Source organism: Indicator indicator, chromosome 4, assembly GCF_027791375.1.
Source record: "Indicator indicator isolate 239-I01 chromosome 4, UM_Iind_1.1, whole genome shotgun sequence".
NCBI lineage: Eukaryota > Metazoa > Chordata > Aves > Piciformes > Indicatoridae > Indicator > Indicator indicator.
In genome coordinates this window covers 19,790,254-20,078,611 of record NC_072013.1, presented here as the reverse complement: position 1 = coordinate 20,078,611, position 288,358 = coordinate 19,790,254, and the positions used below count along the sequence as shown (strand labels likewise).

General features: G+C 40.1%; 3 protein-coding genes across 5 annotated transcripts; all 3 read left to right on the top strand.

Moving 5' to 3' along the window:
- Window positions 1-31,245: 31,245 nt before the first annotated feature.
- Window positions 31,246-63,998, top strand: SYNE3 (spectrin repeat containing nuclear envelope family member 3). The gene is made up of 17 exons (XM_054400314.1): window positions 31,246-31,404; window positions 34,682-34,854; window positions 35,298-35,607; window positions 40,963-41,124; window positions 41,872-42,216; window positions 43,633-43,769; window positions 45,690-45,837; window positions 46,586-46,768; window positions 46,906-47,049; window positions 48,014-48,148; window positions 49,091-49,252; window positions 49,967-50,130; window positions 52,231-52,354; window positions 52,539-52,691; window positions 53,912-54,061; window positions 55,938-55,976; window positions 63,768-63,998. Exons 1-17 carry the CDS (start codon window positions 31,261-31,263, stop codon window positions 63,963-63,965), a joined length of 2,871 nt encoding a protein of 956 aa, XP_054256289.1. The 5' UTR covers window positions 31,246-31,260; the 3' UTR covers window positions 63,966-63,998.
- A 49,420-nt stretch (window positions 63,999-113,418) lies between these two features.
- On the top strand, window positions 113,419-183,730 carry CLMN (calmin). The gene is made up of 13 exons (XM_054400568.1): window positions 113,419-113,500; window positions 164,551-164,612; window positions 167,025-167,120; window positions 168,484-168,567; window positions 171,178-171,270; window positions 172,541-172,731; window positions 174,489-174,682; window positions 175,624-175,706; window positions 177,133-178,437; window positions 179,382-179,563; window positions 180,880-180,940; window positions 181,989-182,050; window positions 183,577-183,730. The coding sequence occupies exons 1-13, from the start codon at window positions 113,419-113,421 to the stop codon at window positions 183,728-183,730; spliced, it is 2,649 nt and encodes an 882-aa protein (XP_054256543.1).
- Window positions 183,731-221,598: 37,868 nt separating this feature from the next.
- On the top strand, window positions 221,599-254,884 carry DICER1 (dicer 1, ribonuclease III). 3 transcript variants are annotated; one of them, XM_054400066.1, is made up of 26 exons: window positions 221,599-221,742; window positions 222,668-222,830; window positions 223,264-223,394; window positions 224,126-224,260; window positions 225,308-225,468; window positions 226,097-226,265; window positions 228,161-228,633; window positions 231,712-231,844; window positions 232,387-232,629; window positions 232,727-232,881; window positions 234,191-234,323; window positions 234,790-234,865; window positions 236,396-236,535; window positions 238,933-239,112; window positions 239,973-240,186; window positions 240,535-240,688; window positions 242,135-242,317; window positions 242,618-242,723; window positions 242,821-242,996; window positions 243,287-244,070; window positions 245,504-245,659; window positions 248,350-249,229; window positions 250,895-251,163; window positions 254,070-254,232; window positions 254,352-254,427; window positions 254,719-254,884. In XM_054400066.1, exons 1-26 carry the CDS (start codon window positions 221,599-221,601, stop codon window positions 254,882-254,884), a joined length of 5,763 nt encoding a protein of 1,920 aa, XP_054256041.1. The 3 variants fall into 3 exon arrangements, with proteins under 3 accessions (XP_054256041.1, XP_054256040.1, XP_054256042.1); XM_054400065.1 differs by having other exon boundaries at window positions 236,387-236,535; XM_054400067.1 differs by lacking the exon at window positions 228,161-228,633 and having other exon boundaries at window positions 226,097-226,279.
- Window positions 254,885-288,358: the final 33,474 nt, after the last annotated feature.

Sequence of the window (288,358 nt, the reverse complement as noted above, 5' to 3'; positions counted from 1 at the left end):
TTGGTCTACCTGAAGGCATATAAGTAAGTTTTTCTGAACTTGATGGGTATTTAAAATAACGTTTATAGATTTATTTTCAAGAGGATGTTTGCATTAGTTTTAAAATAGAACCATCCATTTCATAAATCAGAGGGGAAGAATATGTATGAAGTGACCAAAGCCATTTTAACTGATGGGCGATGTAATTGATCCAAAGTAGTTTTTCAGCTTAGTTCATGTAAGGATGTCTTTGGCAGACAGAGGATGTGCTTATAACGAAAGGAACAATGCCTGAGCCCCACATTATAAAAATGGAATCGAAGATCAAGTTCAAATTTGAATGTGGACCTTTAAATGACACTGCAGACTTCAAGCTTGCTTCTTAATGATACTGATCTCAGTTTACATCTCTTCGTAGTTGCACTTTGCGTTGTGAATTATGAAGCTGTCCTGGAGCAAGGACATGTAATATCGTCTTTGTGATAAAGTAGTAGGATTACTCTTTGGGATAAGCAAGCTTCCTGCAACTGTTGCTTGTGTTAAACCTTTGTTCCTTATTTGTGGTGCTTGAGTCTTTCAGTATTGCAAGGGAAGCATAATTTTGTAAAACATTTAATTTATATGCAGAGCTGAGAAACGTTACCTCTGATGAGAACAGAGGTTCTTAACAGGAGTTAAGAATGCCATGAATCTTTCATAGGCCTGAAAAAAAGACTGATCTGCTTAAATACAAGATACTGTTAGTGGATCAAGTCTTGAGCCACAGAGAGCAAGAGACTGGGATTATAACAGGACACATGACCTGTTGTTTGCTTCACATCCACTCACATTTGACCAGTGTTGTAGAAACAGGATGATATTTCATATGAATTGTAATTTACTTCAAAGTACTGAAAGTGTTTTCTGGTCCTTTGTAACTGTAGGAAAGTCCTAGGGCACTCTCTGCCTGTAAGAAAGACGTTTGTGCCCCCGTTTAAGTTCTACTGGCATACTCTGGGTGCAGCTGTGATGACAGAAGTGATTTTACTGGCTTAGCTCATTTTAAGAATGTACAGTTGTGCTGAAACTCCGATTGATGTGTATTCACTGTCCACAAGGTGGCTCTGGATCCCCGAGTTACTCCGTTAAAATGGCAAGCTATAGTAACTGACTGCTTTTTGCCTCTGGGAACGATTACACCAGCTCTTGATCAGCACTTTAATTCCATTAGCTATTCCATATATAACTTAAGAACAAAAACCACCAAACAAAAAAACCCACTAAGGTATTTGTCGTTTTAAGAAACGTATCCTATGCTACAATAACTTGCCTCAGTTTCAGCGCTGGCCATTTGATGTCCTGTGTGGCAGAAGACAGTACTAAATATGTGTCATCACATGAGTTTCAACTGTAATAGATTTCTCCAATTAAAAGTTCAAGAGTTTTTCACACATCTTGGACTAATAGGGGGGAGGGGGTTCAGCAGAATTGCCACCTGAGACTTCTGGAGGGAAGTCTTTGGCCTGTTTAGGAGCCTGGTCAAGAGAGTCCTTTGGGAGGCAGTCTGGAAGGGTAAAGGAATCCAGGAAGGCTGGACATTCTTCAAAAAGGAAATCTTAAAGGTACAGGAGTGGGCAGTCCTTATGTGTCCAAAGATGAGCCCATGCAGAAGAAGACTGGCCTGGCTGAATAGGGAACTTTTGCTGGGAGTCAGGGCACAAAAAAAAGTTTACAATCTTTGGAAAAAGAGACAGGAAACACAGGAAAAGTATAAGGATATCCTTAAATTATGCAGAGAGAAAGCCCGGCTAGAACTTAATCTGGCCACTGCTGTAAAAGAGAAAAATTGGTTTTACAAATCAGCAACAAAAGGAAGGTCAAGCAAAATCTCCATCCTTTATTGGATGTGGGGAGGGAGGGGAAGTGTTGCTGCAAAGGATGAAGAAAAGGCTGTGGTACTTAATAGTTTGTCTCAATCTTTAACAGTCACACCAGTTTTCTTAGGATATTCAGCTATGGGAACTGGAAGACAGGCAAGAAGCAGAATAAAGCCCCTATAATCCAAGAGAAAACAGTGATCTGCTACTCCATCTAGATGCTCACAAGTCTATGGGGCCAGATGAGATCTACCCAAGGATGCTGAGGGAGCTGGTGGAAGAGTTTGCCAAGCCATTTTCCATCATTTTATCAGCAGGTCTTAGTTGACTGACAGTTGGCAAATGTGATGCTTATCTACAAGAAGGACTGGAAGGTGGATCTGGGGAACCACAGGCCTCTAATTCTCACCTTGGTGCCAGGGATAGTTACAAAGTGGATCGCCTTCAGTGTTATCAAACAGCACATGTGGCACAAAGGACCTGGGGGTGCTGGTTGACAGCCTAATGAATGTGAACCAACAGTGTGCCCAGGTGGCCAAGAAGGCCAGCAGCATCCTGGCCTGCCTCAGAAATAGAATCAGTCAGGGTTGGAAGGGACCACAAATATCATCTAGTTCCAACCCCCCTGCCATGGGCAGGGACACCTCATACTAGATCAGGCTGGCCAGAGCCTCATCCAGCCTGGCACCAGCAGGACTAGAGAGGTGGTTGTCTCCCTGTCCTTGACACTGGTTAGGCTGCATCTTGTATACTGAGTTCAATTATTGAGGTGCTGGAGCCCATCCAAATACAGGTGACAAAGCTGGTGAAGGGAGAATAGTGTCCTTTCAAATGTATTGTGAAGGTGAGATTCCCCCTCAAAATAGGGGAAATTTCTCAGAGAAACCAAATAAATTCAATATTTCATTTGAGTTGCAAAAATTAGAAACTCTTATTTCCTGCCTAGCTGTTGACGTTGCTATGCCTAAATGTTACAGACAAATTGCAAAAAATAACCCTCAAGTCACCTTGGGAGAGGGGTTGCACAAAGAGCTAACAGTGTAGGACTTCATAGTCTGATAGTGAATATCATCCTAGATGTCTTGGGGGGTTCTGCTCCTCACCCATCTGTGCTTTTGATTTGTTCCGTGGTCAGTTGTTCTGTGACAATTTTGCTTGAAGAACATGTTTTTAATACAAAAATTATCATGGTAGTCAGATACATGGTCTTACTTTTTCCCCACACAGAAGCAGTATTTTAAAAGCACCAGTGTAGTTACACATACAGTGATCTCGTTCTATTGTTCTGCGGATCCCTAGGTAGCTGTGAAGTGATACTACCTCCAAAGTTCCAGTCTGATAACCTTTTATCAACTTCTAACACCCTGGTGCCCCTCTTCTGGTCATTGAGTATTGTGTCTTGAAAAGCTTTCAGACTTGTTAAAGATGCGTAGGCACCAGCGTGAAAACAAACGAGCAGAGCATGGAAGAACCTAGAAAGGAAACACGTAGAAGGAACAGAAGAAATAATGATGCTTGGGAAAGGAAGCTGCTGCTTTGCTCTTGAGACCAAAATTGTTTGACAGCAACATGAAGGGTGGATGTTGTTTATGAATGTTTCCATAAAGCTGGAAGACTCCAGTATCATCAGTGTCAACTGTTCCTTTAGCATTATGTTCCAACTAATAGAGTCTGACTCAAGCAAGTGGTGTTCACATGAAAAATCCTCATGTCTAGTGTGTGTGATGCAAGAAGTCTGTTTTGCTCGTAAATAAATGGAGCAGTGCCTCAGCTGCTTTATAGTGGCTTAACTCTGGCTTAATTCAGTGGACTTGTGTTGGGGTTTGTCTGCTAACCTTGCTTCTTTTCACTGTCAGGCTTGCTTCTATCCATTTTAGAAGCTACAGAGATATGAGGCTTCTTCAGCAGTATCTTGAACCTAACAGAAAAATTGAAACAAGTTTCCTCTGTTCTTAATTGCATGCTCTTAGTGCAGTTCTGGGAGTGATACTGTGAGTAGGAAGTCCAGATTTAAATATCCTATGTGCTAAAGGCTCCTATGTTCAGAAGGGTAGGTGGTTTACGGCAGCTGATTTGATGTATGTTGTTAACACTTCGTGTATTTCATCATGCAAACTCATTTGGCTGCAGTCAGCCAATATCACAGAAGTGTTATTTGATAAGTTCCAGTTTGAGGCAGTATTCTAAATTTAGAAGCTAATGAATAAGAGGCATGAACTATCACTTCTCTTCTGTTTACATGGAAACATAGTGGCACCAAACTAACACGCTCTTTGTCTTGTAGAATCTGTGCTTAAAGCTCAAGTCACCTTGGAGTGTTAAAATACCCGAGTCTACCACTTCAATAATATGAAGTGTTTAACTATAGAAAGGTATTTGGGCCAGTGGTGTCAGAACTGATCCTGTAGCACAAGGTTCCATTTTCCTGTGGAAGCAGTCAGTCTGTGCTCAGGATGTGGAGCTGAATTAGACAAAAAGGTAAATTCCAAAATAGGTGACAGGGAGAACGTGAAGTGCTGTGTTAAACTCTGCATGAATACAGGGCAGGAAGTTAGCCTGGTTCATTGGTGCATGATCCTTCCCCTAGTGCTCTTGAAGACAGGCTGCTTTGACATCAGCATTTAGAGTTTATGGCTCCTCATTCCTTACCAGCTGAAGAGGGAGTTTTACTTATAGCAACTCTTACCACCACCCACAGAAGCTTTCTGTCAAGCAGTGTGCAGCTTCGAGTAGCTATAAAACAACACAAAAAAACCTGAGAAGCCCAGTGTTGAAACCTGTCATGCCAAAGACATATGTCACTCGTAAGCTGCACACAAATGATACTCTGCCAACAAATGCTGTTCCTCCCACCCCAAGACGACTGTGTGACTCATTATTTGAATTACAATTTTACACTGCTGTACCCAAGCAAACATAAAGGGAAACATCTTAATATCTTGTAATACTTGTTTGTCATCAGTTATGAGCATGAATAAATGGGTGTGTTGCACTAATGAGAGAGTAGCTACCCTGCAGCATTTTAAGTGCTTCTCTGTTGCCCCAAAGACATTGTGTAGGTCCTCCTGTTGAGTAAACCATGCCAACACAATTGTTACTTTTGCAGTATTTTATGCTTTCCACCCAGTCTCTTGGGCATTCTGCTCATCACAGGAAATGTCTGAAAATGCTTTATATTCACTGACAAATACTCATGGTTTGGTTTAGAGGCTGAGCCAACTGCTTCTAAAAATATATTCATTTCTTTTAAGGAAAGAGAGATAGAGTGCTGTGTTTTCCTTTTCAGAAGCTTCTCCACCCTGTCACACTGCCTGCAGTCATTCTAACCTCTCCTTTGTTGTTTAGGTGTGGTGTGTGGGCACCTTTATATTGTTTGGATAATGAACTGAATGCTCATTTACTTAATGCCTGCTGTTTGTCTGTGTACAGTGGTTTTTCTAACTCAGCATGTACAAAGCTATCTGAGGTAGTACAATCAAAACCATGGAAGCCTCCACATAGGGAATGCAGAAGAGGAAATTAGCACAAGCAATTTTTGGGTCGAACTGAGTTCCTCACACTCCCAGAGGTCATTATGAGATAAAAAGTTATGAATTACTATGAGGCAAGAGCAGCTGCACAGGCATAGATTCAGTTTTACACACTGGTGATAACTTTACTCCAAGTAAATAGTTTGTCAAAACTATACAAGTGAATAAATGGTGCAAGTTAGACGATAGACTTGTCTACAAATAGAGGGAGATTACAGCACTCAGTTTCCCTCACAGCAACAACTTAAAAGATGATATTTGCCCCAAACTGTGCCACTATATGACCCACTCTGGGCATTTGGAACATCAAGGTCAGAACCAGCTGTAAAAGTATACTCTTCACCATTAAGTTCTGACAAAATTTCCATTTACCTTTCCCACTGCTGGTGAGGGATGGTGATTTGTCATGGTTTGGGAGCAATTTAAATAGAGTTGTTACAATTAAGGTTGTGATGTCATATGGGTGGCAGACCACATTGAATATCTGGCTGTGAGAAAAAAATGAGCCATGAAGGCTCCCACTGCTGATTGCAGCCCAGTAACACTATTGATGTGGGCCAGCCTGATGAAAGGTGAAAGATTAAAATAAAAGACACATTCTATAAGACCAGGTTTGGGAAGAGATAACAGGCAGAAGTGCTCTGCAGAAGGCAGCAAAGTGAGGAAACAGTGAGGAAAAGGAAACAAACGGACCTTGAAGAAAGGAACAAAGAGGTCCTCCGGTCATGTGCCCAGAGATACAACTTGAGCAGTTCTTATGGTGTCCTTTAGGTGAACTTTGCTCATTATCACATCACATTTCCAGAATTTCAGTTACTTATTGTCAAGTAAAGAACCCTACCTTGCCAAGCATGCACAGTACACTCAAAATACAATGTATTGAGGCAAACGAATCATCCCATGGTTATCAAGTAGGAGTGTTTACGTATCCTGAGTAGTAATAAATATGCTGTTTAGCTGTAATTAGTTGTGCTAGCTTTGCAAATTATCACCTAGCATCCTTTTTCTGCACAGAACTGAAAACAAGTTGGTTGGTCTTCACACGCTTGGGCAAAGAACTGTGTTTTGGGACAAGCCTACCTCACCTGGCTTTAGAAAGTGGGGAGCTGTTGTCCTCTGCTTCTCAAAGATTCCACGAGCTCACCCTCTCATCAATTCTGAACTATGTATCTCGAGGCTGATGGCAGCAGTACCGTTACATGTGGTCAAAGATCTCTATCACAAATTACCTGTTTTCAGTTCATTAGCAAAAGAACCATGCAAGTTCCCAGCAGCAGAGGGCAGCAATATAACCTCTGCCAACGAGTAGGAGTTTGTGCCTTACAAAATACTGACAAACTTCTTCACATGCTCATTTAGTTTGTTTATATTATTGTTCAAATATGAAGAAGGTCTTTTCCTCTTCCCTCCCTCTAGCTCAGCACACTGACTTTCGTGGGATTGTTAACATTCTGATGCCCAGATGGAGCACAAGATGTTGATGACAGGCTTCTCTAATTGGGCTACAAAACCGGTATCGTGGTTGGCGACACACCACTACTGATGCTCCTTTTGTTTCTGATTTTTCCAGAATAACCTCGGTATACGTTGTAGGCTTTTGCTTGGATGGGTTACAGAGGAAAGACTCACCTGAGTCAGACTACAGTGGAAACAGGTTTTGTTTCCATAAGTTCTTGTCTCTTTGGGTTTTGGTTTTGTTGTTTGTTTTCAAAATGTCAGTTATAACACTCCATGCATCCACGCGAATTCTTGTTTGTATTAACTGCGATGGGCTGGTGCTGTTTCGTTTACAGAAACCCGCTGAAATGCAGGCTGCCTTACTGCTCTCTGGGTATTCAGAAGAACCATTAAGAAACTTGCCCGCCCACGATTTGGCATGGGTCGCAGGGGCTACTGTACATCTAAAGATCATCTCTGTTTTGTCTCCCAAGTCCTGGTGTTTGGTGACTCTCACAGCTCCAGCTCCTCCGGGAAGAGATACTGTGGCAAACTCAGCTTTTCATCTTCTCGAGTATTTACTCTGCTAAAAATAGCCGAGTGCCGGTGCTCACCTGGTGCCTGTGGCCACGGCCACCCGCTGGCTGCCGCGCAAGGACAGCGCACCGGGCTGCCCCGCCGGCCCAAGCCGGCCTGATCCCGGCTTCAGACTGGGACGGGGCCTGCCGGCCAGTGCCCCCACACATGCTTCTCTCGCAGGGCGGGACGGCGGCGCCGGCCGCAGTCCGGGTTACATAACACCAACGGCCGGGCCGGGCCGCGGCAGCGAGGGCGGGTCCTCCGCGCTGCCCCACTCAGCCCCTGAAGCGGTGGGGTCGGTGCCGGGCGGCCCCGCTGAGGGTGAATGACCGCCCGAGTGAGTAAGCTGCCGCAGTGCGGGGTGAGGGCTGGGGGGGCGGGGAAGAGGAAGAGGGGGAAGAGGCACCGCAGCCCCTGGGGCTGCCGACGAGGGAAGCGGTGACGGGGGCTGCGGCGGTGAGTGGGACGCCAGCCCGGGGGAAGGAGCCTTCGGCGCCGCCCGGAGCCTTGTTGCTGGTACTTGGGGAGCTGTGGGGCAGTTGAAGGAATAACAGTGAGGCGACTGCCTAGGACTGCGGCGCCTTGTTCTGTCCCGTCCCGTCCTACAGGGGAGCGAGGGCGGCGCAGTGTAAGGGAGGCTCGGCTCACTGACAGCCCGCCCGGCGCCCAGATCCGCCTCCTGTTGCAGGGCGCTGCCCCTTAGCCCCGGCCCGCGCCCCTCTGTCTCCGGGTTCGGCGAGGCGGGGTGAAACGCCGCCAAGGGGGCGGGCGCTCGGTCCCCGCTCGGTTCGACCGCCGCCTGCCTGGCAGCCGCTGCGCCATGGCTCGTTCCCCAGCTGTTCTCCCCGGTGCCTTCTCCTGCCGCGCACGTTTGTGGTGCCGCCTCACGGTGTAACGGTTGCAACGGATACAGCGGAGCCGCGGAGCTGGAGCGGAGGCAGGGCTTATCCTGGCCAAGGTATCTTTCCAGGGTAGTGTGTGAGAGAGCTCCCTGCAAACCTCCCTAAACGATATAAGCTAAACGGGTAAAACGTTTTATTTAAACTCCTTTTTAAAACCGCATCTGTGAATGAGTACCGGTCTGGTGGAAGCGTTCAGTTGCATTCTGCAACTTCTCCTTCCCAGGTGTCAAGCTCTTGCCAAAGTCGGTGGCTCAGCATTACTGTCAAATTTCTTCACTGCCAGGACTCTACTGCAGTTTGCAGGCTCCTTGTTTCTGGTCTCCTTCCCCAGTTCTCTCCCCTTCAAATCTATTAACTATATCCCATCTTGGCTCTGATGCCCCTTAAGTAAGCTTCATTTTGTCTCCATTTTTCTTCTTAAACTGTTGGAAAGTCTTCCAGTTTTTCCATTATAAGAGCTGCTACCCTCATTTTTAGATTCTGTGTGACTTCTGTATGTAAACACCCTCACCCAATGTGTAGTAATGTCTTGGTTTCTCATATGCTTGTTCCTGCCATCTCTTTTATTCCAAATCCATATTGGTTCAACCTGCATGAATTTAGGTCTTTGTCCAGGAAAATTTTATTCCTAGAAATGGGTCTATTCAAATAGGTTAACAGACTCAAATCATATAGATTTATATGACGATTAATTGTGAAAATGACAGTTGCAAGACATTGCTTTCTCTGCACGTTCATCAGAGGAAGATGCCTGGCTTCTTTGCCTCAAATATAAGCCTGGCTACAGTAAATCATTATTGAAAAGGACTGTCACAGCGGTACTCTTACCAGCTCCTTGCTACTATGTTTGGATGTTACTTTTAAGCCCTTGGCATGCTGCTTGCCATTTGAAAATCTTTATACACAGCAGTTGTTTCCTGAGGAAAGAATTTTAAAAATGCAACAAAACTTTAAAAGCTGATAGGTTGCCTTCAAGTGTTTTCCTTCTTTTTCTAAAAATTAATCAAATCTATGGGTTGTTGAAATGCACATCAGCTTGGCACAGCTTCTGTGGTTGCCAAGTGTGTGAGCCAGTTGGATCTCAAGGAAGTGTAACTTGCCACAGTCAGTCTGGTGGTGACTTTGTGGTGGGTTGAGAAGCAAACATCTTTTGGTGAGTCATGAGGCATTGTTCCCTACAAACTAGCTGTCAGGAAGTGAAGTCTGACAACGCTAGTGGGTTCTCCACAAAAACAGTTTTCCCTTACACCCAGTGCTGTTCTTCATGAATCACCAGATCCAGAGTCCTCTCAAATTACCAAGGAAGGCAGAATTAGCTACCATTCAGGGTGTGGTACTGTGATGCCTGCCTCTCTTCTTGTATTCCATCTTCTGATAGTTTCAGTCCTTTCCTTCAGCTTTGTATTTTACTATTTTACATCCTATCCTGGTCAAGACTTTTACTATGCCTCCAAGTCCATTCCTGGTGTGTCCCTCCTTGTGTGACCTTCATGCACTGACCTCATTGAAAAGAGTGTCTAGTTTTCCTTTTCTTTTTAAACCCCTCCAGTTGTCTGTGGCTCCCAAATCATGTTGAAAACCTCTGTATATGCTTGTGAATGCTCAGCCTCAGGACGTGGCTGTACCTGCATCCACATGACTTTGAAGAACAACACTACTACTGCTCCAGACCCAGCATCTGGATTGCAGCGTCAAAAAGATAACTAGCCTTCATCTTTTAGCATAGTTTCTTTTGGGAACAAGGTTTATGCCATCCCTTAATATGTGTGCTCATATGCATCTTGGTATTTGTCTCTTATATAGTATTTTATTTCCATTTCCCACTTTGAACCAAGTGCCGCATAAGGAGAACAGCTCTGAGGTAAATAGGTTCTCACAAATTTTGTAGACACAAACCAACAGGGGAAAACAAGTCTAGAGTTAAACACTTGCCAGTTTACTCCAGTTTTAGTTTGGTGACCAAGTGATGTAGTCATGTTACTGCTTCCATTTGGCAATGGAAAAATGAAAGAAAAAATGAAAGTTGTAAAGAGAAAAGGAAAAGGATTTTCTGGGTGAATGTCCCTGAACTAGCATCTCCCTCATAGCTTCAAAGAAGATAACTGATTTGACACCTCATCACATTTTGAACATGGAAACAGAAAATCTCAGTACACTTCAGTGTAAATATTTAATCAACCAAGGTACATAGTTTTGTAAAAGATCTGATTTTCCTGAGTTGTGCTGATCACAAAGCACTTTGTTTTTTACATGTCTGCATCTCCAGGGCACAGCTCCTCTCTTTGTTCTGCCAGGCACATATTTGCACAAGTACATCAAGTACAGAAGGGCTATGATCTCAGCTAGTGTCTTTAGATCTGTTTTATTTTGACAAAACTGGCCAACAGTGTCAAGATTTGCACATTATCATATAAGCAGAATTCCCTTGAACCCAAGAGAAAGTGATGAACACTCATTCTGACTCAGAGTAAGGTATTTCTTGATGTGACTGTTAGGGCAAATTCCACGTTGTTTGTAGTAATAGTAAGATACTGGGGGTTTGGTTTGGTTTAGTTTTAACTGTTAATACTTTTCAACTGTAGATGGGGTTTTGTGGCACATCTATGACCTGTCTTGGCAAATTTGTTCTGCAATATATGCAGGTGTACGACCATGTCCTTAAAAAGGGTCCCTTTCTAGGTACTGTATTGTATGTGTTCACTTAAGGATTGTGGGCTAAGTGTGAATCCTGGCAGTTCAGGTATGTGAAAAGAAAATGCTACATGGTAACAGGACAAACTCTTGAGTTCCACAGATGTTAACAGAGGATATAACTGCCAAGGGAGCTTTTTCCTTGGCACAGTAATTTGAAGACAAAGGTATTCAGGCACCTGAGATCAACAGGAATAAATACCAGGTTCCTAAATATTTCTTTCAGTCTGACTAAAAACCTCCCCACTGTCCTTGGAATGTAGGCAGTGGAATACTTGTATTCTTCAAGGTAAATCTCTCTTAAGTTACTGCTTGCTGATGGCCAGTAATGTCTTGGGTGTTCGGAGACTTTTTTAATCATGTGGGTCCATTCTGCAAACAACTGGCTGATAAGATTTTTACCTTCAGCAAATATTAAGTAAAAACTACTCTGAAATAGCACAAGAAAAACTGGAAACTCAGTGTTTAAACTTCAAAACTCATCCTGGTACTGATTAGTGATAGGCCCTGAAGTACACATCCTGGAATTTTGCTGAAGTTTTGGTCTGAAATATAATTTCATTGCCTGTAGCTGATACTGGCATTTGCATTTAGGATGGTACAATTTTTCTTTTAACAGTTCTTCCATGACTAGCTGCAGTATTGTTAATGCTTTAAATACAATTTTGTTCCTTTGTTTGAAAAAATACTTTTCTTGTTAATTCTTAAGCGTTTGACTGTTTAGGGCATAACAGTGAGAGTTTTCAGGAAATACCATCTTTTTAAGTTAAAGTGGAGATCTTTTTGTGAGGATCTCTTCGTACATGCTCTTCTCTAGAACTGGAGTTTTAGGTCGGTCCTTGTCTTCCTGGCTTGCTTCCAGGTCACAGAATCGCAGAATGTTAGGGGCTGGAAGGGCCCTTGAAAGATCATCTAGTACAACCAACCTGCCAGAGCAGAATCACCTATACCAGATCACACAGGAACGCATCCAGACGGGTTTTGAATACCTCCAGAGAAGGAGACTCCATAATCCCTTTGGGCAGCCTGTTCCAGTGTTCCAGCACCCTCACAGTGAAAAAACCTTTCCTTGTGTTTACATGGAACTCCCTATGCCTCAACCTCCATCCATTGCCTCTTGTCCTGTTATTGGGCATCACCGAGAAGAGCCTGATTGGTCCTTGTGACATCCTGGCTTGCAACTGGATGAAGGCAAGGCAAGCAGTAAACATGCTGTGTGTAAGACACTGCTGTTGGATTTGCTGCTTTGTAGGCTCCAAGTAGCATGATCTGTTGCTTGTCATGCTACGTCCTTGATTTGCTAGCAAATTGAATCACAAGGGAGTATTGCCTGTAGTAGAAAAAAATGAGTCACAGAATTGTGAGGCCTGGGTGTTGAGTTATCTAAAATGGCCTCACCTCAACACTGAGGTAAAGATGGTAGCTCTGATAGAGAGGAGCATTCTCATTGGCACCACATCAGGTTAATAAGCGATCTTTTATGTCTCTGACTATCAGTGCACACAGTTAAATTGTGTTCCAAGGAAAAATGTACTGATTTTAAAGATCACATGGACTCTGTTTCCCATTGGCAGAACTGACTCGTCATGTCTTTGTTGGTACAAGCATCTTTCCTATGTTACACTTAAACAGAAGACATGAAGTCCTTCATATCAAGGGATTTCAAAGGAGTTTCTGCTTTGGCTGTATCAGGCTGAGGATTAAGTGGCACCCCTAGCCTTGGGCCTTACTGAATGGATTCATGAAGTGACATAATGGAAAAAATTGAAGGAGATGGCAAGAACTAAGGAGAACCATGAGACTGTAATACACTTGGAATTCAGATATCGAGCTGTTTACGTGTTTGGTTCTTGGTTAGTGTTTGTTTAGCAGTATTTAAAAGTGACATGATTGTTACAGTTGTATTATGCAGAAAGCCTTTTAAGAAATTTGACAGTAGTACTTGGAAGGACAAGATGAATGAGAGGCCCGTGTGGGATAGTTTGTGCTGGGGGTCCTACTGTTTTATGTAGTAGACACAATGCCTGTCACCAGGGAACCCTAGAAACACTTTACGTAAGGCTATGTGCTATTTCTCTTGCAGTTGAAGATGATAATGATAATACAAGAATAGAATATTTCAGTTGGAACAAACCTGCAATCATCATCTAGTCCAACTTCCTGACCACCACAAGGCTGACCAAAAGTTAAAGCGTGTTGTTAAGGGTATTGTCCACCATTAGTGTTTACTATTAGGCTTGGGACATTGACCACCTAAGAAACCTGTTCCTGTTCTTGGCCACCCTCTTGGTAAAGAAATGCTTTCTAATGTCCAGTCTAAACCTGCCCAGTACAGCTTTGAACTATTCCTACATGTCCTGTGACAACAGGATCCTGGGGAGAGGAGCTCAGCACCTCCCCCTCCACTTTCCCTTTTCAGGAAGCTGTAGAGAATTGAGGTTGCCCTTCAGCCTCCTTTTCTTTACACTAGACAAACCCAGAGTCCTCAGCCACTCCTCATAGGGCATTCCTTCCAGCATAGCACATTCCTGTCACCAGCTTTGTTGGCCTCTTCTGGAGTTGTTCAAGGATCTTCACATCCTTCTTAAGCTGTGGAGCTCAGAACCGCACACAGTGCTGAAGGTAAGGTTGTACCAATGCCAAATACAGCAGGATAAGAGAAAAGCTTAATACAGTGGGATTATAGAAAAACACTATTGGCTTTAGTAGAAGAACAGGCAAACCCATAAAAACCTTAGAGCTCCTTTAAGGCAGATGGATATTACTATACCTGTTGGTCAGATGAGCACAGTGAGGCACAGTGATAGTGTGGTGTTTTCCCTGGTAATGCAGGAATTCATTGCAAGTCAGGAACAGTGACAGAAGCCTGACTGGTAGCCCAGTTTGCAGGCTTCCTCTCCCAGCTACATTTCTCTTGCCGCTGGAGAGTAACAGCACTGTGTAGCCTCCTTCGGTGTTGTGCCTTATGGTACTAAGTAACAAAGTATTCAGGAAGTTGTTATCGTTGATGGAGTTCTTCAAGGCTCCTTGAAAAGATTTGGTTTTCAAGAATGTGTACCCATAAGTACTGTTTTCATCCAGACAGGCTTATATAACCAGAGTTCTCATGAATTCTCCTGAAACTGTTTGCATAGCTTTGCTGAGTAAACAGCATAGTCATCAAAGCCTTGATCCATGACTCCCAAACAACATACAAATTGAGTGCGTATTGTCAAGCACGTGGTCATCCTTCTATTCACGTGCTGGACTGACTCAGAAGAGCTATGTTCTCTGCCACAGGTTTACTCTATGATGTTGAAGGAGCATGTACAGAGATTTAAAATGGGACCAGTGTTGTTGGGTGCTTTGTTATTGAGTCCAGCACTGTCTGTTGAAGCCTATGTTTGAAAGCTAGACGCTGCTAAAAGCATCAGTGCCTCCATCTGTAAAACGGGAACACTAACATTTCATCTCATAGAGTACATTTAATGATTGCAGCAACTGTGTTGTAGGTACTAGGTAGGAGGTTGTCATGGGTAAGAGTAAACCTTTTGAAGTGCATCTGGATTCTTGGATTTATTTACAAACCAACAAGACTGAAACTTTTATTTAAGGTTATTTAAGGTTTATTTAAAGTTATCTTGCACACTGACTCAACTACTCATTCAGCTGGACTGATACAACAGCACAAAAAAAAAGTAAACTATGAAGAAAGTGTAGAGGTTACTACTATCTGTTTTCTTTCCATCTCATATAGAAGTGATTTAAAGCACTGCATGCTTGTGTTTTGTTTCCCTGCCATTATAATGAAGCAATCCTAGCAGAAAAGCATGTTGCCACTGACTGAGGAGTAGTTTAAGAGGTGTAACAGCTGATCTTTGTCCAGGCTTTGAACCACGTTTTTGGTACAGCTTGAAGTTCAGGGAAGCTGAAGGTGGAAAGTGGAGAGGCACTAATGTACCCACTGTGTTTTCATAGCATGGTTTGGGTTGGAAGGGACCTTAAAAACTATCTAGTCCCAAATGCCCTGCCATGGGCAGGACACCTTCCACCAGACCAGGTTGCTTAAAGCCCCATCCAACTTGGCCTCAAACACTTCCACACCTTCTCTAAGCAACCTGTTCCAGTGCTTTACCACCCTCACAGTGAAGAGCTTATTCCTTACATCAAATGTAAACCAACGCTCCTTTGCTTAAAGCCAGTACCCCTTGTCCTGCAAATCAATGCCCTTGTAAAAAGTCCCGTTACAGCTTTCCTCAGGCCTCCTTTAGGTACTGGAAGGCAGTAATGAGGTTTGCCCAGAGCCTTCTCTTCTCCAGGCTGAACAACCCAAACTTTCTCTGCCTGTCTTTACAGGAGAGGTGCTCCAGCTCTCTCATCATCTTTGTGACCCTTCTCTGGACTAGCTCCAACAGGTCTATGTCTTTTTTTCACTATTAGGTAGAAAGGCAGGGTCATATGAGGAAATTGACTCCTGCCTTAAAGATTCTGTGAGTAAATAAAAGCAATTGGTCTTGGGGCTGTCAGTTCTTCCCCAGGCAGTGCATTTCCTGTAACTTAGATGACTGATTTTTTTTTTTTTTCTAATGCAAAAGTCTCTTTGCATGAGTGCTCTTGAGTCTCTGTGAGAATGTGGTAGTGGTTATATGAATGGCAGATGACAGTGGTTGAGAAATGTAGGTGATGTTTCTTATGTAAGTTAGCAGAATTGGTCTATAGCAGCAGCAGATTAATCACAGGCTTTGTGTACAGAGCTAATAAGGCTAGCTCAGTAAACATCAGAGAGGTGCTTGGTTTAATTTAGATCTCCAGATAAAGAGAGCACCCAGGGAAGAATTTTCTTGTTACCTTGTCTTTTAAGTCCACAGGAATCAGGGTAGAAATCTTGGCTCTGTGACAGTATTGCCCTTGGCTTCACCAAAGCTTGGAATTTTCTCTTGTATTCTTAGGTTATAGACCTGCTGACTCCATTAGCCATTCTATCAGTGGCTGTATGCTGCTAGTATGGGATACCAATCTACAGAAAATCTCTTCAATCTAAGAGAAAGAAAAAAATTCTAAGCATCTCTGGTTTGGTTTGTTGTTGTATTTTTTGTTTTGTTTTCATATACAAGCTTTAAATTCTTGTCTTGTAGAACTTTAACCCCTCTCCTCATGTCCTTGTTCCCTAGTTACTACTTAATTTTTTAAAGGTACTTTCAGTGTAGAATGAATGTATTTACTCAGATTTTCTCAAATACAACTGCTTGTCCTCTGAAATACTTCAACTAGAAGGTGATGCTTTTGGCACCAAGCTCTTGGCCCAGAACTAAAGATCCTTGTCAGAAAAATGGCTCTGTTATGGAGATTTGTAAAATGATTGAGAGAACCTCATGGCCAAATGTAGAACTAATAATTAGGGAGACAAGAAGGAGGAAAGAGAATGGTGGTAAACAGAAAGTTACTGCAAGGAAGTAAGGAAACTGGAGCTTATGCCTGGCATTCCCTGGCAGCTGCCTGCACCCTATGTTGTGTGAGGCAGTCACAGCTGTGCTACTTCCAGCTGTCCACAGTATGGCTAGCTCCTCATCAGCCTGGATCTCGTTGCTCACTTTCCTGTTCTTCCTGCAACATCACCTACCTCCTCCACTGCTGTGGAAGACATGTAGGAACATCTTCTGTACATTTTCAATAGAGTCTTTAGATGCTCCCTTAGATGCTCCCTTGTACAGCATAACCACCTGATGGAAGTTACCTAGGGGGTGCTTGGGATGGGGCTACAAGCAACCCTAGAGATACTCTGGCCTTCAGCATTACTTTTATTTCTTCTCTCAGCTGTTTGCTTGTCTAACTAGTGTGTATTGTGAGAATACATAATGATAGAGGAGGGCTGGTATTCTCGTTCTGGTCCGCAGTCAGGTAGCTTTTGCTGTCTGACGACAGAACTGAAAGTGTTTACAAAAAACCCTATTTTTGCAAGTAATCACCTGAGCATATTTAATCCCAGTGCATGGAATGTCACAGCCTTTTTGTTTGGTTGGTTTGTTTTCTTAAAGTCCGGTCAGTGTTGAATAGTTGTAGTTAGTGCCGAGGAATTTATCTGGATGTTAGCACACTGCTTCAGTGCTCCATGTATAATTGTTTTCTACAGTGTGCCCTTCCCATGTCATCTATCACTCTGGTATTTGTGCCATGCTTTTTGGTTATTGCTACTAGCAGGTCACACCTTAGTTTGGAGATTTGCAAACAGATTTCCCCCCCCCCCCCCCCCCCCCCCCCCCCCCCGGTTAATCAACTATACCAGCAGCTAACTCACATCTTGGTTCTTCTAGTCTTGCTCAAATCAGATTTGACAGTTTTCAGGGCTTGGCTTTGTGTGTGGGTTGGGTTTTTGGGTTTGCTTGCTTGTTTGTTTGTTTTAATGCTAACTGCTAAAGTATTTTCTTTTTCTTATTGAATGGAACAGAACATAATAACTACCGTAGCCTGATCTCAGCCTGCTCAGCTTGCAGGTGGGACAACTGAATTATTAGGCTGTGTTTAGTGATTAGGTTCTACATAGCGGTCCATTATTTTCACAGAATGAAACTGTACCAGAAAGAGAAACCGAGAACTTGACATCTATCTGTGCCACCTCTGCCAGTACTTAGGACAACCTGAATTCTTGTTGTGAGCAGTCTTTTTCTGAAAAGTCCTTTCACAGCAATTCCAAATCAGATTCTTTGGAGAGTAGCAATTGCATGGGCTGTACCTTTATAGCAATGTTTTTCTAATTCATAATTAAAATATAGTTAGAAATATGATCATTTCCAGAAGATGGAAATTTTGATTCTCATATATCACCAAGCTGCATTTCATTTGTTACTGAGAGCAGCTTTCACCTCTGGAAAGCCTTGAATACAAGCCTCCGCTAACGTTTCACCTCAGCATTTTCATGCCATTTTTTCCTCAGTCTTTTCCTGGCATGCAATCCTTCCACATCATGACCATCTCTCAGATTCCTCCTTAAAACTCCTGTGGAAACGCCTGTGGAAATTTGACTGTATTTAGGAAGCTGCTTGCTCTGCCTATGGCTTTCCATGCTGACTGATATTGGCTCATTGCTTGTGTGTTTCCTGTCCGTGTTTGTATTCTGCTGATTTTCTTCTGCTTCAGCAGTAACTTCAGTGAATTGGGGATACTACCAGTGCTCTACCATGAGCTTACTCAACTGTGTAAGATAATACAGTTGTAATAGTCTTCTTGGAAGAAAAAAATTTTTATACTGCAGCTTTGCTTATCAGAAGGGTTTCATAGCTCTTTGTCAGAGCTCAGACAGTGCTTTATAACTAACCCTTGTAAGCCTACTGGAGTGACAACTTTAGTGTCTTAAACAGCTAGTGGTCTGGCACATCATTGTCTGTTCAAAGATGCAGACGATTAGTGGGCAATGAAACCCGTCTGTCCAGATAGCACTTAATTGCTGGGGCAGTGTAGTCATTTAACTCCATGGGCTGCATCGAGTTTGCAGAAATATGTTTCTTTTGTAGTGCCTACAGACTATCAGGCAATCTAAGATTATCCAACTGGTTTTATTACTGATGTAACTGAATCCATATTTGAACATAGAGATGTCAGGCTAAGGAAGGAGCCATTGAAGTACTTTCCACTACCACAACAGAGATGGTAGTTGGCCTGAAGAGTGGGAAAAACATTGTTCTATCCCCCACTGAAACTGAAGTAGTGTTTTGTGTGGGAAATAAGGGAATGGCAAGTCAGATGTTGTAGGAATATTCAGAACATTTTTCTGAAGGTGCAATTTCCTTTTTAAAATACGGAAAAATGCAGAATCAAATTTAGTATAAAAGGAATTATGCTCAAGTAGTCATCTGGGATTTATATATTTCAAATATATCCTGAAAGTATCAGAAATTTACTGAAAATTCTATGGGGAACGTGATTTTTCTGATTGTTAGTTTGATGCTTGCATTGCTGCTTCCAGATTGTGTCTGTCTGTACTCACCAGGGTAGCTTCTCCTTTGCTTTCTAGGTTAGTTATTCAAATTGACCACTTCTTACTAATTCCTGTTCAGCAAACATCTGTCAGGCATAATAATTGAAAGCATTAATCCTTACAGGAATTAACCAGCTTGTTAGTTGATGACCTCAACAAGATAGTTTCTGGGGATTACTGCTATTTAAATCTCACCTACCTTTCAAACAGTGGCATCATGTCATGCTGGTTTTATTTTTTTATTTCATTTTTTTTCTTTTCTGGGCTGATACGTCTTTAGATTGCCATCTCCTCTTTCACTCCTACCATGCGGTAGAAGGCAGAGAGGAAATCCTGTGCTGCCTTCTATGTGAGTAAGGAGGAAGCCACCAGTTTCTCTTCATGCCAGGCTTGCTCGTGCTGCAGCCATACAGAGCTGCTGCCGAGCGGAGGCCAGGCTGCATTGTGCTTGCTGTGTTGGAAACTCCTCAGAGAAATTTGATGAAATTGCCACAGACTTTTACCTATCCTTTTTTCCAGCATTCCCAGGATTTTGGTAAGACTTTTGCAAAGTTTGTTGCTTTTATTTCATAGTGAAGTGAGATAGAGCATATCTGTATCTTTTGGCTTCCAATAATTTTTAAACTCTTTTCATGCTTTCCATTAAATTTACCAGAGAGATGGAAGTGGCAAAGATATTAGCTTCCTTGAAATTTCAAGCATTTGAATTATAATGAAAAGGAGATAGAAATGAGTGGCCTGAATGACCAAGGGCTCTGGCAGCACCCCGCTGGTAACAGGCACAAAGACCAGCCTATGCACATGCTTGTCTGCAGAGAAAGCCCATGTCTCAGCTTCTGCATTGTACCAATGTGGCAAGGCACTGGGGAAGAGGGAGGGAGGACAGGAGGGCGAGGGCCATGTGAGATGAAATAAGGCACAATAAACTGTTTTGTGAGTAGGAGGCCAGAATGGGGAACTCCTTCATGTAAGGCAGGGAAAAAGTTAAGGATATTTTTGCTTCTTACGGTTCTCACCACAAAAGCTGGAGATAAGGGCAGCCAGTGAAGGTAACAGAGTGTCAGGAGTGTTGCTACACTCAAAGCATGATACCAGCTTTTTACACCCCCAAAATGCTCATTAAATTGGGACTGCTGAGGTCCTTTCCCTGAAGGTTGTTACATGAGAGGGGTTTAAGGTTCAATATGTGGCTGCTGAAACATGACTAGGGTGTATGCAATAAAGAGATTAAAGCAATCGAGGATTATTTTTTTTTTTAAGTTGAGAGTATAGTTTGCACAAACAGTGTCATTTATGCTGTGCTCATTGAGCCCAAACGTGGTCATTGGAGGCTCTGCTGTGTTGTGGTTTAGCAGTGGTTATCTATCACAGTCTCAGATGCATCTTTGTCCATGAAGATAACATGCTTCTCCAGTTTTCTTAATCAATCTTTAGCAAGGTACCTGCTGAACCATGATCTATGATTTCAAAGGGGAAATAGCAGGGTAAAATTCCAGTGATGTGAAATGCTTTTAAAATATGACAAGTGCTTATGGTTTCTTTAAAAGGTGGCTTTGAAGACTACTGAGGAGAGATTATTCTTTCTTTTAGATCAAAGTTAAGTTTGTGTCATGATGTATATTACTCCTTGAAGAATTATATATTACTTGAATTATAAGAATCTAGATCTTTACACCTTTTTCTTCTCTCAAGTGTTAGGAAATCATTAATTTTAAGACACATTTTCAAGAGATGTTTGTCAAATATGCCTCAGCTGATAAAATCCCCTGTTGCTATATGCATATCTCTGTGTTACCTCTCTGACAGCAAGCAGCCCTAGAGATACATCCTGTAATATTCAGGGTGGATTTTTGGAGTTTTTAAGAAGGTCCCATTGGAGTCTAAATAGAGCTGAGCTGCTTGATCTTTTCAGATGTTCACAGGAAAAAAAAAAGAAAAGTGCTTTGGTTTCTTATAGTATTCTATTTCCAAAGATAGTTAAAAGTGGGTGATGTAAGAGTGAGAAGAATAAGCATCAGCTTTACTCTTACTGCTCAGCACAGTAATTATCTGTGATCACAGCTTTAAATAAATCTCGGGTCCTCCTCACCAGAGGGTAGCCTGCTGAAAACATGGCTTTCTGCTGGGTCCTGCTGCCACTTTACTCTTTATTGTAGTTTTGTTTAAACTCAGTTGGAGTAAGCTCAAATCCCCTTTAGGTTTATAAACGATAGGATTTTAGGCTTCAGTCAGACTAGAAAGACTACTAAAAAGGTGGTGCTGCTTCATCTTGGAAGCAAAATCATCTCTGTTGTGAAATCTTGGGCTATCAGAGTGCTGGAGTTGTGGCGATGCTGGTCTCTTTACAGAACTGAAAGCTACTCTTGTTCCAGCAGCTGCTAGAAGGGGCCTTCACAATTGAAAGCAGAGATGCAATCTTGCTCTTTAGCCCACAGTGCCTGGCAAGCATGCGCAGTGGGAGGGTGACAAAGACACGGAAACTGCAATAGTTCAGGCAAAAATGAGTCATGAGAAAGCAGACAATTTTAGTAAATTCCAGAAACGTTCTCATCCACTTTAAAATTAATTTATATCCACTGTTTTGCATTGGTCTACTTTGTTTCTGAGCTTCAGGAGGAGGTTGCTGGCAGTTCCAATAGTGTATTTTCTTTGGGGCACAGGTAGGCCTTGTTCACCCATGGATTTGTCCTAACACAACCAGTACTGGATTGCAGTATCAAGCCTGGCATTATGTGATGGTTTAAAACTGTCTTTTTAATTTTTCTTCTCAAAGTTCAAGCAGAGAAAGCTAAAGAATGTAAATAAGTCACTATTGGGTGTAAGAAAGCAAAATAATGATTGTTCTAAACACTTCCATTGGATAGATAGAAATGTTTAAGTACCACTACTCAAAACAAAGTTGGGGCAGTCGGAGTGGGGAGTTCACAGCTTGCTGGGCTGTCTGGCTGCTTCTTCTCTTCTGGCTGAAGATGACACACTGACCTTGGTGAGCTAAGTCTATCTTGACTCTCTGCCTTCTGCCAGGAGGGTCTGGGGGGGAGGCCCCTTGGGAGGTCCCCTCAAGGGAAGCAAAGGGAGCTTGGTTGTACTTTTCTGTTGATTTTATACATTTGTAAATGTTGTGAATTGTGTATATTTGTACATACTGAGTGGATTTCATCATAGATTGTAGATTTGCTTTGTAAATACAGCTTTCATTTGCTTCCAGACTGAGTTAGCCTGGTTATTGTCAGTGTAAGGGGATTTCAGCTCACACTGTTATAATAGACATTATCAGCTTAATGCAAATATTCTTTTAAATTATGTCCAGAGTGCTGCCTATTGAGGTTTAGCTGTAGTTATGCTGCTATATGTATTTGGCAACATTTGAAGCACTTAGCTCTTACAGTGGTCATTTTTCTCTTTCTATAAACAGATCTTCCTATTCCATACAAAACAAAATCTGATAAATTTTCCACAATCATGTGCTTTGATCTCATGAAAGTAACTTTCAATCACCAACTTTGATGTTTAGAAGTAGTATTGTCCTACTTGCTAACTAATTTTTCTTTACTTCCAACAAGTCTCACTTTTAGTACATAAATACCTCCTTAGCATCATCCTAGTGATAATGTTTTGAAAGATGTATGTTGCGTTTTACGGACTTAGTCCTTCAGCTGTTTTTCTAACAGGGACAAAAGATACTGTGCCCTTGGAGTGTACTTGTGAAGTACTTGGAGGTGGCTTTATTTTTAACAGGTATTTCCAGGAAATACTTGTTTTAGAAGATTTACTAGCTTTCTGTTCCCAGGTTGCACACAGTTGCTCACTCAGACACAGAGGCATTTGACTGATGGTTAAATAAGATTTTAATAGGTTATGGATTTCCTGTGGAAGGCAAGTTGTCCCACCTCTGGCATGGATCCTTGCTTGGAAGTGCCCCTCTCTCTGACTGACTCTCCAGGGAATCACAGGGCATCTAGCTCAAGGTGTTCCCAAGGTTCAGTGCAGTCCTCTCTCCTGGTGTGAGACACTTCTGAGTCCCAGGGTGTTTGCAGACCCCATAATGAGGCCACATGCTCTAGCAGGGCTTCAGGATCTCTTTCTGAGTATTGCTATCTTCAAGAAGCGGGTGGAGGACAAGGGTGGTGGAATCACCACAGCTTGCCCAGAACACAAGAAAGGCAGCTGCATTCTTTCTCTGCCTCTTCTTCCATCCACCACTGTGTGTCCCTAAGTAAACACTGACACCTTGCTACCATGGCTAAACCCTCTACAACATGTCTGTAATCTCTTTGGGGCAGAGATATTATCCTTTCACCTGTCAAATACTTCTGCTCACCACAGGGTGCTGTGAAAGCACGCTCTTCATACATGGCTTAACAGTGATTATGAAAGTGGCCCTCAGGAGTTACCATGTGAGAAATGTGAGAAACTGCACACGAATGAGAAGAGCCACTGCCAGCTAGCCAGGGAACACAGATGATTTCTTACAGAGTTGTGATGCTATACCAAACTTAAGAGCACAGCTAGGGTATTAAGAATCACAAGAAAGCGTTACTTCGGAATAGTCTACAAAGCAAAACTAATTTACAGAATGTATTTGACAAATAGTTAAGAATAACCACAGCTTTGAGAAAATGAGATTGTCCATACAATATATGGACAATATGAGATTGTCCATACTCAATATATGACCAGTAAAAGAGGAATGATTTATCAGATTATTCACTCCCAGATGTTCACCGATCTCTAGCCAAGAAGCAGATGCCACAGAGCTTTATTAGCCAGTATATCAGTGCTGTGACTGGCATCCAGTACTGAGGGATCATCATACAGTCTGTGGAAGACAAATGGGAGATAATTATATACATAAATTCTAGCCTGCAGAGACCATGAGATTAGTGCTGTTCACTTGAAGTGCTTTTTTTGTTGGCTGACTGATGGCAAAACTCTGGGAGCTGAGCAAAGCTGAAACCTAGCCTACTTTAGCAGCTGGGAAGATGTAGATTGCTGGTTAGCCCTCAGGTACCTCACAGAGGCAATTTCTGAAGCAGATACCCTGGATCTGAAGAGTCACTGCTGAATTTGTAGAGCAGAAGTGTTTAACCTGTGTTTTCCCAGACTAAAGTCTGTGAATGGTATCTAGGAAAAGGAAGCTTCTTGTCTTTAAGTTTAAAGTCACTAAACAGAGATCTGCATCTCCATAGTGCCACTCGAAGTGGTATGTAGTAGAAAAGACTGAAAACCACTCTCTGCAGTGTTTATTAACTGAATTACCTGTTTTGTTCTTGTTCTTTCAAGTATTTCCCTATTACCCAGAGGCAAGAAACAAAGTGCCTTAGAACCTGAGATGTTATCTATAAACGGGTTAGAGATAGCCTTACTCTCCAGGGGGACCAAGTGAATAAGTGCTTTAAAGATCAGTTAACACCTCAATGTGGGGGTAGAAGATCAAAATCTAAACCAGACATATGTGTAATACTCTGTCTCCTTGGTGGTAAAAAGGAATTCTAGATCAGATTGCTCAAAGCTCCATCCAACCTTGACTTGCATTTTACTTAATTAAATCATGATAAATCATCTTGTCTTTTAAAGTGACAGAAGTGTGTATGGAGTGAGAGAGATCTATAATTAAGAGTCCTCACCTATACTTTTAACTTCCAAATGGCTTGAAGATTGAAATAAAAAGATTAAAAATATTGTGGTCAGATCTACTGATTGTCATCCTTGACACTAAAAGGAAGGATAGCCCCAGGACCCATCTCTGCCTTGCTTGCAAATGAGGATTCCATTCAGATACAGAATTATTTTAAAATTTCAATCTTTTTTTGGAAATTACTTTTTAGACCTGTATTTTTTTTTTCCACAGCAGTCCGAGAAAGCAAAAGGATATACCATATGCACTGACTCTTACCAAAGACTGAAATCGATTTTTAAATGAATGATAGAAAAAAATAAGGGGCTTTTCTGAGAGTTTGTGCAGAATACATCTCTGTTTTTCAGTTCTATATGTAAAATATAGAAGATTGCCAGGTATGATCATGTTGTGGCAGAATGTCTCTCGTTCCTATGAATTGTTTTGTAAGGGAAATTAAATGGTTATGCTATGCATGAGTGCTGTATGTACTCATCATTTTAGCATTCTCCTTGGTCGAAGGAGATGCTTTATAACAGTAGGGTATGGATGTGTTAATTCCAAAAAACTGTCTATTCTCTACCTCATTAATTAGGGCAAACAATCACTGACTGTCATGAACATTCACTGTAAATAACACAGGAAAAGGCTGTGTTGGAAGATGGTCAAGGTGAAACAATTAATGTTTTGGATGTCTAAAAGATTATACTGGAAATAACTACACCTCTTTTATTTGAGACCTTGAGGGCTTCTGTTCATACCCAGGCAGTTTAACTCAGCTCTTCCTGAGTGTGGCTACCCTGGAGGCTTTCAGTCCCTTAGCTGGTAAAGCACCAACTACTATCAATGTGATTCAACATAGTTCTTCCTGGAGTAGACTGAAAATATTCGGGTTTGGAAAGACAATGTTAAGTGCCTTGCCTGCCTGAGATCTGTGAAACTTACTGACCCTCCACTCCAGCCTGAAGCAGACATGTCAGAGCTTCCAGCTCTGCTCCTTCTCAGAGTTCTTTTTACATTGTCCAGGGAAGCTGAAAAGTTATTAAACTATCCCAGATACAATTTCCAGAACCAAAATTGCTTCTCCACTTGTGCATTTGTATAAAATTTGACACAGTCCAGTGAAGTTTTTGGTTTTTTTTTTTAATCTTTTTTCATTCAGTCCCAAAACCAAATGGAAAGGGTTATGAAAAGTTTGAAGTATTTAAATAATTGGAGAACGGTCTACCCAATGGTATGTGATTTGAATTTCCTGGAACATTTTGTACTTTTATTTTTGTAAGAACTAACTTCTGGAAACTAGTCAAGTAGTACATGCGTATAGGAATCCAGGGCATATTGAAGCCATTTAAAAGTCTGTATTCTATAAATGTAGGGTTTAAAAGAATGTAAAATGGGATTGGTTGTGAAAAATGTTTTAAGAATGTTGTTTGTGGGGGTTTTTATTCAAAAAAAGTAGTGTGACTTGGCAGAGATAAAACAGTATGTTAGGAAACATTGCAAAGTAATAGGATAATCCTAACAAAAAGGCACTGCACTTGCAAAATAACTTTAAAGTCTCTCAGTAGTGTATTATAAATATTAAATAAGTAAATCTTGCAATACCCTAGTGAGAGCTATTAGATGCACTGGAAAGAATACTCAAGTAGCTATACTTAAGGATGAAGCACTTAGAGAAATTTCACTGGAGTTGTGGGTGCTTTTCACTGTGTCAGGGTCTGCCACAGAAACCTGGAATCTCCACATCCCTCAATGTCACTGATGCCATATAGTCTTCAAGAGCTGTAATGCAGAGCAGTCATCTAATTAAATTACTCACTCTTTCAGTAGGACATCTCCAAGACCGCAGTTGCTACAAGGCCAGGCCAGCACAAATGGTGCACGTCTGAGGAGCTGAGGAGATTTTTACATTCAAAACAAATATAAATATAAGGAGCAAAGCAGATTTTATAAACAAAACCCGGCTTGCTGTTGCTTTGGATGGATGAGGAGCTAACTAAGAGCATATGGGTCAAGGTTAAAGGGACAGGTGACATTAGCATGAGGGTTTACTACTGGCCACCCAGCTAGCAAGACCAATTAGATGAGGCCTTCTATAGACAGATAGGAGCAGCCTCATGTTCATAAGCCCTGGTCTTCATGGGGGGCTTCAGCTTCTTTGATACCTGTTGGAAGGACAGCACAGCAGGGTACAAGCAATCCAAGAAATTTCTGGAATATGTTGATGGTAACTTCTTTCTCCAAGTGATAGAGGACCCAACGAAGAGAGGTGCTATGCTGGATCTTGTTGTTCTAACCAACAAGGAAGGGCTGGTGGGGAATGCGGAGCTCAAGGGCAGCTTTGCCTGCAGTGACCAGCCAATGGAATAGGTTGCCCAGAGAAGCTGTGGATGCCCCATCTGTAGAAGCGTTCAAGGCCAAGTTGGATAGAGCCTTGAGCAACCTGGTCTAGTGGAAGGTGTCCCTACCTGTGGCAGGGGATTTGCGACTAGATGGTCTTTAAGTTCCCTTTCAACCCAAACCATGCTATGATTCTGTGATTTTATTATCTCATTAGTTCATGTTGGGATAGTTAGCTTGTTGCCTGTTGGGTAAGCTAGGAAAACAGTGCATGTGCCCTCAGTGCCCTGCTAAGTGCCATTTCTCCTTAGGGAGTTTGGGAAAGGAAGGTGCATTGCAGTCTTCAGACTTCCTTCCTTGCTGAATGGTTTTGTGTTTGGATGAGAAACGCAGGAAAAGAGTGATGCTGACTTGAGACAGGTGTGTATTGCCACAGGAGTTCATCTTTCCCTCTTTCAAAGGTACAGATATCCCATATATGGTACCAGAGCCACAGGTGGCCCAGTACAACCTCTGGTTTTGCTTTAGGTATGCATTGGATATGGCAGAGGAGCTGGGCAAGGGCTGAGGCATCATGCACTCTGTGGCACTGAAATGTATATCTACCCAAATACTGCCAACCTGTATTTTAGGTGACATAGAGGGTGACTCAGGAGGCAGGAAGACTAGTGTTGTGGAGGAGGTTCAGCTAATGGATTCTGGTTCTAATCTGTGTCTTACATTTTTCTATTTCTGAAATGTTCTTTTATAACATCTGGATGTGGTGCTGGAGCCCTAATGGTCTGCTGCTATTGCAGGTTGGTGTGTGAATGCTGGCTTTGCACGGCTCAACAGCTCACGTCAGTGCCAGGAGCTGCTATGTCTCCTTTGTGTTTCTTGTACTGATCAGAGCCATGTTTCATGTCCAGAAGTACTGCTCAATCATTTAGTCCCAATGATGCAGCAGAAATGGAGTAAATATTATTGATCCATTAACATTTATTCAATAATAATTGATTCCAGCTTTAGGTGTGTTTGCAAAGAAATTACAGATATTGCCAATTTTCAGATAGCCAACAGCTGTTCTTCCTCCCAAGCAGACAATAAATCAGAAAACATACTTTCTTTGCGGATATCAATTCTTACCTTTAATGCCTAGGAAGGGTTCAGAAAAGACTCTGAACCCTGTAGCTGCTTGCTTCAGGCAGGGTCTGGCTGCCTGGCATAGAGTAAGGAGGGACACCAGGACATAGTTATGTTTTGAGAGGCAGCACAAATCTGTCATGTATTGCAGGTCAAAACTACCATGAAATCCATCTGGGCACTGGGCATTACAGAAATGTAAGGGTGCAAGGTGTAGGAATTCCTTGGTTAAAGTCAGCCAACGATGTTATGGCAGCAGTTGGAGTAGCAGTAGTTCACTTCTTTTGCAAATTAGTGATCTTAATACTGAAATAACATTTTGTGGCTTCCTGCGTCGGCTGCTCAGATAGAATGTCTGTGTGTGGGATGAGGTTCTGTGTATCCGGTTTTTGGACAGAAAATCCTTATGCTCCGAGGAGGGCAGTGTGAGGGTGCTGCATTAAACCATAGAAGTTGTTGTAAAAAGGTGTAGTTTTGCACGAGTGTTATGTATGTGGTTCGAGGCGGGCAGGCGGGCGGGCAGGCAGGGAGTTTTACTTTACGCTTGTTTCGCCGGGCTTGAGTCATTAGGCAGGGGAGGGGCAGAGGAAGAAGGACCCGGAGCTGCGCCGTCGGGGGTTGGTCGGAGCTGGTTCCGTGGGTGGGAGGCGAAACTTCGCACAAGACGCAAGGAAGCTCAGAGCGCACGGGCGTTTGGGCAGCAGCAGCCCTGAAACTGATAACCATGTATGTAACAAGGGTATAAAAGGGTGGTGCTAGAAATAACGAGGCAGACACAGTTGGCGGAGATCTCCTTTTGCATCTCCCAGCTGGAATAAAGAATGCTTGCTCTCTGAAAGCTTCAAATTAAAGCCTCAGAGAGTTCTCTGTAATAACTGAATTTTATGGTATCAAGGGCAGAGCATGAATTTTCTTCAAGTTAGAGAACAGTAGGTTTTCTGGTGCTTCTTTAATCACATGTGATTGCCCTCTATTTTTTGCTAGAAATGTGGCTGGCATACCCTGGTGTTCTACATTGGCTACTTCATGATTGAAGTCTTGAGGCCAATTTTAAATATGATAAGGATGTTGCCAATAATAGAAACCTCTTCTAGGAAATGAATTCCACTCCTCATTAGAGTATCCAGCAAACACACCGTGAGCTTTTGTTTCACAATAGCATAACTGGAGTTGGCCACAGCTCGCACTTAGGCATTCAGAAAAGGTTTGCCGAGAAATGTGTGCATGCAACAAGAAAATTTTTAGGGGACAGTCCCTCTACCACTGCTAGATATAATAAGGAATGTCAAAATGAGTTGATCAGTCATCTGCAAAGAGATGTGTGCTCTTTGATGAGAGTTCAATTATTATAGTTCAGAAACATCAGTTCTGGACCAGTCGTAGTTGGAGAAAGACACAGCTGTGTAGCAACCTGCTGACAATAACATCACTACTTTAGCTGGATTCATCATCCTTAGGACTCTTGTGATGCAAGTCAATGATCTTAACTCTAATTACATATCCTGTCATTTTTTTATATTTTAGAGAGGGAATAGCTGCCCTGTGTCATACCATCCTCACTAAATCCAGTGCATCCTGTTCTATTCTTTAATCTCTTAGGGTGGGGTCACATTTTTTAAAAGTGCCCTCTAGTTCAGAGAGCTACAGCTTTTGATTCTACCCTGTCTGACATCTCTGACTTAGAGAGGAATTCCCTTTTCTGTGAAGATGCAGCTTGGCTTGTCTTTGCATGGACCCCATCCTTTGCTCCAGTAATTTCTGTGGGTAGTGCAGCAGCTGCTATGTAGATGCGGTTCTTTCACTCTGTTCTGGAAGCTGTTGAGCATAAAGTCTGCTGAAGGCTGAGAAACCACAATTTTGACTGTTTGTGTTACCAGACATCAGTGTTGTGCACACCAATATCTTGTTTCCTCTGGTCCTATGTGGAAGAAAATGCACTGGGAGCTGCAGGGGAGAACAGCTAATATTTCATGAATCCTTTTGCCTCATGAACAGCAACATTGTCAAGGATGGTGAGAAGCTTTCTGCCATTGGGTGGAAGAAGGTTGGGTGTCCCTTTTAAAGACTAAGCTGCTGAGAGTTAAAGTTGCAAAACAACACTGGTCCAGCTTTGCCAAGAACCATGGTCTGCCTCTCACACCAGGCACTTTCTTCCACATGAATTATTTCATGGATCTGAATTCTATGCAACCAACTTGGGTTCAGTAATTAAGCCTTAAACTTTGCCCTGCAAGAAATATTTCAGTGATGAATAATGAAGAGGAAAAATATTTTAATTTACAAGAGACACTGCCTGCTTGGCTGGCAGTAGCTGTAGGATGTGATCCAAAACTATTTAATGTCTATGGCTGTCTTTTTGTTCACTTCAGCAGAGCTGACCTACAGAGGTCTTTATTATGATTCATCCCTATTAGTCAAGTTTTGTACAGCAGTGCCTAAGGGTGAGCATAGGATGGCTCTCCTTTATTATACAGGCACAAAGGAGGCCATCTGAGAAGCAGAGAGCTTATGCTCTGAGCAGAGAAGATACAAGACCACATCAACAGAGTAACCAGCCATCATAACTTCCTGCTCGTTTGGAATGGGCAGCAAGTGAGTGGGAGAGAAAAATTAAAAGCTTGAAGCCTGGTATGGATGAAATCCATCACTGTTGATATTCGCATGTGATGGCTCATGAGTGGTTTGTCTTGTTAGTCACTGGCCAGCATATCTGAGACTCACTGCATGTGAATTTGGATAAACTCTCCATGGTCTCAGCAGAACAAGTTAATTTTAAAGGGTTTATATATCTGTAAGAGAAGCATATTCTGAAATGCTCTGCCATTCTGTTGTCAGGTGATCAGTACAGGGACCTGGACATAGGGAAGATTTTGTATTGACTGTGCTCCGGGAAGAAACAGAAAGTGTTTATGATTAGTGTGGCCGATCTGGAATACACCACAAACACCAGATTAATCTCATTTGAAAGCTTTGAATTAAATCTGTTTACTGTAATGGAGCCTCCCACAGTTCCCCACCTTCTTTTGGTTTCCTGGTATATTTTCATCTGGGAAAGCTGCAGTGTGAGTGTGCTCTCTGTCCTCAATTGAATTGTGATGGGGCTACAATTTTTGGTATTATCATTAAAAAGGAAAGCCACAATATCATTAGCTTTTCTCCCTTGCTCCTTTAGAATGCTTTGACTGCATTCCTGTTTAGGTCTTACCAAAACCTACTTGTTTCCCTGTCTCTTATCCTTTCAGCTTCTTTGAATGCAATGACTCAACAGCTACAGGATGAATTTGACAGTAGTGTGGAAAACGCGGAAGCTTGGATGAAGGCCATTCAAGAGCGACTGAGAATCAATGACAACACCAAAGGACCTCGATCTGCCCTAGAAGCCAGACTGAGAGAGACTGAGGTAAGGGAACAGTGATGCAGCAGTTCAGCGCATGACTGCCACCACTCCATTGTTACCATAGTTATTCTGAGTTCTGGAGTTTTCCATTAGGAAACTGCCGGCTTCCCCTGCTTGCAGGAATATTGGTCCTGTGTGGATGGGTTTACATCAATATTCTTTCTCATTTTACCATCTGCAAAATATTTACCAGTGCTGTAGAAGATGGCAATTTGATACCACAGGCATCCAGGCTTTTCAAATTGATTTGGAAGACTAGCAGCAGGTTTGGCAGGTTAAAATGTTTACAGTCTCCTATGAGCATGCTCAAACCTGAAATAGTTGAGTCACTGCCTGCAATTACCATATAGTGATTTGCAGAAGTCCAGCATATAGTATGAGAGCGCCAGATCATGTTAGTGTTCCATAGTCTCCTGGACTACCAGCACTGATAAAGTGTAGTAGGCTTTGATAGAGTAATCCACTTGTCCTTTTCCATAAACCCTGATGATAAGAGGGTTTACAACTCCCCTTTATTAACTGCCTAATGAAAAGGTAAATGTTTTCTTTTTTTTTCTCGTAGTCTTACTTAATGTCTTATATAACCTTTCTTACAGAGATCCCGTTGCAGCTTGTGTCTGCTCTCTTACTGTGATTTTACATTCATTAACTTCATTTTCATTAGATGTTATCTTGTTCTTGTAATCTCAAAGAATTAAACACTCCTGTTTGTCCCATCTCTACTATTCACAATTAAAGGGAGTGGCGGTATTTATATGATTAACATTGGTACTAATTTTATACTTTTATCACCTTTAATCCCAACTTGTTTGTTCTTTATTTAAATGGCCACATATTTCCCATCATCATTTATCACAAAGTCTTTCTTTTTGTGTGTCTATTCATGTTCGGACTGCCTCTTCTAAAGTTTCAAAATTCCAAAGAAACATTGCAGGCTTACATGGATGATGAGGTAGTTTATATGATGGTACCACAATGCCTTCAGCCTTTTTCTTAACTCATGTAGCTCATTGGAGGCCGGATCTTGCCTCTGGTATGATATAGAGACTGTTCATGGAGTGATGGGTGATGTCTAGACTTGCATGTCAACCATGAAAATCTCACAGAATCACAGAATGTTAGAGGTTGGAATGGACTTCCAGAGATCATCAAGTCCAATTTCCCTGCTGAAAGCAAGATCACTTAGGGTAGTCTGCACAGGAATGCATCCAGATGGGTCTTGAAAGTCTCCAGAGAAGGAGACTCCACAATGTCTCTGGGCAGCCTGTTCCAATGCTTTGTCATCCTCACTGTAAAGAAGTTTCTCCTCGTGTTGAGCTGATGCCTTCTATGTTCAAGTTTGTATCCATTGTTCCTTGTCTTATCACTGTGCACCACTGAAAAGAGATTGGCCTCATCCACTTGACACCCACCCCTGAGATATGTATAAACATTGATCAGCTCCCCTCTCAGTCTTGTCTTCTCAAGACTAAATAGCCCCAGGTCTCTCAGTCTCTCTTCAATCTGAAATACTTCAAATCTGAAGTATTTCCTCTTGGTCTGCGCATTTATTTCTGCCCATTTCTTTTTTTTTCTGAAAATGATGATCTATACAGTCTCAAAAAGCATGCAAGGAACCTGAGCAGTTCAGCAGAGGAGGTGCATTAATGGCAGGTATAACAAGGTGTAAGGTTTAAAGGTTTGCGGTGATGTAATACGGCCTGAACTGAAGCCTGTTGATGTGGGCTTTCAAGGAGGTCTACAACACACAAAATGTCATATTAGAAGATTTCTGTCAATTCAGACTTTGGTAATATATCATTCTAAAGAATAATAAGTGTCATTGCCTCTTCCTGTGTGTACCTTATCCACCTCCAGCTCCCTCATCCTGCCTCTTTTCTGGACCTGTCTTCCCAGTCCAGCTCAAGTGTCCTCATGACATGCTCACTGCTTCACCTTCTGGCTGTTTTCAAATCCAGTGATCATTTTTCAGTTCCTTTTTTACATCTGGCTTGCAGGATTTTTTCATGCTTCCTTCCTGTGGTTTATTTTCTGTTAATTTGTTAATGGAAATGTCAGCCAAAGATAGCAATCATTTAAAAAACAGACTTGAAAAAGAAAAATGCCTGTATAGCCACTGCCACAGAGAGCTCTCTGGCTGTTGTTTGCTTTCACTTGGAAACTTGCAATGTCAGACTTAGAAAACAGCTTTACTCTTAATTTTTTCCTGTCAAGTGATAGCTATGGCTTTTCTTTCTCTGCCCTATCCTTTGCCCTGCTTTCCTGGATTCTTTTAATCGCACTTTCCATAGTAGGTAGTTTGTCCAAACACCTATTTGTATATCTCACACAGATGTGCTGCATATGTGCCAAGACAACAATCTTTTCCCAGAACATGAGACAGGAAATCCAAATACCTGTGACTTGGTCTCACCTTTGCATTAGCTGCCGTGATATTTTTTTGAACAAATGCCATAGGTCTAATCGTGGAACTTCTCACTGTTGTTATTGTTATAGAAGCCTTTTTTTAAACTTGAAAGCTTGCTGTTTGCCAGGAGTTTGTGGAAGAACATGAAGGAAAGCTGATCTGATGGTACCAGAAGGTTGGATAAAGTGATTTTGAAAACTGACATCCAAATTGGGACATAATTAATCTGTTAAGCTCTACAGAACATGTGCTCATTTTCCATCTCTGGTTAGAGAAAGAGAGTCTACTCAAAATTAGATGGCTTAACTTTCAAGTTTCTGTTATTCTGGTTTATGTAAGATACACGGTTTCACCAGTTCATAGCAGTTTAGGGTCAAAGTAAAATTTGGTAGCAGGCAGAAAATTCTGCTGGCTAATTTCTCTTGGCTTGTTTTCTGAGCTCATTTTTATTTGCAGGAGGAAGCCTTTTTAATATGCTTCATGATTTCTTATAGTAGAGCTTAAAACTGATACATTGCAGTGTACCCTGCAGAGATTGCCTCTCCACTCTTTGGCAGGTGGGGGGAGAAAAACTGGCTTGTTGAAATGCTATAACTCTGTAACAGCAATGAAAACACAGCCACATATGCTTGATCAAATGTGATCTTAGTTTTCTAGCTAACTTGAATATTTTTCAAGTGTTACACGGTTTTCAATTAAATTCAATCCTTTAGGATGTTTAAGAATAAAAAAAGTGAAGAAAAGATCATATTTTCCTTTCAGGAGAAGCTTTGCAGCAGGGACATCATGATTCCTGGGTAAAAATGAAGTTGAAATTTCATCAGTTACGCTCACTTTCTTTTCAGCTTTTCACCTAATTTGTTTTTCTTATAGAAAATACGTGCACTGGAACCAGAAGGCAGCTTGAAAATGGACTTGGTTCTTGTGAAGGCAGATGCTGCTCTTCGCAACATCGGAGAGGATAAGAAGCATGAGGTACTATCTAAACTGAAAGACATCAAAGACTTGTGGGAAGAGACAGCCATATACATAACTCACTGTCACAGGTAAGACAAACGTATTCTTTGCACAAGATTGCTATTTGATCTGTTGAGGTAGTTGTTTTCAGCCAGTGCCTTCATAAAGTGTTTCCTGCCTCTCTGCTGTCTGTATTGCAGGTAGCAGTCACTGCTTATACCAGTCCTATAAGTGTGTCTGGGACTGTGTGGGGCGAGACCTCCCCACATGGGACCTCCCTTCTTTCTGCCTTCTCAGCCCAGCCTACCTCATGGTCTGGAATGGTGAATTTGGCCAGGCACAGGGACCTCGCACAGAATATTTCTTCTCCAGAACAAGGAGGACCTGGAAAGTGAATCCAGACCTTTTGAAGTCAGAGCAGCTAAAATTGCTGAGACCGTTGTCCTTTGCTTTGAAGGCCTTTTGAGCTTGCCAGTCTCCATTGTTTCCATCATAATTTCATTTAACTCATCTCTCTTGCTCTCCCCAACAGCCGTATTGAGTGGGTCTGGCTGCACTGGAGTGAATACCTGAAAGCCCAAGATGAGTTTTACAGATGGATTCACAACATGAGGGTCACCTTGGAGCCAGACATCGAATTACAACTTGGCTTAAAAGAGAAGCAGTGGCAGCTGAGCCATGCTCAGGTTCTCCTGAATGACGTCTTAAATCAGTCAGTCCTGCTGGAAACGCTGCTAGAAGAAGCCGCTTCCTTGTTCAGCAGGATAGGTGACCCCAGTGTGGATGAGGACATGCAAAAGAAAATGAGGATGGAATATGAAGAAGTCAGGCAGGAAGCTGAGGTACCCCTATAAAGAGTGGGAGGTGTTCAGATTTCACCCGTGTATACAGTATTGTTTGCTATCTACTTCTTGAATGATAGGGCTCACCTTCTGGGACTGCAGAAAGAAAGGAGCTGAGGTCCTTTGTTCTTTCAGTGGACTGTTTGCAACAGTTGCCACATGCCAGGATAAGATGTTAATTGGGATACTGTTACACTGTGCTTCATGACATGTAAAGCAACCACAAGTTGCTTGCAGTGACCTAGTGAATATTGGTTTAGCTCATTTCTGATGGAAGTTTGAATTGTTCCTTAGTTTTCAGCAGATTAGTGAGCCTTGGATAACCAGATGCAAAGGACCCAGTCTCAGAGCCAGGGAATATTACTTATATATATAGCAGTTTTGAAAGGAGTAGCAATCATTCAGATCCAGAGCTGTACTCCATGCCTGTAGAACTGGGAAATACAGAGGTGGGAGTCAGCTGTGGCCCAATACTGAACTCAAACTAGCCAGTACTTTGTCTCATAGTAACCTTCTAGCTTGAACAGTTGTTAAACAGGCTGGCATAAGACATCTGAGTTCATCTTTAAGTGCCAGTGATTCCCTTTGACCCTACTTTAAACACTTCACCATCCCTGGAAATGTTTAAAATAAGACTGGATGAGGCACTGAGTGCCATAGTTTAGTTGATTAGATGGTGTTGGGTGATAGGTTGGACTTGATGATCTTGAAGGTCTTTTCCAACCTGGCTGATTCTGTGATTCTGTATTACTGGATAAAGATTTCAGATAAGGCTTGTATTTGTTTGTCACTTCTGAAACTCAAGGAGACACAGGACTTCAACCATAGTGGCATGGCTGAGGGGCAAATTACCGAAAGCGGACACAAGAATTCAATTTCTTACTAGCCTGTATCAATAGAAATACTCAAAGGAATATTTAAAATATATGTAGACACATCTATCCCAAGCATATAGAGGTTAAAATCTAGTCTTTGTCTCACAGTGGCTTCCAGGAATTCCATAGGCCAGAGTTACCTCTTGCAAATAGGAATATTTTTCATTTGGTTGGTTCTGCTAGCTGCCTCTGTCACAATGTTGCCTACCATTTGTTCTCACGCCTAAACCCCAGGGCAGAACTGAAGCCTGACGATGTAGGCTCTCCATCCCCGAGTCCTGTTGTACAAAGTTAACTTCACATCACACTTCAAGAACGATATTGGGATGCTTATTCCATTACTGTCTTTGTTCTACACATACTTTCTGTGTTTAAAAACCCACACCCCAAAAACAACGGAAAAAAACCCTGAGATGGCTCCTTTCATGAGCATGAAATTCAGATATTTTTTAGCCATAAAGAAAAAAATTATTAATAAGTGTCTCTAAAAATCAGAGTATATTTGAAAATTATATAACTGCAGCTTCAGCCTCAATGTCATTTGAAAGGTAGATGTCTTTGTTAAAAGGTAGGTGGGCTTACAAATAAGAAGGGGAGTTCAGGTGTTGTCTGTCTTGATTGCCATTTAAAATTCTCATTCACAGCTTTCCAATCAAATTTTGTCTTTAGTTTTGAAGCAGGGAGCAGTCATTAGCTATTTTAATAAAGCATTTCTTTCAAGCAATTCATTGAAATACTTAAAGCCAGAATGTGTCCTCTCTGAGATTGGTTTTACGTGGTGTAATTTCTCCAACTGACTTGGATACATGCTACTGTAAATGAGATCAGGAAGTGGCTCATAGTACTTAGACAAAATATGTCTTTATGTCTCCAGCCAACTGAAATACTAGTAAAATCTTTTCTTTGGCATTGGTTACAGATACCACATTTCATAGAAGGATGTAGTGAGAGAATCCAGCTGAGAAATCCCTCATTCAGTAGGTATGAAACAAAGAAGGGAGTTGAGAAGCCTTGGATTTTACAACTGAAGTAAACACAGAGTTCATTAGCTAATGCCAAGGTTATAGCCATCTTGGGAATCACTCTGGAAAGTATTATGCTAGTTAGAGAAACACTGGCACCTCTTCCAACAGGAGGGATGAATGAATGGAAGAGGTGTAGGAGTTGTAAAAGGATTGCTCCAGACCCTCACATGATGAGAGGCCAGGCTAAATGTGACTTCCAGATGCCAGCTGAATGCCTGAGCTGCCTCACAGAGAAGTCTTGATGGTGTTTGTAGATTATGCTCATGTTTGAAGAGCATTTTTAAATCCTGTACAGTTGTCCAGTTCTATCAGAAGGCAAGCTCTTGGACAGAGTTTCTTAAACAATTTGCCTGTGACATTGCTTCTATGGTATGAGCAAATTCTGGGTTTGGTTTTTTTTTTTACTGGTAATGTGTTCTTATCATTCCCAAATTTTAAAAGCCAGAACTTCCTTTTAATTACATTTACAGGAATATTTTCAGATGTATCACCCATTTCATATGTGCTTTCCTTTGCATAATAAAATAACAATATGCAGAGGTAGATAGCTGTGGGATTTAGCATAAATAATGACTGAAGATGGTAAGAAAAGTTATGAAATACAGTATGTTGAATAGTCAAATATGTCTGAGCACATCAAATGAATTTTAGTCTGTGTTGTCTCTGTTAACTGAAACCTATATATATTTATAATGCCAACCCTCATATACTCTAGATCTAAAACTAAAAGCACCAGGAAGGGCTACAGGAGCTTTCTGTACTCTCCTTGAGGTGCCACAGCAGGCTTTAAATGAGGAATTTCCTTTGTGCACTCTAGATTGCCTTCCAGAGTAGGCTTGTTTGCCTTTGATGACTGTAAAGGGAGCTTAGGAGAGGGAGTTTCACATGCTTCTGTCCATCCTCCTTAAAAATCCAGGCCTGGGCATATCCTGGCCAGATACATCTCTTCCCCTGCAGCCCATGGAAAACCCTTTCTTTTCCTGTTGGTGTTCTTACTCTTTCCAGGGCCATGTCCTCACTTAATGTCTCCTTACATTAACCAAGTGCATGTGGAGCTTAACACTGTCCTGCTCCCCAAAGAGCTAACAGAAGCAATCAATACCATATTTGCCATCATTAGAAAGTTTTCCTTCCTAATCTATTGGCGGGAGCAAGGTGGGGAAACTCAGCCAGCTCTGTGTGAGACTTTTCTTTGACAGCTAGCACAGTCTGTCCACATCCATGGTATGTCTTCCTTGACCCCAAGGACCAGCAGGAGTATCCAAACTGCAATCCTTTTGGTTGAATAGCCTGGCAAGGGGTGGGTCATTTTAACTTCGTTTTTACCCTCTGTGTATTAGCATAAGACTATTGACTTTAAAAATAGCTCCTCTATTGCTCCCTTTTGCAGCTTCTGTCAATGTAACAAATTAGGCAGAGTCCCAGGATTCAGTAAGCTTGGGCTGACTTGTTTTTCTTCAATTTTGGTACGTTTACACCACTATAAGATTGCATTCTTCAAGTCCCTAACTTGAGGTCAAGCTGTGAATAATTTAACCTGTATGCACCACTGCAGATGTGAGAATCAAGGCAAGGGGATTTGGTAAACAAGTGAGGTGTTCTGGACGCATCTCAGCCACAGAAGTCTGCAGCCATAATTCTGCTTTTTTGTTCTCATCCAACCCCATGTTTGCATAGGTGGTGCAAGGGGCAACAGGTGCAAGCTGCAGCAAAGGAGGCTCCATGTGAACATAAGGAAAAACTTTTTCACTGTGAGGGTGACAGAACACTGGAACAGGCTGTCCAGAGAGGTTGTGAAGTCTCCTTCTCTGGAGACATTCAAAACCCACCTGGATGCATTCCTATGTGACCTACTGTAGGTGATCCTGCTCTGGGAAGGGATTTGGACTAGATGATCTTTCAAGGTCCCTTCCAGCCTCTAACCTTTTGTGATTCTGTGTATGGGAAGTAGTTGTCCCTTAGCTTTCCTTCTTTTGTCCCAAGGCAAGTCAACTATCATTAGGGGAGTCACTCTTGATTTGCACAAGTCAGGAGAGCTTACAGTGGTAGTGTTGAAAACAGAGCAGTGTAGTGCCACCTGGAGAGTTGTGGCTTTGTACTGCCCCATGGGCTTAACCTTTCCCAAAGGTGCAGGACAAAGTCCCCAAGGGACCACTACCCCAGAGCATGTGGGTGATCCAGTGGTGACTGATGCTCATGCCATGCGTCTGTGGCCCTGGCTAGAGAAAGGCTGACAGGATGGTAGTGGCCTGCTGCCACCTCGGGCTGGTTGATGGGTATGAGGACATGCCCAGAGCCTCACAGAGGCAAGGGAAATGCAGAAGGGACTTTGAAACTCTGCCTACTATTGCAGCTATCACCCTGCTCTCTGTGGAGGGCAGCTGGGATGAAGCTCTGCTCAGAGACATGGGATGTATTTCACAAAACAAATTCAGCCCATTGTCTGTGACAGCAAAGCCTTTCAAGGGTGCTGCAGTCACTAAATGGATTGCACAAGGAACAATTTTTTTCTAATGTAACCACAGGGTACTTCAATTGCTCTGCATGCAGACTGGTGAAGAGCAAGAAAAAAAATTAGTCTAATCTTGTAGGAAATAATACTTTGGTTAGATATTATACTAGTGAAACAATAGAGCTCATGATTTGTGTAAAATTCCCTTCAGCAAGGCCTAAAATTCAGCTGCCAAACCAGGATGATCTGAACAAGTGTGACTCTGCTTTGTTTGAGGGGTGCCAGACTGGGTCAGCAGGGAGCAACTTGTGATTTGCAGACCCCTCTAAATTCAGGGATTGTTGGTTGTAGGGTGTACATGTGTAACTCAGAAAATTAACCACGATTCCTATAAGCATAAATTTGCTTTCAGGGCCTGTGATAGCACCACAGGGTAATTTGTGATCTGCTAATTGAATATGAAAGTTCTGGGCTACATGATTGAAGGTGATGGTCACTTTTTATACAGCCTGCTTAAATAATGAGCACTTTATAACCATTTGCATGCCTCTAGCACAATCTTTCTTATTTACATTTTGAGAGAGAAGCAAAGTCAATCTGTTGTGTGCTTAACTTTATTCTTAACCAGCATGGGAAACATAACTGTGTGTCTCCCAAAGTAAAAATTAGAAACAGACTTTTTTTTCTTTTATTTTCTTTTTTCTAATGAAAGAATAGGATTTTTTGGAAGGAAAAGGCTAGAAATTCACCTGAGACAACCTTACAGTTTTTCTCCTCACAGACTAGTCATTGAGAACCTGCAGCATAACTCAGGATGGAGACAAGCCTTTATGTGTTCTTCTGTGTTCTGGTTCTTGAGATGAACTGTGAATTCCTGTGGAGGTCAAGTGCTGTCAGGGCTCATGGAAAGAGACTCTTGTTTATAAATTCTGGGTTACAGTGTAAGGGGGGAAAAAAGGCAGATAAGCACTGTCCTCACAGCTTCTGATGTCTCTTGTTACAGAGCAGAGTGAAACTGCTTGAAAAGATAACTGAGGAACATGAGCGGTACAGGGCCAACGTCAGCCAGTTTCAATCGTGGCTGAGCGGTGTGACAGAAAGATTAAACTGCTGCATCGGAGAAGAAACCAAGTCTTCAGCAGAGGACAAGTTAAAGGCACTGAAGGTCCTTAAACAATATCATTCTAACAAGGAGCTGGGATTGTGTGTTCTTTATGCCTGCACGTGTTTTCTAAACCACACCAGGGTGTAGTTTCTGGGAAAAGAGTTAAACAAAATAAGGTGGTGATGGTAACACAAGCTAGGGAAGAAGAGTTATATCAGGGCCTAAAAGTGTGAGTACTTGTGGTTCTCTTAATTACAGTAGGAGTAATAGGCTGGTCTGTTTTGCTTTTCTAAAAGCCTGGTCTCCTATAGTTATGTGATTCTTTGAGAATCTTGACCATTCATCTTGTTTAAAGGTGTTCTATGATTCTGTGATAAACATGATTCAAATAGAGCCTCACAGGTTTTGAGAGTTTAGAGCTGGTGAAAAAAATAACAAGTGTTGAGGCTGGTATCCAGTATTTTGTGCCACTGCTTAAACTATTCAGCTTTAAATCTCTCAGAGATCCTAACTATGAGTACTTCTTACTGCTTGTAGGTCCCATTTTCTTTGTCAGGGACCTCAGGTGACAAGCATTTATGAAAGCCAAGCAAATATTTTCAGAATCATGTCTGCTAATATTACTCAGGAGGCAGTTGAATGACCAACCCTGGGATCAGGAGATCTGAAAAAAGACATACTTTGAAATAAGAAGTGAAGACCAAAGTATGTACAACCAGGAGAGGTGGTCTTTTCTTCCTACAGCTTTCAGCTTTTCCCCCGGTTTCCCATTCCTGCAGCTAATCTTTATTTAACTTCTTTCTGCAGGAAATTGCCAAAAACATTAGGAGAGGTGAAAAGAAATGGAAGCACCTTGAAAACCAATGTGCAGAGGTGATTTCAAATACTTCCCCACTCGGAGCTGAAAAAATGAAGGATGAACTTGAAGAGCTAAGAAAAGCCCTGGAGAAGTTGAAACTACTGAGTAGTGAGGAGGAGGAGAGATTGCTTAAGATCCAGCAGTCAGAAAGTGCCTATGAGTCCCAAGCCAGACAATTAAAGGCTGACATCCAGGAGTTGAGAAAAGATCTCCAGAGACTACAAGATGACCTGATACCTGCAGAGGGGGAGAAGACTGAAGATGAGTTTGTAACTCTGTGGAGAAAATGCAATGTAAGTTTTTACCCTTTGTATGCCTAAAACCAGCAAGATCAACTGCAGTCGTAGGCTGAACACATGTAGTCACGTCCAGCAGGTGCCTGTCCCATTGGGTAAAGATGATGAAGAAAGAGTATGAGTGTGTATGAAACAGACTGAGGAAAATGTGAGCAGCAACAATGGAATCAACTATTCTAACCTTTATCTCACTCTGTGCAGAGGGAGTGGGGTTGGAGGATATGCTGGAGTTCGTGTCTGGACTTCAAACGAACCATATGCAAAAAGAGCACAACACAGAGCAAACACGATTTGCTCTACTTAAAAAGAAGCAGGAGAATAATGCCTCACTGTATATACAAATACACAGACAAATACACCTATTTCTAGGGTGTTTGGTGAGACCATTTCTATATTATGTCTATGTAAGGTGGATACCTGTATTCACAGGATCACATGATGTCAGGGGTTGGAAGGGACCCAAAGAAATCATCGAGTCCAACCCCCCCTGCCAGAGCAGGACCATACAATCTAGCTCAGCTCAGAGGAACACATCCAGATTGGCCTTGAAAATCTCCAGAGGAGGAGACTCCACAACCTCTCTGGGAAGACTGTTCCAGTGGTCTGTGACCCTTACAGTAAAGAAGTACCCCCTTGTGTTGAGGTGGAACCTCCTGTGCTGCAGCTTACATCCATTGCTCCTTGTCCTATTCCTTTACTGGCAGAGATGTCTTCATTCCCAAGAAGTCCCAAGTGTGTAGCAATCCAGTGTTTACATGAAATTCAATCTGTTGCACGAATGAGTGCAAAAAGTTTGTCACACATAAAATAGATAAGAATCTTTACCACTCATTTCCTCTTGAGGCCTAGTTTTGCATTTATTATCTCTTCTCAAAGTGACTTTCATTGCTATTTGTATGTCTAGAACTCAGCAGGACTAGCTGGAAAAAGTCTATGCAAAAAGGATCCACAAAATACAGACTGGTTCAATCCAGATGCATTTGCATGGAGGGTTTTTTTGTTTATTTTGTTTCCCTACATCACCCTAGAATTAACATTCTGTATATGTGAGTCTTTGAGAAAGATCTGTTCACGCAAACAGATGCAGTTGAGACTGAACCAAAAATGCATCTCATGTTAATGCATCATTGCAATCAGAGAACTGAAACTGGGCCTGTTTGTGATTCACTCTGTCCAAAAAGTGAACCCTGCAAATCAGATGCAGAGTCTAGGCAGTGTGAGGAGAGGAGAGAGAGCTTTCAGGAACAGAACTGTTCTTGAGAATATTTTCTGCCCTACCAAAGCTCATATTCGTCACAGCTAGGAAAAAAGGCAGAAGAAAAGGAACTAAGTGAATACCCTGAGAGACAGCTCTGTATTTCATGTTCCAGACATTGCATAAGGTGTGATCTGTTCATTATTTTTATGATTAAGGCAACAAGAGCAGCTCTGGCTGCAGAGGAGTCCAAGGTTGAGAGGCTGAAGGCTCAGCTTAAGGAGCTTCTACGGTTTTCCCAGGATGTGCAGCCACATGCTGAAAGTGTTGTCTCTGCAATACAGCAGTATCAAAGGTAGTGGAAAGTCTGATCCTGCTGGGTGGGTGGTGGTGGGAATTTTCTCTCAGATACTGAAGGGACTGGCCTAAGAAAAAAAGTGATATGCTATCCAATTGTAGATGATGGACAGAAAAGCAAGGCTTTTGCTAATTACATCCGCCTCCACATGTTAGCAAACCTGTAATTTTAGCCATTTGCTGGGAGCTCTCGGCTGCTGGCCATTTTCAAGCAGTAATCTTGGATCATTAACATAGTGTATGGTTTGAAGAATATTAGATTGTTGGCAGCTGATTTGATCTTCGTAGCATTTTATAATAATAATTTATGTATTTTGCTTGCCTTTCATGACAGCAACTAGAAAATCAGGCCAGGAGCTCTAGTAGTAAGCGGTTCAGAAGAATTATGGCCCTGCCTTATTGAGTTTGTTGTGGTGACTCATCAGCCTTAGCAATTATTTGGCAGAGTTTATTCTCCTTCTCCTGGCAGCTGAAATGCATGATTCCTGTTTTCAACTTGCCTTGGGTTGGAAACTCTGAAAGTTTAACCTCTCCCTAGGCTTCAGCATTTCCGTTTCCAGGCTGCCTGGAATCAGGAAGTAAAGAAGCTGCAGCAAATTTTGCAAACTAGAAGAAAGGATCTTTTTTATTAAGGAAAAAGAAAGGTCAGTTTTTTCACTGTATCCAAGCTTATTTTCCTCTGTTCAGTGCACAGTATGCTGTCCTGCTGGACGGGCTATAGGTCATGATGGGAAAGGATTTCAGTTTAAGAACTAACAAGTAAACAGTGTCGAAAGAGAAGCAGAGGAGGCAGGGGACTTGCCTCTGCACAGAAAATGGCAGCTGCTCTCTTGCCAACTTCTCTCCAAAGCTTCTTTGCAAAGTCTGGCAGCTTCACGCTGAGACTGGCACGGGCAGCAGGGCAGAGGACATATAATGTCAGAACTTTCTATTTGCGGAGCTTTTGGCCTCTGCAAGCTTGCCTTTGTTTAGCTCCGTAATGTCCCAGTGATACAGGTAAGATTATTGTTTCTGTTTTTATAGAAAGGCAGTGTTAATCTTGATTGACATTGCTCTTGCCTGCTGCTCTTGTGAATTTGCAGGACGCTCCTTCTCTATGAACAAATAATTTGGGATGCATTCTGACATATCAAATAGGGAGGCCAGGAGAATTGAGGAAAACAGTTCATAGAATGTGGCACTGCTAGGCCTTGTTACTCAGCTTTATTTTGGATAAGCCTTTGTAAGGGAAGCTTGGATATTTAATGAATGCTGATTTTTTTGTTTTGTTTTGTTTTTTTTTGTTTCCTCCCAAGGTATGTATATGTACACATACATAGCTGTTCATGTATGTGTATACATACGTATATAAATACAAAGCTTTTATTAGAATCACCAATATATTAATATAAATATAAGTGGTTCTGCAAGAAATATGTATTTTCTTCTTTTTGTGAGTAACATGATGATCAAAGATTTCTTAATGTAATTTTTTAAAGAAGAAAGACTTGGTAGTATAAAAAAAAAAAAACAGGCAACTGCAGTTAAATTCTAGACACTCTTGGCTTGTTTCTCCCATCAGTCAGTGAGACTGCTCCAATAATATGATTTGTTAAATAGTGCTGTTGAAAGCAGCCAAGAAAGGTCACGTATATGGGAAGACTGCTGGCTGCTAGAAAGGCAAAGTAATTTCTGATACACAGTTGCACAAGAGACAAATGTGTCTTCTGGTGTCTAAATAAAGTTTTGTCCGATGCCTCTGACTGACAGAGCAGCTGTCAGTAGGCAGCACTAGGCTCAGACAGCAAAAAAGACTGAGGCTTTTGTGTTGCATACAGCTTACACATGAGTATTGTGTTAAGTCGTGCCTTGATGAATAGGATATTTGGACCTGGATTTCTTTGTAATCCTTGTCTTGGCTGTCATGTTATCCTTGCAGTGTTAGAAGCAAGACATCTAAAATGAGTACTGATACAGAAACCCAGCTGAGAAGACTATTCCAAAATCCCTTGCAAGATTTTGAACAGTGGAAGGCATCAGTCCAGATGCTCCTGGAGACTCCAGAGCCAGCACTGGCTCACATTGAGGTAGCAAGCCTGTTACTGAATTCAGAAACTGATACTTGTTTTTCTTGTCCAAGCTATGTCAGCAGCTGCTTCTGCATACAACTGCCAGACAGCAGCAGCTGGAAGGGCCTTTCCAGTATGGCAGGTTAATACTTAGCTGTAGCAGAACGTCTTACTTTCTGCCCTTCATTTGGTTAACTGGAGTTGTCAACTGAATTCAGTGCTGAATTAAAGTGCTAGATATCTTTAACAATTGTGATAATACTGTTTAGCATTAGCCCACATCTCCCTGGATGGGAAGTCTGTGGACTCTCAAGAAGTATATAGTAATACAGTCATGGGATTATAATGCATAATTTCTGCATGTGTCCATCAAGGTATGTTTGTTACTTTGTCATCCCTGTGCCCTCCAGTATAAATGTATCTGTGAATGAGGATGGAGTTTATCCTCAGGATGAGCATTCAAGCTGTCCTTTCTGTTGGTTGTTTAGGCCTCTCCTCTGCACAGACAACTCTTTCCATAGTACAGCATTCCTCTATTTCTGTTCACAAAATGGATGCAGACCTGGTGCCTCTAACATTATCAGGAAGACTTTTCCTTTAACTGGGCACTGTCCAGGTACCTTCTGTCACCCTTTGTAAGCCCAGCATGCTGTTTTTACCTGACTTTGTCATACTGCTTTGGTTGTGTGACTTGTGTGAGAATAGTATGGTTACGTGATTTTTATTTTTTTCATATCATGTCATTGGAAGAATTTTTCTCCTTTAGGCTGCTCTAGCTTTAAGCTCCCAGTTCAAAGAGAAGTTGATGACATTACAGCTAAAGAAAGATTTGCTAAACAATGTCCTTGGTGAGGAACAAGCAAAGTCTTTCCTTCAAGAAGTAGCTGAAGCTTCAAAGGAAAGAGAAATTCTACACAAAAGTTTGCTGCAAAGCAAGAACAAACTCCAGGTGAGTTGGGCTGATGAAATACTAAAATAAATTTGTGGTCTGCTCCATACTGCAGCCTGGTGTTTATTTGACAGAAGGTAATGCCTAGGGATATGTGTTGAATGCTGGATTGTTTGTCTTCTTCCTTCTTCACCTAGAATTTGATATTGCAGCATAAGGACTTTGATGCTGGTTTCGCACCTTTGCAGAAGAAACTGTCTTCCATCAAAGCCAAATTAGATCTAGAAAAGGAACCACGGCCTGACCTCCTGGGTAGAAAGACACAACTCCAGAGACTTCAGGTACATTGCAGCAATGTTTGCCCATGATATCTGCAGTAAACTGTGGTCCTGTTGTTAGTATTCTAATAGCATTAGGAATTCAGTTCCTTATCCCCTCAACTGTGTATTAGAGAATTTCATTTGGTCCTGTTTATAGCACAGAGTAGATGAAATTGAAGGAATGCAGCTGAAAAACTGGCAAACTATATGTGAGGGAAGGAACAAGCAGCAGGAAGTTGTTGGTGCCACACCTTCTTGGGACAGTTTTATTACAAAAGAAAATGTATCTTGATACTTTCCACTAGGAGTGAGACTGCACAAGATAACCTGAACCAATCTAGCTGACTCCAAAGGCAGATGATTCCCGTTACCCCATCTCCTTCTGTATTTCCATCTTCCTGTTCTTTACCTTGTTGCATTTTAACACATCCTGGATGTACTCCATGGACTAATTCAGCTGGTCAAGATAAGAAAAAAATCCCCAGAAAAAGATTATTTTCTATTTGGTTAGTGTTTTGAACTGATTCAGCCAAGGGTCTGACTTGCAGTAGAGGCTACTGAAGGCATGCAGTGTGCTTGCATAGCTGAGAGAGGCAAGAGAAGAGCAGGAAGGGAAGAGAGAGTGTGTATGATTCTCCCCTTTAGCCATAGTAAACTATGGTGATTCAGCCATACTGTGCCACCTCACTTTTGGTGACCACAGTGGTGTCATCACCATAGGTCTTTGCAGTACTTAGCTAATTAGACTATGTCTCCTGTGGAAACTTCTCAGCAACTTCTTGTTTTTGTTATTAAGTGGTAACATGTAAGAACATCCAGTCATTTGTTTCAGAAACATTTACTTCTAGACATCAAAAAAAAATTAATGGCAGGGATTGTTCCTTTATTTTTTCCCCTCGTGCTATCAAATGAAACTATGTTTAGTGTATGTTTTGTGGAGGTCCATGCCACACATGGAATCTGTTGGGTTTTTTTTTCTCTGCAGATGATCCAAGATGATTTGGCAGAGCTTGCAATTCAAATGGAGGAGGTAGAGAAGCTTGTTCAGTCAAATACCACACACAGGCATGAAATGAATCAACTTACATCTGACTCTCAGGCCCTGAAGAGATCATTGGAGGTAACATAAGCAAGAGTTTTGAATTTCTTAGGAACTGTGAGTTGCCACTGTTGAAAAACATTTTCAGAAAATCTTTGAGTATATGAGAATATGTGCTTTGAGTGACAGGTATTTTCATTTCAGGGGAAGAAGGCACTGAATGCTTAAGCCTGTCATAACTCCTCTAGGATTCTCTGATCATCCATAATGTGATTTTCCTTTGGGATAGGATACCATCCACACAGATTTTACATCTACAGATATTCTTTTTTGAACAGGCCTGAAATTTCTGGCCAAAAGACCTCATAGTTTCATTATCATGGAGGTGCTTGGATTTCTTCACAGATTCCTGTGTAGTGTTTTTATTAAAAAAAAAATAAAATTGATGCAGCTTTGTGACCTAAAAGTTAATGAGATAAAAGTGTTGCAATTGCATAATGATTTGTTTTGACTGGAAGTGTTTTGTAACTTGCAAACACAGCTATAAAACGACCTTCCAAAGTAGTCTCAGAAGAAGAGCTTATGTTATAAAATTACTTTTATGCAGGTCAGCTTAGAAATATGTATGATAAAATGTTACCCTAATACACACTGTGGAATTCCACTTTCAATCTCAATAAATCCCATTTAATGCCAAACTAGATTTTTGTCAAAAATCTACACAGTTATTTCTGATTGAGGGAGTATAGTGTGTATTTTATATTGACTGGGGAATTAAAAATCCCAGGATTTTCTTTGTTCTGTTTCAGCTGAAAAGGGAACTATTCTAGTACTTAATGCCCCACCGTGTGGTTGAATTCAGGCCTGCAGAGGCTTGTAGGTGCCACTGATGCTAAAGGATGATTTTTTTTGTCTCATTAACAGCTTTTTTAAAACTTTTTGCCAGTTGTCCCTGCACTCAATTCAGTAATGAAACTGCTTTTTGTCTGTGTTTAGTTACTGAGTTACTTTCATCATTTCTAGATGATGATTCAGCAGAGTGAAGAGCATGTTCAGAAGCACTGGGCATATAACAACAAACTCTCTGACCTCCAGCAGTGGATCACAGTAAGCTTGGAGAAGATGGTTTCCTACCAGGGTGCTGATGGAGAGCAGGACACTGAGGGCAGGGTGGCAGGCCTTGAGGTGAGAAGAGTATCCTGGTGTAAGACGTGAATTATTCACTTCACAGCATTCAGATATTAAGGGCAGGGGGTTTCTAGTGAGGGTTTGCTGTCCGGGGAGTGTAATGATGGTTTGTTTCTCCTGTTGATTGCTGCTGCCTTCCTGCTTTGGCACATGTAGTGGGATGTGGAGTTATTTAGAAGGCAGAAACTGTGAGAAATGGCTAAGGAGTTTTGAGGTAGATAAAGTATTATCAAAGGATAGGTGGTTTCAAAAAGAGCTTTTCCTGCCATGGTGATCTCTGGGCAAACCTTTGCCTATATATACTCATCAATACATCAAACATCATTACCCTGTTAGCCAACCTTGTACTGTGTTGAACTGAGCTGTTCCACAGCTGCTAGCTTTTTCCCCGTGGAGCAGTATTTTGCATGCTAGATTCACTCTAGCAGGTTACTTTAGCTGGCAGCTTTTTTCCATACCAAGATAGCTCAGGGGAAGGCCACAAAAGGGGGTGCATTGGCAGCTTGTGCCTTTTCAGTTTTGCCATCAGCTCTTTGAGCTGTGTTGGCTCTTTGCAAGGATCCACAGCATATATTTTTTTTCCCACTGTATGTGTTCTAGCTAGTGCCAACAGAACCAACTTAGTCCTGGACTGAATGTGGCTTTCAGTCTGACATAGTCTCTGCTTTACCCAGGATACCTAGAAGTAACTGTAAGGGCTGTACGTTTCAGAGATGGCTAGCTGAGTTTCCAGATAAGGAGATCCAGCTGCACCTTGTGGAAGCTCACGGCCAGCTGGTCATGGAGAATTCTTCCCCAGAGGAGACTGCTCATGTCCAGGCAGAGCTGGATCAGCTGAAGGAGTCGTGGAGAACACTGAAAGAAATGACAGCTGGGTAAGTGTTCATGTGCTTGATGCTTTATGCTTTGTGGTGATATAGTGAACAGATGTGTTATAATACTAGGAGGAAGGTGAGATTTTATTTAATCATTTGGAAGCAGGAAATCATTACTTTCAATAAAACCATCTTAGAGAATTTGGGGAACAGAGCAGTCTATGAAGCTTTACCTCATGCTTAGTAGTAGACACTGTCTCCTTAGGACTTGGCTCACCCTTGCTCTACCAGGCCGTATCAGAGGAAGCAGGACACAGACTGGGTGTCCTGAAGATTCTGCTGAACCTTCTTGTTCTCCTTGCTATCTGATCTGGAGATACCTCCAAGGAGACTTTATCTGCACTCGAAATTTTGCCTTTTGCAAACCTGCAAGAGAGCTAAAATCCTCTCTTAGGTGGCCAACATGGACTTCATTTATTTTGCCCATGCTGTGAAGTGTCAAACTGCTGCTTATATTTGCTAGTCTGTATTAAAATTTAATACTGTACTACACGTGTAAGTGTATTCATATGTAGTGTCTGAACAGGCACAAAATTATGCTGTTACCAGACTGTAAAGTATATTGTTAAGGTAGCATTTTTGGGGGGGGACCTCACTCATCTGAATAAAAGAAAACAAAATGCTTGGAAATGTTAGAACTAGAGGACTTCTGCTGTTTTGAAACACTCCTGTTTTCATAGTATCACAGTATATCAGAGGTTGGAAGGGACCTCAAGAGATCATCAGGTCCAACCCCCCTGCCAGAGCAGGATCACTTAGGGTAGTCTGCACAGGAACGCATCCAGGTGGGTTTTGAAAGTCTCCAGAGAAGGAGACTCCACAACCCTCCTGGGGAGCCTGTTCCAGTACTCTGTCACCCTCACTATAAAGAAGTTTCTTCTCATGTTGAGGTGAAATCTTCTATGTTCTAGTTCGAACCCATTGTTCCTTGTCCTATCACTGTGAACCACTGCAAAGAGCCTGGCCCCCTCCACTTGACACCCACACGTCAGATATTTATAGACATTGATCAGATCCCCTCTCAGTCTTCTCCAGACTAAATAGTCCCAGGGATCTCAGTCCCTTAATCATCCTCGTGGCTCTCTGTTGGATTCTCTCCAGCAGGTCTCTGTCTCTCTTGAACTGGGGAGCCCAAAACTGGACGCAGTATTCCAGGTGTGGTCTCTCCAGGGCAGAGTAGAGAGGTAGAAGAACTTCCTTAGACCTGCTGGACACACCTTTCGTGATACATCCCAGGATCCCAGTGGCTCTCTTGGCCACAAGAGCACATTGCTGTTCCATGGAGAACTTGCTCTCCACCAGCACTCCAAGGTGTTTCTCCGTGGAGCTGCTTTCCAGCAGGGCAGCCCCTAGCCTGTACTGGTGCCTGTTGTTATTCCTCCCCAGATGTAGGACCTTGCACTTGTCCTTATTAAACTTCATGAGGTTTGCCTGCACCCAGCTCTCCAGCCTGTCCAGGTCACATTGGATGGCTGCACAGCCTGAGGGGGTGTCAGCCAACCCCTCCAGTTTTGTATCATCAGTAACTTGCTGAGGGTACTCTCAATCCCCTCCTCCAGGTCGTTGATAAAGATACTGAACAAAACTGGACCCAGTACTGATTCCTGGGGGACACCACTTGCCACAGGCCTCCAAGTTGACTCTGTGCCACTGATGAGAACCCTCTGAACACTGTTGTGGAGCCAGTTTTCGATCCAGCTCACTGACCAACCATCTATGCCATATCTCCTGAGCTTTTCTATGAGGATGTTATGGGAGACTGTATCAAAAGCTTTACTGATGTCAATATATATGACATCCACTGCTCTTCCCTCATCTACCCATTTGGTCATAACTTCATAGAAGGCTATCAGATTAGTTAGACAGGATTTCTCCTTGGTAAATCCATGCTGGCTACCTTCTTGTCTTCCATAATTGATATAACTAAATTAAAAGGATGTTGGAAATAACTTTAATAGTAATAGAGCTATTAATAGTAATAATGGTATTATAATAATAATAGTGCCACTTCACCAGAGGTGTCCCCCCTATAGCTCTGATCCAAATGTATTGTTATTAGATGTTTCTGTGTGCCAATGTCTTTGGTTTTGTGTTTTGAAGTCTTCTCAAAAAGCAGCAGTTAAATAGACCAGTGGCTGATAAGAGGAAAGCATCATTTGTGGACAGCAGATGGGTGTCTGGACCTGCCTTCCACCTTTTAGATGAAGATCCCAACCATAAGAAGGTGAGAGGGGAACTCTGTAACTCTGTATCTGCTATCATTTCAGCTTTACAAAAACAATTTTATTGGTTTTGTCTGATATTGTGGCTTACAGAGTTGGAAGTTAAGGTCTTGCAGTCAGGCCTTCAGCAGGAATATTGGATGTAACAATAAGGGCTTTTTTTGTTCCTATCATTCTGTAACTTAGGAGAGGACAGAAGGACAAAATACAAGCAGCCACATGAAGCTCCTGCATGACTTTGAAGAGTGGTTACACGGAGAAAATACCAAACTGACCAAAATTCTTGCTGCAACTCCATCTTCCACGGAGGAAATTAAAGCATGCCAGAGCAAACTGGAGGTTAGTTTTCAAGGGATTAAGGAGGAAACAAAGATTGCAATGAGTACGAATTCTTTCACAATTAAAAAACTCTCCAAAACAACAAAAAATAACAGCAGCCACAAAACTCTCACAACCAACAACAAAAAAATACCCACCAAAAGTCAACCACCAAAAATCCCATAAAACAAACAAAAAAAACTTCCACAAAAAAGAACCTCAAACACTACCTTCTGCTTTAGAAGACTCTAGAGCAGATGAAGCTCAGGAATTTAGACAAATATTTCATACTTTCTACTAAGAAAGGGAGTGGTAGAAGGGAATTGAGCAGCCTGGCATCTAGCTGTTGCACTGGGCATTTCCAGTGTGGTATGGCAAAGGTGTTCTTTAAAAGAAGCTGATTAAAATCAGTGTCTGGAATTTGGCCTCACTTTTTCTGTTGAATATAGCCAGATGCTATGATAATGGGTGCTGTAAGTTAAATAGTAATATCCAAGGTAAGAGAAGTCCTGCAAATGTGAGAAGTCCTTTTATGTAATTTCAGGCCAAAAAAAGCAATAACAAAAAGAAACACACTCTTCCAGAGTACCCAGTAGTTTTAGTACCAATCTTCTTTTAAATGCTAGAGGTCATTGTACCCCTGTACACAGCACTGATTAGGCCACACCTTGAGTACTGTGTCCAGTTCTGGGCCCCTCAGTTTAGGAAAGATGTTGAATTGCTGGAGCATGTCCAGAGAAGGGCAACGAGGCTGGTGAGAGGCCTTGTGCACAAGCCCTATGAGGAGAGGCTGAGGGAGCTGGGACTGTTTAGCCTGGAGAAGAGAAGGCTCAGGGGTGACCTCATTGCTGTCTACAACTACCTGAAGGGAGTTGTAGCCAGGAGGGGGTTGGTCTCTTCTCCCAGGCAACCAGCACCAGAACAAGAGGACACAGTCTCAAGCTGCACCAGGGGAGGTTTAGGCTGGAGGTGAGGAGAAAGTTCTTCCCAGAAAGAGTGGTTGGCCATTGGAATGGGCTGCCCAGGGAGGTGGTGGAGTCACCATCCCTGGAGGTGTTCAAGAGGGGATTGGACGTGGCACTTGGTGCCATCGTTTAGATAGTCATGAGGTTTAGGGTGACAGGTTGGACTCGATGATCTTTGAGGTCTCTTCCAGCCTTCTTGATTCTATGATTCTATGATTTAAGAAGTGAGATCTTCTTGAATTCTTGAGTTGCTGCTGACCCTGTCTTTGCCTGCAGGAGCTGCAGTCTCATGTGCCTGATGGTCAGAGTCTCTTTGACGACCTTTTACATCTCTATTCTGTCATTGGAAACTCTGAAGAAATGGAGGACCTGCGTTACCGATGGATGCTCTACAAATCTAAACTGAGAGAGGCCATGAGTTCACCGGTAGGTGACAGCACTCCATTCACAGTTGCTCATCTCTGCCAATGCTCTTTTAGGTTGCTTCATATTGCTAGTCAAAATTCCAAAGCGTTTGTGTCTACCTAATTAAAACCTCCCTTAGTAAATGCCATTAGAGACAAGACAAACATAGCTGTTTGTTTATATATATAAGCACAAATATTCTTGTATTAAAATAAGAGTTGTGCACTACCTTTTTCCTTTGTAAGCAATGCTCAGACTATTGCTTAAAATGAAAGGTTCAAAACAGAACAGCAGGTGGGGACTGTGAGATATATGTGTGTCAATAGTTTGGATAGAGGCCTAGCTCCAGGCATATGGATTTCTAGGTTTTGGCCCTTTCTCCTCAGAAGATTCTCTGCTGATTCCTGCAGTAAGAATACTTTCCCAGGAAGCCAACCATATTCTGAGTTGCATCAAGAGAAGTGTGGCCAGCAGGTCGAGAGAGGTGATTCTTCCCCTCTATACCACTTTCATGAGATCCCACCTGGAGTACTGTGTCCAGTTCTGGAGCCCTTGTTACAAAAGTGGTGGATGTGCTGGAACATGTCCAGAGAAGGGCCACGAGGATGATCAGAGGACTGGAGCACCTCTCCTATGAGGACAGACTGAAAGAGTTGGGGTTGTTCAGTTTGGAGAAGAGAAGGCTCTGAGGAGACCTTACTGTCGCCTACCAGTATCTTAAGGGGGCCTACAAGAAAGCTGGTGAGGGACTTTTTAGGATGTCAGGTAGTGATAAGACTAGGGAGAATAGATCCAAGCTAGAGGAGGATAGATTTAGATTAGATGTTAAGGAGAAGTTCTTCACCGTAAGGGTTGTGAGACACTGGAACAGGTTGCCCAAAGAGGTGGTGGAAGCCCCATCCCCGGAGGTTTTTAAGGCCAAGCTAGATATGACTCTGGGCAGCCTGATCTAGTGGAAAGTGTCCCTGCCTATGGCAAGGGGGTTGGAACTAGATGATCCTTGAGGTCCCTTCCAACCCTGACAGGTCTGTGGTTCTGTGAATATACCGTTCATTATTTGTGTCTCCTGCTCTGAGACAGTGATCAGAATAGCCACTGACTAAAAAAGTAACTATGCACAGAAGGGCCTAGTCCTTTTTGAAATTGCCTTAGTGGGCTAAGGATTTGGAATAAAATAAAGCGAAGATCTTTTAATGAAAAAAATAAACCAAGCTATTAAAGACGGCACCAAATTACTACGTTAGACCCATATATAAAACGTTCTAGGGCATGCTGAAGATATTCCGATGTTATTAGTGTAAATATACAGAATTAAGATTTTTCTAGCTTAACTACTTACATGTTCAAGATACCTTAATTGGAGGATTAGAATTCACAGGTGTGCATCTGGTATTTTCTCTGTGCAAATGCATTGGAAAGTATCTGAATTCAAACACCTAAAGTTTGAGGCACCTCAAATCTTTCCGTTTTGGGAAACCTTGTCTTCATATCCAAAGCTTATTTAAAATACAAATCCTTTAAAGTGCATGAAAGGTAAGCATGACCTCTATTAAGAAAGAGCATATTTCTAAGAAACATTTGCTATTGATTGTAATGATTTATGCTTTGTTAACCAAAACCTTGTGTAAGCATAAATAGAGTCAATAGGTGTCAGCAAAGTCAAAGCTATTACTAGGAGTCTGCTCATCTGATTCAACTGGTTAAATACCTGAGGATATTTCAGCTTGCTGTGTGTATTAAAATGCTCATTAAATAAAAAATGCTGTAATTTGAAAGAAATATCCCTTGTGAAGTGAATACTCATTTATATATGTTCAACTCTCCACTGGGATCTTAACTTCATGATTCTCTTTATTTTTTCAATTTTATTTATTTGTTTATTTATTATTCTAAACAGAGTCCTGGAACTTTGGAAGAACCTGACAGGTTAAAAAAGGTATGACACTTTCCTATCATTAACCTAAAAAATACTTGATCAGATATTTTGCAGATAATTATTTTAATCAAACTATTCTAAAGATTCCTGAGATTAATTTGTTTATTAAGAGGCTCTATTAAATTAGAAGTTTGGGTTTTTTTTTCAGATCTACATGCTGTATTAACTTACTTTTTCAAAAAAGACTGAGAAGAGTGCAAATCTCTTTCTAAAGGGTTTAGAGTTCAGGTGGCTGGAATAATTTTGAAAATGGGACTTCTGATTCCTTAGGTATTTCTGAAACAATTGCTTTGGATCATTCAGCCCACCTTTTTTCTAATGAAAAAAAAAAGAGAAAGTCAAGAGGTTCATCTAATGTTATTAGACTAATCCTTATTCTAAGCGGCAGAATCCCTTCTGTGAGGGATTTTCTTTTGGAAGTGATGACACAAGAAACAGAAGAACTAGATGAGATGATAAGAAGAAGCTTGAAGAAAACAAAGTGCTGCCAGCTTCTTATTAAACTCAAGCAGCATTTCCGATCCCATTTTCATAAAGTCAACAAGTTTTTCTGTTGACCTGGGTGCTGCTGAACTGAGTCTTTGTCACAGTTTGCTTTGTTGCTAAACAGTTAGCTTCTGCTTTTATTGTCATCTCACCTTCTGTTTGTTTTCAGAAGAGAAAGAATAATGAGGCTTTATTTGCCTGAAACAAACTAGATTGAATGAATAACGTGTTAGAGGAACATAATCATATAATCATCTTAAGCTAAATCAAACCCTTGACTTCTCCTGTTGCAGTATCCCTTTAGAAGAGACCAATATTTAAAAGGTGCAGGACAGTGCACTTCTACGTATGGGCAGAAATCAATTCTGATGAGATTCCTCTGGTACTCAGATGTGGAATAGCATCTCCAATATTTTTCCCTGGCAAAACACTGGCCAATTTAAGGTAGTTTTTGTACATGCCCTGAATAGTTTTGACCCCAGTTCAGCCTTCCTGAAAACCCTCAGTTTCTCCTCTTCTCTCTCTGGTACAGCATTAATTGTTCGGTACTGTTGTCCATCCAGTAAGGTCATCAGAGTATTTCAGGCTGTTGTATTTGGTGTACAGGCAGACAAACATTTACTGGTGCTGCTTTTCCTTAGAAGAAGCCTAAAGGGATATTCCAGAAGAAGACTTAAGTCTTCAGTGAATTTTCAAGGATTCTGGAATAACATAATGGCAGGCAGCAAACATTTGTCAATTAGGCCTACAGCAAGAGCACACACACACACAAAGAAAACATCCTTTGAGTTTTCAATAGCTACTGAACAGAAACAAAAAGAAACAGCTTGGGGTAGGAAGGAACAAAAAACTGAAATAACTCATAAGCATGAAGAAAATGGCTCCCATTACACCAAGTGATTTACACTTTCCCTTCAGCCAGTGTTGCAGTAACTCACACCTTGTTCACTTTCCTGTGATTTTTCTGACTTTAGAGCATTCATTCTGTGTTTAAACAGTCTCACTGCAATGAGAATCCAAGTGCTATTAGCAGAGTTGTCTTTTTTTCATTCAGGCTAAGGCTTTTATCACGATGTGAGTCTGTGTTGCCTTAAGATGGCTGAGCATGACTCAAGAGAAACAAAAAATAATGTTGATCCCTCTTGGGTGCATCACTATTCAGAAGAGACGAAGAGTAGAAGAGCAAACCAACTGCAGAACTTGTGGGTTTGAATTTTATTTTAAGTTGAGATTTAATACCTAAAGTCTGGAAATCAAAGTAAGTTTTTGTGTGTTTTGGATATCTTTTCAAAACCATGATGAAAGAAACCAACTACCCTGAGAGAATGGCTGATCTCAGGAGCTAATATCTGCAGAAAGTATGTAGGGCTGGGGGCTGCATCACTGTACTTGCAATATCCAGTGAATCTACATGTAATGGGATTAGATTATGTCTAGTTTGCCAGTTCATTCATGCATTTGAGTCATACAAAATGAGCAGAGGTGGCAGGATTTAATCTGGTTTTGGACTGACCTCTGCTTTCTGCAGCATGAGGTCCTTGGTGACTGCTTGTCTCTCCTGTTTGAGCTGTGAATGTTTTGCAGCAGCAGCACATCAACCTGGAGAAGGGGAACACCTATCTGTGGCCAGTACAATTCCATTGCCTTCTGGTTTTGTTCCATTTCTAGCTTTTACGGTCAAATGTTGGGCAGAATAGAGCCTTGCTCCATGTATATTAATGTGGTTTTTTTCTGACCATTCATCCTTCGCTGAGGACATGCCCCTAGCTACTGGTCCCCTTAGGAACAGTATGGGCTAATGATTGCTATGTGAGTGACTTCTTGTTGATTAACAAAAAACAGTTGCAGGAAATTGCACTGGCTGCAGTGAATTTTTAGCAGGTGCCAGTGACAGGGCAATGTAGATGGATATTTCTGCAGGGCACCTAGCACACCCAAGGAAATAATCAAGCAAATGCTCAGTAATAACTATGGTAAAGGTTACTTTCAAAGGTTGGCTCCCAGCTACCTGAAAATATTCCATGAGCATTCTTAGCATAAATAGGAAGTCAAAGGCTCATTATTTACAGGTCTAGGTAGCACTGTTTAATTTATTTTCTCAAGTGCACAGAGTAATTACAATTCCTAGCTAAACAAATTATTCTGGTGTTATTGTTTGTACAAACAAAATAATTAGGATTCATTACATCAGTGGTCGGCTAATTGCTTCCTTTGAGATTCTGCTCAGGGTAATCTCCTGTTACACACAGACAGAAGTAACATGTAATTTAATCTTATTTAGAGACACCATTGATCTGGAGTCAATCAAATTAATGCAGTCACTCAGAAAACTCTGCAAAGCAAGAGCTGCCACAGCTCGCTTAGAAGAAAGCAGTGGTGTGCTCTGCTCTGCCCAAGCACAGATATGATAAGAATTCTTCATGGCAGAAAGTCACATTGCAGAAATGCACAGCATCATATGTACATGCCTGTGTTAGTGGTGCCTCTATATTGAAAGTGCTACTTTAACAGATCAGGCTATAGCCCTTGTCCTGTGGCATGCTTCTCCTAAAAATGTCATGCACACAGAAGCTGACCTATATAAATCCATTTGTGCTACAGCAGTATGTGGTACACTACTTAGTTCTAAGAGACTTTGCAGAAGAAATTCTGCCATACTGACTGCTGAAACCTCAGATACAAACTGATGGCTTTTCTTTGTTTTCTCTTTCTTTTAAATGAAGCCTTCATCAAAGATTCTAGCTTCTCGAATCCAGCCATGTTGAAGTACTCCAGAATCTCCCCTAAGGGAGAAAACAAAGCTTTTAATTTGCCTATATTCCTTTTTATTTATTTACATATATCCACTTATGCTCTTCAGAACTGAGAAGAAAGTTAAGATTGCAAAGTCAAGCAATCTGAAGACAGAAAATGTCAGAGCTAAAATTTCTTGTGTGACTTCAGTTAACCTTCCTTCAGCACATTCATGCTGGTAGTTCTTTGTGAGATGGAGAGTGATAAGCACAGGACTCAAAGGGAGTCCCAATCATTCTTATTCATTCCTCCCTGCCAGTTGCTTAACCTGGTCAGTGTTTGCGTTTAAGAAAACTATAGTTCTGAACCAAGTGGCTCACTGTCCTTTTACAGAGACTGCATAACCTCTGATCAACTGTATCCACCTCTTAGTTTCTGTAGTGCTGCATGGGAATGAGCCATAGCTTTGACCAAGAGCAGGTTGGATGCTTAGTTCCGTGGCAACAGTAGTATTCAACTCCCCTAAAATATTTCCCTTTTGAAAAGACCACCTGTGATTTGCAATGTGTTGCTTATCATTGAGAGGGATACTGATAAGGAGGTCAGCTCCAAACTCACATTGCAGTAAAAGTCTAATTTTCTTTGGTTTGAGACAGCAGCCTATGCTCCCCCTGAAACTGGTTTCTTCTTGGCCTCTGTGAGTGATAGCTGAATTAGTACCCACTGGGATCTCAAGTGGCAGAAACCCAGCGCCTCTCAGAGGCAAAATATCACTGATAAGGCAACTGCTTTACCAAAAAAAAGCGGTGGTGCTTGATGCTTATATTTAGACTGAAAGGGATGTATGGTAAAATGCTGTTGCAGCTTTCCTGCCAGCTCTGTTTATTTTTAGAATAATGAAATGTTGATCACCTAATGTAGAAGATCCTTTCCAAGGCCTGTCTCTTCTTAGTAAGATGTACTTCTATTTCTTTTGCTGTAGTTTAAGCCCATTATGTTGTTATATTCCCTCTGGGAAGCAGGCCTGGATTCATCACATCTAAGCATTTAACTCAGGGATTTACAAAATCATGCATGGTGCTGAGTGTGTAGATGGGGCTTGACTCTCTATCTCTTCTACAAGAAAGAACTAGGAGCCAGGTTCAAAGCTAACACAAGGAATTTGTTCTTAATGCCAGTTGGGTGACCTGTGGAACTTCTTGCTGAAGGATATTGAGGACTTTGTATAGTCTGTATAGGTTCAAGGGGAAACTGGACATGTATCTGGAAGGAAGATTCACCCACTGTTAATTAGATGGGCAAGCTACATCAGACTACCTGAGCTCAAAGCAATTGGAGGCTGAGACTAGTAAGGAGAAAATATTTATTCTTGCCTTAGTGCTTACATATCTGTGCCTTTTGCTGTAGAATATAGGATACTTGAGCTGGGTGCAGCACTGGCGTGAAGAAGCATGGCTGTTGGTGTCTCTGTATAGTGTCTGTAAGACACTAGGTTTGGTGCCATTGTGGGGAGAGCAGAAGTTTTCAGGCAGTAGTGCATTTCCCAGGATAGTCTCTCAGTGAAGTGCCCAAAGGTTAGAGGAATGAATACAGACTAAATCTTTTTTTCTCTGCTGGATCACTGATTGAGTGGTGCAAGTATGATTTTTGTCAGGCATGCTGGTGACATACAAGCAGCAGCAAAAATCCTTTAATGAGCATGGTATAAGATACTATATTCCTCTGCTCCCTCAAATAGCTAGATTAACTGCGTGTTTTCATATCTCCTGGAATGTGGTCATTGGCAAACCAGGGACTGCACTGATTTTTAGTAAAACACTTCAGCAATTTACACAGGAATATTATGTAGCAAGTTCTAAAGTACTTTTCTGCTGTATCCCATCCAAGTCATTTTTCACAGTGCATTTGGTCAGGAGTTATTAACTGCAAACAGATTTAAGTGCTGAGGACTCCCTAGATCTCAACCAATGCTTGTCGTTCAAACATCTCAATGTGAATCAAGTACAAATGTGAATGTTCACAGCCAGTGCAGTTCATTTAGTAACAAGCATGCATTTAGCATTACACAAAACACAGCCTTCTACCTCTTGACAGCCCTTGCTTGTCCTGCTGTTTTGAGGGAGAATGTTTATCCTTGATGGTGAACTTTAAAAGTATATTTTCTTTTTAAATATCAACCTATTCCTTTTCCATGTGTGTTTCAAAAATGTCTCTGACACTTTGGCTTGATACCCAGGTATTCAAGCTGTTATTCTAAGATGGTGGAAATTAAAGTTTTGTTGACTTCACTGGAGCTTTGCCAGCTTTCCTCAGAGGAAGATTTTATTTCAGAATATGTTGTGGAGCCTAAATCTGACACACACACTGCAGATACTATGGGTGCTGGGTAGTAGTTGCACTGATGCAAGTAGCTGGAGTCATTAGGGAAGGGGAATTCCACTGTGTAACAAGGGTTGTGTTTCCCACCTTTGATCTCCTAGAAAAATTAAATGTTCAAACTGTCTTTTGCAAAGGTGGAATTGTCCCAGACTGTGCTTTTCTAACCCCAAATTATGTGCTAAATGGCTGGGAGTATGATCCTGACTCCAAGTAGACTCATACAGTCTTGATCACTCTGAACCCAGCAGACCAGAGGTTTGAACCTTGGCCTCTTTAATTCCCTTTTGGTACCATAATCTCAGATCACCACAGCATTAAAGCTTCTCCTTCTCACAGCACAGACCTAAAAAAAAAAAAAAGCCTTGACTTAGTGAAATTGAAATGCTTCTTTTTTTCACACTTGAAGAGGGAATTAGTGCTCAAAACCTTTCCTGCTTTTCCCAACTGTATCATCTCTCCTATTAAAAGTTACCCTGTCTCCTCCAAAATTTTCTATCCCCTACTTACAACACATGTAGCAATACTACCCAAGATACTTAAAACCCAGATCTTATCACAAATCTTTCCTGCAAGCACAAACCAACAGAGATAATGCAGGTTTCATGTACACAACACGAGAACCTGAGCATATAAGTAATGAATCCATTTGTAAGAGTATCTGCTGAGCTCCATGAATAAGTAGTTCCCAATCTTGACTTTATTTAGTTGTCTCTGTACATAATCTTCTTGCAGGCACTGAAGTTAATGGTAAATCTCCCATGGATTTCAGTGTGTACAGGTTAGGGCCCTCATATATTAAGGGCTTATCATTGCAAATTTGCTAAAAGCACCAAACCTTGTGTGCCTCATCTTCAGTCCTGCAGAGACATCATAATACCATGCTTGCGATAGCAGAGTCATTTCCATGGCAACAAATGGAGTCAGAAATACAAGATTTTGACCTTACCATATGATAAAACAAAGAAGCTGGGCAGCAGAGACAGAAGTTCATCAAACACAAATGCCTACAGACCCAGCAAGCAGATGGGAGAGAAGCAGTAGATAAAATATTTCACCTTCTCTGAAGTTCTGCCCGCAGGTAAATGTCCCTGTACTGACTTTTCTAATGCTGGAATCTACTACGCTTAGCCTGAATATGTTACCCTGGAGAAAGCTCCCAGGAGAGCAAGCATTAGGTTAATAAAGCCATTTCACATTCATTCATTCTTTCTTTCTTGAGGATAAGCTTTGAAAGGCAATACTATTTTACAGCTCCTTCCAGTAGTTAAAAAAACAAACAAACAAACAAAAAGCCCATGGCACTTAATAATATTTCAGTCTCATCCAACTTCCTAGAGTTGCTTTAATAGTTTTTGTTTTAGAGATCAGGGCAGTCAGTGACCCACTCTGAATCAAATGCTGGATCAGTAAAGGAAGTAGGAAAAATATGAGTGACTAACTGGCCATGTGGTTATCTTACGAAGCCAAGGGCAAACCACAGTGAGGATAAGACACCTACTCCCAGGCTGTGGCAGGAACATAGATGAGACACACCTGGAAAAGCCAGCTATTTCCCACTGGTTTATAGGTGGAAGGAGATAAATGGAAAGACAGATATTGAGCCTTCTGGTGTGTCAGCCATGCCTCTCAGTTTTGTGTCATCAGCAAACTTGCTGAAAGTGCACTCTATCCCTTAATCTGGGTCATTGAGGAATGTATTGCATAGGACTGGCCCCAGTATTGACCCTTGGGGGCCATCACTTGTTACAGACCTCCAACTAGACTTTGTGCCACTGACCACAATGCTCTGAGCTCTATCTTTAAGCCATTTTTCAATCCGCCTCACTGTCTATTCAGTGGATAGCTTGTTTGTGTGGATGCAGTAGGCAACCTTGGCATGAGTATTTGTAACCACCACTTTGTAACTTGAAAATGGACTTGGAGGCAGTTGTTTTCTTCTGCTAGAAAGTCAACATTGTTATTCTTCTAGAAGACAACAGTTTGCAGCAGTGAATTCTTGAAGAGTGAAATACTCCTCTAAAAGACATTAAAGCACCACCTTTAGTCAGCTGCAGCATTCAAAGCACCCAGGTTGGATCCCAGGGCAAGGATAACATGGGTGGTTGTTCTGCTCTGCCTGGCAGCATGATGTGTTTGAAATGCACCTCCCAGGTCTGGTTTTTATGAGCTGCATTTTGGTTTTGTGTTTTTCAGAAGCACCGTGGAAGCGTGTGCTCATTCCTGCGTCGAGTGTGCTGGGTAGCACTACCATTGCAACTACTCCTTTTGCTCTTGCTGTTTCTGGCTTTCATCCTACCCCTGGCAGAAGACACCCACAGCTGCACACTGGCCAACAACTTTGCTCGGTCCTTCAACCTGATGCTGAGATATGAGCGCCCCCCTCCAACCTAACTTCCTGGTGTGGCATGAAGTTACAGAAATACTTTGGTTTTAACAACTGCAAGTATTGTAGATTTTAGGACTTCTAACAAGGCCAGCAACTGGGTAGGTCACATAAATGCAACATAAGGTTAGTCCACTTTAACCAGTTATTTGAGCAAAATAAATATTTTAACAATATTTTGTTATTTATAATGTGTATATAGAGATTGTGTATGTATGTATATATATAAAAATGCATATCTGTGGTCAAACTAGTATCCACCATCCACTCATCCACTGTTTAAGGATAATCCTCCAATGTTTCTATCTCTGTCAGCTCTCAGCAAGGGACACTGAATAATGATGTTGTTGTGGTGTTATTGTCATGATTTTAAAAATCAGATTCTTGCTGTTTACAACCAAAGTTAGGGCAAGTATAAGAAGATACAAACATGCATCAGGGTACAACCTGGAAAGCAGGTAAAGTAAAATAATTTTTTGTTACAGTGGTTGACATTCAGTCTGAGGAAAATTGAGACTCTTCTTCTTGAGCTATTCTTTTTTTTTTTATCTGGATGCAATTCCTGCAGAAGGTAATGGAAATGTTTCCCTTGACCTCAGTAGGAGTGGGAGTGGGCATCCTCTTGTTCTTATTTTTCACCAGGTCTGTTTTCCAGTTGCTGTGTTCTCCAGCCCATTTGAATCAGGACAGGTAGAATACAATAGGAAAAAAGCTGGGAAAAGAGATTGTTTGGGTTTTTTAACATCTCTGTAGCAGGAGAACTTGTAAAATCAAGTCATAATTTTGTGAACAAATTTGTGAGCACTGAACAAAATGTCATATCCATGGTTTTGTATTTAAAAAGCTGTGGAGGTCTTTTGTTTGTGGGTTTTTATTTGTTGTTTAGCTTTTTTTTTCTTTTACTGTACAAAGAAGCATTTGGTAATAGCTCATAAAGAATAAACAGTGAGATGCAGCCTGGCTCAGTGTTAGTGAAGCAAAAGTGAGAAGTACTTTAATAATACCACCCTGGAAAAAAAGATTCCTTCCTATGATGTCTTTATATCAATGGTTTTTTAAACTGATATAAACTGATTGTATTAAAGACAGTCAGGCCTAGACTTCTGTGTAGTCTAAACTCTAAGAGGATAGCAAATTGTCATTTATTTAACTAACCTGATGCCTAACTTACGAAGTTTTCAAATATATGTTTTAACATTGCCTTTAATATAAAACAATTTTCACTTTACTGTGGTGAAACCATTCTTAGTGGTGTTTTATCTAATTGACTCATGAGAGAAAAGATAATTTCTAAACTGTTGTTCCATTTCTGGGAGCTATCTTTTACTGTCTCATCTTTTTGGCCTCAGTAGAAATCAGGCAACAGGAATTTAACCAAATAAATAGTTACTTTTTCCATCCCAGCAATGTTGTGGGAGCAACTTGTCTTCTGGGTACCAGCGTGGTGTATTCAGTGTTATTTTCCCCATAAGTTCCAAAATAATATTAAGTCTGTTGTGCTGGTAAATAATTTAGTAGCTGAGGGACTGAAGGAAGTCAAACATTAATAAGACAGTGCAAGTTTTGCTAAAAAAAGCAAATTCAGGTAGAATAGGGAAGCATAGCAGCAAGGAGCCCATTATAGGCACAAAATGAGACAGAGGGCTGAGAGAGGACTAGCTAAAGATAGAGAAGTGAGGTGTCCATTTATACAACCTAAAAAAGGGAGTCACAAGTGAACAAAGAGGACAAGAGTACAGGCTCTGTGGACGAATTAAAGAGTCATAGAATGGTTTGGATTGGAAGAGACCTTAAATATCATCTAGTTCCAACCCTCCTGCCATGGGCTGGAACACCTTCCACTAGACCAGGTTGTTCAAAGCCTCATCCAGCCTGGCCCTGAACACCTCCAGGAAGGGGTCATCCACAACTTCCCTGGGCAACCAGTTCCAATGTCTCACCACCCTTACTGTACAGAATTTCTTTCTAGTATCCAATCTCAATCTGCCCTCCTCAAGCTTAAAGCCATTCCCTCTCATCCTGTCACAACAAGCACTTGTCAAAAGTCTCATTTCTAGCTTTCTTTTAGGCCTCCTTCAGGTACTGGAACGCTTCTATGAGGTCTCCCTGGAGCCTTCTTTTCTCCAGGCTGAACAGCCCCAACTCTCACAGCCTGTCCCCATAGGGGAGGTGTTCCAGCCCTCTGATCATCTTTGTGGCCCTCCTCTGGACCTGCTTGAGCAGTTTGGTGTCCTTCTTATGCTGGGGTGTGGTAGTTTCAGGGATGCAGTACTCCCTGTAGGGTCTTACAGGAGCAGAATAGAGGGGGAGAATCACTTCTCTCATTCTGCTGGTCACACTTCTTTTGATACAGCCCAGAATGCAGTTGTCCTTCTGAGCTGTAAGTGCACATTGCCAGCTCATGCTGAGTTTTTCATCAACTGACACCTCCAGGTCCTTCTCCTCAAGACTGCTTTTGACCCAGTCCTCACCCAGCCTATATTTGTGCTTGGGATTTTCCTGACCCAGGTGTAGGACCTTGCATTTGGCCTTGTTGAATTTTATTAGGTTGTCTTGGGCCCACCTCTCAAGCCTGTCCAAGTCCCTCTGGATCATATCCCTTTCTTCCAGCATGTCAACCAGACCACACAGCTTGGTGTCATCCACAAACTTGCTGAGGGTGCACTCAATCCCAATGTCTGTAACACCGACAAAGATGTTGAACAGCACTGGTCCCAGTACTGAATCCCTGAGGGACATCACTTGTCACTGGTCTCCATTTAGACATTAAGCCATTGAATGCAACTCTCTGAGTGCAGCCATCCAGCCAATTCCTTATCCAGCAAGTGGTCCACCTCTCAAGTCCATACTTTTTCAACTTGGTGACCAGGATACCATGCAGGACATTGTCAATTGCTTTACACAAGTCCAGGTAGATGACATCAGCTGCTCTTCCCCTATCCACTGATGCTTGTAACGGCATCATAGAAAGCCACCAAGTTCATCAGGCATGATTTGCCTTTGATGAAGCCATGTTGGTTAACACCAATCACCTCTTCTTCATTTTCCATATGCCTTAGCAAATCCTTCAGCAGGATCTGCTCCATGATCTCATGATTTTGCCAGGCATAGAGGTGAGACTGACTGGCAGCACAGAGCTCACTTGCAGGAGATGTGCCCAGGTAGAGGAGCTCATCTGCTTGGTAAGAGAAGTCCAAGAGCAGGTGAGCAGGCTGAGAGGCATCAGTATGAGTCAGAGATAGGCCAGTGGAATCACACCCTGCTTTCCCCAAAGCAGATTCAACTGTCAGTTAGAGCTCACAATGAAGAGGAATAGAAACAGGTCCCAGTACAGCAAGCAGGCGACTCCCACCACAGCCTCCCACAAATTCCCACTTGTCCCTACATAACAGGTACAAGGCTCTGGACTCTCAGGAACAGTCAAACAGTGACAAAGATGGACATGCTCCCAGGGAGCTAACAAAGGTAAGGCAGCCACTAAAAAAGAGGTGTGAGGCTCTGGTTGGAAAAGACAAGCCAAATGAATGCATGGATGATGGAGAACCTGCACCAGAGGCATGTCCACATTCAGAAAAGCCTGCTGCTCCTATAAGAATGTCACAGTATCACAGTTTATTAGAGGTTGGAAAGGACCTCAAGAGATCATTGGTTCCAACCCATCCTGCCAGAGCAGGATCACTTAGGGTAGTCCACACAGGAATGCATCCAGGTGGGTTTTGAAAGTCTCCAGAGAAGGAGACTCCATAACCTCCCTGGGCAGCCTGTTCCAGTGCTCTGTCATCCTCACTGTAAAGAGTTTCTCCTCATGTTGAGGTGAAATCTTCTATGTTCATGTTTGAACATGTTGTTTCTTGTCTTATTAGTGTGCACCATCGAAAAGAGCCTGGCCCCCTCCACTTGACACCCACCCCTCAGATATTTATAGACATTGATTAGATCCCCTCTCAGTCTTCTCTTCTCAAGACTAAATAGCCCCAGGGCTCTCAGTCTCTTTTCATAGGGGAGATGCTCAGATCCCCTAATCATCCATGTGGCTCTCCAGCATCCTTGTGGATTCTCTCCAGCAGTTTTCTGTCTTTCTTAAATTGGGGAACCCAAAACTGGATGCAGTATTCCAGGTGTGATCTCACCAGCGCAGAGTAGAGAGGTAGAAGAACCTCCCTAGACCTGCTGGACACACACCCTTCTTGATGCATCCCAGGATACCATCCTGGGATGTCATCCGCAAGGGGTAAAAAGAAGGGTCATAGTCAGAGGTGACTCCCTTCTGAGGGCAACAGAGGGTCCAGTGTTGGGCAGACCCTTCTCACAGAGAGGTATGCTATCTCCCTGGAGCTTGGATTAGGAATGTTACTAGGAAACTTCCTAGCCTAGTGCGGTCCTTGGACTATTACCCATTGTTGATCTTCTGCACAGGTGGAGAGGAGGTAAGGACTGTTAGCCCAAGAGCAATTAAAAGAGGTTATTGACATAAAATATGAGCAGTTATTGACATAGAAATGTGAGACCCTTTCTCTGGTCTTCACCCAGGAGATTGTGGGTCTGATTGACAGGGCTTTAAACTAGGTGTGAAGGGGGAGGGGTATATTAGTATCAGGCTTTAATGTGACAAGCTGTGGGAGGACACACTAGGGCTGGTGGGATGGGGCACTAGTAAGGCCTTTGGTCTGTGGCCCTAAAGCATGCTGGGGATACAGCAGTGCAGCCAAAGTCTCATAGAAATAAGCCAGGGCCTCCTGAGGTAGTAGCAGCCAAGAGGGAAACATCAGCCTCCCACCTCTCTAGAGAGGAATCAGGGTGCACAGCTCACTCCCTGTGATGCCTGTACACCAATGCATGCACCATGGGGAAGAAACTGGAGGAGTCAGAAATCTGTATGTGGTCAAGGGGTTATGATCTTGTGGCAATCACAGAGACATGGTGGGACAGCTCATGTGACTGGAATGTGGTCATGGGTGGCCCCTCTCCATCATGTTAGGTAAATTGTGGGGAACAGGAAAGGTGCCTGAGTGCTGGAGGAAAGCAGATGTCACTCCAGTCTTCAAAAAGGGCAAGAAGGAGGATCCTGGTAACTATAGATGGGTCAGCCTCACCCCCATCCCTGGGAGGAGGATTGAGCAACTTATCCTTGGCACCATCTCAAGACATATCAAGGGTAAGAGGGTCATTAGGAGCAGTCAACAGGCTTTACCAGGGGAAAGACATGTTTGACCAACCTGATAGCCTTTTATGAGGACATGACCAGGTGGATAGATGATGGTAGAGCAGTGGAATGGGCTACCCAGAGAGGTTGTGGTGTCTCCTGTGGAGATATTTAAAACCTGCCTGTACACATTTCTGTGTGACTTACACTAGGTGATCCTGCCCTGGCAGGGGGGGTTGGACTAGATGATTTTTGAAGTCCCTTCCAACCCTTAACATTCTGTGATTCTGTGAAAAACGCCAAAATTCTGCTAAAAGTGAAGAGTGGAAATCAGAGGAAAGAGAATGGGGATGGTGACGGCATTCAGGTAGAGTGCAAGGGAAGTGTGAGGAGGAAACAAACTGATGCAAATTAAAACTTGAGTCTCAGCAGGCAGCAAAAGAACTCTAGTGAGCAGAGGGGAGCTGCAAGCAGAAAGGTAAGGAGAGAGAATGTGCACTGAGCGATAAGACATTCACATCTACATGAGAAGCAAAGGAAGATAAGGCTTGTGATTTCTTTCATGATGGAGCCAGATGAGAGGAGCTATAATTCATCAGGGAATGTAGCAAAATAATTCTTTCTTTGGAACACTTCTTTCTGGTGGTGGAAGACATAACCTCTTTCTGTCCTCTGATTAGCTGTGCAAGAGTCATGTGCATTCCTGTACTGCTCCTCTAACAAACTGCTGGCAACCCTGAGGGAAGAAACCCTTGTGGCTGTGCAACAAGGAGCTAATCATCACACATCTCCGTTTTAAATTAACTGCTGCAGTAGAAGTATGGGAGAAGAGAGACAGTTACAAAAACCCTCTGTGTGGTTGCGTATAAGTGTGCTTGTGCTTGCACTTCTCTGTGGTGTAGCTGCATTGCACTTCTCTTGAGTTTTGCTGAGCTGTTCCAGGTAATGAAAGTAAAGCGTCAGACAGAAAGTAAAAATAATGAAGAAAACATAACCAGAAGAGAAAATCTGTAGGGAGATAGACAAGTTTTTTTTTTCTATGAAAGCACAAAAATCTCAGATCTGATTTCTTTCTGCCCACTCTCTCTGATCTGGATGATTTTTATGGGTTCACAAACGCATTTGACACTACAGGAGTATGCAGCTGGGGAAAAAATTTCTATGCAGAGGACCGTAACAGAAGAACTGCATCATCACCTTGATTTTTCAGTGTTGTGGCAGGTTTAAAATAAACACTAAATTAGAAACACACTCTTGCTGCTGGGTTTGCATTCAATTTATTCTGTAAGTCCCTTGTTTGTAATCTTGGAAATTTTTCCTTTGCATCTCAGCAAATCCATTCTCACTAATTTGAGTACTCTAAATATCTCACTTAACTGATGAATCTTTCTACTTCTTTGCAATGGAAACTATCCAAGCACAGGACTTGGCTGTTCAACTCACTCAGAACAATTTCACTTTTCCATAATGTCATTGACCTTACCTGTCCAACACAGGTGTGACATTTTTCAAGAAAGAAAGAAAGAATTATTTAAAAAATCACTGAAGTGAGCTTGAAATGTAAATCCAAAATTTGCTTTCATTTTTTATTCTCTTGTTTGTTTGTTTGTTTTTCCTGAGAAGTTTGTGATACTGATTCCTGGAAGTGTGTGTAAGTATTAATCAAATGAGTTACTGGAATAGTGAAAACAAACTTCCTAATTCAATTTCCAGGAAACCAGAATCTTGGTTTCCTCAAATGCAAACTAAATCATACTGTTTCAAATTTGTCCCTAAAATATGAGCACTGTTCTTTGTGCCTGAATTTTTTCTCATACATGATTTGGGCATTACACCCTCACTTTTGTGCCTGTAAAATTCCCAGCTCATGATGTTTGACGTCCCTATGTATCTGAGATGCATTACAGATGGCTTCAGGCATCCCTTGCCAAAAACCTAGGATGTACAAAACATATAAGCATCCACAACTGAGGGCTTGCCTTCCTTTAATCCAGATCCAACCACTGTCAAATGGTGCTAAAACCCTCTGAAATAGATTGAATGTGTTTGAACTTGTAAATTGTTTGTGTATCTGGTTCAGGCCACATACCCTGTACTGCATAGTGATACCCAGCCTGTCCACAGAGCAGAGCTCTTGTGCATCTCCCTGAGCTCTTTTGTCTGCACTATCGGACCCAGTGTTTGATTGATCACGTTAATGACTCATCAGTGTTGAAGGCAAAATCCTCCACTCCAGTGCCCATGCATTAAAGTAAGGATTCTGCACAGTCCCAAAGGCACCCTTCAAACCCCAGCCTTTGGGGTGAAAGCAAGCCAAATTTATAAATTATAATTGCTTTTGTAGCCATGTGCTTTCAACAGAATTTTACTTGACTGCAGTACAGTGAGGTAGAAAATTGCTGTTGTGCCACATGTCTATTAATATTCCTTTCTCTGGTACCAGATAGTTATTTAGATTGTATTAAATATTATTTATATATGCCCTCTCCAGAAATATGTATGAAAAACATGTTCAGTTCTGGGTAAACACATTGAAAGCATTCTATTTCCCTCTTAGCACAAAATCCCCAGAGCATTCATGATTCCTGCCAAGTACTAGCTTGTCTGCCCTGATCAAGATACTTACTAAACTCAAACATTTAGAGCTCAAAAGAAAGCTGCTAGCCCAACTGGTAAAAACACCTGATGATCACTGAATTTTTTTGAATGGCTTTCCACTTCTCTTTAATCTGTTTTTGTTGAGGTAGTTGAAGACCTCAGAGAGAAGAAATGTCTCCAGAAAATGGCCGTCACTAGCTAGGCAGATGATAATCCCTCAGAAATAGTATGTTCTTTTCAGTTGCTCTAGATCCATAGGAGTTTCCTCCATCTGATCTCTTTTTCAGTATTAAGTAGTAAACGTTTTACCTGGATGTGTGTGTACACATCTCATTAGCACTAATGAGATTTGAAGAGTTTGTGTATGGCAACTCTGTCGACAGGAGCATACATTGTCTTCTTTTCTCAAGAAAAAGTACAGCTGCTGTATGGTAGATTCCCAAAGCAAGAAAAGCCTTTTGGGATCAACTGCAGATTACAGACTGAAATTAAACTGGAGAGATAGTTTTGTGTTTCAAGAAATGCTGATAGAAATACTCTAATAAATGTCTCTTTGCCAGACACCATAGGTGTCTTTCAGGTCATAGGTTACGTACTCAGCTGGCTTAAGAACTGCTTCTAGAGACTTTTCTATCTGCTGGTCAGTTGCTAGTTTGCTGCTGCAGACACATTTGCCCAATGAACTATATCAACTTCTTCCAGAATTACTGAGGGCTGCCACAGATATTCTCAGGTCATTGACCTGCTCTGAGCCATTACAAGTTTATTGCCTTAATCTGTCTGTCAGTGGTTGGCAACTCTCAGAAACCAGTGTATTAAAACAGTAAAGATAGCATTGTTTGTACAGGCGTCACAATTCATTCAAAAGCAGTTTTATTTTTGCCATATTTAAGCATAATTATCTGTTGTTTATATTAAGTTATAAACAGGTTAGTCAGAGGTGTTGGGTACCTGTGAGGAGTCTTTTATGCACAAGGTGTTTTGACTCGCACACATACATTTAAGAATTGTGGGTTCTTTTCGCAAAGATTCTTGAATGTAGCATAATAATCTATCTTACAGTTGATTTTTTTTATTACTTCTTGTCTACCAGTTTAAAATATGGAGATGTGTCTACCAGAGAGATAGCAGTAGATCTGTAAAGAAAGTGAGTATCTGTCAGGAATATACCAATTCAAGCACTCTAAATGGCACCTTTGTTACCTAGGCTGCTTCTGTAGTTGCAAGATTTAGTTCATTGTGAGCTAACCATTACCTTCCTCCTAGTAAACCGTGGGTGAGATGAAACTGCACAAGTGAGGGTGTAACATTCCAGTGGAGGCAACAGGAGACATTAGGTCTCAAAAGGCAGCATGATATCTTGATGCAAGAGATGAACCTGTACGTTTGGCATAATGAGAGGAACCCAGGAGTAATGACACAGGAACAAGGCCTTGCCATCCTGCTCTGCCAAACAAAATTTTGACAGTGTCTGTCAGCACTGTCCAGTTTCACATCCCTGACTGTACAAGGAGGCTTTCCTTCATTCTAGATGAGATTTGAGTCTTGGGACTGCTCATTTCTTGTCATTAAATTCAGAAGAAACTACTAAATCAAACCCTTCTGTGACAGATTAATGATAGGTGGTAGGCACTGATGCTCCAGGCAAAGATGCAGGAAATGTTCCTGTAGATAAAAAGATAATCATGCAGGTCTCTGTTCAGGCCTTAGGAATTAGCAATTCATTACAGGACAAAAGTAGGAGGCTTTCTGTTCCTTTGCCAGTAAATGGTAGCTGTTGCTTTTAATCGTCTGGATTTGGGGGATGAGCCTGTTCAGTGCCTTACTGAATGCTATTGGCTTTCTGGCTTCACAGCTGTTCACAGCAGTAACTTCCACATCTTTCCTATGAGCTGTGTGAAAAAAGGTATTCCTAGAACCATGTTTTAATCAGAAACCTTTGTTTGAGGGCTAAGGGTTGTTTGATTTTCTTTCTTTGGACCCTGATTATTGAATCCAAGGAAGCAGAAAGTCCAGCACTATCCTATCCAGCACCATGCTTTTTCTTTGCTTCTTTTATCAGAGTAGAGGAGATTTGGCTTTGTTTCCTTCCCAAAGTAAATCATCCCAGACTTTTCTGCTTCTTTTCATGTTACAGTTCCTCCATGCCCTTGATAATTCCTGTCACCTTTCTCGTAACTTTTTCCAATGCCAGTTCTTCCTCCATATGTAGAGCAAAAAAAAAAAAAAAAAAAGTCCTGATTCAATAAATTGAAATTCAATACATTTTTCCCCAGCTGCAGTTTCTCCTGCAGATGCTCTGCCTGTTTCTGCTGCCCTCTCTGTCAAAAAACGTTCATCACTATCTGAGGGGACTCTGGTCCTTGCCAGACATCTCTTACAAATCTCTTGGTCATGTCCTACCATCATCTGCCTTGTGTTTGCTGAGGAACTGCCTTTAATATTCACATCTGCAGATAGGAGTGCAAAGGTGTCATTTAATAAACAATAATTAATAGTGAAGGCCTTGCCATTTACATTGTCCATAGCCTGACCAGACCCTTTCCTCTTCATCTCTGTAAGCAAGTTTGGATGTGCAATCCAGTTGCATGCAGAATATTGTCCCTCAGTCAGTGAGGAGGGCTCGCTTTCTGGTTTCAGCTCTCTTACCCTCACATTGTCACTGCCTGTGTAAGTCCTCCATTGTACTGCTGGGCCCGGGGCTGGACGCTCCAGGGTGTGTGCCCTTGAGCTGCCAGGAGTGTTTATATACCCTTATAAGCCAGGACCCTTTCTTCTTGAGCTGGGGGAAAATGAAAAAAAAAGGAAAAGGTTGCTTTTAATGAACTGATTTCACAACTCGTTTGTCACGCCCTATAGCAAGCCATTTATTATAGATCCTTTTTCCATCATCAAAAGCTGTATGTTAAAAGGGGGAAGTGAATTTTGCGAGGCTGGGAACTGAAGGAAGGCTGCGGTGCCACCCGCCCCCATCGGCACTTGACTAGGAGGCCTCCAGGTAGAATTCAGGGGTTGGAGCTATTATTTTTCCTGAAGTGACTCTTGCCTTCAAAATCAAATTCTTTCTTTTGTCAAGTCCAATAAGCATTGAACACCACAGACTTGGTTTCACTGCAGATATGAATGAATGCCTCTGTATGGTGCTTTCCATTGCCATGAAATATATCTAAATGTACATATTTATGTATGTGTGTATATATATAATGGGGAGTGTAATTATTGTTCTACTTAAAGCTGACATTCCACTTCAATGGAACTTTCAAGTGCAGCTCTTAGAAGAAACTGTGTCTTACAGGGAAGCTGGAAGAGTTCAGAGGTATGTGTTTTAGCAATTTTTAGTAAGCTTGAAGTTAGAATTTCAGTCTCTAAGGCAAAAAGCACCCAAGTAGATTTTCCCATTACCTTCCCAGATCAGACCCCATAAGAGTTTTACCTGGGAATTACTGCTTGAGCACTGGCTGTTCCTGAAAATATCAGGGTGCTGCATGTACTTAACTATGCCAGCCTCCATTTTGTACATGTGCTTGACTGGAAGGCAGAAGACACACTATTATCTTGTTCCAAGACTGGTGGTCATTTTTGTCTCAGCAGATGTATTCCTTTTGATCAGTGTCATATTTTCATTTTTTTTTTTCTTTTAGTTTGTGCTAATTGAGTTTATCAGGTGATTTCCAGGGGGGCACACCTGCCCGGCCTCAGAGCTTCCCTGCCAGCAACATACCTGTTTCTCATTTGTTTACTTGGGTATACTGGACCACTGTGAAGTGATTACACAAGCAATAATGTGAGTGTTGCATTTTTCTGCCTCTGCTGGTTTGGAAGATGTAGCACTCCATTGAGATTGGGAACTGGTGGGAGACCCAGAAGCTGCACTGTTATTCACTAGCAATACAACCAATGTACAGTGCAGAAGGGCCTGTCCTCGCTCCTCAAAGCAACTGGCCGTCTTGGGCCCAATTTAATTCACAAGGCTGGATTATAAACAGTCTTGGATCCCTTTACCAACACTCCATCAATCTTGTTTCCATTAGGTTTTGTGCTTTTGTTTAGTTTCAAGTTAGAAAAAAGCTTAAGGAAATGTGCTAAGACTCCCATATAGGGTGAGTAAACATCCCATATATTTCACCAAAAAAAGGGAGTTTACTCTCACATTGAACAGAATTAATAAGAAGTTCTTAACTGATATATTAAATAATTATTCAAAACAGCCTGGAGTGAAGTTTCTGCAATCAAACAGTTCTTTGCTTTTAGTTTAAAAATCAGCAAATACTGAGGCACCTTTTGCCACCTCCTTTTACAAGTGACCTGGAACTAAAACTGAATCTTCACAAATGGGAAGTTTATTGGTGCGGATTAAAATTTCACTGGTGTGTCCCATGTTAGATCACCCACTTCTAGGCAGAGAGGTAACCTAAGGCTATTAACACGAGAAACTCATGTTGTGAATGATTTTAAATTCTTCAGAGCTCCTATCTGCTTCCAAATGCTGGTAATGGCAGCGGGGGGTTGGGGGTGGTGAGGGGATCAGAAACCTTCCTGTGAACCCTCTTCGTTTTGCATGTTGGAATCCTGGCTTGGGTTCAGGTCTCCACCTCAGCTTCTTGTAAATGTTAATATTCAAGTAGAACAAAAACGTTAGAGGCAATTACAGCATGAACATCTCTTCTTGTTTATGTATAGTAGCTGATAGTAGAGTCTGTAATAATAATCTGTGTTTATACATGTGCTGTTCAATGTAACATTGGGTACAAAATACCTTTTAACTGTCAGAAGAAAATAACTGGATTGATGTCACTTCTTGCTTGTATGAATATAATTACTTGCCTTGCAGGGACCAGTTCCACTTTTGTCATGCTATTTATGATTTTTAAATTCATTGTGATGAATTAGGCTCTTTTCTAAGGTAAATAACACTGGAGCCAAGCAGCTGTCTCTGTACATGTGCATGTTATCACAGCTGATATCAAGTCCAAGTCAGACTCCTTCTCTTGCTTGGACCTTTCCTTAACCTTTCTGGCTTATTCAGGGAAATGTGGACCAGTCTATTTTCTTAGTAAAAAATACAACTTTTTGAAAAGTTGAACTTATTTTTTTAAATCCTTTCTTTTTACAATTACAGATTCAGAAAGACTGTAACAATCATATTTTTCTAAACTGCCAATTGCTTGTGTTCAGAATTTATATATATATATATATATATTATTCTACAGATTTCCATGTAGTTTTGAAACTCTTTGTTGTCATATATATCCTTCTATTTGCTAGAATCATATCAAAGAGCTGTAAGCTTCTATATGCCGACTCTATGAAATTGTATAAAAATGCAGCTGCCTCTAAAGGCTGATGTTATTTTTTATTTAAATTGTTACAGCTAAGTCATCCTTAGTGTTATGCTATGCAAGATGTATGTAAAGGAGTCAGGTCGTTGTTGTGAAAGGCTGGGCAGTGTTACATGACACTTCCTAAAAAGTCCTAAGTGAAAGTCACGCAAACTTACCCCATAAATGGTGCCATTTTGGAGCCTTTTTCTATCGTTTATTCACACTGTTTAGGACTTTATTGCATGAGAAATTGTAACAGTGTAAGAGCTGAAATCGCCCTCCCACACCGACAATAACCAGGCTAGCTCAGTCTGGAAGCAAATGAAAGCTGTATTTACAAGCAAAACTGCAATCTATGATGAAATGCAATGAATGTGTACAAATATACACTATTCACAACATTTACAAATATGTACAATCAACAGAAGAATATAACCAAGCCCCCTGGCTTCCCCCTCCCATCGAGGGCTGTGCTTCTTCCCCAAGGGGCCTTTCCCCAAGGGGCCTCCAGCAGAAGGCAGAGAGTCAGGAAGCAGAGAGGCTGTTAGACTTAGCTGGTCAAGGTCAGTGTGTTATCTTCAACCAGAAAAGAAGAAGCAGGCAGACAGAAGCCAAGCAAGCTGAGACTGCCCCACTCCCCAGCCTTGTTTTGAGTAGAGATTCTTCAACATTTCTAGCTCTCCAATGGAAGTGTTTAGAATAATCATTATTTTGCTTTCTTACACCCAATAGTGATTTATTTACATTCTTTCATTTTCTCTGTTTGAACTCTGTGAAGAAAAATTAAAAAGACAGTCTTAAAACCATCATAGAAATAGTGCAAGTAAGAGCCTATGATGTGTGAAATAGCAGTGACAGAATAAAGTCATTTCTAATGAAGAATGAAGCCTTTTAGCCAGTTAAAAGGCTATACTTGAGGACTGCAGGACAACTTTCTGTGTTTTCTGCACTGTGTACTCCTGTGTATTCTGGATTTATCCAGAAAGCTGCAGTAAAATATTGCAGAAAATGGCATGATTTCCTTCTTCAGAACACTTAGAGTGACTCACAACCTTGGCTTCTCTACGCCTGAGAAGCAGAGGCCCTTGCTTTGTACCTTGGCTGTGGTGTAACATGGAAGGATTCTGCTCTTTGCCTGGAAGATGCTCTGTATTCCTCAGCTTTGCCAGAAGCATAGTATTTTCTCCAATTAGAAAATTCTGATTCTGCAAAACTCTTCAGGGAGTTAAAGGGAAGCTGGGATCTTCTGTGATCAGGCCACATTATTCCAGAAGTTTATCCCTTGATGACAAAATATTGATGTGGCTTAGCTATTTTCAAGTAGGATAAAGAGACTGGAAATTCCTCAGCCCAAACTCCAGCCCTGTGACTGTTCTGTGATGCTCCACTGCTACTAATTAACTATGTTGAATTGTATTATAAAGTCAGAATATTTTATTGCATGTGTCTTTTTTTTTTTTTTTTGTAATGAAAATATATTTTATGTTGCTGTTATAATGTAGTAAATAAACACACAGTTTTTCTTTTTAAGGACTTTTAAGTTATTCTCTATTTTCTGGTTTCACACTTTTGCTGTGCTTATTTCTCACCATCAGACTATTTGGGCTGACCTATAAACACCCAGAACACATGAAGCAAGGATAAAATTTACTGCTGCCTGCCTCTCTGCTCATGTGCCACTGGAAACAGGTCATGCTGAACGTACCTACTTCACTGTAGCCCTGGAAAATTTAATGGAAAATGTCAGTTTTCTTGGACTGCACAGTTCTTTGAATAGAATTCTACTGCATCTAAAGAAAATGTGAATTTGCTAAATCATAGTATGATCCAGTAGGATTTCTTACAGTGTTGGCCCCTGCCACTCTGTGGGATTTCCCTGAATCCCCAACCTGATAAGACAAAAGAATTTTCTGAGAACCTCAGATTTTGTGCTAATGCAGATCACATGTGGTGAGCAAGCAGTGTATTAGTTTAACCACTGCTGAGCTCTCCAAAGAGTAATCACTGCAGCATATATGTGCAGATGCACAACTCTCATTAGCATCCAACCATCTCATTATCAACCTTCAATTGCTGATTTCTTTCCTGAATCTTTATGAAATAGACTGTGCCAGGATCTCTGACATTAAAGGCCTTCACAGGTGGTTCCTGCTGCAGGAGTACTGCTACAATTTTTTTGGTGAGCCTGTGGACTAGGTTCCCTGATGCTTTTGTGAACACACTGAGCTTTATCCAAGGTCTTTGACTTCCCTCAGCTATTTGGACCATGTAGTCCTGTGCTTTCCTATGAGCTGTCAACCACTAAGCCCCCAAAAGTACAAACACAAACACTTCAGCTTATCATATCTGTATCAAGATCAGAGCAGCAGATCCAGAGGAGAATGGGGTAAAACAAATCCAGGACTGTACAGACTATTATGGTGGGACAGTTACATTCCCACAAGGGCTAGAATCAGTGCACAAAAGAAATTTCTGTTCTTACTTTTTTTTTTTTCCCTTTGAAATGCATTTTTTCATCTTGCAGTTTATTTTTTGTGGAGCCAGAAAGTAGGCTTCTTTGTGTAGATCATGCCTTTTCTTCTGGAATCAGCAGAGAAATCTGGGACTTGATTTTGCACAGGCACTGTACATAGACCAGGAAAGACTGTTGTCCAGTACAGGGAGGAGAAAAAAGTGCCTAAGATCAGATAAAACAGCTCATACTTGGATGACAAATTTTATTGACCAGGTTCAGGCTGCAAACAACTGTATAGCTGATCAGTGGGAGTTAAGAGAGTCAATGAGAATTACTATAAACACTTTTGGAGGACAGTGAAATACTCTGGGCAGCTCTAAATCTCTTCAGTCAGATAGTAGAGAAACACCTGGTTTAGATAGCAACCCTGCTGCTTGAGGATGGGAGTATCTGTTCAGGTTGTAGCAGCAAAAGGTGACAAGTTCAATAAATAAAAATAATAGGGTAAGACCCTCAAGTGGAGTAAATCTGTGTAGCTTCATTGAAGCTGTTGGAACTAAGTCAATTTACAGCAGTAAGAATCTGGCTTGTAGTCAACAGGGATTTTACAGAAAGCTTAAAACCTCTCCATTTAGAGAGTTCTCCTCTGCCTTATGCCTGTGCACTAAATTGTACTGCACAAAAATCCTCACCAGGATAATGAGGTCATTTTGGATATGAATGTTCATTATATGCTTAGGTAAATTAAGGGGGAAAAATGCCTCACTAGTAAAGTCTTAAGTAAAAAAAGGATGGAGCAAGGTTACAAAGTGAGAACTATTTGAATGAAATCAATCTCAGCCCTGGAGAGGTAATGGGGAGTAGCTTTCTATGGAAAAGGGCTGATGGTGTGTTGATGCTACACATCAGTGTAGAAGCTGAGCACTACAGCCACGAGAGATTAAAAGCAGGGACCGAGATTTTTTTTCTAGGTTAATATTTCAAGCTTTCTAAACTTCATTCTGTGACATACCATGAATGCAGCCTTGGTTTCCAACGGCAGAAAAATGCTCTGATAAACACATACTGCTGGAGCAAATGAAACTGAAGGCTCATCCGGTTTTACCGTAGCACTCCTGGTATTAAGAGGGATTGTAATATAATCCTCTTCAATGAATAACCCTAACAGATGTTATCAGGGTTGCTCTGTACGAGTCGTGGACCTCTTGCTAGAACTCCCTCTGTGGAAGTCCAGTTCATAAATTGTCCTAATGGGCTGCCTGCCTTGTCCCACTGCTGCAGCAGCATGAAAGGGAGGTGGTTACCAGCGGCCTTGAAAGCCGGCATTATCCCCATCTGGTTTACATTATAATACTGCTAAATATTTCATGCTTTTTGTTTTACAAACAAATAAAAGCAAAACTAATCTTTTTGTTTAATGTTCCTTGATTGACACTTCAGTGGAGGAAAAAAGTTTGGAGTTTGTTTTGATTTGATTTTCCCCCCCCCGCTCTTTACTTCAGATCTTAACATAGCTCTGCAAAAGCTTTTAATGGAAGATAGAACAGATCGCCGTCAACTTTTCTGGTGGGCTTTTTATGGCACCATTGATACAGTAAGAGATACAGGGGGAAACCAGATGATGAATGTGCTGTTCAATCAGCTGGGATTTCTTTGCTTGCAAGGAGATAACTCGATGAAGTGCAAACAGAGACAGGGAGCAGACGCTGACTGCTTGTCAGCTATATACAGAACTATCTCTGGCTGGGGCTGCTGGAAAACACAGCAGCTATTAGTACCCCTCTGCCCTTTCACAGCGCCCTGTCAGAGAGTCCCCAAGCACCGCAGCAAGAGCCATCCATTAAACTGCAGAGCAGCGAGTCTTTAATCACCTCCCCTTCACAGGGAGCAGCCCTGGGAGAATTCAGCCAGCATTTTAACCTACTGGTGAAGTGGATGAGGGAGCACGTTCCCATGGGTGCTCGGCAGCTCCAGCAGCGGGATCTGCCTCTGACCCAGCAGGATGCAGACAACTCACCTCCACACTGGGACCTTCATCGATGGAACAGAGGTTGGGAGGCTAGGGGGTGTCAGGAGCCTTCCTGGGATGTGCAGTCTCCCCTCAGGTGCCTGCCTGTGGAAATGCTGAAGATTTTGAGTGGTTCCCTTGCAATCCAAATCAAGTCCCAGCACAGAGCTGGGCCTCTCAGCTGGTACTTTTCTGCTCAAATAGCTGCATCAGCTGCTTTATCTGGCATTTGGACAAATATCTTCATTAGTGTGCCCACTGGGCTGCATTAGCCATGACACCTAACTGCAGTGTGGGATGAAAGGTAGGAAATGTCACTCAGAAAGAGCTAAATATTGAGAAAAGGTAAATACCTCCTCTCTCAGCCTGTTGCAGTTTGGCTCTGTGGTGTCAGTGTGGATGGTTAAACCACAACATGACATTTGACCATACAGAAATATTTTTTACCACATTGCACAAGCAGAAACGAGTTTGTCCAGTTCACTCTGGAGGAGAATCCTCTACAGTTACTGTGGGATGAATTTTGTCCCACTGGCTGCCGCATCAATCATCCCATTCCTTTGTTCCGTAACCACTGGCCTGAAATCAGAGGCAAAAGTCTTGGGAACTGACCTTAATTTTGGCCTGCAAATGGACTTTATTACTTATCCTGAACAAGACACCCAAGCAGTAAAATTTGTACTACTTTCTGTATTACATTTCTAATTTTTCTAGCATTTTTCTCCTAAGAATTTCAAGACCTGCTCCAAGGTTTAATTAATTCTCAGAAGTCATCTGTGAATTAAGTTCTTTTTGCTAATTACAGCCAAAATACTATTGCCAAAGCAGAAGATTGTGGTTCTTGAGCATCTCTCTGCAAGAGTACACCATCGTTTCACTCAGGATTGTAAAAATAAATTGTAACTTGTAACTGCCACAGTTCCTTGCATTCAATCATTTTCATTGTGGATTTGGACATTCTACTTAAACAAATTTCAAATCCAGCAATAGTAAATGCCGAGTCATAAAAGCTTAGGAAATGGGTCGAATCCAGAGTGCAAGGCAGCATTACAGTGTCTGATCTGCTGTCTCTGATAATACCCTCACAAGACAAGAGTCTCTTTTTTTTTTCATTCCTGAACAAATGAATTGCAGCGTGTATGAAATCCCCAGAGGCCATCTGTGACTGTAATTCATTTACCCACCGTATTATGGAACAGATTTTCCAGTGAGTTCAAAACTTGGGAAAGGAGGGGGAAGGGAATAGTATGATGAGAAGGATCTGTGATCCATATCTAAAAATAAAAATATTATTCAATTGTCATATTTGATGGATAAAGTGTCTGACACACCAGGCAAAGCCATGGCAACTAGATAAATATGTTTAAAACATTTAATTTTGAGACATTAAGAATGAGTTTGAGCAGGGGCTTATCGACACTGAAATTAAGCAGACATTTCTAAGTTCCTAAAAGCCTCTGATTTTGTTTAGTTTGGAAGAAATTTTGCTGTAGATAATGTAGAAGTGTAAGGGGAAGTTGGACTTGGTACACAAAGGAGCAGCTCTGACAGGTCAGGACTAGCAATTACCTTTCTTCTTCATGTTATTTTCCAAGTGCCAGCAGCCCCCACCTGATTTGCATTAGACCACATAAGGCCCCTCGGCAAACTTACAGACCCTTGGATTCTGCTTTTGAATTGGAATTAGTATGTTCATTTATGACCTTAGCTGCTACAAAAATATTTTTCTATATAGAGCACTCTCAATATTTCTGTAGTGCTGTTAACATTCAGCAATTAGTTTTTAAAAGCCAATGGGTTATGTGGCTGTAAGCATCATATCTCCTCCAGGAGTGATTCCAAGGATGTCACTGAAGTTACAGCAGGAATGAATTCAGCCCATGGTGGCTGGCAGGGTTAGTGTTTACACTGCATGCCCTGTTGTACCCACTGAAGGGTTTTATGTTCTGCACTGGGTCCTGTGTTTCTTCATAAAGTGATACCATGAAGAAGGGAGACATGATGCACACTTCTAAAAATTGTTCTCTGTAGACAGCTGATCAAGCGTTACAGCTGAAGGAAGAAAACATTCACTTTCAAGCAGTAGTTAGGGGAATGCATCTGAGCAGAGAGGAATGGAAAGGAAGGCAAGAGGAGTGACACCCAGGGAAGAGCAGTTCAGAGCCTGCCATCATTTTACAATCAATGAAAGTGTTGCACCAAGCCTTTTGCCTGCGGCCCCTGGCACTTGTAAGCACCAGTGACAACGTTTTCCTCATAATGTATCAGGCCCTGAAATATCTTCGTTCTGAGCCAGTGCAGAAGTGAGTGGTGTGGTTGATAAGACTGGAGGATGGGATGCCATCCAAAGAGACCTGGACAGGCTGGACAAATGGGCTGAGGAAAATCTCATGAGGCTCAATTAAGCAAAGTTCAAGGTCCTGCACATAGGTTGGGGCAATCCTCTATATCAACACAGGCTGAGAGATGATGAAATTGAGAACAGTCCTGCAGAAAAGGACTTGAGGATATTGGTTGATGAGAAGCTGGACATGAGCCAACAGTGTGCACTTGCAGCCCAGACATGACCAGTTACCAGCCTGGCCAGCAGATCAAGAGAGGCGATTCTGCCACTCTGCTCTGGTGCGACATCACTTGGAATACTGTATGCAGCTATGAGATCCCCAACACAAGAGGGGCATAGACCTGCTGGAGCAGGTCCAGAGGAGGGTCACAAAGATAATCAGAGGGCTGGAGCACCTCTCCTATGAAGACAGGCTGAAAAAATTGGGGCAGTTCCCCCTGGAGAAGAGAAGACTCCAGGGAGATTTTATAACTACATTCCAATATCTGAGGGGGACCTACCAAAGGCTGAGAAAGGACTGTTTAGAAGGGCTTGTAGTGATAGGAAAGGGGCAATAGTTTTAAAGTGGAGCAGGGTAGATTTAGGTTGAACATTAGAAGGAAGATCTTTACAATGAGAGTGGTAAAATACTAGAACTGGTTGCCCAGGGATGTGGTTGAGGCCCCACCTCTGGTGACATTTAAGATCAGACTTGATGTGGCCCTGGGCAGCCCGATCTAGTTGGAGGTGTCCCTACTCACTGCAGGGTGAGTTGGACAGGATGACCTTTGAGGGTCCCTTCCAACCTGATGCAGTCTATGAATCTGTGAAGACAACACACACAGCCATTTTATTTTCTCTCCTCCTCAAAATATTGCAGACACAGTCATCTGAACTAACTCACATGGGTGCTGTGGGGCATAAGCTGAGAAGGAGCTTGGGAACAGCAGGTACAGCTGAACACTAACAACACACTTTCCAGCCTCTGGAGAAGGATTTGCAGCTCTTCAATTGTGCAAAGCAAGCCAAGTGTGTTTGCTTGGGGGCTGAATGTAGCCTAATACTGCTAGTACTGCTACATCACTGTTTTCAGTATGAGCATCACAGCCCATCAAAGATGAGGATGCTGCAGGTTGTACTTCTTTTTTGCTAATCCTTCACATCCATAGCAGATAAAGTACTTTGCAGAGTGCCCTTAGTGCTGAGTGTAGCTTCTGGCTGGAATTACTCAATACTGGCAAAGCATTCAGTTACAGGACATTGTTTATACCAGCAAAACTGCATTGTTTTAACAACACTGTTTATTTTTCCAGTGAAGAACTAAGACATATTGTCAGAAATATGCTTTTCCATGTCTGTGGAAGAGCTTTTTTTATGTGCCTATGTAAATATATTTACATACACACCATGATACTTGTGATCAGCAACATTGTAGTGCTGGGCTTGTTTTAGTGAATACAGGCACTGTGTAAGAGGTTACTAAGTAAGAGTAGTTTAGGCTTCTCTCTGTCTCAGTTACTAAGTAAGAGTAGTTTAGGCTTCTCTCTGTCTCAGCTCTGCTTGTTACTCTTCAAAAAACTAGGGAAGATGACAAGAAATGTGACTGCTTTAGCATCATTGCTTAGCTTACACAGGGTGGCATTTGGTCCCAGAAAACCAAATTTCAAAGAAAACCAAAAATTACTCAAAGCCCAAACGGTTAAAGGAAAGCCCAAGGCTGAAATAAAGAAGCAGCAGCAAGGTTTAAAAAAAAAATAACATTTACATATGGAAAATAAAAAAGCTAAATGACAAATGAAGTGACAGCTTTCAAGAGGAAAGCAGGCTGAGCTGCAGATGGAAATGCTGCAGCGAAGGGAAGAGGAGGGAGCCAACAGGGAGCAGGAGTAGTCAGGAAGGAGGAGGATACAGGTGATGCTGAGCACAAGGCTGGCCCAGCGGGAGGGTGACAGAGAGGTAACAGCTTAAGGCCACAACAGGCCTTTTACAGAGGCACCGGACAGGGCTGGGATCTCTGTCTGGGTCATGGGTGTCCTCCAGTCACTGGGAGAACTGAGCTGAAATCCTGCTGTCCCCAGGAAATCACTGCCCAAACCCCCTCAGCTTTCATTGATTTCACAGTGCAATGGCAATTTCACACACTGAGAATCTCACTCACAGAAGTGAGAAGAATTTGGGGAGGCTTGAATTTTTCTATGATCAGATGTGGGCACCCGACTTGCAAGAAATCCACATGAGGCAGGACTCAGGGTTGGAGTGAAGGCACAGTCTCAGTGCCCTGCTGGCCATGAAAACTACATCCTGCTGTTGCCAGGGGATGCCAGTGCCACCTTCCACCCATCTCAGACAGCCATGATGTGGTGAGACCTCCAGGAGCCAATACAGCAAAAGGGGATAATCAGGGCTCCACAGTGCTTCCTATGAATCTGATAAAATTCGGGTTGTGACTACACACCTTGAAGCAGTGCTGGGTTTGTCAAAGGAAAAGTAGGCAGCAGGGCACCATCCTGTGCACTCAGGCTGCAGCCTAGGCATAGACATCAGTCTGGAGGGGCACAGCCATGATATTGATCTGCTGCCTGTACTTCAGCCTCTTCCCTCAGAGCTGAGTGGAAAACTAAAATGCATTCTGCTAAAAATCATGTCCAGAAATACTTTTAAATAACACTTCCAATCAGAAGTCAAGTTGCTCGTGGTACGATGATCCAAGCTGATCTTCAGTTGTCGCTTTCTCTATGTTTGGCTCCCTAGCTCTTTCAGCAGCCAGCCAGAGGAGGAGTTTTCCTGGTGCCAGGGGATGCCCAATGCCCCACAGAGCAGCCAGAGGCTGCACAGCAGCCAGCCCCAGCCCCACCCACTGCTGGCAAGCAGGCTGGCAAGGAACCAACGAGGCTGGTCTCCATCAGACTTTTGGCAGAACTAATCCATACCCATTGAATCCTTATAATCAGTATTTTTCTAATGCCTCCATTTTCCCTCCAAAACCACCTTGACAGTGTTGTACTGCAAGGATGAAGCTTCTGACCTCAGCCTGCTTCTGACTTCAGCCTGCTTCTGACCATGCCTGCTGCCAGATAGCGCTCACACACTCTTTGCCTCATGGGCAGTCGCTAGTCTCTTTGGATGGAATTAGCCAGTCCTTCAATCCCTGCCATGGGGTGCTCGTAAGGGGCAGTGTGACTGCCTTCCAGCAGCACAATCCTCTCTAGAGGCAGCCTGGCAAAGCTTTATAAAAGCTAGAGGGGAGGAGTTTTGGAGAGTAATGTTAAATTTCTGCTTGAATGCAATTAGCCTCCGTTACTGTGTGCCTGCCGTGCTGGAAAGGCAGCTGGGGAGTCTGGATATCTCCTTTTGCTTCAGAGCAGTCATGAAACCAAAGGTTTCATTCTGGGATGAGCAAGCTTGCCTGCTTTTGTCTTCCTGGGGACAAATTTTGAGAAGAGCTGTTCCTGCTCTTGTACATAGTACCCTTTCCAGTAGCAATGGATGGTTCATATTTGTCCTTGCTTTGGTAGAATTATTTTTTCCAGCATTTTAACCATTAGTCATCTGCCTTGGTTTTGCTGTCAGAGGAGCTAAATGCAGCAACTAGAAAAAACTAGCACAGTGCCATATTATTTTGTAGTGTGTTTGGCAGCCCTGCCCCTTACCTGCCTGATGTAGAGAAGTATGTTAGCAGGGGTCATGCAGATGGGATTGCACAATATGAGTCTGGAACAGGACAATTTTGCCTAAATTTGGGGGAAATCTTGAGTCCAATAAAAATTGACACTAGTTGGTTTAGGGCACAAGCAGCTCTTACGTGCATTTGTGCAAATCCATTGATTTGAGATAAGAAAGCCAGAACATTTCTACAGCCCCCCAAAAGTATCTAACATCTAACAGAAATCACACTCCAATGTGCACGCAATGCTGATGACTCTCTGCTCAGTGAAGTGCAGGTAAAAGTGCTAGCAGATGGCAGAAAAAGGATCACCTCTATTTTTAAAGCCATTTATGTGAGCTTCTTATTTGTGAGGAGCCTGGGTGTCCAGAGGGCAATGAGAAAACTTGGGCAGCTTCATAAGCAGAAAGGTGCATAAGGTCTGTGAGCCACGGTTGCCTGCCTGGGAGCCCAAGACCCTCACAGGCAGGCCATAGTGCTGGGCATTCACTCAGTAGGAAGGTGCCGAAAGGTTGGGGCTGGGCTATGATCAGCAGAATGAGATTATATAATTTAATTAATTATATATATTTCTTTTTTTGAGCTAGCTGATAGGACCATGTTGATGCAAACAAGTTTCTCTCTCCAATGTGAACAGTTGTTCTGGGAAGCTCTCTGTGTGTGCATACACACAGGAGGCTGTGCATGCTCCTCAGGGAAAGGCAGCAGGCGGCATTTCCTTTGCCCCTTTGACACCACGGCCTGAAACATTTGTGTTTAAATTCCATCACAGAGTGCAAAACTTCTTCTGTTTCAACTGGTCAAAACCAGCTGCTATTTCTTCTTTTGTTTGAAATATCTAAGCAAAACAGTGTTTACTTTTTATTCTCGAGAGTCACAGATAATCTGTGGGATGGAGTCCTCATTTTCCATGCACTGCAAAACCGCTGAGCGTCATGCACAGCTGTTGGTAGTACAAAGAATGAAATCAAGTTGCTCAGCTGAGACAAAAGCAGATAAAGGTTCTGTGCATGTTTTCCTGCAAGGAAAAAAAAAAAAAAAAGAGGAAGGGATGAGGAGAAGAACCTTATTTTAAAGGAAATGTGAGGATTTTAGAAAATCACATGAGGATAAAAGAATCTGAAATCTGCCAGTAAAGAGGGATCTGTTGCCTTCCTGAAGCTTGGGGATCTAATTACTCTTCCCCCCACTTCATTATACAGCAACTATTGAAGAACATAAATGACTTTGTAGACTCACTACATGCTCCTGCCAAAAAATGTATCCATTATCAAGTAATACATTTTCTGCTTGTGTAGTTCCAGTGTGCTCTTTGAAAAGCAGTTAAGTTCTCTTCTGACTCCCTTATCACATTTCAGGATGCCTTGAGTCATGCCACTCTGCTTATTCAGTAGTTCATGTCAAATTTACTTCAGTAAGCAAAACTTACAGTTCTTAGGGAGCTGCTCTCCTGTTCCCCAGTGAGGGTAGTGTTGGGCTTGCTCCTTCTATGACTAAAATACATTTGAGGTTTGTTATTGATTTCATGGAGGCCATGAAGGCAAAAAACAATACATCTTGAGACTAAGTCTCTCTGGAGCTATGCTAATTTACACCACCTGAAGTGTCTTTTTGCAAGAAATCAGCAGCTAAAAGAAAAATCAGTATTTGAAACAAGCATGTCAAAAAGTTAGAAACTAACTCTAAAATTCATCAGATTTCAAATCATCCTGGCTGGCTGTATTGCTACACAGTTTGTGTATCATGAATCATAGTGTTTGATAGGGAATAACTTCAGATTTGTCAAGCAAAAATAATTCTTCATTTTAAAAACTCCTTCATTTTAAAAAACTTCTTCAACCCCTTCCTCTTGAACTGCTTCCAGCAGCATCCCAAAACCCATGCTCATTGGCATTGGCTTCAACCAGGCCATGGACCACCACAACAGGTTAGTCACACAGTGGGAATGGTGCTGCAAAATGTAGCACTCTAAGTGCATGATGGAGTCCCAAGTTCAGGTAAATATGTTGACCTCTGATGCCAAAACCTGAATTAGAGGGCCTTGCTTGGTGACTGAATAAGGGCAATAATAGCAACAGTTTTGTTAAGGGTGAAAAAATATCCACTATTTTTGGCTCAGAGGATGAGCTTATTATTTGCTCAAAATAACTCATAAATGTGAGTTGTGCCCAGAAGAACTTAGCTACTTGGTCTCATTTAAGAAAATTTGGAATTGCTATTTTTAATGTGTCCCACATTGTACTTGGCCATAATGGTACTTGAGTTTTTATTGTGATTGTAAAGTATCCAGGCATTTCAGTCCCGTGGGGGATGAAACACCAACCCTCCTTGTATGATGTATCTTCTATCTGCAAATTTGCAGTGAAATAAAGGGGGTGAAAGGGTTTGCAATAAATGAGTCATAGAAATGCAGAAATGTTATGATTTGGTTTTTTTAAAGATGTTTCTTGTTAGGTCCTGTCAGTTACCACAGCCTCCCCTGTGTGCTGAAACACCGAGTGTCCCACATTCACATCAGGGTCATCAGTAGCCACCCCATGCACTCCCTGCCCGCAGCGGAGGGTACCTTATCTCTGTTAGTTTGTGGTTTCCCTAAATTCTGACACAAAGCAAGTACTGCATGTATTCAGATATTTCAGGCTGTTCTTGGCCTAAGAATCCCAGTGTCATCACCATGACACTGAGTGGCTGAGATTCACGGCTCCTCCCAGATGGAGTCTCACCTCTCAGCCACCCTCTTGACACATGGAAAGAGGGCGACATTTTGAGTCTCAGCCACTGCTAGACGGCTAGAAAGATGAAGCTCGATGTGGACAAATAGTCCACTTCAGCAGCAAGTACTTTGGCTTTGGCATAATTAAGGCTAGTCTTAACTTCTCATAGCAGATGGGGCCAGAGAGTTCTTTTGTGGGATCTGGAGTGACCCATATCTAGCTCATTATGTTCCTGGAAATAAGAATGAATATTTGAGATAAGATCCCTTTCCAAGTTTGTGTCATTGTCCTCACAGAGAGACAAGGAGGGGCCACAGGCTGCCTTGCACAGGGTTACCCAGCAGCAAGAGGGCCTCAGGATGACAAGGCTGGTGTGATGAAGACATTCAGTTTTGGGGATGGGAAAGCTTTTGCTGAGCCCAGCATCCCTCCCAAGCCAATGTTGCCCCAGAGAGCTCTGCAGTTCATGCTCTAGGGAGAGAGATGCCTGGGATGGAATAATATTTTTCATTATGTTTTTGAGACTACTAATAAAATAAATGCAATAGGACAGCTTTATAACTATCTTTAAGCAAATATCCACATCTATCAGCATCAGAAGCAGAAGATCCTGGTTTAAACTGCATTTGCATCATGTATTTGTCTTTTTTTAAACTAGGTTAAGCTAAAGCTGCAGCATGTGTTTGTGAGAGGTGATAGGACTTTATGGATACCTTTAGCACCGGAAAAAGGTCAATGAGAATTACTTTTTATTGCACACAGGATATGTTCTTCATCTGGGATTGACAACTTGAATGATGGGTGGATTTTTATGTCTAATAAAGCATTAGCTGTGACCTAAACTTTTCCTGCAGTTATTTAGAATGGCTCTTTCCTGTGTAGATTCTCTGAGGTGTGTCTCCTCTACCTTGCTGCTTATTTAATACAGAAATTGCAGGAGCGTCCTGTCTTTATGATTTCTTCTCCTTGGTCAAACCTCATTGTAACTGGTGCATGAGTTCAAAACTTATTACAGGAAGTCCAGGCAGAGATGCCCAAACACATACACACAGAGTGTGATCACTTAAGCCTCTTTATCCAAGCTAAAAACAGAAAACTGATGAAATACCCAAAAATTACTTTAAAAGATAAAGCTCAAGCTGGAGACAGGTGTTTTTTTCAACTCTAGTATTAACCATCAGTATTTTGCTGCCTGCCATCAGCATGCCTATGGAGTGCACGGTAACCCACTGGCTCCAGCAGTGGTATCAGTGATATGAACACCAGGCAGATGTACCACAACCTCATTACCTGAAGGACTAGTATGTCCTTGCACATCATCCCTTCTACATGAGCCTCTCCAGGAAATGGCACTGGCCCCTAACTTACATATTTTGATATCACGAATAACCATGGAAACAGCATCGAGCCAACTCAGGTGGGAATTTCTGTTGAAATTTATATCAAAATCCTTATGATAGGGCCCCCAGAGGGGCTGGGAGCCTCCAGCATCACTACCTTGCTGCCCTGCCTGCTAGTGTGTACCTCTCTCTCCCCATAGAACCTTCCCCAGGACAACAATCCCACCAGCCTGTAAGAAACCAAATCCAGTGTACCCCAGGGCAGCACAGCTCACCCAAGCAAATATCATCAGGCCAGTTTATCAAAGAGTAGCTTTTTACTTTGTCTACCCAAAGCCTAGGACTCTCGGTTTTGCACAGAATTATTTGCATTCCACCTGCTGCCTGCCACTAAGGTGCAGTTGTCCTGCCATGCAAAACAGAGACGGCTGCAGGAAAGCACACTGATTGCCTCCACAAAAGGCCCTAAATGTGAGGAAAACATTAAAATTTTTTTTTAAAAGGCAGAAGATGTAGCTCAGCCAATGCAAACATGTAAGAAACTGTGCAAGGGCTCAGAAGAGAAACCAGATTGCTGTTGAAATAGCTGGTTAACATTTTGTCTGGAAGCACGGCTTCAATAAAATAGGTAAGGAAACCAGCTAAGGACCCCCAATGGCAAACATATTTATTGAGAACCCAATAAAAGTCTCAGAACAAATAGCCTGAAGGACCTGTAGACACAGCCTCTGCTGTAATAAAAATGCAATACAAGGCATCGGGGAAATGGTGAAGGAAAAGGGCTGCTCCATGAGAAAACCAAACAAGAATCCCAGAGCACGAGGCCTGGAGACATAGGCTGGGATGTAATAAAATAACTGCCATTGGGGAAAAAGAAAGAAAAATAAAACATCTAACAAAGGCACAAAGAAGCCCCAGATACCCCAGCTAGTCTAGAAAATCGCCACAAGTTGCCATAAAAACACATGGGGAAATAGGAAAAGAATAACGGCTGCAAAGTGATTGACTCCTTCAGGTACCTAAAGGCAGCAGTGTAGGCAAAAGTCCGCAGGAAGCCACGTCAGCTGCAGTAAACTCTGAGGGTGCCTAGGAGACAAACCTGTAAAAGGTGACAAAACAACGGCCTCAAAGGGGCTAAATCTCTGCACTGGAGAGAGATTTACTTTAAATGCAAGCCCCCACATTGCACAAAGCTGAGATTTTTGTTTGTTTAGTCAGAAAAAACTTTTCAGTAGGTACAAAAAGAAGCTAGAGGATTTCTGTTGTAAGTTAACGGGAGAAACTGATTTCAGAAGTATTTGTTGGCTCTAAGGGTTCAATCTGTTTCCACTTACAGTGAATTTTCATGTACCATAAAAGCAGCTAGAAAAATGAGCAATTATTGTCAAAGTCATTGTCATGTTAAGTGCTGTTAATGAAAATGATAGAAAATAAGGGTTTGCAGGAACAAGCAAGATTTTTTATTACGGCAAATGTGTAAATTGAGAACGAAGGTGATTTTCATTTCCTGGCTTCAGTCACACACTGCAGGTCATGGTCATAAAAGAATGGCTGCCTGTCACAAGGCAAGAACCCATATTCTCAGTCTTGTGCTGCTGCCTGGATGCCTGGCCTGCTAACAAAAAGCATGCATGGACAGGGCAGGTCTAGGCTGGCATCTCAGCAGCACATCTTCCTGGCTAGTGTGCCTTGCTGCAGAGACACGTGTCAGTATAGGCAGGTCTGCCACAGATATTGCTCCTCACTGCCCCTGGTTCTACCATCAGTGAGCAAGGGCAGTGTGTGACAATTCTGCATGGGTTTGGGCAAAGATGCTCTCAGGACAACCCAAGGTGCAGATGTGACCCAATTTTGAAAATGCTCCTCAAAAGAGCTGTGGCACATGCTCGTGCAATAGTCCTAATGGTTCTGCAGTTGAGATCTTTGAATATCTTCAGAAATTCATTCAACGCATGGCCAGAGGTTTTACTTTTTTTATGAAGTTTTTTTTATTTTCCTGGAATAACTGAAGAGTTAATATTCTTAGAAATGTGCTGGAAGTTGGTGGTAACAAAGTAACTTTTTTTTGTTTACAAGCCTGTAAAGTAGGAGACATAACACTGACAGTGATAGGTTAGAGCCATGAATCCACTGTTCAAACATTGCTGGCAAACAAATACATGCTTTTTTTCAACAGCTCTCCTGCCACCTCTTTGTCAGCTCTGTTGCTTGCACCATCCCTTCTAAATTGCCTGTACTCCTGAAATTGTCCTTCTTGAAGTGATGAGTATCCTGGACTCCAACAGTCCTATGGGCTGCTGGCCACAGGATTTAATGGTAGAGGATGGTATTTTTAAGAGTTCTGGATGACTTTTCAGCTGAGCAGGCCTAGATCTTTCCAGCTCCCATCAATGCCTTGAAGCAGATTTTGTGCCCCTCAGTTCCTTCACTGATTCCTGCCAGGGAGGCTTCAAGTTATAGCCACTTCTTCCATTTGTCAGCCACCTGATGTGGATTTATCCATCACTACCCAAGTAGTTTCCGTCTGCTGCTATGCCAAGAAGTGTTCTGAGGACATGGCAGTGTCTGCAGTTCACAAAGCCATACGTGCAGGGGTGCTCTCATCACATGCAAGTCTGGAAGGAAGAAAACCCAACAAGGCCAGTTACAGCAAAAACGTTAAGCTCTACGTCTGTAGTTCGAAAGAGTGGTGAGCTGAGCTCACTCCAAGTCTCTTGCTAATCTGGTGCTCTCATGGGTGTGAAATATTATCAGCTGTTAGAGTTATTAACCAGCGTTAACCAGGTAGTGCATGCACTGAGCTGCGTTTAAGGTTAACTGTGCCATTAAGGGCTTACAAACTCAATTAAAGATTTTAGTGCTCAGCAGTTAATGGTCAATTTCTGCAGATGTCCTGTTTCCAATTTCTATTCATATATAATGTAAACAGCATGGCATCACACTTCAACTCAGACAGACCAATTTTTTTTTAATATATTTTATACCAGCAGAAGGTTTCACTTAATTGCATAATACCCAATATTAAGTATTCCTGGAGTGTCTTTGAAATCCCTCTTAAATCCTAAGCATTTTCACCTTTCTTTTTCTATTATTATCACCACCACTCCCCACCTCACTTGTGCTCATCTGACCCCACAAGGGTATGGAGATAGTGTCTGCGTTGTGCCATGACCCTGTGACCCAACTGGGAGGAAGGCACACCCAGAAATGGCCCTCCTGGTCCCCACAGCCGCACGGAGAAACTTAGAGGTTTTCTTTTTACTCTTTTTGGAAATTATGTGGGAAGCTCACAACCCCAAAGTGTACTGAGGATCTCAAATGTAGATTTAAAAGCTTACATTTGAGCCTGCTGAGTTTGGAAAATTTTAAGCAACAATAACCTTATTGTAAGACTGACTCTGATAAGGTAGCATTTGAATAAATCTGCAGATGGAGCTAACTGGAAAGTTCTAAGGCTTGGAGTTACACCCAGGTGGAAGGAAACTGGCTACTGTCAGTAAAGAGAAAGAGTGAATAAATCAGCTCTCAACTAATGAGACAAATAAATTCATAACTGGAAGCTGCGTTCTTAGCAACTCACCCATTAAGGAAAATCAATTCCTTTCCATACACACAACTGTGACATTCCTCCTGAGAAATACCTTCAGTTCCACAAAGAACATGGACACATACCTAACTCTGCACATGTGAGTAAATCTAGGCTTATCATTAAATTTAAGTTAAGAATATAATTACAGTGAAATGAAATATGAAATGCGTTAGGAATTACTCATGAGCTTGAAATTCGGTAATTTAAAGGCCATGTTGAACTGGGGCCTCTGGAAGAAAAGGACACAGGGAGATGCACATCACACTAGGCTTGCAAAATACTCTGAAGCACTTTCAGTCATATGATGTTATTAAAGAGGCATGTCCCACCTCTCTTCCATGCCATGCATCCACAGTACCACAACCAACCAGGTTGTTTAGCCAACAGTATCAGCAAACTGATCTGTACAAAAAACAACCCTACAGAAAACCCAATCATTTTCAAACAGATGAGTGGTCACATAACTGCAGGTGCTGGTGTGTGAGGCAGAGGGATGAGAGGATGGGGTGATACTGCCTCTTCTGGTGGCTGCAGAGTCTTCGGCCAGTCAAGGTGATAGGGAAACTTCATATGCTCACAGGAACTATTGCAAAGTTTGTGTCGTGTGGAAAGCCTTTGCAGTCATTTTATGATCTGTTCTACTGCATGTGAAATCACAGCTGTTTGACTCATTCTTTCAGATAAAGGAACTTTTTGGAGAATATCTAAGGAGATGTCCTTTAAGATTCACAGAGGTATAACACCAGTGCCTTTTATGGCTATACAAGCTACAGTTTGTCTCTGCAGAAAAGGTGTAAGTGACTCAATGGCAGACATCCACCTTTTTGTAAAAGAAACATCACTGGGGGTCATTAAGTCCAGTGGGGTAAGTGTACTCAGCCATTGTAAACAGGGAAGTTCTGAACAAGAGTTTAACAGAAGAGAGATTGAGCTAATAAGCAGAGAAGAAGCAATGCTAAGTTCATATGGTGGCATATCTAAAATTTCCATGGATGGAGATAACAGGTTGGTGCAGCTTGGAATTCATCTAGACGTCCCTGAAGTACACAGTGTATTTCTTAGGCCAAATGGCAGAGGCATTTTTTAACCTTGTCACCTCCCACAGAAATACAGACAATTAGGTGCCTCTAAATATCCCACAATGAGCCTCCAAATGTCGACGGCCAGCCCACACAAGCCTGTAAATGGAGAGCAGGTGAGAGAAGGAATAAGGCATGTATGACAGGTATTCACCACATCATTCAAGGAATTGCTGCATGACATTCACATGGGCCATGCAAGTATGAGCAGTGAAGAACAGATTCAAAAACGTAGGATTTATCTACTGAAAGACAGTGTGTGGCTGGATTTATCTTAAATTTAAGCAAGTAAAAATGAGGGAGCAGACAATCCTGCTTAAGGAGCTGCTTCCATTTAGTGCTGAGCACTTAACTGAAGACATTTATTTAACAGTAGCAGTGGTGCCTCTAACCAAGACCAGGCCACCAAAGTAGACAATAACCCCACTCCCTGAAAAGAGACAAAATAAACTGATGAGTTGAAAGGGTTTCTTAGATCTCATAGGATTTTTCTTTGTTTTGTTTTTGTTTGGTGTTTTTTTTCCTTGGAAACTCAGAAAAACACTCAAGTAGATGGCAAAGAGTCTCACAAATATCTTGTATAATTTGGCAACCACCATGTTCTACACCTAATTTCATTACAGCACCTTGAATGCTTTGGGTGTTTTTTTTACAATAGTTTTTGCACCTTTAACAACATGTTGATTATTGTGTTTTGAAATTACTCACTTCTTTAAGAAAAACTTAAGTGAAAATTTCATTTAGAATTGCAACACCTGGAGAAAATCAACATCAAGTGACTTGTAGGCACTTCTAAACAGGAAATACTCCATTTATTTTTTTAGCTGTGTTTGTGTAATAAAGTCTAGCATCCAAGTGTGAGCAACACATTTTCTTGTTTTATTAAACAGCATGAAAGGATTTATTACTTCTCTGCTGAATGCACTTCTGGCACCAAATGGAGCTGGACAATAATTGTCAGGCACGGGGTTTAACATTATGAGAAAACACCTATGCTGGAGTTAGAGTTTATTGTATAATGAAAAATGCACCTAGATGGTGAGGCTTCCTTTGAGAATTTGCTTGGTGAGTATAATCTCAGGTACTACTGCTTAATAAATTGGATTCTTTGAAACAGAAATTAAAGTACTGAAATAATATCTAAGGCAGCTACTTTTCTTTCCTTCCTCCAGTTATGTGAAGTTCCTTGAGAAGGAAAATAAAAACAAAGGGAATGGAGTACATTTCTTTTACCGCTCACGTTTACCACTCTTACTGAACCTAGCAGGTTGGGTCTGAGATGCCCTCAAAGAGCAGAGTACCATGATCGGGAACTTTTCTCCCCCTCTCCTTTGACTTGTTTCAGCTGCACTGGCTGTCTCTGTTCCTTTGGTCCTACAGCAGGCTGGAGTCAGGTGTGAATGATTTGCTTCTCTCTCTTTTTTTTTTTTTTTTTAATTTCCTATGTGTCAGGGGAAAGGTGCTGTACGCAGGGCGGGAGCCTTGAAGATGAGCTTGGCTGGAAAGAAGTCACGGGCTGTTTTGCATGGTGGGCAGTGTTCTCAGACAGTTGGGAGTTCTCCAGAAATGGAGACTAATGGGAAATAGGACAAGTGTGATTAAAACCAAAGTCGTGCTCTTCAAGACGATGAGCAGAGGGCATCAACCTTCACTGCTCTGCCCACAAGTTCCCTGCACTTCATGCAGGCAAATGTGCTTGTGCAAAGTGCCTAGAAAACAGGAGTGGCAGAGCTCTATGCTCTTGCAACGCTGTCACAGATGACTGCCCTAGGTTCCATGGGTGGGCCGGGTCCTCCTAATGGAGGGAAACACTGAAAAGCATCTTCCTGGAACCTATCACAGTGTTTGTCTTTAACACCACTTTTTAACGGTCTGTAGATGAGTATGGTGCCTCCTCTATCCCTGTGGTGCTGTTTTTACGCTCCCACACCCGAATGCCACATCCAGACGTTTTCACAGGCGTTCGAAGCAAGCCGAGATGCTGGTAGGCGCCAGGAGAGGGCAGCGGTGCCCAGGGCTGGGCGGCTGCCCGAGGGGAGCGGTGCGATCCCGGCCCCGCGGCGGGGAGCTGCGGCCTGCCCCGCTGCAGCCCCTCCTCCTCTCGCAGCAGGCAGCGCACACACGGGGGGTTCAAGGCGATTTTCTGCAGCAACGCTGGAGACTATATATCAGGGAGTGTAGTGATAGGCCAAGGAATAACGTTTTCAAACTGAAAGAGGATAGATTTAGACCTCAGGAGGTTCAATAAGATAAAGTGCAAGGTGCTGCACCCAGGCTGGGGCAATACTAGGTATCAACACAGGCTGGGGGATGATGAGATCAAGAGCAGCCCTCTGAAGAAGGATTTGGGGGTGTAGTGGACAAAAAGCTGGACATGAGGCAGCGGTATGCACTTGCAGCCCAGAAGGCAAGCTGTATCCGGGGCTGCATACAAAGGAGCATGGGTCGAGAGAGGTGATTCTGCCATTCTGTTCTAGTGAGACCACCCCTGGAGTAGTCTGTCCAGCTCTGGGGCCCTCAACACAAGAAAGGTGTGGACCTGATGGAGAGCATCCAGAGGACCACAAAAATGATGGGAGGGCTGGCACACTTCTCCTTTGAAGAAAGGCTGAGAGAGTTCAGATTAGCTAGCCTAGAAAAAAAAAGACTCCAGGGAGACCTTATAGCAGCTTTTCAGTAATTAAAGGGGAGCTTATAAGAAAGATGGGAACAATATTTTTATCAGGGCCTGTTGCAACAGGATGAGGGATAATGCTTTTAAACCAAACAGAGGTAGATTCGGACTAGGTATAAGGAAGAAATTTTTTACAAAGCGGGTGGTGAAAATATGGAGCAGGTTACTCAGAGAGGTGGTAGAAGCCCCATCCTTGGAAACATTTAAGGTGAGGCTGGACAGGGCTCTGAGCAACCTGATCTATTTGCTTACTGCAAGGGGTTTAGACTAGGTGACCTTTAAAGGTCCCTTCCAACTCAGACCATTCTTTGGTTCTAAATAGTGGTTACTTTCAGTTGCTTCTTGTGAGTTTAAAGGATCCTTTTCATTTGGGCATACAGCAGATCTCATTGGCAATGCCTGAGAGGCACAGGTGAAGCAAACTGAAAACAAAAGAAAAATCTTGTCTGTTAGTCTATGCTTCCTACATTCACTGAAGAACAGAAAATCACATCTGGAGAATACAACTAAAAGCAAGATAAATCTCCAAAATTGTTCATGCATTTGCACATTAATGTCTTGATGCTGAACAAAAAAAGTTATTCATGCAATTAATGTTACCACCATGATAATCCCACTGTGGCATATTTGCTGTATAGAACCAGAAGCCATGATAAGATCTTTCAGTTCTACCTCAGTTATGCAAACTGCAGGATATTACATTCTTATGAACATGCAGATAACTGACATTTTGAGGAAAATTATTATAAGTAATAGGTATTATAGGATCTAGACCTGATTATAAATAACAAGGACATTGCTAAAATAGGTATACTTTCCAACCATTTTTTAAAATTTGTCTGGCAAAATAATAGGTCAGGCCACCCTAAATGGCATTTGCAATGTGATTTCAGGCAATTCTGAAGTCAGTTTGGAGAAAGTAATTTAAAACTTGTATCTGACGTATCCTATAAATTACAACATTAGGGAACTCAGATTGTATTTGTGTGATCCTGCTCTGAACATGACACTTTGGTTTCAAAAAGCAGAATAATACCTGAACCTAGAAGATGAAATGTGAGAGAGGTAGTCAGAAAATGTCCTGAATAGAATCTTTCTTTGATACAATAGGTATGTACAGCAAATTTTCCATGCAGTTCTTAGGGCCATCCTCATTACCTTCATAATTCTGACTCCTCACACATCATAGATGTCTCCTTGCAATCACACTCTGGGGTCATTCATTCAAGGCATCAAGGCTTTCATTTGGCTGGGAAACAGCTCCTTGTGATTATTGAAGGTGCATGCACAAAGGATGCACCACTGAACAAATCATAGAATGGGTTGGGTTGGAAGGAATGAAGGCCTATTCCTATGGAAAAATGCAGCTGGGAATCAAGCCATTGCTTATATTTATACTTGGTCTGTTTTTTCACACAAGTGTGATACCAGTGATAATTCCTGGGTGACTAGACAGCTCTGTGACTGAGACTGTTTCCACAGGCAAAAAAACCTAACATTATAACTCACACTGTTGAAACAGAAGTCTGGTAGGAGTAAAAATTATTACAAGGATTTTAAAAAATGTATCTACTTCCAAGTTTCTACACAAAAATCCAGAGCTGGCACTCTTATCGCATTTAAACAGACTGGACATTGTTTCTGTCTGACGACTCAGCAAAGCAGCTAAGCATGTGCTTAGATATGAACAACAGCAGGGGTGGAGGGAGGGAGGAAAACATGATCAAATGTAGCAGTCCTTTCTAGGTAGGCCTGAACACTGGAGGTATTTTGGAATCAGGAGATGTTAATTAGAAATCAGATAATTGCATCAGGGTTAGCCAGAAAATCTTACCTCTCAAGGGGAGACCAACATGGCATTGGCAAAATGTATAACAATCTAAAAAAGGCCAGCCTCCAAGTTCTCTCCAGCATCATCCTCCTGGAATGAATGGACATGGCAATAACTCCATCCCCCAGTGTCTGGTACCTGTGAAGGAAGTGGTTAATTCCTTCTCTGCCTCTGTGGCACAGAGTGAAAATTCTGGTCATTTTTATTAAAAAAAAAAAAAAAAAAAAAAAAAGCTGAGTAGAGAAAAAGGCAGGCTTTAAATATTTACGTAGGCTGCTTGGCAACAAATTGCATGTGATCTTTAGAAAAACAATGAGTTCTCATAGAATTTACATTGTGTTTGAACTGGGTGCTAATGGCTCCCCACCAGTGCTCAGTGGCTGGTTTGTGGGAAGAAACAGTGAGAGATGTGTTGTATTGTGCATTGTGTGCTGCTACTCCAGCTCTCTGAGGAAGATGGAGCTGCCAGAAGTTGAGGATCGAGGCAGGAATAAAGCTGTGGCCTTTATGGTACATGAAATGCATTAGGTGGGACTTGACAATGCTGGTGGTTGTGCAGTTAAGGTGTAATCCACACACACAACTTGGTGCTCCTGAATATAACGATGGCTGCAGGCCTGCCTCCTTCAGTCTCAGGAAATTAGCTGTGTATCCAATATTTTTCCCTCAGAAATTATGTCTACTTGCCAGCAATAAAGGAGCTATTAAACAGATTGTAATCCTTTCCCTATCAGCTGAGAACTGATTTAAAACTGATATATCATCTGTTCAGCTTTGCAAGAAAGACAGAGCACACCTGTGCTTGCAGCTGCTCAAAGATCATTGAAATCAGCTCAGATAATCATGAGATTTTTCAAAATGTTATGCACGATGTACTTTTTTCTTTTCTTGTCTTTACAGTTTTTTCCCCTACATGTTAGCCCTTTTACCTTTTGATGCAACTGAAGCATGTTTTCTTAGATTTCTTGCACTGCTGTTGAAGCCAAACACGTACTTAATCCCCCTCCTACCACCAATTCTCTTCCTGGCAGGAAAATTTGACTTTTAAGTGAATATCATTTGCAACAGCAGTGAGAAGAGAGCAATGAGGATTTCTGGTATGGGGTTTGCAATTCCTTCCATAACCTAGGGAGGTTATGCCATTCCCCTTCAATAATGGCCTTAAGATAGAACCACTGGAAGCATTCATGGTGAGGGTACAGGAGTTAAGCACATGCAATGCCAACTGGGTTACTCTAAAAAAGGATATTAAAAAGACTTGAACATGGGCGTATCTGATACCCTACTTTAAAATAAGCATGAATAAAAACTTTGACCACTATTGCTTCACGTTTTCTGGTTGTACAGGTAATAATGAAAACATATGGCTTTGCTGAAAATTCCTCCATGGCTCACAAGACCTGGGAGAAGTAAGGCACGGTAAGCTAACAGCATCCAGTCCTGTAAATAAGATAATATGACCTGAAAGATGTTAAGTGACTTCCCTGTGATCATGTATACCCTAAGCCAGAGCCAAAGGCAAAGCCAAACTAATGTCCTAATTTTCCAAATTCTAGTGCTCTGAATTCAGTGAACGATGATGATAACTTCCTGTAGGAGTGTAGCTTTTTGTGTTTTAACTCTCAGAACATACTTATTCAGGAAAAAAAGAGCTCTCAGAAAGTGTCACCCAGTAACAGGGCAGCCACTTATTGTCTGAGCTATGATGTGAATGTTATGAATTTTTGTGAAATTGCATGAAAGGAGCATGGGGCTCCTTGTGCACAGATGTGTTCAGCTGGCAGCGATGGTGCTGAATGAACACAGCATGTTCACATGCTCATGTTTCACCAATATCACTCTTCTGTTTACTCCCACATTCATTAATTCCATATATATGTGTATGTATATATATATATATATATATATATATATATATATATATATATATATATATAATTTTATGCACACCCACAATGGAGAGGTCATACAGCTACATACATACACAGGTATGAATCATACTGTAAAAATCACAGAATCATAGAATGGTTTAGATTGGAAGGGAAGAGATCACCTCCTCCAATCTCCCTGCCGTGAGCAGGGATGCCTCTCAACTAGGCTTGATTGTTCAAGGCCTTATGCCACCTGGCCTTGAACAACTCCAGGGAGGGGGCATCCACAACCTCTCCGGGCAACCCATTCCAGAGTCTCACCACCCTCATACTCAAGAACTCCTTCCTAAGATTCAGTCTAAACCTACTCTCCCTCCGCTTAAAACCATTCCCCCTTGTCCTATCACTAGACCCCCTCATGACAAGTCCCTCTCCAGCTTTCCTGTAGGTCCTCTTCAGGTATTTGAAGGCAGCTATAAGGTCCCCCCCCAGAGTCATCTCTTCTCCAGTCTGAACAACCCCAGGTCCCTCAGCCTATCCTTATAGCAGAGGTGCCCCAGCCCTTGCATCATCTTTGTGGCCCTCCTCTGGACTCGCTCCAACAATTCCATGTCCTTTTTACAATGGGGACTCAGCTGGATGCAGTATTCAAGAGGAGGTCTCACAAGAGATTTTCAAATGTCGTGGCAAGAGTTTTGATATATATGATATTTTTATTATAGATAATAGTTTCAATATATATGATAATTTTTAATAGTTATGTATATAATAGTTTTTATCAGGATAGTCTCATGAAATATGGAGTGTGTGTGTTAGTGACTGTCTCTCTGAGTTGAGGGCAAAGGATTAAATTATGATTATCAAACTATTCACCTTTGTCAATGGATCTAATCACAATCTGTTTGATAGTGACCAAAAAAATGCCATCTGACGGCAGCTTTGTAGCTTTGTGAATGAGCGAATTAGTTCCCACTGGCTGAGCGCTAACTGCAAACTGTTATCACTTCACAGTTGCTTTTGCTACTTTTGCTTTACTCAACAGCTTCATTTTCCAAGGTAGAAATCTGTGAGGAAAGAAATGAAAACTCTTTGACCTAGTCTGTGTAAGAGCTGGGAAAATGAAAAGAAAAAGAATAATCTTTCAAGATAAACCTACCAATACTAAAGGCAAAGGACAGACAGATCCCCTGATCTAACGTTTGTATTACAGGACATTACACTTCACACAATTAACCCACTTTTGAATAAACTGTACTGTGTTTGAGCATGGCACATCTTCTAGAAAGGCATGCTCTCTCTGAAGACAGAGCTCTGAAGTTGGCAAATTTTCTTTTCTCTGGATGACTGACTCACTATTAAGACCTCCTCATTTGGATTCGTCTTGGCTTCAGCTTCTGGCCATGGGTTTTCGTCTTTCTTGTCTCCTGTGCATTTAAAACTCCTTTGATGCCCAGTGTTTTCTCCAAGAGCCTTGTTCACTTTCACCTCTTCATGAAGGATGAAGAGAATGAATTTTAAACTGATTGTTTAGTCTTTAATGTCATACTGGTTAGAGGCTTATAGGTACTTGCAGTTAACTGTGGTCAGGTGAAGTAGCACCAACCATGACTTCTAAACTGCCTTATACAGCAACCACAAAGCCATGTCTGACACTGGTAGCACTCCCCAAGGTCACACTTTGAAACATGGCAAAGAGGAACTTTTGAAATCATGACCTTCCTTCTGCTAAGGAATCACTGCTGGGTTTTAATTCTCCCTCTTTTCAGAGGCTTCTGGCAGAATTGTGACATTAAATATTCAGTGAAATCCAAGTAAGGTTTAAAAATGCCTGCTCTGAAAGAGCTTGGAACAATTAGTGCATCTCATACTGCAAAAACCTCTGCCTGGCAGGTATTAGAGTCATCCACTTTTTACCTCCAAATATTATCAGCTTATTTATCAGATGCCCCTCCATTTGAAACATTGGTATATTTCTGTTATTTGAAAACTTAATGGTTTTTTGGGAAGACCAGGGAAGGAATCTCTTCTTGCACCTCTGTCACAGTCAAGCTGACTTGACATTGGATGTAAAATTGAAACCACCTCTTCAAATAGAAACAAATGAATAGGAGAATGTTTGAACTGCTTCTGAAGGGAGCTGCATCAACAGGCAGTTTAGCTGAATGTTGCATTTGGAGAATATCTGACATCTCCAGTTCTGTGAAAGAGGTCAGGCAGTTCAAAAGGAGCCTTCTTGCTTGCTTGCTTCTAAGAAATGAATTCATTTTATTATTATGACTAAGCACACAGCTTAGATCACACATAATTCATCCTTCCCCAAACATTTTATTGCAAAAATATGCAGGTTGTTTTCTGCAATATAAAATATTATTTCAGGGCTTCTAGATTTTGTTACAGGCAGGTTAAGACAGGAAATTACAGAAAATTGCAATATACAAGAGATTTGAGATCTGCAGATGGAAAGCTGTGTATAAAAGCCGGCAATGTTATCTACTATTTTTATAGCATCTGCAACTACAGTGCTCGAACACTGTAATAACTACCTGCTGCCCTGCTTCCAGTCCTAGCACGTATGGGGTGAAAACCAAACTGTACAATCTCCATTTTCAGCTTGAAGCATTCACTTCTCATTGATGTTGAAGACAGTTGATTTATAATTTGCACTGTGTCAAATTCGTAATTAGATTCAGAAATAGTCTTTCCCAGTGAAATGTTATGGCCTTGTATCTGCTATGTAAAAGGTGAAAGCACCCCAAATTTCTCTAATCAATGTAATTAGGCAGAAGAATGTAACTTGGCTAGCTAGGGTCACCTGAAGCTGAACACTGTACAGTAGAGCAAATTGGCCCACCTTGAGTGACATTCAGCTGTGGCTGGATTACTTCTTCCTGCACAACTTCACCAGCTTATAAAGCTCTACAAGATCAGGCATCATCATCTAAGGAAACAGCCACCATATGAAATCACTGCTTTGTTGTCCTTCTCTCCTTCCATGAGGTAAGCCCCTTCATGGCACAGTGTCCTCTGTTTCTTCAGCCGTTGTTTAGGCTGCAGCTTGCATCAGGCTGCCCTTTGCATTGAGATGAGATAGAATAAGCAGTGAAACTCAAGCTATGGGAGCAGATTGTGGAAGAGTTGGAAACTCCTAGGAGACACTCAGATGCTCTCAAGCTGAAAGCTTTAGTCCATGGGTCTTTTACCTGGCCTTTAGAGTGCTATACAACATCTATACCTGGAAAAATGGTCCCCTTTGATCCCCTTACTGTTTCACATTGCAACCTTTGTTCATTATCTACTGGGGCAACAAATCTTCATAGCATGCTGAAGCATACAGAAGGGAATCTGAAAGTCCTGAATTCAGTTGGTTACACACGAATGAGAGCAAGTCAGGCTCAAAGGGAAGAATTACACAATACTGTCACATGGATGAGACGAATGGCATCCATCAGAAACTGAGGAAAACAGGAAGGAAAAAAATAATCAACAAGTTTACAGAAACTAGATGGAGTTTTTTTCTGTGTTTTCTCTGAACCAGGGAAGGGTTTTGCCCTAGTAAAAGGGAAGATTTTGAACAAAAGGCCCATGGCAACAGAAACAAATCAGCTCCACAAGTACATAATATTCAAATGAGTTTTACATAACTACCCTTCTTTTCTTCCAGTCTTCAGACTGCATGAAAGAATGGCAGAAAACCAAACTGAAAGTAAGAAAACCAGCCTGCAGGCCAGGGAAGGACCTTTCCCATTGCCTCTGTCATATAAAGCATGAATGTTCAGAATAAATCACACTTTCAAATAAACAATGCTTACCAAAGCAAATGAAAAAACTACAGAGGAAGGACTGGGAATGACTCACACAACCCCATTGCCACAACAGCTGCCCTGGTGAAGAATCACAAGGACCTCACATGCAGAGTTCTTGCACATGTAAGCTGTCCCTGATGAGGCACTATCACCCCAAAACACCACTGCTCACTGGCAGTGGTTAGTAGGGTTAGCAGGGTTAGTTAGTAGGGTTGCTACTGTTGGTACAAACTTCAGCTTGCTAGCAAGCAAATTCAGCTGAACATATCCAAGTTAGAAGCCATTGTAATTCCTGGCATTTTTTGGAGGCAGTGTGGGAAAAATTATTTACAGCATATGGAGGCCTTCTGTCAAGTCCCATAGTCTACCTATTGTCATTATGTGGAAACAGGTGACATGAATCAGTGTGGCTCATAAGTATGCCTACATGGTGCACTTCTGGGAATTGGTGAAGGAGAGTAGAAGGGAGGTTGGTCAACATCCTGAGTGTGAGTATACACAGGGCTAACAATCACCACACCTCTTCTTCTGTTAGCACCTGAAAGGGACCAAGATGAGGTTTAGTGGGGCACAGTACTCCTGTTTCTAAGCTGGTATTTGTTTTATTGATTATATCAATTTGTCAATTCATAGAATCATAGAATGGTAGTGGTTGGAAGGGACCTCTGAAGATCATCTAGACCAATCCTCCTGCTGATGAAGGTACACCTAGATCAGGTTGCACAGGAATATATCCAGCTGGGTTTCAAAAGTCTTCAGAGAAGGAGATGCCACAACCTCTCTGGGCAGCCTGTTCCAGTACTTTGTCACCTTCAAAGAAAATAAGTTTTTCCTTTAGTCCTTTAGTTCTAGTTTGTACCTGTTGGCCCTTCCCCACTGAGAAGAGCCCAACCCCATCCTTGTGACTTCCACAGTTTAGATATTTATATGCATTATAAGATTCCCTCTCAGTCTTCTCTTTTCCATCCTAAAGAGCCTCAGGGCTCCCAGCCTCTCCTAAGAAGAGAGATGCTCCAGTCCCCTAGTCATTCTTGTGACCCTTCATTGGATTCTCTCCCTGAACTGGGGAGCCCAGAACTGGATGCAGTACTCCAAGTGTAGCCTCACCAGTGCAGACTAGAGGGGGAGTCAAACCTCCCTTGACCTGCTGGCCCCACTCTTAATGCATCCCAGGATACTGTTGGCCTTCTTGGCCAGGAGGGCACATTTCTGGCTCATGGTTAATTTGTTGTCTACCAGCATTGCCAGGTCCTTCTCCACAGAGCTGCTTTCTAGCAGGTCAGCCCCTAATTCATACTGGTGCATGGGCTTATTCCCCAGGTACAGGACTCCATGCTTGTCCCTGTTGAACTTCATGAGGGTCACCTCTGCCCATTTCTCCAGCCTGTCCAGATCTTGCTGAATGGCAGCACAGCCTTCTGGTGTGTCAGCCACCCCTCCCAGTTTTGTACCATCATCAGACTTGCTGAGTACACTCTCTTCCTTCATCCAGGTTGTTGATGAAGATGTTGAGCAAGACTGAACCTAGTACTGAACCCAGTACTGACCCGCGGGGAACACTGCTAGGCACAGGCCTTCAACTAGACCATTGATCACAACCCCTGAACTTTTGTTGCAGAAGCAGAACACACATTCTAGTGTACATTTTAGTGCTTTTAAAGAAAAAATCATAAAGCACTAAATTTTTAGGGCCTATTTCTTTTTTTTTTTTAATGCATGATCTCACTTCCTCTGGTTACTTAATTCTCTTATTGCAATATCTCTCATTCCTTTTACATTTTTTCCCTGACTGTCTCCTGTTTACTTGGTTAAATTAGACTGTGTTTTTTTCTCCTAACTTTTCCTGTGTTTTGCTTTGAAATTCTATTTCACATGGTACCCCTCCCGTTGTTTACATGTGTGTGGGCAGAGGAGCCAGACTAAGGGCTGGCTGCTGTCAGACAGGGTAATAGAAACAAAATCTTCACTTACCTCTTCATCTGGCATAGCTGATGAGTCTTTTCCCACGGCTGGCACTCCTTGGTGTTTCAGATACAGGCTAAACAAGGCAAATGAAGTGCTGATGAGTGGCATGGTGGTTTGACTATTGCCTTGAAATGGAGGCATCATTCAGGCCAGGTTGTACTGTATCTGTAAAATATGAGAGCTAAATAAGATTTTTGATTACTTTCCTGTGCTACAGACTTCAACTCTCCTCACTTTTCCTCATTTGCTACAGAGTAAAAAAAATTCCTTTTTTAGTCCTCTACCAGGAAATCTTCAGAAAAACAGATTAAAGATTGAATGAGATCCTTACCTTCTCTGTAGCCCCTTTTCAAGGAGCCAGAAGTATGCAAAGGCTCAAGAGCTATGTCAGTGGTTTAGGGACAGGACTCAAATTCCCATCACATTTCCAGGAACACTATTGTGGTCAGAGCAGCCCATTGCAGGCCTGTTGCATTCAACAAGGATGTTTTGAAAGCATTTGTAGAGGGAAGTCTAGCAAAGATCAGATTGAAGACATTTTTGCAGCTCTTTGACCAGAGCAGCTAGGGATGGTTAAGGCATGTCTGCATAAGAGGTTTTCCAAGGTTTGGGGTGAATATACATGATCTGTTTGCATGGACATACCTATTGCAAGATAGACAATGTCTTTTTCTGGTTACCATTGATCTGGAAATGATTTAAACAAAGCCAGAAAAGAATCCATTCCTGGACTGATTGTTTATGTGAGGAATTCTGTTTATAAAGACAAGCCAATTTAGCTACAGTGGCATAAATGTCTTCCTTAGTTCCATAAATAGCTTCCTTTGTGTCAGACACCTTCCCTTGCCATTTTAGCAGGAGCCACAGGGCACCTTCCCTCTGGAAAGACACAGAGCCTATCTGTAGGATTTGAGAGTGTTCTTGCTATTTTCAGGCAATCTTAAAAGAGAAATTTTCTTCTCAAACTGAGAATTCAACTCATTAAATCACTCGCAGGTGAGATATGCAAAGAATGGTAAAGCAAAAGTTTTAAAAAAAATCTTTATTCTGCAAACATTAAAAAGGAAAAAGATGAAGATGAGCTCCTCGTGAACTTCCTATTAGTGATAAGATCCTCATGGACTTCCTATTAGACTCTTTGTCTTCTCATATGCAACAAAAATATTTTTCTAATAAACGTGTTATTATAGTTCAGAGTCTCTGCCAAGTGTTTACAATGTTGCCCTGAGTAACAAGTCTGAGCCAAGGGACTTAATTAAATGTAACCCTCTTTTCCAGTTATAGAATTGTCCTTAAACATCAAAAGGCAAGTGAACTTTAATAATGAAATCTGAAATTACTTTTTGTTTAGGAGAAGTCCTTTACTTCTCATATAATCAGTCACTTCTTAGATGGGATATAGTATTTTCACAGATAATTTCCCACAAGCATTTACAGATTTTATGACAAGTAACATACTATTCAGAGTTCAGGCATTATATGAGAATATCAGATTTCATACTTTCTTCTAGAGCTGATTCACAGATCTCAAGGTTGCAGGGAAGAAAGTAAAAATGTAAGGAAAAATGTTTATAAAGGATGCCCCCTTTGATCTCAACTTTTTTTTTAAGTGTCAATATTTTAGAGGCTTAGCTTTTTACTTTTGAGCACGTAGTTCTGCATATATTGCAGGGGTTTTTACAACCATTTCAGAGGAGTTTCTAACTATGAGGTCTTCTGCTAACTGCCAAGTTTGTTGGGGAAGGTGCTGAAGTCTTGGAGAGACAAATACAGGCAACATGGCTTGTGGTCTCCCTGGACAGAGCTGCACACTGGCTAAGTGAAACTAGACCAGAGTTTCCATTCACAGTAGCTCATGGTCCAGCATATTAATGTAAGATTAGGTCAATGCAGCTTATATTGATGTACTGGGCTAGCAACTGGAGTGCCCAAACCTGCCAAATGGGCGTTGGACCCCAGGTCAGGGCTAAGATCCTGCCTGACTCACTGGCAGGAGAAGGGCAGGCTGTGTTGTTGATGCTCCGTGCAGGAAGAGCAGGCAGTCCCAGCCTGTGCTGCCTGCCAGATCACACCAGCCAGTGCCATTTTGCCTTCAGAAGATGCGGCTGCACAGAGCAGATGCTTTCTCAGGTATGAAAGATTTAATGCCTTCCTCCTCTCCCTAAGCAGTTTTAATGTCCTCATGCTCACAGTGTTAATAATTTACAACATCTTAACCCAACCTGACCCTGAGACCCAGACTGTGCAGGTTAAATGCAGCTACCTGGCAGGCCTGGAGATGTCAGAAGCACCAAGGCTGCACTCTCCTCCACCCTGATACTGGAGCCAGGTAGTTCTTGTGCAGGGACAGGGAGCAGGGTGCAGGCAGTAATTAGCCCCAGAAAAGTGTGCAGAAAGCAGTAAATCACAGGTGTAATGTCACAGGTGGGGCTGGCAGTGAGGAGTTACTTAATTGCTTCCTCTGACCTTTGCTCCTTCTACTGCACTTCACTGTCCACTTCCTGTACCAGAAATAGTGGGAACATCAGGACTAGGCAAGTGGTTGTTCCCTGGTACAGGGCACTGGTGAGGCTGTACCTCAAATACTGTGATGGAGTGTGTCCAAAGGTACTGGAGCATGTCCAAAGAAGGGCGATGAAGCTGGTGAAGGGTCTAAAGCACAAGTCTTATGAGGAATGGATGAAGGTAACTGGGGTTGTTTAATCTGGAGAAAAGGAGGTTGAGGGGAGACCTTCTTGCTCTCTACAACTACCTGAAAGGAGATTGTAGTGAGGTGGGTATTGGTCTCTTCTTCCCGATAACAAGTGACAGGACAATAGGAAATGGCCTCAGGTTACACCAGGGGATGTTTAGATTGGATGTTGAATTGATTTCTTCACCACACTGAGAACCGGAACAGGTAGCCCAGGGAAGTGATTGAGGCACTATCCCTGAAAGTATTTAAAAGATGTGTAATGTTGCACTTAGGGAGTTGGTTTATTAGTGAACTTGACAGTTTTAGGTTAACAGTTGGACCCAATGAACTTTAAGGTCTTTTCCAACCTAAATAATTCTGTGATTCTATGGTTCTGTTGCTGAAGACTGCAGGCTGGTCCACTTCTTACTCTTTTACCTGCATTGCCTACCAGTTCCCTTTCTCCAGCTGGCATATTGACCATAGCAAGTGGCCACTGGGAGGTCTCATGAGTGAGCCAGTGCAGGGTGCACAGGCTCTCTTAGAGAGTTCATGAAACCCCAGCTCATGGAGGGTGCCCACATATGATGAGACAAAGCCTCGGCTGTCCCTGTTGGACATCAGCAGTAGTTCTGCTTTGAGCAGCAGGGCAGACTAGGGACATCCAGCTGTCCCTTATAGACAGTATTTCACTAATGTAGCAAAGTCCTTCACCTGCTTTTCCCACAGCCACACTGGCTCAGTTTCCAGCTCCACCTCTAAACATGGCATTCATGCATTCAGCCCACTCAGTTAACTCATGGAAAAAAACAGATCCTCCCAACAGAAAACAAAGTCAAAGCCAGGCGTTGCAATTTGTGCAAATCTGGCTGAGCTCAGATATATTTTCCTTTTCACAAGCTGTTTCTTCTGTTCCTTGCATTCAGGTTTATCAGCTCTTTGGTCTGGTGTTCATCTGTCCTTACATTCATGCAAAACTTTCAAGCCTTCATATGTAAAGAGCTAAAGACCGCCTATCACTCTTAGAGACCAGGTTTTGGGATAGTTCACTGGTGCATGTCACAGCAGTGACAGAATAGGTCACCTATTAGATGCTCAGTGGGTGACTTTGCCTTCTCACCATCTCACTCTAATTTTGAATCGCAATAGAGAAATCATCCAAGCGGGCTATGGGAAGTGCACTGCATTCCTCAGTTGGATGAAACCACTGGTTGCATGGAGTAAGCATTTACCTGGGATCACACAAACACTTCCAACTTCAAAGAACCACAATCTCTAGATCCCAGTTTGTTTATATTTAACTTTGTAGATTTCAACCTGTGTGTTTTGCTAGTCTAACTAATGGTGCTATACTAGTCTGACTGGATTGTGTCAGAATTTGCTGTTTACATTATACAGTCTTCATCATGATTTGAAAACAGGCGTGCAAGTACAACCAGTGGTACATTGTAATGAGATGCCTTGTATGTGAAGGAACTGCTCATGCTGCTCTGAGTTTGTAGAGCACCCATTTTAGTGATACTGAAGAGCCTTGATAACAGTTGCTGTCTGATTTTGATGAAAAACAGTGTAAATGAAGATATTCGTTTGAAAATTCACCACAAAGGAAAATCGACAGCCTGAACAGCCTAGGAAAAGTAGATAAATGAGTACACAAATAGGCTTTTAACGTGTTTAATTTCTAGTGGCGCTTATTTCATCTCCATGAGGAAAAACTTCTCTGCCATTCACACTTCCATCTTCCATTTCTGCCGTGGATGGGTGACATTTATTCTGGTGGATGACACTTCTCCCCTCCCCAGGCACAGCAAGAGAAAGCAGACAAGAGCTCGTTATTGTTTGCAACCCCACTGCCGCCTCAGCAAGAAAAACGTATTTATTTGGAGCGCCAGCAGGCCGCTCCCGACAGGGATGAGGCGATGGGCGGCGAGGGAAGCTCTCCCGGCGGGGCCGGGGGTTGGTGGTATCCGCAGCGACGAGGCCAGGGCAGGCTGCGCCCGTGGGGGCGGTTGGTGCTGGGGCGGTTGGTGCTGGGGCCACGCCACCGCTCACGCCGCTCTCCAGGGAGGCGCTGTGGGAGTCCCTCTGCCGCTGGCGAGGGCAGGAAGGGGACGGCAGGCGAGCAACTGCCCGCGGTGAGAGGCATCACCGAACCCCTGCTTCACCCCGCCCCGCTGCGCTTCAGCGCTCCGTCGCCCTCGGCCGGCCGGGCGAACAGCGGCGGGTGAGAGGGAAGGGCGGGCCGCGGGGCGGGGCGCAGCGCTGCGCTGCGCGGAGAGGGGCCGTCCCCCCTCCGCCCGCTCCGCGCCGCGCCCGCCGTCGGTGCCGGTGAAGGCGGCGGCGGTGCCGGTGAAGGCGGCGGCGGTGCCGCCGTCTCCCACCGCCCCCTTACCCCGGCCCCTCGTCCCCATGGCCGGGCAGGAATGGGACTGGTTCCAGCGCGAGGAGCTCATCGGGCACATCAGCGACATCCGAGTGCAGAACCTCCAAGGTAAACCAACACCCCCGAGAAACCCCTCCCTCCGCCTCCGGGCCGCCTCGCTCCCCTTCCTCTCCCTGTGCCGCTCCTTCCTCCTCCGCCGCTGCCCGTGCCCTGGCGCGGGGTTGCGATGACTCTCCAGCCTGCCCCCGGGGCCGCGGTGCGAACTCCCTCGGCGCCCCGAAGCGGGGGCGATGCGGCTTGCAGGGCAGAAGTGGGGAAGACGGTGGGGCCAAAGTTTACCCCGATTGCGGCGCTGGGCCCGCCCAGCCCGCTGAGAGTCCCAACGCCGGGGCGAGCGGCGCCCGGCCCCGGAGGCAGGGACAGGGCGCGGGGGCTCCGCGGGCGCAGGTGATGCTGCGGAGGCGAGGGACAGCACAGCCCCGGGACCCGGTCAGGGGGGTAGTGCCACCCACAGCATCTTCCCGGGGGTCCGTCGAGGAGGAGGGCTGCAGGCTCCGACTCAGCTCGCTGTCCCTCGGGGGAACCTCGCCGGCTGGGCGATGCAAAGCGAGGGGTGCCGGAGCGCACCCTGTCTCTGCGGGTAACGGGAGCCTTGCCTTTTGACCTCTCAGAAGCAAAGGCGCCCCACAAGCTGGGGGGCAGAGCCCACCCTGCCACTCTGACCTGGAGATGTGGAGGTACTCGGCCGAAGCCAGGATACTGCTCTAGGTCTGTATCAGCGCAGTCTGGAGGGAAACCGAGGGCTATCAGAGTACTTCATTGAATGCACCTTCTCATCAGATACTGTTAAATAAACATGGCCGGAGATTTTGGATAAATCACTTGTGAGATACTCTCCTATTCTGCTACGGGCTGTGCTGGCAGAAAGGATGCAGATACCTTGGTTTGAATGAGTTCGATACCAGTGTAGTAGTTCCGGCAAAGTTATGCTTTCCCTTCACCGACTAACTCCCTGATTGGCAAGGACAGCAACAATCGATGAAAGAAGGAAAACCAGCAGTGCTTTATTGGAGAACAGCTCATTTAATACCAATCTTAATCAACAGCTGAGATCTGACTGCAATGTATCTTCATGTTCCATAAAAATAATAGACTTGAGTTACAGGTCATTATCTCTTCCTCTTTGTGCATAATGATATTAAAGCACTGTGTACTGGCAGAGGCAGTGCAGTTCTGGAAGTGAGTTTTGGTTTGGCTTGATTATAGAAGATGGATAATTTATCAGAGAAGAGACCCAAATGAACCATTCTTTCATCTCTAATGTTGCATTAATCCAGTTAACTGCTGATGGGATCGCTCCACAGCATCTTGACCTTTATCACCATAATCTCTGAAATTTAGATTTTGGGTACAGACAGGGCTGTTGATTCCAGGTCGAACCCCCCTTGAATTTTGACTTTACAGTGTAATTTCTACATTTTTCACTCCTAGCTCTGTCTCTTTCAATTCTGTGTGTTAGCAAGGATGGCCTGCCTCTGAAGTCTTGTTGCTTGAAGCTGTATCAATTAAGCCAGGTTTAATCCTTAATTCATGGGCATTTTTTGAGAGAGAACAGAAAATGAAACTGTTCTTAAAAAGACTAACATGTTTTTGGCTTTGCACCTCAGTTATTTGTGTTAGAAGGAGTTAAACTCACTTCCCTTTCTGGAACTTAAATTGCATTTATGTAGATGCACACAGCCTTCTCTAAAATTCGTGTAGTCCTGTAGGAGAATGTCATCCTACTGGGAAAATTCCTTTGAATAACGTGATGCTTATGAAAAAAACCCCTCCTGTTCCCTTCTTACCATACAAGAGGAATTTTGAGAGGTATATTAGTTGTACTATTGAGTTTTAAGAAGTTCTATGCCCAGTGTGGGCAATTATAGGGGAGAAAGGGCATTTCTTCTAAAGCGCTGCTCCAAAGGAAGTTATAATATCTATCACTTACAGTACATATGATTTGTAACACGTAGTTCTCACGTTATCTTCTGGAGGTGAGAAACGTTTTACAGATGGTGAGGCTGATACTCGTCAGAGTGTGATTTTTGTCACTCAGGAGCTCGGTGGCAAAGCATGGTTCTTCTCTTCAGTGTCGTTTCTTGCAAAATGGCAGCATATGCTCTATGTTCATACGTTGTAATTAAACTTGCACCTGCTTTATAATTCAAGATTCATTCTCTCCTCTCAAAACAATGTGATCTGAATCACAGCTAATATCATTGTCTGTCAGTTGCAGAATCAACAACGGTTTTGATGTGCTAGAAAGTCATGAGTCTAGGATGAAAAATGAGCTGGGGATGATGCAGAGTTTCCAGCAGCACCAGCAGAGCTCCTGCAGGGCCTTGCTGGTCAGGGCCACAGGAAGGATCATGGGTGGTGAGGGTCTCCGTCTGCTTCTGCATCTTCTGTTCCTGCAGCACTCTCTTGCAAGATGTGTTTAGGGTAGGTTTGATGAAGTTGATAGGTTGTCTTATTCCAGAATCCACATTTACAATGGGACATTTTATGTACATGAAGGTGCTTCCTCATGTCTAGGGACCCCATGGTATAATACCCTATTATATGCTACCCAAGAGGGAGTATGTTGTAAGGAGGGGATGAGAGGCAGCACCTAAATATTTGCAGATAATGAGAAGTACATGAAAACACTGGCATCTCTGTGTACAGAGGTGGAGACTTTAGCTGATGCGTGGAGCCAGCCAAATACAAGGTCTGGAAGGCAAATAGAGGCATTACTGTCATGCTGTGTCTGAACCATCCTGCCTAGCGTCTGATGGAAGAGCCAAAGAAGATGAACCTAAGTGGTGATGACCATGCAAAATGGTACCACTAACACCTGAGCAACCTAACTGCTATTCAAGTTTCTGCAGGCATCACAGAGCCATATACTGTAGCAGTTTTCCATACCTTTTCTACCTCCTTTTTTAAAACCTAAATTATTAATTTCTCTTGAAAAGTTCTTCGTTATCTTCCCTAAGCTGCAGAGCACTACTGACGTAAAATACTATTTGAAGACAGCATATGCTGTTTCAGTCTGTGGCATCTTCCCTCTAATTTGGTAGTTCCACATCCAGGGAGGATCCAGGAAGCATGGTACTGGGAAGTGCCTGCTGTTATGGGGTGCCTTTGCAGTGGTATGATCCCACCGAATTTAGTTGTTCTAGGTACATGTGCTGGGTGCTGAGGTAGCCTTGGGAAGTATATATTCTGTCATGTAACTGATGGGTGAAACTATGGCATGTGTGGGATTCTCAGCTTTTTCAGAGGGAGACTAAAACTGACAGCAAGGAGTGAAACATGCTAAAGAGACTGGATATAGGAGGAAAAGGGATGGTTTTAAAAAGGGATTTACATCTGGATATTTAGGCATAGGAATATAATGATGGGCTTTTATGTTCCCTTTCCATTGAGATCTGAGACTTTACATTTTATTTTTTCAGTGAAGGAAGTGATGGTTCAAATCTGTCACAGGTAAGTGATGCTAAAAGCCAGGCACAATACTTCCATTCTCAACAGAGGTAATTTCAGAAAACAGAAGCAAAAGTGACAGTCTGATGGAGAAGAGGAAAAGGGAATGTAAAGAGGAAATAAGTGCCAGGTGTGGTAATGCGCAAACCAAGTTTCTCATTCCAGGTCTGTTCGGTTTCTAAATGTGTTTACCAGACTGATGGTCTTGTACCCTTTGTTCTGTTTCTTTATTCTCCATAGTAAATTTCTCCACATATTGAACGGGAAAAATGGAGCCTGTGCAGAATGTAGGAGCACATCATCAAGCAGTGGAAGCTCAATAATTAATTTCCTGCCAGGAGATTTTTTTTTTCCTTTCTTTCTTTCATTACACCACCAGTGGGAACATTTTGTTACAACACGAGAACAGTTTGAAATCTTCAGTACTGGAAGCTTGATTTAGGATCGTCAAAAATATACTCTCTTATGTGGTGAATTGCACTCACTGGAAAGAGGCAACATCCTCCACAGGGTTTATTATCTTTTAGATGATATTTTGATCATGTGCTTTGCAATAATCTGGATGTATATTTAATAACACATGTCTTTCCTTACATTCCTTGCAATGAAATATGAAGAGATGAATACTTTATTCAGTCACACGTGTTGTCCACCTCTGGCAAACAAGTGGTGTTGCCACTACTTAAAAATAATCATGGGATGAATGCTCATTTTGTGTATTTGTAACAGAATATGTGGGCTGAGATGGTAGAACTCTACCATTCTATGAGAGGATTAGACAAGGATTCTAAAGTCCAGCTGCTTGTCATTTTTCTACTTCAGAGTTTGGTGCGCACCCCACAGAAATCCGTAGATGTTTATTCCTTGATTTCAGTACATTTAAATACTTTACTGAGTCTCAGGCATGCTCTGTTGAGGGTTGCTGTCAGAAATAAGGGGTGGGGGGGAGAAGTGGTGATGGGCTGGAGGAATTAGACTGAACAAATACTAGCCTAATTGGTTCACTGTCCTTGTCCTAGTTTGTACCTGTGGGTGAATCACTTAGCTGCAAACTGCCAGCACTTTCTGATTTTGCTTATGTCATTTGGATCCTTAAGATCTAGACTGTAGAAGCTTTGGACAGTAGTAACTATGGTTATTGCTGATATGAACCTCAGCTTCTTTTGAGGTAACAAGTCCCAAAAGCTGTCTTAAGAGGTGATATGGATGCTTAACTCTGATACAAAAGTTAACTCTGGCATCTCTAATGGACAACCAAAGGCAGATGCTATAGTCAATCTTTTGTTTATCCATTTATGTATAAAGCATAATTCTTATGACTTTTGCACTTAAATAGAAAGAATATATTTTTTTTAATTACCAGATACAGCAGTATTTGACCTGTTTGCTGTAGTTGGACATGCTTTTCAAAGCTATGGAAATTTCATAAATAGAAAGTAACCTTTTTTAATGTATCCATTCATCCTGACAAAAATAAAGTGCTGTAACTGTTCAATACTTTAACTCTTCCATAACTTGTCACCACATTCAGCAGGATTTCTTTCTGCCTGTAGATTTCATTTTGGTGGAACTCTTTGTAGATTAGAGTGACATTTGTAAAGATTAAATTGCCTGGAGAATCTTAGAAAAAGCCTGGAAGAACTACAAAGCGACCCTATTTTATATAAAGGTGAAGGTAAATAGGTCTGAGAGTTATAAATGTGAACTCCCAAAATAAAGATTCAGATCCAGGTATAGGAAACTAAAGATCATGCTGGAAACCTAGATGTTCTGATGGGGATGATCTTTGTAAGGGCCCTCTAACACTTGACAACATTTGTCAGCAATGTAAGGAAAGCTTACCTGCTTCAGATGTAGGAATCTTGGCAGTGAAATAAAGGAACAGTGAGAGGTAAGACAAAATATAGACTGCGTGTTTCATCATGCAGTTTTAACAAGGTTAGTGCCTAGTTTCTCTGACAAATAGGAGTTTGGGTTGTCTGTCCCATTGCATGGATGAAATTACACCAAATTCAAATCATGCCCAGTAGCATGATGGCCAAACAAACTCTTAACACTCCTGTTATTAACTGTGTTTGGCATCCAGGCATGGACCTGACTCGAGGCATGGGGTTGATCCTGTGTTACTTGCCCACATCCCAGTCCCCGTCTTTCCTTTGTGAGCTGTTGTTCAAGCACTGGCCAGCCTCAGCGGTAGGAGAGCTGGTGACTCCTCAGACTGTATCACTTGCTTGAAGTTGAATGGCATTAGTTAAAAAAAAAATCACAGTCTTCAAAACACTGTGTTAAAACTAGTGCCTGTTTAAAAATATAATGTACTTCCCATAGTTTCTCCTTGTTTTTTCTTTTGCCCACTCAGCTTGGAAGAAATCGAAACAATTCTTTCTCTTAAAGACACTTAAAGGTTATTTCACTTGCATCCTGCAGTATATCTATTATTTACTTTGAAAATATTACCAAGGGTGATTTGATTTCCTTTCTCCATTTTAAAGGCAGCTTTCTATTGGACTCGATTAAGCAACCGTGAGCATTTTAGCTTGTCAGTGTCCATTTAAACATTATTTGTTTATGTCCTATGCTGTTCATACTTCCTGTTGTTGTAGAATGATTAAGTGCTTATGTCTAAAGGGGAAGAGCCATATTTTATCTGTCTTGTCCTGTAGAAGTCTAAAAGATTCTCAATATTAAGTATTCAGGAGAAGACATTACCAGATCAGCACTCACATCTGTGCCACTGCTGGGGTGGTGTAGGGCATCACAGCACCTTTTAAGAAATGTGTCTTTTTCTGCATGCTCTTCTATTTTTAACTGTCGTCAACCAGTTAAATACAGGCACTGTAGGTGGAGGATTGCAGAATGAATTTTTCTTCATTATAATTGCTGCGTTTTTCTGTGCAAGGAGCTGAGCTATGTTGTAGCTGTAGCCATGAACACAAGCTTGTATCAGCATCATCTAAGGATGCTCATAAAAGCTTCAGCCTAAGTGCCTGCACAGTGAATACCTGCGGACATGTAACCTACAGGCTGAGAGAATTCTGTATAAAGCCAGAAATCCTACTAAACCTAACACTTTAAGTGTTATCAAAAACACTTAAAAGATAACTCTGATATCTATGCCCATTACTTAATTCAATGACATTCCACATACGTGTGGAAACAGTGTAATGCTTGGAGGGATTCTGTTAATTGTTTTCTGCTAATTCAGACATATATAAAAATTTTATTTTATGCTGGAGTATCCTGAAAATTACTCCTAATACATATCTGTAATTCAGACCCAGTGAATTTATCAACAAGTTACTCTGGGTTTTATACTTTTTATGTTAGTGTCTTACACTATTTGTAGTGATAAATGAGATCTTTCTAGACCAGTGTTGTTGATATGCTCTATTATGGAGATTTTTATGTTTTTTGTTTGTTTTGTTTGTTTGTTTGTTTGTTTTCTTTCTTTTGGTAGTATAGTTCTAGTTGTTTACAGGATAAATGCCGATTAAATATGTGCCACATGATTATTTTCAAGTAACAACACTTATATTCCAGTCCCTGTTACTTTAATGAGTGTATCTCTTTGGATCTTCATCCTATCCAAATTAAGTCTGGGAACGAGTGCCTCTTGTAGTGTCTCAAGATACGCAATAAAGCCTGTGCTCTTGTGCAGTGTCTGTTACCAAGAGACGCAGCTGTTTATCGGCGTGTTAAGGTTTACACTCCAGCCAGACCCTACCATACAGGTCCTGCAGCTCCAGTGCTGCCTCACTCACTCCAATAATCTTAGAATCGTAGAATTATAGATTGGCTTAGGCTGGAAGAGACTTTAGAGATCATCTAATCCAACCTCCCTGCCATAGGCAGGGACGCCTCTCAACTAGACCAGGTTACTCAAGGCCCCATCCAACCTGGTCTTGAACGTCTCCAGGGAGGGGGCATCTACAACCTCTCTGGACAATCCATTCCAGAGTCTTGCCACCCTGGTAGTGAAGAATTTCTTCTTAAGGTCCATTCTAAACTTATTCTCCTTCAATTTGAATCCATTTCCACTTGTCTTGTCAGTGGACACTCTTGTAAAAAGTCCCTCTCCAGCCTTCCTGTAGGTTCCTTTTATGTGTTGGAAGGCAGTTATGAAGTCCCCCTGGAGTCTTCTCTTATCCAGGCTCTTCTCTGTATGTCTGAGTCCATCCAGAGCCTTGTGAAAGCCAGTGATGCTTTACCCATAATGGGCCAGCTAGATCAATTGCAGCACCAGTGCTTTCATGTGAACAGGGACTTTAAGCCTAAGGCCAAATCTTGTCTGAAGGCAGTGAATACTTTTATGCTTGTCTGTACTGGGGGGATTTGTGGCTTCTTGAACTGCTGGACTTCTCAGTTTTCTGTGTCATATTATGGTTGGGTTGGAGACTCTTGCAGTTACCTGGTCGTGAAAGGAGTCTTGAGTGTGTGATTAACCACCATCATGGGAAATGTCACAATGCTCTTGTTCTTATACTGAGACCCCCAGGGCAGGTGCTCCACATTTTAGCCAGCCAGACTTGCATGGAAACTCAGACTTAGGTCTTGCAGCTGGGATTTTCTCTCGGAGGGTCTGAAACTCTCTGTAGTGAGTGTTGTTCGCTGTGGGTTGGCAGTGGCCATCTGTGGGTTAAGAAAGGGTCCATTAGAAGAAAGCATTTTGTATGTTACACCAGGAAGAAGGTATTTACAGGTGAGAAAATGAACTTCAAGTAAATTGCCTACATGCACTTTTTCCCTCCCCATCCAGCTTACCGTTGCTGTAAATGGTAACATGTCAGGTCTTACTGTTTTGGACCTGTCCCTCAGAATTCTTCATTTGTTAATATTTCTGAAACCTGTGGAAGGTCTCTGCTGTGTGCTAATCTTGCTAGTTCCTCATAACTCTCAGGTGCTTTTGGTAAGCTGTGTTTTTATTCTTCCAGCTTGTTTCTCCTATTTTTTCTTTAAGTCTGAGTAACAGTACAATAAAGTCCTTGATGATCAGGTGTCCATGCATTACTCATATGTTGTGAGAGCCGTATCACAGCCTGAACTGTCCATTTCAAGGGACTGCAGCTGAAGCTCTGAATTGCTGCCAAAGCACAGGGACTGGTTGTGTGCACAGGCTTTTCTTCTGTTGTGCACTAATGGTCAGAAGTATTTTGCTATTTTGTTTTCGCTTTGCAAAGAGCTCCCTGATGTAAATCAGTAGATGTTTTGCGTATGCAGCCAGTGTAGTTCACAACCAAGAACTGATTATGCTTCTCTTGGCTCAGTGAAAAATGGGAAGGGCATGAGAGTCCTGGCACTACGACAAATGAAAGCAATGCCAATGAAGATAACTGTTAAAAAACTGATCCTTCTATGATTGCATCAGGACATATGATTAAAGCTCTTTGGCTTTTACTGATGTTAATGATAAACATGAACTGCAGTTATAACTTAATACAGTATTTATAAATGACATAGTATGAAATGTCTTCTTCAGTCTCATTGTCTCGGATAGATATAAGGAAAGAAACATAAATCTGTCTGGGCTGTTTTCCCAGGGAGAGTAACCAGGCAAACAGAAGTGGGCAAATGGGGAAGAGTGTGGTCTTCAGAAGCCTATGATAGTGCAGGAGGGACTGTGGCCAGCACCTTCATACGATACTTCAAATTGGTAAATTGTAAAAATCCTGCCCAAATGAGAAGATGACCTTTCAGAGACAAAATTCCCATTGACTCTTCTTTTTTGACAAGGTTCTCAGTTGGCCAATTTCTGCTACAAATCCTCAGTGATTCTAGCATGTTCAGAGTAAGTTGGAAGCATTCAGTCCCTGTTCTTGTTCTCAGGTTCCATGCCGGGTAGGGGACTTCCTGGCCCCAATGATTAATGCTACTGGAACAGCATTTAGTTCCTGTTACTCTCAAGGTTGTTTTTTTAATTTTGTTTGGTGTTTGTGGTGGTGGTGGGGTTTGTTTGTTTTGATTTTTTTTTTTATTTGGGGTTTTTTGTTTGTTTTGTTTGTTTGAAGATTTCCTTGGATACAGAGTGATTTGAAGTTATAGGGGACTCTTGTGTGAGTTCTTCCATTTCTCCCTAGTATAAAGAAAAAAGTTTCTAAGAGATCTAATGTTGGTTAAAAAGAATGTATTTTCATCTTTCTTCCATGAAGTTAATACAATTGTTGATCTTGGCTGAAAGAAGCGAGAGTAGAATTTGCTGCGTAAGCTGCATTTCTTCTTTTGAAGGTGGACAGTCTTCTTGATGTGTTCAATGTTGGCCTTTCAAAACTTTTAAACATTCTGTTTATCAGAAGGATCAAAGAAGATAGGAGATTTAATTGTCTGCAAAAACTGTGTGTATCAAGAGGAAGCACCATGTTTTGGTGGCTAACATTAGCTAAGGGACATTGTAAAATCTTTCATCTGTAATGCTGCAGTTGACAGTATCACTCATCATAAGTGTATTTTAAGTTAAGAACTTGGAGGTCACACCAGTGTGACTACTCTGAAGTCAGGAAGTGGTTGTGACTCTGGTGATGGTAGCCTGTGTCTGAAGTAGAAGGGCAGTGCGTGCTTCCTGTCCAGACCCAGACATCACCGAGAGTGGCCAACCTCAGGTGCTGAGAGATCCAGAGGTAGTGAGTGAGGTCTGGAAAGCTCTATCCCTGGAGACTGTTTGAAAACTACTTAACACAGCCTGTTATATTCAGTTTTTGTTTCATCTGAAGGGTACCCAGATATTGGGTACCTTTCAAATCCTTGACTTCCTTTAGTTTGGGGAAGGTTTAATTATAGATTCTTTGCCTATTCCATGACTGCCCTAGAGCATTTTTTGTTTGTTTTTGGTGCAGGATCCCAATTTTTTTCATGCATATTGAGTCCTTCACTTTTATGCTGAGAATAAGGACAAAAGCCAGTTGCAGAGGTGATCTGGATGCTTACAGCAAGCTCAGATGAGACTTCATGTTGTGTCACTCAGGCCAGTAGACAACTTTGTCATTCAGGCACTTAATTATGAAACAAATTTTCACTTGACCTCTCATATTCTCATTTCACTAATGAATCAGAGCTTATGAAGAGTGACTGACTGTAGGGCTGCTGCCATTCAGGCTTTACAAGCCAAAGTTTCTGCATATGTAATTTATCACACTAAGGATCAGTTTTGGAGCCTAAACACTGGCTGTGTGGAAAACAGCTTCATGTGCTAACCTGATGTTTGTGTGACAAAAAGATGGTCATGGGCTACCCACAGCATTTTGGCTTGCCAGTTCTGCTACATGTGTATTTTCTTGCATGCTGCATCCTTATAGAAGGATGGGGCTTTTCTGCATGTGGAAGTAGCATTTAATAACTGTGGGTTTACAGAAATGGTCCAAGCTTGAGTTCTGGTACTTGGATAATATTGATATGCTTAGGCTTTCTTTCCCACTGCTTTGTGTTTTCTTTGACTAGAGTTGAAATGTGTTCTTAATACATTCTAGCAGAGGTTTATTTCTGTTTCTTTAGTATCTGAGCGTCTCACAGTTTTGATGTATTTCTCTCTAGATGTTAGGGTTGGGATCGAAGGTACCTGAAAGCCGAAGGATTTATTTCAGACAGCCTAATGATATACTTATCTGTGTGTGAACATGGAAAGTTTTAATGGAGCAGGCCTTGAACTTTGATCTTCTCTTTCCAAGGTGACCAGTATAACTACTTGACCAAATTCCTGTCTTCACACCTTTTTCTCTGCTTCACCATCTGGCAGCAAAAGCTCACAGTGTCATTTAAAAGTTCATGTGAACTGTAACACATACACACTACCATATCTTTCATAAACTTTTACAACTTGATAATTCACATGAAGCTACAAACTCATCTTTTGTCCCGGCATGTGGTGTGCCCATGTTTGGTGGTGGGCAGTTTCCTTCTGAGTTTACTCATGCTCATTGATATTCTCCCCAGAGCATACCAATTGATATGAAGGCTGAGTGCAGTCAGACTTCATTTTGCATTGGCTTGAGTTTTTTTAATGCAAGAACAAAATGTTTGTGGAATGGAATCAACTTGCTTTCTGCTTTCTTCTACTTCTCCCTATTTGTGAAGGTATAGTTTTTGAAATCTCACGTTGATAATCTTTATGTTACTATTTATCATTTTCAGGTAAAACCTTTTTTTTCCTCCAGGTGCATTGGAATCATAGAATCATAGAATTGTCAGGGCTGGAAGGGACCTCAAGGATCATCTAGTTCCAATCCCCCTGCCATGGTCTGGGACACTTCACACTAGATCAGGTTGCCCAGAGCCACATCCAACCTGGCCTTAAAAACTTCCAGGGATGGGGCTGCCACCACCTGCGTGGGCAACTTGTTCCAGTGTCTCACCATCTTCACGGTGAAGAACTTCTTCCTAAAAATGTCAAGATACAAATCAGCTGTGGTCCCTTTTCCTCCTACTATGCTTTCATTTCACTGAGTTTGTCCCAGGATTCTGCTTGCTGTGAGCATGTGTTTCTAGAAAGGAGGTAAAGTGGAGCTGGTGAAGGAAGAACACTTGCTATTAGAAGCTGGAAGAGGTTAATTAACGATGAACATCTCCAGGAACTATAACTTACTTTCTTTGAGGAATGTATGCTAAGTAAAGCTTTCTGTTTGCATGCAAATTAATCAGATTATGTTTTATCCCAGGCTGAACTTGCCATCAAATCATACCCTTCAGTTCAGTTCTCAGAATCATCCCAATGTTGTTTTAAGAGAGCAGTGCTACATCCACTGTCCTGAAACCCAGTTTCCCTTGTGCATGGGTCTGAAATAGTCAGTGGGGTAGAGAGGCAGACCAAGGGACAGCTTGCTTAGGGTATGGATGAGACACATTAATCTGCATGAATGTGGAGGTGCCTGCCTAAAGATGACTTGCCTACCTTGGATGACTATAAGTATATGTTCTGCAAGAGAAGAAAGTCAGAGAGCTAATGAAACAAAACAAGAAATAGATTCTGTTTTTTCATTCTGCAAAGGTCATAGAGAATGAGGCAATTCATTGCTTCACCTTGAAATGCAGTTTATAAAGGAAGTTCTACAATACCTGAGAGTGTAAACTGCCTTTACTTGAAGCTAGTTGTAACTTGTGGAGTTACAGTTTGATAAATAAGCCATTCTCACCTGCTCCTGGAAGAAGCCTTTTCTTCTTTGCTTTCCCAGTTTCTCAAATTCTTTGGTATTTGTATGGTGATCTCCATCTAGGCTTGGCTTCATGGCATGGAAAGCATTGCTATTTAGTCTCATGATTTTTAGAGATGAGTTATTAATAAAGAAATGAATAGATGACAAGTGCTTTGCTGAGGCCTTCCCCCCATTTTCTCAATCTTTCTTCCCACTGGAGCATGAAGAGATCTGAGACCTGATAACTCCTGAAATAGCCTTGAGTTGTCCCTGGGTAGAGCCTCTCTGCTGCACACAGGCAATGACTTGTGATCAGTGTATGTGTGGGAGCTGATCTATTGCTTAAGGCTTCTTTGGGAACCCCAAAGAACAATAATATCCTGTTGACTGGGATTTTACTATTTATATCTGTCAGCTGAGCAGCCACCTCCTCTGCCTGCTCCCTAGTTACCAGTCTGTAATTCTCTCTTTGGACTGCAATTGTCTGTTGCATAGTTGATGATAGGATTTTTAATTTCAAGGTCAATTTGCTCAGAAGGGCAAATAAGTGCATTGGTGAAGAAAGGCATCAGCTTTTCTTGCTTTGTGGATCTGTTAGGTTTTTGGACATTAGGTAAGCAGACTAGCAGGAAGATAATCTAAAAATAAGGGTTATTGTTAGTAAACAATACAAACCTATAGCAATGCAAAGAGGAAAACAATTAGATCCCTTAGAGATACAGAGAAGTGCTGACATACACCTGTCAGATTAAAGACTGAATCCTGCCACCCACATACTCTCACAGTAGTTCATTGCTTTTTCTTTTTTTTTTATTCTCCTTTTTTTTTTCCTGTTTTCTTCAGTAGATTTTCAATATATTTGGGTAGAAAAGGTGTTACCTTCTTCCAGAAAAGCCCTTCCCTGGCTTTGAAACATAGGGAAAAACTTGTCAAATTTAGCCTGGTATTTTCTAGGCTGCTTCTTTAAAGGCAAGCCTTTTAAAAGAGGCTGTATAATTTACTTAAAAGAGAAAAAAATACAGTGAAACCTGTGGGAGTCTGCTAGGGTGAAGTGAAAAGAAACCAATTATTTAACTGTGAGCTTTTATGAAGATTTTTGAGGCATCAATCAGAAAAGAAAATAGGACATATTTATGAAGTCCAATTGCTTTGGCATTGATATGGATAAACCCCATCATGAGGGGAGGGTGTCAAACCTGATCTGAATCAGAAGCACTCACTGCTCCCAGTTTGAGTTATTTTTAACCCTATGAGTATGGCTTATGTAGTTTGCTAGTTTTGCTTTGCTGCCATCCTGCATGCAGGTTTGTGGACATAGCTTCCAGAGATCAGGTCTTTCCTGAAGACCTTGCTGTCTTCAGGGAAATGCCTCAGAGCTCATGGCTTACCAGTTCCATCTTCTCTGCACTTTGGGAGTGTTGGGGTTCTACACAACAGCTCTGTCCTGTGCCATGGCTCCCCAGCTCTTCATTTTGAGGTTTTCTGGTGAATGTACATCCTCCTTGTTAAAGCACTGCAAGGAAAACGAAGGGCATGTTCAGCAGTTAAATGTGAGCTAGAAATAATCAGAGAAACCAATTTATTTTCTGAAACCATTTTTTAATTATAGTGAAAAGCTTTGGGCTTACAAAAAGTTTGCAGTATTTTTGGTACCATCTGGATACCTAAGCCTGGACAACAAATCACTTCTGACATAATGACGACAGTGTATAATACTGTATTCTTCTACTCCATGTCTCATTAATGTGGAAGCACATGGATTTTCCTGCAAAATGTTGATTCACCATCTGTGCTAGTTTTCTTTGTATGAAGTGAAAGACTGCCCTTTGTGTTGCAATCGCAGTGGACCCGTTGTGCTTTTAATGACTTCTCTCTCTTGGACCAAATGGGCAGGTCACAGAGCAAAATAAGACTACACCAAACAATACTTGCTGCTAATGCTTGTTTATTTTACTTCCAATATGGGAACTGTCAAAATTTATTAAAGGTGGAACTCACAAGATTAAGTGATGTTTTTCTATTTTTCTCCCTTTCTTTTTCCCATGCATTGGCTTTAATTTGCTTATTTGCACTGTAAACCTTTGGTCACAGGGAAACTGCATTTCTTATATGCTCCTTGTACGTGTCAAAACCTAAATCGGAGAATATCTAAAGGATGGTAACATTGCTAGAATTAAAATGATATAGGTAAATTTAAAGTGGTATAGGTGAGAGTTGCCCATTCAATGGGTTGAAACTAGTTTTGAGTTGTGTTGCTGTTCACTTAGTAGTAGCTTAGTTAGACGTTGACATTTTGAGTCTGGTCTAAGTCTGGGGATCACTGTGCTTCTCCATTGGCGTTTGAACTGCTTGTTAAATTTTTCTGCCTTCATTGTGAGGCCTTTTACATTTACAAATTAATAGTTGAGATTCTTATATAGAAGCTGTTGCAAAGCATTCTGTCTTTTCACTGTCATGTGATTTGAAATATCACAAAAAGGATGTTTTATTTGATCTGAAAATTTATTCCACTATCATAGCTTCATTTGTACTACTGAATTTCACATGCCAGTATGTTTCATGCCAGTTAGTTTCCAGATGAAACCAATCAAACCCAGGGATCTTTAACTGTCTTACTTTTTCATTACTCTCTCTTAAGTCCTTCTGTTTTTTCACATTCTTGACTTCGAGAAATAGATGGAACATCCTTATGTAAGTAAATGATGATATTAGCAATAAAAGTTTAATCTGCATGAGTATATTAATGAATGTAGTGTGGCAGCCCAGTACAGTTGAGAGTCAGATTCTGTTTTCTTGCGCTTTCAGTAGTTTTACTTCTGTAACCTCCCGGAGGTAAACAGCTTTATGGAAGATATTTATATGCATTTTATTAATGAATTTTTGAGGTAATTTTGATACCAAAGGGAAAGAAAGGGCTTGAAAAGAGATTATTTCTGATTTATTATGAAAGGGTATCAGCCATGAGGTTAGACTTCTCTACAGCTGCTGCAGGGGAAGGTGGTTACAACAGGACAGCAAGAGAAAGACTGCTCCAGAGAGGCTGCACCAGAAGCTGGTGGAACAGGAAGGTAACTGATCCCCATGCTTTAGTGGCAAGTTCATCGCTCTTCAGTGAATGATTATAACTGGATTCAGCAACAAATTGGAAACAGCAATAGCAAAGTCTTTCTTAGCTCTCTGAGTCTAATAACTTCTGGGGGGGGGTGTGTGTGGGGTGTGTGTCTAACACAGCAGTGCCAGGATATTATCAGAGAATTGGCTAGAATTGTGTTTTTTCTGAAGTGAGAGAATGTGAATAGGAGAGACTTGAACATGCAGGTAGATAAAAGGCTATGACTTTGCCTGCTGGGATGAGAGAATCCAAGCATGCTTGCTGGGGACATGGAAGAGGAGCTGGTTATTTTGATGCTTTGTACATGACTTAAATCCACCAAATTAAGCACATGAGTAAACCTCTGTAACTATAAGCTGATACGCTTGCCTTCATCCTCACTACTTGTCACATTAATATCTTTGCCTATGACTGGGGTCTGATCTTGTACCTGCTGAATTTTTTGCCATTAAGGTCATTTGGGCTAAATCTGGCTACTGAAGTGGAGGAGCTGCTCATCTTTGCTGGTCTCATATGCACAGAGCTGCATGCTAAGGCTCTGAGCACACAGTGAGGGTCCTCTAAGGGCTACAGTATGGCTGCAGGCAGTTTATATGAATATGTATCTACCTGCAGCCCATAAACCTGAATATGCAGAAATTATGTTACCCAGATCTTTGGATCAGCCTGATATTCCATCCAGTTGTCCTTGGCTGCCATGTTGTTAGATGGGCCAGCAGCACATCTGTGCGAGAGTGATGATGTGGAAGCCCCTAGGTGGATGTTGCAACAGCTTTATGCCTGTGTTTGCCTAGGTGCAGAAGTCATTATTATGGCTTCTGGCCTGCTTCTCAGCAAAGCAATTAGCAAGTCCAAAAAGGTCTTGCCTCAAGGCTCTCAGAAGCCATGAATTATGCATTTAATTCTGTATCCTGCCTTCCATTTCTCTAACATGCTCTTTCAGATCCTGTAATGTCTTACTTTTCCCTCACATAAAAATTCGACAGCCTAGTGCTCAGAGCAGGGGAACAGGAGAGTCTTTTCGTCATCTCTTTGCAACATAAAACTTTTTTTTTTCCTTTCTTTTTTGTCCCTGCTTATGAAATAAAATGCTTGTTTGCCAGACAATCGTATCTTTAGGCTATTTGGTACTATCCCTGATGAGAGTCCGGAGAGCAATAGCAATCTGCTGGGTATTCAGCAGCAACAGCTGCTGCCTGCCTGATACCATTAAAACACAGGTTTAGCATTTATTTACAATACCATGGAGCAATGAACCTGGCCATTGCCACTCTGATACGGTGTAGCTAAGGAATAACATAGAGTGTGTCTAAATGAGTACACTCAAAAGTTAATCCAAATTAATTTTCCTGATGTCAGTTTACTAAATTACTCTGAATGCTGGTGTGATAGTTCCTCTGCAGAACAAAGGCGGTTCTACCTCAGCTGTTTATAGTTAAATGTAAACTGAATTAAGGATGCTTTCTTCCTGTGCTAGTGTTTCACTTGAGACAGGCTGTTACCAGCGTAAGTCTGGTGCTGCCTGTTTGAAGTCAGCTGAAACCTTCAGCAATGGAGGCAGATGCAGAGCAAGCAGTGAGGGCAGTAGAGGACTCTGACCTCCAAGTTTGGATCACTGAGCCAAGTATGTGCTTTGTGTCAGGATCAATACCTGTGGTACTGGGCTCAGCCACAGCTACCATCGCTGGAGGCTGTGCTGGGAGAGGCAGGCAGAGGAGCAGTTTAGCTGGAAAGTCTGAACGCAGAGCCCTGTCCTGCCACAGCAGTGAGGTTGAGACTAATTTGTGTGTAGTCTGGTTTTTGCTCTTGTTACTGCCTTGAGGCAGTGAGGAGGAGTTGTGGGCTACTCTAAACAAAAATAGGCTAGGAGAGAAATTCATGGGTATTCTTCCACATTTCTGTCTCAACAAGAAGCTCACTGGGGATGCCTGAGTTCTTAATAACAAGGGTACTGAAAAAAAGGCCACATACCTGTGTGGGAGTGTTTACTGTGCAGCTGACAAGGTGCACCTTAATGTGCTTGGTTCCTGGAAGCAGTTTATGAGTCCTCTCCAGACTTCAGAAAGCTCCAGGGTAATTTCTGCTTTCCTAAACTGTTCTGGGTATCCCTACCCTGCCTCATGGCTATACATTACCTGTTCATCTGCTGAACTATGTGATAGATTTATTCCTTCAGCCTAACAGAAAAAGCTCTCCTAATGCAGTGCCATGCCAGTGAATGTGGAATGAGAAGTGGTTTTCAGCCACTTCAGGAGCTTGCTGCTGTAGCCTCTCAGGATTCCCCAAGGAATCCCACATGCCTGCAAGGAAAGTAGCTCATCTCAGTTCTTTGGAATACAGACCCACCCACACTAGTGATGGTAATTCCAGGCAGTGTCAACTGGGAGGTAATTTGGTCCCAAGGCCGATGGTTTTGCTGCTGGGGATTTTCCACTGATGCCAGGATTGCAGTATGTGGGGATGGAGGAGCTCACAGAAGCAGTGCCCATGCTGGCGCAAAATTATACAAGCTTTGTTTCCAGTACCAGTGTTCATGTTGCTTTCTTTGCCCTTCTGCACTGAAAATCCTGTTCAGTTACAAAAGGCAATTACAAACTGACTTTTGAAGTCAGAGACTTCCAGCAAATGTAAAATTTAATTATTAGGATGAGAAATACTTGGGTAGTGAAGTTGCTGTCATGATATAAGCAAGGCAGGTTTTGTAGAGAGTGGTAATATCTTTTATTAAGTTAGCTGATAAATTGCTTTGTTTTTCCAGCTCCTTTTTGTTGGCCTAATAAAAGCTACTGTCTCACCTAAACTTTTTTTTTTTTTTTTTGCGGCATGCTTATCTGGGTAACAGAAATCGATTCAGGTGGTCATGTTTTCAGACTGCAAACTGAATCAAACAAATTCAAGGTTGCTTAGTATAAACTAGGTTATCTTGCTTTTGTTCTCTAATTTGTGACAATTGAGGAACAAAAAGTTCTTTAATTTATACAGAGTAATCTCTTGAAAATACATCATTGCTTCAATAGCATAACTGCAAATGTGATCCCAGCAGTGATGGGCTGAGATTGATGAGTAACCAAAATGCACAGCCAGGATGCTATCCTATGTAATGTGAAATTTTGGCCTCAATAGGTAGCAAACAGGTGGATTAAGTAAAATGTTAGGAAGGAGAACATTGTTTAGCTGTGCTGCTGTAACCTGAGTTTTCCAGGGTCTGCCTGATCTGTCAACCAATCTGCAAGAATTATTAGGAATTCCAGCATGTATAATGTAGCAAAACAAGAAGTTTTGTTGCTTGAAATGTAAATATTACAAATCATAAACACATTTTCTCTAGCTTATTTGACTGTATAGGGTGAAACCTGTTTGAAGTTCATCCTAACTTGGTTTACTTATGCATGGAAGGTATTTGAGGAGTACTCCTGGGAGGAGGCACAAGTGAAGGCTGGGAGATGACCAAGTATGTCCCAAGCCCTTTGCCAGACTGTTGACATTGTCCCAGAATTGGATGTTCATGGGAATAGCAGCAGCATTGAATTCACCTTTTCTGTTCCTGTGATAGCCAGCCAGCAGAGCAAAGTGTAAATGTACTTTAATTTGCTGAAGCAAGATTAGATTTCCTAATGAAAGGTTCCCACATTTGGGAGAGCTTCGGTGTAAACGGTAGTGAGGCTGTTTGGACTGCTCACTTCAAAAGTATTTTGGCAAATGTTTCCTTGATGAAAATGCAGCCTACTGCTGTCTGCAGTCACTGCAACTGTTTGTATTATATGCCTGAAAGGTCCCTTGTGTTGACATAGCACTTGTTAAAGTCGTGTGTGTCTCCTAGCTGTGACTCTTAATGACACACACCTTGATTCGTTGCACTTTGCAATGACTGGATGCAACTCCTGAACCTAGCTGTCTTGTCTCATAAACTTGCCTCGGACTCTCTTTAAAATTTTGGCTTAATGAGTGGCATTTCTCTCTCCTAAGTCCTAGGTTTCTGGAACTTTGGCTTCCTCAGCTAGTCATGTTGACTTCCTGTGGACTGTGATTTTTCCCTGTTAGTGCTGAATTAATGGGACAACTAAGTGAAAAAAGCTCTTTGGTATGGTTGGGATGGCCATCTCTGGAGCAAGGCAGGCTGCTCTGACTTACTTGGCAGAGATTCATCTTGTTTCGTGTAAGCCCAAAAAATATTTTGCTGTGGAAAAAAGCAAACAACTCTATCTCATCTGAGTTTCTATTGATCCAAAAAAAACACCTTGTCAAGTGATTTAGGTCTTTTTTAGGTCTTTTTTCCAGCTTGTAGCTTTGTTCCCTTGGCATATTGTTGCTCATCCCAACAGCCTGAAAACATAGAATATCATTAAATAACTTTTGATGAAATTGAAGCTCTGATAGCTGCAAACCTGTCCTTGCAGGTTCATTGTTTTTTTCTAGCAAAGTGCAAGCATAGAGCAGAAGACAGTTGTAATCTCTCCTCCCTGCAAAAAAACTCTCCCAGGTCAAAGAGAACTTTTGTGTGTAGAACTTAAATAATACTCAAACATAACTTTGTTCTAGTAACGTTAACTCTTTTTAAATAACCCCTAAACTGGTATTGCAAAGTAGAAAGCTCCCATAACACCCATGCATGTGGGTGCTGACTTTTCAAGAGCTTGCTGCCTATGGTCTCCCTGTCACTTCTACCTTAGCACAGTATACCACCTTGTACACGCCCAAGCCATGTTAAACTTGTCTGAAAAGACTCTGGAAGTGCTTCAGGGTAGCAGCTTTGTGTTTGTGTAGCTATGCAGTCTGGATCAAACCATTTTGATTTTAAGCTCTGCTAATAATTAACCCTCAGCTTGTAATAACTATGCAGCACGATGATAACAACACCACTGGCTCTTGTCCACAAGGTTATTTGGTACACACTGCACAGCATATCCCTTCCATTCTGTGCCTGAAAGCTGATGTCTGTGAATGTGAATTGATGTGAAAACATCTAAATTATGGACACTTTCAAGTAGCTTTTTCTGAATTCTTTTACTTTGTAGGCTAGTGTCAGTTCATCTATATTTTGACCTGCTAAGTCAGGCTTGGAGAGCTCACTTCTTGTAAAGACTTCATTAAGCTCTTGAGTACACATTGTGGGCTGTGCTCTCATGTTTGCATTAGTGCTGGTGCTTTTTCATGTTTAACTGGTTTGACAGTAAGCTGTGTGAGATTGAGTTCTCGTATGTTTTACCTAGATATTTTTTTCCTACTTGCATGTTATGTGCAGGTGGGTAGGCAAACCAGTAGCTGAGTATCTGTGTGTCTCAGCAGTCTTTCTTTCTCACTTCTTGAGGTATGAAACATGCAAATGGGCAGCAAGCATGTTTCTTGCTGCCAGTCACAGATGCTTTTACAGCTCATGTAGAAAACATTACTAAGAGGTATAGAAAGTGATGTCGTTTTTGCTTTAAATATATTTTCCTTTAAATATCAGCTTCTCTTTCTTGTCAGATTCTTATTTCCTTTGCCCTAGCTGCATTCCCTAAACTGATCATCATCAAGCCTGAAATCCTGGCACAGGCAATTCAGCTATGGAGCTGCATGATTGACTCTCATTCTGCCATCTAAAACTTTTGGTTGCAAACTAAAGGGAGCTTGTGTAGCCCAGGAAGGGGAGCAGAAAACTCATCTTAGCCCACTGCCTGCTGCCTGACCTGGCACAGTGACCCAGCATCGCACTCTGAAGTCCTCAGTCTCCCAAGCAGCTGTTTACAGCCTCTCATTAAGTGTATGTGTGAAGGAAGGGGAAAACTGAGCTGTAGTTAATCTCATGTTTCTAAGCAACCAGGTAATTCTCTGCAGAGGGAAATTCCTGGTTTTCTGCACCCCTGCTCAGCTGCATCAGAGGACACCTTCTTCTCTTCTTCCTCTAGCTCCAGAGACATGGGGATCCAGGGCATTGGAGTCCAAGGACAAAAGTGTCATGGGGGAGGGCAAGGAAGCAAAAAAAATGGGAGCTTTGTTAATGGTCTGTAACAGGTAAAGATATGTTCATTGAAAAATCAATAGAATAGAGGGAGTGTGAAAAATTTGAATGTTTTACCCAGGGCTAAACAGAAAATCACTGTCACAAGTACGGGCTTCCTCTGCTTCAAAAATCATTAAAATATCTGAATAATGTACATATCCTGTTTACAGTGAAACCTCTTTATGCTGTGAAGTTTTGGTGATTAAAAATTACTGAATTCTGTGTTGAATCTGTTTAAGCCCCTTGGAATGACTATAAGAGGCTAACCTTTTATTAATAAGATATTACTGAACTTGAGACTGTAGAAATAGGAGCTAGAGAAAAAAGAGCAAATGAGATCTTCTCCGCTGTCAGAAGAATGTGGATATCTGCTTGGGGGTCCAGAATAACAATTACTAGATTTAAGAATGTGGATATCTGCTTGGGGGTCCAGAATGACAATTATTAGATTTTTTTTTTTTCCCCCCAAGGAAGCCACATGAACCATAAACAAACAGTTATACTGCAGGGACCTAAATCTGCTCAGCTCCACTAGTGAAGATGGCATGGTGAGCCTAGAGGTGTGCTGCAATGGTGTAGGAAACTGGCCTGAGTTAACCTGAGTTACAGTCCCAGCCCCAGCAGCAAACCTTAGCTCCTGCTCAGTGAAGTGGGGCTGAAGAACTTGAGAAATATTCCTGTGGGTGCAGGGACAAGTTCCACTCTTGCTGGATGCAACCCATTTGGGTAGTCTAGAGGGGGAAAAAATGAAGAATACAGTAATAGTCAACAGGATGGAATATATTTAGGGGAAATGGACATGTCTTAGCCATGTAGGATAGATGCATCACTGCCATGGGTTGGACTTTTGATTACCTGGTGTTTGATAATTTGAAACTCAAGTAAGAACCAGTGCCTGTTGTCCTTTGTCCTGTGTATTGACAAATACATGCTATTTGCCACTACTGCAGAGGAGATTCTGGGTCAGGTGGACTTTTAGATCTGATCCAACCCTTTCACTGTTCAGAAAACTAAGCCACCCTGCATGAGTGTTTTACAGCTTGGTTAACCAGATGCTGGGAGCACATACTTTTAGAGTAAGTCTACATGTCTGATGCATTTAAGCCTGTAACAGGGTGTATTGGAGTAGGTAAGCTTTTGATATTATCACTTGAAAGTGCATTGTATTTTGAGATGTACCTTGTGGGAAGGGTTACTTGTGAAATGGATTTGCCTGTAGCTGAAATGCTGCCCCAAATGGTGCCTTGTCCCATGTGCCTCCTCACCGACCTTGGGAGAGCCTCAGAACTGTGGTTCTGTAACGGATAAGGAGCATCTTCCTGAGAACCATTCTGGCACTTCACTGTTTTTTTCTGTTTGTAACACAACTGGAGGTTCACCTGGACATGACCAAACAAACATGACCAAACAAATGACCTGTCTATCATGCAGCCTGTGCACAGGCTTGCCTCATACAACGATGCATGGAGAAACATAACCAAAGACTGTCTGCAGCTGTTTGGTTTTTATTTCAAGGCAGGAAATGTTGTCAGGCCACATTATGTGAAATGACCAGGAAATCTTCCAGTGTACTCATTTTAATCTTGGGTCTGGATATGTTTATCTCTTTTCATGTAGCCACAGAAAAGCTTTATATCACAGGGCAGTGTGGTTCACAGGCTTCTGCTCCAAGTCCCAGAATCACAGAATACATCCAGTTGGAAGAGACCTCAAAGATCATCCAGTCCCACCCTCAGCCCAGCAAGTGAAGGGTCAACACTAAATCATGTCCCTAAGTGCCAGGTCCACAGACCACTTGAACATCTCTAGGGACACCTCCACCACTGCCCTGGGCAGACCATTCCAATGTTTGATAGCTCTTTCAGGGAAAAAGTATTTCCTAATATCCATCCTGAACCTACTCTGGCACAGCTTGAAACCATTTCCTCTAGTCCTGTCGCTTGACACCAAAAAGAAGAGGCTGGCCCCTTCCTGGCTCCAGCCTCCCTTCAGGTAGTTGTAGAGAGTGGTGAGTTCTTTGCTCAGCCTCCTCTTCTCCAGGCTGAAGTCCAGTTGTGCAACTAACATCAGCAGGGCAGGTCCTGTGCCATTACATGAGGCTATGGGTAGATACCAAGGAGTAGTGTCTGGCTATCTGGTAGCATGTGTAGAGTAGTAGGAAACACAATGAGTTTCTTCCTGTCTTGTACCTTGGTTGAGGATCTGGGCAAAAAGGAAAGATTAGTGAGCAGGAAGTGCCTGAGAAGGCAGACAGATTAAAGCTGTTGTAATTTTTGTTTGCAAACACAAACAAAATATTCTAGCTGACACCACTGGAGCTTCATTTGAGGTAGCTGTTTTCTGTCAGGCATTTCTCCTCTCAGCCTCAACATGGACTTCATCTGTTCTTAAATTAGTGTTAATTACAAGTTATTAATTTTTTGTAAAAAAAAAAAAGAAACAGCAAGATGCAGCTGAAAGCAATTACCTCTAATCGTTAATTTGTGTATGTACACTCAAAATTATAATCTCTTCATCTGAACACCCAGTTCTTACTGGAGTCTGTCTGTGTTTTTGCTACCTTTTTTTACTTCACTTTTGGATTGCATAATAGGTTGTTTTTTTCAGTGGTTTCTCCGAAAGCTACTAAATCTCTTCCTATAAGTGCTGTGATCTTCTTGAAAGTGTGATCTTGTTAATTGTTAATGATACTGCAGTAAAGAGAAAGATGTCCTTTGGTTTTGAAAATAAACCTTAAATGGCAATCGTTGACATTGGGAATTACTCCACTTAAATCTTGAAAGATGCACCTAAACTGTGTCTGAATTTCTGTTGGATCTCAATTTCATCTCTGAAAAATGTCCTTTTCCAGCAAGCTAAAGGCCACACATACTGCTGTTCTTGTGCTGATAAATCCAGGGTAGAGTTCGGTGCTGGTCTCTGTAATCCCAGATCTCAGATTATTTTGGAATTTAAAAATTTAATTCAAAGATATTATGGCTTCTCTTAACAATCTGCATCTTTTTGTGCTTGCAAGTGAAAAGGAAAGATTGCAGGGAAAGATTGAAAACTGCCGAATTCTGCCAGTGGGAAACAGCCTTTTTAATACTGCAGACACAATCTGGTGGAACAGATTGTTAGGTGGGTTGAAAGCTGATGGGACCACCTTTGGCTGTACTCCAGGAGATCAAAAGGCTGACATCCAGCTGGCACCAAGTAGTGAGCAGAATACTAAGGGCTTGATGCTGAGGTCCAGGCCACTTGACATTTTTATCTGCAGGCTAGGGAAGACAGAGTGTGCCTTACCCAAATGTGTTGATGGCACAAAATTAGGGGGAGCAACTGAATGCAGAAAATGAGAGAACCTAAATCCAGAGGGATAAACCTGTGGAGTAGGCCAGCATGAAGCTCATGGAGTTCAGTAAGAAAAAGCAAAATGGTCTGCACTTTGGCCTGAACAACCACTTGGTCTGGTAGGCATTGGGAAGTGACTATATGACTTGTAGCTCAGCTGATACAGGTGTGGATATTACTGTAGATGTGTGAAGGTTGCAAATAACCCAGCAGTGCACCCTGATTCCACATAAGGCAAATTGCCTACTGGGCTACATTGAGAAGGTCCCTACCAGCAGGCTGTGGGAAGTTACGATGTCCTTCTCTGTGGTTACTGGGGAGGCCACAGTTGGAGTGTTGTTTCCAGTTTTGCCCCTCACTCCAGGATAGGAAGGATGCAGAGAGAGGGTCCAGTAGGAGACTACAAAGATGGTAAGGTGACTACAACATGTCCTGGGAAAAGATATTGTAGGATGTGGGCTTTTAAACATCCCTTCCATCCAGCATGCCTGTGGCTGCATGGGGAGTGACTCTGTGTACATTTGCATGGTCTGTAGTTTCACACTGTTCTTCTAGAACCCTCTCTGTTCACAGTTCCAAAGGAGACTTGAAAAAATACTAATATGCTAAGGCAGGAAAAATGTTAATAGGTCGTTAACAATCATTAGAACAATGGCTAGTGATGTTATGGAAACTGCCTGCCCTGTTTAGAAGAAATGCTGTGTTGTAAGTACTCAGGAATTTCTTTCCAGAGGCCAAGACCTGCACCTGAGCGCAATGCCTCCTTGTCACGTTGCACTTCAGGCTACTGTTCCCACAGCTGGCAAATGCCAACTGCAGCTGATGGGTCTTTGGAGAATATTGGTTTTTGCTGACACCGAAATGTTTTGTCCTGTGGTAGTGAGGACTTGTAGGAGGAGGTGAATAGAGGACTCTTCCATGATCAGTCTTCAGGAGTTTTAGTTCCATTTAGTGAGCTGGGTATTCAAAGGGACTTTGTCTCCAAAAGCTGTTTGATTTTTCTTGTTTTCACATCCTTGCCTCAAATGATAGCTCTACCTTTTATCCTGACATCTTTCCATAGTGCTTTTCCTCCCACGAATAAGGATAAGAGAACTACTGACTGTGCCATTGGCACTTCGAAGCTGTCAGGCCATTAAGGAAGAAAGTGCAGCTGCTAGCTCTATAGCAGGCCTCACAGGTACCTGTGGGCAGCAGAGCCAGCCACCATTGCCAGGCTATAAAGCAGAGATTTCTGGAGCAGGGAAGCATTTGTTCCACCTCTTACCCTGTCTGGGTAGGTGTGGATCATGCTGTGTGTGCCCAGCCAATCTCAGTGAGTCCCAACAGGGCTGGCAGCACCAAGACCCCCTGGAAGGGCTGCCAGGGACAGCAGCTAGCAGCAAGCTTTCCAGCATCAGTGAGACCAGGGAATTTAGTAGGCTTCACCTATGGAAAATGATTTTGCAGGCATGGTCTATATTTAGCCACCTTCTGTTTGTGCAGTATTAAGTCACTGGAACAAGATAATTTTGTTGTTTCATTTCCACTGTTGTGGCATCTTGCAGCTAATGCAAGTCAAATCCCACACCCAGAGCGCAGCTCTTGTTTGACCATGTGCTTCACCATTTCATCCTGGAGCCTCTTGTAAAATTAAACTGAAAAGAAAAGACTCTTTGTTTGCCTGTAACATGCCACCAGGAACAGGAGAACAGGACAGTTGTGTGAGTCCTGTGCAAGGCAGGAATGTGCCTGTGCAATGAACATGCTGCCCAGCTGGGAGCCAGAGTGACTCAGGAGCAGTGGGTGTATGCTTTGCACATCAGCCAGCTCTGCCTACATCTGAGATTGATCTTTGACTCTTCTCTGTTTTTTCTTACATATGAAAGTCTCAATATGTTAGACATTTTTCTGCTTCTATCTAAAGATTTAGTTCTTATACAGAATACTTTCTGCCTTTTTATTTATTAATTCCTTCAGATATGAAATATCTGAGAACATCCTCTTATATTTAACTCAATTTAAAAGGTAGCAGCCCCTTGTGAGTCTGATATTTAATCCATGAACAGGGATTGAATCCTGCTATTAGGCCTCCTGAGATGGTGCATCAGCTGCTGCCTTTGGGCAGTGCAATGCCTAAAAGCCTGAAGCCCATTTTGTTCATTTTGTTCTGACCTGACATGTAATAGCTAGAGTGCCTGGGTATGTGCAGTGCTCCTTTAACCACAACTGTCTTGGAGCAGCATCAGAAATGGTTTTGCATTCTTGTTTTCCAACTTGTTGTCTGGTAAGGAAGGGAACTACCTCCATAGATCTGTGGCCACTTCACTTGTTGTGAGACAGAAAGAATGAACAGAGAAAATAAGAGGAACAGATAACTGTGTACTAAGATTGCAGAAAAGATCAAAGACAGAACTGGGAAATCCATCACCAGCAAAACAGGGAGTAGGACTGATAAAAAGAAAGGAAGGAGGAAGGTGATTCTTGATCTTTATGCCTTCAGCCACTTGTGCAAAATCAGTTCCTTCATTTATGTCATTTGGAATAGGACTGGAATGAGCAGCTAACAAAATGTGTAATTTAACAGTTCTAAATCAACAGTACATATACATTATTATGTAGATTATCACAGATTAGGTACTGGTTAGGATTAGGGACAGAAGGGAGAGAGAAAATGAACAAACATTTAAAGACTGATAGTGTGAGCATGCTGTCTCAGAGCAGCCCTGCAAATACACAGGAGAGAAGGGACTGCCACCCTGTTACTGCATTGCACTTAAATGGTTTATATCACAGTTCTAGTATGTTTTAAAATGTTTCTAAGACTCTCAAGAGTCTCAGGTTTTTGTCAGTTATTTTTTTCATAGACATGCAATAAAAAAATTAGCTTTCATCCTGAGACCTTACAAAGTGGTTAAGAAAGGTGAGGGGCACAGAGAAAAAAATCATTTGTTTGCTTCTCTCACGTTGGTGGCCTGTCTCAGCAATCCTCTGCTCAAACTACTGGACTACAAGTATTTCTGAAAATGCAACCACTCTTCACAGCCATTGGATCATTGAATATTTGATTAGACATAACCTAATTTTCTATCCTGTGTGAGGACTCGTGCTTTGTTTATGAAGTGTCTCTAGTGGGGACAGCAGCAAAAATCTGTGTGATGTATGTGTGACTCAGGAGACTAAATGAAATGGCTCAAGGACTGTTAAGACATACTTTTACATACAGCTTAAACAGAAATAAGCCAGTGCTACTGCCAAGACAGGCAGAGCTATAACACACCCTTTTCCCTCTTGGCTCGTACAGGCACAAGTGTTTGTGTGACTGTGCAGTGAATTGGATTGAATGACCAAGTTAAAATAAACCCTTTTGTCCACCAGGTTAATTTTAGCTGGCATCAAATCCTGCATCTGGTTTCCTGTAGTATCACAGAAGGATTTAGACTGCTCTTCTCTATCTTCCACTTTGCACAGGACATTTGAGTTTGTGAGCTGCTGGAGAACATTAAGCAAATATTTGCTCAAGGTCTATCTGCATGCCATTGCTGGGTATGTAAATTCTGAGTCTGTGATAAAGGTAAAGAAAAACAGATGTGTCACTATACATTGAGTTTAGCTGTATGGCACTAAAGGATGGAAAAGAAAGTCTCATTCTCTTGGGTCTTCCTGGTGAGATACCTGACTGGTATTGCAGAATTGCAATTGTGAAATGAGATACCTATTATGTGGCTGCTGAAGCCTGTTGTAGGCAGTTATTTCTTCATTTCTGCATGTCTTCTTTTGATTGCTTTCTAGGATGAAAATTTAACAGTACATTAACACGTAAACAGTGGAAAAAATAGCGTAAACATGAAATACAGTTTAATGTTTTAGTTACAACCTTGGTTTCCAAGACCAAGTAATAATGAAGTACATGTGATTGAGTTATAAACCTATTAAAATATGATATTCGTATTAAAAGTAGTAGATAAAACTTCTTTGCTTTTAAAGGCTGTCTCTCCCCACCTTCCATGAGAGTATCTCTTCCCTTGTGAATAAGCTCTGATCCAAGCTCTCCCTAGACAGTATATTCCAGGTATAAGGAATTCCAAATCCTCATTGGCAAGGAATTGAGCAAGGCAGGCAGAATCTTCTCTTCCTGCTCTGCGTTTGGATTCCTACAGTCAGTATAAAAGGAAGTCTGAGGCTGTCCTGTGTTGGATCTCAACTAGCTGTGCTGAAGTACAAGATGAACCAAGAGCAGGCTTGACACTGATTTTTTTTTTTTTTTCTTCCTTCTGTTTGATGCCAGGACATGGTGTACAGACTAATAGGTGACAGCTTAATTCATGAAAAAAGTGTTTCCTTATACCCCATCTCATTAAAACCAGGGCTTATTTTCATGCTACTTAGACCAAAACTGTTAATACTGAATATATGTGGTTACTGTACAATAAAGCAACACAGAGGTGATTGAGATTGCAGTTACTTCTCTGCTGAAGTCACAAGAATATGCAATGAAGAGGATGGCAGCTGTACCCATGCTGGCTGCAGGAGACCAGATAATAATTGTTGTGGTCTAAAACTTGGTGGTAGACTGTTAACTTGCATCTTGTTTTAAATAATAAAGCTGCTAGGTTAAGTTTTTATATTAGTTCAGCAATTTTTATGATGTGGGTTTTATGAAAAAAATCTGGTTCTACAAGCTTAAGGATGGATTTACTGTACTGTTGAACCATAGTGGTGTTCTTTGCTGCTTATGCTATTAAGTTACTATGTTTATCTCTGAAGATAATGAAAACTACATAAAAATCGACTTCGTGTTGCAAAGGTTTTAGGAGGCAAACTCTTAGCTAGGGAAACCATCCTCAGCCCAGCATTAAGAGTATCTTTTTAAATGATTTTCTGGAAAAATTGTAAAACTACATTTGGGACCCAAATTACTGTGGGAAATAGAGAAATGGAATACATGTTGGGAAAAATTACACCATCTCTAATTGCTTTTTTTGTCATGTGTCTTGGAACATCAATAAATGTTTTAAAATATTACATTTTCATAAAGGTAGGGGTGCATTTTTCTGAAAGCATTAAGAAGATACTTTAGCTGTTTCAGAATGCAATAAAAACTAAGCTGGCAAAGGAATAAAAGATGATGGAAGTAATCCTATTTAAAAAAATCATGTCCAGAGAACACTTACTGAAGAAATACCCAGTGAGTCATTTCAACAGTTTATTAAACAACAGCTATATTGTTTGGGCTCCTAACATGTAGGTGACCTAAAAATCTCCAAATAAAGCTTTAGGCTCCGGAGGTGCACCAGGATATCTTCCTTTTCCCATGAACACCACCAGCCTCCCTCTGGCACCTTCTTATCTCATTCCTTTCCTGCTTCTGTGCCAGAAGAGGAGTTTTGGTATCTGTCTGCAAATGTGGCTGCAGGGCTTATATCCTATTCACAGTTTAAAGGTATTTTGCAACTAGCAGGATTAGATTTCATGTTTTGTAATTTAAAAAAAAATTCTTCTGAGAGGTAGAAAGAATAAACTAGTAGAAAAGTCATTAGGATTAAAAAAACCCCTGACCACGTTGTATATTAAAAAAAAATAGCAACACAGTGTAACTTTAACTAAAACTTACAGAAACTTAATGCCTCTGTAAATTACAGCTGGGTTGGATAGTTTTTCTTTGGAGCTACAAAATGGAGCTCTTCCTTCCTTTCAACCAGAACCCTTTTAACATGGAAAGTGTTATTTTCCATCACTTTGCAATTGCATGGCTCTTTTTGATACATCACACTTGCACACTGCACAAACTGAGCTGCTGATTTATTAAGGAATCATATGCAAATTATACAACAGGAGTCAGTGGTCTTTTTGGAAATCTTAATAAATAGTGTTTAGTCATTTGACAAAGTGCTTCCTGATGAGAATGATGCTTTTAAAAAGAAGTGGCAGACATAACTGTTTTCTAATTGTTGAAAACATTTAAACTGAAAGCAGTGTAAAACAGTGATGTGTCTGTGGATGCTTCTGTAGAGGAATTATTTACAATGCTGATCTGCTGTGCTTGTTTTTCTATCTTTTCGTACATATGCAGGAAAAAAATGAAATAGAAAATGCTTGTGATTTGCATCCAAGTTTTTATATTGCCCTTGAATAAAGTGAGATGATATTTTGTCATAGTGGTATAAAGGGATGTTCCTACTGCAGGTCAAGTTATCAAACCTGGAGAAAGAGACAGAAAAGTAGTAATTCTAGGAGGAATCACAAGAACTGCTGAAAAAGAATTGCTAAAACGCAAGAGAAAACAATTGATGTTGAGCTTCAAGGAACAAACACGTTACAGAGGGGAAGAATTTGGAAAGCGCCAACAAAAAGTCCGTGTCCACCTAGTGAGACGCAAACCATCCTTGTAGTGCTTTCACAAGGTGGTTTTGGGATTAGCCCAGGTCTCTCTTAAGCCAGCGTTTTCTGAAACTTTACCTTTTCTGGTACTTGTTATGTGTGACAGAGTTGAAGTTACCAATTTTTCAAATAAAGAACAGGGAAAGCAAAGTAGCAATAACTAAAAAGACCATACATCCATCAGAAACCAACTGGACAAAGGGGCTTATTGGCAAAAAAATACTTAAATGCTTGTGGAAACAATAAAAGAGTCTGAGTAAAAAGGGGACCATAGGGGGGAAAAATCAATACATTTAAAAGCCTTACTTAATTTTATTGTCTAGTGGTAACATGGTGGAACAGATGACATGCTAGTGCACCTGCACTATTTCTGCCTTTTGAAGTATTTGTTATTATATCAATTTTTAATGGCATAGAATGTACTCTCTACTTTTGTGAAGAGAGAGGTGGGGAGGTTGTTTTTTTTTTTCTTTTCTGACTTGATTCAAGAAGCAGAAGAGGGATGGATGGTGGCATAATCTGTGGAGCATGTAACTCTATATCCCAGGGAAAACTGAGATTCAGCTCTACAGAAATGACTGTAAATAGCAAAGGCAGCTGAACTCTTCAGGGAAAGGATAAAATAATACAAGCCATTAGGGTGGAATTAAATTAATCCATGCTGCAATTAAAGGAGCTCAAAATGATTAACAAAGATAGGAAAAGTAGCATCTAATCCACTTTACGTAATTAAGTATGCAAAGTATGAAGTGAAAGTGCTCAGTGAGGCAAGGAAGGAAGAGAGGACAGCACCACTTGTGTCCCATGGTGGCAGAAATGCCCCCAAGGCAGCACTGGTTGTCTGCAGGGTCTGGGGAACCTGGCTCTGGGCTGATGCATGCTCTGGGCACAGCATTGGTGCTCTGGTATTCTGCGCTGCTGCCCTGCTCTGGGCCTGGGACATCCTGTGGCAGCTTGTCTGCTGTGTGCACAAATGGTTTAGCAAATGGGGATTGTTTTGACAGAAGAGGGTTAACAGTGAGTTTCTCAACAGTTTTGAGAAGAATTGGCAGGAGGGTACAAATCTGGGACAGTGATCTGGGACGCTGGCAGCAGTGATGTGAGCACAAGGGCATGCATCTACAAATGGGCACCCAGAGGACGTGTGGGTAGTTGAATTAGGCCTCACTGGGCCCATGACTTCATAGTGAGGAAGAAACTTCTTTTTCTGTCTAAAGCAATGGAGCAGAGGACAGAAATGATCTATTTCCAAGGACTGATATGCCTGATAATAGTCATACCACCAACTCTATTCAGGCCAGAGGGTTCCACTGTTTTACACCAGCCATGAGCATACTGTCTTGCACAGCTAGTTGAAACACCTGATATCACTCACAAACCTCTTAAGTACTTCAGACAGCATGTTTTTGGTACAGTTTGAAGCAAGAACTGGAAGGTCATCTAAGGGAAAAGCATAAGCTGGTGTTTCCAAACTTGAAGGTAAAAAATCAGGTGTGTCATACTGGATACTGAGCTCTCACTGATCCATGTTACAACCTGAGAAACTGTAAGATGTTAAAGAAATGTCTGTCTGAAGTGGAGTCTCAAAGCCTTAAGAAACTGCTTGTAAGTGTGTCTGCTGACCAATGCAGATGATTTGAGATTTAAAGAGTGATAAGTTCCTCCTCAGAAACTGCAAGTGGTGGTATGAAGGGGACATGTCCTTGTGAGTACAGCACAGGTGCCTTCATGGGAAAAGTGCTTGGATGTGCACTTTAGGTGTAGATTCTTATACAAGTAGTTGCAGTGCTTGGGGACTGAACTGCTTCTTCACTAAGAACACAGAGTCATTATTTGATAACCATGGGGTTCTTATCTTTTGTTCCAAGTGCAATTCCTGAAAAAAAAACTAGTTAAGAAATATTTTTAAAGCATTTAGAAGCTTTAAATTGAAAAAGCATCCTCATATAGCATCACAGAGGCAGAATTTATCAGAGTTGAATTCTTAGCTTGGTGTTTAACTGGTAACTTCTCTGCTCAGACCTCATTCTAAAGTCCTAAGAAGCTTTTATGGGCCAAAGGCAGGTACATTGGACAGTTGGTGCTGACACTCTTGGAAGCTGCAGGTTTCTTTAAAAACACTTGAGTTGATACTGTAATGTTCCTTTTTAAACCAAGTAAATACAATGGTGACCTTGTATGTCAAGCAATTACATCATTAGGAAGAGCTTTAATAGCAGCATTTTCTATATTCCTTGCTGTTCAGCAAACCTATGCTTTGGTACAAGAAGATGTCCTGGTAAAGGAAGGGAAAGAAGAAGGGTGTTGTTACAGCTTTGTCAGCCCAAGGCAAAGCAGCCTAAAGTGGCACCTTCTGATCTCCCAGGTACAATTAGAGGGCAGGCTGAACTAAACAGATCTGCAAAGGAATAGAGAAATCAGAGCACGTTGGCATCAGTTAAATAGTGCTTGCTATGAGGGTAAGAGAAAGTAACTGCTCTTTGCATTCTAGTCCACATAAAGGAGACTGTGCCTGGCCTGAAAATATTCTCTGTGGTGACCTGTCTGCGAATAATTTTGCATTCACTTTCCTGACTTTATTTCTGGCTTTTGATTTCCCATAGAGATCTGGAGTCTGATGAATTAGACCTGTTTCTGAGAGTAATTGTGGCAGTCCTGTCTTGGCAAGGAAGGGTTTCATATCTGGAATGTGCTTTCTTTGGCAAGTTCTGGGTGGTGGCAACCTACAGGGTGTGACGGGAGACCTATTTATTTACTTTGGTTCTTATGCTTACCATAGGGATGTTTCTATGTGTATCTAACTTCAGATACCAGTACTTCTCTCCCACCCCTGTGCTCAGTAATAGCTACACCCTGTAAGACACACACTGCACAATTTTTTTATGGCTGTTTTATTAACACAAGGCTGGTTTAACAAGGCCAGCTGTTCTATAAATAGGTAATACATTTTAAATTAATAAAGTAATTTGTTAAAGCAGTTGACTTTAATAAGGTGTGTTATCAGTAAAAGTGAGTAAAATTATTTTGGAGAAGGTAGTCAGAAGGATTGTCTTATCTCCAAGTCCTTCCTCCTCCCTGATTTTTTGTTTTAGTATTTCTGTCTGTCTAAGGATGGGATCATCCAAGATCACTCAAGACTGTAAATTGATGTCAAATATTGCAATGGTCATCTACTTACCTACAGTAGGACTTCTACCACTGCAGATTAGACAGAGTGGGCAGTAGTAGAAATGAAACCCAAACCCAAACCTCTCGCCTTCCCATGAGCACATAGATTGCTATACAAACATGAAACCAAAAGGTTTCTCACTTGGGCCTTTTATCCCAAGTGGTCTTTTGCATCAGCCTATGCAGAGTGCCTTCAGCCCAGGTTCTCTGGCTTGTTCCACAGCTGAGACTTGTCTACCGTAACACGTGATAGAAGAATGTACTAGGGGCCATGTAGTCACACCAAAAGTCTGTTTAGACAAGTATCTCTATCTGACAGCAGCCAAAAGGGGCTATGTAGTGTAAGGACAGGACAAGCAGTTTTCACAATTTCCTCAACTAGTCTGCAGACGTTTGCAACCAGGGACTTCCAGAGCAAGAAGGGAATTCATTGTAGTTAATAAACACGGGTGGATTTCCCTTCTGTGAATGTGCCTCCCCTTAAGCCCTCATTAAATGGGTTGAATCCCCAGTGTCTGGCTGTGTGGACTTGCACAATGCAACATGTTGTATGTGAAGAGCAACTGCCTTTAATTTTGTTTTTAAACCTGCACCCTGATATTTTCATTTGATGTTTCCTAGTTCTTTTGCTGGGAGAAACGACAACAAATAAGACTCTCTCAGTGCAACTCATGAGAGACCTCAAACAAAGACAGAAAAAAAATTCTATCAAGTCTTAAGTTTTCCTTTCTTCAGATCAAATAATTGTCACTGAAAAAAATCCATCTGCCAGGTGGGCAGTCACAAGAGATTAACATGATGTCTCCCAGCACCTCTGTTCTAGTAAAGCATAAAGAAGACAAGGCAAAGGCTGATATCACCCACTCACTTCTTTTCAGTGTTGGCTCTTCCTAGGGAGAGACACAAAACAGCAACCACTCTGCCAAACCCATTGCAACTTGGAGATCTTGTTAGGAAACATGCCAGAACCAGCGCTACCTCCTAGTTGTAGGTGGATCTTGGCAAGAAGTTCAATGCAAGGCAACCAGAAGGGATGCTGGAAATATGCAGCTCCTTCTTATTGCACTCTTAACAGTGAAGTATTCACCAGCATTTATGCTTTGTCCGTGACAAAACTAATACTACAGCTTACGTAAGTGCCTGGGAAAGAAGAGAACAGATCTCCTGAAACCAATCACTGTGGTGATTTCATGGCTTTCCTTTACTGGTTCCCAGTAGCTCCTCGGAAATACACATTTCGTCATAGGGTAGCTACTGTAAATATGGATCCCTCTTTTGTAAGTGATTGGTGCTCCAGTACGCCAGGCACTGCGTGAAGGCAAGGTGGTGTCCCTTTCCTGGGGCACCCATGGTGCCTGCTAAAGTCCCAGCTGTCTGAGGTTTGAAGAGTGTTTAGCAATAGTGCATCTCTATTTTTACGCCAGAGGTCAAAAATGCAATAGAGCTCCTTCTAATGCATGAGAAGCACTAATTGCTTCTTATGACTTTTGGAAGTGAATTGGACCACAGGTTACTCTTGTTGTTCTCTCAGTTATTAAAAATAGATCGATCCTGAGAAGTTCTGAGGTTTGCCTGCTGATACTAACTCAGCACAGATTAGCCTGTCTCTGTACTTGAGGAACAAACTGTTAGTACAAGATAGGAGTGGAGCAACTGTATTTAGAAACACGTTTCCAGGGAAACATTAGTTTCTCTGGAAGACAACCCTTAGACATGAAATTTTATGTGACTCTTGGGACAAATTTTAAGTTCAAAGACTTTTTTTTTCCCTTACTTTTTATAGCAGGTACATTCTGCTCCAGATTTATCCATTGCAGACGTGTATGGTAAAACCTGAGTTAACTGTAGAGTCCAGTATCTCAGTGGATTTCATTAAGAAAAGGGCCCACACAAGCTGCAGTTTAAGGATCTGTCGCTGGCATAGCAACTGTAATCAAATCAGCACTTTCTGAGCATATCCTTACATACCATGAAAAGTGTGACTTCGAGAGCAAGGTTCAAGATGTAGCTTTTGTGTGATATTAATTCAGTCAGTTAACTGCGACTTGTATGTAAAATCAGTATAGTGATAATTTCTTACCTTTGCTCACAAAATTGCAAGGATAAATTTATTAAGCATCTGGAAATTCACAGAAAAAAAAAGGCTAGTTTATACCACCTGAAAGTTTTCCCTTACTCTCCCTCTTCAAACCAGAGTTTCATCTCCTAACCCCTTGGCAGCTTCCTTACCAGGCAAATTCTCTACAAGACTGTTGGCTCCCACTTAGTGAGTGAAGTTTATACTCTTTAAACCAAGGAAGTTTCTGTGAAATTGCAAATCCTGTGATCCTGTATAATTTTTTTTGGTTGTTATTTTGTAAGTTGCAATTTACTTATTCAGAAACTCAAAGTTTTTTCTTGGCTGTGTGTTGTCTATGACAGAAATAAGCCCTTTGCTGTATAATTTAATTCTATAGTAGACTGTATAGTGTTGGGGGGGAGGGGTGTGTTGAAAGTATGTAAAGTAGAATTACATAATTAAGCTTTAAAATCCAGTGGACATGGAAGTAAATCAGCCTGTTATTATTGTTCCAACAGAGACGTACAAACCAATAATGGCATTTGTAAAAGCCACCATTCATCCCCATTTTTAGTTTCTGGCCAGAGTAGGAGAGGGCAGAGAAAATTTGTCCTGTGATCTTAAAAGGCTCATGGTCCTTGCTTCTCATCCATTAATGTCAGAGTCTTTGCTCATGTGTGAATATTATGGGAACATCTGTAAAACATCTATAAAATTAAACCTTTTCAGTGTTGAAGGAACAGAGTAACTTGTAATAAAGTGGACTAACAGATTAAATCTGATTGTTTTAAAAGACAAAGCTAAATCCTGATCTCTGTCTTCAGCTGTGGGTACTGTCAAGGAAGAGTCTCTGTGAGACATGGCTGTGCCTAGAGCACTGCAGGATGTGTGACGAGTAGGGGATGAAGGCTCTCCAGACCTTAGAAGAGGTATGCAGTACGTTGTGGTGTCATTGCAGCAAATCCTGATTAAATTACGTGCTTAGGGATTTCTGACAAGCCTTTTCTACTTAATTGCCACCCACATGTTTCATGTGGCATAGAATTTTAAGTAACTGTATTGCTGTCTTTGGTCCACCCTCTCTTTGCTTTTATTACCTGCTCTTCTCGAGCAAAGCATGAATGGCCGTCTTCTGATGACTGTCTCCAGTAGGATGGTTCTCCATACTCTGCAGACACCACAGAATGTGAAAAGAGTGTGCATATTATTGGTATTGTTACTGCTGACCATTTGAAAACAAACAGAAAGTGAAATAAGGGGTCTGGCAGCCAGATGCAGCTGTAGTCAATAGTGTGAGCTGAAGGGCAGTAAAGCAACATGGAGTGAGGTTATTTTTCAATCAAGTTAGGCTTTACCTTACTAAGTCACTGAAACTGCAAAGGCTATTTTCAGTAAACTCATCATTTTATTAAATGGGAGCTGAAGCCAAAGGAAATCCTTTTAAGAAAGAAAAGTTAAACAATGTAATTCTGCAGCTGTAGAAATAAATTGAAACAGAGCAGGCATATTTTCAAAGCCATTTTTGCAGCTAAATTGCAGTCATTATAATTAATGGAGAAATAAACTAAAGGATAAAAGTTTCACTTTCTTCTTCCAAGCTGCAGAGTTTCCATCCTGACTTTTCCACTGACTTGCTTATGAATGTCATGTTGGTGAACAAAGGAAGAGTGGTCTGCTGATGAGATTCAGTTGTAAGTTTTTCTTCTCGATTATGTCCAGTATCATAGGGTTAGTAGGTTGAAGCTGTTGCTGTCTTTACAGCTGTACTGCACTGGGGTGGAACTTTATACAGGTACAAACAAAACTAGCACAAGAGTAGCACACCATTGTATCAAGTCTTATTGGCACTCTTCTCTTGGCTCTGTAAAGGATGTTATTGATCAGAAGTTGTGCTAATTGATAGCTGTATCATCTTAGGAACTGCCTATTTTCTAAGCATTGCTTATTTTCTAAGCATGTGTAATTGTTACCAAAGTATCTGACTGTCTTTGCAGTCAGTGTTTGTGGGTTTGATTTCAAGATCCTTTCAAAGGACAAATGATTCCACTGTTAAAGATGAGAAGCACTGAGATAATGGAAATTTGCCCAAGGCCTGAAAGGGATTCTTCCAGAAATTTAAGACTTTAAGCCTTCTCCTTGCTAACTTCTACATACAATGTTTTAATAGAGGTCATATTCTGGTATCCATGACCTTCCTAGCAATATATTGTAGCAGAGTCTAAATGCTTTTTGATATTGACAGTTCTTTTATTTTTTTAATAAAACCCCAGTTTCCAAGTAGCATCTTTTGCTTAAAGACTTGTGGTTTCCCTGTTGCCATGCAAGAGGCTGCAATCAGGTAGTTGCATTCCTGATTTTTTTTCCTGTGAAGATTTCATTGTGTTTCTAATCCTCAGGGGAACCGAGTGTATGACCATGTTTTAGTCAGATTACTCAATTCTCTGGTCTGATTTCACTTGTACCCTGTGTGCTTTGAGTACTTTGATGAAGCTCATTGCTATGCACACTTCAAACCTGCCAGTCCTTGGCATACTTAATAATGTCTTTCCATGACCCCTAAATGACAGACTTTGGGGATACATGGATTCAGGCTTTCAAAACCTGTGAGTCAGGTGTCATACTCCTGAAATGTTTGGTTTGCCTTGGATCATTTCACCAGAGTTAAGCTTCTAGTCTTAAAAGCAAGCTCTCAAAACTAGGCAATTGCTTGTTACTGCTGCACAAAACCTTGTCCATCTGCAAAAGCTCACCTTAAAGCATTATGTAAAGACAGAGTAGCTCTGACTTGTCTCTAATATGGCTCTGTGAGATACATGGGTTTTTTTTATATGAATCCCATACAAGTATTACACAAATAGTACTAAACCATCTTTGAAGTCTCTAGGTGTAAGCATAGACATGGCCTTAGTGAAGAGAACGTCTTGTCATTCTCTGTCACCCAGAATTCAATCTCTGTGCTTGTACTAGCTCAGCTGATCTCAGTGTTGTTGATATAGTGCTGCATGCAGCACAGCCTTCCTGGTGCTTTTATTGTCTTTTCCTATTTTATTGGATCATCCATCTGAGTTGCATTAATGAACCAAAAGCAGCAGTGTCCTCACTGTCCTCTTCCATTGCTCATCCATCCCTCTCACACCCTACAGAATGAGAAAAATGGAGGTTGAATAGTGATTTTCTGTTGGAGAACATGCACATTTCATCTCTCTTAAGTACCTGCAGGCCTAAAGAAGGTGAGTGTATCACCTATTAACCATATTCATTACATACCATCAGTCTTCTGTGATGAACGTAGAAGTGTGCCTGCCTGTCAGAGAAAAAGAGGGAGAACAGCAACTGACTGATGAGAGCTTTTCTGACTCCTACAGCAGTAGGAATGCTGTCAGTCCTCATGCCCTGCATTATTCCCCTTACACAACATTCATGATTTGATGTGGCAAATGGATAAAAACCTGCAAGGAACACACATGAACCCAAATCCTGTCTTTGAAGCTTGGGAGTGAGAGATGGAAGGCAGTGCAAGACCAATGCGGGGTCAGCAGGGAAGAGTGAACTAATATGATAGTGTTTAGGCATATAAGCAGATTTGGGCCAAGGGCTGATGTACATAGGAGGCCAGTTCTGCTGCCAAAACACTGTTTGACACCCTCCCATGTGCTGGCCAAAGTCTTTGCTAAGCCTCTTTGTGGCAGTGAGGATCTGGACTGGGTTAAAGGGTATGTGAAACTACACTTCCACATGGTGCAACTCTGAAGTCCCACCAAGCACAGTGCAGTGACTGAAGAGTTCCTTGTCTTCATCTCTCTTAATAGTCTTGGCAAGTAGCCAAAAGCACCAGGAAGCTTGGAAAAAAATCATTTTAACTGGCATTAAAAGAAAAATAGATTCAAAGGGCTATAGAAAGCAGACCCTCTGATGGAAGCTCCCTGTCTTTCCAGTGTCTTTATTCCTCTTGTGCTACAGACTATGACATATATTTGAAGTTCCACCTTTCTCTGGAATGTCTCAGGACCATTCTCAGTACAAGCTAACACAGCAAATAAAATGGCTTATGCCCCATTTTGAAGTATATCTCTTCAATCCATCTCGGGAGGAATCGTTATTCATTTTGAGCACAATTCAAAGCAACAAAAAAGTGTTGTTTCCATGACCTTTTTAAAACAAAAAAATTGTCTTTTGGAAAGATGTGATGCCATATGAGCACCATGGAGTGTATTATAGGAAGGGCTTGTTTCTTGCATGATAATTACTCTCTGAAGTTCTTTGTTCTCCCATCTACTCCTTCATAACAGGAGACAATGCTAAGTCTTGTCCACAAGGATGTGGAAGTCTGATAAGGAGGATTACAAAGCTCATGAGGGTGAAGGTACTGTGCAAACACAGTATAGCTATGCAGTAATAGGTTTTTCCTTGAAAGAAGATTGTCTTGATATCAGTAATACTGTATATGAGGAATGCCTCTGCTAAATTTTATTTCTGGAAATGTTCATAAATAACACAATATTTGCCGGCATCTAAGTCAAATTAATTTTATGTTTGCACTTTCTTCTGGGTAGATGTTCAGTGTGGGCCATGAAGGAGAAAGGGTGAGTTTTCATGGTTCCTGCCATGTTCTCTTTTGAATTTTGGAAAAGAGTTGCAAAAAATAGAGAAATAGGTGGTTGTTGTCCTGGAAGTTACAGGTGAATTATTTAATGACAGTCAGGAGGTATGACAGTGTCATGTTGAAGATATATGCAGTGTCTACAGCTCATTGTGCTCTGTTTTTTTTGACGGCAATGATTTAATGCCAAAAAATGCTACTATTTTAGCATTGGATCCTCAGGACAAAAGAACCAGGACAATGGAACTTTTCTTTTCCTCGTTTTCTCAGTTTGGCAGATTAGTAGAAACCTGCCTTCAGAGGCATATAGCTAAAAATGTGGGGCTTCATCAAGAGCTTCAGTCAGTCACTTGAGGGCTGCATTGCCACATTCAGGGAGACTCAGGAAGAACTGGGATCCTGAGCGTTACAGCAGGCCTCAAGCCAAGCCCAGGCTGAGGCTTTGTCTGACAACTTTTGATTTTGATTAATTGGTAGGATGTGCCAGTGCTACTTCTGAATGATCTTTGCACATTAAGTCTGGTTGCAAATCCTGCTGGAGCAAAAGAAAGACCGCTACTGACTTCAGACAAATAATTTCTATGCTAGCGTTTGGCAGCTGGATAGCATCACTCAGAATAATGCCCAAGACTTCCCACTCATGGTTCCCCACGCAAAACAATGCTTACCAATGTGCAGAGGGCACCAGGCTTTCTGCTGTGCTGCCCATGAAGCCTGTGTTGGAGTTTTGCAGGGGAGGATACATGACTGACTTAGTGAACACTCAGAAGTTTAATATTCTTAATCTGCCTGTGAATTCTTCTGTGGCAGCTATCCTTTTCTTACAAAAACAGGTGTAACTCTCTTGAAGCATACCTCCTAGAAGATCTTCCAAGACAAATGGCAACTCCTCAGGGGTACCCAATGTTCACTGCTGGGCTCTTGCATTTTATAATTCATCTTTAAAAAGGTAGTTCAGCTTTTTTGCCATTCTAATCTAACTTTGGCAGTTTACACTCTATCTTCATCCATTTTAAGTGGCAGTTGCCTTACTCCGTGACACAGTATGTCTTACGTTGTGGTTTGGAGGTTTTTTACCTTCTCTATCCCTCCAAGAACGGTCTTGTACCCTCTACTTCAGATCATGTGTCTGACCCACAGTGGACAAAGCATCTGCTTATTCCTCCAAAGCCACTGGATTTTGTGCTAGTTAATATTAATCTCTGTAAATCTCTTCAATCTTGCTATTAGAGCTGCATGTATTTCTGCATGTTTCTAATGTTCATCTGACTTCAGTTTGGGGTCTCTCACTACAGGAAGGATATTGAGGTGCTGGAGTGTGTCCAGAGAAGAGCAACAATGCTTATGAAGGGCTTGGAGCACATGACCTCTGAGGAGCATCTGATGAAGCTGGGGTTGTTCAGTCTGGAGAAGAGAAGGCTGAGGGGAGATCTCATCACTCTCTGCAACTACCTGAAGGGAGATTGGAGTGAGGAGGGGCGCAGCCTCTTCTTCTTGATGACAAGTGACAGGACTAGAGGAAATGGTTACAAGCTGCTCCAGGGGAGTTTTAGGCTGGATATTAGGAAATACTTCTTCACAGAGAGCGTTATAAAACATTAGAATGGTCTGCCCAGGGCAGTGGTGGAGTCACTGTCCCTGGGAGTTGTTCAAGTGGTGTGGGGACCTGACACTTAGGGACATGGTTTAGTGTTAGACCCTTTAGTAGTGTTGACCCTCGGGTCAAAGGTTGGGCTGGATGATCTTTAAGGTCTCTTCCAACCAGATAGATTCTGTGATTCTGTGACCACCATGCTCCTCAGTCTGTTTCTTCTGTGCTGCATAATGGCTTTGAGGAGAGATATTAAATGGATGGATAAGTGGGAGAGAGGCAGTGAGATTCTGTGTATTTTTCACTAGGGAGACTCATCTGAGGCCACTCCCTTTTTTGAGCATACCAGTAGGTTTTGTTGATCCATGCAGTGCATTACTTTTTCTGGCTTTTAATACAGTTTTTGCAGTACTGCACACATATAGTTAAGCTTTACTTCTTATTCTCTTCTATGGCTGCAGTGGCCCGTTCAGAAGGCTCCAGAAGATTACTTGGTTGGATAATGTACTGGCTGAGTAATGTCCCTGAATTGTTTGGGGATAATGAGGGAAGCAGAAATGAGAAATACAAAATCCACAGGCACCCAAACAGTTGATTATTTGTGATTTTATGGCTTCTGCAAGGTAGATCTGTGTCATACCATGCTTACGGTATGAAACTACAAAGTACAAGTTTCCTATAGGTAAAGGAAAATTCCAAATAAGATTGTATGTCTCTACCAGTTGTCTCCTTCTGTGGTTTGGCAACTTCATCTGCCAGTTACCAAGCACCTGTTTTGATGTCTCAACAAAATTAACAATCCAGAAGGATTGTTTTCCTCTCTGGAATGGAAAAAAAACATAAACAATATGGAATGCTTCACAGTCTAAGCTTTCTAGGTTTGCCACAACAAATAAGGGTAAATGTAGAGCAATGGAGGTGAAACAGCCTGGCCTTTGTGGCTAGCCCTTCTTGGTTGAGGTAGAATGGCTTCTGGAAGATATTATTTTCTTCTTAGATGCTACAGGATGAGCACTGAGGTCTTCAGTTGGGAGTGATATAGATACTGGTGCAGATACTGGTATATGTATGGGACATACTTCACCATGTGGGAGGGAAAGTGCTAGTAAAACAATGCCTATGTGAACTCAAGTCAAGAATCATTCCTCTAACAAGAATATAGAGCTAACTGGTACCTGGCTGGCTATAAATTTGTTAGTTTCAGAAGGGCACTGCTCATTTTATTTTTGAGCAAGTAAAGAGAATCAGACCTGAGAAGTAGGCAGAAAAGGTGCAAGCTGAAATTGAAGTTAAGGCAATTAAGTTGCCCTTTGAAGCAGAGTTCAGCTTTCCGAAATGGCAAGGGTTGGACATTTTGCTCACTGCAGAGCCGGGGACCTAAATACCCCCAAGAAACACCAGCAGAACCACAAGGTGAACCATTTGTGGAAACCAGTCCTGGTGCAGCACTGGAACACAACAAATCCCAGACTAGGAGGAACTGTTGAATGAAGACACTGTAAATGTGTGTTGCTTCTAGTAGCCATTGCTGATAATAGCAATTCTTGTTGATCTTCATGTGCAGAAGGAGGTGTTATGTTCCTTGTTACAGCATGTAACATGCCACAGGAGGTGGTGTGCACAGTCTGAAAACACTTTGCTGGATCAATGCTTAAACGAGTCATTAGATCAATTCCAACACCATTGAATTTAACATAGTTACTACTTTGTTGGGTCCAGTAACCTTCCCAGTAAACACTGATGTTTGTTTCATTCTAAGTGCTCAGAAGAGAGTTTTATTTCTCTTTTTTTTTAAGTTGTCAGGTTGTGTTATGTAAATCAGAAATGTTGTTATCGGTTCAATAACATTTCCATGTGCATGGAAAGTCATGAGAACAAAGATGTTTGCTTTGTGATTGAAGGGTATTGGGAGGGGAATCTTTACCATCTGCTACTACCAAATTAGTTTTCAGTGAGGAAAATTAAATCCCTCTCACTGGAAGCTATTTTGATCAGCTCTAATAGTAATATTTTATGTAGGATTTCTCTTCCAGAGCCTAGTAGAATTTACAAGTAAATTCATCTTTCTAATGCTTTGTTAAGAAGAACATCTGCCTCAGACATTATGAGGATTGAAGCACCAAGAGATTTTTAGAAATCTCAGACTCATCCTGTAATATTTGTCTTGTGTATGTGATCCTAATATACCAATTGCAGCAATAAATATTTTGCTATACCAGCCACTGAACTCCAAAAGAAACCTGCTTAGCTGCAGCTAATGAAAATGCAATGCCTGTGATCCTGTAATGTTTGTGTTCTGCAGCACCAACCTGAGTTTTAAAGATTTTTGAACCAGTAATACTCAAGACTGCAACTTTGAATGGAATGAGAAAGCCTCAAGCTTTCAACACCTGCCATACAAATTTAATAAGAAGCCTAATAAATGGGTTGGTTTCAACAAACAATTAACTGAACAACTTCATCTGGAAGGCTTAGAGGCCCTATTTCACAGAAGGTAATTTGAGAGCAGTCTCATGTTATATAGTGTAGTTAATGTTTCCTTTAGAAAACCAGAGTTTTTAAGATTTAATATTTCATGTCCTCCAAATTACATCAAATTGGCATATGGTACACAACAAAGCCTTCAACCCTTGTATAGATCAAAAAGAAAATTTATATTAATCTTCTAAGCTGTTTGGAGGTTTCTTAAGCGCAAGGAAAATATACAATTCCTGGGAATTAAGAAGCTTATAAAATGAATTTTGTGGGCAAGCTGGATAAAATTATTCCTTGTAATTTGATTATGCCACTAAAATTCACACTCCTACAAATATGGAGATTTTCTTGTAAGTCCTAAGTGCTCACTGTACAGTGTAGCTTGGCTGCACCATATAGACTTAAGAGGAATGTGTTCTCCTATGTGTTATCTTATGTTGTAAGGTATTTTTTCTGCCTTTTGTGAAAATATATAATAGAGATTAGGTCTTTGAGGGTTCATAGTTCAGTGTGGTTAGTATAACTCTCTGTCATGATTAATCAAAGGTAGAAAATTTAATTGCATTTTTCTCTGCCCTACTCTACACATTTCATCTGTTTATTTTGTCATCAGTTGCTACTCCCCAACTCAGTCTCCCTTTTACACCCACTTTTTTTCCCCTGTTACAGCTTGTCTTTAATCACCCTTCTCGTATTGGATGTGTTGCTTGCATATGCCTCGTCTTTTGTCTTTGCATCTGAACTTTGTCCCAAGTGTTGTGTTTGAAGAGTAAAGGTCTCCTAAACAAGGATCTGTGCTTCCGTGCAGCTGTTGATAACCCATACTTAACATCAACGGCCTGTATCTAATGCCTGACAGCTGACTGTAACTAATGGCATGGCCTGTATTTGCCTCTATGGCATATTAAATTGTTTGCATCTATAGAGGCAAATAAAGGTAGAGCAGCATGCTAGGATTCATGTGTCCCAGCTGCACCATATACAGAAACTTACTGAGGCAGATCTTAGTCAGATGTCACTGCCTTTTTGCTGGTTTGACACTGAAATTCAGCATAGCTATTGAGTGCCATCAGTCTGGGTCTACACAAAGGTACAACCACCTAATTAAAACAAAAACTTAAGAGGTTCTCTTTAGCTAAATGTATTGCTGGCAGCCTTCTCATGAACTGTAAAAAAGACATGGGCTTTCATGTCTGGAAATGCACTCTTCAGTGTTAGAGATATAGAAGCAGAAACCTGGAACATTGCGAGAAGCAAATGAGCAATTTGAGGTAAACACATTTTTCTAAGATGTTAGTCTGGCTTCCTTCACAAACATCAAGTTTGCAGAGAAACCAATATTCAGACTTGGTAGTAGGATGACTAGCAATCACAAATACCTAGGCTGAGTCACAGTGTTGGAACACCATGAAGCCCAGTTTAAAATCCAGTTCTCATTTTATTTAGTGGCCTGAAGTTTGAGTAGTTCAAAAGTAAATTGTTCAGTTTGTGTTGTTAGAGGCTGATTGATTGCTTGGCTGTATGAACTGGAATTTTGGGGTGAGGAAGGTGGAAAGAGAGGAATTTGTATTTTCCAAGATTTAGGGTGTCTGAAATAGACCTTTAGTTTGGAATTAGGTTGTAGCATTTAAATATCATATCTTTGTCCATATATTTTTGTTGTGTAACAAGAAGTGCCTTTCCGACACGATCTAAGACTGGCAGACGCTCGGATACCTCTAGAGCAATACACATTATGAGCTGGTTCTGTGGTGGCTGTTGGTTGCTGATGAAGTGAATATGGAACAATTCTCCTAGCAGGTGAAGCCCCAGGCAGTCAAAGCATTCTCTTTCACAGTGAGGTGGCCAAACCCACCATTTCTGTCTTGAAAATTTGCCTAATATTAATAGCAGATATATCTTGTATCTATAGAGGTTATAACTTGCGGTAGAAACAAGGAAGCTGGGTTTTCTGCATGTTGTATAGCAAGTAGTTGGCAAGATGTCTTGAAGGGAAATTACAAGTGGATCTAGAAGCCAGATTGGCCTGTTGTGAAGGTTTTAAACGTCATCTGATGATGGTATCCTAAATGAAATGCTAATTGCTTTGGAAACAAATTCAAGCAACCTTCTGCTTTGCTTTGAGAGTAATATCCATACATGCAAATCAAGCAGTTTTCTGAAGTTGTGTAATTACACCCTGACAAATGTTCCACTGAAATCGGATTCCATGTTTAATAGTTCCTTCATGTGCCCAGCCCCGTGGTGGTGTGCCTCACGGGATTATTCATAGCTGGTTCTACAAAACAGAATAAATAGTATTTAAACACAAATCAGTATTTGCTGTGTTCAATTTGCTGGTGGTGTAGAGGCTGTTAGGGGATTGGCTTCTTGTAGGTATTGCAACAGTAGTGACCTTTGACAAGATTTGAAAGAGGAAGAAATAGCATTTGCAATACCTGCCTGAGGAATTTCTAGGCTGGTGAGGAAGGAAATAGTGCCACAAAAGGAAAGCAAGCCAAACTCATGTCCATTAACAGCTTAACCCTGAATTTGCCCAAGTGGTTTTTTGAACTATCTTGGTTTGTGACTGTGACAAATTAATTGCCTTTGCCATAAGATTTGGCAAACCAGAATATGTATCATAGTGAATATTTTTGATGAACTGACTAGGGTGCAGATAATGTGGCTGGGCCAAATTATGCCCTCCTCTAGGACACAGTTGTGGAGCAGCGAACTGTGTGAGTTGTATACAATAGGTGCATCCTCCTACCTTTTCATTCTCTGGGAGTTTCTTGCCCTCTAAATTATTGCAGCTAATACCTGTCAGTGCCATACCTGTGTACTTTGATATGAATACTGTGCTTCTGCAACAACTTCAGACGTGTTGCAGCTGAGCTTTTTGGAAGATTGTAGAAGACCCAGCTTTTGTGTGATGGTCAAAATTTCTATTTATAATTTTTTTCTTATGTCAAGATTTGAACTGAGCTGAACTAAAATGGTGACTCCTAACTTTTTACAGCCTTGCAGCATTACATCTTTGAATCCAGCCCTCACAGCAAGCATCCTTCTTTTCCAGTATATGATCCATGAGCAGGCCAGCCATATGGCTTGTGTAATTGTTTTATAATGGTGTTATTGCTCTCTAGCTGCCCAGTAAACTCAATGCAGCTTCAGTAAACTATATACATAAGCATAGGAACTTTAGACTTGAATTATTTTCTTACTTTTACACAATGGTAGGTGTGAAGAAATAAAAAATATTCCATTTAATTTATAGCAACTGCATAAAGTTTATAGAGTCTCTACAATCATCTCAAATGAAAAGGTGGTGGAGAAGAGGGCCTGTACCAAAACTGGGAGGTCCATGAAGCTGGAGAAGAATAACAGTTAAAGGCACACATCAGTAAATATCTGTGCTGAACTTTTCCCATTAACTCTGATGTAGGGCATATGGACTGCATTAGGGGGTTGTCTGCCTTAGGAATTTCATAAACACATTTCCTCCCCCTTCCTCTTCCCTATCCAGTTATTACTGCTTTAGACTATCACAGAATCAAATTGTGTCCATTCTGGGGTCATCATTCTTAGTGGAAAGAAACTGTTTGCTGCAGAAAATGTCACTGATAGTGTTAGAAGCTCGTGTGCAAATGCTTTCCTGAATGTGCCTTTCCTTATTTTCTTCTTTTCCTTTTTGGTGTTTGAGCTTCCTGAAGCAGCTTGGCTCACCCATCCTTTGAGGCATATGTGCAACTCTAATTTGCATCAATGGCACAATTTCTGCAGGAAAATTAGGAGCTGATGTGTGCTCAGTTTTATGGATGATCTGTAAATAAACACAGCTTTCTTAGCTCTCTTTTGCATCCTTATTTACCCTGAAAACGGAGGTTGCCAAAGTGACTGCTGAAAAATAGGACCTGAAACCTCAAAACCGAGTCTCTGATGAAGTCAGAAAACATTAATTTTACGTCTGCATACCCTTCCATGTTTCTGCTTTGATTTGGATCAGCACTGGAAGTCTGTATATCCAGCCTGTTTGATAATGTCTCCTGCCCTCCCCAAACCCTGACACTGCCCATCTGAGCATTCCTGAGCATTTCAGACAAGCTTAAGAAAGAGGTGGCCCCACTGCCTGCCACTAGCTCCTGCGCCTGTTCTGCCTTTCCCCCTTCCCCCAACAAATGTATTTGAACAAAAATAAGTATATCGGGGAACAGATCTGGTGTAACATTAACCTCCACCCACCCCCAAAAGTTAATTTTAACAGATTGATTGTTGAAGTTACATGCTGGGTAACACCTAGGACTCTTGCTGCTCAGCTGTAGATGTGTGAGTGCATGGAAAGCCAGTTTGGGGTCGAAGTGCTGAAGGAAGGGAAGCCCAAGAAAGATGAGACACATCTCTTCGTTTATTGTACTTTGAGATTTGTAGGTGGGAAATGCTGTGGGTTTTTTACAGATATTCTGGAACACTAATATAATTTACAGTTTCATTTGTAGAGAGCTGTTTGAAATCTGTTCACATTCTTCTAAGATATTCTAAAGAAAAGCCAACAGCAATAATTAGTTTGGCATTTTCCATGTTTTCTAAAGCACTTAAGGGGTAATGACTTTTTTTAACCAATCTTACATAAAATCTGGTATTACAGGAGTAAAAGGAATTAAAAATCCTGAATGGCAATCAGTGACATGTAATTCATGCTGAAAGCTCTATTCCAATGCCTTGAAATAATGAAAACAATTGTACATATGATTAGAGGCTGCTGACCCTTCAGTTAAAAATGATCAAAAAGAACAGTATTAAAATTTGATTTACAGAAGCTACTACTTAGCCTATAATTAGCCTGACTAATAAAAACAAACCAGGCTTTTACAGAATGTGATTTCCCAGTAGATAGGTTAGCTATTTTTGTAGTGCTGAAGAAATACAAAATGGTTTTAAAATATATTTGATATGCTCTATGAGTATATTGAAATATAGCATATAACTAGTTTTAATGGGTTTTGTTCATAAATTGCCAGATTTCCTTAATTCAAGTGAAATTTGAGAACCGCTTGAGAATAATTGCCTCTAAAATGAAATACTATGTCAGTCTACTTCACTTATATTAAATATATGGTGGTTTTTTTATATTAGAAGGTAAATGAAAGTTGGTCAGTAATATGATTCTCCTTACACTTTTTCACTATGGAAATGGATTCAGGAAATGGCAGATGTGATTAAAAACTCTTCAGCTGACCCAAGAGCTGTTTTCACAGCACCTAGCATACAGCACATTTGGCAAGGAACAAACACTCCTTGTGTTATTACAATGTAAATAAAATGACACTTCAACGTAGAGACTTGGAATTGTGACTTCAAATGCAGTAGTTAAAGATTTGAAAGATGATATTTGATGAGGTTTTTCCATTCACAAGAATGAAGACAAAATTGTTGTGTTGGCCAGTGCTGTGTGCATGCAAGTAAGTACATTGGAATCCACGCCAGCCCAATTTGCATGAGGATGTCAGAGCAATAATCCTATAAATTGACATAGAGGGGTCAAGCTGCCTGCTCAGAGGCTGACGCCACTGGAGAGCTGTGCACAACACATAAATGTTCACCTCTCAAAAGCTACACTGATTGCAAAACTAAGAGAGACTTCTTCCTGCATCCTTTAGAATGCATCTACAAGTGTATATATCATGTCTGAGCAAAGAAATGAAATAAAACACTATAGCTCAACCTTCTGTCTGCTGATTTGGAATATATTTGCTTTATTCACAAGGCTTTCATGAATTCTGATGTTTATGTGCATCAGTTCTTGGAGTTTCCTATCAGCTTTCACTCTTCTGGAAACTTAAGTGCTGTGTTTTGTCTCTGGTATTTCTAGTGGAACGAGAAAATGTACAGAAGAGGACTTTTACCAGATGGATAAACCTACATTTGGGAAAGGTAAGACTGACAGTCTTAATACTTTGATAGAAGAACACAGTGGAGATAATTCCTTTTAAAGAAGTTAGAATTTGGAAGCAAAGTGACTTGGGTATATGAGGACATTTGGAGGAAAATGAGGAGAAGCTGAAAGCACGTTTCTGGGTAAGAGACAATTCCTTTTGAGGTGAAACAAATGCTTGGCTGGCTTAGTTCTCTCAGGTTCATTTAAGTCTTTAATGCTAGTGACTGTTATAATGAGGCTAGAATTTTCCCATAGAACATGCCCACATAAAATCAAATGTGGTTGAGGTGGTGATGGCAGTGTTCTTTCCTGGACTGGAAGTTCAAACATCTGAGGCATCATGGCCAAAGACGGATGTTCTTTAGAACCTGGCTTCATCCCAGATAGGCAGATGGGAAACATTAATGCCTTTTCGGTCATGTTGGGGGTGTGTGTGTGTGCTACATGATATCTTTACATACCCATTAACATTGGAGAACTAATTTTTGAACATCATATTTTGAAGATGTAATTGTTTGTTAATCACACTATGATGCGGCTATTAAACTTAATTTACTGTTCTTATTGAGAGTAGTTAAGTACTAATTCCTGACTAGTCTGCTATCCAAAGAACTGTTTTCCTGCTGTTGAGGCTGAAAAAGTATTCTTAATACGACTGAGACAGCAGCTTCCTGATCTAGACAAAGTCCTAGCTTGGAGTGGTGTTTGAGCTTCACAGTGCTTTTAGTATCGTTGGCTAAATTTCATAAAGTACAGACAGGGACTAAGTTTGGGCTGACTCTCATTTTAACTCTTCTGGTTCTTGGAGAGTGATTGCAATTCAGACATAGTGAAGTAAAGGTGTTTTAGAAGGAAGGTATCACATATATAGTTGCTTAAGTCCACTACTCCAGTGAGTGTTGGAGGAATAAAGGGATGCTCTTAAATCTCACTGGAAAATCAGAGTAAGGCTAGTTGGAAATGTTTTGACTAGCAATTACTCCCAAAGGTCTCTCAGAACAAAGACAGTGTTACATGATGCCTTTCTGAATCAGACCCCAGGGCTTTAAACTAACTGCAGTTTTGGAAGTTGTCAAAAAAGGTTGTCAAATGTGTGACTGCAGAGAAGGTCTTCGATTTACAGAAGGTATTAGATCATGAAAAGGGCTGTAGGGTGCTGTTAATTCTGCCTTGCCAAGCACATAAAGTCTTATAAACTTTGTGGGCAGGTGAATTGCTTTCTCTGGAGTGCATACAATTTTTTTTCCCTTCCTGATTCAACTAGAAAAAAAAAACCTTTTCTGAAAAAAGGGCAAAAGTCTGCTGCTACATTAATGTTTTTTCCTCGAAGGGGCTTAGTAAACATAGTCATGTAAATTACAAGAGCTTCACAAAAGCTCCCTGTAATTACAGGTGAATCTCCAAGGACACCCATTAGAGGAGGTGGCTTCTCCCTTTATCTTCAAAGAAGCACTTCTTGCAGAGTGGCTTCTTTCTTTTAAAGGCAGTGGTGAAGTATTCTCCTTGTATTTCTTCAGGAAACTTATGGTGCAGTGTGTCCCCTCTTGGAGCAGACCATGCCATTTGGGTGATCTTTTAAGAGGAGCAGCTCTGCTGGTCGTGGGAAAATTGTCAGTCATCTGCATCTTCTGAGCGCTAGTTGTTCTTTTAAGCTAAAAGAATAAAAAATGAACTTTGCTTTCATTGCAGTAGAGAGCATTGTTTATTACTTTTAGCTAGATTAAAGACTAGTTGTATGGCCCCAGTTTGCCAGAAGCAGAGCTTAATCAAGCAGTAGTGCATTGCCCAGGTGAAGATAAAAAGATGGGGCTCTTTAGGGACACGAGTGAGTGACACCTGGACAAAGCATAATTGCTGGAGCTGAGACTGCTCCTAAGGGCTGAGCTGACTTGGATTTGTGTCTCAGTGTGGTGGTTCCGTTTGAGAAGAGAGAGAGATGCAGTACAAGAAGCTGCTCTTTAAAGTACTTAGAAAATAGTGAGAAATGGAGTGGCACCACCAGATACCTTACAGAGGAGACATGACATGGTGAGCAGCTGGATCATAGGCTTATTTCAGCATGAAGTGGGATTTGCTTCTGCTGGACTTGTCTTAGTCTGAGGGATCAACACCCAACCCCTGGGTGGTCACTTCCTAGGCAGAGTAGTTAGGGTGAGATTCTATTATGGGAAATCTGAAGTAAGTCCTTGTCTGATCAAAATTACATGAGTACTAGATCTCAGTTTAAGTTCTAACATTGCTAGGACAGAATTGCCACTAATGTGAAGAACAGCAGCCCTTTCTTCCTGCAGGCTAAGATTTACTTCTAGCATCTCTGCCTTGTAAAATTCTCCTTCTTACTCCCTGAGATCACAGTGACTTACCAAGCAGTACTGATTTAAAAGCTTCATGGTTTCTTTTCTTTACAGTGCAAGCCTCCTCTGAAAGTGAAAGACTTGTTTATTGATATACAAGATGGCAAAATCTTGATGGCTCTACTGGAAGTCCTGTCAGGACAAAAGCTGGTGTGTATACAACAGGGTGAAACCTCCTTAAGCATGGAGCTCTGTGCGTTATGAGCAACATGGATATCCAAGGGTGAATTTGGTCCCATGTCTTGGGTATAGTAAAGAATTTCAGCAATTTTATTGTGATTTCCTTATGTCACAGACTGCTTTGTGATCAGTGTAAATGTTCCCTAACTCTCATGGTTTTTTAATGTTTTAATACATTAATGCTCACATATTCCATTTGGAGATCAAGTAAGTCGCCTTACCAAGAGAAGATGTATTTGCTGTATTAATCAATACATTCTGTTTCAGTTTTATCTAAGACCATTATGGCACTTGCTAGGTCTGCTGATGCTTGTTGTGGTTCTGAGTTTAGTTCTACTATCCTGGCTCAAGTTTCGTTAGTATTATTGATATGGTTTAAATCAGAAGGGCAAAGCTTTATTTATCAGAATCCTTTTCTCTCCTCCCTTTCTTTGTAAGGGCTGTATGATGTTCCATATACTAGAAATGGAAACACTGAGTGCAAATGCAAATAACCGATTATAGATGACTTTCATTTTCTCTTTCTACATCAATTTTGTCAGGAAGTACGCTCTTCTCTGTGGGTATCACACTTGGATAAGAGGAAAGACCTGTTCTGCAGCTGTCTCAGCACTGCAGATGCACTTGCAATCACATGATGATGCTCCCTAGTGACTGAATCATCTGCATACTGCAACCAGGATGGCCACTGTGGTCACACATTCAGAACCACACATTATTTAATATTCCTGTAGTTTTGGGGAGTTGTAGCAGAAGCGACTTTGTATGCATTCACACAGACTGCACTAGGTTACACCCCAGGTCAGGCAGGAGGGCAAAGAAGGTGGTAAGGTCAGCTGGCCAAACTTGTTGCGCTGGCAGTTGGGTGTTCCTGCACAAGTGATAAAAAAGTGTGCCAAGGTGAAACTGCAGGGAGACAGGCAGGCAGCAAACCTGTTTCATTTCTGCTTCCTGCTTGCCTGTATTTGCTATGAAAAGTGCTCACCATTCCTAGTTAGGATAATTTAATTAAAGAAAAAAAATCTATTATTACAAGTTTTCAGGTAAATTTGATCCTGTGACTGCACATGGTTAGGGAGTGATTACATAAATAATCCACATTGGAGGTCCAAGGGAATGATAACTTCTGGAGAGCAGGAAAGCTGTTTGCTAACCCTGTTTCACAACATCAGGGGCAGAAGGTGTAGTTGAAGCACTTGACTGATCAGAAGTATGGCAATAATTTTACATAAGTAGATTTCCTTAGCTTTATATTGTCTCTGTGTTTGTAAGCTTTGTATGACACAGTGAATAATTCCATCATTTTAAAAATGTGGCTTTTATTTTTTTCTAGATGCACGAATACAAATCTTCAACCCATCGCATTTTTCGTTTGAACAACATAGCTAAAGCACTTAAGTTTTTGGAGGACAGTAATGTGAGTATTTCTAAAGGCTGGTCTTAATATCACCTCTTGATGTATGTTGCAAATTTTAATTCTTGTAATTGTAACTAGTCTGATGCACTTCATGTACCTAAAAGGAATGTACTGCTTAAAGGCACTGTGACTTAGCAGCAAGGCTTAAAAGCCACATGAAAATGTGTAATGAGAACACCTACTGAGTCTAAAACAAGGATTATTTGGTCATTTTTATAATATAAAAGTTCAACAGGATTAAAGGATCAGGAACCCAATATTAAAAGAAAATAAAAAGATCTGAGTAGTTTTTATGAACTGGATCTTAGTGGCATTACTTCAGTTAGGCTGAAGGTAGATGACTTTCATCAGAAATACTTTCAGTCATACAAATCATGTATTTATCTGGTGGACTGCTGCAGCAGCTGATCATGAGTCAAAGGCAAGAGCAAATTAAATCTTGGAACAGGATATAAATGCATAATTCCAAGAATCAAAGCCTTGTAAGGATGTAACTTCCCTCATAGTTTGTGTGGCACTACTTCAACATCACTTCCTAAAGTTGCAAGTGACCAAGCAAGATCAGACCTTGCAGCTTGAAAAGATTCATTCCTTTCATTTTTTTTTTATTTCTCCCACTAGGGATTTTTTCCAAAGCTTTAAGGATGTGGCCTGTGTCTTGAAAATTCTGTGCTTGAAAAATGTTAAGAAGTGATGAGGTCATGAGAAGTCTAGTCATGTAACCACACATAGATATACCTAGATTGTGGTACACCTAGATCATCAGAAAGAGAAAACAAATACTGGACTATGTCCTATAAAGGACTATGGTAAAGTTTAAACTTTATGAGTGAGAAGGGATCTGTTGAGTACATGGGGGCAGAACCCTGCCTTGCATGGAATGCTACTACAGAAACTGATGTCACTTCCTGCTTCCCTACAGTGAGCTTAGCTCTTCTCCAAGGATCATGCAGCAGTGTTAGTCATTCAGGAGAGTCACTACAAACCTCACTGCAGGAATGAGCGTGATGTGAGGTCTTAGTGGATCTTTTACAACCTCATAGACATGGAAGGTTTAATCTGCTTTATCTTTTTGTCCTGGGCAGTATGTGAAAGGTCAAGTAGGTGTCCAGTAACTTTCAGATGTTCCAGTCTCCTTTTGTAAACCACCAGCAGGGGCTGATCTGGCCCTAACCATGTGTATCTACATGTCCTGCTATAGAACTGCTAAGAAATACTTCACATGTTCGCATATTTCTTAACAGTTTCCCAGCTAAGGTCCACTAGCAGATGAGACTTTTTTTTGTTGATATCAACACATTGCAGACTTGCAGCTGAAGTGTGTCTGGTTGCCAAGACCTTGCTAAGGAACAACGTAGAAACTCAATGAGCAAGGCCAGGCAGGAGGAGCTCTGGACACTGGAGACCTTTTAATTAATAGTGCTAAATCACCTACTTTTCTATGGATTTCTTGTTTCCTTAAGAGAGTAAGCAGCCAGTGTCTTCTAGACAGGTATCTTTACTGCACTGAGTGACAAGCATAAGCAGCAGTAAGAGGACAGAACTGACTCTGAGAGCAGTCTACTGATGAATGCCACTTGCTCACCATTTTGGAGAAACTGCTATTCAAATATGCTAGGTCTTAAAGGGTTTGCCATGCCAAATACGTTGGAGCTTGCAAGAATTCTGAGCCTTGAAAGATGACAGCTAGAGGTGTCTTCTTTGCTAAGATTGAAAACTGTTGTGCAAACCACTAGATAAAAAATTATTCTGCTTTCCTTTTTTAAGCTGAACCAAACCAGTTGTTGAAAGGTGGTGATGAAAGTGTTGGCAAAGTGCCGTGGCTGCCAAGAGCTTCAAGGTTAGATATTAAACCACAATGGGTGGAACCCATCAGTGAACGCTTCTGTGGAAGTGGGGTAGCAGGGTACAGCACTGCTAAGTGATTCATCATGTACTGGATTTCTAAGTGATAAATGGGCTGTATGCTGGCTTTAACTCAATCTGGGTGCCATGTGTAGTACTGACAGCTTCCCTGCTTCCTCCCTCCTCAGTGACCTTTGCCAAAACCAAGTCAAAGTGTTTGTGTTGTCAAAGAGAATAACATCCTGGTGTTATCAGGTGGAAGAAACTTCCGTGTGGGAAAGTCTAGAGTTTGCTTGGATTAGGCAACCCTATCCTTTGCTAACTGATTGACTCAAAACTCTGTGACAAGCTGCATAAGGCAAGATAAGTAAGGAAAAAGGAGATGCATAGCAAAAGAGGAGTAAGCAGATTTTATTAGGGTCTTAATTTTTGTATGAGAAGTGACTGTCTAACTTTTAAGACTAGGATCCACTGTTCTTGCAGAATAGGCAATGTCTTTTTCCATTTTTGTATGGAGGAAATGCATTTGTGGTCCTGAGGATGCAGAACTGGGCTCTCTTCTATTGTGCAAATATGCTGAGGGCTTGAACTAAGAGTTCCATGAGCAGGCTAGTTGCAATCAGGGCAAATTATCATTGACACAATATTTCAGTATTGCTTTTTGTCTGGCCAGTCAGTGACAGAGGTGTTCTGGACATAATCCAGTAGGCTCAGTGCATTTTTTGTATTTACCTTCCTTCTTTGAATTCATGATCTTTTCTACAGGTAAAGCTTGTTAGCATCGATGCAGCAGAAATAGCAGATGGAAATTCCTCTCTGGTACTTGGACTAATATGGAATATAATCTTGTTTTTTCAGGTAATGAAACGTGATTACTTTAATCATAAGTGAACTGAACAATTTTCATGCTATCAATCTATTCCAGCTGAAATCTGATTTATTTAAGTTGATTTTTAATTCTAAATAACATAATTAAGCATGATAAACCTGAGCTTTTCCCTCCTAATTGATGCTAATTTTATACCTGCAGCTGCTTTCTTCATTGGACCTATTTTGGTGTAAGCAGGAGACAATTTAAACCCTTGTTTGACTTGGACCAGAATTGGAGCTTCAGATTACTACTTTCCCTTCTCTCCTGTGCCTTCTCAGGGTTCTGTTCCAGATTCCCTGGATCTGAACCAACCTCTCAAGTTTGGTTCCAGGTCACAGTTTATTTTCAATAACCCTATCTGGATTTGGTCCAGTGTGGTGGGAAATTCCTTGTAGAATCACTGACTCAACATGGCAAAAAATTACAACTGATTAAGACAGCCAGTTGAAAGATTTTGAAGGACCTGGAACTGACAAAGCTGATTTGAGCCTGGGAAATGATTTAGCCCCAGTCTTAGATTAAAACAGCCCCCTAACCTACACATAGTTTGCAAGTGACCTTCTAGACAATACCAAGTTCTATTGAACAGGGAGAAACACATAGAGGTTTCTCTCAACTCTTGTAAGACTGTAAGGCACTTTCTTTCCCTTGGGTTATTTTAAAAATGTCAATGGGTTTAGAAAATAATCTCAAAGTTGCACTGGGGTTTCTTTCTCTGGTTCTGCTCCTCAAGCTGAACAGTGGTGCACAGCACCAGTTTGGCTAGATGGACTTGCAGGCAGAGATAGTGCGACCAGAAACGCCAGCAGCAGAGGGCATGGGGGACTGAAGAGCAGCTGAGTGGATAATTTAGGCTCAGCTATGAATGCTGACCAAGGGCAGGAGTGCTGCTGCAGGTTACCATTTCTTAACTAAAAATATTTTGCTCAGACAGGTCCTGTGCAGATAACAATTTCAGTTAAACTATCTTTTCTCTCTCAAAGACATGTGTGTTTGCTTTTTGTTTGGTACAAATTAGCTCAGTTCAGCCTGAACTGATACATTGCCCTTTCTGTCTCCTGGGATTGGCAGCTGAGCTTCTGCTGGCTGTCCAGCTTCTGCACTACAAATCAAGAGTTGTAATGGACAGGTCTATAATAACCTCTTAAAATTCAGTTATAGCACTGTTATCTTTAACGTCTGTATGAAAACAGGCACTGAGTTCTCTGTGCAGCCAGTGTTAAACCTGAGCTATACATGCTTTGCCTCTAATTACAGATTAAGGAACTAACAGGCAACCTCAACAGGAACTCCTCCTCATCCAGCCTGTCCTCTGGGCCCAGTGGTCCAGAGTCAGACACATCCCACCCCAGCACTCCCAGTGTGGAGAGAAACATGTCCATTACAGTGAAGGATCAGCGGAAAGCCATCAGGGCTCTTTTAATCTGGGTTCAGAGGAAAACCAGGAAGTAAGATAAAACCTTTTATAAAAATATGTTTTGATGCCTGCCCTTTTGAAGCTGAACCTCTTTCCTCTCCTGCTCCATGTGTGCATTACAGTGTGCTGTGGCTTCTTCTGCTTTCTGAGTTTGCAGGTGCATGGTCTCTGCAGGGGAATGTATCACCATGGCCATGTGTCCACAGAGGCTGTCTGACCTTGATGCCATGTGTGCTGCCAGCTTCAGAATTTGTGTGTTAAATGTTAACTTGCACTAATCTGCTTGGCACTGTCTAAAACAGGATCGTTCCCTCCTCCCCCTACCTCCTGGCTTTCATGCAGTCTATTTGCTGCTTCTCACTAATTAAAAGGTAGGCAAAAGCAAGAGGTGAACTAAAAAAATTAATACATTGAAAGATTTTAGCAGCAGCCTTTTAAATTATCAGCATCCCTGAGGGTGTTTCTCAGTGCTGCAGAGCACCTTGAAGGACAGAGACCCTATTAGAATCCCTCTTCCCTCAGAATTAAAGAGGGGGGGCAAATCTTAAGTTGTTTCTCATGAATGTGTAACTTCTGCGTCTATTTCCATTGCTCAACACATCTCTCTTGTCCTTCATAAAAAAGCAGTTCTTTTGCCAAAGCACTTTTTCTTGTGATGCTTTAACCTGCCAGAGTTACTGTCGAGTTAAAAAACTTTAGTGTAAGATGCCTTGAGCATGTGTAAATACTTGGAGTGTATTTTACATTATTACCTGATGTGATGACTGCCCTGCCAAAGAGGGCATAGGTCAAACTTACTTACACAAGTTGGATAGCTGAGTACTTGGCATTTTTGTCTGTTGATGGATTTATATGTTCAAATCTGCCTGTGAACACAAATGTTGTGTCTTGTGTTGAAGACACAAATTTCTGTAGTGTTCATATTTACATACTTGAAACGGTGGGCCGCATCCTCCCTTGGTAATCTCTGGTGGAGCTAAGTGTGCTTGTTGTGCAGCTAAACTTGTCCCAGAGAGATGTGCAGTTCACTGTTGCCACTGCAGACCATAGAGGAGGCATAGTTTTAGTCCCAAAATAATTCTGATCATGTCATTAACAGGGAGGTGGTACAAAGAAAGCGAGGACCAGGGAAGTAAAGGCCATAGACTTTTTAGTCCAAAGAGTTCTTGCAAGTGCACTATCAAAAACATAATAGTGTCATTCTAATCCTGTTATGCAATGACCTGTGCAGAATTTTTTGTTCCTGGTCTGTGTTTTGTTGAAAGCCTGGTGGTTGTTTTTTCCTCAGAAATTTTGGTCATCTCACACATTTGTGCTTTATATATATACTGGCAGCACTTGCATTTGGCAAAGGACAATTTTCTGCTATAGAAGGCCAAGTACACAGGAATGTGAATCATTTATGCTTATGTTTTTAAATACTTAAGTGCTGGCAGTCTTCCCAAGCTATGGTATTAAAATGCTGGAGAGCAACAGAAACAAGAATCACAGAGACTTTTGGTTTTGTGAATGTTAAATGTGGTTGCTGAGTTCCTGAGGGCTGTGTTTTTAATAACTACTTCCTACAAGTGGATTGGTGTCAGCTGTTAGTCAGACCAATTGACTTTGTGAATCCTTGTGTTTTATGGACATATTTTCTGCATTTTAAAATCCAAAAATGTTGCAAATGTGACTAGTGCACCTCAGCAACCTTACTGTTAACTTTCAGGAGTCTTTGAAAATGGTAAAGCCTTTACATTAGATTTTGTAACACAACCACCTATGTAAACTGTACTTAATTCTGTTCAGGTACGGTGTTGCAGTTCAGGACTTTGCCAGCAGTTGGAGGAGTGGCCTTGCTTTCTTAGCGGTCATAAAAGCAATAGACTCTACTTTGGTAGATATGAAGCAAGCACTGGAGAAATCAGCTCGAGAAAACCTGGAGGATGCTTTCAGCATAGCACAAAATAAATTGGGTGTTCCTCGGCTCCTAGAACCAGAAGGTAAAACTTTGTTGGATAACATTCAAACTATAATGAATTAATTAATATTGCATTGTGATACCTACCAAAATACTCCCTGTGAGCAGGCTGTTGATGCAAGCAGTGTTTTGGGCTTATTGGTAAGAACAATAAAAATTAATTGATCACTGGCTTATAGTCGTATGCTTCCAGTCCTGTCCTTGTAAGCTCCTTGGTAGGAGAGATCTCACCATCATTTTAGGTATGTACACTGGCTCTGGTTAATGTTTAAATGCTATGTGACATCTGCAGATGTCACACCCAGTTGTGCTGAGAGGTGTGACAGTGCACCATTCTGAGATGCCTACAGCCTGCAGACACTAAATGTCAGTCAAGGATGATGTGTGTCTGCTGTACTAGAAGAATGGGTAGATACCTATTCAAATGCATTTGCATCTCCCAGTTTTTCCTTACAGTGCATATATACACACACACCTATATACATAAACATAAGCACATATGTGTTTTTATACATATTAAAAAAGGAACTTCTTTATAGTGTTTTGCCTGAACTCTACATGACAAGTGTTAGGCCTTGATTTTGATTGAAAGCGCAGGTAAGATATTTCTGCTTTCATGGGTCACCTCTTAGAAGACTGGGCAATCCTGCTAAAAATAAGCCTCTGCAGTGTCACTCAACAAGATCACTGTATAGTAACAACAACCTAAATGACAGTATGAAGGTGGATGAAAAGGGACACTGATCAGGGTTCACTATGTGTTTGGAAATAGGAAAAATTAATGTGAGTAGGACATTGAGAGCTGTTTCGAGTACCATCGACAGTGCAAAGTATTTCTCTTCACTGTCAGAAAAGGGTAGCTGTCATTTCTCTTATAAAGGCAAGATAAATGTCTGATGATCTGTTCCTCTGCCGTTGTGCTTTACAATCGTGTGTGCTCAGGACAGCTGTGTGTTTCTGTAGATATCATGGTGGAATCACCCGATGAGCAGTCAATTGTGACATACGTGGCACAGTTTCTGGAGCACTTCCCGGAGCTGGAAGGGGTATGTGTTTACTGCTATGTTATGACATGTTTTAAATTGGCTTTGGTGTACTTCATCAAGTCAAACGTTGCTGGATTTATCTTCTAGATTTCTTTCTAAGATATTAAAAATAAACCACAAACTCAGATGTAATTTTTTACACTTTTGTTTAATCCAGTCAAATCAGAAATTCCTAAAACGCTTTAGGTAGAGTTGTATGTTTAAATGTTTACATCCAATTACAACTTTCAGAGGTTAAATCTGCTTGCACAGGACTCAGCTACTTTGCTTTGTTAGTCTTAAATAAGGCTGAATTTTATCCCTTCTTCTATGATGATTCATTGAACTTCAAATTTCATTTTGACTTCTATCTTCTCAAGTTTGAGGACTACAATCAGTCTGAATTTAGCACATACCAGACACCAGAAGCTGAAACTTGTCAGTGCAGGCAGTCAAAAGCACTCATTGTAAGCATGGTAAACTGCAGCATAAAGGATCCAGGACTCTATTGCATACTTCAGAAAAAATAAAGAATTGAAGAATAAGCAGGGACTGACAGTGTCACAGATTGCAAAGGTCTTTTGAAGAAACAGAGGGTAAACTTATGGAAGAAGATGGAAACCTTGGGGGATGGAAAACTTGGGGGAAAATAGGAAGTCCCAGGAACTGGAAGAGAGATCTTCATAAGTTGAGAAACTGTTCTGGAACTGCTTGCACTTCCAGCAAACTTAGTTCCACATAGTCTTTTTGGTTTGAAAGGAGCTCCAAGGGACTTAATGTCCCTTGAGTATCTGGGTAAGTTTTGGTGCTAGAGTACATGCACATAAATAATGGCTCCCACATCTCATATTTCTTGACTGACTGTTCTAGTTGATACTTATTTTGTAACTTATAAAATTGGTGAGCATTACTAAAGTCACTGGAATTATTATTATTATAATAGAATTATTATTAATAGGCTAGATTAACAATAAGATTTGTTTGCATTAAACTTATGGGCATTTTAATGGACAAAGAAAACACCAATTTTATTTTTTTTTTAAATACAATCTGTTGGAGTGGAATCATCCAGTATATTACTATATTTCATGGTGGATTTAGTGGACATGTTAGTTTTATTATATTCCCAGGGTGTGGGATTGTGTCAAAAAGCCAAGTCAGTTGTCTCCACAGGTGCAGCTGGGAGAGATGAATGCGTTAACAACTGAGGAGTAGGCTTGTCTGCATTCTAATCTTCCTGTGCAAGTGGCTTCTTGATGTTGAACTTTGTTCAAGTCACTTGACTTGCCAAATTGGATTCCCTGTTTTCGAAATAAAAGAGTCCATTAATTTGCTATTCACAAGGAAATGGGGTGATGGGTTAGGTAGCTACCCTTTTGTAGTGTTTGGGAAAAGTAAAACGGTATCTGAGGTATGATTTCTCTTCTAATGGTATCATCACTTTTAGGAAGACTTTACAGATCCTGACAGGGAGCTTCCAATTGAGTCCACATATGTCCACATCAAAGACACACCTTCAGAAAAGGAAGGCAAAATACTGATTTTAAGTGAAAGTGAAGAAAACATGTATACTGTTAACCATGAAAGAAGTCATCCTGCTCCTCCAAAGGTTCATATTCATGACACCCCTGAGATAATCCCATCGGAAAACATTGCTGAAAACTGTAATGGAAAACTGAGTCAAGTGTTAGGTGATTCACAGGAAACATCTGAAGAGGAGCCTCAGAGGCCTACCTCACTGAAAATTACTGGATCTGTCAGTTTTGAATCTAATTCCTCTTGGGAGGTCCTAAGTGATAAATTCATGCCACATGAAGGAAGCATATCTGATGATCCATTGAAACAGAATGATGACCTTTCTCCAGCTGTTCTGACAGATCAGAAGAATTCTGTTGACTCTTTTGAAGACTACTCTGAAGAATTAACTAAAGAAACCTCTACTGAATATGATAATGAAACTAAGAGCCTCTCAGCCAATACCTCTTCTCTGAGTCCATTGTCCTGGACTTCAGGTATACTTACAGATGAATCTATAAATAAAGTAGAAGAGAGCAAACCACAGACTTCAATTCTTTTACCAGAAGATACCTCAAAACAAGAAGATATGCATAAGTATGTTCTTCATCTGTATGATGAAACAGTGAAACTTCCAGAAAATGAAGATACAGAGCAATCACCTGTCTTCGAGACATTAGAAACTAACCATTGTTCACTGAATCTCAAAAGCCAAGAACTATCTACACAGCATGAAACATCCGATGACTCTCTGTCAGATGTACCTAAAAATCCTGACGATCTGGACAGCTGTGATGAAATTGAGTCTTCAAATGAAGTGTCGTCCAGTTCTTCAAAAGTATCCATAATACCCCACGATCTCTTTTATTATCCACATTATAATGTTCCCATATCAGCAGTTTTGAATGCTTACCTTGAGCCTTGTATTGAAGGTTATGATACTAGAAATGACAGAGCTTCTTCTGAAACAATAACTGATAGTTTACATGAAGAGGGCTTATTAGAAGATAACTGCAAGGAAGATGGTCCAGAGCCAGACTTAGTGAATAAACTGTGTGTCCCTCCATCAGAAATGGATACTGAGGATGGTGAGGAGGAAACAACAGATATTGACAGTCCCATGGATTCTTCTGCAGAAAAAGAAGTGCCATTATTAGTAGGGGAAGAGTTAGAAACTGAAAAATTTGGCAAAAAGGCCACCAACCTTGAAGATTCCACTATTCCACAACATCCTGAGGTATTTTATATTTTGATTACGATCATAATTTTTCGTATATATGGAGGTTTAGCATCTGACCTCAAGGTTTTCATTTGCTTTCATTTTGTGGTGCTTTGGAGAAACGTATAAAATATATTTGTTTTCTTGTCGGGTACTGCTGTTTGCCACAGCCCTCTACTGGAATGAATGGAATTGCAGGTCCCTGAGGAGATCTGACATTAAAATAGAAAATAAGCCCTAATACTAATAATACTGCAAATATTTGAATTTTAATTATGTTTTAAAGTATTTTGAGGCTCCTGTATAATCCCTTGGCATAAGAGATTATCACAGAGGGTGTTTCTAATAATTTGTAATGAGCTTAACAGAAAGTAGTACTGCTGATAACAGAAAGGATACAGGCAAAGCTACTTTTTGTCTGAATCCAAGTAAGTTTGCCTACAAAAACTTAAACCAATTTGAGTAGCATAAGTTACATGGCTAAAATGAAGGCTTGTCTACACTGGAAGAAGATAAAGGGAGGATATTCAGTAATTATTCTGGGTACTTGGTTTAGGCAATTTGCAGTGTTTTTCAGAAATGAGTGTCCATTTAATGTTACTCCAGATGTTGCTTAGACAAGCTGCTTGGACACATTTTGGTCCTGACACGAGTAATGAAGTCAGTTTGCTGTTAGCTTCAAAGAGTGATTGGGGATTATTTCAAAGAGTCATGTCATGTCATGACTTCATATAAAAAAGAACTGCCAGCTAATTGTTTGTATGTTGAATTGATGATACTTTATCACTCAATGTATCCAAAAGTATTTTCAAGAAATGAATTGCTGTTTAATCTCTTTAGTGAGACTTTCAATCTTGTACTAAATTCAGTTTAGCATCTGAGTAGGCTGCACCACTAAGACATTTGGAAGGGTGGAGAATCAGTCTTGTTGTGTAATGTAAAATGTTTCTTAATTTCAACAGGCCATAGCAGAACATCTAGAGGATTTACCAATAGCTATAGAGAGACCAGAAAAAAGTGGTAATAGGGAGGAAGAAGGGAAAAATATGATCAAAACAGAAGACTTGCATATCTCCGAAGTTGCCACTTCCTCTTTGCCACAAGATAAACTGGAAGAAATTGCTGATTGTCAGGAATTTACCAGGTATTCCACATTAAGTTTTTCTTAAATACACCTAACTGTTATGAATGCCTAGTCTTTTGAAGTGTGTCCTGTCTATTGGATGTTTCTTGTAGGCTTCTTTTAAGTGCAGTGTATTGGGACTCATGGGCTTCTTCCTGTGTTTCTCATAAATGTTTTGAGTGATTCAGTGCCAGTAGGCCTTGGTTGGATTTTACTGTGCAGTTTTGCTTTGCAAAACCCAAGGGAACCACAGTGCACTTGGAATGTGGTGGTGTTAGGACTTTTTTTTTTTTTCCAGCAGAGTGTTTTGTAGTATAGATGAAGTATTCAATGTGAATTGTGACACCATGTAGAAGTGTGACAATGCTTCATTCCAACAGATATTTGTTGGATTTTTTTTCCTGTCTCTGAAGAAGTGAATGAGGTTGTAGTAGACTGACGTTGCCTGGCCACCAGGTGTCCACAAAGCTACTCTCTCATTCTCCATCCTCAGCAGAAGGCAGGGAGGAAAGAAGATGAAAAAGTCATAGAACTCAATAGGCATGACAGTTGCTTCAGAGACAAATGTCTTCATAAGGAGCATGTGTGTCCCTCTCAGCCAGCTTCTTCGTTTCTTTTAGTTTTATGACTGATTACAACATCATAGGGTATGGAAAATCACTCTGGTTAGTTCAGGTCAGCTGTCCCAGCTGCCTCTCCTCCCCACCTCTTGCCCAGCCTCAGCCTACTGGCCTTTGGGGCAGGGAGCGTTTGATGCTGTTCAATCACTGCTGAGCAATGACTGAAACACTGGTATGTCACCAGCTCTGCTTCAGCTACGAGCACAAAGCACTGCACTGTAAGCAGGGCTGCTGTGGGGAGAGTTAACTGCAAACCCAGGACAGAGACACTAGGCTAATTTTATTCCTTTCACTTCTGTTCCCTTTTATGTTCTTATCTATTGTATTTGAGTGGGATGTGAGCAGTACTACTTGGTTCTTATCACTAGCACTCTAATGAATTTGATAAACATTTTCTCTGTTAAAAAAACATTGCCTCCTCCAAGCTTTCTGTTCCCTGCAGGGTTTGTCAATGAGGTCAAGGCACGAAAAACCTATCAATACCATTTTTGGGGAAAAGATTCAAATTCAGCATATTGATTTTTTTATTGTGGGTCTGATTTTCCCCAAACTGCTTTTACTAATAAATTCCAGTCCATAATCTAATAGACACAAAAATTCATATTTATCAGTTTGTATAGCTTAAAACTAGCATGTTTAATCACAGGAGCTCTCCTTGAAGTCAAAACAAAGCTTAGCTTTATGACATTAAAAACTTTGCTTTTACATCCGTTTCAGAACCAGTGACAGTGATTCCAACATTTATCTCCGAAAAAGATTTCCTAATACTTCTGAAGAGGTAAGGACAGGAAACCTAACATTGTTTCTCTGTTTCTCTTAAACTCCAAAAGTTCACATACTGTAGAAGCATCTATTCTCTATATAAATCCCTGTGATAATATGAAAGCTTGGGATTTCTAATAATTTTAGTGTCAAAACCAAGCACAGCTGAAAAGCTTTAGTGAGCTCTCCTAAATAGAGGGAATGGAACCTTACTGAACCTTGAACGATCCACAAAAGACTACCTAATACTGCAATTAAATCTATCATAATTTTGAGGCTTGCTTCATCGTAACTATAGAGCTGCAATATTTCAGTTCCTTGATGCTGCCTTTATTTTCTGCTCCAGTTGTTCACTTGTTTTTTAGTTTGTGTATTCTCTATATGTATGTTTGTGTCCTGGTCACAGCCCTGCAAAAATGCTGGGTGTCTCCTGAAGTGCACTTTCAATGAAAGATTGGCCTCTTTCTCTTTCCTTTATACTAGCAGTGTATTATTATAATGTATTATGTAATATGTATTACATTATCTCAACGGCAGCAGCTAACCCTAAAGGAATTTTAGTTGTAGTGTGAAGCTGCATCCTTAACATCAGATGTAATTCATACTGGTTTCTTGAGAACACACTGTAAAACTTAGCTCTAGATTTTTCTTTTTAAATCATCAGCAGCAATCTGGGCAGACTGAGCAAGAATAGGAACATGGCTCTTTTCAGCACAAAATAAAATTTTGATTGTCGTGGAGTTTTAAAGAAATGCTGCCACCAATGTTCAATGAAACAGAGGTTTCACACAGATGCTTTAGTTTTGCAATGCTGTCAGTACTATTGGAAGTCTATACGAATGAGGGGGTCTTTATTCAACTGAATGACAGCAGTTGAAAGCAAAAAATTCTTCTGATTTCACAATTCTTTCCTTTTCTGCAGTGGATATGCTGGCAGGAAATAAATTTGTAAGCACACTTTCATTTTATTTGAGCAATTACATAAAATACACACACAATTACCACCTTTGTGAGAATGCCAAATTCTGTTTTTCTAATACGATCTATTCCTGTTTTTTTTTAAGGAAACCTATGATGTAAGTGAACAGAAGATGACAGCTATGGGTGAAAATCCATTAATCATCAGGTAAGTCATTATTATTCAAACAAAACAAGGAATCCATTAACTTCCAGGTACTTCTGACGATTTTATAAAGGGATATTAAAATGAATTATAATGGTAGAGGCTGACAGGATATCTTGTGTAATCGCTTGGTGTAAGATACAAAACTTTATTGCTTGAACTCCCCATTGACTAAAATGCTTTTCCTTGACTTGAAAGATTCATCTTCCTAAGCAAGATTGTGAGCACTTTACCCACATGCTGGATATTTCAGACCAAGAAAAGAGTCGGAGGACTTCAAATTTGAGGTCCTTTGGCAGTGATGGCACGTTACAGGTTTGGAAGACTGTCAAGACTGTTTAGTGTGGATAGTGCTGGGGAAAGATGATACTTGGTGGAGTTGTGGCCTCTTTTAGAGCACTCAGGAGTTTCTGTAATCTGTCCGTGTGTTTAGAATTAGGGTAATGGATCCTGAATGCAGAATGTGCTTCCCTTTGCTATTAGTGTCTTAATATCTATACGAAATAAGGATTGGTTTAGGTATTCCCTCTCAGGTGATAACTGAGTAATACCTCCAAGAACTTCTAGTTAAAATGATAGTTGCATTTCAATATGAAAAACACACAAAATATTACTGGGATCCAGTGTCCTGGTCTCACACTTATGTTAAAAACCATACATGCATAGCAGTCACAGTTATTTTTGTTTGCAGACTGCTGATACTGAGCAATTTTTGTGTAATACACAGGCATGGTATAGTACATGAATAAGTAGGATGCCACAAGACAGAAACAGGACTTGTTAAAACAGGCCAAAACCCATTTTCTCAAAAAGCAGGTTAAAATTAAAAAAAAGTCTAGTAGAGAGTGATTCATATAGTATTATAAATTTATAACATGAATTATAATTTTATAACTCATTATAACTTTGTAACTCATAACATGAGTGCACCATCAAGTACCTTTTCCAAGAAGACCATCTCTTGTCTTTGTTAGAGCTCAGTCATTCATGCAGAATTCATTGGGCTTTGTCCTTAATGAACTGAATCTGGAATTTTTGAAAGTTGGAATTCTGGAGTCTTGGAGTCTTGGTCCTTTTCTGTTTACTGTTGTGGCATTTGACATGAGAAGCTCTGAAAGTAGGTGATTTGGGGAAAGTCTATTGAGGCAAATACAGTGTATAAAATCATGGAAATGTGATACATGTTTCCCAGATCAGCACGTATCTGAGCATCAAATGGCATCTTTTTTGACTAATGGAAATCACCTTACATCAAAGGATTGTGCTGTAAAGGCATGTAGTTAAACTACCTGATAATTTGGCCAGAGTTTTCAGAAGATTTATTGCTATTTACACTAACTCCTAAGGGAACACATTGCTTAAGCCCTATATGCACCTCCTAGACTAGTTTGGACTCCAGCTGACTGGATTGAAATGCTTTGTCAAACTGCTGTCTTTTAGTCCATCCTCCGATCATCCCAGCAAATATTAACAATAAGTGGGTTTTGATCTTTTTTCCTGCCTTTTATCAAATTCTCTCCCGTTTTCAGGAAGAAAAAGGACTTGGAACCAAGTGAGACTCCAGCACCAACTCATGAGATTACGATTTTTGAGCAGCCCGAGCTATTTTACTTCATCATTTTCTTCTGGGTGCTGGTCTACTGCCTTTTACTCCTCCCACAGCTTCTTAACAACAAAGTTTGATCTCTGTGAGGTGTGAAAAATAAAGGATGCTGGCTGGATTGCTTTGTGTATCTGCATATGAATATGTAACTTCAGGTGAAGCACAAACAGAAATGTAGGACCTGGTATTTGTGTCTTTTATCAGGATGTCCTTAATTCCTCCACTGCTGTGCTCTGACAGTGTCTAGGCACATTTTATATGATGATAATTGTGTAAATATATATAAAAATTACCTGATTTAGTAGACGCAATTTTGTACATTTGTGCCTTGCTTTATAAGATGCTAAATAAAACCAGATAATTATCAGTAGAAATATCAACAATTCAGAGCTCCAGTCTTCAAAAATAATTCTTCTGGCTTCATTTACTTGTGTAGGGTCTGACAGCTGTGGAAGAGTGGTGATGTTGACTTGCCCATGAATCTGACACACTTGCAGGGGCAAGGCTAGCAATGCCTTTTCACATTTTCCATGGAATTCTTTGAGAGAGCTGGAGGCAGAGCAGAGCTGCAGATGCTGGAACACGCTTACCTCAGTAATTGATTATAATTCCTATGGTAATCCAGCAGAGCAACAGAATCAAGCTGAGGGGTTTATTTGGCCAGGGGAGGCCGGTGCTTTTAGGACTTAAATTATTTTTTACCCTGTACCTTTTGTTATGTTTAATTTGCAGGAATAGGCTGCGTGTGGAGAACCATGAAGAACATACATGCTAGCTGCTCTGTAGGAGGGATCATACAGGAAATCTCAGCCCAGAAACTTCTGTAGAGAATACTGAAGAAATACACTTTTTGTATGTTGCTGATGGTGGCCATCTTTGAAAATATGTTCAGGAAGGTTAATAGTGCTATCAGGAACAGATACTATGGTTTTGGTCTTGCTTTTTTTAAAAAGTAACTCACTACTTCTGAGGTTGCTTCTTCTTTTCTATTCTGCATTCAGGTACCAGATCATTCTTCTTTATAAGCTTTTTGTTTTCCTGGGATTTTCTTCTGAGATGCAGTTAGAATTCAGTAACAGCAGTGCACAGCAGATGATCTTAAACACTGAAGAAAAAATTTTGAACCTCTTTCAGTCAACAGACAGCTGAAGTGTTTCCTATTCTGTCCTGTCACTGTTGACATGAACTGGATTCACCCTATGAACCTAAAAATAAGATCCTTTGTGCTTGGTAATGATCAGATCCCATTTTCCCAACTTAATTCAGTCTAAATCGTTGTAAGTTAAAAAAAAAAATACATTTCATCTTGCTGATTAAAATGTTCAGCATTTTAAGTGATCTAAATTTGTGACGTATAAATCTGTTTGTGCTTGTTGATGACAGTCATACTTCCTTCCAAAAGAAAATATTTATTAGAATTTTTGAAAATACTTCCATGAAATAGGTGAAAGCATCATGCTGAAAAGCTAGTGCTTTTTCTCTGAAAGAATAAAACAAAATACAAGACACTTTATATCCTTATCCTGAAAACCAGTGATTACCAGGCTGAGATGTGGCAGCTGTTTAATAGCAGCAAGTAGCAATGTATATTAGTGTGGAGCAAAAGTGTTGATAACTCCTTATTAGGTGCCACTCTTTATAGGCTCCTTTACTTTATGACAACTCTTTCTGAGCCTTTGTATCTTACTCTCTGGTTCTTCTATGTTTCTTAGTCTTCATCAAAGATTATCTGAAGCTGGATTACAGGCTCTCCATAAAACTTTACAGCTATCAAAGTTCAATCAAATAATGTCTTCTTGTGTCTTACCTCATAGGAAAATTAATCACAATGAAGAGGTCTTTGGATGTCTCATCTAAACAACTCAGATCCATAAATAATGGGGAAAAAAAGGGAATACACTGATACTGGCAACTTCATTACATGGTATTTTCTTCCAAGAGGGAGAAAACCGACGGTTTTCGTTCTTATCTCCCACTGATGAACAGTGATTCAAACAGTGAAATGAGCAGTTTAAATTCTTTTGATCATCTCATCTAGTGCTTAAACTGATGTAACGCCTTCCAGTCTAGTCCATTAAGAGATGGAGATTGTTTCTTCCATGCCAAATAGATGAAAAAACATCTCTGTGCATGATGACCGTCCATGATATTTGGTACTAAGTTGCTTTCCTTATGTAGGATTGGTCGCTTGTGCTTTTGCTGTAACAGAAGCAGTCTACCTTACTCAACCATTCCATGGGCAAGATAATCCAAGGTAGACAGCTAAGAGTGATTACAGTGGTGCAGTGTACAGAGTACAGTGGCAGTCAACTCTGCATGAAAAGAGGCTGAACTCTTCAGGAGGCTTGCCATTACTTGGAACTGCAAAAAATTACATCTGCATAACCAGCAGCTTTGTCCATTTAAACTGACTTGTGCATGCCTGAACTTCTTCTTCCACACTGCAAGATCCAATCTCTCAGTGCAAGTGCCCTTGCTTCTTGTTGATCTTTATGTCCTATTCTGAGCTTATGGTCTAAAAGCCTTTGCTATGGCAAAGCCTGTTTTTGCTTGCTGGCTAGAGGACTGCCTTGAAATAGGAGAGGTTTTAAAGGCTGGTGGGGAATCTTACCATCTTTCCATTTTCCAACAGAAACATGCACTGTCTGAATGTGGAAGTTTTTCCTGATTCTTTTGCCTAGGTTTTTGAAAAATCCTGAGCTTGAGCTGGCTGCATTTGGTACTATGATTTAGCAGAATTCAGATACACAAGGGTACTATCTATTAAGACCGTTTCTAAAACCCGTTGTTCTTGGCCAAGCAGAGTATTGTCAACTGTAAGTGTCAGGGAATGTTTGAGGATCACTGGATAAAGGATGTTTGGTGTTCCCAGAAACACTATTAAAGACCAAGAGAGAGCTGTAGCAGGATGATTCAGTGTTACTGTAGTGTAACTTCAAGGCAAATGTTTGATTGTGATTTTACAGAAAGTGCAAAGAAAATATATTCTATTAAAACAGAACCCTGCTAAACATATATGGGGCAGATGTCTTAGAGCTGAAGAAATGAGTTAAACAGTCACATAATCTACAAGCTGAATTGAATATAGCTATTCCTAAATTGTAGGAAATGATCAGTGCAAAAAGAGCAAGCACAGATTACATTAAAAAAATGACAATCACTTTTTAATGCCATGAATATTTTTGATGGATTGAGCTCTATAATGTATTTTTATTGAGTTTCTAGATTGTAATGAATGTGTCTACAGAATTTTATGCAAAGCTTGAGAGTTCAGCTGTTTTAAAATGATTTTTTTATATAGCAGTGATTATTTTATCTATATATTTAATAGAAAGATTTTAAGAGTACCTGTAAAGATCTATGTATGTGATAGGATTATTTATTAATTATGACTCATGAAAATGAACATTGAGCTATGCATCAGTTGTGTCATCCAGCTGAAGACTGGAAATTGGGATCAAAAGAGTTTTTAGTTAACAGGAGACCTGAAAAACATCAGAAGTGATTGAAAGCAATTGTGTGATTCTTAAGCTGCATAGCAGTATGTCATTTTGTGATGTTAAACTTTCAGCTAAAGTTGCAAAATATACTGAGTGATTAAGCTACTTTCTTCCATTAAAACTTCCTGAGGCTGAAATTTCTACATGTTGATATTTGGTGTCTAAACACACTTAAATTCTTTACATCACCTGGAGACTGTCAATTTTTTCCAACTCAATATGACTGTGACTTCTTTATCCATAAGTTTTTTTTAGGGCTTTCTGCACCAGTCCCCAGAGAATTGGAGCTTTAGATTATTTTGGCCACAGTATGTGTGTTCATATTCAGCCATCTAACAAGATAATAGTTGTAATAGTGCATTATCACTTATCACTAGCTTTAAGTACTTGGATACCCTTCTTGCCAAGCTCAAACTTGAATGCATCCAGTGATGTGTTCAGTTCCTCTACTTCTGTGGAAGTCAATACAGCACATCTGTGTGCTAAGCACACACTACAGGATCTGGCCCTGAGGACACTTCAGCCGGCATTAAATCCCATAGGCCAGGAAACAGCTGAAGCCTATGCATTGCCCTTAGTGCTGGATCCCCTCAAATCCAATGTACACAAACAATTACACTGACTTCAGTAAAGCCTATTGTATGCATAGCATTGGTTAAATTCTGCAGGATCAACCCTCTCTTTTAGGAAGGTAACATCCACTTCTATTTTTGATTAAGAATACAGCAGTGAGAAATGAATGGCTGGAAGACAAGGGTGAGATTACAGGCTGGGATGTGGCTGTGGAAGTTCCCAAACCACTACAGCTGAAACTCTTACCCTGACAATAGATTGCCTGCTGTCTTCCATTGAGCTAATAAGTAGTGGATCTGAATGGAGACCAAAAAAATTCCACATTGTGCAGTTTTTTGTGAGGTAAATAATATTAAGTTCTTCCTGTCAGCATACCAGTGATAACTGATTTATAACTGCCCAACTTACTGTGTCTAAACAGGACTTGCAGTGTGGCTTGTCCCAAGATTGTGAAGTGTATTTGCACATTAAATGATATGGAAAAGTCATATTCTGAATGGCATAGCTTACTTATTCTGACCATCACTTGACTGAACTCTTACACTCAGTGACACCTTTGATGACTCTTTTCCAGGCAGCTGCTATTGCTGATGCTGGAAAACAAGAACTGTTACTTTCTCACTGTGAGGAGAATGCCTAATTTTGTGTTTCTGGAACACAGAATTGACTTCTGGGTGATTCATACACTTTGTTCTTCATGAAAAGATTAGAAGGGGCAGTAAAAATAATTTTCCTCAATGAGAAATGATGAAACCTACCATTCCAAGAAAGGCTAGATCCTGACCTTCACTGCTGTGCTCAGGTCAGGTAATACTTTATTCCCAAAATAGATTTATTCCTTTCACTGGGCCTTCCTGGGATCTCTGATTCACAGAATACGTTTGCTCAATGTTCACGGGCAAATTCAAACGGGGATCCCAATCCAGAACCATTACTAGAGTAACATAAAATCACCATTGTTTTGTTAGAAATGACTGGTCTGATTGAAACCACAAACTTTCAAATTATATGCTGCTCATTTTTTTGAGAGAGAAACAATGCAGTCTTTTTTTTTAATGCCAAACAGACAATTCAAATAAGGATTTTTATTTTAATAAAAACTTAGTCTCGAACAAAACATAGTTTAGCAGGCATACCACTTTGTGCTATTGTACTCTGCTGTGTAAAGAGCTGAAGAAACTGTTCTACCCTTCCTGTTATAGTTCTCCAGTTTAAAACACAATCTGTAAAGTACTAGTTTGCTAAAGAGTTAATGACTTACATCTTGTAGAAATAATTTCTAAGTAAAGAATGTAATGTTTAAAATACATGTTCTCTTTGGCAGGTGGTGAGAATGATGGTTACATAAGAACAAATGCTGCAGGAATTTGAGTGGTATCAAAAGACATACTGAAGGAAATGCATTTTTGTGTACTTTTAAATACATTTCTTCTGAATGCTTTCAATCAGTGGTATGTACTGGATGTTTGCACTTGTTGCTCAAAGCTAATTTTTGTGAGAAAGAAATATATTCTTCTGTATAGTTGGTACACTAGAAAAGAAAATGTTTTTAGAAACTGTTACGCTGTAATAAGAATAGTATTTACTAGTGAATAGTTCCACTTTATTTTATAAAGTGTCCAATTTTGAAATAAATGGACAGGCTTCCTGTATATAATCTGCTATCTGTGGGTTTGTCCTTGTCCTTCCAAGAAAAGATCTTCAAACACCTCATTTCAGGAGGGATCACCATTTTGTTATTTAATTTATTTATTCATTTATACATATATTATATATTGTATTATATATTCTATTTACTTATTTATTGATTTTCATGCCTAGAAATTATAGTAACTTTTAAGCAGAGAAGATCTCAGTAAAGACAGCAAATTTCATACAGTGCAGTGTTTGCCCACCTACCCAAAAAGTGACTTAATTTTGAAGGAAGAATCTAAGCTTTTATTGCACTCAACAAACAGAATGAATTTCTAATGTTTAGAAATGTGAAGATTTATTAATTTACTAATGCATAGAAATTGGCATTATAAAGACAAGCCATGGGCAAGCTTACCAAACAGTTGTGTGGAATTAGACACTGTTCTTACAATTCAGTTTATCTGGCCTGCTTCTACATACGTGTTTATTCTTGTGGATTAGTAAATTACGGGGTGCAGTACTGATTTGCTTTTACTGTGTTCCCCTGTGTACACCTCAATTCTCTCTGCAGGATATGAAAAAAAAAGGAAAATAAAAGTATGACAGAGATGTAATGCAGTTCAGAAGCAGCCCCCTAATCCTTCTCCTGAAAAAAAAAATAACTAAATTAGAGAAACACAGAGAAAGAAAATAGCTTTTTCTCCAGTTTAGTAAAGTTTGGTGGGTATCATGCTTTAGGAACTGTAATTGTTCCTCTGTTCCTTCTATAAAATAAAACAGACTCACATGCCTTCACATGGTTTCTCATCACCACTGGAGCAGCTGGTACCTGCCTATTGGACCATCCTCCTCCACAGCTTAGCCTGGTAGCCAGTAAGAGAATATTCATAATGTTGTTGAGAATTTGGGATATTTGGGTCCAGTCAATAGCAATGCTCACTTTATAGATTCACATAATAATTTGGGTTGGAAGGGACCTTTAAAGGTCATCTAGTTCAACCTCCCTGTAATAAGAAGGGCCATCTTCAATAAGATCAGGTTGCTCAGAGCTCTGCCCACCTTGACCTTGAATGTTTCCAGGGATGGGACATCAACCGCTTCTTAATTAGCATGACTTAAAAATCTCTAGATACAGTTTGAAACTAGTCAATTTTACTGGTTTCAAAAACTAGAAGCAGGAGTGCCTTCAAGTTGGTGGACAGGTAACAACTAACCCTTTGACTCGAGCTGTGATTTTTATTAAGACACCAAAATACAGCAATAATATTTTCTTGAGTTGCTGTTTCTATTGATGCTACAAGGATTATTTCTGATAGAGTCAATTGCAGTAATTCATGAAATACCTTCTACTAACTCTGTCCCTTGGTTAGATGGTACAGTTCTCTGCCCTTGCCAAACTGTACACTTCACCTTGGAATATCATGTAATATGTGACCAGAGTAAAATGTGTAGCTCCATCTGCTGTAAATACTTTGAACTGATCATTTTGGCATTACTTTTTCATGGCTGATCTGTACCCTGGATATCTGGTTTATCGCTTTGCTGAAGGATATTTTCTGCATGCTAGCAAGAATCAGCATAATTACAGCATCTAAGTACATTCATATGTTGCAAAGTGGTATTTCTTAATTCTTGGGCAGAAAGGAGCATTTAAAAAGAGCATACCTAAGGACAGTGGGAAGTCTTGTTAATTATTGTACAGTACATCTTTTGTACTGTCATTGCAGCTGCTTGTGAAATGCAGATATTACATGACTCACTTAACTCAGTGATAAGGGAAAAGAGATTCCCAGTTACACTTCTGGTAAGTGACAGCTTTCCACAAAGAGAAACAGCAACGTTTTTTGAGGCAGCAGTCATCATTGCCAAGTCCCTGCATAGGAAGAATGGATCTGTTGATGCACCTTTTTGAAATCTCAGCTCCAGTTTTAGGAACAGAATCTGTTCAAAACAGGGTCCATCTTTCTTCTGATTTCCTCCTCCATAACCATACCTTTCTCATAATACATTGCACGTGTTATTAGCACTGTGGTTTAAATTGTTTGCTCTTTTCTGCAGTGATTCACAGCTATGAACTGAAAAATCTGGTAGCCAGACTAGGGCCTGTTCGAGAGGAAAGTCTCAAGTTACATTTTCTGAAGGGAGTGCAGAATAGACACATGCTTTCCTGGCCAGAAACTTAAATGCAACACTCTGGCCCATATTTTCTCCATGACTTGCCTGCTCGTTTCAAAGTGTGCTATTGAAAAAGCATGCAATGCAAGGACAAAATAGCATCACAGAAGGTATCAACAGGAGGCAACAACAGATAAATGAGACAAATGTTTCTGTTTTCTTGTTGTCTTACAACAACTATTCTATGAGTAAAACATCACAATATTTCCAGTACTAAACACATGGGAAAAGTTGTAACTCAGTACATTGTTACTACTCTGTTCTGGATTTTAATTAATTGAGCTATTCTATTCTTTTCATCCAATGGCCTGTTGGCTTCCTTTTTATGGTTGGTTGTGTGGTTTTTACCAAATATTGAATGGCAAGCATTTTGAAGTACATGGAATTTTAGAGTTGTGTATCACATTGATGACTTCATCTTAAAATCTATGTAAGAAATTTGAGAAATTAATATAAAAGTCAATTTTTTATTTGGGCTTAAAGCCTGAAGGTTAGCTTCATTATACAAGCATGACATGAAATAACCAGTTCTTACAATGGAAAGAGGATAGTAGTGATGTTATTAATGAGTAGCACAAATTTTACCATAACTGTGCTTTTAAATCAAAAACTCCTGTCAGCAAGCACACTCTAGGAGGAGGTAGGTGTGGAGAAAGACACCCTTTTGTGTATGAAAATAACTTCCAAAATTCTCCTGGCATTCGTGGGGTTTGTTTTCTGTGTTTTACATATTCTGCTTGTGTTCTCTTTGAACCTACTTGAATTGGATAAAATTCATTATTTAATCATGGCCTGCACAGGATTAAGGAGGGTTTCTTTCTGCTATAAATAATCAAGAATGCCAATTTCCTTCAGTACTTCAGCTAAAACTGGAAAAATAGACCCATGCGTTCTGACAGCTCCCACTGGATAAGACTGAACAGCTGCTTCTCTTTCTAAGCTTTTGTCACAGGATATAATTATTCTTCTACCCATAAAAAACCCCAGAAAGATTCCCCTTCAATACTATAAAAATATCTAATAATATTTAACAACATGTATATTAAAAAAGATGTACTCTACATAGCAACAGATGTTTGAGCCAAAAAAAACCCTTAACTTGATAATGCCCCAGGCCTCCATATCACTTTTAATCTAAAATAATTCTACTAACCTTGGTTTAAATGAACCTGAAAGTGCGCCAGTTAACTTTGTCTTCTTGTACTGATTTTGTAGGTACAGTATACTAAGGAAGATGGTCAGTCCCTGATGGAGTGCAGATGGAATGATGGAGGCTAGACCTCCCATGACAGATCTTCTGTCGTGCGTGTGCGCACACACACATGCGTGCACACACACACACACACATACACACTGTTTCAGCACAACTTGGAAGAGGAGTGGCTGGCCAGAAGTGGCTCTGCACTGTATTTATGGTGGTTTTCTTCACTAAAAAACAAGGATGCTCTCTAGTCTTTATTGAAGTAGATGTGATGTTAGGAGACTCTAACTTGGTCACCTGCTAACGTATGTGTAACTGGTTCTGTAGCTGCACACCCTGCAGGTTTTGCAAGAGGGCAACCGGGATCAGCAAAATACAGCACACCCAAATCCATCCACCATGGAAAGATGCCAGGAGGAAGCAGAGAATGAAAACAACAATATATATTTACATTATTTAAAGACATCCTTTCACAAGAGTAATCACATTGCTCACAGGAGGCTTTACATGTGTCTTTACATTTTCAGTGTGATTATTTGAGCAGTCAGTCCATAGATCTGACTGCTCCTTAGCACTATAAAGCATGTATATCCCATCATAATGGTAAATTATGGTAAAGCTGTTTTTTTTTCTTGCACAAAAGAAAACTACTGAAAAGTAATAGAGCTTCTGGACCTGTATGTGACTGAAGTACTGGGAGGAAGAGCTCATCTTGAAAACTGAATTGTGCATTTAGCAGTTAAAATGACACCAAAGCAAACTGGGGTCTCTAACAGTAAAGATTTTCACCACTTTTTTGGGGCAGAGTTCTTTTCACCACGCTCTGAAAAGAAAACCCAACAAAAAACTAAGCCACCACCAAACCCTTTCTTGTTGATCAGCAATTTCCTTTCTCTGTAATATAAACGAAACTGAGGAAAAAAAAAAAGACATCAAGGTAAAAAGGATGAGCTATTAACTCCATGGAGAGTAACTGGATAACCTTAAGAGCTGAACATTGATACTGACGAACATTCACCAACATTTCGAAAAGGTGAGCACAATGCATTGGAGAACAGGTAGAGTGATCTGAGCCAGTAACAGCTTTTTCATGGTCACTTCCAGATAGCTCTTCCAGGAATGAAGCCACAATTTTGTGTACTGTTATTATAATTAATGACTAGGTATCAAGCAAGGTAATTCCTTCCTGGTTCCGTAAAACTGCCATTTGGGAATGTTACCAGATGTAAATGAGATGTGATTGTTGCCTGCAGCTCTCTTGACAGTCTGTGAGGACTTAGACTAGGCCAAGGGACTTTCAAACTCCAATCTGAATTTACAAGAGTTATCGATTTTATTACTTGTCCTAAGCATCTCTCTGGTCCAGGCTGTGATTATGGATCTAAGTCATGCAGTAATTAAGCCTTGATGTTTGGTTATTAGCTGTATCTATGCGAGGAAGATCAGATTTTCTCACCAGTTGGCCGGTGATGCCATGGGAGGTGGGAATGAGGGAATTAACTGTGGTAGGAGTTAAACTGTAAGGTTGCTCCAAACACGATAGTTCTCATAAACCAGATTCATTCCAGTCCTACACCCTATCTTAGTGACCTATTATTCACTTAAAACAGAACCTTCTCCTACATCAGGCACTGTATGGCAGTTTAGGTAGATTAAGTTTTTTTCAGAGCTTTCTCATTGTCTTGTCTCTTCCCAGAGTTTTCCAAGCACACACCTTCCAGATTTTTATGTCAATTGTAAAGAAAACTGTAAAATGGCAGTATACAAGGCACAGCACTGTGCTCCCATGTTTTAGCACCACACATTTCCATTCAGTTTTCTCCTATGGCTGAAGGGTTTTTCTGATGAAAAAGTCAACTTAGCTAATCCAAGAAATTTCAGGGTATTTAAAAAAAACAGTAAATCAGTAGTACCTACTAACCTCACTTAGGCCAGTGAGTGTTGACAAGAAACTGGTATAAAATCAGGTCCAGGTAGTCAACAATTTGCCTTAACCAATGGCAAAAGGAGATGCTGCTTAGTGAGTACACATAAACTCTGCTATCTCCAGCAGTCCTTTTGCATTCCAGGCCTAGCACCAGCAAAGGCTGAGGGCGCCAGCTTCCCGGGGCAAAAGCTGCACTTCAGCCTTTGTAAGAAATACCACTCCTCATGGAAATGATTACTGTGTGTACGAAAAGGTGAGATTTAGTTACACAGTGGTGAAAGAGCTCAGTGCTCCTCTAGGCAGACGCTGCCAAAAGGATGGCTTGCCTGGAACAACAGGCCAAGCCTATTCCCTTAGATCTGTCTCTTCATGACCGGCCTCGCCTCGGCGGGAAGAGCTGTGGCCCTTCAGCGGCCTCGGCAGCTCCACACGCTGTCAACTCTCGCCAGACTGCCCTCAAAGATGGCGGGTGCTCGTGCCGCTTCCACCGCCTCCCGCGCGCGCGAGACCCGCCCAAACGCGTGAGCGCAGGATAGCACCGGGGGCCGAGCGCCTCCCAATCCGCCGGGGCGGGGGAGGGGAGGGAGCACACACGTGAGACTCTGGACCACCCGGCAGCTGCCCGGCTCTTGCTGTATCCCGCTAGTGTATTGGCTGCCCTGTGAACCTTTCACCTTTTACCCGGCGTTCGCTGCCAATCCTCTGGTTCCTTTCATAGCGTGAGGATGTGAAGCGTGTGAACTGCGCAGGGTGGAATTCTCGGAGCAGGTTTGCGTTGCGAGCGCTGGGCGGCCCTCGTTGGTATGGGTGGGAGGGGTGGGGGAGGTGCTCCGTTTGCGTAGGGCTGGCGGCGCAGGGGGAAGGGAGGGGGAAGGAGGCTGTCCCGGGCCCAGGTGAATGGAGGAACCTGACAGTTGGGGGGAGTGAAGCGGCGGCGAAATGGCGGCGGCGGCAGCAGAAGCAGCACCACCACCACAATGAGACGCGGCCTGTAGTCGGGGTAAGCACCGGGCTAGGTCCCGTCCGAGCAGATAGGAGATGGCGGCCCCCGTACGCCTGCTCCTCGCTTCAGGAGCTGCATGGAGGCCGAGCACGGGTGTCGGAGCCCGCCGCCCGCGCCAGTCTGAGGCCCCACCGCCGAGCGGGCTGGGATGGCGGCGGTAGCTCCCTCTCTGCCCTCTCGCCGCTGGGGCCCTGTTAGGTCTGCCCCGCCTCCCTTCCAGCGACCGGCCCTGTCTTTACGGGTCCCAGAGCAGCCGGCGCCGACCTCCGTGTCCCGGGATCAGCCGTGGCAACTTCTTGCGGGCCCCGACGCTGGCAGGGCCCGAGCCCCGCGTGTGTGGTGGCGTGAGAGCCCGCACGGTGGGGGCCGGCCTCCGGCCCCTCTCGGCTTTGTCTCCATTGGCTCCGCGCCCCCCGGGCAGCTGCGCCGGAGGCCTGCCAGGGTGGGCGTTCTGAGTGTCTGTGCTGTGCCGTGCCTCCCAAGGGCTGGGGGGCTCTTGAGCCCTTCTGCCGTGTCGCGATGAGGTTGGGCAAAGCAGGGTAGGGTAATAAAGAGCGTCCGCTCTGAAGTGGTAATATTAAAGGTGGTATAACAAACTCTTAGCTCTTTTCTTTCTTTCTGTCCTCCTCCAAATTCAAATGAAGGCAGTGCATGGAGTGAAAACAAAAAAATATAGTGGCAGTGTTGTTAAAGCAGACCTTGCGCTGCATGATCTTAAGTTGAAAAGGAAGGAGAAAAAAAAGAGGTTAAAAAGGCAAATATTCTTGCACTGGACTTTACTGCAGTGTCGGGTAATCTAAAAAAAAATCCGAATGAGTAGAAAATGGATTATGATACTGACATCTGAAAAATAAAGGGAATATTTGTTATGTATAATCATTAACTAGAAATTGTTTAAAAAAAGCCAATCTCTTCAGACATTCAGTTAACTTCAGCTGCTCGAAGTCTGGAGGACATTTGGTGCTTAAGGTGGTTAGTATTTTTGTTAAGACTTCAAATTATGTGGTGGGCTCAAGTTGTGAAATTCTGTTGGCTGGGAGATGATCACGTTTAAAGAAACAACAAAAATGAAATCAAACCATTTTTCCAGATGCTTGGTTTGCACTTTTTTACCTTTTTTAATTAAGCCATTTTGAATGCTCTCTTGAAGTGCAAACTATATGTTCAGTAGGTTGGTTGATGCTTGTTTTAACAAGTTGATCTAGGAGACATACTGAAACTGATTACTATTATGGCATAATTATTCTAAATATTTAAGAGGGTCTTTCCCATTGTTCATCTGTACAGGAAATATTGTAGTCTATTGAGACTACAAAAAAAGCTGAGAAGATGCTACTAGAAGTTTTCAGCTGGAAGGTGCTTTTAGTTGTATAATAATTTTTAGTCCTATGGATTAATATATAATAATATATATATGTATTTGGAAGTGCTGATCTATGAATTAGCTACTGCTGTTCATGAAGCGTCACAGTAATACAGTTCTTTGGTAGTAGCAGCTCAGTATTCAGTCAGAAAAGGAATAATGCTGGAATTAAGAGTGCCTTGGGAAGAAAATGACATTGTATAAATCCTTCCTGGGGGTTTGGGTATTTTTTCTTCATCTCCCTTCTACTTCAAGAAGGTTGTGTTAGACTAGGAAAAAGGTAGATTGAAAATTGACTAGGGCTTTTCACCTAGTGAGAGAAAGACATACTAGTGGAGGCCTAAGAGGCATGAAATTTAGTCGTGAAGAAAGGAGGTAGGGAGCTGTTGGGAGGTTTGGGTTTTTTTCATTTTCCTTGTATTTGAAAAACTTATGTATTCAGATTCAGAATAAGTTAGATACTTGTTTACACGGTGTGTAACTAAAAGACCTGGTGCAGCAGTATATTGGGAGTATCAAAAGTTTGCAAGGAAATCGAAACAATTTGTAGGGGGAAAAAATCAGAGACTACTACTGTGAAACACAGGAGTGTCTTCTCAGATTCGAACAGCAAGGTGACTGGTGAGTGGAAGATATTCTTGCTTGCCCTTCTATTACGCTCCTTCATAAATGGCCTCCATTGGTTAGTGCTAGAGGGAAGCTAACAAGCTAGACAGCTGCTGTTTAGACTACTGTTTAGCTGCTGTAGATGTAATATTACATTCATGCTTTTGTAGAAGTTACATATTGTTTTGTTTTATTTTGTTTTCGGTTTTTTGAGAAATGTCTTGATCTTCTCTATCCTGTGAGGAAAAAAAGCAGAACCTGCAGCTTACAAAAAACTGCTCATTATTTTTGTTTACCCCATAGATGTTTCTCATTTCCTGCTTCAAAAAAATTTGTAAAGTTCTTTCCCTGTTTCTCAGAAAGATTAATGGATTGTACAAAGTTGCTTTAACACAGCTGATTGGAATCCATTACTGTGTCACCTGCATTTGCTTTCAGTATGAACTAACAGAACATAAATAGATCTGTAACCAAAGTTACACATAGATCTGTACCAAGTTACTGGCAAAACCAGGTACAAAACCATGTGTATCCTTCTTAGAGCAAGAAGCTATTTACTGAAATGTATATGGGAAACTTGGAGTTTAGATATTCTGATTTCTTTTTGGGTAAGGGATAGAATATAAGCTAGAGCGAAGAGTTCAGGAAGTTTATGAAAAAGACTGTATGCTTTATGGATAATAAACGTTGTAAGTGCTACAGCCAGGAGTTTTGTTTCAGGGCACACAGTCTAGTAGGTAGAACATCAAAACATTCTTTGAGATGAGTTGTTCCATAATTCTCTGTGAGGAATTCCTGTTTGTTTGTTTGTTTTTTTTCTGTTGTAGATGTGTAAACTAGGAACAATACTGAATTTCACAGATTGTTCCTGTGATGGTTAGATGTTTCCTATGACTTGATGCCCTAACTGTGTAACCAGTGATCATCAGTGATGTATTTCATCACCTTATGTTCAACAGTGATTTCTTCAGATTAATAGAACAGAAGTGTTATTTGTTTACTTTTCCAGGAAGTGGCTCCTTTTAAAGAAAGCAGAAGTATAATTATAGTATTATAGAAAAAAGAGCTTCTGTATAGTTTTGTCCAATATGCTTTTAGAACACTCTACCCTGAAGGCTCAGAATAATTGGAGTAGAGGACAAAGCATGATTTTTCTTTACACCATCCAGATGTATTTATCCTTTAGCCTTTCATGACTTCCATATGTATTGTGAGAAACCAGCAAAGAAGAAACCTAGTAGTGGAAAATAAAAGTTCATTTTGTAGCTGGCTACTGCAGTCTTTGGTTGGGATTTCATGTTTTGGCATTCAGACAAGGGGGTGATGGATGTAAGAATGTAATTAAAAAAACTGTTCTAAAAGATGTGATCTGCAGGACAAAACAGTGCTTGCTAGGTGAATTCTTTGTTTTGGTAGTTCTTCCATGCCTTACCTAGTAATGTCATTTTTTTCAAGTTTGAGTGTTGAGTAGTATATCTCAAACTCCCTTGTTATTTCTACTCTGTGCTACAGACTGCATTAGATAAATAATTTTAACCTATCATTCATCACCTTCAAATTCTTAGTCCTGAAACAGAACTGAAACTAGTATCAAGGAATTACTTGCATTGTTTTACTGCTGGAGATGTTGAAATGCCCATCTTTAGTGGGAAAAGGAGACCAATATTCTGCAACTTCTTGTGTAAATACTCCTGAATCCCAGAGAGTTTAGTACTTCTTGTTGTACCACACACTTGTGAATCTGTGATCCTTGTTTTGGTTGGCATGTGTTACTTCTGGATCCCTTCTTACAAAGGAGAAAGAACTCAAAATGTTCTCTTCTGGTGCTTGCTAATACATGATAGCATTGTAAAACTTGGTTTCTCTACTTTTTTTTTCTCTTATGTCTGTGGCTTAGTACTTGTGCTGTGTAAGCTGGCATGGTCAGTTTGTGCCAATATTTTACATCTTCTGTTATTCTTCCGAAAGGATGTGTTCCTTTGGGTTCACTGAGCAAATGTGCATTTATATCTGAGATGCAGTGGGGTGGATGCTGACTTGAGCGACTGATTACTGGAGACAGAGATGGTCAAGTTGGGAGTATTTTAGCTGGCATTGGGATTTTTTGTTGTTGTTGTTGCATTGTTTTAAATTGGTTGTAAACATCTTCATAGTTGTTGTTTGGTGTGGGGTGTTTTGGTTTTGTGTGTGGGGTTTTTTTTTCCCCTTGTACTTGCAAAAAACCCCATCCCCAAGTCAAATTCTCACTCTTAATTATTAAAACTTGCCTGTCTCTTCTTTTAGAATCTGATTTCTGATAAATTGTCAGTTTGTCAGTGATAAAAAACAAGCAGTCAGATTTCAGGACTTTTCTAATAACTTTTTTGTTTTGAAAACTGGTTTGGAATTTTAAAGCTACCCACTTACTGATAGCAAGCCTTTTAGTACCACACTTTATATTTTGGAGCACACGAACTTGTCTGCCTTGCTACCTTCATGGTCAATGGCTAGCTGGCTTTTGTTTTTGAAAGAGGACAATAAAATGAAAGCAAGCACACACAGTACTACTAAAAGCTTTGGCTTCACGTTTTTTCAGTGACCTTTTGCCATTTTTCCACTGAAGTTAAATGCATATATTGTCTATTTGCTTTGTACAGTTATTAAGAAGTGATACGAAGTCTGTTAGTTTTTTTTGGGAAATAAGATGTGTCCTCCCCAGTTACTGAATATAGTTTTTCTTTACTGTTGCTGTCTAAGAGTGTTGTTTGAATAATCTCCAAGACTTTAGAAACCAAATTAAAGTTGGATGTAAATAATTGTAATGAAAAAGTACACTACTGCTGGTACTCACTGTTGTGAGACCCCAGAAAGCTGTGTGTGAAGTCTTAGTTTATTCTTCTTTCTACTTTTGTTTTTCCATTGCTATGAGGCAAAATAAGAGGAAAATTGACCCCGGGAAATAAATATTTTCTTCTACTGCAGTGAACAGACTCAGCATGAATGACAGAGGCTGTAAGAAGAAAGTGACAGAGGCATGCTACAAAAAGCCATGGGATTATCCCTCTGTTCTTTCTCATTATTTCTACAGTTATTGTATGCAACTTCTGTGGTTAGGTTGTGAAAATGAAAAAATCCCATGGACTACCTCATAATTTTTTATTACCTGTAAAAAAAAAAATAAAAGGGGGGGGGATGGGGTGAGTGAGGGGAGGTTTGAGGGAGGGGGGTTTTTCTTTATTTGTTGTTTCCAAAGAACATTGAACTCTTGTCAGCATCAGCCTCCAGACTTATTTTGACACTAAAGAAACATAGCAAGCTGTAACTCCTAGGGAAAGAAGAAGCTGTCTGATGTATACTTCCAAGGACTATAAATAAATTTAAAAAAAGGTATAGCCAGATACTCAAGTCCATAAGTTTATATGCTCAATAGGTCAGTTGTTTTTGTTTTGGGGTTTTTTTTTTTTTTTGTTTGTTTGTTTTTAATTCTGTAATCAGAAAGAAGATAATGTAGTGAAATCTTCCTCTGAAGAAGTGTCTATATCATCTACTGAGGGATTTGAGAGGAAAGAGTTTGAGCTGTGGCAGATGACAGAGCTCTGGAGGAGGAGGTATAGGTTTATGAATGTAACGGGCAGCGTAGGCCTGCAGTTTTACTTTCAAGTAGATAGTTGAAAAAGGACTGGAAGAATGCCAAAAACATCATTGTGCTCCCTAGGTCTTTGAAAGACATGAAATGAACTTCCAAGAGATGAGTGATTTTCCCTGTGGTAATCTTTGCATAGTTAATGCTCTTTGTTGAAGTTGAGAAGTGAAATCTGCCTTGATTAATACTAAATTGTCTGGAAAATGGCCTTCTCAAAACTGTGTTGTCTAAAACTGAACAGAAAGTGAGTTTTCAGTGACAAAATTATTCATTTTTTAAAGCTGGTAATTGACCAGTTATCTCAGTGGATGAGAGTGTACAAGGAATTAGTGAATGATTTTAGGGCCTGTAGTGACTAGAGTGATGAAGCAGGTGCTGGTTTCTAGCCAGGATTTTGAGTAGCATGCCATGTAATGTATACCTGCAAGCATGCTAATGTATACACTGGCTGCCAGATACTGCCAGCAGTTGGAGCTGTTCAGCCTGGAGAAAAGAAGGTTCCTGGGAGACCTTGTAGTGGCCTTTCCAGTACCTGAAGGGAGCCTACAAGAAAGCCAGGAAGGGACTTTTTACAGGGGCTTATTGTGATAGGATGAGAGGGAACAGCTTTAGGCTTGAGGAGGGTAGATTTAGAGTGTATATTAGAAATTCTTTATACTAAGTGTGGTGGACACTGGAACAGGTTGCCCAGGGAGGTTGGGGATGTCACCTTTCTGCAGGTGTTCAAAGCCAGGCAGGATGAGGCCTTGGGCAATCTGGTCTAGTGGAAGGTGTCCCTGCCCATGGTATGGGGAATGGAATTAGATGATCTTTAAGGTCCCTTTCAACTCAAGCCATTCTATGATTGTATTAACAGTTGTTAAAATGTTTGGTTTTTTTTTTTTTTGGTTTATGCTGTTATCGCTGTCTGCTGCCACTAGGTTCTTTCTTTTGCTGCATTCAAATAGTTTTGGGTTTATTAACATTAGTGTAATACAGCTCAGCAACAGCTAGCAATAGAGAAGAGAAGCTGGTGTCTGGGTTTGAGTGACAGTCAAAACCTGTTTGAATCCAATTTGCTTGTTTTCGTAGTGCAGGCTGTCTAGTGGCTGTCAAAATGGATGACAACTGTTTCCTCATGCTGACTCTTAATACTCATCAGATCGCCATCATTGACTTAATTATTCTTGCTGAATGAGCAAAAAACTTGCATAGGTCAAGAAAAAAAAATCACTTAGTGTGCCAAACTGGTTTTCACCCAAATAGTCAGAGAAGCATCAAAGTTGTTCAGAGAGGGAAGGGAGCTGTGAGAGTGGGTTTAGCCCTCAATTGCCAGGGGTTTGAATCAAATATAATCCCAAAATGCTACTTTCCACTCGATTGCCTTCCTTTGTGAGTATTGATTTTTCTTCTTACCTATTAATTCCTCAATCAGCTACTTTTTATGTTATAAACAGGTGTATTATTACAGTACTCTTAGCTGTAGTAAATCCATAATATGAACTGAAGTGTGTGGAGGGGGAAGCTTATGGTGTGTTATGAAAATGGAATAAAAATGCAATTGAATTTAACTACATCTCTTTAGTGAGTAATGTTCTGAGGTTTTAACAGTTTATCAACGATTATCAGAAAATGTGTTTTTCAATGTGGAACATTTAGATTAGCTATTACCTTGGGAAATTTAGATCCAAAGCTATGCCCAGTTTAAAACCTTCTGGTTTTATCTATTTTTTATTCTATTTTATTTTATCTATTTTTTCTTCTATTTTATCTATTGTTAATTTGCTAGATGGCTGTACAAGAAACCGATTGAAATCTTAGGATATCTTTTCCAGTTTTGCTCAAATGTAGTGATTATGTATTCCAGTAAGGTAATGCATAATCCGGTGATTATGTGTTACCAGTAAGGTAATAAGTACAAATAAAAATAACCTATAAGTGAATGTACTCCTCTATCCAGTTTTTCATTCTTCTGAAAGTGATGGGATAGGTTTTTTAGGTAATTGTGTGTTAAATTTCTCCAGCATTCTTTGATTTGCTTTAGAAGTTCTTGAAAGCAAAGTGGTTAGCCTTCAGTGAGGGAAAGGCGAATTAAACAAACAAACAAAACCCCAACCGAAGAAAACACCCTGCAAAACCCCAAACCAAAAAACCACACAGAAACAAAACCCAAAACAAAAGCATATAGACAATTACCTAGTTTGTTTATAGTCAACGTGGTAGAGATTTGTAATTCTTAATTTAAAATCAAAGCATTAAGACCCCATATTATCCACAACAGAATTCTTAGATTATTTGGGAAGTGCAAAAGTAACAAGTTGGACTAGTTGAGAGAGGCAAGTAACTTTTTTAAATCAGGAAAGCTTTCTCATTCTTCTTCTTTTTGTTTTCTTTCCGTGACTTGAGTAAAGGTGTGTCTCCCTGCCTCCATAAACTTGCCTTCAACATAGAACTGAGGGCAAGGTTAGGCTGTATGCATTTTCTAGACATTTTTCTTTTATTTTATTTTTTCCCCTTCCCAGTAGGCTAAACTCAATTTTATGGTGGAAACTGACTGCAGTTTTTGTTAAAACATGTAGTTGGATGGTGATAGTACGGTTAAGATACATTTAAAAAAAAAAAAAAAAAAGGCTTTACTGGTGTAAGCATTTCTGAGGTTGTACCATAAAGTGGCATAAGGAGACTAATTCATCAAAGAAGCAAGTTTATTCTGTGTGATTTCTTTACAATCTGTTTCTAGATGTGTTCACAAATTATCTGGAAGCAGTTGTGCCAGCTTGAGAAGGAGAGAGGTAGCATGTAGGTTGAAGAGTGAATAAGTTTGATAAGAGTGATGCTCTTATATGTATGGTAGTACTGTATTAAATACATGTTAAGCTGTGATCCTGGAGCTTTTCTTATACAGAGCTTTTGTCTTGCTGAGTGAAAATGAAAGGAAAGTGATAAAATATCAAGTGATTTTCCTGTAGTTTGTCTGCATCAGGGATCTCATGTTTTTGCTACTGTGCAGCCAGACATAGATTTTTATAAACACATTTGAGAGAACTAAACCAAAATATCAATCTGGAGAAATTATGGTTTATTAAGTTATATGCAAATGCCATGTATATAATTCTACTGGAAGTGGAGTTATAAGGTCACTCTTCTTAGAGATGGCTTGCCAATAAGGGCTTAAGAAGCACTTTTCAAACTCAACTGCCTTAATTGATAAGTCTCAATTTCTCTGAGATCTTGTATGTACCTTACAGTCAATCTTTTTAAAATTATGTACCTTTTAAATTTAATTTCAAAGCCATTTTATGGTTTGCAGGTCTTAAAGGACTGGACTTTAGATAGCCTGGTTTTGGTTTTGTTTTGTTGCTGTTGTTTTTTTTTTTTTATTTGATTGTTTTGTTGCCTTTTTTAATTTTTTTTTTTTTACCAGTTAGTGTGTTGGAATTGTATCCTGGCTCTAGTAAGTATCTGCCTATTCAGTCTTTTAAATAGTGAAAACTAACTATGCATTTTTCCAAACAGTACTTTTGATTTTTATTGTGCAAGAAAGGAGGTGTAATTAATCTGTTAACTAAAAGAGAAGTGAGAGATTTCCTGTTGTTCAGAGTTGAGAAAAGAGTGCTGAGGAAGAAGTGGGCTATATCTGCAATCTCATTGAAAATATGTAGGCATGTAATCTGCTTAAACCATTCTGCAAGTCATACAAATCAATTACCTGCCTCTTTATGTATCTTAGTGCATCAGTTTATGCCTACTCAAATATGTCATCTCATTAACTGATAAATGATTTGTCAATGAAATCGAAAGCTGGTTGTATTTAAATATTTATTTTACATAACTTAGTTTTACTTTTTCAACTTTTAAGAGATGTTTCCATTGAGTTGTAAATTCTTTTCAAATATGTGGTGATAGGCAGGAGGGGAAATTGTTCTATGTAATGGAACATACCAGTTGTAGTAAATGAACTAACCAAAAGTGTCTCCATGAATATTGTAAAAATATTCACAACACCAGTTAATAAGCTAAATGGTATAATTACTTGAATGTTAATAATGGCAGTGGCACTACCCACCTAATTGATCGGATGCCTATATTTGATAGTTGCAAACCAAGGTAAATAACAATCAGTATGGAAAGACTTGTTTCTAAGACAACTATGAAAACAAAATGTTAGTCTAATTCTGTAAGAAACCTTATATGTATGGGTTTCCAATATAAATCAAAATTAAATTAAGAGGTATCAACACCATTATTTTAATCAGATTTGTTATTGGGAAGATAACAGTGGAGTAGTTTATCTTAAAATGCTTGATTATTTCCCTATGTTTAAATGTTTTGGTACTTTAAGACTTTCAATGAGATGGAATTTTTTAAATCTTGTTGCCTTTTCCAAGACTTGGATTGCATTCCTGTTTTTCTGGTGTGATTCTAGAAACTTGCTCCTTTTCTTCAATTCTCTCAGAACTAGATTGAGTTCTTTGTCATTTAAGTGCTGGCAGCATTTCTTCTGATCCATTCCCTTCTGTACTGCTTCATGGATGTCTTCAGAGAATCTGGATTTGGCTGACCTCTGGAGAACTACACTCAGTGTGACCACCTGCTGGAATTGAGTGTACTCAGGGGTACTGTGAGGATAAATGAGGAGCAAATACTCCTATTCCATTCATCGTCACTAAGTATTGAAGCATTTGTAGAGCTCTCCAGATGAGAAGAATTATATGATAACTACTGTAATAAAATGTATATTTTTATATATTCTATAATTAATATTTCCTGGTGGTGGTATCTTCAAACACCACCGTAACTTACTTACAAAAATGTATTCGCAGGTTTAAGTATTTGGTTGTGGGTTCACACTGCACATATAAAGACAGTTAAATGATGTAAGCACAGATCTAACCTTTCCAATACAGCACTTCAAATTGGAAATACAGGTGCTGTGATCTGTGGGTTTCCCACAAATGGGATTATGCGGCAGATTAGCCGGGTACTCGCAACTTGCTCCTCTGTCTGGTATCTTCCCAGATGCTGTGGCTATAATTCAAGCAGTCCTTGGCTCGGAGAGGGCTAGAGGGCCTCTCTCTTTTGTCGTGCCCAGTCACTGGGCTGTAACCTCTTCTGGGATTCAGTTCTCTTGGAGCTTTTCCCCTTTCTGGCTTGGTCCATGTGCAAGGCCTGGGTGAAGTTGTTGGTCTGCTAGAGCAGGTTCTTCAGCTGCTACTCGGGCAGCATTTGGCTCTTGTCTCTTTGTGGTAAGCAGTCCCTCAGTTGCTACTCTGGCAGCATTTGGCTCTTGTTGCTTGCTGGGTGAGAGCAAGGCAAATTGCCTGACTTCTTGGCTGTTTTAAATACTGTCCCAAGACAATGCTCTTTGGTAACACAGAACCCTGATAACTGGACCTATGGGATGGGGCATATCCAAACATAGCCAGGGGCACTCACAGTTGTTCACATCTCTGTTACAAAGCTAATTACATGTGGTACATGTTTATTTGGATGCCAGGAAGTGTCCAGGTTTGCACATTCACGGGTGCTTACCATGTTAATCACACATGCTATACGTTTGCCTTGGCCATCTGGACTTCAGGAACTGTCCAGGTTAGCACATTTGCAGCCCATTGTCTGGACTAGGGCATATTTGGGGGTTTGACCCTTCAGGACAACCACAAAAAGTCATACATGAATCTGTACATTTTTTTTTTCCAAATTCAAAATGGTGGAGATGTGTTCTATTGCTTAACTGATTATTCTGTCATCTCCCAGTCTTGTCAATCACCATGATTTCTGCAGTGAATACTGTCACTTTCTCTTTTCAGATGCTTAGAACATCTGCAGAAATGGAAGGTAATCCCAGTTCTGCTGATGTAGCTGTCAGAGAACTCACAGAATTTGGCTGCATTTTTTTCAGAAAACTCAGAACTACTGAGTTAATACCTCAAGAGTTTTTGCTGATGGTTGCTTGACGTTGGCTGCCTAATGTTGCCACAATCAGCCTGTAAAATGCCTGCTATTATACTTCTGGTAATTAGATATTAGGCATAATGACATGCGATTTGATAATTACACAAAATACAACTGATGTGGTAAGAGCAGAAGTGTTTCTTTTACTTCATATTTTCTATATTTTTGATAGTACCATTATGGCAACCAGTGCTGTAGTGCTGGTAATTCCAGGTAAAGCAAGATGTAAAGTGATACTTTTAGAAAAGGGGCTCTACTGAAGCTAGTATATTTGTGTTCTGCCCTGAAAACGCAGTTCGCAACTGATTGAATTACAGGACAATGTTTTAGTGTTAGAGAAGGGGGACTCCCTTCGACTGATAATTGCGGACCAGATTCCTGTAGGTATGTCTATCTTTCCAGTGCAATATTGTGCCAGTCATTCAGACAGTTTGCAATTTAAAGAACCATAGCAATTCTCAGTTGTGCTCTGCAGAAGAGTTAATTGGCAGGTGCAGTACTATATTAATTTAGTTATATTGCTTCCAGATCCCAAACTTGTGTAAAAAGCTTAACTGCACCATTTACAGAGATTTAACTCGTTAAAGCATTACATCTCAGCCCTAGGTGGTTTTAGATAATATAGAAGTGAAATTGTTTAGCAATAATCCACTATCTTATGTTCTGACCTCCCTCAATAATTAAACGATTAATGATGTATTCCGTAAACCACAACTGTTTTGATGTCTGGTACCCTCATTTTATTTGCATAGCTGAGAATGCTTTTGCTTTTATGTAAGACAAGCTTTCATGCCACTTTGAGAAACAAGGAATAAAAAAAATATCTTGCCCCTTTGTTGCTTTAAAGTGATGACTGTAGCAAAATGGCTTATTTAGAGTTTTGAAGCTTTTTGCTTATTTTTTTTCAATTCATTCAACAAGAGGAACAACTTGGATACTTTTGTTTTTATCCTGTATTATGAGTATTCTTTACAACATATGTAATGTGCAGAGCTACTGTGGAAAAATTGGATGAATGATTCATGAGACTGAAAGATTCTTAACTAATGTAGACTTAGCATTAGGCAAAGATAAATATTAATATACATTCAGAGAAATTTCTCAAGAATAGTTATGTCCAGTTACTCTTTTTCATCTTTTATTTGTTCTGCTTCTGTGTAAGACTGGTCAATGGCTGAATCAGGAATGACTGTTTTCTAATTTGTTTCTGTGCGCAGAAAATGTTATTGGTGCACAGTTGCACCAATATCAGAGCTGAGGAACCCTTACGAATGGGTTACTTCACAAATCCCTAACCTGTTTGACTATTTAACTCCTTGACCTTGTGCTGTCTTTTATAGTTGATCACTATGAAAAGCTTCTAAAGGAGAAAAAAAGCTTTAAAATTTAGAGTTTCTCAGTCAGTATTTAGACACCTATGATTCCGCATATTGGGAAGAGGAAGCTGTTCCAGTTGTATTTTGTGGATCTTGAATGTTTTTATTTTTCAAAGTCAATCATGATTCCACGACTACTTTTAAACCTGAGTCTTCCATTTAAGGCATTTGTTAAAAATGTAGGTGTTTTTATCCAATGAAAACTTTTAAGGCATACAGCACTAGATAAGTCTTCAAATCTTTGCAAATCATTCCAGTTTTTCTCACCTACAGTTCAGGACTGAGAATATAGAAAACAGGCATATCTCATCACATGCTGTTACTTTTTGACCCTTCATCTCAGATGAGGACTTCAGCTTTCCCATCACTACTTGTTTGCCAAGTAAATTTTTTAGTATATCTGAATCAGTTTCAGTATTATGCCTGTTTGTGAAGGTCAACAGTACTATAAATAAACAGTGATATGAAAGCACTACATGAAACTTACACTGTTGACCTGTAATATTTGTGACTTCTCAACTTGTGGAATCTCAGGCAGTGTGCAAATCTTTGTGCTTTATTGGCTAATATTGAAAAATTAAGATTTATGCATCAGAATAAGTGATCCTGCTCTGGCAGGAGAGTTGGACTAGATGATCTTTCAAGGTCCCTTCCAATCCCTAACATTCTGTGAAAATAAATAGACGTTTCTAATTATATGACCTGCTGAAGTCTTGTTTTAGTTTCACTGGAAAGAATTTAAAGAAGGATCATGTTCTATTCTAAATGAATATATTTACATGGAGGGAAATAACAGTATCTTTGAAGTGTTGTATCTGTTTAGCATGATGTTCATGGTATTCAGCTAGGTATGTATGATTTAAGTAACCGCTTCTATGCTGAGCCATAACTCTTCAGTAGGATAAAAAAGCTCCTGCCTTGAAGATGGCAGTTTTTTAGTTTGTTTCAGACAGAAAGCATTAATTACTAGTCATGCTAAAGGTTATTTTAATTTATTATGGCTAGAAAATTCAAAATACCTGGAAACTATGTGAAGTATTTCGTGGTGCACGTTTTTTTTATCATTGGTCAATTAATGCTGTAAATATGCTATACTTGTTGATTTGCAGTTACCACATACAGATATTTAACATTGGCCTGGTTGATTCTTACCTCTTAAAACAAGAAACAGCTCAACATAAAAGCTTTTTCTGGCTTTTCTACACAGTGGTTTGGCTAGGCAGATATGTAGGTACTAAGAATTGCCTTTTTTAATTACCATTTCCGGTTTGGATTTAATTCCAATCATGTTACAATCAGAATACAAACAGAATACAATGTATTGTTTTCTTGCAGTCATAACATGGGAAATTCTGTTCTTCATCTTGTGTGAGAGCCCTTGCAAACACTGTGTTCCACAGAGCATTTTTATCGAAACCTTTAGAAATTTTTATGTATTTTGAAAAAAAAACCTATTGGTTGTCTTACCAACGATTCACGTTTTTCCTTCAACAAAATGAATTAATCAATGAAGTAGCATTTTCCAGTTTGTTTGAATTTTTTTTTTCCTCCTTCTCCACAGATTAGATTCTGTGTCATCTAGAGCAACTTTCAATGTCTTTGGAATCTGGGAGCAAAAATAGTTTCTCTGTATATATTTTTAGGAATGTAATACTGACTTTATCCTATTTTCACATAAAAGAAAATTGCAGTTGTGTGCCTGCAAGTTTTTTGCAGTGAAATAGCATGTGGACATGTAGTATAACTGACTAAAACCCTTTTTATTTTAGGACAACAGATAAAATAATTAAAAGCCCCAAATGTAATTGGAGTTAATGTGGTAACCAGTGGATACTTCTGTATTTCAGGTTGTATTAGAATGAATTCATTTGCACTGTTAATAATAAATACATTCTTTTTGTGAAACTTAGCCTATCACTGATAGGAGATTTAAACTCTTGGTTTAGGCTTGGTTGAAATTCAAAAGAGTAACTTAAATATCTGTAGGTCTTGCATCAATATAGTTATTAACTTTAGAGAAAGCCTTTTGTAATGTGGGATTCTTAGTAACGTTGGATGTTCTGGTACAGAGATAATAGGAAACTGTCAAAACATCCATATTTTGGGAAGCTTGGTTTTTTTCTTTTTCCACATGGAGGGAAAGGATTTATGTTTATGGAAATAATGAGATTTAAATCCCCACACAGGATTATATTCAGGAGGCAGCTGTTACTTTTAGTTATCATAAGCAACAGTAATTGGTGCTTTGGAACTGTACTTGCCTCGCAGCTTGCCCCCAGAAGAAGAGAGAAGTCCATGCCCTAGCATTTGCTTAATTGCCTTCCGGTTAGGTACTTGAGAAGCTTGAACATAACCTTTAAATAAACTAAATAATGACAAGTGAATAACTCAGTGCCCAAGTAAAGGACCAAATTATAAATAAATTCACTGATATGGTCAGTTATCTCTTCTTGTGATACTGATGTAATAATTGTATAGTTGCCTGCATAAATTAGGATTTGCAAACTTAGTTGTGGGGTTTGTATAGGTTAGTTTTCAAGCAGGAGCTTGAAAAAAGGTTACTTAGAATAATTCTGATTGCTGTTAAACCTATTAAATGTGTTTCAGAGTGTTCATATAGCTCAGATTTTTTTTTTTTATTTAGAGCGATGTGTTCTGAGCATAATTTAATTTTATTCTTTTTCCCCTGACTCCCATAGAAAAGTCTTAGTTTCTTGGATATGTAGAGTATTTTCTTTTGGAGTTAATCTGAGGCAGTAGGGAGTTTGTCCTGGGCTTTTGACTAACATTGTTTGTACCATAATAAACTAAAGAGAAAATTAAATATAAGATTGCTGGAATAACACATGAAACTGAAGGATAAGTCCTGTTACAAAGTTGCCTGTTCCCACCCCCTAGCATCTTCCAATAGCTATAATTATGGAGAGAGACAGGATGCCAACCCAGACAGACTGTTTCCTCCCAGTCATAATGGTAATTTTTACTTTACTCCCTCTGTTGCTGCAGAACTTTGATTGGATGGAATTCACTTGAAATTGCATGAAGAGAATTCACTTCACCATAGCTCTATTGTGAGCCTAGGACTTCAATTGCATAAATTTTCTTGCAAGACAAGAACTTAATTTCCAAGTTAACAGTTTGAATAATGGTTTCATGAAAGGTTAACATGATATTGGGATGGAGGGCATAGTTTCCAAAGGTAAAGGATGCTGAAGAGCAAGAATGTTAGTAGTCTGTTTCTGATTCAACCTATTGCCTGTAGTATGTCAGTAGATCTTTAACTGATAATTACGGTCCTCTGATTTCTGACAATTTTTTTAATAGCAACAATTAAGTATCATATTCATGTGATTATTTTCAACTGCTGAGTTACAAAACCAGGAAGTAAAAAAAACCTGTTGATCTATTCTTCTGTATTCTGTTTGATATATTCAGATATTTGTGCTTTGTATTAGTAAATAGCCAAGATACTTAAATATCTTGGCTGAGATTAGCAGAAGTGACTAGAGGTTACTTACAGATTTCTAGAGCACTAAAGGTTTGCTCAAGTGAATGGTATGTCACTTCTTGGATGCTTGTCTTGATGTCTTTATAGGAACTTTTTTTTTTTTAAATGTTGCTGCTTTTTTCTTTGAGTATTTGATGTGCTTGTGGTGTGTCTAGTTAGACACTTCAGATGGCTAGCTATCTTGGAATTCTCACCTTCTGCCTTTAGATAAAAGATGTGTATGTTACCTCCTGAAAGAAACCCTTTTAAAAAAAAGAAATAATGGTAGTGTTTCTGTTCAATAGAAGATACTCTACAAATCTAATTTTCAGCAGTGTCGCTGCCGTTGATTTTTGTCCCTTTTGCTGTCTTTTAACAAGATCCTCAGTCATGGTAAAAAGAAAAAAATAATTAATTTTACTTTAACGTTGTTTAAAAAACACAACAAAAAAACCTACCATAACAAAAAACAACTCTTCAGCTTGGACTCTAGTGATTCAGTTAATAAGTGCTGGAGGGGCTGGTTATGTTATTTGCTGTGGTAATCCCTAGCTGTGTCCCTAATTTGACTAGGATCATGGCAAGCTGCAGATGCCTTTGGCCTGCAGATGGGAAGGATTGTCTGTCTACCCCAACAGGCTTTTGTCTAAGTGGGTGCACCAAGACCATTTAGATGCTAATGTGATATAAGCTCCCTGTTTTGTACTAGAACTTGACTGCATCTTAGGAATGTGGCCTGTCTGGTTTTATGGTGGCTTTGACATTCAAAGGGCCTACTGTAATTCATGTCGGCCAACCGATTAAAGCTGCAATCTTCTGGTTTACATCTTTGTGCCAAAGGAAATTGTTGGGGTTGGTGGAGGATTATATATTTTTCTTTTCATCCCAGATCTTACCTGCTGATCTGTATACTTTTTGTTTGCTATCTACAACAAGGGAATAAAATTAATTTGCTGTGTGAAGCTGTATGTAGCATTAGATTTACTGACAGAATGGAACCTTTTGTTTCTGTTCGTATTTGCTATATGATGGGGTAATTAAATGCTATCTTTTTCCTTTCTATTGTTCTTGCTAATGTGGAGTATATTTCTGTTTGTGTGGGGTTTTTTTTTGTTTGTTTGTTTGGTTTTTTTTACTGGAGATGTGACAGTTTTCTGTTATTAAACTGTTTTGTGGTTCAATGGCATATGTGTTCTGGCTCATGCTTTAGAGGCAGTGAATAAATAACCTAGGCATAACAGGGACACTTTCTAATAAATTTTAGTTCTAGTCGCTGCATCTTAGCAGCAATTCAGTGTATTTTGTGCAGGTAACACGGGGATGTGTGTATGGTTGCAAGCATTAATTTAAAAGGTAGCCCTAGGAATAAAATTTTGTAGGCCTATTTTATTCATGAATTTAGTACTAATCAGATTTTCTGTGCTGCAGTCCCCACATAATCTTGTAAAGCAGAATAGTCACTTTCTCACAACGCTTACATTCTTTTTTTTTATTTTCCTTTTTGATGTCTTGAATGATGCCTTTTTTCAAGATTACTATATTAGGTGAAATACGTGGAGGAAACACTGGGGAGAAAAACTGTAAATCTAGTTGGACGCAGCTAGCAGTTAGTTCAGCACATAAAACAAAATATGCAAATATCTCCTGAGCACTCTAAGGCTGATCTTTCAGACACTGACTGTCTGTATCCCTAGCCAAAAAAGGACATGTGATAATTAGATTTTGAAGGACCATGTGCTGTTGCTACAGTGCTAAACATTGAAATGCAAGAAAACAGACTACCACATGGCACAACTGATTTTTATGGCAGTACATGTTAAAATGCTCTCTTTTTATATTGCCTTTTAGGTTACCTAGGGTGAAACAAAATTACAGTCTTGGAGACTCTGGAAAAGCTCAGCATCAGCATTTGAGGTAAAAATGAACATACTGAAGTAATCTTGTGAGTGTCCATCTTGTTAACTTTATGGAACTCATTGGAGTAGAAATTTTCATTGAGGTCCATTTTGCAGTTAAGTTTTCAGTGTTGATTTAAAAAAATTTGACTTTAGAATCACCTTTGGGTCTGGGAAAACTCATACTTTAGGTCAATATCACTTTTTTTTTTTTTTTTTTGAGTTTTGAGAACATTGTAGATCTGCTTAGATACAGTATTTTTAAGTTGTAGTTTTATAGAATGGCTAATATGAAGTTCTTATGTCATTTAGTTGTGTAGCTAAATATATTTTAATGCAAATTGCACAATATTTTTACTTCTATTAAAAAATGTGTGTTAATGTACTTAGGACAAGATGGTTGCTGCTTTTTCAGGAGTTTACTGTATTAATTTCTGCTTCAAGTGGAAATACTTTGAAGAAGTTTTCAATTCTGATTTTAGGTGTTTTAATGTCAAATGAAAATCCATGTTCATGATAAAAGCAGTACAATTATACAGAACATAGTAAAATTATGTAGAATAATATTACTACTGTATTTTTCACATGAACCAATCATTAATCATAGTAACCTGTAAATAGGATTAGGGGAAAACGCTTTACCTACACATTTAAACTACCAAAAGTTATCATCTAAATCACTTCTAAATTTTTATTCCTAATTCTAAACTAAATTAATTCTTGTTCAGGATGGGCTATAGTTTTCTGTCAGCAAATTAGTGTAGGGTTGACACACATAAATGTTTAAAAGCAACTGAAATGTCACATTTAACTCTGTTATTGTAGTTCCCTTTTCAAACAATTTTTTAGTTCATAGATTTTGTTGTTGTTTTTAAGAGCCGAAGCTTGCAAATTATATGATTAATCTACAAGCTGATATCATGATGTCAAAATGCAGTTCGGGAAGCATAAACACAGAGACTGCAAACATTAAAACGGTAAGACTATGCTTTGTAGTATGGGCAAAGCAGATTTTTATGTATGACTTCACTGTATTCTGTTTTGTTTAAAGCTTTTTCAGGACTTTAGACTAAAGTATCTTCAGATGTGTGAGGTTATAGAAATTTACTGTGAATTCTTTTGGAAGAATAATGGAAGTAGCTATTTTATCTATAAATGGTTAGATACAGCAATGGCATAGATAAAGACGTTTGTCGTGAAACAGATGCCTTGATATTTCTTATGAATTGATATTGTTAGAAATGTATTCTGTTTTTAAAAAGGATATTTGTGTGGATTCTTACATTCAAATGTGGTTGTGTTGGCAAAATACAATGGAAAAAAATACCAAAAAGAAAGCAGCAAAGAAAACAAAAATCCCACAACAAACCAGTGGGAAGAGAGGAGATACAAAGGGCTGGAACTGGAGTTGAGTTTATATATTGTTCCAGATAGGACATACAAAAGTAAATACTGAGGAAAGTAAATACAGGTAATAAAGGTCTTAGGTTCAATAGTATGTTTCAATTTGAATGAGCTCAGTCAAAATAGGACAAGATACTGATTAAAGCTATGTAAAAGAAAAATTGATATGTGATTTTATACCACAGGGAAGACAGAAATGTTTCTCGTTTCATTTTCCCTCACCTTGCCTTGCATCTTAGGTACCATACACTTCATGTTTTGTCTGTTGTCCTCTGTTTTAAGGAGGTAAAAGGAGAGGAATCCTTGTAGCACTGGTTCTGCACCATTGATTAAGCAATTGTATAGTTAGGATGCAGGCCATTATACGCATTGTTTTTAAAAATTACATAGTTTGTTCCAGAATCTGGCTGCATGTCTATATTTGTGAAAGGAAAAACATGGCTTTTCTAAATTTTATTCTGAATGCCTCATATACTGGTGTCACTATAGATACGCTGAAAAATTGATTTTTGTTTTCACATTTTATTTCTGCACTGGTAAATGCCCTACAACCCATCTATATTATGCTGTTATATAGGGCTGTAGAGACTGTACAGCAGCATAACTTTGTTTGCACTGTTGATAGAACTCGACTAATTGCAACAGAAAATGTTTATTAGGCTTTTGTCTCAAATTCAGGTTTAGTCATACTGGTAACTGAACACTAGATGAAGGACTTAAGAGTTGTGCATTTTTCTGAGTCTGCTAAGTGTCATGTTGTACTCCATTTCTCTCCAATAATGCAGGCAATTAGGAGTAGTCTGCCAGAAATTCCAGCTGTTAACTATACTGTATTGCTTGCAGAAAAGGTTCAGAAGCAGCTCATTCAAATATAGAACCTCACTGTAATCTTATTTTAATATAATGAAGCTTTTCTGGAACAGAGGAAGCAACTTTTGCTGCTTTGGTATTGCTGATTTGGTTGTGCCGTTAGAGACCAACGTCCTACTTGTTCTTTTAGACTGGTTCTGTATTGGAAAAATAGAACAAATAAAAATCTCCTAGTTAAGATGAGTTCACATTGAATATTGATGATTGTGCTAGGGGAGGTAGGGAAGCTGGTTCTTATAGGAACACTTACATTTGAGCTTTGTAAGCATTTATGAATTCCGTTTGCCCTTTGTGAAATACTGGGTTTTGGTTGTTGTTTTAGTTTGGGATTTTTTGGGGGTTGGTTTGTTTGTTTGTTTCTTTATGAATATCATAAGACCAAATATAAAAGCTTCTGTTAGGCAGTGCATATGTGGAAGATACTTGAAGGATAGAGATAAGGAGTGTGTTGTGCATGTTAAAGACAGAAAAATGTAGAAGAGATTTCTTATTTGTATTATCGAGTAATAGTTTGACAGCATTTCCTTATGTTGGAAATTCTGGATGGAATGGTGCTTTTCAGAAACATTGAATTTTGAATTGGGAGCAGAAATGGAAATGCTTAATTTTCAAAGTATGCTGCAGATGAAGGTCTAAAAAGCTTTTCCCATGAAAATGAATCTTTTTGTTTGAGTTTGGGATGCTTCCCCCTCCCTTCCCCAAAAATGAAGAATGCATGTGTTTGTTTTGTATTTTTAAAAAATTCTCTTCAGAGAACTGAAGCTAGAGGAGCAATTTTCACAAAGCATGCTTTTCTAATGCTTTCAGGAAAATAAAATCCTTTTAAAAAGTATATTTTTAAAAGTAACTTTAGAAGCCAGATGATATAGGAATCTTGTAGTTTGATCTTCACTTGAGCAAACTCAATTTTTGTCACTGAAGGCTTATAGTGTGATTTGAAATCACTTTATTGAAGACTTCTGCAGTAGTCGGTATGGAGCATCTTCAGTGAATGTTTTTATGTTTTGTAATTTAATGTTTAAATTTATTTTCCACACTATATTTTATATTTGTAATGTTTTACAGTATTCTTTTTATTTGTACTTCCTCTGTTACCCAAGGAAGAATTTTCTGTGTTAGATCTTTCAGCAAGTTAATGTTCCGTGTAGCTTTTGGACATAAAGCTTCCCACAAAGAATGTGATATTCAAACTGTCTAGTTCTTTGTGTAAGAGAATGTTCAGGCAACAAGAGTCTATTTGTATAGGTTGTGGTTTATTTACCTTACAGTAAGTGCATTTCCGCCCCTTCAGCCCTTGACATTAACTTTGGAGGTTGTTTTGGCTGATGCAGAGTTTGTTTTTAGAGAATAAATTAGGCAATCCTGGACAAAGATGAAAACCTACAGCATTAGAATTTTTGTATCACAAGGATTATATGGCCTACAAATTTACAGATCAGCATTAGCAAAGAAAGGAAATTTCAGCATATGGCAGAAATAAATTTTTGTTATTATATGAGATAGTTGTAGTTTTGTATTAACTTGAAATGAATATAACGAATACTGTGCACACAAATGGTGGTTATAACTCAAAAGATGCGTCCCCAGGGCTCTAGTCTTTTCTCTGTTTACTTCAGAGCTTCATTCCATAAATGTTTTAAACAGTCCTTGGAGCAGGACTAGATCCAGGCTGTCTTACTCCAGCTAAGTGCCCTGCTTGGTTTGGTTTACATTCCTTTGTTTCCTTGAAATTTTTTGTGCTGCAAGAGACTGCTTCAACTTGGACATAGTCCTCTGACTAAAAAAAAAAAAACTACACCATGGTTGCAGAATCACTATAGACTGGAAGAACAGCTATTAAATGTCACCGTTTGTTCCTTAGCGACGTTGGGCCCTTCCAAAATAGTTATTTCAATGGTAGAACAGCCATAACAGTTCAATGTTCACTTAAGTGTGGAATCAAAGTAAGGACTTCAGGTTGTGGATTTTGCTCTTAAAACTATCAGAATTGGTGGCAATAAAACTGGACCTTTCAATATTCATTTCATTGAACAGATAAGTTTGGATACTGTGCTACTTTGTCCAGCTTCTGTAAACTGGTCTAAAGCCACAGGAAGCATGACTTGTTTCTGCATTTCTCCCTCCAAATTCAGCTTCAGCAAGTTCTTACAGTGGTTTTTTTTTTTTTCTTGTATCCATTTTCAAAATAGTGCAGTGGATAAGGACGGAACACCTAGCAGATATCTTCCTTTACTCACAATGGCTGAATAGAACTAGTCTGGGTTTTTTCCTTCTTCCTTATTTAGCTAGTTTCAGTTAGCTAGGTTCAGTTGACTTCTGTCCACAAATTCTGAACACATGTACTTGCATCTCAAATGTTTTCAATTTAAAACCTGTTCTTCAAATAGATGTGGTTTTTTTCCTTTCTTCCTTCTAGATGGTACTGCTTTTCCTTTATCAAAGAACTGGATAGTTTTCCTTGCTGTTGAAATAGAGACATGGAATGATACACTTACTTCATTATTCTGGTTTACTCCTGTAATAACCTTGACATTGATCTTGTCAGATCTTCCTCATGTGAGCTGAGGTTTGATATTTTCTTGATTAATTGTGCAGTTTATTATAGGTACATTCTCTGTTTTTATGTGTATCAGACTGCAGGGTAATAATGGTGTTTTGCTGTGCGTATTCTTCAAGTTGCAAACGCGCAGGTATTTTTCCTTTGCGCTTCAAACGTAGAGTTTTTTGAGAATGTTTTTATCTCAGTGACATGGTTGTATTTTAGGGTAAGACTTTAGTAAAGATACACAGAAACCTAATTGTAGTTTAGATATGTTGTTTCACAGCTTTTCCAGATAAAGCTGGAACATACATAAGTATGAATTCCCCTTGTTTCATGCAGTGGGGTATCAAATGTAGCATCACTGTCATGAAGTGTGTAGTAAAGGAGATAGGGTTTCTTTAATTCCCTCGTGGTGGTGTGATACAGCTATTTCATATGTTGTATTTATGATTTGTAAAAGAAACACAGAGTAGGTAGAATAACGAAAAAAGAAGAGGCACTGCTCATCTAAAGTGATTTATAAAACTGAAGTTGTTTGGCTTAAACACAAGAATGATTGGGGAATTTGCTTTAGCTGTTACGGGGAAGGTTTGTGGTTTCTTTCCAGCCTTCAGCGATTATGATGGCTGTGACAAGGTCTTACTTTAAACAAAGCAAATGCTAGTTGTGTTTCCACGTGACATGCTGAATGTAAGTAGAGAAACATGCCTGACTATTTCAATAGAAACTTTTAGTCATGATAAAGGTATGTTCTTCAGAGGATGATTTTTGTATGTTACCAATGAGCATGATACCGATTGGAACAGAAAAAGAGAAGCTAGATGTATTAAGAGGAGTGTCATCTGTTAGCTTGGAGGAGTGGATGACATGCTTTTCACTACATTTTCTCCCTTCTCTTTCACTAAGTGGCATTTACTACTGAATGTTTGTCATCAAAAGAGAAATAATTCTTTATAATGGAACAGAACAATGTTACTTGAACCTAACCATACTCTCCTTTAAGACTTCCCCTTTCCCTTTGGAAAAACTGAGACAAAGCTTTATCTCAGATTACTTTCTATAAAGTGACATTATTCCTGCATGAGTCTGCAAGAAGAGTGATCACATAATTTGATGTATTGCCCTCTCTTTATTTTACAAAATATACCTGAGATGGAAAACTAGAGATAGAGTTTGATTTCTTTTTGTCTGAGCGTTCTATAGTTATTTAATATTAGTTAAGTTTACAATACAATTTGAGCCATGTTAAAAATGTGAATATACATCGAAGTGCTACAATGTTCTATTAGTCAAATTATGTTAAATAGTTGATATTAAATAAAACAGTTTTTAAGTTCAGTAAAATTTTCACTTTTAAAAATAAATACTTTGGTTTTTTTCTTTCAAATTGAATGATTTATAAACTCTCAAAGCAGTTATTTCTCAACCATTAGTGGTTAGTATTTTCTATTAGATACTGTATGTTTTTTTTTCTTCCCCACCCTGTCTCTAACTTCATATTTGCCAAACTTAATCAACTTTCTTATTACATGGGAAAAACAAGGACACTTCCATGCTTTAGGATGATAATTAGCTTTTCCTTGTGTATTTCTAATGACTTATTAAATTTGAAAGCATTGTCAATTTTATGCATTTCTCAATGTGAGATTGATGCAAAAATGAATACCAAAGCATCTAGGAATTCTGAGGACAACTGTGAAAATACTGTTTTGTTGAATAGTTTGTGTCTGATCTGAACAGGACAGGAAATACTCACAATTTTCTAGATTTCATGCTATGTCTTGTACTTCAGCAGTATTTTTATTTTTCATCAGGCCTTAATCAGGTTCCCTCGGTGAGGTACAATTGACTTTTTCTTTTTTTTAGATAGTCTTTTTTTATCTTGCTCATTCTTGACCACAAACTTTTTTTTTTAATACTGAGTGATGAAGACCTCATAGCCCTAGTAGGAAGGTGCTTTCCAGGGCATTGTTGTTGTCAAGTTCTAAATTTTGTTTATATATCAATTAGAATATCTTTATGGAAATTTCACAGAATCAGTCAGGGTTGGAAGGGACCACAGGGATCATCTAGTTCCAACCCCCACCTCACACTAGATTTGTGGCTCACGCTAAATTTGTGCCTAAGCTGATGATGGGACCTTTCTCCATTAGTCCTTGTCAGAGTCATCAGCATTTACTGATAATACTTCTGCTAGTTCCTTAAACAGATAACTTTATCAGAAACTGCTGATTTGAAAATACGGAGGCTCTTGTGCAGTTCCTGTTCATTTCCCACAGACTAGAATAAAATTCCTGTTTCATGTGTGTAATTAAACCTTCAACTAGTCAGAGAGACTTTCTGGTTGGAAAATAAAATTGAAAATGTGGTACTTTCCTATGCCTGTGCTCTAGAAAATAAATACTTTTCTATCTTGAAGTGAAGCTAAACCAGTTTTATTTCTTAAAAAATTGTTCTTAAAGTTACTTTAAATGAGATTAAAAACGTAAGTGAATGTTCTGATCATAAATGGAACTTTATTCTGAAATGTGTGTGATTCCAAATGTCTAAAATGAACTTTGTCCAGTTTAGCACAGCTTTTCTGAATATCTGTGATACTTTGATAAACATACATCTTTAAGTGGAAAAGTGCGGGTAAATTTGAAATTAATGTTTTCTGCTGAAAATAGCATGAGATTTTCGCACTTGGTGGAAGTAAAATCAAGTAACGTCCTTTTCACAGAATAAATTTTCTCTTCTTGCTTTATGTTGTGACTATCTAATACTATTTCTTTTTCTTCTCATAGTAGGCTGTGCTGGAACAAAAATGCAATGAAAGAAACACTGGATGAATGAATGAAAAGCCCTGCTTTGCAATCCCTCAGCATGGCGGGACTGCAGCTCATGACCCCTGCTTCCTCCCCAATGGGTCCGTTTTTTGGACTACCATGGCAACAAGAAGCAATTCATGATAACATTTATACGCCAAGAAAATATCAGGTACTAGTGGTAATATTCATACAATACTATCAGGAAAAAAAAGTGCAATTAAATCCATTAATCTACTTGAGAAGGAGCCAGAGTTAGCTGAAAGATGTGCAGTGTTGCACAGAATCAGCATATTTCTCTCACAGCTCCTCCTGTTGGGAGTTAATTGTGTCATTTTAGCATGGCTGTGTTTTATATTCATAATGTCCCATTCTCTCTCTTTGGTTTAACAAGCAGGACAACTTCTAAGCTGAATATTCTCTTGCTGATCTCTGCAAAATGATGTTAGAGACAAATACAGTAATCATTACACTGTGCATCTTGACTTACGTATGCATACAGTGTCTTCTTTCCCCTCTGACCTTCTGACTTCTACTTGCTAAATCTTGATGACTTTTTTTTTTTTTTTTATTTCCCTACTGGTGAGGGCTGCTCAGTAATGTCACAACCCCCCATCAGGGCACTGTGATTTTTATTTTGTAAAGAAAACCTGTTTCTGAGTTCTAGAATTGCAGTTGTAGACTGCAGAGGTGTCTGAAAGCTCACATTTGGTTACTATTACTGAAAAGCTTAGGTCAGCCTGAGCTAACATACTTGCTTACTTGGCTGACTTGATGTATACAGTTAAATTTAAAAGCTCTAGCTTTGTTCTTAACACGGTGTATCTAGCAACAGCAGCATCCATTAAAAAAAAAGTTAGAAAGCTACTTGAAATAGCATAAATTGTGACACTAAAAGATTTTAGATTTAGAAGATAGACTGAATGGTGTGCATCAACATTTTTTGAAAGGCTGTGGCTATAAATTGGTATGAAAGCGATATACAATGGCACTGAGAATATCTCTAGAGGTACTACTGACTTTATCTTGCACTTGTATTTTTTTGTAATTTTTTTCACTGCATTGCTGCCAATTCATGTGCTATTTTTTAAACCTAGGTTGAACTGCTCGAAGCAGCTTTGGATCATAATACAATAGTCTGCTTAAACACTGGCTCAGGGAAGACTTTTATTGCAGTACTACTCACTAAAGAGCTGTCCTATCAGATCAGGGGAGATTTCAACAAAAATGGGAAAAGAACTGTATTCTTGGTCAACTCAGGTAAGAAGAGAAATACACTGAGTTCCTTTACATGCTCCTAGTATCTTCATAGAATATTACTTAATAAAAGTTATGTAAAAGTGGAGTTGGGAGAAACTTTTGCATAAAACCTTTAACAGAAAGGACGCTAAACTGATGTTACTTATAATCCACTTAATACAATCTCTTTATGATAATTTTAAACTAGAAATCAAGAGACAAGATGTTGAATCTAAAGTGCAATTTAGTTACCAGTCTGTTTCCTTGCTGTAGTTTTATATGAAGGCAATTGCTGTGTCCCTCTGATTCAACATTAATCTGAGCTAAAGATCATGTTATGAAGCACAGTACTAAGTAATAATCCACACACCTTGTATGAGAACACGCTTATGTGACTGAGATTTCTGTGGTTTTGGGTTTTTGGTTTATGTGTTTGTTTGGTTTTTTTCTTAAGCAAATCAAGTTGCTCAGCAAGTGTCAGCTGTCAGGACACATTCAGATCTTAAAGTAGGAGAGTATTCAAGTTTAGAGGTGACTGAATCATGGACAAAAGAGAAGTGGAGTCAGGAATTCTCTAAGCATCAGGTAATGTATTAACTATAAACTCTAAATATTAAGGAGAATCTACAGTGAGGTAGCCTTGATCAGAAGTGATCTTTTTTCTAATTATACACTAACTTATTTTCTAACAAATTCAGACTATTGTTATTATTTATAGATGAATTTTGAGGTAAAACATGTATAGGGCTTCTCAAGTTGTTTTTAAAAAGCTGTCCCTTTAATCCTTTGTTTTCAGTCTCCCTGTCTTACGGTTCATTGTGATGATGATTGCAGAAGACATTTTGAGTGTGCATTCTTTAAATACCATGAAAAGATGCTTAATTATTAGGTAGTAAAAAAGCTGATAAAATGGAAAGCTCTCTAGGGATGCAGCACATTCTTTTCAGCATGCATTGTATTTCTGCATTTTTGGAAACATTGTGTAGTTCTCTTTCTAGATGGAAAATCATTAGCTTTAATGGTAACATTTTCCTTGGTGTTTCTTGGACCATTTCTGTTATAATCTTCTTTCCAAGCTGAGCTAAGTATCTTGCAGTAATGCAAACATTTGTATATTCCAGGTTTTTCTCTCTAGCATTTAGCCTATGAAATACATCTGAGAAATTACCATAGGTGAAAGTGTTACTATACTTAATGGAGTTCAGAGTAAAAATAATACATAATTATCTGTTTAGTAAGACTTGCAGAAGACTTTCCTACTTCATCTTGAAGCACTTTTCTTGTACTGACACTTCTATTTTTTCCTTTAAATCTAGGTCTTGGTTATGACATGTCATGTTGCTTTGACTGTTTTGAGAAATGAATATTTATCCCTGTCGAATATTAATCTTCTGGTATTTGATGAGTGCCATCTTGCAATCCAGGATCACCCATACCGTGAAATTATGAAGGTGGGTTCCATTGCATGAATGTTCTAATACTTGGTTGAAGAGGAAGAATTGGGTGGGAGCTGTTGAAGAAAGCTTTTGAAGCAGTGGGAAGTACAGCAGTGGAACTCTATTTTTAGCATGTCCTGGAACTTTGAAATTAGTGTAGTGAATGAAGACATTGGTGACATATTGAAGTAGAAAAACAGTGTATGTACAGTATGTGCAGTGGAGATTAAAATCTGGTATTAACAGAGAAAAGAAGCGTAATTTATAGAATTGGGGGGATTTTTTACAATCATTAATAAAATATGTGAGTTTGGGAATGGGAAGCATGTATCAGGTTTTGTTATTTTGAAAACAGTGATTTCTAAAATGTTTGTAGGGCTCTTTCGGGATGTTCTTGGCTCCATGTGATACTTAGCATATACCATACAAGAAACCTGTATAATACATACCTTTCCAAATCTCTCTTCAAGTTTAACCAGAGCATGCATGTTTTATGTTTTTAGGTGTTGTGTTAGTTCTTACTTGTTGTGGAAGTGTTATGATACAAGTAACAAGCAACAGGATGAGGAAATGGCCTTAGGTTGCACCAGGGGAGGTTTAGGTTAGGTATTAGGTAAAAATTTATTCAGATAAAGAGTTGTAAAGCATTGGAACAGGCTGCCCAGGAAGTGGTGGACTCACCATCCTATTTAAAAGGTGTAAATATTGGTGCTGAGGGAACATGGTTTAGTGGTGACCTGGCAGTGTTGGGCTAACCAGTTGGATTTGATCTTAAATCTCTCTCAACCAAAATGATTCAGTGATTCTATGTGTTGTAAACATGGCAAGGTTATTCTGTGCATTGCTAACTGTGTATTTCCTTATATTTTTCCATGTAATTAATATTTATTTTTAACAGCAGTCATCTTTATTCATTTTCTAGTATAACTTCAAGTCAATAGTTTAATATATGATTCCTTCTCCAACACTTCTAGTTTTCAACTAAGCATTGAAGTTAGCAGTCTTGTAGCTTGATGGTAGACTTGCAGAAAGTAAGGTATTTCATTCTGTTGTCCTTCACAGATCTGTGAGGATTATCCATCATGTCCTCGAATCTTGGGATTAACAGCTTCCATTTTAAATGGGAAATGTGATCCTGCCGAGTTAGAGGAGAAGATCCAGAAACTGGAGAAAATTTTGAAGAGCAACGCTGAAACTGCAACTGATTTGGTGGTCTTAGACAGGTATATTGTAGAATTACAACTGTTAAATTGATGCTTGCGTTTTCATTTTGCATAGAAGAATAAGCCAGTAGCAATGCATTCTCTTTTAAACTTCAGAAAAGTTTGGGGGTGTGTGATGCTGTTACTTACCTCTATTTGGGGTGGAGAGGAAACATTAAATTGCCTTTTGAATAACCAGTGTTGAAGTACATCTTTCCTTGACATTTGGTCAAAGGCTGATTTGCCTCGATATTCAGAGATTTTTCTGTAGTTGAGAGGAAAAAACAAAGAAATGAACAAACAAAAAACCAAACCAAAACCCAAACCTGGAACAAAAGTGTCTCAGCAAAACAACTGGAAAAAAACGACCTCAAAAAACTAAACAAACAATAAAATGCTATCAACCAAGATGGTATTAACCTCCATTTTAGGCAAAGTATTAAACAATTTTTTAGAATGAAGTATTTGGGATGGCAAAGGCTTTTTTCAAGTATTTAACTGTATAATTATTTGTTATTATTAATTCATGATGGGGAAAAAAATGTGCTCAAATACTCTTAGTGTTGCTGTTTTGTTGTATAAACTGACCAGGCTGAAATAGCCTGACTTTCAGAAGCTGTGTTTAATTTGACCTTTGCCCTCAATTAAGATATACTTCTCAGCCATGTGAGATTGTTGTAGACTGTGGACCATATACTGATAAAAGTGGGTTGTATGGAAGATTATTGAAGGAATTGGATGAAGCGCTTACCTTCCTGAATGACTGCAACATATCTGTACATTCGAAAGAAAGAGATTCTACCTTAATTTCTAAGCAGGTAAGGACATTAAGGTTTGTGAAAATCTGATTACTACTGGATTTTTTTGCTATGTATGTTACATTACTAAAATGTTCTAAGCTAACTATTCTAGACTATCTGAGCAAAAAGACTTCTGTTTTTTCTAACAATGCAGGTCTTTTCATAAATGAGTGGAACTTGAATGTCAACCATTGGTTAGAACTTCATCTAGTTTATGATTCAGATTTGCCTAAGGCAGTAAAATAGTTCTGCACCCTGATGTTATGGGTCCTTATTTCTGAAGTTAAGAATTTGATGTCTCTGCGATCTCCTATCACCTTTGAATAATTCAGTACAGAAGAGGAAGTAATGCCTCAGGAAATATTTCGAAAAACTGTACTCACGTGTATTAAAAGATGATAAAGAAGAATTCAGACAAAAATTGCAGCCATAGATCTGCAATTTCTACAATTTCTCTTAGCACACTCTTGGACTAGTGGCACACCGTGCTCGAATGGAGTTGAACTTCAAGCCTGTCCTTAACGTCATGTTTGCCCCTGTGTTGTCATGTTAGATGGCAGAGTTCAGATGGCCTGGTGCAGGGACCTGTCATACACGGGGGCCAGGCAGGTGCTTTTTTTTTTTTTTTTTTTTTCCTCCCTCTTGAGGCTTGTGGTTTGGAATTGCATCCTGAGGTATGTTAAGCCTTTTGTTTAAGAAGTCAGTAGTCAGTTACATTTCTACAATAGTCCATGAGGAAGTTGGGGAACATATTTCTTTAGCCCAAAGTGTTCCAGTTTCCTTTAACATTCTTGGAAGCCTAGCATTCTGATACTGTCTAGAAAATTATTATTTGGGCCAGAGTGAAAGATGATACATAAGGCAGCCTATTACAGCTGTGTAGAAGGAACAAACTCCTATATACTTCTGTGATAAACTTAATGTAGTAGGCTAAAATATATCAGGAATACTGGCAGCTGGGGACAGTCCCCAGGATTTGCATAGTATGGAAGAGTGGATTAACTACTGTGCTTCTAATGCATGTAACCCACTGTGCATGTGTTCTGATCCAGTACCTCTTTAAAAAGATGGAGGCACCAATATTAAGAAAAGGTCAGTTTTCAGCCTGAGATGCCTTTTGCCTTGGTAGTGGAGAGCATCAAGCCTCTACATGCAGTTACAATTAGTATAGATACATTTTGCCTATAGTTAAGTCTTAGAGCTGATACGCTTAATGGAGGATAGTGTAAAGAGGATGATAACCTCCTCTTCCTCACAGAAAGGAAGAAGAGAAGTTAAAGGAGCATCTGAAAACTGTGTCATCCTGGCTGTTGCTATAGTTCTATCATAGTTCTTCTGTTGTACTAGTACATCCAAATTCTGATTCTTACTAATAATGTTTGGTGTGCTCCACTTCTGGGTAGTTTTTCACCATTTGATTCTTCAGGAGGCAACCACTTATTATGAGATAGTGGTACTCAAGTGCCTATACTGTGCAATCCAAGTAGGGCATAATTCTCTCCTGATTTGCTGTTTATGTTAAATATCAAAAATAATAACTTCTGCTTTGTCTATCTAGCTGCCTTAAGAAGTATTCTTTTTTTTTTTAGTATAATTATCTTCAGGTAAATTTCAGTTTCTAGTGCCACAAAATTGTGAAATGTTCTTTGAACTTGTTTCTGAGGTTTTTACTGACATTTGGAAATGTACACATTTCTAAGTTTAGTTGTAGTAATTTAAGGGAGGTGGGTGCAATTTGCTCCATTAGAAAACAATGAAGTTCCCAAGGTCACCTAAATAACAAAAGCAGACTCCTAAACGTTTTTATAAGGGAATAGTTGTTGTAATCCTTATGAGAAAAACAAGATCCCAGTGTTAAATGAATAGTTCATGACTATACTCTTTGAACTGATATTTGAATTCATGTGTTGTAGATACTGTCAGACTGTCGAGCTGTGTTGGTTGTTCTGGGACCCTGGTGTGCAGATAAGGTAGCTGGGATGATGGTGAGAGAGCTACAGAAGTATATCAAACACGAACAAGAGGAGCTGCACAGGAAATTTTTATTGTTTACAGACACTTTCCTAAGGAAAATACATGCACTCTGTGAAGAGCACTTCTCGCCTGCCTCACTTGACCTGAAATTTGTAACCCCAAAAGTGATAAAGCTGCTTGAAATCTTGCGCAAATATAAACCGTATGAGCGGCAGCAGTTTGAAAGTGTTGAATGGTATAACAATAGGAATCAGGATAATTACGTGTCTTGGAGTGATTCTGAAGATGATGACGAGGATGAAGAAATTGAGGAGAAAGAGAAGCCAGAGACTAATTTCCCATCTCCCTTTACTAATATTTTATGCGGAATTATTTTTGTGGAAAGAAGATACACAGCTGTTGTTCTAAATAGGTAAAGCTTGCCCTTTTTTATTTTTAATCAGTTTTTGTTTTTTTTTTAAAGGCAGTCTTAGCTGCCAGTATATGGATGTTAATATCATGAGGTCTTGTATTTTCTTTATGCTGTTTTAAAGTTGGTGTACTGGATCTGCATAAAGAATGACCAAAAAAATTAGTTCAGGCCATATTTACATGAGGTGGATAGGAAGACTGTGTCTTTGAAAGTTGTATTCAAGGGCTTATTTTGAACCTCAGTTTGTAATTTGATTACTTCAACACGTAAAATGTTAAATATTATACTTAAGAGCCATGTACTGATTCATCTTAATTGGTCCTTGTATTTGCAATGGATGCTGGAAACTTGTCCAACCTATTGTGTGCAATACCTCTGGAAATTTTACCATTACCTTACTAAATCACATTATCATATGATCCAAGTCTACAGAAAATAAATTTCTCCTTTCACAAATATGTCCTAAGATTTGCCAGCATTACCTTAACAGTTGGTGTTTATAAAATGCCAGTTCAGTCAAACACAGTATTTTCTTAGTCTCTACCAAGAAAAATATGAACCCTGCAATATTTGTCAAGATATACTATCCAGTACTTGAGTTCCTTATCAGCTCTTATTCCTGAATGTGATCTCTATTAGTTATATATAAAACTTAATTGTTAAATGCTATTTGCTACAAATTTATGAATGACACCTGATTTATTCACTGATCTTGATTTGGGGTTCTGATATTTGAGCTAGATCAGGTAGCCAAATTCTGCCGTCCTTAAGCTTTAGGCACATTTGGTGCATATTGCTGGCAGCAAAAATAAAGCTCTGTGTCTCTATGCATTTCTCAAAATCCTCCTTTAGCTCATGTAAGACACCTCATCAGGCAAACCTGAGCTGTCAGAATTAAGCCTTCAGTGCAGAACTTCACTATAGGCTCACTTCAGTTGAGTGCATTTAGTTCAAGGGCCTCTCCTGATTTGTAGATATATGTAATGTCATGCATACAAGTGGAAAGACTCCTGAATAAGGAAGTCTTGAGTGTTTGAATTAGTATGTGATAGCCACTGGAGCAGTAATCCAGTATGGATCATTACACAGAGCTAAGTTAAATCAGAATTACAATTTTTCTTAGAATGTATTTATTATGGCAGTATGTGGAGCTGAATCATATTTTATGAAGGCTATCATGGCGAAGGAAGGCATGTATTGTACTTTCTACTGGAACAGGCTGCTCAGAGAGGTTGTGGAGCTCCTATTCTGGAGACTTTCAAAATCTGCCTGGATGCATTCCTGTGCAGCCTAGGTGATCCTGGTTTGGCAGGGCAGTTGCATTTGATCTCTGGAGGTCCTTTCCCACCCCTAACATTCTGCGATACCACTTTTTAGCCCTTGCATATGTTGTAAATACTATGAAATAAACAAACAAAACCAACCAACAACAGCCCCCCCCCATCAAACAAAAACAAACTGCCAACAACAAAAACTAACAAAACAAAGCAAATCATACCACAGAAAACACTGAACAACCCTGGACCAAAAAAAATCAAAATATAACTTATTCTTTGATTATTACTACACACAAATGTTGATGTAGCTTATTTACTGGTTTATTTGGTGTATACAGCTGAGTTCTGGTGCCTATAAGCTTTTTGAAGGGAAAATATTTTCTAAAGCCCAGTTGCCTTCCATTTTCATTGCAGTGCCTCTCAACTCCCTCAGACAGGTGTCTGAAAGCAGAAGCTTTTGTATCTTATTTGAAAAACACTTGTTACCTAACACTATGGCATTTTTAACCATAAGAATGAAGTATTGAATGTTTCTCAGGAACTTGCTTAAGATGTGCACAGTGAAATGTTTTTAGCTGTCCATTTCTGTAATTGAGATACATTAAGAATGTTGGAGGTGCTCAGTAGGTGCTCAGTAGATACTCAGACTGCAGCCATATGGCTGAACAGGAATGCTATGTGGAAAAAAATGTAAAAATAAATCATAAGTTTTGTCCAAATCAGACATACTTTGCATTTTAGTACAGAAGCATCATAAGGATCACAAATTGTTTGCTGCTTTTCCGTTACCTTGTCTGTATGCCTTGTTCGTTCCAGTTTTAAGGGAGTGTGAAGGAAGTCTTTAAGGTATTTTATATTGCTACAAATCTTGCTTAAACCATCAACCGGGTAAATGGGAGGGATTTTAATAGTTTTACAAGAGTAGAAAGGGCAGAGAGAACTGCTGTTTTCTATCTTGTTTGGCAACAGTGGTAGGTGTGTAGCTGGAAACCAGCACAACACACAAGTGCTAGAGATTTAATTGGGGAAGGTTTGAAGTACTTACAGAGGTATACAGATGCACACTATGCTTTGCATCTGAGGAGCATCTGATAATGGACATAGTGGATGTGGTATGAGTAAAGTAGTACTGGAATGGCTGTAGTGAGACATGCAAAGGTTGTAATTTTTCATCTATGACAACTTGGGGTTTTTAATTTATTTTGTTTTATTGGCTCTGCTGCTCAAATACCTGTTACAGTTGAGAATCCCAGGTTCTGTCCATGCTGAAAACAGATTAGCTAAGGATGCTATGGCATAACTACTAGTTCTAGATTCAATGCATTGTTTATATGAGCAACCTTCTGCCTTGTCAGTGAACTCAAAACACTGCATAATAAGACAGCTTTTCTGCTTCTGTAACCTACAGGCAGATGCAGGGCAATAAACTGAGAGCATGGATGATCCTCACTGCTCTGTTCAGTGTTTCCTTCAAAGAATTTGATTGTCCTCTAATTGCAGCTGCAGTTTGAGTTAATTACAGAAGTAATGCACATCTCACTGGTTAGGCTAAGCACTGATCTTTCTGTGTCATTAGTATTCCTGAACAGAATACTTATTTTAATGTGAAGAAGGACAATCCATGTTTTAACCAAAAAATTATCACTTTATATTGAGAAAACGTAATTTGTTGAGGAAGCAGTTACGTCTTTCTGCTAAGGTCAGTCATAATTTACAGAAAGTGAGAATAACCACAGTGGTTATGAGTAGAGTTCCATTTTCTGGGTTGTGTGACTTCTAAAAATGCGTGTAATATCTTTAGGTTGATTAAAGAAGCTGGCAAGCAAGATCCAGAACTGTCTTACATCAGTAGCAATTTTATAACTGGACATGGCATTGGAAAGAACCAACCTCGGAACAAGCAGATGGAAGTAGAGTTCAGAAAACAGGAAGAGGTAACTTGAACAAAGTAATTTGAACTAGTAGTACCTTAACCTTTTTGTGTGTGTATCTTATAAAACAAAAAGCAACAAGCAGAGTCTAGGGCACAGTCACTGGAAGTTCAGGGAATATCCTTATGTGGTAGTATAAATATCAGAAGTACCAGCTCTCAAATGTGCTTCACCTCTTGAGGAGCTTTCAACTTCAGAAATTGTTGGAAAATATGCTATTCTGAAAGCAATTTTTTTTTCTTTTAAATGTACTACAGCTTGAAGATTGCAAATAAATAGGTGGGATCTTCTCCATTGCTGCTGACTGTTCTGGCTTTCTGGATTTTTGTAATACCATGTACTATATCTGATTCCTAGAAATCTACCTTTTCTGATAAAATAGTTTTGCTGTGGTTTTGAAAAGATTTTTTTGTAGTATATTCATCTGCATATTTAGACTACTTGGAATGTCTGATCCATTTCCCTTTTTTATTGGCTTTTGGTGAATCTGATAATAGAACAGATCTCAAAATAATCTGTTAAATTTTTCTTCATTACTTTTGCAGGTTCTTAGAAAATTTCGAGCACATGAGACCAACCTACTTATTGCTACTAGTATTGTAGAAGAGGGTGTTGACATCCCAAAATGCAACTTGGTGGTGCGTTTTGATTTGCCCACAGAATATCGTTCCTATGTGCAGTCAAAAGGAAGAGCTAGAGCACCAATTTCCAATTACATTATGTTAGCAGATACAGACAAAATCAAAACTTTTGAAGAAGATCTTAAGACATACAAAGCAATTGAGAAGGTATGAGGTCAAAGGAATGTTCCTGGTTTTGTTAAATGTATCATAATATTTTTTAAGGGAAAAATCTCTCATCACATTCTGTTCTTGAAATGTTAAGATCCTCAGAAACAAATGTTCCAAATCTATTGATACCAATGAAACCGAAACTGAACCCATTGTTGATGACGATGATGTGTTTCCACCCTATGTGTTGAGGCCAGATGAGAACAGTCCAAGAGTTACTATTAACACTGCTATTGGACACATAAATAGGTAAGAGGCATGTTCACATCAAAAAGTAAATTTCTTGTCTTTGAATAAAAGTTTTTTTAGTCTGTCTCACAACATGGATGCATAGGCTGAGGTATTGTACACTTTCTCTCTTGGGAATCCTGACAGGATCTTCTCTCCTAAAGTGATCATAGTAATTTGAAGGGGTAACTTACTTTTTTGTCTTTTCATCCTACAGAGGTTCTAGCTTTTTTTAATGAATGTAGTGATACTGATCCCTATTTAATTAAAGCTTTCTAGCTCTTGACAGGCTAGTTTTAAAAATAAGCAAGAGTGGCTCTCACAATGTCTTCCAGTTCTAGTATTCACATTTGTAGTCGCAATCTGTTGTCATGTTTAAAAACATAGTAAGCAAGCTGAATATAATGCAGATCCACAAGACAGCTCCTAGGGAGCTAGCCAAATATCATCTTCCTGAGTTCATGGCAATTAGCAGTTTCTCAATGACAGGGAAAAGGCAGATGTTACAACACTTCAAAAATGGCAAGGAGGAAGATCCAGGGAGCTAAGAGACTGGTCAATTTTACATTGGTCATATGGAGTATTACAGACCAAGTTCTTACAGAAGCAGTTTCCAGGCACTAAAAGGAAAAAGGGATTGGCAGTAGCTACTGGTTTTATTGATTTCGCCTGATCAACCTTGTTGTATCTTGTGTGATAAAGTAATTGACTGTGAACGAGGGGAAAGCAGTAAATGTCATTACTTAAGTAAAGTTTTTGATGAAACTGCTATAGTACCTGAATAGCCAGATTCTTGAGTTGCAGACCATTTCAGTGGACTTTCTGGTAAATAAAGACTAGCAAAGCAGTCAGATTGGAAGGATGTAATGGTAGATGGTTCAAAAGCTTTAGTGATGGGTCATTAGGAGGTTCATTACAGTTTAACAGCATGTTTGCCGTTGTCACCTAAGTTGCTGGAGAAGAGAAGTGGGTGCAGTGGAGGAGAGGGTACTATTCAGATGAGTAGCCATGACAAATAGGAAGAATGGGACAGTAGTAAGCTCAGGAGGTTAAGCAAAGAGATGCGAACACTGGGACCTGAGATGGAATGGTCTTGTGGATCATTGCAAACTTGGAAACACCTTGCTAGAGAAGTTTTATAGTAAAGGACTCAAAGTTTTCTTGCTCAGTAGTAAGTTGAATATGAGTCAGCAGTGTAACCTTGCAGTACTCAATATGGTCTCAAATCATCTGCTATGATACTCACACCAGTAAGGCAAGATTCCACTGAAACGTGTTTAGGTTTCAATTTGCAGGTTTTGATAATTTATAAAATGTTTTGTCAACTTAGGTACTGCGCTAGATTACCAAGTGATCCATTTACACACCTAGCTCCCAAGTGTAAAACCAGAGAACTACCTGATCATACGTTTTACTCTACTCTCTACCTGCCAATCAACTCACCTCTTCGAGCTTCAATTGTTGTAGGTATCTGGGGGAGGAAAAGCATGGAAATTAAGTGTTTGTATAGATGTCTGTGCTGTTTCTAGAATTAGTTTCATTGTTGTTAATGAAAGTCACTTTTTCTTTTCCTGTACTGTGCTCTGTAACTGTACTTAGGTCACTCTTCACAGAATGGTTTATGTTTGTTTCTGTTATAATCTATTTTCCAGCAATTACTGTTTATTCCAAAGGTAAAAATATTTAGATTTTTTTTTCCCACTGCCTTTTTTTCACACCTTTATGATTTAGGAAAACATCCTTTATTGGTTTTGATCCATAGTATGTTGAGTTCCTGTAATTTTGGCTTCTGTGGAAAGAACAACATAAGCCTGAATATATTCACAAGTTTTGCTTGCCTCATATGTTTGTGTTAAATTAATTAAACATGTATAAGTTATAATGTACTTAGCAACAAAAGTTTTTAAAGAAATATTTAAATGTTTGTAGGGTCCTCCAATGAGTTGTGCAAGACTGGCTGAGAGAGTTGTAGCTCTTATTTGCTGTGAAAAACTACACAAAATTGGTAAGAACCAGAAAAGCAATATCTCTTTGAAGGTTATTCTGTAATTGTGAAATTGATTGTGGTATACAGATGTCACCCATAGCCGTGAATTTCTACTGTAACTATCTACTATAACATCCTTTCTTCTGCCCTGTTTTGTGATATAATCTTGTGCTTACTAATTTAGCTTAAACTTTTTGTAAGCTGAAGTTAGGTTTTCCAAGGGAATCTTGTTACTTAAATTTTTTCTTCAACAGCAAATTAACATTAATACAAGACACAGATTTTGACATGAAATATTCTTAATAAAGGGGAAAAGAGTCTTGTTTTCTAGAAAATGTTGATTACAGATCAAGGACAACATCCTGAAGCCAAAAGATAACTTCTTTTTAAGTGATTTGTAACAAATTACAAAATAAAATACACTACCCTAAATTTAGTCTGTTCTCTAATGTATCATAAGCCATGTTCCAAAAATAAAACATTGCAGGATTTCTTCTGCTCTCTTGTTTCTAGTAAGTGTAATGGAGCATATTCTTCACTGTGGAAAGTTTTAAAGAGAATTCTGTGTTTTATGTGCTTTGAAATACATACATTTCTGTATCTTTTAAGCAAAAAAAAAAATTGTAGGTCTGGGTTTTGTTTTGGGTTGGTTGTTTTTCTTGTGAGTTAAACTGAATTCATACAGAGAAATGTATCCAAGAATAACACGGTGATAGCTTAACTCAGTATTGAGAGTACATGTTCAACAGCAGTAATTCCCTTTTCATTATGATACAGAAATAGAAGTTTCCTCTTCCTTAGCGTAACTCCATGTGAGTGATATTTAAATGAGTATTTCACAGAAACACAATCACAGCATGGTAGGGGGTGGAAGGGACACCTGAAGACCATCTAGTCCAGCTCCCCAGCTAGAGCAGGATCACCTAGAGTAAATAACACAGAAACATGTCCAGGTGTGTTTTGAATGCCTGTGGGGACAGAGACTCCACCATCTCTCTGGGCAGCTTGTTCCAGTGCTGTTCCCTCAAAATGAAGACTGTTTTCTTTATGGTTATGTGGAACTTCCTGGGTTCCAGTTTTTGTCCATTGCCCCTTGTCCTGTCACTGGGCTGAGAAGAATCTAAACAAACCTGGTTCTTCAGCCTTTTCTCATAAGGCAGGTGTTCCAGTGCCTTTAATCATCTTAGTGGCTCTTTGCTGGACTCTTTCCAGTAGTTCTTTTTCCCTCTTGAATTGAGGAGCCAAGAACTGGATGCAGTATTCCAAATCTCCAGGGCAGGGTAGAGGGGAAGAACCTCCCTCAGCTTTGCTGGACACACTCTTCTTTCAGAGGCTTTTACTGTAAGTAATTTTTTTTTTTGCCAAAAAATTAGATTTTATCATTCTTTCCTCAAAGTTACACTTTCAGAGCCTTGCACTAGTAAGTATATTTTTAAAATGTAGGTGATGTGTTTTCATGAGCAGTCACATCTGCTGTGTTAGTATCTGAAGGAACCAAGATTTGATTGCTGATAATGCTATTTCTTTGCACCCTTTCGTAATATTCAGGTGAACTGGATGATCATTTGATGCCAGTTGGTAAAGAAACAGTTAAATATGAGGAAGAGCTTGATTTACATGATGAAGAAGAAACCAGTGTTCCAGGAAGGCCAGGCTCTACAAAACGAAGACAGTGCTATCCTAAAGCTGTTAGTATCATTCACTGCCATCCACATACCTGATCAAATGCTTTATGTACTGATAAAGCAGCCAATGTGTAATTTTCTCTGATAAGAATCTTTTTACATGTCTGGCATTTGTAGTGGAAATATTTTGCACTTCTAACTCTGTGGAAGCTTGCACTATTGCCTGAAAGAGCTTAAGGGACTGCATACTGTGGAAGCATGCTTGTAGTTCAAAGGCTGTAGCTTTCTGTATAGCTTACTGATTTTATTTGCCTAGTATAGAAAAAGTATGTGAGGAAAAAGTTGTCCTGCATTAGTAATCTGTAAAATCCTTAAGTTGTCTTGTAAATATACTTAAGCAAAGGAAGAATTACTGGCTTTCTAGACAAATAATTGAAGATTGAAGGGGCGGAATCAGACTTACTTTCCAGTCACTAAACCCAGAATATATATTTATTTCCAAGTGTGTGCATTGTTTTTTTTTCTTTTTTTTCTTTTTCCCTTAAATTGCTTGGTTTAATTTTAACTTTCCTGGTTGAACACAGAATTTTTTAGGTTTCAGGTTAAATCTTAGAATATCAAATAACTATACTAATATTTTGGGGTTTTTACTTTAAAAATAATTCTAAGTATTATACTTAATATGCTAAAAAGATCACGTAAGATACTCTACTATAGCTAGGCAATATTGCATAACTTATCTATAGATCTGTTAAAATAGATTTCAGCCTCATTAATTTGTAGAATTGGACTTTTTTAGGCAGTACTTATGGGGGAATGTCAAATATTTTAAGAGAAAGTGGAGAAAAAAGCTCTACAAGAACATGTTGCAACTACTCTGCAACTTCCCTTCTTCCCCTGCAGTTGTTACAGGTTCTGTGTACAGTCCATTCAATAGGACAGGTAATGCATTCAGAGTAGATTGCATAGCAGCTTCTGGCAGTCTTTGCATTTCATGGGTAAACTGGTAGCATTTGGTAATGTGGGAGTGTCAGCATGTACACTCACGGTAGTAGGTTACAGAGCTGTGTTGTACATTCACAAGCAACCTCAGCTGTGGTTATAGTTCCTAAGTAATTACATTCTTGCCATCTTCCATGTGCCTTGATTTTATTAGTGCTTTAAATAGGTGGTTATTGTGAAAGCTGAGGAAAGGATACTGTGGCACCACAGTGTACATTACAGAGGGAATGACAGATGAGGAAAGTGGTTTTTTGTTGGTTTTGGTGGGGTTTTTTTTTCTTGCAGGGCTTGACATTGAATCTTTCACATTGTTTAGTGGTTCTTCTTGTGTCTGTCCTTTTACCTCACTCTAGGGACTGTTGGAATAGAAGTGACTTGTAAAACGCAATTATGGCATCTCATTCAAAGGAGTTGATTTGTCAAGCGATGCATCACTCTTTCTCTTTTTTTTTTTTTAATACAAAAATGCAAGAATAGTTTTTCCTGCTTTTGTACTAACTTTTCACATCTGGAAAGAAGTTTTGGCAAATGTTGAAGGTCTAAAAGATCCTCTTGGGCTTAATATAGTTATTAAACTTATGAATAATTTTCCATTAAGCAAGGCCATAGTTTTGCTACAGTGTAACTTTAAAATCCAGGACTACATTATTTAATTTTAGATGAGCAGGAGGATCGTTTTTGAGCCCTACAAAGTAATGAACTACCAAACATAAAGCATGGTTCCTTAAGGTCTATGACAAATGTGAGTAACAGAGCTAAAAGTGCTTGTGGCTGTTGTGGGTATTCACTTTTGAAGCTAGAATTGCTGTTAGAAAACAGCAGTAGTTAGAAAACTTTTGCCAGTGCCTGGGCAATGGGGTACAACTTTTGTTCATCCATTCCAAGTATATAGAAAAAAACATTTTTGATAGTATGATGCAATTCTGTTGGGGTAGATAATCCCCATTAATGAAGCTGTAAGTTCAGCCAAGCTTATATAAAAATTGAATTACTGGAATGTAGGTTTTTTTCCTGTGCAGGTACACTTCTATTTTGCTTTCCAAAGACCTGGGACATAAAATGTGCTCCAGTGTTGCCGGGTAAACATGGAAATTAGGTATCAAAGCTTCAGTTGTGTTTATGGTCGAGTGCTGTCTGTGTTTTGCAGTTAGACTTGCATTTCTTACACAGGGTAGATACAGAAGATGTTTACGGATGAAATGGAGATTGCCTCTTAGCAATTCAGAATGTTTGCTCCCTTGATGCAACTGTTTGGCTGGATCTTATGGCTGCCAGGCCAGGCTGCTCAGAAAATGTTTTTGCAAGAAAGAAAATTTTAAAGTCCTGATTATTTCCCCCACCCCCATTTTAAGCAATATCCTTCCAAATGAACAAGTGAAGCTTTGTTCAAATAATAGTCTCTATGTGAATTTTGCTGATTTTTATTGTATTAATGTTTTGGAGTTTGTTTATTTTTAGATTCCAGAATGTTTGAGGGATAGCTATCCCAAACCTGATCAGCCCTGTTACCTGTATGTAATAGGAATGGTGTTAACAACTCCTCTACCTGACGAGCTCAACTTCAGGAGAAGAAAGCTATATCCTCCTGAGGATACAACAAGGTGTTTTGGCATATTGACAGCCAAACCTATACCTCAGGTAATTAATCTAGCTCATTTCCTTATTCTCCATACCTTACAACCTGTCGTTTTCCCACTTACTTCCCACCCCAGACTGAAGAGTCAGAAATAGCCCTAAGTGCTGCTTTCATCAAGTAACCTCCAGAAAATAAGCAGTAGTATCCACCCAGTCCAGTCACTGCTTCTTTTTCTGTCTTTAGTGATGGAACAATATGTTTTCTTCTTGCCAAGCTATTGGTTTATAATGCCATTTTTTTGATTTTGCAGTGTCAAATACAAAATTTGCCCTTTTTTGTAAGGTATGATAAGAGTGGCATATTAGCGACAGCGATGGCCTGCTGTGCTACCTTATCTATATGAAAGCTATGGTAACAAGTCCTCTCAGCATTCCTAGTCTGAAGCAGCAGAAAAAGTATGCCATGTTAATTGAAATTGGCACCTCTTGCTTTGGGAAAAAATTAATAGGCATTTACTATGGATGAGACTCTGTTGAGGAAGGTTTTTAAAAATTATATTTTCTGTTGTCCACAGAAGAAAATATTTCAGGAATATTCCAGTCTTACACATTTCTTCCTGCATGAAGGAAGAGACTTCATTTTCACTTGTTTGTGTATGAAGAGAAGAGCGTAAAATACAAGGAGCTCTATTTATAAAAAAAAAAAAAAAGTAGTAATCAGTCATTCTTTAAGCTATCAAAATCTTGTCTATAATTAAAGGTTATCAAAGGTCAGAATTTTAATCTAGTTTGATGTGGGGTCAAGCAAGTGGCTACCTCAGCATCCATACTAATCAGCTGATACTCTTAAAATAATCCCAGTCTAGATTTTTCTCTGGATTTCTTTTGTTTTTGTTTGTTTGTTTGTTTGTTTTTTTAATTAGATTCCTCACTTTCCTGTGTATACTCGCTCTGGAGAGGTTACGATATCTATTGAGCTTAAGAAATCTGGTTTCACTCTGTCTCTGCAAATGCTTGAGCTGATAACGCGACTGCATCAATACATTTTTTCACATATTCTTCGTCTTGAGAAACCTGCACTAGAGTTCAAGCCTACAGAAGCTGATTCAGCCTATTGTGTTCTACCTCTTAATGTTGGTAAGAACAGAGCTCTTGGTTTTTTGAATAATCACTTTGAATTCTTTTAGCAGCATATTTGTTATGTTTATGTTAAATTTCAAGTATTAGCTGTAGAAACAATGCCATATATGGTAGCATGAAAATTTTTTGGTTTTTTCTATCGCTACTTCACAATTCAAGTTGATGTGAGTTATTTATAGTAGGTTTCAGCTGACTATGTATGTCATATTTGAATTTTTTTTTTTTAAATAATCAAATATGTGATAGAATAAGGAAAACAATTTTGTTATTTACAACTTCCTAGAGAAGTTCAGCCTGGAAAACTCTCCCCTAAGTAACTGAATTGAGCATTTTCTTTTTTTTCAGTTGATGACTCCAGCACTTTGGACATTGACTTTAAGTTTATGGAAGACATTGAGAAATCTGAGGCACGTACAGGCATTCCCAGTACACAATATACAAAAGAAATGCCTTTTATTTTCAAGTTAGAAGATTACCAGGATGCAGTTATCATTCCACGGTGAGTGCTGTCTGCATACTTTAGCTATGTACTTATTACTGCATTTATATGAGCACTTTAAGTGTTTGAACACAATGGCTTGTCAGAACTATGCTATTAATCTAAATGTGTCTCGTGGTATATCAAATAATTTAAAGATATTCTTCAGTCAGTAGTTAATCTTGTATTCATTACCTTTTAATTAGGAATGCTAGAGTTCATCACAAAATTATGTAATACTATGAATAAGGCATTGTGATTACATCAAGAACTGGCCTACTGAAAGCAATTTTAATTTGGTAGATTGAGTGGAAGTCCTATTTTCTGTTTACTGCTTATTCACAGGAAAGGCCTGCTAAAGGAAGGTATGTTGGTAGATGGCAAAAATGAACAAGTGAAAAAGACCAGTTGAAAGAGTCTTTCTATTTAGTGGCATGTAGAGGAGAAATTTACATAATTTTATGTACTGGATATGCAAAGATTCTCCAGAAGTGGTAGGTTTTGTGAAGACTTAATTATTTCCTATGTCATGCTTGGCATGATGTGAAAAAAGGAAATGTACTGACTGGCTTGTGCTTATACCTAGTATATTGTAAACTGCTAGTGGGAAAACGTACAAAGGTTAAATATGTCTTCCTTCCAGTGATGATAGTAGTGTGGTAAAAATGCTACTGGTGTACTGTCATATAAAAGTATTACTTCATGTAGTCAGAGTTAACAGTGTAGAAGTGGTGGTATGAATTAGCACAGTTGATGGACTTCATTGGAGCTGTGGTGTTTCACCTGTCCCTGAAGATCTGACCACAGAACCCCCTTTGCTTTGAAAATTATAAGTTGCCATCTGATAGGGTTCAGATTTGGGAGAAGCCAAAAACGTCTTCTATCTTCTTCCATACATTAAGAAATCTCAAAATTACAAGTACTTCTAAGTACTTACTTTCCTGTGCATGTTTATCACCCTGGTCTCCAGTGTGCATAGTAGGCACAATAAAATTTTTGCAGCATTCTGGTTTTAAGTCTGCATTGCAAGAACAGTGTTGTCTTTAGATGGCTTGCGAATTTACTCCATGTATTTGAGGTTTTGCATTTTAACTTTATTTGGAGAATGACCTAGTTCAAGTGTTAGTTTAGATGTGAGATAGCACAAGCTTTGTATGCAGTAGAACTTTAGCACATAGGAGCCTAGAAATTGTCTTGGCAGAATTACTCTTGAGGATTTCATAGATTATAGATTGACTTTATTCTTCCTTGTATCACACTTTCCATTTAATATTTGAGTTAGCTGAAGAAATAGTTTCTACAACAACCACAAAAAAAAACCACTCAAAAACCTCAAGTGAGTTATTTTAGTTTATCACCTGACCACATTAGATTCTGAAGAACTTAGCATTCAGAATAAAGCTGCATTAAAATAAAGCTTGAGCTATAGCATATGCCCAAATATTTCATTTTCTTTTTTTTCTTTAGGTATCGAAATTTTGATCAGCCTCATCGATTCTATGTAGCTGATGTATACACTGATCTTACTCCACTCAGTAAATTCCCATCCCCGGAATATGAAACTTTTGCTGAGTATTATAAAACAAAGTATAATCTTGACCTTACAAATCTCAACCAGCCACTACTGGATGTGGACCACACATCTTCAAGGTAACAACAGTCAGATGTCTGATGTTCATAAGTTGACAATAGTGCCTGTTTTTAAATTATGACATAAAGCTGAGGGCTCACATTTTCCAGAATAATTACTGATTTTTTTTTTTTGAGTGGTGCTTAATTTAGGTTCCAACAACTGTAACTTCAGTCTGTTGTTTCAGAGGTAACTGCTGTCACTTCACAGTGCATTAGCATTGAATATTAAGAATAAGTCATCACATCAGAAAATGTAGGCTAGTAAGTTCTATTCATTAATTAGGTACTTACATTAAAGTATTTTCATATGGATTTTAGACTTAATCTTTTGACTCCTCGCCATTTGAATCAGAAGGGAAAGGCACTTCCACTAAGCAGTGCTGAGAAGAGAAAAGCAAAGTGGGAAAGCTTGCAAAATAAGCAGGTAAAATAGTATCTAATTCAAGTTACATCTCTCTTAAATGATCTGATGACTACCTTTACAAGTAAAATTATTTTCTTTCCCCACTTCATCTCCCCAGATACTGGTTCCAGAGCTCTGTGCTATACATCCTATTCCAGCATCATTGTGGAGAAAAGCAGTTTGCCTCCCCAGCATACTTTATCGCCTGCACTGCCTTTTGACAGCAGAGGAGCTAAGAGCTCAGACAGCCACTGATGCTGGTGTAGGGGTTAAATCACTTCCTGCAGATTTCAGGCATGTATTTTTCCAACATACATATTTTTAGTATGATACCTGACTTCACTGGAAAACAAGGTGGAAACTGAACCACTACTGCATGAATTTAAAACTGATACTCTTTAACTCAAGTCAGTTTTCAGTGAAACATAGTTTAAAAAAACTTGGTTGTGAATGGTGAAGTTAAATGCTACAGTCACTGTTCTTTTCAGAACGACGTGGGTTTCTTTAAACATATATGTGCATGTAGGGTCTTCTTGTCTTGTCACAGGATTTTTTGCTAACAAAATCTGCATGTGTCTTTACAGATACCCTAACTTGGACTTTGGATGGAAAAAGTCTATTGACAGCAAATCCTTCATCTCTATTCCTAACTCCTCTTTAGTAGAGAATGAAAATTACTGTAAGCACAGCACAATTGTAGTCCCTGAAAATGCTGCACATCAAGGTGCTAATAGAGCCTCTTCTGCAGAAAACCATGACCAAATGTCTGTGAGTTACAGAACATTGCTCAATGAGTCACCCAGTAAACTCCAAATTGATGTCTCAGCAGAACTTGCAGCAATTAATGGTGTTACTTACAATAAAAATCTTGCCAATGGCAATTGTGATTTAGTTAACAGAGACTTTTGCCAAGGAAATCAGCTGAATTACTGCAGGCAGGAAATACCTGTACAACCAACTACCTCATATCCCATTCAGAATTTATACAACATTGAGAACCAGCCCAAGCCCAGCAATGAATGTACTCTACTGAGTAATAAATACCTTGATGGAAATGCTAACAGATCTACCTCAGATGGATGCCCCGTAATGGCAGTGACCACCAGTACTTCAAAAGCTATTAATCTTTCAAAAGATACAACAGATTTTGAAAAGAACCCTTCCAATGGGTACTCCTCAAAAACTCTTGGTCCTAATCCTGGTCTCATTCTTCAAGCTTTGACTCTATCAAATGCTAGTGATGGATTTAATCTGGAACGGCTAGAAATGCTTGGTGATTCATTTTTAAAGCATGCCATCACTACATACTTGTTTTGCACTTACCCTGATGCTCATGAGGGACGGCTGTCATATATGAGAAGCAAAAAAGTAAGTAGTAACAGTCCAGTGATACTATGCAGAAGGCATATCGTAACAACCTAAAAGATTGAATGGCAATAGGTTGATCTAATTTCACAGCTTTAGCATTGGCTAGCATGATATTAAGAATAAAGATACATGACTAAGGATGAATACTGCCATAACTGATTTATTGCAGTTGTTTTCTACAGTTCATTTTGAAGTTAAATCAGCTGATTACCAGCCTAAAAAAGGACAGGAATGAACAGAGCTTAAAGTTCTGACTTGGTGCAGACTTTTGGTGGACTGAAGGCTAGAGCGGTATTGAGTAGAATATTAGAAGAGGTACTTGAATAAAGGATTGAATTAGCAGCACAGAGCCTTAGGTTGTAGCTTTTCCTTTGTTTCCTCAGTAAGTTATTTTCCTTAAAAACTTTTAGTGTGATCTTACTTGAAAACTAAAAATGAAACCATGAACAAATCTTATAGAATCATTTTCTTATGTTTTCTAGATTTAAGTTTTTGACTTTGAATCAGAATGAAAAAGCATTTTTGTTACGTCAAAACGTTTGAAAGTGTTTTAAAGTAAATGTAAACAGTAGGGATCAGAGCCTTCAGTTCTGCTGCTGCTGTTTTAAATTCTGGGATAATCCATCATGTAGCAGTTTGGTTTGGTTTCCCCCCCCATGATGTGGTAACTTGAATTAAATGTTAAGGATTTGATTGTCTACCTCCTAATAAAATCCATTACTCTGAGAATTAAATGAGTAATTTAATTTTGGAAAATAAGAAGGGATAAATAAATTGCACAGGTCAAATAAAGGAAGTGATTGACTATTCAAGTTCAAATTTCAGGGCTTTAAAAACAGAGAAAGTGTGTTTAAAATGAGAGATGAAGATCAATAGTTAATAGTTAAAAAGCAAAAGGACATATGTATTGCTATGTGAGACCTGCATTTTTCCCTTCCCTTTAAAATACTTAAAAGAACTTTGTAGTCTATCAAAATAACATCTGGATTATGACTTAATAAGATTTGTTATATGGAACTGTTTAACACTTTCTACTGCCAAGGTTTAGGGCAATCTACCCATGATAGCGATAATTTTTCATTCAAAATCAAAGCCTGGTCTTAATGTTGATTATTAATACTGGCAGTTAATGACACTTGCACAGATTACTTTTAAAACACTAGTAAATCTAGTATTGATTTTGTTTTGCAAAGACGATTTAACCTATGAGATTTCTTTAACTGAAATTGTCTTCTGGCCTTAACAAAACCTGTACCTCGCTGTGACTTGGTTGTGCTATATAAAGAATGCTGAACTCCCTTTTGAGAATGAAAGAAAATGCATAATGGTACAAGATCTGGCTTGACGTTTAAAACTGTTTTGTTCCATTTGCCTTTTAACCTGTTTTTATGTAAACGTATGTCTGGAGTTTTATCAGGATGTTTTTCTTGAAGGTCAGCAACTGTAACTTGTACCGCCTTGGAAAAAAGAAAGGACTGCCCAGTCGTATGGTTGTATCGATTTTTGATCCCCCGGTCAATTGGCTTCCTCCTGGCTACATAGTTAACCAGGACAAGAGCAACACTGACAAGTGGGAGAAAGATGAAATGGTAAGACTTTATTTAAATGAACTATGCTGAGGAATAATTATTCATGTATTCTCTCATCCCTACTTCCTCCCATCCCCCAGATATTTTGATATGTTTTCAGCAAAAAAGTGAATATCTGTTTCCTTTTGTGGTGGATTGAAGTTTCTAAAACTTAACTATAACTAATGGAATATGAGAGGAGAACTGATCCCGAATAGAACACAAAGTAAGGAAATACAGTAAATATCATCCATAATGAGTGTGTATATTAATGGAAAAGCAGAGTAGAACTTTCTGGCTTGCATTTAGCATGCTCTTGGGATCTCCTATGAAATTTCTCTTGTAAATTTGAAATAGAATTGCCATTGCTGGTTTTGCTGGAATATGTATAGGCAGAAAACTGACTGGTTCTTGATAAACAAGTTCACCTTTATAGAACATATGAAAAGGAGTTGCAGGTTTTCATATGGCTGAGGCAAAGTGAAGATTAGAACAGTCTTGAGAAAGTGTTCAATATTAATTGCTGTTACCTAAACTGTGGGTGTGACTGAGAGCTACTTCTCATCCAGAGTATAGTGACACCCTCAGTGTCTGTTACCAAAAGCTTCTGAATGAAAAATCATAGTGAGGAATGATTGAAATTAGTTTTTGATCAAACTCATTATATGTCAAGAGTAGAAGTGCATGTATAAGAAATACCGTTGATCGCAACAGTCAGTAATGTAATCCCTAAGTTTTCCAGACTGATTTGGAGGCCAGGGGAAAGAGGTGGAGAGGTGAGGATGTCCTTTTTTTTCCCCCCCATCTCCACAGACCACACTTAGATTGTAGAACCACCAGAGGGCACATGAGAGGACTGTTAGATATACTGTGCAAATAAATATTTATTGCAGAACAAACCAACCTGATTATTGTGGTTCTGTATTGTGCCAAGATTTCATTTCAAAGAGAATTACTGCTATACCCTTCTAAAAATACTATGGCACATGTGGGACAGAAGCTAATCTTTGGTTTTAAAATGCTTTCAATTCTACGCAACTTTTCAGCTTCCTCTTCCTCGTTATTAGTCAGTGTTGAAATAAAACACAATTTCAAACCAAAATGCAGACAGTAATGCAATAAGAGGTGGAGTTTTTGTACCAAGTAGATATTTTGCTTGCTTGAATGCAAATTTCATTTTTATCCATGGGCTGATGGTGTGTAGCATTATTTCATATAATAATGACAAACAGCTGATTTCCAAAAAGCATAAAGAAATTACTTTGTTATTTATCCACATCTTTTAAGAGGCCACAATTCATTCAAAATAATTCAGTTATTCTTTCTGATTAGTTAGCTATGTCTGTGTGAGATGGCTAATTTCAGCAGCAGAAACTCTTTTGGAAAAAAGTCTAACCTATGAATTTCTGTAGCCAGCTTTTCTATATCTCCTCTCATTGCTAAACCAAACTAAGCTTGCTTTGTCCTGATGAGGAATGTTGTGATGTGTCTGATCCAGAGGTTGTTTCAGGTGCTGCCTAGTGTATCTGACAACTGCCACTCATCTACAGATCTAGAGAATTGTGCGTTCTGCCTCGAAGGGAGAGGTCCTCAGTGCATCTGTTTTCACAGATTTGCAAGATTAAGTGGTTGAGACCTGCAATATGGCACACATAGATTGAGGGCAGATATAGGCTGTTTCATTTGATTCAAAATGGTGTTGGCTTTCAGGATCCAATCCGGAAAAGCACTTGGAATCTGATCTTGCTCCTATCAAATTCAGTGGCAGAATTCCTGCTGACATCAGTGATGCAGGGTTGCTGTGAGTAGTAGTCCTTTTGATGTTAGGTAGACTACTTGTGCATTTGGCTAATATGTTTAAGTGCTTTCCTGGATTGGAGCCATGGCAAATCATACAGCATTGTGTAACTTGGGCATGTCTGTGTTCAGTTTATAATTTACATCAGTCTGTACCAATTTGCTTAATATGAGCAATGGAAAGACATGAAGCATTATTAGGTTAGCTGATTTGGATAGGTATGTAAGTATTATAAAATTGGTGACAATTTTAACTTGTCTTAATTAGCTAAGACTATAAATATAGCCTTAAAAAATCCACAAGACTTTAAAACTTTTGTTTAAAGGATAAGATTAATACTAGTTAAATTATCCTATCTCATGATTTAATTCATATGTTAATACCTAGTTTAAAACTGAACAAAAACCTATACTACAGAAGCGTAGTAGTTTTTTCTGCTTCTCCATTTGTAGACCTGCTACATATAAATCCTGGTGATACTAAATGTATGACTTCCTGGAGAGATTTTATATTTGTTAAAGCTGATAATTAACTTATACTGTGGTCCTTACAGAGGCAGAAATAGGCCTATATCTAATGCCTTATAAGCAGCAAGATCACTTTGTGAATCCCTAACACATGCAGTGAAGACTGTCAGTTCTTACAGTTGTTTTATTTAATATGTTTCTTGACTGTGTTCTACACCTGAGTTTTGATTTTGACTATAGTAAACCGTGCAATCGTCTTAGAATTTGGCATCGAAAGCTATAGAATTTTCAAATTTGCTATCATTTAGCAGTTATAAGAGCCTTAGCTAGAGAGAAGGATGCACACGAAACTGTTTGTTGTATTTCTCTAAATTAACAATTGCAGTCGTGGAATAAAAGTTTTTAATTTCCTTCTTCAGTACTGTCTTTTTTGTGTTCTTCCATAGACAAAGGAAAACTTGTCTAATGGTAAAGTTGATGATTATGATGATGATGAAGAGGATGAAAACTTAATGTGGAGGTTACCCAAGGAAGAAACAGACTTTGAAGATGACTTTCTGGAGTATGATCAAGAGCATATCAAATTCATTGATAATATGTTAATGGGATCTGGGGCTTTTGTGAAGAAAATTTCTCTCTCTCACTTTTCAACCACTGATTCAAACTATGAATGGAAAGCACCCAAAAAGTCATCTCTGGGTAATGTTCAGTTTTCCGCAGATTTTGATGATTTTGACTATAGCTCTTGGGATGCTATGTGCTATCTGGATCCCAGCAAGGCTGTTGAAGAGGATGATTTTGTAGTGGGCTTCTGGAACCCATCAGAAGAAAACTGTGGTGTTGACGCGGGAAAACAGTCCATCTCATACGACTTGCATACAGAGCAGTGTATTGCTGACAAAAGCATTGCAGACTGTGTGGAAGCCCTGTTGGGCTGCTATCTGACCAGCTGTGGTGAAAGAGCTGCTCAGCTTTTCCTGTGTTCACTGGGGCTCAAGGTGCTCCCTGTAATTAAAAAGACTGATTGGGAGGGCACTTTGAGTGCTACCAGAGAGAATTGTAACAGTGAGCAGAAAAATCTTTCACCAAACTCTGTTTCTGCTTCTGTAGCTAATTCAGAGCCTTCTCTGTATAAAGACCTGGAGTATGGCTGTTTGAAGATTCCACCAAGGTGTATGTTTGATCACCCAGATGCTGAAAAAACCCTAAATCACCTTATTTCTGGTTTTGAAAACTTTGAGAAGAAAATAAACTACAGTTTTAAGAACAAGGCTTATCTTCTGCAGGCATTTACTCATGCCTCATACCATTATAATACTATTACTGGTAAGTTGTCTCACATTGAGATCCTCATTTAGATGAAATAAGTTCTTGTAGAATGCTGAGATATTGTGTACTTCTAGAAGTGATGGTCATGATTTGCGAATATATTTAGCAAATTTAATCCCAATAATATTACCTTTAGACTGTATTTCTGAAGATTAAACATAGACTATACAACCTTTATTAGCTGAATAGTCTATAGGATAGCAAAATACGACAACTTCCATTTCAAGTTGTGAATTGGAAGGCTTAATTAAAGTCTAGGCGTAAATATTTAGAGTCAGTTTGAAGCAATTAACTAAGTCAGACAAAATATTAATTACAGGTTAACCGCTTCATGTTTCTGTACATGATCACATAAAAGGTTTTACAGCAGTACAAATTCATATTACTGTAATCTTTAATTACTTTTGCCAATACTAATAAACTTAGTATTTGTTCATTCTAAAACTTGAAATGCTTTCCTATGATAATACACAATTGAAACCATGGTAAAATTCTAACCCTGTTTGAAGTGAATGGCAAATTTCAAACTATTCAATGAGCAGTCACAATTCTTCCCTATAGTGGAAATTCTAAGGATTAAAAGTCCTGTTTTAATTAAGAAATAAGTCATTTTGAAATGGTAGTGCATTGAGAAGCTGTTCTGACCAAATAATGAAATGCTCTTTTGCCTTTTCAATCATTCTAGGTAATATTACCCACAAAATAGTTCCTTTTTACAAATATTTTACAGAACATAGAGAAGGTAGAGAATATATATGTATCCTAAGACATAGAAATCTTGAGGCATAGTGTCTAGGTGGCATCATGTTCTTGGTTAGCAGAAACTTAATTCCATTTCTATGTATCAAGAAAGACTTGCTGTTACTAGTAGCTTTTTCTCTTAAAGAGTAGCAAACAGTTAAGGTACAGTAGCATCTTTTAGGTTCAGTTCCTACAAAAGGAAGTTAGTACTAATCATTTCACACTCACATTACTTTTGTAGTAATTTTATCTTCCTTCTCTATCCACCTATCCTCATTTGCTTTCAAGAAGGTTTTTTGCTTTAGCTTATATTCTAAAACCAGACCTCCACAGTGCTTCATCCTCACATTCCCTGTCAATTTTCCAAACAGCAAAAGCTTGGCAATTTTATTTTCCAGTTTAAAAGACCCATTCTGAATAGGAATCTTTGTTCATGGCTTGTTGAGAAAACTGTGTGGCAAATGAGATGAAAAATCTCAGATTGTACATTCCCCCTGCTTTTAATACATTGACTTCTATATTAATTTTCTGGAGGTTTAATTGTTGCTGTTTTCAGAGCAGTGTGCTGGTGGAATCTCTCGATTTTACTTTTTGGCTATTTCCCAGCACAGTGTGAAAATCTTCAGTAAAAGCATTAATTGGTTATAAACACAAGTGTTTTGCTAGCCTGACATTAACTTTTGGTTCAAAAGTGTCAAATATAACATAGTAGTTTTCTGATTTATTTGCTTATAATTCAATAACAAGCTCTTTAAACACTAAGATACCTGTTTTAGAAAGCAGATTGTCTTTTCTGAGCCTTGGTCAGTTTGTGGAGGATACATGACAGCATACCAGGCCTCTTACTCAGAAAGGCCTGGAAAGAATGTGTGTTAAACTTAATTGTGCTGTTGTACATTCTTTTATTTCCAATACTTTAAGATTGTTACCAGCGTTTAGAATTCCTGGGAGATGCAATTTTGGACTACCTCATAACCAAGCACCTTTATGAAGACCCAAGGCAACATTCTCCAGGAGTTCTTACTGACCTGCGATCTGCTTTAGTCAATAATACCATTTTTGCATCATTAGCTGTAAAGTATGACTACCACAAGTACTTCAAAGCTGTCTCTCCTGAACTGTTTCATGTTATTGACGACTTTGTGCAGTTTCAAATGGAAAAGAATGAAATGCAAGGAATGGATTCTGAGGTTAGTGGCAGCAAAAGAAATGTGTTCAAAATCTGTTTTGAAGCATGTTCCCTGGATTTCTTAGCATGATGTGCATTTTTGTGTTTTAGTTTTATACACATGGCAGCCAAAGAAGTAGCCTTCCAGTAATAAAGCATGTGATATGCAAAGTAAAATACAATCCTCAAAGTATAAAGTCTGTAAGAACATTCAGGAAAGAATTAAATTGAAACCAGTTTGCCTCTAGGTTTTTCTGGCACTTGATTTCAGTCATTTTGCTATGTGGTGATGGTACAACAACGTGGTGGGGGGCAGGGGACCACTTCAGTTGCTTTCTGCACTGACTGGAAGCACTGCTATACTATAAAATTGTGATGAGTTACTAAGGTATCCATGCAACATCATAAAAAGTGTTGCCTTTGCACAATGTTGGGATTATTTAATGTAGCAGTCTGAAAGATACTTCCACTGTTGTTGTTCTGATAATTTCTGCTGGAGCAGGTGTTAACTGCACTGTACTCAAGTGTGTTTGACATGCTTTTAAAGGCTTTATATTTGCTAGCCCAGGAAGTGTGATACATATCTTTCAAATAAGCTCTTTGAAAAATAGTTGAACTGAAAACCTGCAAACACAGATCCTATTTGTGCTATGCAGGAAAGCTAATGATAATGAACATCTATCTTCTGGAGGATGGGCTAAAATTAACTTTCTTAGATAAGCTGAATCAAATTCTAATCAGGGTCATGGAAGAGATGAGGCTTTCTCATTATCCTTTCTTTAACAATGTTATCAAATAGATATCCCTAATAGTTTGTCATGTGAAAAATTGTGACAACTCTGTTAGAAAATAGTCTGTCAGAGAATCCTGCAGCACTAAATATGCCTTTTATCTTTGTCTTCAGTAACTCCTTCCTGATAGACAATTTAAAAGCTTGGGAATCAAAATACTTGTTACGTATATTTGTAGCCCTTGCACTGTTGCAGTGATTAAGGGTGTGGAACATCTCCCTCATGAGGAAGAGCTGAGGCAACTGGGTGTCTGTAGCTTGAATACGAGGAGACAGAGAGGTGACCTCATTAATATTTATAAATATGTGAGGTGTGAGCATTGAGGCAACTGAGCCAGGTTCTTCTCAGTGATGTCCAAGGATAGGACAAGGGGCAGTGGGAGCCTAGGATATTCCACATAAACATAAGGAAAAACTTTCTCACTGTGAGGGTGATAGAACACTGGAATGGGCTGCCCAGAGAGTTTGTGGAGTTAGATTCTTTCTCTGGAAACATTCAAAACCCACTTGGGTGTGTTTCTGTGTGACCTGCTCTAGGTGATCCTGCTCTGGCAGGGGGATTGCACTTGGATGATCTTTTGAGGTCACTTCCAACCCCTAATATTTTGTGAAACCATATGTTTTATAGGGAGATTCAGAAAACATTGACAATTTGTCATTGAAATTTCGATAATTATATTGTAGGATGAAACTTCTCTTTTTTTCTTCATGAGTGAAAAGTCAAAAAACTTATTTTAAGAGCTCATAGTTGTGATTTTTAGCTTTGTAGAGTGTTTACTAGTATGCAAAAAAAATTGCCTGGAGATTTCCACCAAAGTTACAACTAAGTTGTGTGATAGCTGTTTCAAATAAAATTCTTGTTTCACTCCCCCTACGCCTGCTCCCTATCTTGGTCTGGCACTGAAGTACTGAAACTCTTATTTCATCAGAATTAGTGCAAGAGTCTTTGTTTCTGCAGTTCATGCCAGCTAGACTGGTTTCCATGTGTGTCTCTTCTTTTTTTTTCAAATCTTACTCCTGAAACATCTGTTGTCCCTTGCCTTGCAGCTCTTAGTTTTTCTCTTCTGTTATTTCAGTATAACTCAGAAGCACTTCAGTTTGTAGTTAGTATGAAATATGCTGTTTGAAACAGTTGAATTTGGTTTTTAACATCACAGTTCCCAAAACTTCATGTTTCATATATTTTAGATAGAAATGTTGCATGGGGCTAGTTTATGAAGTATTATGGTGGCTCTTAAGAGGACTGAATCAGATTTTAAACTCCATATAGGGGCCAAATGGAGTGAGAGGGCAGCTAAGGGAAAAGACCTACAGTACCTACATACTTCTCTTTAGACAGAGGGGACTAATGGTCAAAACTTCATTTTTTAGGTTCCTTTGTTTGGACTTAAGTGAATGTATATTATATGTATTTGAAGTGTTTTTAATAAGGTTAGATTAACTCAAGACCTTCAGACATGTACTGAAAGTTTAGTTTTAATGAGGATAGATTACACTGTTGCCATATATCCATTGCATAAATGAAAATTGCCTGCTACATTTCAAAATACCTATATGTGCCTGTTAGCCAGTAATGTCACCCTGAACTGTCAGTTGTTAATGGTTTATTTTTACTAATGCTTGTTTTGTGCTTGTCTTGTGGGGTGAGGTAGGGAAAGGACTTCTATCCAGAGACTGAAGTTACAGACTAAACACCTTTCAAGAGAAGACTTAAAAATGTATGAACTCTTCCTTTGTTATGAGTTGCTTTCTAGTATTAACTGGTAGAGACAAGTCTGTTTCTTATTGGGAAAACCAGACTCATGGTGCAATTCTACAGAATTATTACAGGAGAATTCAGAACGCACGTAAGATCTTGGTACAAAATGGTGTTTGGGATTTTTATCTTTTCTTTTCACATTTGAAAACTGATATATCCAGCAACTTGGCTTCATTGGGAAATAAAAGAACAATTTCACTGTAGAAAATATCAATGAAAACTTAAGGAAAGCAACTCAGGATAGGATGCAAGAGAGCTTGCGTTTCTGAAGATCTTCGTTTTATTTCAAAACGAGCAATCATTTCTCTTCTTTATCTCCCCCTTCTCTCTCCTGCCTGCTCCCTCCACCCCTTTCCTGGCTTTTTTTATTTTCAAACAGCTGAGAAGATCTGAAGAAGATGAAGAAAAAGAGGAAGACATTGAAGTACCAAAGGCCATGGGGGATATATTTGAGTCCCTTGCTGGTGCCATTTATATGGATAGTGGAATGTCTTTGGAAATGGTTTGGCAAGTGTACTATCCAATGATGCGGCCATTAATAGGTATTGTAAGCTTTCAGAAAAAGAATTAATTTTAATGAAGTGTGATCTGCTATGAAGAGAATACAGCTAATTGGGTGTTTTTTGCTATGGTTTTGTGTTTTGTTTTTTTCTTCAAATAGAAAAATTTTCTGCTAATGTGCCCCGTTCCCCAGTGCGAGAGTTGCTGGAAATGGAGCCAGAAACAGCCAAATTTAGGTAAGAATGCACTTCACTACATGCTGCCTTAAAATGTTTTGAAGCTGTGTTTCATAAACAGCTGCGGATTTTTAAGTGTCAGGAATTATTTTTAATTTCTTTTGCACTAAGCAGCCAGGATGGTCATTATGTTCACTGGTTTTTACTGTTTGGTTTTTTTTTTCTTGCATAATTTACTGAGAAAAGTAATGACTGCTGTCCTAACTATATACCACTTTAACTTCTACAGAAGTTTCTTATTTCACATTAACTTGCCTAGGCAGTAAGTAATTCTTGTGTATATTTTTGCAGTCCTGCAGAAAGAACTTACGATGGAAAGGTCAGAGTAACAGTGGAAGTTGTAGGAAAGGGCAAGTTTAAAGGTGTTGGCAGAAGCTACAGGATTGCCAAATCTGCAGCTGCGAGAAGAGCACTACGAAGCCTCAAAGCAAATCAACCTCAGGTCCCAAACAGCTGAGACTCCTCTTAAAAAGAAATAAAATGGAGGAAACAAACGCATACAAATAAAGCAAATTTTTAAAAATGTTGATGTTGAGAGGAACAAATTGGAAGACAGAATTCAAAGTTTGTTTGATAGCAGAATAGATAAGAAAACATTTAACATGTATAAAATTTTGGAACTAATTGTAGTTATAGTTTTTTGCGCAAACACAATCTTGTCTTCTTTCCTCACTTCTGCTTTGTTTAATCACAAGAGTGCTTTAATGATGACATTTAGCAAGTGTTCAGAATAATTGTTGTCAGGTCTTTTTTGTTTACTTTTATTGTCAGTACAGCTTTGCTTAGTGTTAGAAGGCCAGGGAGCTTTTGCCTAATGCAGTTGCTAGATTTATATATAGTAATCTTGAAATTCTTCAATCTGTGCACTAGTGCCAGTCATAAAGCAGTTGATAAACTGTACTGGATGATTGGGTATAAGAAAGAATAAGTGTGCCAGTATTCTTCTTCTTTCTTTCTTTCTTTCCTTTTTTTTTTTTTTTTTTTTTTTTTTAAATCCTCCTTCTTTCTGTCCATGTCATCTTTTGACATTAAGATGGCATTCCCAATCATTATTGCACTTATTTGTTAGGGACAGATTTTAACTGAAATGGCTGGCATACTGGTAGAATGAAACTTCAGTTTCCTTATGCCACACAGTCTCACATAAAAAAAGGTTCTTGCCTTAAAAATAAATAAACCCTCATTAATAATCTTTAATTTCTGATATTTTCTTGGAACAAACTGTTTTACATTCCCTTCATTTTGTTACACATTTTACAATGATACAGCTCTATATTTACAGTACGACTCATTACTATAGCTGTGACTTATTACAGGATTATAATAGAAATTGTATTCATATGTATGTAATTAGGTTATTTTTAACAGTTCTGAGGAGGTGGTTAATCTACAGGTTTTTTTATACCATAAACAAAATACAGTCTTTGGCTAAAATTCCAATTTTTCACAAACCTGCAAGCTCAGTAGTTCCGATACTGGAAGTAATTGCACAGTGCAAACTGTCACTCTAACAAAATAACCTTAAACATATCACACCTAAAATATGCTGCAGATTTTATAGTCAATTGGTTACGTATTTGACAAACAGAGCACCTTTACACTTAGAGATATTTCCACATAAATTTCTTACTGTACTTTTCAGAGTTGCATGCATATTTCACCTACCAAAGCTGTGCTGTTTAATAACATGAAAGTTGATGTTTGAGATATAACTGCCGTACTTTTGATATATCTGTGATTTAGGTCCTTAATTTAGAGAAACTAGCTCGTTGGTGTTTTGGTCTACTGGGAGTTAGGGGGGAAATCATAGTTTTATTTTTTAGGCTTTGCCTATACTTCTTTAGTTAGATTTTTTTTTTTTGTAGGCACTCTTCACTTAAATACCTCAGTTCTTTTTTTGCTTTTCTTTTCCTTCTTTTTTTTTTTTTGCATGCATTTTTTTCTGTTTTTGGTGCTATGTTTATATATTATGCTTGAAATTTTAATTTTTTGCACTGTAACTATAATACCTCTTAATTTACCTTTTAAAAAAAGCTGTGGGTCTCGTATTCCCACCAATATCAGTAGAGGTTTGCTGCAATTTTGCCCTGTTAATTATGCTTGAAGTTTGAGAAAGCAGAGCAAGGTGTTTTAACGTTTTCCAGCACAATAGTTTGAACTTGATGCTGTGTCTTATGTATTAAATTACAAATAAATACTGTATTTCCTGCTTTTAAACCTTATCCCCTCCCTCATAAATGCACACTAAAACAAAACGAAACCTGTCAGCTCTGGCTTTCTTAACAAAAACATGAAATAAATGCCTTAGTGACAAGGGATAGACATTAAGCTTTTCTGAAATACAGTTTTCAAAAGTTCATGTGTTTTTTATCTCAGTCATTTTTCGTCCTGCAAATAGGACCATTCTTGTATTTAAAAGCAGTATTGTTAGAGTACTCAGACCGAGAATTAAAATACTAGCTGGCATTTGTTTGGTACATGGGTCATGAAAATGTAAAGGAGACATATAAGACCTGCAGGTCTGGATATGTATAAAACAAATGTGTGATGGAACAGTAAAAGCATGCAGTTACGTTTTTCAAAAGTAAATTGCTTTGAGTTATCTGTTTTGGGTTTGGTTTGTTTAAAAAAAAAAAAAAAGATTAAAAAATCACTGATTCAAGTTTTCTTCTTGGTAGGAGTGAAGTTTCTTAGAGAAAAGACAGGATCACTAATGTTAACAATTCTGTGTTTCTGGCCAGACTTCAATCAGCAGATAAAATCAGACCATCTACAAAGTCTTAAGTACTTCTAACTGCATTGTGAAAAACTATGAGTTAATCTTTGAACACCTGAAATTTCTTACTGATTGTTACAAGGTTATAGATTCTCAGGGTTTTCAGGTAATTGTTAGCAGAAAAGGTTTACGGAGTGTTTTGATGAGAAGAAAATTAACTGAACTTGCTCTGTGTTTCAGAATAGTTTAATGATCACTTTGTTACTAGATAAAGCCTATGAATTCAGAAATCTGAAATGTGTAGTGGCTGACTATAAAGTAGTTTCTGCTGCTGATGCGGTTTAAAATGTGTTTTAAATGCCGTAATTTTTTCCAGTGTGACCTCATTGAAATATTTTTATCCTTTGAGATAGAAAATTCTTATTAGTTTCCATGTTGTACATCTGTATGTTTTTACCCTACAGTTGATATGATTTTGATATTGGACAGTGTATGATATTAAGACCTAAATCTGATTATTTGAAGGTTGGGATAGAAGTCACTTGACATGCTATAAGCACAAGTGTAAGTGGACTGTTGCAACCCATCTTCAAAAGCAACCACACAGGCTCATTATAAACAGGGGGTTATTTGGCATGAACCTTGTTTGTTTTGTTTTGTTTTTAATCTAATTCCTGTTATACTGTACTTTAAACAGTCCTCCTAACTATGCTGCGTTTTTATTTTTATGGCTTTTTTTTTTGCGCTGTTCTGTTCATGTAGCACAAATAAGCATTGCACTTGGTACCATGCTTTACCTCATTTCAAGAAAAAAATGCTTAACAGAGAGGAAAAATGTGGTTTGGCCTTGCTGCTGTTCTGATTTACTGAATTTGAAAAAGATAATTATAATGCCTGCAATGTGTCATTTACTTGCACAACTTAAATAGGTCATTTGTAATGTCTGTGGCATTTTTACTGTATGTGGAAAAATACAACTAAGCTGTGTCACAACTCCTCATTGTATTTTAAATGTCTTTTTTATTTTTTTTTACTACATCATTTTGCTGTGATGTGAAGCAATTAAAATTAGAATGACCTCTGACACTCCAGTAATTATCTCTGAGCAAACCAACATACATGTATAATGCAATTTTTTGTGAGAAGACAGTCCCTAGTAATTTCGTCAACCTCAACTAAATCTCTGCTCAGTCTGAATTTTGAGTATCCAGTAGTGACTTCTGAAGTGTTTGATCAGCTTGATGCTGCTGAAGTCTGTCCAGGAAAAGAAGCCTACTATTTTTAAGGCTCACTACACAATAGTATGTTGTGACTGCAGCGTACAGAACTTGGACAAGAACCAATTTCCATGCTGGGGAGGAGTATAGTGGTTGCCCAGGGATGAGGTGCCAGTTTCTAAACTAGTGCATATTTATGTGGTATCATTTTAATCAATGGAACTGCATTCTTTTACATCCCTGAAGATCTTGTGCTTATATCTGTGTTACAGAGTTTGGGGCTTCCTCCTTTGTAAGCAAATATAAAACCATAAACTGGAAAGTGGGGGTTTTCTGTTACTGCATATGACATAACTATACTACATGCATTTATCTGTATAAAAAGTGATAACTTTGTATCCCAGTCACAGCAGCACACGTAATCCCAAAATGACAAGTACCATTGTGGTCTGCTGTGATACTACACTTGCCTGACAGTATTCTGGGTTTGTATGGTTTGGGTGGGATTCCCTACAAAAATGTTCTCATGGAAATCGTTGTATTTATTACATGAGTAAAGCAAGAAGGATTTTGATTTTTGGTACTTAATTACTGACATTGATCTTTTCCAATTGCTCTAATTAGCAAGGAGTTACTTTCTTTACTTTCATATGAGGTTTAAAACTTAAAACACTACAGTTCACAACCATGAAATGTAATCTAAAGATCAACTGTAACTCAGATTTGAATTATGTTTGCAAATATCTAGAGGTCATTGTACTATACTCCACTAGTAGTTAAAATTCTGTCAAATTGAACTAAGTTTCTTGAAAATAAATTTTATCCAACAAAGTCCTTGGGTTTTTTACCTTTTTTTATTTCAATGGCAACCACAGACAACTTTAATTGCTTTGTAGATGCACTCAATTTACTGCAGCAGCAAGTTGGAGAGAAAAATGTTTGTGAACGTGAATTTGAAATTGCAGGCATTTTTATTGTAAATAGTTTGACTGAAAAGATGGGTTAAAATCAAGTAGAATGAATAACATAATTTGATGGACAATAAAATATTTACCATCACATGCTGCAGCTGTCTTTAAGGGACATAAAATGTAATTCATTCATACTGTAATCATGCTGCAGAAGTTTGCAATCTGCACCTTATGGATCACAATTACCTTTAATAGTTTTTTGTAATAATTGTAGCTGAGTATATCTCCAATAAAGTTATGGTCTGTTCACCTTGTATTGTCTTTTTGCTGTTGTTTTTAGTTCCTCTTAATTTTTCTGGAAATATTCTAGAGTTTACCCAAAAATTACATTTCAGTATAAAGAGAAAATAAAAATAAACATTTGTGAAAACATTATTTCTTGACCTTGTTTAAAGACAAGTCTGCTTGTCTCTTTCCTCTGATGAATGAACTGTCTTTGTAACTATGTGAAGACTCTTAAGGGACATTCAGGTTAAAAATAATGGTGTACATGCCACAGTTGATCACTATGTTGACCACTATACCTGCAAAATTTCTGTTGGACCTGGGAGACCCCAGACCACAAGAGTTCAGTAACAGGTTTGGATCTTTCAGCATGTTTTAAGATTAGCATATTAATATTCACTAATAGTTTCAGCATTAACATCAAAGTATTTTTCCATTTGTTTTCCATTACTATTTTGCTTATCCTGAATATTTGAATTCATGTTTGTAGAGTGGTTTGACTGGTACCACAGCAGCCATATCTACGTTTTGCAGCCAGACAGACATGCCAGTCAAAGATGAGAAGTCCTCCTTTTTGAAGACTTCCCAATGCAGCAGTCAGTTTCTTAGCATGTTCAATGGGCAACTTCCACTACACATTTTGGCTTATGTTACAGAGAAAAGCCTTCTGAACTGCTGTGGTGTGGTGGCACCCTTTTCTAGGACTTGGAGAAAGGCGAAGTCACCTAAGTCTTGCAAAGGTGTCAATTTGTTCCTTGTCTCAACTGTAATGAAGCAAGCAATTCTCAGCTGAGAATCCTGAGGAACCTTCTGGATCTATGGCTTTCCAATTATTTGCTTTTGTCCTGCTAGGTTCCCCCCCAGCACTGATGGCACTGGTAGGTAAGCTCCAGTGTGTAGCCTAGTAAGCTGTGGCTGGAGGTCACAACACAGCCCCCACCTCCCAGGTTCTAGCAAGTGGGTCCAATCAGAAAACTTTCCCCAAATTTCCTACAGAAAAATAGGCCTGCAAATAATAATTGAAGAGACTATTGTCTTCTTGTTCATTGTGAAGGAATATGATGAGAGATGGCCATTTAAACTCAAGTCTCAAAGAAAATGGACCACCCATTCTTGGGCAGTAATGTGAAGCAAAATCAATGAAAGTTCTGCTTCAAAGGTTTTTGCAGGTATGGGAGCATTACCTACTTTCTGTAGATTTTGAGTACAGTTTATTGGCAACTGTGTATACTAACTCTTCATTTTCTTGTTAAGTCTTGGGTTTCCATCCAGCTCTTGCTGAAGTCCTTGGGAAGACATCCACTCAGGCTCTGCAATTTTTGTGCACTTGAACTTATTGCAGAAGTCCTTCAGATACAAGGTTAAGTTTCAGACATTGAGAAAGTTGAGAAATGCAGTGATGTGCAACCACAGCCTCTTCTGGTTTGCTTCTATTTTTGAAGCTCTTACATAAGAAGAGTGGCATATTTGGCAGCTATCTACTTCTGAGATAGCCCGCATCTTGTGACTATCCAACAGCTTGATCCGTTTTCTTCTAGGTGGGCAAGATTTAGGAGTGAGGAATGAAGTTAATAAAAGCTGTGAGGAAGATTGCCATTTCAGCTAACTTCAAGTGTGCACTCTAGCGAGAGTTGCATCTGAGCTAAGGCACAGCTGTTTCTGCCTTCAGTGGAGCTACAGCACCAGCAGCAGGGCACCATTCAGTTTTCCTGCCCTTAGTCACCCTTTCAACACGAGGTGAGTTAAATGAGAGGCCACCACACCCAGTGCTGGCACTCAGCTGATGAGATTTATCCCATGCTGTAGTTTGAGGCTGCAAATGTTCATTCAGGGAAAATGATGGGGCAAAGAGAAGAGATTTCATCTAGCTGCAGTAGGGTGGGGGAGGCTCTACTTGCAGGGTCAAGCTCATCTCTCACTGAGATGAGGATGCCCTTTACTGCCACTTGGCCTGCAGCATGGAAGGAAGCATGAAACTCTTGCAGCTCTTCCAGCATTTGTAATAAAATGATGTTAAATTTGCTGGCTTTACTTACCTAATTCTCAGGCACTGAGTTGCAGAGAGGCTGCGGGCTTACCAGTCTTTATGTTTTCCTTTAAGGAAGCAGTTTTCACCTGCGTGGCACTTTGCCGTCAATTTTACGGTAAGGTTTGGAACTTTGTTATGTAAGAATCTAAGTGATGTAGAGGAGCAGCACTATGATTGTACAAATCACTTAATTCACAACTATCAGCATTAGCACAAGTATCAGTGAACACAGGTATCACATTAAGCACATCTCCTATGTTCTAACACCATAGCTGTATACATTAGCCATTTTTGCTTTTGTATTCTCACTTCAATCACCTGAATAGAGGAAAGATCCCAGTGTCAGAAAAAACCTGCCTGCATTTAGTCAAGCCTCAGTCTCTTGACAGCTGAGATTTGCCCCATTCTCACACATCTATAGCAATTAATAGTATTTTGCAGCACCAATTTTAAGTTAAGAAATTACTACTTTCAGGGTGCTTCTAGCTGGAATAGCAGGGAATTATGTTCCTGCCAGCAACACTCATCACCTTCTTCCTAGCTTGACACAGTACATGTGCTCCAGGCAAAAGAGATCTCATTATACAAACAAGCATGGCACAGGCAGCTGTACTCCCTGTCTCGCCAACTGGCTGCTGTGCAGGGCCATGCCAGCAAAAAGCTTGCTTAAAAGAAGGGTAAAAGTTGCCAGGACTCTGCCTTAGCAGTGTTGAAGTTGCTCATGGTGGAGGTGGGAAGGGAACTGGGGAAGATGTAGTAACTGTTTTTTCCTGGTCCGAATGCCTTTGATGTTCTTTAAAACATTGCACTTTCTGTGGAATCCATCAGCGAGAAAGTTTCCTGCACTGAGCACCAAGCACTGCCCGTCCTGGAGGCCTGAATTCCCAAAGAGCACAGCTGTCTCTGGCAGGTACAGTGAGGAAGAGGAGCAGGGCAGTTCAGGCCTTCCTGACTCACTTTGCAGAGCTGAATGGGTGCTTGTACCCATCCTTGTGCATGTGCATTGCAAAGGTGCTCCTTGTTTTACTTAATGTTTGGTTCAAAGCCACCAAATTAGTGTGAAATAACCATACAACAACCTCTGTGGAAGATTTCTTGGAAAGTAATGTTGGTATATTGGTATTTTAGCAAAGGTGAAGGATTACTTAATGCAGCAGCTAGCTGCAACAGAGCCTATGGCAAATGGCATGAAGGAGCTAAACTAAATACGAATCCACATTCTGTGCTGGCTGTATAGCAGCCATTTTTTTGTATAGGATATTGTGTGTTGATGTGTGTCAAAAAGTCCCAGAATCTGCAGTGACTGAGGTAAGGAGTGACGGAAGACCTTTGTAAGTGCCTGAGATGTATTGACACATACAGGGTGGAAATATTTCAGAAGAAATGCCAAGATTCAGAGACGCCTCAAATACAGAGAGGAAAGGGAACTGTCCTGGGCAACTTGCCTCCTAAGTCAGCTCCCCAGAAAGGAGTGAGCATCAGGGAGGAGGCTGGGCAACGGTGGAGGTGGGCAGAGCTAAAGTTTGCTAATAACAGCTCAGGTTTTATGGTGACAGTGGGACATGTGGGAGGGACTGAGAAGAAACCAACTGAAGGAGAGCCGTACAAGAAAGAGAGGTTGAGCTTGGCCACAAGATATTGATATTGCAGGAGTCACTAGCTTTTGCTACTTCCAAAAAAGTCCTGTGGTGCAGGGGCTATCTTGCCCTGAATGTTTCTTCTGTAACAGTTTAGAGCCTGTGATTCTGCATGGCACCCCTCTGAGGACACCATGCCTTAACTGCAACAGTGAAAGCTCTGCCTTGCATCAAGAACAGTCTTGTGGCAAGAAGCGCTCTGGCCTGCCCTCTGTGGCAGTAATAAAGGTACAGTTTCTGTGCCAGCTTCATCGCAGATAGCAGGCATGGTAGAGTTGTGTTTGATAGGTGGGAAGCCAGTTTTGCTGTTATAGGTAAGACTGTAGTTGTGGCCTTGTGGCATCGCTCAGCTCAAAATCTCTTTCTGTTTTTCACCTTGTGATTCCTCATGCTGTGAGGTGAGAGCTATATTTGCTTACACCTCACGTTGGCACAATCTGTCTTTTTTGAAAAAAGCATCTCTGCCTTGAGTGTTTACCAAGATAGCATATCTCAAACTAGAGAGAAGCAATTGCAGTTTAGGGTTTCAGTCATCTGGTTAAAGTGTAATAGACAGGAGTAAGCCCATCAGTGGTGATTTTCAGGGGACATTTTTTTAAGCTTTCCACTGATTTTCTTGCAACTGGATGTTTGGGAGTTGAGTCCTTACTGTAATTGAAGAAGTTCTGAGAGATGAGTGAGACCAGGCTGGAGAGGTTTAAGGCTGACATGAAGCCACAGGAGACTACTTTGGCAGTTATGGCAAGTATGAAGAACCAGATGAAGCTGCAATTGCAGTCAACTGAGGAACACAAACATATTTCAGTGGTGTAGGTAAAGCAGTCCTTGACAGTCAAATTCTAACTGCATCAATGTCCCAGCCATAAATCCATGCAGCTGCTTGATGTTTCTCTAATGTTGCATTATTTTGTAACAACTTCACCCAGCTGCCCACCACAAAAGTCTCTGGTCAGTGGGTTTCCCTTGTCTTGTGGTTTTCTGTAAGCACAGCTTGGGTTGTCTTTGAGGAATCTGAGCAATGCAGAATGATGATACTGGAGATGGAGGACCTGCACCACAGAGAGGCTCATCCCATTTCCACACCCACTGCCTGAGAGTTGGAGCCAAAGGCTGCAGCTTGGCCCCACAGTTGAGACTGCTTACCAGTGATGGCTACTACAAGGATACCCTGAATTAGTGCATGTCCTGCCATGGCTGCCTATGCACCTCCCTCACCTGCAACTGAGCTGATGCCTTCTAAATTATGCTCCTGAGACTTGGGTGTAATATTCTCCGCTTCCTGTCCCACACCACCTCTCTCAACTGTGGATGTTTATAACCACTGTACACAGGTACTCTCCTCCCCTAACCCTTCCTCCACTCTAGAGGCAGCTGTATTTCCACAGCGAATGAAGCAATTCCTGTTTAAAGTGCTTCAAGACCCTTTGGGAGAGAAGGTGCTATTGTACAAGTACAAGATATGATTAAAACAGGACTCTGTGTAATGGGTGATAAATTTTGATACTGTACATTTAATATAATACGACGGTTGTAAATCCGGAGAATTACCATAGGTATTTGCTGTGCAGTGTGTTTATGAATTGTTTGGGCAGGTGTTTTTCAAGTCCCAGTTTTTCACACGAAATGTGAATTATAGGACAGTTTCATAATATTCCTTACTAGACTCCAATATGCCACAATTAGCTGCTGAAAGGTTATCACCTGATGGCTGAGCTTCATTGCTGATTAAATTTGTATATACGAAGGTAAATCAAAAAAGCAGCACAGAGAAAAAAAGATTTGCAGAAGTAAACTTTTAGATCTTTGATCTCTTACAAGCAAATATCTTTTAAAACTGCAGAAATCGATAGTTTCGGTATTGTGCAAGTGTATTTTACATGTGCTTCCATATATGTTTTGACTCCAATAATGAAATAGTTCTCTAAAAGTTTATATTCAATAGTTATGCTATTGATATTTATTGATGCAAGAGGATATCTGTACTGCACATGTTATTTGAATCAAACCTTGCTGGATAGTTTTAAAATCAGATCCAAAATACATAATTAAAGATTACATAGGGTCAGAAGTTCTTACTTTTATTTTTTACTGACTTCCACATAAAAAAAAAATATTTATAAGACCTTGAAAAAACTTGTCCCTTTTCTGAAGAAAGAAGCACTCCATTTCACTCTTCCATCTGCTTTTGCACTATGAGCTCAATTTCGTCATGAGCTGACATTACACCAAACAGCGCAGCAGTAAACTATCTGGAGATAAGGCTGTGTAGGGGTTTTAAAACTTAGTGCCTGAAGAACTCATCTTCTCCAACACTACAGGATTTTGTGAGTATAAACTAGGCTGTCATTAGTTTTAATAAAGCCTATATTCAGTGTTCTTTGGAGCGTGGAGCCCTTTGATTTTCACATAGGTGTTTGCAGCTCCAAGGGATCTTGTGGGAGATTTGCTGTGACTTACACACCTCTGTAGCTATTGATGGCACAGTCCAGATGAGGAAGACTCAGCTGGGTTTTGGAGGTGCCGTTTTCCACCCGCTCCAGCTGCCACCCAGGATGGCTGAAGGTACTGGGCATCACTACCCAGCTCTCCAAGTCCCTTCTCACCATGGCTTGTGCTTCTCTGAGCACCTGGGAGCTCAGCACCACTGGGATCAGGCGCATCATTTAGCATAGCTAGATCTCACTAATGTGGGGCTACAAGCTGGTAGTTCGTATAAAGGTTTATTTAAACATTTTCTTTCCCCTTGACTGGCTTAAGGAAGGCGTCTGCAGCCCACTCCCTTCCCTGTGCTGTGCCTTGTGTATGTGTAAAAGCTGCCCATGGCCCCAGATGATATGTTTGCATTTCATAATTAATGCTGAACTCGACTTGAGGCAGATACCTAAGGACGATTTTTTAAACAGATGTTGCAGGTCACTTGTAAGTTATTTGTCAAATAAGTTTCAGAGCACAAGCCGCTGCTTTTGCCATTGTAACCAAAGGCGTATGCTGTTCAGCAGCAGTAATTACAAAGCCAGGGCAACGCAGGGAAAATTCATCTTATTTAAAAGTGTTTTAGTGTCACCAAACAGCTTGCTATGCCATTAGGCAAGTTTTGCTAGACACATTCAAGTTGAGGGTTTTAATTTGTTTGAAGTATTCTCTAAAACAGAATTATGTTGGAGTTTACATTAAATGAGAGAATGACATGAAAAGTTTTAACTTAAGCAGCAAAATATAAAGGCTAATCTTATTTAAAAGTAATATGTGTGTCTTGATTGAGTGCCCAGATACACTCAACTGGGACATTTTAGTGGAATCGGTTCTAAGCTGTTACACTGAGTTATACAGAGTAGGTTTTCCTGAGCTCACATTGCCAGACCTGAAATACTCTTGTGGCTGCATTTAATAAAGAAACGAAAGTCTTGGGTAAGGGGATATGATTTTTTATGACAGAAGGAATGCAAATAACTTTTAGTCTCATTGCCTAGACCGGGTTTGGTCTGATTTGATGGAGTTTAATAATGACTTATAACCTGTGCTGACAATGTGCAGACCCGCACAACGTCATTTAACTCATTTATTCTGCTTGCTGTAAAAACAAAGAGATGGCAAATAAATATATGGAAAGTTCATTGTTTGTCAGAGGGCCCAAGCCAAAAGTTTTCAGTGACCTTTTAAAATATGGTCCCAGGCTAGTACTAAAATGTCTGTCACTCAGCGCACACACTTGCACAATTTGGCCTTTTAACCCGTGCATCTTGTTTTTCTCTCTTTCAACTGGTTGTATGAATTTCAAATCAGCTGCAGCTATTTAAGTTTTTGCATTGGAGGATTACTGTAAATTGCAGTCTGACAATTACAATGTACAGCGCACAGGAGAGTTATTAATGGATAGGCCTACTGATGGCCTTTCAGCGCTGACGAGGGCCTGGTGTTCCTCACCCGTAATTAGATCCAGTGGTCGGGGTCTGCGTGGATGAGGCAAGGGAGGGGGTCGGCTGTGGAGCACTGCTTTATCAGAGGAAGATATCAATTGATCAGAGATAGTTACTATCGGCAACGTCTAAATCTCTAATTCACCTTCTTCTTAATGACTTGTATTGGCTTAAGAAGCTAAGTTACTTGACAGCACGGAGCTCGGCTGACAAAGTCGAACAGGTGGTTTTAATAGAAGATTTCTGTTGCTTGAGATTTCACTAAAGACGGAGCAACAGTTCAACAGACACAACAGAGGCCAGTAAAAACCCTGGTCTGCTGCTTTGCTCGCTGAGGATACCAGCGGGGCTCAGGCTGCAGCGATTCACTGCGTCCGTTTATGCAGCGCTTTTTCCCTTTCCAGACTCTGCACAAGAGTTTTCTCTGAGCTTTCAGCATTTATTTTAAAGAATGAGACTTATTTGGGCATAAATTGTATTTGACAAATTAAAACCCTTCAGGGGAGATTTTTATTTTTTTTTTTCACTGTCCTATTAAAAAATTTCCAGAACTGAATGTTCATGAAAATCCAAATATGCTTTTTAGGAAGAAAGCAGAGGCCAATGCCCAGGAAGAATCAGTAAACTTTGTAACAGTAGAAGACAATAGTCATTTACCATTGAGAAACCCGGAAAATAAATGGACTGCAATAATAAATAATAAAATAAATGGACTTAGATTAGGCATGGCATCATGAACCAAAATTTCAGCTTTTTAATTAAGTAATCCAAGGAGCAACAGTTTTGTGCTTAGATTATCAGTGTAAATCCAATAAGAGATGGGCACCTAACACCCCAAATCACTGCAGATCCAGCCCATGTCCTTTCCAGAAGGATTACAACCACCTGCCAGGAAGTTTTCCATGCAGTAAAGCTTGTTGCCAATCTGATGTTCACAGTATGTCCCAGAGGTTTTTTGTTATTATTATTTTATTTTATTATGTATTCTCAAGGCAAATACAGGTTTGAGTCTGTTGAAGCTTTTTTTTTGAGGTAAACATTTGTTTAAAATCTTGTTCCAATCTCTTAACACGTATTGAAGTAAAATCTAATTGAGTATATCACTGGCAGAACTTTCTGTTGTTGCTCTTGAGGGAGAGCTCAGCAGAAAAGTGGGTCTGTAAGACTTTGCATTTTAGCCTTGAGTGGAAACATATTTGTCAGTACAAAATGTGCTCTTTTAAGGCATTCTGAAACTAGCAAAACTGATGGACCTGTCATCTGGTTTCACTACCACATTGGTGACCTCACTTCCAATACCACTTCTGGGTTGGTGTCACTGTTTCTTGTGAGCACTTATTGGTGCCATTTGTACTTCCACTCGACTTGCAACCCATTTCTGTAAGCTATGGCTTTGCAGCAACTAGGATAAGAACCACTGGCCTGAAGTGTTATGAATAAATACACCATGCACCTGTAGTGTGTTCTTATCTCAAGATTTCAAAGCACCTTTGGAACTTGCTAATTATGGTCCATAAAGTTCTGAGTGTTGTCCCTGCCAAAGGTGAAAACAAAGGCAGAGGGAAATAAGTAAGTTTCCCAAAAGCAATAAATTGTTAAATGCTTCATTGGGTAATTCACCAAGATAGGAATATAGATTTAGCTGATTGAAATCCTGATCTTTTTATGGTGAGAGTCCCATTGGCTTCAGCCTTGTAAGAAGCTCACCAGTATGGTTTTTTTCTGTACACGAGGAAAGTACCCGGGAGCCCAAGTCACCAAGGAGTTACCACAGAAGTATAAACTTTCCTGATTAAAATGTGATCAGTCATTTTGCAGCTGACTGAGCTAGCTAGCTGGTGTGTCAATGTCATCCAGAATTTAATGTAAACATATTAGCAGAAAGCTAATTGGAGAATGGTGCTCAGTTGGAGGGCTCTATCTGTGTACTATGGTGATTGGATGCTATTATTTATTCACAAATGACTAGTCATGGCAGGGACATTAAGGCATGTGACTCTACAAGATCTTTATGTACCACTGAAAGGTGTTTTCCTCCTATCTAATGTCTTATGTGAGTTGCCAGATGTTGGTATTTAGGTAGGCCTGGGTCTCTGCCACACTGTCTACAGCTATGTGCCATACAAGCGAAAGTTAAACTTCTCACTGAGAAACCTTTTGGCACCAAGAAATAGGCACAATCCTGCCTCTTGTTCTATGTCTGTCTTTTTTTATTATTTTTCTTTTACGTATGATTTGGAATGTTTCAATTATTTTACCTTACCTCTGTGTTCAAGGACTTGCTGAAAGAATCATTTTGGATGCAAAGTGCAAACCTTGATCACTCAGCCCTCAAAGGCGACAGTTTTGGCAAGTGTGGAGTGTTCAAAGCAGGGGAGGCACATTCTTTGCTCTTGTAAAAAGAGGAATCTCTGCAGACTCAGCTCTGTTCATTTACACAGCAAAGATACAGCCTAACAGTTTGCTCTATAATGGTTTCCATAAGAGCCATCTCAGCTCACTTCTTCTGATAGTCTGTGTGGTGTGAATAATCACCAAGCTGTTAGCAATTTTGAGCAAGCCTGTTAACACCATGATCTGATCATCTGAATTTTGCTGTGAGAAGCCACTGAACCATTCTGTTGCTCACAACCACATTGCTCTTACAGTTTATGTCTTACTACAGGCAGCACAACACGGAAGCTGCTGGTATCAGGTAACTGTTCCTGGTCTGGCTGGCCCGTGATGACTGTAGCTCACCGTGCAATGTTTCAATTAAAACATGTTTAGTCAATTCAATGACTTTGAGGGCGGTTGCTTTCCTACTTAATGCACATTTGCTAATGACGCTGGGGCAAGCTGGTCCAAAGAGGGTACATGGCAGGTGACACTATTGTTCCAGTGTGTCCGTGAACCAACACCACGATATGATTCCTGTTGTGCATTGGAATGTGTATCTATACCTCATGCTTCTTCCCCAAGTAAAAAAAAAAGTTTACTAATTCAATCTTTAGTATATATCTGCCTATGTAGATAGAATACACACCTTATATGTACATGTGTGTGTATATGACTTGCTCACATATGTCTTGCATGTCTAGCCATCTTACAACAAAGGAAAACAACCATCTCCACAGCTTCTGAAGCAAGGCACTGCTGCAAAAAAATATTATAATGAATAATTGACTTCTGTCTCCCTTCATCTTTTTATTTCTTTTTAAAAAAAAAGTCTGTTTTGACTGCTTTGCTATACTGTTAACAGACAGATAGACTCAAAATGTTGGCAGTTAGGTTCAAGACTGGATTAATATGGGTTTGTTATTTTACTAGCATATCCAAAGGCAAATACTCCTACTGGACTCCACCCTTCAGCTGTGAAGCACGTTGTAAATCAGTCCCTTTCTTGTTGTTTTTAAAGTAGTTTAGGGACTTTAAAGTGGTATTTAACATTATTACAGTCTGCTTGAATATTGTACAATTTCTAACTATTTTTTCTTTTTTTATATCCACTTTTCTGCCACTCAGAAGCTTCTAAAGAAAACAATTCAGTCACTACTAATGCCAAAGTGTAGCAGAAGTGCTTGTAATATTCTTAATCACTGTTCTCCTCCAAGTATTTAGGTGCCATAATATTTAGCTTGCTAAAAAAACCCCAGTATTTACAGAGTGAAAGAATGAAGGCTAGGTTTTTAAAGTTCATCCCTTTGTCTTTGTGGTTGAAATTATTACATTTGCCCTTGTTTCTTTCCTTAGGAATGCTCCAGAAGGTACACAGGCAACTGTCCCTGTCCTCATGCTGTCCTCCTCAATCTAGCACTAAGACTTAGGAAAAAAAATATATTCTGTCTGGAAATATGGAAGGAAATGACTACTGGATCAGGAACCAGCAGTCTTGATGATAGCACATCATCAAGATGTTCAGCCACATCCATCAAACACTCTGTGACCTGTGAAAATGATGTTCTAAAATATCGCTGTTCATTTGTTTCTGTCTTGAAATTGTGGTCTCTGAGTTTCTTCTTTTGTGTCAGGGTCGGAACAGTGTGATCTGAACGTTGAAGGATACTGTTGTTTGAGCTGATCTTCTCAGATTCTTGACTAATTCTAAAAATAGAGCCCTCCTATCCATTAAGATAAGACTGAAACACTGGTGACATTAACCGTGGCTAATAGTTTTGGTGTTCTGGTCTGCTAAAATATATCCATCCTGTCTAGCAGGGACATTGTGTCTGTCTGTCTGCTCTCTCAGACCTGGGTGAAAGGCTCCAGTCCATCAAGTGTCACCTCCCACCATGTCTTAGCAGCTACTGTGCACAGAGGGAGGGACCCAGAGAACATGCATGTCTTGTGATAAAATTTGTGCACCCTAGAAGACAAATGTGATTCTCCCCACCTTGCCCTCTTCTGAGTTCATGTTCCTGAAACCCCTTGTGCTGTTTGTGTTCTTTTGGGGTTTTTGTGGTTTTTTGTTTTTTGTTTTTTTTTTTTTTTGCAAGGCTCCCTTTACCTGGACTTCTGCTGGATGGCAGCGTGTGCTGGGGAGCGCTCAGCTGCACTGAGGAGCTGGCATCTGTGTGCAGGCTGCTGGATGTGTCAGAAGCATCTTTAGAGCTTCCCAAACGTAAGGACTAAATAGTGAAACAAATGTGATTATTTTCAGTCCCTATAAGCTAACCACTGCATAGAATGACACTTAACCTTGCTCTCCTGCCCTCCTAGTGCTGTATTCTTCCCTCTCCCCCAGCACCAGCAGTGGTGTTTGCAGACTACACACTGAGCTGAGTGAAGGAACTATCCCTGTAATGGTGTATTTTTGGATATTTTTCTGGTTTATATTAGCTTTCAATTGGATCACATTTCTCATCTGACCAACTGTATAGCTTCAGGAGCACCAATATCAACTTGAAGGAAAAGGCAGGGCTGCTGAAGGCAGAGAAGTACAAGTGGACACCAGTCCCTGCTTACCCTGGTTGTGAGCTACAACCACCAGCCATATGCTCCTATACTTGTGTTTTCTGTCACACCAACCACAGGAGTGTCATCAGGACCAGCTCCTGACCTGGTACTCAGGTTACTCAATGAGCTCATGCGGCCTCATGCAGCCATGTGTTGCCAGCACAAAGAATGTGTCAGAAATGGGTAGTGATGGGCAGGAGAGGGAGAGCTGGGCCACTGCTCTTGGGAGCAGTTGGCAGCTGGGTCATACTAGGCATCATGTGAAACCAAGCCTGCCCAGCATCATGGATCAAAGTGTGTTCAAGTCAGACACTCATCAAGCAGTTAGGAATTTACCTTGGTGATGAGACAGAGGAAGTTTGCTTAATACTTCTTGAAGATATCAGTCTGTGTGCCTTGGCTCGCTCCTGCTCACCTTCTTTCCTATCAACTATGCACACACACAGACACAATGGCTTCTTTGTTGGAGTGGAAAAATGCTCCACAGAGAGCAACACATCCCAGAGTGCAGATCTATTTCTGTGGATGGATTCACTGCGAGGAACCTTAAATCTCTGCAGCTCTCAGATCTCCATCAAAAATGGAGGCAGCTGGAGTATGCTCCATTTAATGCAAACTACATGCATAGCTGGATTGCTCACCACCTTGTCAGTGCCACCCCCAACTGCCGAGGTCTGAGAGCCCCTGAGTCTACTGAAACCAGAGGGAGGTGAAGATTTTCTTTGACTTGGATGCAAGTATTTTAAAGGGAACTTGGGAAATAATTAACACATAATTAACCTGTGGAACTTTCTGCCAGGAAGTATTACTGAGGCCAACTGCTCTGCAGGGTTAGGAATTTATATGAATAAGAAGAGGCCCAAAGTGGAAAAGGTATCAACCTTCAAAGTAGGGAGGACATCATTAACCAAAATGAATTAAGGAGATGGTTTTCTTATGGATAAATTATTTCCTAGTGGTCTATTATGGGATGTCTTGCACCTTCCTGTGAAGCCTTTGGGAATAGCTACTGATGAAGACAGTAGAGCACTGGTTTGATTCACTCTGGCAAGTGTGTTTCCTATTAAATATTCAGTATTGCACATGTTATGCTTTTGAGCTAGCAGAGCAGTACTCACCCTGTTTCCTACTGTGCTCCAGGAAATAATTGCTTGTTCAACCAATTTAAAAAAATATATCTTGTTTAATTCCAGATCTTTCACTCTTATAGATTTGCCATTATTTTAATGATTCATCGTCACTTCATCTTACTGGCAAGTTGTTCTTTAGAAATTAAAAGATACATATGAAGGAAGCTATTCTGTTTAGGGAGCAAACTACTTAACGGTGTGACATAAAGCTGTCAAAGCAGGTCAGACTGAAAGGCCACCCTTTATGTGTCTGAGGTAAGTATATAAGCAATGGAGTAAGCATAGAGTTATCCTGACTGGTAGACCATCTGATTGTGGCACTTCTCTGGTGCACTCCTGGAGCCTGAGGTTGTGTCCTCACCACAGGGCTTAATAGCCACTGAAGTTTATCATGCCACCTTAGTCTGGTTTTATATTTTGGTCCATACTACATGCTGTGACAGTGGCATCCAATGTTGTAATTACATCCTGGGTGAGAAGGTGCCTCCTTTAGGGAGCTTTCTTGGCCTGCTTCCAAGGGGTACACAAAAATGAAAAGGCATCTTTTATGCTTTCTCCTTCTCCTATCTTATCATCCAGCAGATCCTAAGACTTCTCAGGACCTCTGGTTGCTCCCTTATTCCCCTTTTCCAAGGAAGAGCTGGAATACCTCTTAGATCATCTCAGCAAGAGACAGTGAAGCTTGGAAATATTTATCTCTGTTTTGCAACCTGTTCCAAAACCAGTAGGTCTCACTTCATTTTCTTCTTGTCCTTGCCACAAATTTAAGCTTTTGCTACCTACTTTTCCTGCAGCATTTGTGATTTTACACAACTTTTGCCCTTATCCTTGAAGAGCCTAGGTCTCAGGAAAATGGAGTAAGAACTTTTGGTCTCAACCCATTTTAGAAACTCCAGACTCCATTCATTTGAAAGCCATAATAGCCGTTGGCATAATTTGTTTGAAAAGCATATTTTTCTAACATAGACGTCTTGACCATTTGTCATCCATGCCAGAAAGCCAAGGGGACTGCAGCTCATGAAAGCCATCCAGCCTAGACTGAAGCTAGCAGCCTCAGAGAGTTTGGAGACCACAGTGTGCATGTGACTCTCAAAGGTTTATTCTGCCTTCTGCTGCCTTGACTGCACCGTTATCAGTACTCAGGCAGACGAAAGCTAGCTCTGCTGTCTGCTCAAGTTGCAATCACACCTCCAGGGTAGAGTACAGACACTCCCTCTGTCTGAGAGTGCTACACTACATGAGTTCTTCAGTTACAATAAATTTACAGTGAAATATTAAACACTGGCCATTTTTTTTCTTTTTGGCAAAAAGAAGCAAAAGTTGGCATCTGAATTTAAAACTGTAATACAACAAGTAGACATATAGATTTATGGGCTTAACAAACACACACAACTTTTGAGACATGCCTAGCAGACATCATGCTTTTAAAATGTCACAGTTCATGTAGCTGTCACTTCAAATACTAAGGAAACTGGCACTCCCAACGTGCTAGCAAGCTCTGGCTGGACAGTAACAAGACTCAGAGGCCTAAAATTAAAAACTGTCCAAGAAAATGTATGACTTCTTAAAGGCTTCATTCTGAATACTTTATACCACACTCTAGTTTGTAAAGATGCGGTTTCCTGATCAGCTAAATAGAAGTGAGATGTTTCCACCACAACTTCAGTAGAGAAAGCAGAACTGTTTGTAACGGAGCAGCTTCCACGAGGTGCGTTACAAGCCCTGCTGACTGAAGAATGTCTCCTCCAGTGAGGTTTGCTTGCCTTGTTCTGGCAGATGTCTAATCAGTAATATTGATGTGTTTTATACAGAGGCCCATCTGAACAGCACTGTAGGATGCATTCTAGTTCTACAATTATCAAAAGCCTCATTTCATTCCAGAAGCCTGATAATTTTTGTGTTACAGCATTTTAGTAACCTCAGCTTGGAAATCCCATTGCCACCTGTTTGAGCAAATGAAGTACACTGACCTAATTGAGACCTCTGTAGAGGCAGAACTCCTTGGGTTTGAGACCTGGTGCCCTTCTCCTCCTAACAGCCACAGACAGAGACCCCTATGGAAGCTGCTTTCTCCTGCTGAAATGTATGATATTATTTGATAAACGAATCCTTTTCTTCTGGTGCTTCAGAAAGTTAAAATAAACATCAGAACCCAGAAAATAAGAATGTGCAATATGAATTCCAAGCAGACTTCACTCTTTGAAGAAATATGTTTCTGTTTGAGTTTGGGAACTTAAAAATACGCATTTTCTAGTCAGCTGAAACAGGAGAACTCTGGAGTGAATTTATCCTCTGCCAGCAGGATATTCTGCTGAGGTACTGTGTTAAATAATCATAGATCAGATATCTTAAATGTCATTTTCTATATACCTGAGTTTAGTTTAACAACCAGTCACCCCCTCCTCACCATCTCAGGGACATGCTGCTTGTACTGGATTTTCCTGTCCTTTCCCTTAGGGTTAGTTGTCAGATAGATCAACTTCCTCACCCAATTGACCTTACCCCCTCAAGCCCTGCTGTGAATACAGCAAAGGACAGGTACCTGTGTCTGAGTGTGGAGGAAAGAACATCTCATATCCTTTCTGCTTAGTGTGATCTTTTTCAAACCTCTGATGCAGCTGCTGGACACTAATTAGCGCACTGACTAACTTTATTCCCCATATTCCTTGATGGCTCCAGCCACGTTTCTAAGCCAAAGGTTTTTATTAGGCATGGTGGGACGTTGCGTTTTGACTTAAAACACGTAACAGAAGAAGTCTCATCTATAAACATGGAATGATGCTTTTGTTGTAGTCTCTTCTTTCTTCTAAGGGTTTCTGTTCCTATGCAAATGAGAATAAAATGGAAAGGAGAAGAAATACTCTTCCCTATGGGGATAAAGAAGAAACCCAGAAAAGTCCATTTAAATCCCTAAACTAAAAAAATCGAGATCATAAATAATTCCTATGTTGACACCAAGGGACACAGTGACAAAAATGAGTATTGTCTTTCACTGTTGTTCAAGTTTCTTTTCTTGTTGCCCCTTAAAGAACTGAAGACAGCAGTAAAAACCATGATGCCATTTTCACTTCTTAGGTTTTCTGATTTCCATTCTTTCCTCTACCAAACTGGCAGGCTTCTCAAAAAAAAACCTTTTTAGTTCATGGAAAGAATTATTAGCTTGTACATAGAAGGACTGAAATAAGAGATTTTAATTAAATTCCAGTCTTGTTATGGAGTTGGACTATTGTCATTGTCACAACAGAATATTTTGTTTGGGAGGTTTATTTTTTTAACATGTAGCACTCCCAAGAAAATAAGGAAAAGAGGAATCTCTAGGGCCTGTGGGTTTGCACTCCTTTGCTAAGAGTTTGTAACAGGCTTGTGGTGGCATACAATGCAGCACAGTACTTTTTGAACAACACTAGACAAATGCTTGCAAAAAAGTAGTTCTTCCTTTCTTCTCAGTTGGATGGTCAAGGCTCCTCTCTCATCACTGCAGCTTGAGGGTTATTGTCCAAAACACAGTAGCAATTTTATCAACTAGTGACAAAATGTACAAAATCTCAGTGGAACTCAAGGATTTGCCTTTCCTGAAACACTTATCAGGAGAGTCCATCACAGCCCTTTTTAATGTCTTTCCTGTATTTAGGGCCACTTTTCTCAGACTATCTCATGGCTGGATCCTTGGGAACACAGCTGCCAAACCCATGAATTCTCCATGTCCTGCATGTCCTTTCCCTTCCAGTGCACGTGCATCACAAGCCTCCTGCTTCCAGCTGCATTGATGAGGTGTGTGGCTAGAGATGACCAGCAAGTTGAGATTATTTCTTTAATTACTCCTCTGGGAAGATTAAACTATTTCCCTAGCTGTGTCCAATGAGCTGGCCAGGTATTTTACACTCTCTATTTACAAGGAGATGACAAGGTGAAACATTTGGTATAGGGTGTGATGGATGGATGGATGGATGGATGGATGATGCAGAAATTTGGAGGCAGATTGAGCAACATATCTGGGGTATGAATGTGTAGATTGAAACACTTAGAAAGATTGAAAGCCTATGAAAGATGTGAGTCCTTCTATTCATATGCTTCCCTAGATAGCAACACAAGATAGAGATGAAAGAGTGGCTCATCAAGAGTGCTCTGGTTTTCTGGAGTATCTTCCCACAGACCAAAGGGTCTTTGAAGCTGGCCTGAGTCAAGAAAAGAGACTTGTGAGGGGCAGAAGGTCTCCCACATGCCTGTGGCCCTTGTGGGGTCATGAGCAGTTTCTGGAGGATCTGAAGTCTCTTCTGACAGCCCTATGGGGATCTGTAGTGACTTGACTGTTGGGTAGTTCAGGGTAGATGTTTACACCAACACCTCCCAGCATTGAATGCTGTGCTCACCTCAACCCTCACAGATCTTTTGTCTTTCACTAAGGGAATTAATAAGAAAGATACAGAGAAGGATGGCCAAATGCCTGATGAGATAGCTTGATGTGAGCCCGACGTGTGGTGACAGCATCTCTCCTGGGATGCCACAAGTTCCTGGGCAGATCTAGCAGGGCACATGGCCCATGTTACCCTCTACTTGGGAATGTACACTTGTCACCACAAGGCCTTACATATTGTACCACTTCCAAGGCTCATATGTCATGAGTGAGAAGAAATATTTTTCAAAATGTAAAAATTTTTTTTATTCCCAGTAACATCAGCCCTGGGTTATTACATTGCTTCTGTTACACATTTGTTCTGAGCCCAGAATAAGTCTGTGATCTCCCTGATTTGTCCAGTAAACTCTTTTATGACACTTTTAGTGGGCCACAGACTGCCTAGCAGAGTTTGGTCATGCTTCAGCGGGTGAAGAGCCTGCAGGTCTTGCTGGATGTGCCTACTGAAATCAATGTTGAAAGCTGCCCACACTGTCTTGAGTTGTAAAGGTCTCCTATAATAGTAATAATTAAAAAAAAGATCTGTGGGCAAGAGGTCCTCGTGTGATGTACTGGCAATAGCTTTCTCCTTGTAAAAATATGTATTCAAAAAGATAAAGAAATGCTGAGCTGTCAGAAAAGTGATTGAAGCAGCTATCTATTATCTTTCAGGGAAAAAATTGCTCATTAGTCACTGAACATCTCTTGAAGAGTGTCAGAATTACAAGATAGTGTCTGCCAATTTAGCTTTACAATGACTTGATAATTATAGAGCAGGAAAATAGTGTGTCTGGAAGGGTGTTAGCTGAAGAGCAAGAGGCCATGTAAATAAACCTGACAATGATATAGAAAGGCGAGAAAAAGACACTACTGCATAATAGTGTTATGGGGTACAGGACTTACTTGCATGCAGCCAGAGCTTGTCACAAATAATGAGAATTGGAGGAAAGACTCTGCCCTTCCATGCCATGCTTGCTATGGAACCTCTTTGCCTCAAAAATGCATGCTGGTAGTTTGATCTGCTTTGTGTGTTACATGATGCAGAAATTGAAACTGTCTTATGACTGGGCCTAAAACATGGTCACAGTGTCAGCTTGCACATACCAGCTCTCCATGCAAGTTCCTCTTCAGAGGTCAATCAGTTCCAGATAAAAGTGGGAATATGGAATTTTTTGGTAGAAACTATGGGTTTTAAGTGATGAGGGAACTAAGAAGTTCTGTAAGACCTCATGGTAAAATCCACAAGAGTTTGTGACGCTGGAGACTACACCAGTCTTCCTTTCATCATCAAATAATGCTTACAGAGAGATTAGACAAAACCTCCATTGATTTACACCAATTTCATCAGAGACCTTTATGCCTTCAGAAGGTTGTCAGCCTCTTTTATGTGTAAAGAATATTAAATAGCAGCATGAAGTTCTGGATCTTTTGCCTGCTTAAACTAGTAGCTTCTGCAAGCCACTTGTAGAGCTTTTCTTTATGTGAAACTTTAACCAGAAGTTGTGGTAAGTGCAGCTCTACCAATTAAAAGAAAAGTAGATTAGCATAGGTATAACATGTGTGCTAACATGACCCCATTGCTTTTAGCCTGCTCTGAGCATATGCAGAGTGAGGTGATGTTTGACTGGAGGACACTATGCAAATGTTCTTTTCCCTGCATCAAAAGCAAGGCTTGTAGAGCACCCAGCAAAAGGTTGCTGTATTACAAGGTCTTTTAGTTGCACTGAAAAATAAACAAGGATCTTATTCATAGCTAATAAATGGGATTTGGCCCAGAGAAATGATAAATGGGAGAGTTCTGACAGGTTATAAGGTGTACATAATATTTCTCTCTTGTTTTTTCCTAAATGTGTCTGTACATTAATGGAGACACTATGCCAAAACCTACCTACTGTGATATTGGTAGGAAAAAAAGGAAAAAAAAAAACCAAACAAACAAACAAAAAAACCCCAATAAAAAACCAAACCCAAACCAACCAACCAACCAAAACCACCACACACCAAAAAACCCCAAAAACCCACAAAACCAAAACCCACAACAACATCAACAACAAAAAACCCCAAACCCTGAACAAACAATATTCTTCCTCCTCTGAATGAAGAAATGTAAATTTTTAGATAGCATGGTAACACAGAAGGATTGGAAAAACTGGAAGCAAGCTCACTATTCAGGATTGAAGAGCATGAGAGCAGGCAGCAGTTGCCCTGCATTTCTAAGTAAATCAATCCTATAGATTTGTTTTAAGTCTCTGTCCTGATTTTGTGGGGCCTCACTGATGTTCTTGCACAGAAGGGATGCATCCCACTGCCTGTTACCCCTCTCTGGAGTCATATTACCTCCCTGTGGTTTTCCAGCAAACACAACAACACAGGGAAAGTAATGTTACACATGGTTTCATAATTTTATTTCTTTTTAATGCAATGTAATCTCTGGGAACAGAAGGGGAAGACAGCCTGTGTCAGAAGCCAGTGGATGCCCCCTAGATTGCCAGCAGGCAGCGCAATACCTTCTGGTTGAATTCTTACCTACTGATGCTCCAGTAAAGTCCCATGTAGCATCCTATCATGTTAAACATCCTGTGTGAGAAAAGCTGTACCAGCCTCTTTAAGAGGCATTTCCCTGCTGAGTAAGTCTCATAATGACAGTTTTCAGAAGAAGAGCAGTTTTCTAGTTCACCCTACTAAGAACTGTTTTCCTTCAAAGCAGTCAGTACTCATCTGTAAGCAAGATTGCTGCTTCCATTGCTGGGAAACACTGTCTGCAAGTGTGTGCAAGTAAAATGGCCAACTGTATTTCTGAAGTTCATCCTAGCAAGTGTTTTGACTGCCTTACTTGCTCTACTATTCATCTCCCCGCTTTATACAATTCCTGCCCTCAACTACGGTGCCAAGGCTGCCCATAATGCTGCTTTGGGCTTGAACACAGTGTTAAGTGATGTAGGTAAGTGCAAAGTTTGAACATTAGTTTTCATCTGTACAAAAACAGCCTACCACAGCTGTGCAACACTGAATGTCTTCCAATCTTCCTCTCTAGTCACATTTCACATCTCTATCTAGGGATATGTAAACATTTCTGAATCTGACCTTAAGTGATGAAGGTGCCTCAATACCATCTATTTTCTCTGAAACCAGCCACATTCTTCCAGACTTCTTCATGATGAGGTAATGCAGTTGAACATCCTGGTCCCATGTTGTCTCACAAAGAAATCTCTCCAGCATTTCACAAGGTTCATGAGCCCTTCTCATCTGTGCTCTCTCCTGTTGGTGCTGTGTTCCTGTGTGCATCAAACCCAACAGCATGCATGGGGCAGCATTGCAAGGAACTACAACCCTCCAGTCCCACACAAGGCATCTCTCTGGGTAGATGCTTAAAACTCACATAGAGCAAGACCTTCCCATAAGGGGCTCCATCTCCTACCTCTTTACTTTGCTGTTGTCCCTTTGTCTCTCACCTGCCTCTATCTGGGGCTGAAGCCACCTGCCTGCCTCCTGTGCAGCCTTCCATTTGTGGGGCACCTCTAGCTACGTTTTTGTTCACAGGAGACGTTGAACCATGTACATCAACACATGTCATTCCTGGTAGTTCCATGCAATTGCAAACTGTGTAACAACAGAAGGCTCAGAAACATCACTGAAGGTATCTTCAGGCCTAGAACAAGCTGAGGTCTCAGAGATGTCAAGTTTTCACATTAATAACTCCTGGTGATGCACGCAGCAATGAGAAGTTCTTTTCAGGTCCTGTGCCTCAAGAAAGGCTTGCCCTGCTTTATACTCTTCAAAAGCTGGCTATATTATGTATTAAAATGGAAAAAATACTTAGCTAGAACTCTCAAATCTTTTGGCCTGGCATCTTAGTCAAATATTTGAGCTTTTCCTTCCCTCCAAACTTGCACTTCCATGACCTGGGGGGTTCAGGCATAGGGACAGTTAAAAAAAAAACCCTTAGGAGTCTCTCTGCTTCTCCAGGTATTTAAATACTTACAAAACTCTGGCTTGTTGGCCCATTAACAAGTTTTATCTCTACATATTTAATCTGTTTCCAGGGGCACCCAGAATTTGGGAACACAGAAGTTGGTGGTGTCTTTGCAAATTCTCTAACAAAGAAAGCTGGCTACAAAACAAAATGAAAGACTAAGAAAATTAACAGCCTAATTGTGTCGCTACTTTACATCCTTTTAATATCTTTGTTTAATTTCCATTCACTTGGAAAGAACCTGACTAAATGGCAAAAATAAATACATATAGAGTTACTGGGCCAAACACATTCCGACGTAAAGCCAAGGAAGTTACACTTGGGACAAGTTTAGCTCAGTGGTTTCAGGCATGCGTCTGTTTTCCATGTCAAAGGACTCACAGCTGATAGAAAGCACATTCACACCATCCGTGAAATGAACCCATGTTTCATGTTGCTTAAATCTGAAGACATATTATTTGTTTCATATTTCACACCAAACAGCCCTCAGAACACTATCAGCCTACTTCTGCCATTTTTGAGGCAATCACCCATTAAAGTTAATATAGCTGGTATTCTAGAGATTTCAAGCATGTCCCGATGAATGGAGCAGAGCCAGGGCAGGGGTATAAATGCCCCTTCCTTCCCCAACACAGAGAGCTGCGAAAAACGATTCAAGATCAAAGCATCTGAGCATCTGTCCTGCCCTTCCCTGCCCAAGAGAATGTGGGAGCCGTTGGTAATGGGGAACACACTAGAGCAGGACCGATGCAGTTTCCCTTTGAGCCAAGCACATCGCACAAAAGCAGATTGCAGTTAATTTTCTGTTCCCCCCCTTATCACATCCCTCTCTGTTGTTGTGAGCCTAGTGTATCAGAGCCCAAGGATCTATCCCAAAATATTTAGCTCATTTTGTACATATTACCTTCTAGTAATCATACACCACTGAGTCATACATCATGGGATTAACAATCCTACACATGGTATAAACAGAACCTAAATAAAATCCCAGAAAAAGGATATTGCCTTTTAAATAAGTCCTGACAGCTGTGGAAAATATTATGCCCCAAATACAACCCTCCCATACGACATACATTAATATGAAGAGAACCCCAAACTGTTCCTCTGGATATTTTGTAAGGTTTTATTTTATTATGGATTGGACATATTGAAGTAAGACTATAATCTTATTGTGCTCTGACCTGTGTTTTTACTGCGCTGTATAAACAGCAGTTACTATGTTAGATGGAGAAATGTTTACAGAAAGAAGAAATAAAAACAAACGGATTTATTGTGTTGCAGAAATTTGAAACAGAACTGAAAGGCTGTCCATGTGTTTTGTGCTCATAAGACCTTTCTCTGATGGAAACAGACAGCTTAGACATGACAGCAGCACAGAGAGGTCCCAGGCTATCAAAAGTAAAATGTAATATCCGCCCAGCACTGACTCTCTTCAGCCAGTCTCGCCTACAATCAAAGCCCTTGATACGGTTCTTGCTATTGTCCGTTCGCATACAGCAGGTTTGGGATCTAATTTTTTTAATAGATTTTGAAGTTGTTTTTAAGTGCTAGTGAAAAGTGCCAGACTGACAACTCTGGAGCCTCTTTTTAACTGCAGAAAGAGTACGGTATGGGAAACATCAAAAGAAACTTCCTTCTCCATCCCCATCACAGCCAGGGAGGTGGGAAGCACAGGGAGTTATCCTTCCCTGCTGGCTTCTCTGACCTGTTAAAATACCCAAAGTGGGCAGCCTTCATGGGCTTCAGCATGAGAAATCGCTTGAGACACCCATAAAAACAGTCCAGGTATGCAAAACACTGGGGAAACAAGCATTGTTTTGGGGGAAGCCTTTCTCTCCTCTTGTCTTTGAAAAGCTGACTTCTTCTCAAGACAAAGATCATTAGAGAAAACTGTATTTTTTCACGTCATGATTTGGCTTCTTTTTTCTGTTGACTTTTTTATTGACAAGCATTATCAAGATCAATGCCAGCATGACCTTCTTTTAGATTTTTCATTTTTCTAAATCCCGTGTTTCTGGCAGTAAAGTGTGCTAATAAGCATGTCAGTGATATCCTTGCTAAGAACATTATTAAAAACATTGTACGCAAAACCTTCATCCATAAAACACAGAAGTGAAAAACTGGCCTGTTTTCAACTCTACAAATAGGGAACAATTCTGAAATTTTTTAGGATTTTTCTGGTTTATATTTCAACCAGCCTTGTGATACTCGCAGTCAAATCTCCACAGGCTGCTCAAAAAAAAAAAAAAAGGAAAAAAAAAAAGGTCTTTTAAAATGAAATCATGGCCCCATTGAAGTCATCTGCAAAGCTCCAGTTGAATTCAGCCCAGCTAGAATTTCACCCCTTATTTGTATATCGAGCAAATCTGATCTGGAGTCAGTAACACATAATAAACATGGGACCCTAGGATGCCATTTTTAGTCACTTTTCAGGGGAGAGCTCTGCTTTAATTTATTTTGTCAACTGTTTCCACTTAGGTTTTTCCTATTAATGCTTCTGTTACCCACTGCACAGTAAGGTTATACCTCATATAAGTTCTTCTCCCTTAATAGTTGTGGTACTTTTGCAAATGTTACTCTCTTTAATATGTGATTTCAGAATAATGAATGCTTGTCAAGCAGATTTTTTTTTCTGTCTTAAAATGGGTGGGTGTGTTAAACAATCCATGCTAAGAAATAGGCATAATATGACTTAAAAATGGCAGTGGCACCACAAAATGGGCTGAATTATCCAGAACGTCTTTCCAATAATCAGATGTCAGATATTTGTTTGTTAAAGGGATGTTTCAGCGTTCAGGATACTCCAGATTAATTCCATCCCTTTCAAACCCTCATTGCACAATGTCTGTATATACTTGACAGATAAATTTCTAAGATTAATTGTATATCACATAAAACCCTGAAAAATTCTGACAGCCAGCAAATAGGATAAGGAAGGTGACACACATCCTTTCACCTTCATACAAGAGAAAATCATAACCCAGGTGTTGCTCTTAGTAACATCATCACATTAAAAAAAAAAAAATGAAATAAGAATTAGTCAGAAAACAGCAAAAAAAAAAATTATGAAGAAGTTTCCTGATTTTTTTTTCCTCTTTTAGCAGTGAACAATATAAATCTTTCCTTATGAAGAACTCCAACAGCTCACTGCTGCTGAAAAGAATGGCCCAGATACATGCTTTCTGCTCTGGGGCCACCCGCACATCCAAAATCATTTATGGGGAGGAGACTTTGGATATCAGGTATGTCTTGATTTTATCAGTGCAAAGAGAATAAAAATCAGTGGCTGAAAAGGGAAACTTTACAAGGCTGCGATGTTTTCTTCACAAAAAGAAACTGGTTACCTCTAACTGCTGGAACAACTTCTCCAAGGCTGTAGTGAACTGCCCAAACTGAAGAACTCTGTTAATGTTCTCCAGCTCAACCAGAAGGTATCGGTTATGTTCAGGAATTGCTTCTTGGTCTTTGCTGCTTTATGGCTTTTGTTATATGAAAAGTCAGACTAGATGATCATAACAGCTCCTTTTAGCCATCAGATCTTTGGATCTATTATACAATTTTAGAAAAAACCCTATCCTGGTTCCAATGAGTTACATGTGGTATCAGTGAAAGTTGAGAGAATATTGCCTGTTGAGGTTGTCTGCTCTTGATGTAACATTGTACAAATAAGTACTGTGTATAAAGAGAAAGACAGGTGAGCAATTGTGTGAGTCTGTGAATGAGAGCTTGATAAAATGAATCTCTTTGTAAAACCAGCCATCTAATGGAAAAAGAGAGAACAGATGGTTCAATAACACTGTAAACTAGCTGCTGTTTTAGACTTTGGCCTTCCACAAACAAGTTGCAAGTATTTCTGATCCATGGTCCAGTGATTAAAGAGATGAAATTCAAAGGAAAAAGTGGGGAAAATCAAAGAAGGGTAAAAAAGAATGCATAAAACCCCAACCAGTTTAAGTTTCATAGTGGGATATCAAAGCAATATTGAAATATAGGAATATCAAATACCAATACTCTATTTTTATGTTTTGCATTTACTGAATCAGTTTCAATTGTATGAAGCCCTCTGCCCTTAAGCCCTATGATATAAATTTTATTGGATTTAGAGGAAACAGATTGGAAATCTGGGACAGAAGTGTATGTATATATAACCAGCACAGAATTTATGGTTTTGCCAGAGGAAGATTCAAAACCGTTTGAAGTGCTGCTTATTTAGTACTACTGACATATTCAGGAGTTGGGGATGGGAAGAGAGAGAGTTGTGAGGAAGGGAACAGAGCTCTGTGCAAATATGAAGATCATTCTCACCCTGGAAGCAATAAAACAATCAGAGGTTGTGAAGCATGCCAGGGGCACATGCGAGCAAGCAAAGGGGGTGGAGGTGGTGGAGAGAAAGGACTCTAGCTGCTAACAAGGCCAAATAATGTTTCCACCTATTTTTCATTTTCTCAATCTGAGCATAAATACTCTGACCTCAACGGCAGACAGTGGGTTGAGATGACAAAGACCATTAACTCTCTGCTGCCAAACACCTGCTGCAAAAGGGCAGTCAGATGCCTCTTTGAAGTCACTTCCCAGTATCGCTCATGCTCAGGCCCGCATGGCTATCTAGCACCTTCCCTGTGACCAGGTAGTAGGTGCCTAGCTCAGCATCTTCCAAACCCCTTGTGCACACAGTGGCACTGAAGAGTGAGAAGAGTGAGTTAGCGAACCATTGAGTTGCTTATTTCAACTGAGTTGCTTATTTCTGTCTCATGGTTGGTAATGAAATGGGAGGAGAAACAGTAAAACACTTCACCTGTGACTGAAGTTTTGCTCTCTGCTGGTCGCTGCAGGAGACACCAGCATTTTGCTTAGATCTTCAAGCCACTCTGGAGCTAGTCCAGGAGAGGTCTTGGGCACAAAAAAGAGTTCCTGGTCACCCTCTTCTCCTCCCAGATATTTCCTGAATCTTTGAAGAAGAGGTGCTGAGGTATCTCTTTGGTATTCAGGAAAAACATGAGCATTGAAATCTGCTACAATTTGTAGAACTGGCAGACAGTAGTCAGGACACCTCCATTAACATCGTTTATCATAATGGTAGGGTGTCATATGTTCATGGTGTCTGCTTGGACACTTCCATTTCTGCCTTCTACTAAGCCCTTCTTGTCTGGGGATGGAGTCTGTACCACTGGAGGGCTTAGTTAATAACTTCCTCAACTTTAAAAAAGTAAACTCCATGCCCAAAGATGAGAAATTCTTTGGTCAGAACTCCTCATCCTGTCTGCTTCATCCATGTGTTTTTTTAACTACCTGGCAGCAAATCCAGCTGATGGTGATTATCCAGTTGCCTGAGGCACTCTGTAGCAGGAGTCATCATTTAGGATGTCAACAATGAAAGGGGATTAGCCTCTCTTTTATACTTTCAGCTCTGAAAGACAAGAGAGTATTTCTTTCTGGAGAATATAAAGAAAGGTGGAAGAGTGTGTAGAAGGTAGTGAAAGGTCTAATACTTCCCAAAGGTTTGGACTATGTTGGTCACTCCTGGCCATAGGGAAGCTGAGGAAGCCACAAGCTCCTTGACTTCCATAAGTGAGACAGGTATCAGCAAAAAGATGAAGTCTAGTTGTGATGGTGTTAGCTGTTGATTTTGGACACTGAGGAATTCAAATGTGTCCATCATTATTGGTTAAGTGAGGAGTCATAAATGGACAAGTCTACCACAAAGCAAGAAAAACAGAGTCGTTTCTGAAGACAGGAAAGGTACTCAGAGGCAGCTGAAACTGAATGGAGAATGTGTGTCAAAGCACTTTTCTTGAAACATGTGTGGCTGGTATGCTTCTGATGGTCAATGACTTGTCTTCAACCATGAGTAGCTCTGTTTCCTGCTGCTCCAGGCACAGGGAGGAAATGTTTGTGGCCTTCATTTACATCCTCAACATTATTCCAGAAGAGGTAGGACCAGGCAGTTAAATCCTCTGTCATGAATAGGAGGTCATGCAGCTCTGAAATGTAATGGATATCTGGGCCCAAAGAGTTGTGGTGAATGGAGTTAAATCCAGTTGGTGGCCAGTCAAAAGTGACATTCCCCAGGGCTCAGTATTGGGGCCTGTTCTCTTTAATACCTTTATCAACAATCTGGATGAGGAAGTTGAATGCACCCTCAGTAAGTTTTCAAACAACACAAAGATAGGCAGGAGTGTTGATCTGCTTGAGGGTAAGAAGGCTCTACACAGGGGCATGGACAGGCTGGATGGATGGCCCAAGGCCAGCTGTGTGAGGTTCAACAAGACCAAGTGCTGGGTCCTGCACTTGGGTCACAATCACCTCATGCAATGCTACAAGCTTGGGGAAGAGTGGCTGGAAAGCTGCCCATCTGAAAAGGACTTGGAGGTGTTGGTTGACGACTGGCTGAACATGAGCCAGCAGTGTGCTCAGGTGGCCAAGATGGCCAACAGCATCCTGGCTTCTGTCAGATACAGTGTGGCCAGATACAGGACTAGAGAGGTGATTGTCCTCTGTACTCAGCACTAGTGAGACCACACCTTGGATACTGTGTTCAGTTTTGGGCCTCTCAATACAAGACATTGAGCTGCTGAAGTGGGTCCAGAGAAGGGTAGAAAAGCTGGTAAAGGGTATAGAGAACAAGCCCTCTGAGGAGCAGCCGAGGAGTTGTTTAGTTTGGAGAAAAGAAAGCAGAGGGGAAACCTTGTCGCTCTCTGCAACTGCCTGAAAGGCAGCTGTAGCAAGGCATGTGCCAGTCTCTTCTGCCAAGTAACAAGAGGAAACAGCTTCAAGGTGCACCAGGGGAG

Excerpts from the sequence above, each read along its gene's own strand:
- CLMN (XM_054400568.1), top strand. The coding sequence starts at position 113,419 with ATGGCCGGGCAGGAATGGGACTGGTTCCAGCGCGAGGAGCTCATCGGG. Across the intron at positions 168,568-171,177 it reads AGTTTTTGGAGGACAGTAAT|GTAAAGCTTGTTAGCATCGA; the intron begins GTGAGTATTTCT and ends TCTTTTCTACAG. Across the intron at positions 175,707-177,132 it reads ACTTCCCGGAGCTGGAAGGG|GAAGACTTTACAGATCCTGA; the intron begins GTATGTGTTTAC and ends CATCACTTTTAG.
- DICER1 (XM_054400065.1), top strand. The coding sequence starts at position 221,599 with ATGAAAAGCCCTGCTTTGCAATCCCTCAGCATGGCGGGACTGCAGCTC. Across the intron at positions 228,634-231,711 it reads ACAGCTGTTGTTCTAAATAG|GTTGATTAAAGAAGCTGGCA; the intron begins GTAAAGCTTGCC and ends TAATATCTTTAG. Across the intron at positions 254,233-254,351 it reads AATGATGCGGCCATTAATAG|AAAAATTTTCTGCTAATGTG; the intron begins GTATTGTAAGCT and ends TTCTTCAAATAG.
- SYNE3 (XM_054400314.1), top strand. The coding sequence starts at position 31,261 with ATGACTCAACAGCTACAGGATGAATTTGACAGTAGTGTGGAAAACGCG. Across the intron at positions 34,855-35,297 it reads TACATAACTCACTGTCACAG|CCGTATTGAGTGGGTCTGGC; the intron begins GTAAGACAAACG and ends TCTCCCCAACAG. Across the intron at positions 35,608-40,962 it reads AAGTCAGGCAGGAAGCTGAG|AGCAGAGTGAAACTGCTTGA; the intron begins GTACCCCTATAA and ends CTCTTGTTACAG.